Genomic DNA, 282,468 nt, shown 5'->3' on the forward strand with positions numbered 1-282,468 from the left:
ATAACTATGTATATTTATCCGTTTTGGTGAATGTTCTGGCCGTTCTATCATATGGGCACCTTCTAATTATTTTATGCTATTGTCTTTTATTAGACTCTGAAAAATCTATATTGATTACATGCTCTTAATATTTGGTTGATTCCTTTCATGAGTTTTTCCCATATTTGCTTTTTTTGGTATCTTGTTAGTATTATTTATTCTGTCAAGAATGCTGCCGTAGATGTAGGACAAATTCATGCATTAGTATCATCTATGTCATGTCAGCTTCACATATTTTTAAAAGCCTTCACCTAGCAATCAAGTTTTGCTTTGCCACCAATACTCCCTCCTTTGCCTGCTGTTATATGATCGTTAAAGATTATTGTCCCACTCTACTGGTTCTGTTTTTTAAGTTTGAGATTTAATAATGCATATGTACTATAGTCAGCATGCATATGACAAATTATTCTTGCTTGGTTTTATTTATTTTAGATATAATATGGCACACAGCAAAGAAAAACAGTCTACTAAGGAACTTAAGGATACTTCCAAAACAAAGGCCAAATGGACATTGAATACAACACACATTTTTTGTGATGTTTGCATAAGTGCCATCAACAAGGGATTGCGGCCATCTACACATTTTAATTCAGAAGGATGGAAATTTGTTGTTTCTAACTTTCAAAAATTAAGTGGACTAAATTATGAAAAACCGAAACTAAAAAATAAGTGGGACTTAATGAGGTCGGAATGGAAACTTTGGAAAGAATTAATAGGCAAAGAAACTGGATTGGGTTGGGATCCAAGATTAGAGACTGTGGATGCATCTCCTGATTGGTGGAAAGCAAAAATTCAGGTAAATTTTAGCTAGTGTTTTATTTAATTTTTTTCTATCCAAAGAAGTTATAGAAAATACAAAATAATATGTTCTTGTGATACACGTGCAGATGAATAAAGAGTATGCTAGATTCCAGAAGAAAGGAATAGATCCTGATATCGTCTCAAAAAATGATTTTATGTTTGGAAGTACAGTTGCCACGGGAGAATTACGATTTCAAAAAATGATTTCATGAAGTTTTACGATCAGTTTGCTCATTTGCAAAAGAACTGATAAAACCTGACGATCCAGAATTTAAGAAGATCGCATCCCATATACTTAATGATCAGAGGTATATGCCTCATTTTAAGGTATAAATTTCTTCCACAACTTGTTTAGCATTTTCTTATAATAATTATACACATATAATTATATTCTAATAGATATATATTTTATGTCTATGTAGGATTGTATCGGTGCTATTGATGGTACTCATGTGCATGCATGTGTACCCGTAAATGATCAAGTGCGGTTGATTGGACGGAAAAATTTGCCAAGAGATTTTGGCATACATGCCACAATATTCATTTAGATCTCAAAGAGATATAGTTGTGGCATCCATGGCATTGCATAATTACATCAGGTTGAGCTCCATTAAAGATACTATTCTTCATGAAGTTGATATGCATCCAGAATTTGTGCCAAGAGATATATTTCCGGATCGTCGACCACAAATTTTAGAGCAAAGTCAAAAAAGTGATAGGGCAAGTGAGATGAACATTATCCGCAATCAAATAGCTCATAGTTTAATGATGTAAAACTTATAAATTATATATTTTGGCTTAGTATATAATTATACTACTCAATTTATTAGAGTTTGCAATTATATTTATCACAGTTTAAACAATTATATTTGTTGTTAATATTTGTCTATGAAATAATGAATAAAAGATTATTTTATTTCTAATTATAATTCTAAACAGCACTTTAACAAAAAATTTACCAAACAGTTTGTTTTCAGCTTTTACTCAAACAGCACATTTGAAATCAAGTTTACCAAACAGTCTCTGCTTTTACAAACAGCACTTTTTTGAACAGCACTTTTACTCACAGCAACAGCAATTTTTAACAGCAATCCCAAACAGACCCTTACTCCAACTAATTGGATTTTAAAAATCCACAACTATTTGGAAAACAGTTGTGCAAATCAAAATTTTTTGGGACTAATCTTAAACTTGTGAAGACCGCGGGTGCATTCAAAAATGTAGCAGAAAATAAGGTCGTCGAATCACAGACTAATTTTGCTATTTTTTTAAATAAGTATAATTCATTTTCTGATACAAATAATTATTGATATGACGAAATATTAATTCGAGTCAATTACCAATTAATATTAAAATCCAATTAATTAATTAAGAGCAAGTCCAACAATGTCCTAAATTGATGTCCTAAGTTAAAATTTAAGACATTTGGATTAAATGCGTGCTCCACAATATCCTAGCGGTGCCTTAAACCACTAGCACATCCAACAGGTGCCTCATTTTTTAGGCACTATTAAGCATATCCTAAACAAATTTTCACCAAAAAATATTAATTCCCACCATTTCAATGAATCTCTCTCCACTTACTTTTTCACTTCCCTCCAATACTAGTTCAAATAAATTATTTGTTTGATAATAAGGCACAATTATAGGACATATTGTTGGAGTTCATTATCAAAAAGATGTCCTAAATCCCTAGGACACTATTTTTTATTATATTTTTAAGTCACCTACTAGGACATTGTTGGACTTGCTATAATTCAGTAGGCCACACATTTTGCTATCTTCATATATATATTCATAATAAGTCATAGCATTTTGTCATTCATTCGATACCCTAATCGCTCTTTCTTCTTTTCCATTTCTTCGATAATAGTTTCTTACTCGTTTCAAACTCGCTGAGAGTGATGCACAACTTCACCGTAATCCGTTTCATCATGTGTGACATTTCATTCATACATACGGTAAGGACTAATACATTTTAAAAAATCAGTCACGCAATGAATTTAAATTTTTATTTTTGTTTCTATCTCCTCGTTATTTGATATATTTCCCTAATTATTTTGTATTAGTATGTTATTCACACACGAACACGAGAGTTGTTATCAATTACGTGATTGGTCAATATCGAATAAAATCTAAAAACTTCTCAAATATATTTTTCCTGCTTAAACAGAAAACAAAATGAACTTGATTAAAAAAATCAAATTCTAGTTTCATACTCAACCAATTAAATCTTATAAATTAGTCACCAAACAATAAAAGAAATTCATGTCGTTAAATTAAGTCTGATTATAATAGAAATTTGCAAAAAATTATTTTGTTAGCTCATCTCACTTGTCATGTAAAAATATGTCAGATTGAAAGATAAATGACAAAAAGGTCATTTAAATCATGTTCAACTAGTATTTTACAAATATTAACAAAATTAAAAATAAATCGTTCAACATAAACTAGTTATGTTAAATTAATATAAATAGATCAATTTTTTTGTCTAAATGTTGATTTATTTATATTAATTTATTTGATGATTAACACTAGCTTATATAAAACATTCAAATTGGAATGAGATGATGGTGTGAGTTGAGTAGACACCGACGACAGTCAAATTGAAAGAGTTTCTTATATGATTATAGATGAAATTTCAAAGAGATGATTGCCTAATTTTTAGGCGGCAAGGGGTTGAAGAACATCGGTACTAATTCATCGAGGCTGGGAATAGGAAGATTGAGTGTGGCTCTGGACTGTAAAGGATGAATGATTGCGGTGATGATAATGTTATTAGATGTGAAAAATAAATAGTTACGATGACTAGGAGGGAGAGAAAAGTATGGTCTAAGGAATGAGGCAGGAGGCGGTGGTGATAGTTCCGTCAAGTAAGCGATAGTACTGTGGGCCTGTGGCTGTCCGAGGCAGTTGGTACAAACCGTGAGAAATGTCGAAAATAATTAAATATTTATATTTTGACAGTTGTTTATATGACGGAGATAAGAGAGAATGATAAATTTGTTTCAAGTTGATGATTTTCTAGTGGTGAATGGAGCCACTAGAAGGCTTAATTGTAATATTTATGGCTGACCAGATTGATGACATATATTTGGTGGCAATCAAGTGCCATTTTGTTGATTTTTATGTCTTCATTTTTAAATTATTATTTATTTTCTTTAATATCTCATTAAAAAATTTCTCTCGATTAGGTTTTATATTATTTTTCTAATCAAATATATATAAACACGTTTTCAATAAATACTTTATTAAGATATATATTTTTTTCTATTTAATATAATATGTGTAATTTTGTATATTGACTCATGTTCCTCTTGTTTTTTTTATCTTATTTTCATGTGTTCCAAAAGAGATTTTCAAAAGAAATTTTCAAAAGGGATGTAGTTACATTCTTGCTGAAAGAGACTTCATATATTTATGAAGATACTAATTTTATCTTTAATCTGTTTGTAAACGATATATCTTTTCTGAAGGCACTTTTCTTCTCTCTTAAGTTTTTTTCTCATGAAATTTGCTCTTACGAATTTTAAGAGGTCTTTTTCATTGGTTATTTTTATCCGGGGAGTACTTACTTGCTTTCAATTAGATGATATACTTCTTTAAATGAAATAAACTCTGTTTTTTCGGTCATTATATTTTCGATTCCTTTTTTACTAATGAAATTATCTATTTTTGAGTAAAAATAAAATAAAAAATAACTTCTCTATATCAGCATTTTACAGTGTTGTAAAAAGCGCATTAAGCGGCCGACTAAGCGGAATCGGCCATAAAGCGCTTCGATTTTGTATTAAGCGGGAAATTAAGCGTTTTTGAAAATTAAGCGGACAGTTAAGCGGATTAAACGGTCGTTAAGCGGATTAAGCGGTAATTAAGCGGTCAAAATGATGTTGACTTGCTAATTTTTTTTAAAAATAATTTTGAAATATTAATTTTTAATAATATAACTATAATTATATTATAAAATTAAAAAAATATATTTTATCAAAAATATTAAAAATGCATATTCTTAACCCAACATAATATTATTTTTAAATATATTAATATTATAATTAAATATTTAATTATATTTAATTAATCCGCTTAGTGACCCGCTTAAAATTCCGCTTAAGCGTCCGCTTTACTGCTTAAGCGCTAGAAGGTACTCCTGCTGCTTAGCACCGATTTGCGCTTTTCACAGCTATGAAAATTTTATATTTGATTTATTTGTATCAAATACATCATTATTGTTATATTGACGCGGAAACCGAGGAGTGGGGGGTTTAGGCTCGGAGGGGATGACGAGTGGAATAATTCCGATGACTCAGAAACCGGCTGAGTCGACTCACCATCGTCTGTTCCAACTCGTTAAAACTGCTCTTATCAACATCTTCGTCTCCCCCTACGCTACTGTAATCTCTCTCTCTCTCTCTCTCTCTCTCTCTCTCTCTCTCTCTCTCTCTCTCTCTCTCTCTCTCTCTCTCTCTCTCTCTCTCTCTATCTCCCCCCTCTCTCCCGCCCTCCCTCCCTCTCTCTCTCTCTCCCTCTCCCCCCCCTCCCCCTCCCCCTCCCTGTTATTAATAGAAATGTGATGAATTGTACGTAGGTATGTGATTTGTACTGTGGAAGAGTAGCTGATGAAGACAAGTGGGATGAAGCCCTAATTGGTCACTATATTGGCATTGGTAGTCTTCATCTTCTCTAACAATTGATTATTCTTCCTGTTTCCCTTTGTGGTTTTAATAATTTCGGTTGTTTAGGGTTTTTCGTTATGTGAAATGTTGATTTTGAAACAGATGTGGACTCGTCTGAGGTTAATGAAATTCGACAAGAGTGGGAGAGCAAGGGCAAGGCTTACACGTATCAGTTCTTCGACCTTGATCCTTCCGTTGTCAGTCCCTCTATCCTCTCTTGCATTTATAGACTGTCATTTTGCAACTGTGTTTAATTCGTATATATCTATGCATCATTTGCTCTTTTCTGGATAATTCACCTGAGCTAAATAGTTTATATCGTTTAATCTAATTTTCACTGATTATTCAGGATTTGCCGGGGCTTAGGAAAATTTACACTGATTTTTAAGGATGAAAATTAGACTTGAGCTAAAAGAGTTCACTGATTTAGTGATTTTTCCAGCTTAGTTCAGCTTAGGTTTGGCCCTTACTAGAAGGCTTATCTCATTGGCCAGATATCATGTTCGTATGAATGTATGGTAGGGTATAGGTGAACACTATTTTTGTATCAGATCATCTCTTTTCATGGTGCTTCTATTGAAACTAGTTGCCTGAGGACGAGAAGGTCACTATGTGCATAAATTTACCAAGACAAGATATTTTTATGAATAATTATCCTTTATCTCATATCATAAATCTCCTACAGGAAAATGTTGAATTAGGTCTGGAGGACAATATGGCAGATGTAGTTTGCTGCATGCAACACCTACAGGTTTAAACTTTTTGGTTCATAATATTACAAATGTTCGTTATAAGCTTTATATCTGTCCAAATCACTATAGTGGAACTTCCCTGCCTACCTGCAGTTTTGTTTTGATAACGAGGAGAGAGTCAGAAGACTTCTACATAACGTGGCAACTCTACTGAAGCCTGGAGGTTATTTTTTCGGTATTACTCCCGATTCATCTACTATATGGTATGTCCTGATAATTGTCACCACTTTTTTTTGTTTTACTTTGATCTCTATGGTCATCATTCAAACTAGTTTACACTGTGATCATTAGAAGAGAAGAAAAATTGTATTAAAATATTGCACGACTTCATCACCCTTTGAGATAGTAGATATGAGATGGTAAACATGAGCTAGAGAAGAAATATTTACGTTAATATTATTATAATATAATAATTATCTTCGAAACATTGGCATAAGCCGACATGTGAAGTTCATCAAGTTCAAGTACCATAAAAACTGGACAAGTGTGTTTAGAAAACAAATTTACCGCCTACTTAACTTTAGTAGACACCAAATTGTTTAAAGTATCAAAATGCAATATATATTTGTATGATTTTGAATTTGAAATCAGATAATAAGTCTAAAATATATTCATTACTTCGATGCAACATTTAAGTAGGAATATTTATTTCTTAATCTTAATACTGCATTATCCTATTCCTAATTACTAATTAGTAGAAAAAATGCATTATACTAATAAAGTATCTGTGCAACTCGAAACAGGTATCCAAACCAACATGCATTAGGTTTCTAGTTTCTTTCCAGATTCCAAGTTAAAAACTAATGGGTTCCAATTTGTTGCAAGGAAATTTACTAATTAATGCTAGCAACCCTCAAACATCTCTAGTTATTTTAAGTTCACAAATTTATACAGTTGTGCTATTGCAGGGCAAAATACCAGAAGAATGTTGAAGCATATCATAACAAAAGCAGTAGTATGAAGCCCAATATTGTTCCCAACTGCATTAGAACTGAAAACTACATGATCACTTTCGAAGTTGAGGAGGAGAAGTATACGAGTTTGTTAACATCATTTATTATGGATGTTTCTCACACTTTCATTTCCCTTTTGCGTCTAAATTGTATGTGTAATCATTTTTTCAGGTTCCCTTTCTTTGGGAAAAAATATCAGTTCAAATTTGCAAATGACAACTCTGCTGAAAACTACTGTTTGGTTCATTTCCCAAGCTTGATAAGGTGTGTTTTATTTCTGAATGGCTAATCTATGTCATAGCTGATCGTTAATATTTGCTAAGTTTAATTCTTTAAGTTAGAACCAAGTTTCTTTCTTCGTGAAATGTTCACATTTTCAGTTTGTAATGTTTTTTTAAAGTATGCTACTGTCATTTATACAAGTTTCTACTTTTTCTCTATATTGCTTCTGTACTTGCTGGAATCTCAGGTGACCTTTATTTGATTCACTGATGCTTCTCATATTTACACCAAGTACTCAGCAGATCCTATGCTTCCATTTTGACCCGGATTCATGATTTTCATGAATCTTTTTTCTGAAGTGTTTGAAAGGCTGCGCATTTCTTTGCATTAGAGTTTTCTACTTGTTATTTAAAGGGTTAGTGGAATCAAGGATGATACACCCTTTGGCTAGTGTCCTTTTGCTTTCACAGGCATACAAACTGAACACTTCACCAGAAAGTACTATTCGAATGAACTTATCGGCAAATAATAATTAGGCTTGCTCCATTGTAGTTGTACTTTTCTGAATGTTATTTTCAGCGAGATCTCTGTTTTCTTCCACATAATATTCTTTTCTGGTTAAACTCCTTCAGTTGTGAAAGTGGTAGTAATCTCAAATTCTTAATTGAATGAGAGAAATTTCTAGAACTAGATAGCTTTCTAATCATATTGAACAAAGTGATCTGAGCAATTTTAGAGTGTGCTGTGTACACTTTTGTTGATTGCATGTAGGATTAAGTTTATATATACACAATATATCTATATGTATGTATATATATGTGTATATAATTATATATGTTTATGTAGTTTGTATAGGATATACAAACATCAAGAGGTAGAAGAGTATACGAGTCAGTACTCAGTAGTAGAAGAAGAAATGGATGAAAATCTAAGGTAGGAACTTGGTTGTTTACTCGAATCTATTATAATCTTGTCAGTCTTTAATGGTGCAGCCAATAAACAGTCATTGGTCATGCAAACTTAAAGTAGAAATTGTAGATTTCTACATGCAACTTGCAATTTTATTCAAAATTCAGTTATGTTGACAATATTAACCCAATTACCATGTTTAGAGATCGACATGTAGCTTGCTGCTGGCATGCACTTATGGTACAGGCTGTAATACAATATTTCTATCAATTAATCTCATACGATACAACTACTATATTGAGATTTTTTTCCTTCTGATATTCAATCTTAAAAGAATGTAAGAAAAAGATTGTAGACTTGTAGCAGGTCATAAAAGCGTGTGAGAAATCATGTCTGCACACACACACAGAATCATGTCTACACACACACGCACAGATCATATATATTACCACACTTATTCTGACTGTTCACAGGTTTTGTTAGTTAATGCTTTTGTATAATTTTAGGTTGGCCAGGGAAGCAGGTCTAGAGTATGTGGAGATACAGAATTTGACCGAGTTTTATGATGATAACAGGTTATTAAATTCTTCAACACAAATCTTTTTTGATTCTCAATTCTATTCAGTTGTCTCTTATATAATTACTGCAGGGTTTCTGCCATTTTTCCGGGAATTTGCTGTTTTCAGTTTTCATGCTCTTCTCTAAAGTTGCAAGATCTTGATTTTTGCATAAGAATGTTGATATTATATTTTCATTTAAGCAAGGCCGACTTCTTTACAACTCTATTTCGCTCCCAAAGAGCACAATTTGCAGGTATGCTGGTTGATGGTGGTCATAATCTTGTTGATTCTCGGGGAAGACTTTTACCAAGATCTTATGACGTGTTAGGTAGAATTCACTATTTTATTTTCATTCTCCTTAGGTTTCTCTCATATTGAGTACATTCTTTGGGTATATCTCCTTTTGCAGGTTTATACACCACATTTATATTCCAAAAGCCTGACCCAGATATTGCCCCTCCACTCATGACTCCGTTGCTGAATGATACAAACCAGAACCTTGATGAGGCAAGTTTCTATAGTAGTAGGAAATATATGTAAGAGTCAACTTAGTTGCCTAGAGATGCCTATATTGAGCACTTAATCAGATACTAAAGTATGGGTAACAAGCAAGATGAGCACTTGCCTAGTTGTTACTAACCCTTTTTATGAAACAGACATTGTCCTTCAAATATTTTGCATCGACTGCACTGAACTAAACTGGTCATTACAATGTTGGTGAATGGCAATACTGTCTAAATTTAGTATTAACAAATTCTCTATCTAGTTGAGTTGGTAGGGCTTTAAAAATTGTAGTTCATCATGATTTGCCAATACTGTGACAAAATTTCTTAATTTGCCCGAACATTAAACCTGACTTGGCTGCACCATGTTGTTACTTATAAATTGCTGGACAGTATCATCCGACATCTATGTAAATCTTCACAACTGGAATCTTTGTTACTCTTGTTTGTGTTATTGGTGTCTTTAACTTGTTTAAACTCATAATGTTAAACAATCATCCAATCTTTATATATTACGAGTGGAATTTTAGTTCATCTAAAAGATCAATGTCAACATGGGAAAACAGAGGTCTAAAGTGAGGAAGGTTCAAGGGGGCCACCCTGCTTAACGGAGGAAGAAAACCAGAGCATGTTTGGCGGGAGACCATAGCTAATACGGGGCTGAAAAGAAAAGCATGTTTGACAGCATTCCATGTCAACTACCCTGTTTGAAAATCATTTCTAATCTCAGTCTCTCTGCACGGTCAAATTATTAGTTATGTTGCATTGATATCCTGTTAAACATGACAGTGTTTTAGACCTTGATCAAAATATCACATTGTAACTATGCAACATTTTTGAATGGAAATATATCATTATCCAGCGAAATAGTCATCAATTTGGTAAGCTTAAAGTATAACCTTGATAAATTATAATTAATTGGTAAATAGCCTCGGAAAGCTATGACAATTTGAAGGTCAGATTATTACGGATGATATGAATCGTAAACCTTAATGATTTAGTAACCTGCATTCATTAATAAGAATATCTTAGCATGATTGATTAGTAACCTGCTTTCATTAATGTCTTTAATGGAAGTATTAATTTAAAAGGGTTTAGTCATTAGTGTATTATGGACTGCCTACATTTAATTTCTTCTTTTTCATGGTGTTTGCAGGGAGAGTGGCAAACAACTGTTTATAGAGAAGAAGAAATCTATATACAGCCAGAGTCAACAGCTTCACTAGGAAAGATAACAGAACAAAAGGGGATACTAGGTCCTGGTCCTCCAGAATTACGCTTCTCAGAAGCTCTATGAACGTGCCTAGAGAGCATTGTTGTTGTTGATAAAGCTCCTAATTGTTATAATTAAAAACAAGATGCTAAATAATTGTTTCATTTCTTTGTTGTATTGTTAAAGAAGGTATGTTAAAAACATATTCTTTGAGTATGATTATAGTCTATCCAGATTAGTTCATAAATGCCACGATGTATTCTAGTTGATGAATGGTCTTGTGCTAATTACTCTCATATGAACGCTGAGCTGTCATTTACCTTTACAAGTGTTGCTACAATGGAAACTATTCCGGTGCGTCGAGTATTTTCCGTTATTCACTAATTTCATCAGGGTAGCAATCCCTTAATTTTTCACAATGTTATAATTTGATCTAAAACGATAGGTATGTTGCTTTAATGAACAGAAATTCCCTCCCTCCTTTTTATTTAATGAATAGAAATCCCTCCCCTTTGTTTTATGGGTTCATACACACCATAATTATTTTCTCCACGTACTTGGATATTTCACCCTTCAAATCATTTACCTTCCTTTTTTTTTTTTTTCCCATCTTCGCCTTGACAACCCAAAACCCAATTAGCATGACGAAGAATCCTTCATACCTAGTTAAGATTTCAGCACAAAATTCTCAAGAATCAATATTAGCTACACCTCCACACGTGATGCCGAAACCCAGATAAATGGACAGGCAGCATATTATAAAACAGTTAAACTGCAAAAACATCCAGTTCTCGTAACCTGCAAAATAACATCTGACACCACCGCCAAAAAATTTAGAAAATTTTGAAGGCAACCAACCTTGTTAATTAGTTATACCAAGAATTCGATTAAAATAGCGACAGGGAGACTTGGCATCAATTCAGAAGAGTTTATTTCGGTTAGTATCTGAGTTCATAACCAAAACACGTGGTTCTTTGAATACAAAAGAGCAAATACCTATGGCTACCCTTCCCGCAGATGTTCATACACCTACCCCAAGCTTCATATTAGACTTGTTGTTCAGAACACAAGTGGTAATTTATGAGATTATTAACATAACACAAGTGGTATGTCTTCTGAGATTATTAACAGAGCACAAGAATAGTGTCTTGGACTCTTGGTCTTAATCTTCAAGTTCAATGATCTTCACAACCGCATCATCCCCAACTTTTTGACAGACGACAACTCGGTCATGTGGCTTTACGATACCAAAGGCCTTCCCATGATCCAAAGCAACCTTTAAAATGGACTCATTAGTAGCACCTGTTGACTCAGCCTGCAAAAAGAGAATTCCCCTATTATATAACCTAAGGATTTAATTAAAGAATGCGCAAAAGGAGGCACACAAATAAGGTGATATTTTAAGTTGGCATGTGTATTGCACGACACATACTTCCGGATCATTATACACACACACACATGCACATATAAGTACTTTCTGAAGAACTTCAGCAAAACTAACCCATAGAAAGTCTTTGTTCACAGGCAATCCCTCTAACCCTTATGTTGTGTTTGGTTGGGGTGAATGAAATGGAATGTAATGGAATTAGTGTAAATAAAATGAAATAATAGGGAGCAGGAGGGAGGACTTGAAAAAAAATGAGTGGGTGCAAATTTTTTATGATGAGATTGCGGCAGAAAATAAGTATGATTGAGAATGGAGCATTCCATCACAAAGTTGGGGGTTTGAGCTCTAGTTAAGGGTGATAGGAATAAAATGATGGAAGGAATGAAAATTATAAACATTTAACTATATTATAGTTCAAATTTCATTTCATTCCCTCCATTTTAATTCACCCCAACCAAACACAACATTAGTATCCATAATGCACGGAAGCATAAAAGCCCATACATATACAAGACCTCATATTGGACTACCATGTTACAACTCCTCTGCAAAATTAATTAGAATTTTGGAACCACATTCTTTATTGTACCTTCATATAAGCCAGCATCACACAAGTCAAGCATGCTTATAAATATCTTATTTTGACTAATAGTTGTTAGCCTATATCTGGGGGGAGAAAAAGAGGCGATTTGTGGAGTCATTGAGGCTATGCCTTTTACTTTTAAGGATGCTCCGAGAGCTGATGGAGCGAAGAGGCGATTTGTGGAGCCTTTTTGAGGCTATGCCTTTTAGTTTCAAGGATGCTCTGTGAGCTGATGGAGCGAAGAGGCGAAATGTGGAGCCATTTTGAGGCTATGCCTTTTATTATTAAGGATGCTCTGAGAGCTGATGAAGCAGAGAGGCGATTTGTGGAGCCTTTTTGAGGCTATGCTTTTTATTTTCAAGAATGCTCTGAGAGCTGATGAAGTGAAGAGGCGATTTGTGGAGCCTTTTTGAGGCTATGCCTTTTAGTTTCAAGGATGCTCCGTGAGCTGATGGAGCGAAGAGGCGAAATGTGGAGCCATTTTGAGGCTATGCCTTTTATTTTCAAGGATGCTCCGAGAGCTGACGGATCAAAGAAGCAAATCTAGATTCATGATTTTTGAATTCGCATCGGGATATATGTTTGTTTCCTTTGGATCCCATTGAGATTTAATTTTTGTATGCTCCAAGAGCTGATGGAGTATGGAGTCAGATTGTTGAACCTCTTGGAGGTTGTATTTTGCACTTTTTTTAAAGGACTTCATCACTTCACTGGCTCCACGGCTTAGCGCTTCCTTTTTCGAGTAAGATACATGATATTTTCCTGTGAATTTTGAGTTGGTGACCCGTTGAGCTGGAGAGTCGATGAACTACGAGAGGCGATAGAATATGGATGCAAATCGTTGGACCACTTGAGAGTTGTGCTAGGTAATTTTCTGAAAATTTCAACACTATATCGGTTCAATGGTTCAGCGCCTCCTTTTTCGATCAGATCTGAGAACATCAGTTCTCTGCTCAAACTCGATTGTGGCTCCTCGTCGAAGATTTCTCATGCCTTAACTCACACCTGGAGATTTCATCAATGCTAACAGTATCATTCTCAGAATCGAATCTTGACTTGTTTTTTCTCCTTCTTTTCCGGATGTAATAGATCGTCAATTTCGGAGCTTGACGGCGGCGTCAAACACCGAATCTGAGCATGTTTGATGGTGTTCATCATCAAACAACCTCCGAGGATCAAGTTCTCGTTGTCGACTCACCTCCGGCGACATATATTGCAGATCTGATGTGTTTTTTGGCGCTGATATGTTTTCAGATCTCAGAGCTTCATCTTCCTCCATTTTTTCTGAAGATATTGTTGTAGGCTGCGTTACAGGCGCCCGATCCACTACTCCGATTTGCTTTTCCGTTGTAGAGATGAAAAGTGTGTGCGTCTGTTTTAGTGATTATAGATATAGGAAATTGTATATATATGTCTTGTTGATGGTTGGATGATTAGACCCCTCCTTCTAGCGCCAAATGTTGAGATATAAGTCGGAATATACATAGTTCTCAGCACATCTATATTACAAGGAGGTGGCTCTTTTACTCTCTTTTCCAACCCCTTTCTCCGCCTTATCTCCTCTGTATTTATAAGTTTTAAGTCACGCTCCTCCTGTGTTTGCTTGATGGGCTTTTGGCCTTGGACTCCCTCTTGGGCTTGGCGGTAGTGGGCTTCTAGTTCGTGGGCTTGTGGCCCAACAGAAAGGTGGGTAGAGGATACGAGAGGTTAGGAGACTCCGGCATCTCAAAGGGGGATCTCATGTGAAGCATAAAGGTACAAGTACTTGTGACAAAAACATTCTAAATTCATCTCTGTACTTCTCTGTATGCCACTTTTGTAGGCATCAAAAAGTTTTCTTGTCGTAAGCTTATCCTAACAAACAAGGTTAAACTTATAGATAGACACATAATCTGAACTGGGTAATGTAATCAAAGAAAGCAATGGCATCAATCCTCAGAATAGATCTTACAGGATGTCGAGGATCAGCAAGAAGGGGGAAGAGGCCTCTGACTATAAGTGATTGTCTTGCCTGTTCAATATCCAAAAAGGAAGAGATAATAATTAGTATCTGTAGATTTGACGCACATAAGACAGCCATCAGCTAAGAACAAATGAGAACGAAATATATTACACACTGTGAAAGACATGATTTGATAATTTCAAGCACTCATCCTGATACCTGAATAATATCCTATAGTATTAAATATATGAACTGATTGTGCATCCAAAGTCAAACATTAATTTAGAGCGTGAACAATTTCAAAAGGTCAGAAAAGTATAGGTAGAGACAAAATATCACATTCTCAAAAAAGGGGGAGTACCACAACTGGACTATGGAATATACACCATTCCATAAGAAATTAAGGTAATTTCCTGCAGAAACTTGTCAGTGGTATTAGTATATCTACTTGATATTTGCTACATTTAGTTTCTCTCTAGCAGTTAAGCAACTCGTAATAAGCTTAAAGTTGTAACATACCTCAAAAGCACCAGTAAAGGTCCAGCGAAGTTGATTTGTCTTCAATCGGGGAACAACCACAGATATGACAGGCATCGTAGGCCTATACTTCGCAATCAATCTGCACACATTTGGATGAATCAAGGCAGTGTACATGACTGAACAAATATCAGCAACTTCAACTCAAAGATATACATGTTATGCTTTTAGGGATCACGAAATTTCATTAGATTGATTAATTACAACCACAAATGAAATCAGTGAGCAAAGAAAGCAGAGATAATTAGAAGACCTTGCGGCTCGTCCTGACGAAGTGAAGCATATGATAACTGATGCCTTCACCTTAATGGCAGCACGGACCTATAAAAGTACGAAATCTTGTTAGGTTACCAACATAACTGTTTTCCGAAGGACCTTGACTGTCGAGCAGTTAAAATTACTAAATCAAAATACCGCAGAGGAAGCGATAGATTCCAGATGTGTCATAGGTTCTCCAACATATTTGACAGTCTTCTTAAAATACAGATCTTGATTGTAAACCTTTTCCGCCTGCAGACATTTTTTTATGATGGATAAGTATGACATTTGGACTTTACCTTTGGATCACAGATAGAGACGCAACAATGTTATCAGACTTTGTTTTAAACCAAAGCAATTTAATTTTAAAAGCAATTTGTTCAAACGTATCCATGAAAAAGGGGAAAATAAAATATCCTCTGATCAACTATATCCATAGAAATTGTCACATTAATAACATCACATCAATTACTCATTTCAGTGTCAAGTTATGGTCATTTTTCAAAACTAAATACTTAATAGCAAGCCATGTAAATATCACTAAGGATCGGAAAACTAATCTAAATGATCAGGAGTTTGGTGAGTTGAAGTCGATTTAGATTCTGAAATCATCGCAGTCAGATATATGAGCTACAATAGAGAGACGGGAAGCAAAGAGGAAGAAGAGACAAGCTGCCATGCACCATGGTTGGTTAACAATTCATTTTACTTATATTAAAATATCAAAGTTGCTCAAAAGAAAGTTCACAATCATTTTCTGATCCAACGAGGGTTTTACGACATCCACAATTGTATAAATCAAATAAAAGTTTTAGTTAAACTTATTGTGGAATAAACTAAGCAGATCTTTTGGAAGTCCTCGAAGGCAGACTTTTTCAATTTTATTGTGTAATTATTAGAATAATGAGACATTAATAGACAGTATAATCTTTACCTTTAGATTAAGATATTTGTAATACGCGAATAAAAAAGGGCAAAAGTAGGAAAAGTATTAAGACTGAATTTATTAAATTTAAAAAAACTGCAAAGACAAGGAAACTCCTCACTACAAACAATATTAGAGGAAGTCATGTAATTTTGGCGGAATAGAGTTTCTTGACTAATTAGCAATGCGCGTAAAAGCATCAGAAGTCAATTTAAAGGACTAATACATGTTTAAAGTTTATAAGCATCAAAGGTCAATATGAAGGACTTTGATTTAACTTTAAAGTTGACAAGTTACGGTTACAATCCAAAGTAATATTCAGTGAAATGACATGCATCCAGGACTATTCTAAATCGATCAAGGCAAACTGGAATTCCACTCAGGAGTAAAGGACTTGCCAGTCAGGTTTGGAGACAAAGAGACAAGTGAGATAGGTAGGTTTAAATGAAATTGGTGTCGGATAGTAGGGAATTTAATGGCTTTGAACTTTGAAGCACACTAACACGGTTCAAGCTTAATGTTGACAGTTTCAACTAGGACTACTAAATGAAACACGATACAAGGTGTGTGGAAGATCTCTCACTATTTACAGTAGTAATTTATGCAATATCCTTCCATTTGATTTTTAAGCCTTACTTGATGTTTGCATATTAGGTGCATATCTTTATTCGTTTTTCGGAACGTGGTACTTAAAAACAATAGAAGAAATAAGATTAAATTTATCTTCTGATATATATATATATATATATATATATATATATATATATATATATATATATATATATATATATATATATATATATAGGCTAATGATCAAATAGAAACCAATTTTAAAATAAAAACTAGAAACCAATACAAGTCAGTGATATTCTCAGTACAATTTAGTGATATTCTCTTTAGGATTTAGTGATATGTGTTGCAGGAATTAGTGAAAACTTAATCTTCAGATATGTTCCAGCTTAAAATCTCCAGATCTGTTCATGTTTTCAATTCAGATGGTGGTGATAGTGGTGGAGATGGTGGAGGTGAAGGTGGAGATGGAGGAAGGATGATTGTAGCGGAGGTTTGAGCGGCTTGAAGTGGGGGGTTGGAGCGTTGCCGGATTAGTGGCGGCTCCGCGTTTGAAGTTGAGTCGAGTGGAGAAAGAAGTATGAACATGGTTGAAGGAGGTTGAAGCAGCGATTAAGATGGGGATGGTGAAGATGGAGGCGTGGAGGTTGTGTTGTTAGAGAAATAATGGAGGTGGAGATGGAGGGGGCGGGCGGCATAGAGGTGGTAGTGGTTATGAAGGAGGCGACGACGGAGGTGGTGGTAGTGGAGGTGGGTTGGTGAAGATGGAGGTGGCTTTGGTGAAGATGGAGGTGGAGATGGGGTTGTTTAAGAATTTAGTGGTATCTGCTTTAGGATTTAGTGATATTCAGATTGGTTTTTAGTTTTTAGGATAAAGAGGTTTCTATTGGTGTAAAACTCTATATATATATATATATATATATATATATATATATATTTATTTTTTTTAATTTCAACTATCGAAATTCAGATAAACATAATGGATTAATAAACCAAAATAAACTATGGATGATCCAACAACCAAATACAAATTTTATTTCATCTTCAACAACCAAACAAGGGAAATATATATGGTCTAATGTTATTCGACTAAGATTCACCTGTAAATCTGACAACTGCTCGAATTTGACCATTTACTTGATTTGTATACCAATTAGGATTTAATGCTTGATTGTTTTAATTAACAGGGAATTTCCCCAAGGGTCACAATTATGGGGAAATTAATGGATACAATTGTGGGGTTGGATTTTTAGAGAGGGACAATCATCCTTCAAGAAGCAATGTGCCATCCTTACAAGAACATATCTCAATTCTTACGAGAATCAAGCCAAGAAGTAGTTGGCTTGGTAGTCCGTAAGAAAGGGAAGCTTACTGTTTACAATATTGGCTTGATAGGGTTTCATAATCTTAATGGAATAATGATTATAGAGTGGAAAATCAATCTCGTAGTCTTGTCTTTGTATAATTCTACTGATTTGCTATGTAATATCCTTTGCTTGTATAGATCCTAGTACAAGTTGAGAACTTGAGATGTTTGCTCTTAAATTGCTTAAATTTATTCCATTGAAAATGATCTTGTTTCACAAAGTGCAAAGAGGTAGTCACATCTTAATTGAATAACACACTGTCCATAATCTTCAGGGAATGCCTTGCTGATAATGCCACTAGCAATAAGGCAGAAAGAGGATGGGATAAAGAAAGGATTAGTAATTTGATGGAAAGTTATAGCCACTAACAGGTTTGTAAAGCACTTTAGGCAAAATTAGAGGTGCCAAGTTAAAGCTTCTTGCATCTTTTTTTTAATCTCATTAATAAGTTCATTTCCGCATAATACTACAAGCTAAACTCAATAGTGCAAGAAAATTTAGGCAGATATCATTCTCTTATCCTAAATTCTGATCTCATATTTACCTAAATTCCTGGATTATCTGCGACCAAATCAGTACACTTGAGCCTCACTAACTAGCCCATATAGAGATGCATGCAATTTGCAGTCAAAAAAAAAAAAAAAAAAGATTTTAGAGTTGGATGTCAGAGAAACAAGGACGTCGAGAAGTTATTTGTCAGCAGAAAAACGTAAACATATCATAAAGAGAACATATAATTTCTTCCGATATCGACGTACATAGCTCCGAAATCTTGTGTTACATTGGCTTGTATGCTAACATAGAAAGTATCTCTGTTATGATTCAACCATGCAACTAATTAGCTATTCATTTGCACTTAGATCACACAACAAAACAGTTGATACAGATATTAGTTACTATCTCAGTTTGATAGTCAACACTCAAGTACATAAGACTATTTTAAAAGAGAGACTTGTCATATTCAGGACCTACCTCGGCACATATCTTCCCAACAATTGAAATAGTTTCTACAGGATATAAACCCCGCAAGGTCTCAGCTCCAAGAAGAATTGCATCACTACCTGAGCAAGTAAAGACAGAAATAAAATTATATATTAATATAACACCAAATGAATCATCAAGTCATGTATGCATAGCAAAGGATCTTATCGATATTCAACAAATAATGATTAGGCAAAAGTGGCGCTGCTAAGAATTAAGGATACAGACATGGGGAAGGAGTAGAACTCAGGGGAGAGTTCTCATTTGAAAGCACCGTGTACCAAAGAAAAAGTAATAGATCACTTTACGATAACTGTAAACTACCATCTAATATAGCATTCGCGACATCAGTGGCTTCAGCACGAGTGGGCCTTAAGTTGTCTGTCATACTATCAACCACACGAGTAACCACTGCAGGCTTTCCAGCCATGTTACACTTGTAAACAGCGGCCTTCTGGAACAAAAATACCTGAAAATCAAAGGCAAATATCAAATCAACATTAAAGTCACAAACAGTTTGTATGATTTTTGAATATATATTGAAAGCTCACCTTCTCTGGTGGGAGATCTATTCCGAGATTTCCTCGTGATAGGATGATGCCGTCTGCTTCTTGCAGAATTTCATCAAAATGGTTTAAGCCCTGCAAGAGGGGGAAATTTGTACGGGTTCACATGCAGATTTACGAGGAATACAAGGGTAAATCTAATTAAAGAAGATGGTAGCCATTATACCTCTACATTTTCAATTTTGGCGAAAATTTGGGTTTGACTGAGGTCACCCAGCTTAGAAAGATATTCACGAGCCTGTAATACAGCACAAAAACCATCACTGGAGTGGGCAAGGAAACAAGAGACTGGAAACACTAAATTAAAGCTCAATAAGCCACAATACATAATTTGGAAAACGAGGAAGAAAAGCAAATAGAACACTTTATGGCAGATGATTGGTACCAATGCATTCCGAAAGCTCAATAAGCCACAATACATAATTTGGAAAACGAGGAAGAAAAGCAAATAGAACACTTTATGGCAGATGATTGGTACCAATGCATTCCGAAAAAAACAACTATTGAGAGTAGTCTTACGTGGCGGACATCTTCTGCATGTCTGGTATATGACAGTGAAAGGAAGTCTATATTGTTTCGAACACCCCATGTGCTTATAACCTAATGTCACCATTTATAATCATCAAAAATGTTAGGTTATAAATAAAAAACCAGAACATGAATTCTCAAATATTCCCAACTCCCTCCCACCCAATTTTTTTTTCTTCAAGGAAATCAATAAAACAGTTATAATGCAATGCAAACGTATCATGGGACTTATCTGTGTCACTTATATCTGTTAATCAAAGCAACATTATAAATAAAAATCAACCATATTGTAGCTATAAGCTAATTAAGGTAATATGTCCAAAAAACTGAATGATCAAATAAAATTGAGAGAGAAATAGGTAATAAAAAATAAGTCTGTACATGAACAAATATAGAACTATAAACTATATAAAGAAATGTTTATAGCAAATAAAAAATAACAAATGAAAACCAATTTTATAATTTCTTCTAGCATTCCCAATATAATATCTAAAAGATGTATCAATTACACCAAGACTATAAAGAAGTGAAACAAGCTCAAATCCTCAAGGGAGTTTATAATAGAAATGCCTGACACAAAGTTATAAATACCTCCTTGTCTTTATCGGTGAGAGTGGGAAGATCAATTCGGATCTGCGAGACATGTAAAGTGTACAATGACCCAGCCAAAGTGGCTGAATTCTTAATTAAACAAACCACATCCTCGCCTTTCACCTCCGTAACCTGCATCGTAAAGAGCTCAAGATGAAGTCGTTGACAACAATCCAGAAGTTTACTGAGTTTTATCTTGCTACAAAATGCTTTCCTCTAAGGCCAATACCATTATAAACCATGCCCTGCAGCCAAAGAACCTCCAACTGTGCAATCCTCTAGACTTCTTATATATATAATAGCTTTAAAGTGAAATGTTGTTTTGGTTTTGCCATTATGTTCACAACAAACATTTAATTTGGTGTATCCAGTCACAATAGAGCAGTCCACCTATATTATCGATCAACTCATCTACTTGTAAATATAAAGAAAGATAGGCTGGCTGATATGATAAGGCTAAAGTGACTCTATTATACAAGAGTTCACAGCCCTGTAATTTTCCATGCAGAATTTTAAATATGACGAATTGCAAGTTTCATCCAGATATATGCTAACCTCTAGCCATACAGAGGTCGTTTCACTTCCTGTGAACAAGTATTGGCCAATGAAAATAGTATCACCCGGTTTTACTGCCTGCAAGGATCAGTAACATACTTAAATTAGTGTGAGGAAGACATTATACAGATGTAAATATTAGTCCATTACCATTAGATCTCATATTAAGTTTATCATTTATAAGAGTGAAAACACAAACATAAGTAATGCACACAGCAATGTAGAATCAAATGACCAACAAATGCTATTGGCGCAAAACATGCTGATGACCACTCTCAATTCAAAAGCTTGACTTGTTAAAGATCTTGGACTTGTATAGCTTTGAGTTTGATTGAATTACAAGGATACTGCATCAATGTCTCAATGTACTCAGCCTTCCCTCAGTTTATTAGAAAGGACACTGACAGACAAAAGTCTGAAGCCATGACGCAGCGGATAGAAAAGAGTAGATTCTTGATCAAGGAGCTTACTGCGTGTATGTTACTCATATTATGCTTCAGCACTCAAAGGTTTTAGGATATATTCCATGTATGACACCCACTTCATAAGTATCAGGATCACTGCCCAATGTAGGATGTTTTATGGTCCTTAGGGGATCGATATCTGCATTGCTTCTAAAGTAGAGGACTTCACTTTCAATAAGTATGTATATCTCTCGGGATTTCAGACAGGGAAGAGACTAATATAGGGAGAAATATAAAGAGAACGGTGTAAATTAGGAAAATAAAGAGACTAAAAAGATATTGGATACAGAATCAGAAAGCGTGAGTGTCCGTGGAAGCTCGATGAGATTCTAACTTTCTGCTTTAGCAATGCTTACATGTAATATACTTATCTGTACTATTTAAGAATGAAGAAGACAGCTCCAATATTGCACCCTTATAATTAATCAACAGTTAACCTGTAAGTGCTTGACAAGGATATTATAACCGATATTGGCCTATACAAAAAAAAAACTGATGTAATAATTCAGCAGACTAACGTCAGTGGATTAGTTACTATTCTAACAATTACAGTCCTGTTCTTTAAGATCTTATCATGCATAGCTTTGTATTCAATAATGAGTCTAAAATCTGGAACTCTTCTGTCAAAGTAACAGTACTGACCACATCATAGTAGTTATGCTGAGTGTAGCTAATACTACAAATATCAAGTGAACATATATTTTTTTTTCAAATGTTAGTCTCAAATAATTAAAACAGATCTATAAAGCCTTATATTTAATAATGATAAACCAGCTAGGTGGTTATCTTAAAAATCCCAAGTCCACACTCAACATATAAACAGGCCTTTATACTACTCTACCAAGTACAATGCCCAGTGCCTTATAATTATTTCAAGGGAATCTGGAAGTTAATTGTTATTAGACAGCAAAATAATAAAATAAGTGAATAGCTATACATTTATATCGCATGCCCGTCTAAATTGTTATTAAAGAAATAAAATTCCACCCAACAGACATACTACGCGTTTTTTTTAAAAGCAAAGCTATTCTGTGTTGACACCACAAATTGACAAAGTCTATTTAACTTCTACCAGAAATAGTTGTCAGGAAACTCAGTATTAAAAGTATTTTGTTCTGTCATATGCACCATCCTCGTTCTTTAATGTCAAAGCAAAGCTGATTCTGTTTTACGCTTCCAACTACTCATAATTACAACGTACGAGTTATGCTTCACAGTCACACCCTATCATATACCCATGCTTCGAGAGGTTGTGTATGCATGATGAAATTGATGTGAATTCGATTATTTGCGAAATGATCAGAAATATTAAGAAGGAAAATTCAACCTTTGATAACCCATGAAAATTTATTGGCAACAGACTTGGAGTAGCATCTTTGTCCTCGTCAGGTGTGAGTACCACTAATGAATCCGCCTGAAGGGATATCGGATGCTCTGTTTTATTGACAACTTGCAGTTCCGGACCAACAGTGTCTAGCATAACCTTAAATGTTTAGAATTCATATAGAGATATTAATCCTTAAACACATAGAACAAGCTTTTAAAGGAGTAAACTGCATAATATTGACTAAACTATGTAAGAACAAAATATACTACAAACTTACAGCACACAGCTTCTTTGTACTTTTGATTGCCACCTTCAGGTTTTCTAATGTTTCCTGGTGAAACTCAGTGTCACCCCATGAAAAATCAAACCGTGCAACTACAAGAGGAACATAAGTAGTCTAATCAATGATACACGAAATTATGATATAATATTATATACAGTTTGTTGTTAAATCAGTTGCAACAGGGAAATACTATGCTGCCAGAGTCAAATTTGGGAACACAGTTACAGTCTTATTAATTCACTAAAATCTATAAGGTAAAACCATGAAACCACAAACCAATGACAGCACTTGTTAATCTCCATTTACAAGTAAAACTCTGCATTTAACTTTAAACTCTCAAAATGAATAATTTAATGTATACTTTCTACTCCATGCGATAATTTCCGTATATATATAAATTTTAACTTTAAACTCTCAAAATATATAATTTAATGTATACTTTCTACTCCATGCGATAATTTCCGTGTGTGAGAGAGCTACTGTATGACTAAAGACATTCCTCGCCTGATCTATACTTTAAAGTTTTAACAACTGAATACAGTAGTAACCTATAATAGACATGCACACTCAGCGTCACTAAATCACAAGTCAAATAAACAACATGTACAAATAAATTAACCTTCCAATCTGTAAAAGAGAGACTTACCACTTCAGATAATACACTCTTGCTTGATCTATTACTTTTAGAAACTCAATACAGAGTACTAAATTACTAATCTAGTGTACACTCACACACACACACACTCATGTACACACACCATTAGCGCTACCAAGGCACATATCAAACAAACAGCATATCACAAAAAATAAATAAATGAGTTTTAAATCCGTAAACTAGCGAGTATGACTAGAGACAATCGACTAGTTAATTCATACTATTAAAACCACGATACCGTATCGTAAATGATAGAGCTAGCCACGGAAACAACAGATACAGGAAACAAGTATTTCTAATTCCGAAAGTATACACTTAACTTGATCCGTACTTTCTACTCGACACAGTAGTAGTCTAATCTACAACAATAGACAAACACTGTAACACTGCATAATTGAATCGCAAGCACAAGAAATTAAAAAAATTAGAAAAATGATTAAAAAAAATTAGTTACCTGACATTCCAGCATTTAAGCAACCAGAAATAACATCGACCGATCGAGAGTTAGGGCCGAGTGTTCCGACGATCTTCGACATAGCAGGAAAAAAGTTCTACAAATAATCATGTCAACACAACATCAACTTAATTAGTGTTGAAATCAAGTCAATAAAAGTCAAGCTTAAGTTGAATTGAGATCTTAGCCAAAGTGATGGAGTGGAGATGATGTGAACTTACAGGCTTCGAAGGCTCGAGAATGGAGGCCATGCGTATAGGCTCCTCGAGAAGCAAGTGATGAGAATGCATCTTGAGCGAGAGAGAGAGGGAGAGGGAGAGAGAGAGAGAGCAGGTGGTGAATATGTGTGTGTGAATGTGTGTTTTTGGACAGAAATTTGGTTGTTATGAATTTATGATGTGTGTATACTGGATAATTATAAAAAGAGGGGGTTTAATATATTTTAAATATGGAATCTTTTTAGCATCTGGATTGGTTTATTGAGATATAGTAAAAGCAGTGCTATCCGTATCTTGGTTTATTAAAACAAATTATTAATCTTTATAAAAATTTCATTAATTTAGTAATTATAGTTTAATTTAATTAAAATATTGATCTATTTAAAATTTCTCGATAAATATTGTTTAAAATCAACTGATAAATTCTGATTTTTGACTTTGACAATAATAATAATAATAATAATAATAATAATATGAATTATTGGGCAAGTTATCTTGATTATTCTTATTTTTTACTACGAAATTTTGTAATAAAATCATTTAATTTTATACTAAATTATAAGTAGAAGTTCACGTATAATTGTAAGTTATTAATTATTATTGAATAATTTATCATCATATGTAAACTAGGGCTAGCACGCGAGTGTGTTTTATTGAAAAAAATGTAAACTATTTTTCCTTTTTTTTTCCAATAATGAGAAAATAAAAAGTTATATATTATGTCAATTGGAAGATTAATTAATATAATGCACATGTACTATTTAAAGTTGCTTACATCACATTTATATACTATACAATTATTTATATAATAAAGTTTTAAATATTTTTAATTCAGTTTTATATAAAAACTGTAGTCTCCAAATTTTTTGAAGAACGCTGAATAATACAATTATCAGTTTCAAAAGAATGATTTGTTTGGATATTTTATAAGCCAATACAATTTTGTTTTCAAAGCTTTAACTTTAAAAAAGAATATATGTTTCAAATTATTATTTAACGATTATAAGAGTTTGTTATCCAAAAATGTAAGCGATACACGTCTATATAATAAGTATATTTATAACTAAAAATGATTAGTCCTTGAAAAAATCACATAAAAGAAAGTATAAATTAGAAGTGTTTGATGGTATTAGAAAGCTGAAATCCAAATCTGAATCAGATGGTTTCTGGATTAAAGAAAACAAGTGGCGATGTGACTCTTTTAATACTGTAAACTTTCTTTCACGGTTTCAACTTTATACTTCTGCTGACTATTTTTCACTTAAAATACACCTCAATCATTGGAATGGTTACCCTTTCGTCAACTAAACTATTGGGACAATAAATAAAATAAATTATATGAAAATTATCCCCTAACAATAATTCGTTGTTTTGATTGACTATAGTTAAAATTAGTACAATAATTAATCATTTTAATATATAATATACATATTTAAGCTTTACATGGAACAAAATAGATTACAATTGTGCTTAGCAAAAAAAAAGTAATTATTAAGTTGAAATTGATCCTTACTGAGCAGTTCGTAATATGTTACTCCCTCTATCTCCTAGGTAGTTTTTGTAGGGAGAGTTCGGCACTCTTAAAAAAACATAGTTCCGTATCTTATTTTTTTTTTATTTTTTTTGCTTTTGAATAAAAATTTGGTGTTGACTTTTTATACATAAAAAAAATTTAAAAGTAAGTTATGAAATTATGTTTTATAAAAACTTTAAAATGCGTGTTAAACTGTAAATAAATAAGAGGGACGGAAAAATTAGTTCTTAATACGGTCTAATTTTGATTTTTCGCATCATGCCTAGTGTTACAACTGCACCCTGCACCCGTAGTGATGCTGCGATAACTTTATTGTAATTGATTTAAGGGGGAAAGAATTAATAAGATTGACGGTTCTAGATGAAGGCGGGCGGACCAGAGGAGCATTTTATGAGAGAGAATTGTCAAGAAAAGGAGAGAATGAATTTCAAAGTTACGGAAGAATGCAGTCCACCGGAAGTTGTAAACAAGGGGAAGAAGAGATGATCATGCAAAAAAAAAAAAAAAAGTCTTCCTCTCATTACAGATTTCCACTTCTGCGTCTTTCCATTCCTTCCAATTAAAACCATACAGTGTTAAAATCAATTAATTGCACTCTGTAAACTGAAAGGCAACTGAGCGTCTGAGAGCACGAAAATAAAAAATCAATGAAAATAAAAAATCAATACTATGAGATGAATATAAACGCCAGTGCAATTTATTATGGAAATTGCTACCATAGATATGATGGTTTAATGGCTCAAAAAGTTGCCAATTCAATGAATTTTATTATCAAAACTATGCACATCTTTCCAGGCTATCCTTCACTTTATTTCCTATACAAAATGGACACTGGCCAGCATAATTTTCATGGCAACTGCCAATAAGAAAAAACGGAAAAAATGGTGTAAGCTATCACTTGAATTGTTTTAATAAGCACTTTATAAGCCTCGAGCAAGGTTGGAGCCGATAGATTAAAGAAAAACTGGTAAAACCAGATAACACAACAAAGAAGTGCGGAGGAAAGTAGCCTTCCGAGAATGTCAGTCTATATTTTTGAATATAGTACACCACAATGCTTGCTCTGTAGGTACTTTCGTGTCTTGACTAGAGAGATCCTTTCATGATTCTACAATAGCATCCTTCGAATGTCACTAAAGTTTGAACTTAAAGCTTTGACAAAATCACCTACAAGTATAAATTACAACAATCATTAAGCACTTGTAAATAAAATGAACATCTGGACTCTTGATTAAATTTATAAGATAGCAGAGGGATATGTGCCGACATCATACAGCTTTATATTCTACCTATATGATGGATAAAATTTATAGGGACCCATACCTCCTACTTTTCCATCAAAAACTCGGTGATCAGCGGATAGTGTCAAATTCATTTTTGTGATGACACCAGGCTTCTCGATACCTATAGACATATAATAGTATAAAATAATCAAAAATATTAATTTAGATGGCCTAAATAATAGTATGAGCAGATAATATACCATCAGCGCCAACTATTGGTTCAACAATCTGATTGCCCCTACCAACTGCGAGAATGCCAGCCTGCACATATAAAAAACAAGTTACAGAATAGGCCGATTAGCAAAATAACATGTTTCACTCTTGCAAGCCTAAAAGAATATTCAACATTAATACTCCCTTCGTCCTTGTATACATATGGAGAGAGAGACCCTCCGGACAGAGGGAGAGGGAGGGGGAAGGGGAGAGAGAATAACATGTTTCACTCTTGCAAGCCCAAGAAAATATTCAACATTGATACTCCCTTCGTCCTTGAAGACATATGGAGAGAGAACCCTTCGTCCTTGGAGGGAGGGAGCGAGAGGGAGAGGGAGAGGGAGAGAGAGACAGACAGAGAGAGAGAGAGTCCTTGGATACATATGGAGAGAGAGACCCTTCGTCCTTGGAGGGAGGGGGAGGGGGAATCCTTGGATACATATGGAGAGCGAGACCCTTCATCCTTGGAGGGAGGAGAGAGAGGGAGAGGGAGAGGGAGAGAGAGAGAGAGAGAGAGAGAGAATCCTTGAATACATATGGAGCAAGAGAGACCCTTTGTCCTTGGAGGGAGGGAGAGAGACCCTTCGTCCTTGGAGGGAGGGGGAGGGGGAGAGAGAGAGAGAGAGAATCCTTGGATACATATGGAGAGAGAGACCCTTCGTCCTTGGATGGAGGGAGGGAGGGGGAGGGGGGGAGAGAGAGAGAGAGAATCCTTGGATACATATGGAGAGGGAGAGGGAGAGGGAGGGAGGGAGGGAGACAGAGAGAGAGAGAGTTCAAACCTGTGGGGGATTAATGATTGCACAAAAGCGGTCCACCGGAAACATTCCCAAATTTGATATACTGCAGATTAAAATAATTATTGTAGACAACTTTTTGCATGCTGGAAGTGCAAAGATAGGAAAACAATTTTTTTGGATGAAATTAACCTGAAAGTGCCCCCTTGAAACTCGTTTGGTAATAGCTTTCCTGTCCGTGCCTTTTCCGCAAGTTCCTTGACCTGACAAGATTGCACCCAGGATATATACACTTGATAAACTATTCTCAGTGATCTAAATTGACAAGTCGGCCTATTAGAGGAAGATGTATAACTTAAAGATTCAGAACCTTTTTGTTCATACTATTTCTTCAGTAAATGCTTTAAATAAAATGGAAACTAACTTATACTTTTGATCATTTGACAAATAGTATAGACTAAAAACATATCTTTCCTCTTTAACACCTAACAGTGCAAGTGCATATGATTATCCGCCACTGTTCAATAAAGACATATGCAGCAAGTGCATTATATATATATATGTGTGTGTGTGTGTGTGTGTCTATATGTATATATGTATAAGTACCCGATGACTGACAAGTAGCCTTCGTTTACTATTAAAAGCGTTAATCAGTAAGATGCAGCTTTTGCTACTCTGAAGCTGGTTTTGGTTATTTGTCCAAACATCAAATCTCTAGTGTAAACGACATCAAACATGAATACCATAAAAGTCCAGCTATACCTCTAGTGAGATCGCACTTATGGATTTCTGATCTGCATTCCTTACAATTGGAGTCATCAATCCCTGAGTTTCAAAAATAAATGAGACAAAAGTTTGTTTACAAACTAAGAAAAGAATAATTGAGACTACAGCACACCTTCTCAGTTGCAACCGCAATTGATATATCAACAGATTCACACAAAATGATTTCACCTTTCTCATCACTCCAGAATGCTGCAATGCAACACATAATCAACTATTGCCACCAAATTGCTAACAACATAATTTCTAAATAACAAACAGAAGAATGTAATTAAAAATAAGCATACAACTGAATATACAAACTTCAATGCTAATAATATGATTGTAGAACTTAAAAAGAAGAAATTTATGAAATGATTACTAAAGTGAATTTTTGTTCAAATGTGTCAACACTCAACAGTGAAGCCTTGAGAAATGCACAAGTTTACGAGAAATGTAATTTATGACAAGACTTCCATGTTGCAATGTCCATTATCTGATAACTCACATTCACAAATATATCTTACCATTAGCTTCTGGTACGTTCTTCAGTGCAATTGCGACAGCTTTAATGACAATGTCATTTACTGAAACTTTAACATCGTATTTCTCTGTATAACAAGAATAAAATGTCATCAACAAATAATAAAAAAATTATGAAGTAAAATTACGCAGTCATAAATTGCATACCTTTGAGCTCCTTCCTAAAGGAAAGTAGAGGATCCAGTATAACATCTGCTAAGAAACCATAAATTTTTTCATTACAAGTTTATTTTCTATAAAAAGTGATTGACCGCTTCATACAAGTACAAGAACCTGAAGATAAGTATAGGTGAGGGGTATTTTGTTTTGATTCCAAAAGTCTTTTCGCTATCACCTGCAGACCAAATTTGAGTATAAACCAGAAAGATTATATTAGAAGTAATCGGGTTGCAGAACTTATGAATATAGTTCCAGTTAAATGTACTAGACAGTTAAATGTATTAAGATGATGAAGGCAGACTAGAATGAGATTCAAGTAAACAGGTTTAACATTAGCATGGCAGAAACCTTAAAACAGAAACTAGGACCCAAAATAATGCTGCTCTGGACATGCCACTAAATGATGATATTTTTAACATTTGCAATGGCATGACTTCTCAAGTCTTTGGAGTGGCAGACAGCAGACTTGTAGCAGAAATTGGGTTTCTGCTGTTTCATGTGAGGGATCTTAAGAACCACCACTAATAAGACTGTTATAACCGTTTGGTGGTTAAAAGTGCCAATAATTGCTATCATCAATAATAACAATTGATCTAGTCAGGAGTTTTGGCTTCATGCATTGCTTTTGTTTTAAATGGGATCACTGGGAATTTACCCTATAACAAGACATGTATAAAATATAAGTAGCAAGTTTTATTACCAACACAATTTTTTTAAAACAAAGCCTGTTGAAGATGGGCATATCTATTAACAGTGTCATATATGCGCTTTCAACACAGTAGATTACTACTAATCTTATTATTTATACTATATCATACAGTGCCCAAATATACAGATTTCCAAAGACCTGATTAGTAAGTACCTTACGAATTTGACTATTAGGTTGGTCTTCGAAAGAATCTGACTGCTGTTTACGAGTTCCAACACTCTCCGATGCAGATGAAGAAGATCGTGGCTGAGCTTGAGGTGGAGACTTCTTCACGGTTGAAGAAGCTCCTGCAGAACCTTTCCCTGATTTTATTGCATCTAAAACATCACCTTTTAGCAAAGTACCACGAGGACCTGATGCTAGTAAAGATGAAGCATCCAATCCATGTTCAGTTATTAGCAACTTTGCAGATGGACTAATCCTAGTAAATCCACTTTTTGACTTATTAACTTCAGTTTTGGCTTCATGAGGAGTTGATTTTTCCTCCTTCACTGGAAGTTTGCCAGTAACAGAAGTCTTGACAGCCTCAATATCATTTGAATCCTCCACCTTAAGAAAAAGATGGAACTAATAAATGTACTGGCAGATATTATGACACAAAGAGGAATTGATAAAAAATCTAAGTTCATTAACATTTAAAAAACCATTGTACTTCATATAAACTGAAATTTCATGTTAGAGATCCGGAAAGTAATACATAAAGCATATCACTTACTGTAATTGCAATGGGTTGTCCAACTGCAATATCTTTAGAACCTTCAGGTGCAAGTATCTTGGCCAGGAACCTGAATCAAAAAAATGTATTGAAAATGTTTTCAGGTGAGGTCTAGATGAATATAGTTCATAGTTGTCATAATAGAATATCTCGTCGATAGCACTGTAAGAAAAACTAGGCAGCACGGCACCTAGGATGTCCTGTACATGACTACATTAAGCAATATACATACATCTCTGACTTATGCAGTCTACCTTGGAAGTAAAGGTTGTGTATATGAGTCTTGTCACCTATATCTGGCTCATTATCTGCGTGCAACAATTCTCTACTAGATTGTAGAGAGGGCCAAGGTTTTTTATTATGCAAAAATGGATATTGATTTATTTTTTTCTTGTTGAACATTGTAGACTATAAACTGTATGGTATATATTGATAAATAAGTACGGAAACATAATATACATAATGGAATTATAATTTAAACTCAACTATTATGCTTATGTGTGTCATCGTAATTCACTAAATAGAGAAATTCGCACAAGTGATTGACTGAGTATACACGAAAATAATATTTGAAATGAGTAGAACCACCAATTCTACATTGAATAAGTCTAGGACCAATTTATGAAATTAGAACATCCTAGTTCTATTCCTCCGTGTCAGACAAATGGCCAAAGACAACCAGATAAGTTGTGGCAACTGAACCATTAATCAGCGGCACATAATTGAATTCAGCGTTTAAGCCACTATCCAGATTTTGGTGTTGCTGAGATTTTCATCTTCGAATAATCAAAATTTTAGTAAAACACGTTATCTTGTCTAATAACAGATCTCTGAAATTAAAATGTGAATTTAAACTCGATGCTATTGGAAGAAACATACCCCTCTTCAAGACATTCATGTTCAAGAGTAGCTTTGTCAGTCTCTATCTCACAAATCACATCACCGACCTCTATCTGCAAATCGGGTTGATTGCTATGTCAAAATCAGAAATAACACAAAGTAATTTCACTATAGATGACCGGGGTATTTTACTTGCAGCTTATATTACATATAACTAACCTTATCCCCTTCCTTTTTCAACCACTTGACAATGTTACCTTGGTTCTGCAAGAAAGAACAATGATCAGAATAACCAGACTGAGAAGAGATATGAAGACACTGAGATTTGGGTTTTGCTTACCATGGTTGGGGATAATGCTGGCATTTCAAGAACAGCATGAGGTGGAAGTTTAGCAGCGTCAATATTCAAAGAGCTGGGTTCCTGCACTCTGTCGTCAGTTTGTTGAGCTGGTTGTTTTTCTTTAACGTCTGAGTCATTAGTAATATTAGATGGGACATTTTGTATATCGTCTGCATCTTCAACCTATAAACAAGAGTCTAATGATTACTCCCAAATATGATCCTATACCCAATAACAATATAGCATAACTACTTAAATATGATGCTACTCTTATATGCGGTTGCTTCCTGGTAAACAGTCTTCCCAATGCAGATAGAGAGTCTATCATCCCTCAACATAAAAATCAATTATATCATCCCTATTGGGCCTATTCCATATTTCTACGTTTACAGCGACAAGGCACTTTTTGTTGCTGACAATCTGGATATGGAGACTCTGAAAGTTAGAAGAGGCTTATACTTATCCAGTCTTTCTTCCGCGATAGAGATGAGTAATCAGAGATATGAGACACTAATGTCAAACAATTTTCGTGGATCATTATCTATAATGCACCTTAAATGAGCATCCAATGAGTCTAGATAACTTCACATTATTTTTCCATAATGCCCGTGAAAAAACTCATAGAGCAAATTGTTCTAGGCCCTTTAGACATAATGTCCATTACAAAAAAAAAAAAAAAAAAAAAAAACCATACTTGCATTGGCAATCTGCAAGTACAAACTGTTTTTAGGCCCCTTAGACACAGATTTAACAATGACAGGTGAGGAAATATATAATGCAAGCAAGTACTTTTTGCAATTTACAATCAGCTTGACTTTGTTAAGAAATGCATTTTACCAGCTGATTCAACTAAAAAATTGACTTTCCAAACTAAGTTGGGGAATTCAGAATTGTACTTTGGCAACTGCTTCTAGACAAATTTCATCTAATCTAGTGATGATTATACGTTGAAAAAAATAGTATCTAAACTAAATTCTTACGCGAGTCTTTTGCAATAACATGTTTGCACAAAAATCTGAAATGTGCTTCATATCTACCATCTCTCTATTTATGCTCATAACTTGCTTCTGAGCAATATTTCTTTGTTCGGATTTTCTAGTGTGTGCCCATGGGCACACACTAACAACCACTTTTTGTTGAGGTGGAGGGCTTTTATTGGCCAAAACCTCATTAATAATCATGGCCCCCTGCATATGCACAAAAATCATGACTAGTAAAAGCCCTCCACCTCAACAAAAAGTAGTTGTTAGTGTGTGCCCATGGGCACACACTAGAAAGACCCTTCTTTGTTTCTTAAAGAGTTTTTGACGATTTCTATAGCTTAAATATTAGGAGGAGAGCAAAATTTAAAGCTCGAGGGAAGGGGGGGGTGTGTGTGTGCGCGCGCGCGTGAGAGAGAGAGAGAGAGAGAATAGTGACCCTTACACTGCCTATGTTCAGGTCCAATACACTACAACTTACATGGACTAAATCGAAGTGGTGCATTCGGTCAATATAAGTATAATCATGCTACAACGCATTTTAAACTCCATATAGCTAAGTCAATATAAGTATTACAAAAGACAGGGAAACAACAAAAAAGCTTATTCTCCACCAAGTCCACTCCGTCTGAAACTAATCAAATCAATATGCTTTTCGATGGCCTGTTCAAGTCTTTGACGGAGTAGAGAAATGACTTGCTACATGACCAACTAACCTGAACTTTCTCCTAGTAATCACTTACTTTCTTATGCTATTTAATTTTGTTTGCTGATATTATAAACGTTAGAAAAAAGCAAGAACATTATTATACATAAAGGATAAAGGACTAGAAGTATACCGTGATTGCAATAGGCTTTCCCACGGGTATGTCCTTTGAACCTTCAGGTACCAATATCTTAGCTAAAAACCTGCATAAAATGGATCAGCCAAGAGTCTAAATAGAAAGCACCTCAAATATATAACTTTATGCTATCCATCTAAGAGATGAAACAGAAAATATTGAATCTCAAAAAACTATTAAATAATAGCAATATGCAGCAAAGAACCGCCACAGAATCATGTCATAGACACAAAAACAATATCATGGTTCCATAACTAGCAAACTGTAGAATACTTCAGTGAAAGAAGATAGTATTACCCCTCCTCAAGACACTCAAACTCAAGGGTAGCTTTGTCTGTCTCTATTTCACAAATAACATCCCCCACTTCTATCTGTCACATCAAAATTTACAAGTCAATACAGGGATAAGTTAAGAAACTTAGCCCATCAACAGTTATTTCTGAATTCTGGAAACTTTAAGATAATACTTAGAAGAAAAGTAAAATTTAGTAATCTAATGACACAGGTCATGTACTAATATTTAAGGTGCTAACCTTATCTCCTTCCTTCTTGTGCCATTTTGCTATGTTACCTTGCGTCTGCAATAAAGGGTACAGAGAGCATTTGTTATTTTCACTAGGAAGCATGTCAAGTTTTATTTTTGAAAGTTGATACACCTAGCCATCTAAAATCATACCATTGTAGGGGACAAAGCCGGCATTTCGATGACAAGATGTGATGGAGGCTCTGCATTGACAGGAAGAATGCACTTAGAACTAGTAGTCTGTGAATCATATATGCTACTTACCATTTCTAAATATTCAATACTTAATTATTCTTATTTGTTATTATTTTTGAGCCTCAGCTTGACAAAGCTAGCTGCACTAATTCAGAGTTGATAACTTGATCCCAGCTTACGATATTTTCTTGCTTAAAAAGGTCTCAAGCAATCCAACCACAACCTGGCATAATACAAATACTATTGATGCTCCCACGTGGAAGATGGAAGCTTGAAAAAAGTTTTTCAACTTTTAAACTAGAGCCCACAAAAATTAATTAATATACAGACATTCTGCTACTTAAGTTGTATCTAGACCTCTACTCTGGTATTGATTATGCCACACTATATTGGAAACGTCACAAATGACTTCCAAGCTATTTAAAAAATCAGTGGAACATTATGTTGGTCATTGGTAAATACTATATGAAAGACGTGAAAATTCTAAAATCTAACTGTGCAAAAAGCATTTCAAAATTGAAGGAGAAATTATAACCTGAAGATGAAAAGTGTCTCAACCCAATTTGCAACTGTGAAAGCACAACCAAAGGTTAGAAACTGATTATATCTGGTGTATGTTTTAGCTTAAAAAGAGCTTATAAGTCGAGAGTCGAGACAAGGACCTAACATCAGGTAATTACAAGCCCTTTTTATGCTGAAGCAAACACCAGCTGAGGAAATATAATTAGAGGATAGTTTATGATTACCTTCATCCGGGGTGGAGTTTCAGATATAATATTGTATCCTGAACGAGCTGTAGGCCTGAAAAGATTCTTTGCCAGTAGAATGTTAAAATTTACGAAAGAATACTGACCAAACTTATCACTACATGAATTAATAATGAACTAACTAGTCTGCTCCTGGAAATTTATTAAGTTAATGATTAAAGTTTAAAACAGAAGTAGTTATGGGTCAAAACGTAGTGATTGGATCAGCAAACAGGATAGACAATATCGGAAATCAAGTTATCTCAAACTCATGAGAGACCATTGGTCATTACTCACTAGACTGTGTGGCACTGTAAGAGTTGCAATTTAATCTTTTGTATTAAGAATGTAAAGCGGATTTTAAGGTGACTGTGGGTTCAGGAGATAACGATAAGCACCACCAAAGTTTCATTTCTTTATTATTGATCGTTTTTCTTCATCAGGCATCTTAGCTGGTTAATTGATAGTTGAAACCTGAAGCTTTGGCAGTTGGCTCAATTTGTTTCCTAACTTGAGGTAAATTCCTTATGCTTATCAAAAAGAAATAGATATATCCCTAACATTTCTTTAATAGATTTAAAATGGATTTGGCAAAAATGACATAATCATCAAAGAGTAATCTTATGGGTCAGCAAACAATAAGTAGAGGGATACAAACCTGAAAAAATCTTTATCCACATCAAACGTTCTATTTAACCCTGAACTACTGCAATAACAAGATTAAACAATATTGTAATTAACCATTAATATTATAAACAAGCCTAGCTCATCTAAAATTTTAGAAAATAAGAAAAATGGAAGTATGTATTGTGTATGGACTAAGGTGGGAACAATGTGATAGACACAAGAATAACCATCGCCACAGAAAAAGACAATTTTTTTTATGAAAGCTTGTACTGTAGAGAAGATTTTTACTAAGACTGAAGACTAAATTTAGAAGAAAAGATTTTACATCAAGAAATGACATGCACAGACAGATAAAATGTGTCACTTAAGAATCATGATTGAGCTTCTAAAACTGGGAAAGTTATATGCAAAAGAATGAGTAAGATAATCCCCTGTTATCTTGGATTCACAACTCGTCTTGCAGCGTAACACTCTACTTAAATTCATACCTACTCTACCAGAGGTCCACATCCTTCTCACACTACTAGAATCCTACTCATTTCACAGTGATACTCTCTTTGGACTTGCTCCGTTACAGCCACAATCCTCATTACACAAGTACACTCCGTACACCTCACTTTTAAACTACACACATAAAACTCAACTAATAAATTAACACGTAACCAATTCCAAAAAAAATAAAAAAATCCTACTTAAAATAACGTTAAAGGGATACAACAGCACTTTTATACAGCTAAAATCTAGTAAATGCATTTCTAAACTAATTACCCTAAACATCGCCACATTATAGCATTCAAATTGTTTACGAAACAACACCGCTATATAACACCTGGAAATGCACCTAAACCTAAGTCTCTCCCGGATCGCAGTTCGAATTATTGCACGAGATTTAATATTCAACCAAATAAAGACCTAAACTATAATAATTTCATCATTTAACTATAATCGAAACAAAAAATAAAATCAAAAGTAAAAAATAAGAAGCAAGTATAAAACTAAACCGATACATAAAAAGATATAATAAAGGTAAATTGAAGACTCACCTGGAGAGATTGGGAGAGATTGCAGAGAGATAGCGAGATTTAAAGAGAGAGGGAGCGCGCGAGATCACCGGATGTCGTAGCCGTGAGAGCGCCATCGATGCTTACACCTACTCTCTGTATGTAATTGTGTGTATGTATGATTCTGAATGGCGAGTTGGCGACTTTTGTTGATTATTCAGCAAACCACTAAACTAATTAATTGTAAAATAAAAAGATTCGTGGATTCGAATTGTGGGCTTTTATGGGCTGCTTTCTCTGTTTATTGCTACGTAATTAATATTAATTATAATTTTGTGGAGTTTAAATATTAAAAGAAATTTGCCTTGATTGATAGTAGTAGTATATAGTTGGATTTGAACATTTAATAAATTTTTGGTGATTAAATTTTCGATAAAGACGCGTGAAAAAAAAAATGGATAACGACTTCAGTTGTAATGTTTTTGAATTGACAGGACTTTTGTTGATTTGCATTACAGTATTAATGTTGATAAATACGATAAACTCTAATTTACACGGTTTAGTGATAATTTCAAATTATAAAATTTACGGAAAAACATGATCTGTTGAAGCTAGCTTATTGTAATTTCTGGATTGACATCTTAAACACAAAGTGAAGTCATGCTTTTATTCAAAAAATAAAATAAAATGAACTCTTGCTTGTTTACGCAACAAATGATTTTGAATTATTTAATTTATGTCAAAATTTCATTTTTTATTATATTTTGTGAATAAAAAAATGTAACTTATTTTATAATTCATATTATTAAAAAAAGTGAATTGTACGTAAAATTAAATGACTATTTCGGACTTATGAAGTAATAATTCTAAGTATATGTATTTTCTGCAAATTTGATATATATTTGCACAGAGAGAATAATCACACATTGCAAAAAGTAAAGCAAAATATGCTCTCGTCTCGTTCGAATTCGATATCCAATAAGATATCTGGCAACTCAATATAGTAATCGAAGTATTTGTAGCTCTTGAAAGTTGGAAATCTTTGGTGGCTCTTGCCTCTTTATCTCTATCAAGGAGCGAAGTCACCTGCCATGTAAAATAAGGATCTCGCCTATTAAAATGTCCGCTTCCCTGTGCAAGTGATGAGCTGCGACCCAAAAAAAGTTGTATAAACTTTTCCCAAGTAATATTGGGCCAAAAAAAAATTTATTTTATTAAATTTATTATTTTATTGAGAGTAAAATACATTATTTATAATATGTTGGGATTATGAAAAAATATTATTTCGATGAAATTATTATTTAATCGAGGCGAACCTTTCATTCAATGACAAAACCAATCTTTTTTTTTTTTTTTGAAACCACAAAACCAATCTTTTTAAACACCGCATTAAAATAGACCAAAGAGACGTGACAATAACTATTCATCATAATGACTACCTCAAATATGGTACAAATGCCATTGCTATCAGGAAAACATAAGTGTTCAACGAATCAATGTTTTGGGGATTTTCCAGATATCAAGAACAACTTTATGTAGAAGGATATAGCTGGCTGACATAGTTCAAAGTTTATAAAGTCCATTTCTGAACTTGTTTTTGGTCCTCGCGACAATGCTCAGGAATCCATCTAGTAATGGTTCTCTCTTCGACAGTATAACTTTCCAAGCACAAGGGAGATGTTTGGATCTTACTGTTACTGGTGACATGGAGAATTAACAATGTCTTGGCAACACCGCCACAAAGCCGGAGAGTGCAATGCATATCAGACCAGACCTTCAATCTACCACTTCCGTTACATTCTAATTCTGCTGAAACAAGCACGGCATATTCAGCATGAACTAGAGATGGATGGTGGCGGTAGGCTACAAAATCGACACCGTATTGAGATCCTGATCTCACCACCCAATTTTTCATTCGGAGATGAGAATAAGCCCTGTAGAAAGCAGGGAACGTTTCTTTCTTGCTTACCATATAACTCCACAATTGATTATTGTCCTTGATAAGATTATCTTCACCTACAACTTTGAGACAATTTAAAGAATAGCACAAGTAAAACGCTTCCTCCAGGCTCAACTGAAACCATTGCTTATCCTTCTCAGCTGTGATGATTGGTACACCAAAACACGTGTGATTTAGAAGTTTAGTTTGTTCTGCATTCACTGCAAGAAGTACGCTACAGCCAGAAAGTATTCCTTGGGAATCTGAATGAACTAGAGATGATTGTAGCTGAGATACAATCTTGCTAATTGGATCAGCAAGAGCTTTAGCTTCTGCCTCTTTTCCTTTCCATCTTGGCCCCATAAAATCCTCTACCAGATCTTAAATAAGTGTTTTGAGTATAAGGAGGTCCTGTTGATTGAAAATTGGTCAAAATGTGTTATGCAATCTACTATACCATGAAGAGCAAGATTATGATGTAATCAACTTAGTAATGACACGAGAACTAATACTTCTATATACACATTTAGAGAGTCTCAAGCCAGCTGACAGATGATTTTTTGCAGAAGAAAACAACATGACTATATCTGGTTTATAAATATAGAATTTATATAAACACTCTTAACTCTCTCATTCAAAAGACATTTTTTACAATTTCTAGGCCACTAAATTTATCATATTTTTATAATTTGTCCCAAGCCAGCACATAACATTCAAACTAAATTTCTCAAAGGTCAATTATATATCTACTATGTTGCTCGTTTTCATATTTTCCAATTATTAGTATTCACATTGGCTTGAACTACACTACTAGAATTCGGACCATAAGAGCCAATAATATTGTTATACACAGTAGAAAGGAATACTAATCAAGCCATAAATCCTAATATTTCTTCGGAAGCAAATTCCATACAGAAAAAGTTGGAGAGAATCAGCATTATATTGATAATCAGCACTGAACCATACCACTATGCAGCAGAGGAAAAACTGTGTTGACTATATAGAGAACAAACAAGCAAAAAAAGTATCTGAAAGAGCAACATTAAAATCATTCCCACAGAAAACACGCCAAAAATAAGGAGACCTATGCATTAATAATTTTAAAGATCAACATGTCGTATAATAGAAGGAGAGGATGACATCAAACATATATCTTCAATTAACCTGTTCTCTTCTATCTTAAATCATATTTAAACTGTTTCGACAGAATGTATCTAAAACACCAAAATAACGTCGAAATGCAGTAATGCACCATGCAATACAGCGCAGCTTACGAGCATCAGTCTGTACCAAAAAACTCAACACATTCCACTATCTAAGTTGTAATTGTACCAGTCCAAAATTAGCTAAATTAAGGAACATTAGAGCATCTCCAACCATCTAAAAACCCTTGGCTAAAAGATGAGTTGGCTTACTTAAAATAAAAAAATTTAGCCAACAGCTCCAAAAACTCAACTCCAACCATGCTCACCTGTTGTCTATAAATTTAGCCAACCTCCTACGGATGGCTAAATTTGTCGAACCTCTACAGGTCTGTAAGAAAATCTGTAGAAAATCTGTAGGAAAATTGTACATCATTTATTACCATATTGAACTGATATATTCTATTTTAACAATTTAAAATATTAATAACATACTATTTTTAAATTATAGCCAACTAATATAACCAGTACCATTGAAACAAAATGTCTTACAGGTTCAGCAAATTTTACATAATGTCTTACAGGTCCAATTTAGCCAACGATTATAGCCAACGCCGTTGGAGATGCTCTTACGGGGCATCTAACAACAGCTAAGCCTTGTGTATCGATTTGTGATGTCTATCAGACATCTGCAACTGAATATAGTTACAGGCACTGCATACATATATGTGAGCATGATTTGATAACAGGAATTAGGTGAATGATGAATAGCAAGAATACAAAACCCTAAAAATTAGCAAATATTAATAAAGAACAATTGAAAGAAACAATCAAACTGAAGCAGAAAAACAGAGTTGTTAATAAATATTAAAAAGGAATTTACACATGAAATTAGCCCTATTTGAATATTTCAACAAAGAGACAACCTCGACATAGTACAAACGTCATTGGTATCAGAAAAACAAATTAAGTATACAAAGATTCGATGTGTTGGAGATTTTCCAGATATCAAGAACAAGTTATACATGTCCAAAGTGCTCAAAACATGAGATTGATGCCTAAGACCGGAACAAACCCCCTCTCTCAAAAAAAAAAAGTATAAGGGTTAAATGCCAGGGGCTGCTATCTAATATTTTCAGCAATATTTATTAATAAACGAATTTTGAGGGAACAAGATCCACAAGGAAGAACCACTGATGCAGAATATGAATTCAGGGTTTGTAATGAGACAGTATCTCCATCCATCGACAATATATATCCCATCTCCTCTAATTCTACAGAATCAATGGAAAAGTGATCACCACATCTGCACTGATAGAAAAGCTCCACAAGATCACCAGCATATTCGATTGTCAGATCCTCTATGCTTATATCTTCTGAAGTTGTCGTGTCCTGTTTCAGCGTTTGCAGCTCTATGTCATAAACGGCCCGTGATGTTGGATCGCCAAGAATTTCCCACGCTCTTTGAATCTCCAAAAATTTGTCATCGGCCATTTTTATGGAGTTAGATAAGCCATCAGCCTTTGGTAGTTTATCTGGATGATAGTTAAGAATAGAAGAGCGGTATCTAGTACGAATTTCTTCATAAGTTGCCCCCTCCTTCACCCCCAAAATGTCATAGTGTGTTCTGGTCATTGAATGCATAAAAATTGCAAATGCAATCAGCTGTATATATTATGATATGGCTTCTCCTGCAAATGCATCAAAGGAAAAATAGGACATATTTATGATGAGCAGGCATTCTCATATAATTGCTAATGAGCTCGCAAATATATTAGAGAAATAATATATCAAGAGTGAAATAAACACCATAGAAAAAGTAAAACATTGTCTAAGAAGATGCTTGCAATTTTTATGAAAGTGGAAATTCAAGAAGACAAGGTTGATCCTGTTGATTCAATGATGCAGACAGAGTGGCTGGTGAAGGAGGCCTGGTACATTTGGGAGGAGAATAGGGAAAAGTGGTGGGTGGAGATCAGGTGGGGGATGAGATGCACTTTTTATAGAAGAAGAGCTTGAGGAGGGAGGGGATGTTAGAAGACGTATTTGGAGAGGAAGTGTTAGTGGTTAGAGACGTTGAAGACATGCCTGTTGATTCAATGATGCAGACAGAGGGGCTGGTGAAGGAGGCCTGGTGCATTTGGGAGGCGAATAGGGGAAAGTGGTGGGTGGAGATCAGGTGGGGGATGAGACGCACGACTTTTTATGGAAGAAGAGCTTGAGGAGGGAGGGTGTTAGAAGACGTATTTGGAGAGGAAGTGTTGGTGGTTAGAGACACTGAAGACATGCCTGGAGCGTCGTTCTGCTCTGAAGTAACACAGGTCCTTAAAAGGGAGTGTCAGAGCAGTAGTGACGATGGCCTTCCATTATGTCTGTCCGTTTTCTTCTGTTGTGTCTATGTTCCTTAAGGAGTGAAGGTTGCTATCAGTTAAGGTGTTGCAGTGTTCTTGTGTCCTACCCCTTGCTTTCATGGGGTTCTGTGTTGTGTCTATGTTCCTGAAGTTGCTGTCAGTTCAGGTGTTGTAACGTTCTTGCGTACTGCACTACTACCTCTTATGGTAAAGTGAGAATGTTCCGGGACAATATAATCTATGTGATGGCCTATGTACTTATTCGTTCGTTAGTATATTTATAGGCTAGAACAAAACAAAAAATCACTGTATAAAGATGGCCAACTAGGTTATTCACATATAAAGGGGTAGGTTATTAGACGCAGACAATTAGTTAAATTTTTAGTGTAAATGAAATTTGTTTCTCAATGAAGTCTCTTACACTGATTGTGAGATGTCCAAATGGCATGTAACATACGAAGACTATAATGTTAGGATTACATGATCTAACCAAATGGCTTAGTTTAATTTATGTAGACATAACTTGAACTATTGGTGACTGTTAGAATCATTCAAAGATCTGTCATTGTCCAGATTTGTTTGTCAGTTCTCCGATTATCTTGATCCATTCCAACAGAAGCCTGTGACGGCTGACTTGTTTGTAGTTTTATAACGTAGATAAGTTTGAAGTGAGACCAACACTTTAAATGGATGGACACATTCTGGTCCTAGTTTAAGGCTGGAAACATGATCTTTAAGTATGCATCTACACGAAAGACCGAGAGTAAGCCGTACAGACGAATTATACTACAAACCTGTCTTCTACTGTAATTCATCAGCGACCTTAAAAGTTGCTAAAAGAAGAGGACTGAGTCAGTAATGCTAACCTTTTTAAATCAAAACCTGCACAGTAATCCTCTGTATACCACACTTTACTGTTAACCAAGTTTGAATCATATATATAGTTGGTTATGCTCAACATTCTTATAAAGATATAATATCAAGAGAATATTGAACAAAAATAATACAAAATAACCAATTGCCACTAGGACAAAGTAAACCATGAAATACATTTACCAATAAAGAATTCCAAAAAGTCTCAAAATCATTCTTGAATAAATAAAAGAAACTGGGAACTTGCTTTTTAAAATAAAAGAGAATAATAGGAAAATTGCTCTTTAAATATAAGAGACAGATAGAAATATTTGCAGTATACGTATAAGTTGCGAATAAAAATACTACTTGTTAATTGCAGAGAAAGATAGAAGTACTTGCTCTTTAAATAAAAGAGAAGAATAGGAATACTTGCCTTAGCTCCGGTGTCTAACTCAGATTTCTAATAGCACTATCTACTGAACTGTTCCCTGTTCCCTTCTCCTTAGTTTCTGACAGACTTTAATAAAATATCCATAGCACAACTTCGCTTTATTGGTTTATGCCAGCCTCGCTCACGATACTATTCACTACTTCTGAACATCCCGGTCGACTCTGTGCGACAGTAAGACAATACTTCAATCTTCGGATCAAACGAAACTAATTACTTCTAAATGCTATTAGAATCTACAACTAACTAACCTTCGCATATCCATATATTGTAAACAAAAATATATATAGATATCCACATAATAATATATATACACTGGATCAGTCAGACAAATAACCACATAATCAAGAAACATACATATTCCATCCAACTATAATATAATGCTATTAACTGTCAAATATCTATTTATAGACAGAATACACTTAATTTCTAAAGAAATTTCGGCAGCATATCCTCTATTTATCGGACTATTCGTCTTTCTTAAACTAATACCAACAACCAACTAATCAACTTTTAAATCAAATAAATTAACAGTTAATGACTAACATCAACTAAGACACCGTTATAATCCCATAAATCACCTCGTAACCAATATCCACATATTTCTATTAGAATACTTAGTGAAATCTAATTCTAGATGCAAGTCCCTAAAACTGTGCATAGAATAAACTTGTAATGTCACAGACCTATATTATTTACTGACAATAAATCCAATCATTCCAATCAAATCTTTGCGGAGTAACTCTCCGTATATAACATATAATCTTATACCATTTTAATCAAATAAAAAACTTGCAATATTTTAAATATTAGTTATCACCTTTCACTAATACATATAAATATTTCCAGATAACCAAAGAATTCAAGTAAATAATTAAACACCTAGCATGAACTATTATCAATACATCCACAATATTGGCATATCATCCAACTCATATTAGCAAGTCAAATTTAATAGACATATATGATCAAATTCTATGTACTGCAGTCATATCTTTTCAAGCAAACACTTTAATCCAAGACATCTTTTACTAATCTATTTAATATTATTATTTACTATTATTAGCACCGGTAAGGGTAATAATAATAATAACCAATAATACTAATATAATTAATATCTGATATCCTAGAATTAGCAAGTAATCACAAGTCATGCACATAAGAGAACCCCTGCTCATACACACTCCAGGTACAAACGCACGCACCCACTGTTTACACACACACGAACTCTATTTGCCTACGCACTAGTTGCACACACATCACAGCCACCCTGCAACAGCTCCCTCCGATCGCTTCTGTACACCCCAGACACACCAAAACATACACACTGTCATAGCCTACCTTCACACACACGCCCCAACAGCTGCCTATACGGAACAGTTGCTATGCCTCCCTGTAATCAACTGTACTCAACTACGCAGCCCCACACAAACCTCTGTCTATGCTCGCACACAAACCTCTGTCTACGCAGACACACGCACACAATTTCTAGTAGCCCTCTGCAACAGCTCCCTACGCTCGCCTCTTTATACACCCCTGACACACCCTCGAGCACAGCTACACACTCCTTACCTGTACCCCACAGTCCTATAATTAGCCTCCAGCCTCACCACACCTTTCCAGCAGTCCCAGCCTTACAACTGCCTGCAACCTAACAATTTCCTAACAGCAGCCAATCCTCCGACTTGCTACACCAGCCATCTTCCGTGCAGCTTCCCCAACCCATCCCGTGCGATCATCCAGTACCCTGAAAACATCTACCCACCATCACAACACAAACACACACACACAACAACCCCCTGCTCTGCTTTGCTACACACACACACACCATCAGTGATTACAAGCTCCAAACCAAAAACCATCGCAAGCAGCAGCATATATCGATGTCTATGAATACACATAGCTATGAAATTGCACACAGAGATATACATAGGAGAAGAAGTTTAAACTTAATCGGCGAGTGATTACCTGATCGCGTGTACTCGCCCCTGCACCCCCAAATCCCTAATTCCCCAACTCTGCGACTCGACTGATTTGTACAGAATGAAAAAAATTAAAGTTCCTATTTATATTTTAAACTTGTAGTCCCCGAGAAAAAACGCTAGTTTAATCATTTTATTAAATTAAGAAATCGAAAATAGTTTTGAAAATTAAAAGTAAAATTTTCAAAAGTCTTAAATAACCGAAATACATAAAATGTGCAAAAACAATAATTTTTAGACACCCTCTAATTTTACAAATAATTACTGAAGTTCTCAGTAATTTAAAAATAATAAAAATACTCATTTGCAAAACTATCAAATACTTTTAGAACCCGCATAATTATAAAAATATCAAAATTGAAATATTTTGATAATTTGTGTCGGATAAAATTTTTGGATATAAATAAATAATGCTGATTTTAAAAATGAAAAAACAGTCTCGATTTACTAAAATAATAAAATAAATCGAATTTCTAATCTACCCGCTCGAACAAAATAAACAATAAAGTGCACATATAACACTTAACACAAATTAATTCAAATAATTGCATCAGTTCATATTTTGCACGTAAAATAATAATATTCACATAATTGCAGTAACTCATAAAATCATTTTTGGAAACCAATAAGTTGAAATAAAATATAAATCTATATTCCTCTTTTAGAAAATTAATACCAAACTAATAAATAATTGCCGAAAAACCGGAGTAGTTACAGCCTTGAAAATAAAAAAAATTATTGATAATTATGTTCAACCTATTTTTCATTTCTGACTCCCTCTTTTTGATTTTTTTTCTACTTTCTGCTCTCTTTCTTATTTTTAAACCTGCATTTTTTATTTATAATATTAACTTTTATTCATAACACATTGGAGAAAAGTTAATTACAAATAAAAGTATTCAAATATGTGCATGTTTGGGAACGCTGCTTCCAGCTTTTTTTTGATAAGAAGTTAGCTTTAACTTTTCTTAACCGTCTGTGTAAGGCAAGAATGCTAACTTTTTGTTTCAGGATTTTTACTTCTTTTCCAAACAGTTTAATCACTTATAAGTTTTAATTATTTTCTCACTTCTAGTCCATTTTTTACTTTAAGAAATAAGTACTCTTTTTAAACATACCCAAACGGTATTTTCTCATTTCTAGTCCACTTTTTACTTTAAGAAATAAGTACTCTTTTTAAGCATACCCAAAAGGCCCCCATATATACACACATTGGTAGGTTTATGGAGTCTATCATTTTATTGCAGTCCTGGGAACGATCGGAACATATATGCATGCTTCAATGAAAGAGTGGAATCCATAAAACTTAACTCAATATAATTAAATGGATCCTATATCCATCCATAAAATTTAGCTCAATTTAATAGGATCCTATTGTATATGGATCAGATCTGTTTATATTTTTCATGCTCATCCATATCTATTTAAAATAGTCCGGACCAGATCAGGTATCAAATCCATAAACAGGCCTGCATCCCTTTTACTCTGAGAAATGCAGAAGATATATTTTGCAGCAGAATTTACATGAAACAAGGAGTTTCATGGATGGCTAATTTTTTGTCAAAGTTTCATCCCACTTAAATTTGAAAGATTTCTACAGTGTAATAAAAACCAATTTTGCAATCCCACCTGAACAAATCAATATGTACTAAAACCAAACTCGAAATCGACCTTAACAAGGTAAAGTGAGATCTAAAACAGTACCAGTTAATTGAATCATTTTCAATTTCGTAATAAAAATTTCCTTGTGAGATTCCAGTTACATCAGGATCATCTCCATGTTCCTCTCTACAATATTGTTACATGAAAGAATGTGTAACCAAAAAAAACATGAACAGGCTTCACCGATTTTGAAGAGCCTCAATTGCCTTTTTCCACTGAATAGCTCTGTGTTTAGGATCTTCAAATGACATCACCTTTTTCGGCTGCAACATCAAGGTAAGAAACAAAAAGAAAATTGTTAATTTTAGTGCAGCATCAAAGCCTAGTTAATTGAACAAAACACTAGTCCCCAACTCTCGAGTTCCCGATTAATTGTTTACAAAGCAAGAGGATGAATCACTACAGTGCAGAGTAGTATATTACTACAAGTCTAAAGTGACAATGGGAATGCACTTTTATTTATGGCAGCACTAGTTTTAGTTTAAATATGAATAATTCAGCGGACCTAATAAAAGCTTTTGAGCAGAACGTTTATTATATGTGAATACATACTCAAGATATATACACATTATACCAAAAATAATATAAAGTGTATAAAATTTGGGGAACAAGTGCTTCAAAGACCCAAAAAATATCAAGAACAGTGTACTTACAGTCAAGATCTTGAAAGTTGAAGGGGTTGATACTTGGACAGTCATTTCTTTAGGGTTGTCCGACCACACTATATTCCCTTTAACCACTAACTTTGTTGGATCCACGTATATTAACTTGGGCTTGTTCGTGAGGATGAGCTGGACTTTCTTGTTTGTTAGTTTTTGTAGTTTCTTCACCATAGAGATCATGATAACAACTTCATCAGGCTCCAAAAATTGCTGCCTGTTTTTTGACCGATAAAAAGATTATTTTAAAGTTAAAAATACAAAATACCATAGCACAACCGTTTCCAATAAGCACATCATTTGATAAATAAATACAACCCTAATAATTGACGTGACATTGTTAATATGATGAAAGAATAAGCTTCATTAGGGATTGCAAATTGATTTATCATTTATGATGCCCCACAAACATTTGAGGTAATAAAGTAGGTGTCAAATGCAGTTCAACTGAAAGTGTATGAGTCCTGTAATTACAGAAAATAATTCAAAAACATATAAAATTGTAAATTGTTACAGTTTACTGTGTTGAAGGTAGTTTCAACAAAGTAGTTTAAAAAAAACTAAAATTTAATACATCATGACATATCATAATTCCATACACAAAACTATTTGAGAAAAGCATTAATAAAACATCAATAACATAGGAATGTTGCAGATTCCAATATGCAAGATGTTTTAGCTTAGTTTTCACGTTAAACGGCAACATGAAGGAAAATTGATAATGTTGACAACTATTAATTTAATCATCCTTGTATAGAAACTTAATTTAGAAAATATAAGAACTTGATTTTTAGAATACAAGATCAAAACAAGAGACCTGAACACCCGACCAAATAAAGATCTAGTTTAAACAAGAGACCTGAACGCCTGATTAAATGTAGATCTAGTCAGCTCATACCAGGGGCGATTGCAACAAGGTATCAGCATGCATTTAGATGAGTAAAATGCCTATATCAGAATTACAGGAATTACCATTTTGAATCGAAAGAATCAATAGAAGCAATTCTAGTTATAGAAGCCACGGGGACATAATTTTCCTCGGTTTGCTTTCCTGAACTATCACCAACATGTGATGGGTTCCATGAAGAATCCTGAGCATCATTCCCTCCACTGTAATGAACCTACAAAATTATAAAGTTGCTTGAGTTTGAAAGATATAAGCAGCGCATGTTGGTTATTAGAGCAAAATAAAAATGACATGAAGCAGAAGAAAATATACCTTTTGCTTCAAAGCAAGTTTAGGAGGAGTTTGCATCCTTAAATTTTCCCAGACAATTCCATTAAAGAAAGGATGCTTCTTGAGTGAATCATATCCATCAGGTCCTGCACCTGGCCTTCTACTCGGTTCGATATCCTGTGTAATTGATATGCACGTCAAGTTCACAAGTTTTAACAAAGGAGAGTATCAGCACTTCGAACACTACATGATTGCTTCATGTATTGAATTAGCACAGACCTTCAATAATTTTTAACACTGACAAAAAAAAGTTATGATATCAGATATAGATCTTGGATGTGACAAATTCTGCTGCCAAAGATGTCAACAGCTCAAAACTTGCTTAACACTTCTATTTTATGCCTTGGAACACAGAAGAATGCACAGAGCTAGTAGATAGAAAATAAAAGTGATTAAAATAGTTACTGCCACAGATATGCCAGTCAAAGGCATTTATAAGAGACTAACAATGAATACAAATGCAGTGTTGCAACAGATTAGTTTACACAGTATTACAATGCAAAGATTGAAGTCTACAAGTGATAAACAATACTCCCTCTGCCCCCATTTATCTGTCTTGTTTGACTTTTTTATGATCAAATTGACAAAACTTTGAAAATACTTTCTAATGCTATATTTTTTTTCATTGATATAATATTGGAAAACTTCAGTCAAAGATGAGAGTTTTTTTACCTTCAAATATAAACAAGAAAGATAAACTCGGAAGGAGGGAGTACAAGCCACTGTCCAGAAGATACTAGTCTTTGATCCACATAGGGATAGGTCAGTGCAAAAGAATCAACATATATATTGTATTTGAGTTCCGATTGAAATATTATATAAGTAAAACAAAAGATTCTTTCAGAACTAAAGTCAAAAGGTATAGCAGGAGTGCTATTTATTTTAAGTTTACCAGAAAGGCAAGTATAGCTTACCAATAACTGATCAATTAAATCTCTAGATGCATCAGAAAAGTAGTCCGGAAATTTGACATCTCTAGCGATAATTCTCTGGAAAATGAGCCATTCACTAGCATCTTTAAAGGGTGATGTTCCTGAAAGCATTTGGTACAAGGTGCAGCCAAGTGCCCACAGGTCATTTCTGTTCAGGATTAATTGAAAAGGAGACTAATAGTAAATACAACCTCCAACAAAGACGAAATTGTTACTGAAAATGGAAATTTGTAAACTATTGAGTTTTACTCCAATAATTGATCTCTGTAAAGCATTAGGCAACTTTGAGAAAGATGCTCACCCAACAGTAGCAGGGGACGAATTTAATACTTCTGGAGGGACATAAGCTGCTGTCCCAACAAAGGTGCAAGCTTTATCGTCTATACAGAGGAAAAACATATGTTAGGATTCGCTGAAAATACAGTTGCCTTAAGTGGTTCATTGAACTTGCCTGATGCTGCATTTGGAAGGACGGTTATTAGGCTATCCTGCATAGGCTTTACGCTACCAAAGTCCGCAATTTTTATATGGCCATCGGATGTGAGTAATAGGTTCTCCGGCTGCTAATCAATATACTTGTTAGCATTTCTGTTTAAAGGAAATTGTACGCACGCTCACACACACAAATATTGGTAAATTACCTTAATATCACGATGTAACAATCCCAACTTATGTATGTACTCAAGAGCTTCTACTACTTCAGCAGCATAGAAACGAGCTTCATCTTCTGACAAACGACCTTTCTGCACTGACACAAATTCACTATATATTGGACAGTTTCAATAACACTGTTAAAAACAAGATAATTTCAAATCAAGATTTAGCAAAAAAAATTGGATAAGCTTGTAATTTTTGCTACGCAAAACAACATTTTTGACAAATATTGTCTACTGGCTCACCCTAGTTATCTGATCAAAGAGTTCTCCACCCTCACAAGACTCGAGCGCCATGTCTAAAATGGAACAAAATGCAACAATTTTGGTTATAAAACAATATACAGCAATTAAAAGTTCTTATCATATCCAGATTGTTATAATAAAACCAGATAGGACAGAGGGTACCTACATAGAGAAAATGTATCTTGAAATGTGAAATACAACCGAATAATGCCAGGATGATCCAGCTGATCAAGTACTATCCGTTCTAGTTTCACATATGCTGTTTTATTTTCCTTAGTGATAAACTTTTTATCCATGATCTTTAATGCATAGACAATGCCCGTGTCTTTCTTTTTTGCTCGAACAACCTATGGCCGGAAAAATAGTATGATTTTAACACCAGCAAGAACATATAGTGATGTGCTAATAAGAAACTAACAATAATAGTAGATAAGCAGAAACCACTATAGTGAATACATCAGGATTGTTTGATATAAAGGTCTAAGTTACCCGGACTCGGGTATGGGTGTCGGACACGGGTGCAGATCCAAGTGTCAGACCCTTAATTTCTTAAAAATTAGGATTCATGGATATGGATCTGAAATTGGACACGGGTACGGGGATTCAGCATATAACCTTTATATATGTGATATTATATTTATACGTACTTTTTATATATTATAAATATAATAGGGTCTTCTACTAATATAAAGACATATACAAATTGTTTATTTTAAACTTATAGCATAAATCAAAAGAATAGCATGGAAATAGTAATTTATAGGCATCCCTCGCTAAAAACAAGTTGTTGTGAGGCTTTGTAAATCATTTTGAACTATTTTGATGGAAATTGAAGTGTCCGGTTTTCAATTGAAGGATCCGACCCAGATCCCATACCCACACCCATGTCATGTCTGATCGACACGGGTATGAGGGCAAAATTGAAGAGTCCGGGTAACATAGATAAAGGTTATTTCAATACAAATGATGCTTTTTTCCTTCAAATTTATAAATATCTCGAATTATATCTTGGTAAAAATAAAATACATGATTCAGAATTTAGTTTCACAGCTATAGAATAGGGCCTCCAAATAGAAAGAAACATATAGACTATCGCCTAGACCAACACCAGAAAAAGTGAAAACAACAGCAAGGAATACTTGATCCTCAGAGTGGAATTAGCACCATGCAGAAACTTTTGACTCGATGCAAGCTTATCTCAATTATAAAAATACTGACAGTCTGATAATGTTGTAGGTATAAGAAGCTGATACATCAGAGAAATAATTATAGCACATTCCCAATAGATGAACATTTGAATCACTTGTAACATTCGGATACAACATTCAGATTCCATGATATCAGGCAAACTACTTATTTTTTGGCTATCTCTATCTTATCGACAGAGGCTCAACTTTTATTATAAGTTCAGGTACAACTGAAGGTTTTGCTAATATAAATCAATTATTACTTGAGTCCTTTTAGTGAAGAGGTTAATTACCCAACTGTTCTGATCTGTCAAACAAATGGAGTTCAGAGCAAAAGCTCCTTCATAATATATTCACATGCTAATGCAATGTGTGGTGTTATCACAGTATGTTAAATACATTAGATTCTTTCTAAATACCTGTTTTCCTTTTATAAAACATATTGGTGAATAATCTCAGTATCCAACAGATTGGATTCTATATAGATTACTGGTAAGTACAGATATATAACATGATGCAGTCTGCCATAAAAGCACTTAAGTTAAAATCGGCAACCTTAAGTATAGCCTCCATTATGGTGGCAATTAGCTACAGATTTCTAAGTTACCCGGACTCGGGTATGGGTGTCGGACACGGGTGCAGATCAAATTGTCAGACCCTTAATTTCTAAAAAATTAAGATTCATGGATATGGATCCAAAATAGGACACGGGTACGGGGATCTGGCGTATAACCTTTGCATATGTGATATTATATTTATACCTACAGTTTATATATTATAGATTTGTAAATAGGGTCTTCTTCTAATATAAAGACATATACTAATTGTTTTTTTTAAACTTATAGCATAAATCAAAAGTAGCATGGAAATAGTAATTTATACGCATCCCTCGCTAAAAACAATGTGTGAGGCTTTGTAAATCATTTTGAACTATATTGCCGGAATCTGAAGTGTCCAGTTTTCAATTGAAGGATCCGAACTAGATCCCATACTCACACCCATGTCATGTACAATCAAAACCGGAATGAGGGCAAAATTGAAGAGTCCGGATAACATAGACAGTTGCATGTTCCTCCTTTCCTCTATTCCCACAATGAAATGATAGGGTACACACTAACTTCTTAAACCCAAAATCCATACGTTCAATGCTACAGCATCAAGTCACAAGTCACTTTAAATAAGTATTATTCAATGAACAAACCATTTATGGATTGAAAACCTCCAGTAATATTGCCCCATATACCCACCTCAGCACCTACATAAATCTCATAAACCAACAATCTGCGCGCATCTATAACTTCGGAGAGTGAGGCCTACTCAACAGTTAATGAACTTAAATGATCAACATTACAAGAATCACGACATAAAATTCTACACGTAGGCGAAACCACGGCTCACTATGAATCACTAAAGTATCAAAATAAACCAATCTATAGTCTTCCCAAAACCCAGAAACCCCATATGCATTTCACCACATAAATACAGAAAAGACTTAACTTTATTTTAAAACACATACCATTCAATCTCAAAAACAATATTAACACAACAAATGACATAATAAGAATCTAAACTAAATAATGGGTCACGAAAAAGAAGAGATTTTTACACCTTGGAATAAGAACCAACTCCATAGATCTTGCCCAACTCAAAATCGTGGATGGAAAAATTTTCTTGTGGGGCCCTAAATGCAAAGCTTTTAGATCTATTTGGTGGATTGTTGCTCTGAATACTCAGCTTTGACTCTAATTCTTTCTCCATCTGCATCCCTAGCACTTCTCTGTATCTAAATATATACACATACCTGCACACAAAATCTTTAAATGCACCCACACAATACAGCTACCAATTTTCCTAGAAAACCCTAGAAAACCCAGAATAATATGGCACTTAATCATAAATTAAACACATTTTTTTGTGATCTTGAAATTTATTCAACTTTTTATAAAACCCTAAAAACATAAACAAAATAGATGGGGGATTGAAGAGACCATGTGGGTAGATGATGGGTGTGTTTTAAGAACGATCTATAAAATCTTTAAAAAAAAACAATTTAATTAATTTTGTAAATTTATATGATGTGTGTGTATATATTGGCTAAAAAGGGGGAGAACGAAGTGGGGGTGATGGTGACGTTGCTTATGATTAGAAGAAGCTCCCTTACCTTGAAAAAGAATGGGACTCCACTGCTAACTTGCTTTTAGGGTGGGGGGTGCGATTTTTGACTAAAATTGCAAACCAAACTGTATACATGATTTTGTCAATTTTTCAAATTGCAACCGCACCACGAAAAATTAAAATCACATAAATCATATCACGAAAAGGCGGTGCGGTTTATGCGGTTTTATATATTATTATTATTTGTTAAAAATAAATTATAAAATTGTCAATAATTTAATATTTTTAAATAAATATAATATGATAAAAGTGGAGATACAAATTACATGAGCGCATGTCCAGCACAAATTGATCATACAGGACTATGGATACAACTCTTCAAAAGATCCAAATGAGATGTTTTATATAAAGTCCAGTATAAAATGTCATATTTATTCACATTAAATGTTATCAAATAAACTGCATATAATTTAACATATTATGAAAATGATTTCAACAGCACAGATAAGTAAAAACTAAAAATAAACAAGAGTCAGAACATATACATTGTTTTCTTTAACATCCTAAGAATCTAGAACATCATTAGTAATATATATAAAATAAAATTATATTTTTTATATAATATATTAAATGCGGTGCGGTTTTAACCGCGTTTTATAAAATAAAAACCGCAACCCACACCGCACATTGCGGCTTGACAAAATTTCAAACCGCACCCCGTACCACAGAAATTAAAAATCGCGTATCGCAGTGCGGGCGATCTTTGCAGTTAGATGATCACCCATACTTGCTATTAAATCATAGTATTATTTTATATAAATTATTATTTTATCTGTTGGGAGAGTAATTATAGGAGGTTTTCACTCCATTGCAATAAACAATTCATAGTTTACTAATTGGCCCCCCTTATTTGTTTAACAATTTTGATATAAATGAGCATATGTTCTAATATATCTCGAATAAGTCAGAATCGAACCCGAATATTCAGGATAACAGAGGATGGATTCTTCACTTATACTATTCAATCGTGATTTTACTATTTGAAGGAGCACACATTGTTGATGTGATCAGTGACAGTGTCATGGCGTTTTGCGATGGTGCTAAACCAATTATCACTAAATCTATATTAATGTTGTGAATATCATAATCCGAAAAATGTCTTGAATATCATTTATTACCCTTAATATCACAATCATGAAAAATATCTCGAATATCATTTATTAACGCTACATTGTGTAGCATTTTAGATATTCATAAAAAACCTCCATCGTATAACGTGACGCTAGTTTATGTTGCGTTCATGTAGCATTTTGCTAGGATTAAAACAACAAAACACTACTCGATTTAGCGTCTTCTTTTCAAATTGAAAATACTAGATTATATAATGTTAATAACCGATATTTATAGTTATTTTTTCGAAATGTGTGACATTGGGACGCGTTTTGTTAATTTAAGACTTATAAGTGATTAAAGTGTAAGAAAAGAAGTAGAAGTCCTGAAACAAAAATTAGCATTATCAACTTTTTACAAGTGTTTCTGGTTTTTTACACAAACGAGTCAAGAGGGGCTGAAACAAAAGTTAGTATTCTCAACTTATTACAAGTGCTTCTGACTTTTTACACAAACGACTTTAAAAAAATATAGTAGAAGTTGGTTTCTTCTGACTTTTTACACAAACGACTTTAAAAAAATAGAGTAGAAGTTGGCTTCTTGGCAAAAAAGCCAGAAGTCTTGCTTTTGGGGTCATTTCCAGCGATACTAATGATACCAAAAGCGACCAAATAGATGTTTTTTTTTTTTTTTTTGAAACAGACCAAATAGATGTTTATGCTTTAATTTGTGCGCATAAAATGGACTATTATATCCACAAAGATTCAGCTATTAACAAATTGGCTCATCATTTTTCAAGTTTTTTGAGAAATTTTTTTGGATGCATTGATATTTCTTTCACTTCTTCAATACATCAATGACAAGTGTAGAAGAATTGCCAACCTCAGCCTTTGTGAATTACAACAAAATTAAAAAGTATCCCAAAATAACCCTATGACTAGAAACTAGAAATATTATAATATTCATAAAAGAATATTTTTTTGCTAAATATAAAAGAAAATTTTCACAAATACTATTTCTACCTGTCTAAAATATGTTATTTTCACAAATTTAGGTAACAACTAGTGTAAGTATACACTAAATAGGCTCAGATGAGAATGATGTGCACGAGGCAAAGAGGGTGCCACCGCCATGGCTGCAACCGAGTTGCCCCGCCAAGACACGGCTCACTCACTCCAATTCCCCGAGTCAACTCAGAAAAACCCACTTGACTCATCATCATAGCCTTTGGGGCCGTTTGGATAAACTTGTACATATTTCACCATGCTGATCTTCCTTTGCATCGAGATATAAACAATCTCGATGATTAGAGATATGTACATACAGATAACAGAAACACGCAGAGACACGCGAGGGTTGTTAATTATCAGATGTGGAATGAAATCACAGGCTCATCGAATGACTGAAAAATCAATCGATATTGTACAGAGAGGGGTAACTACCCTCGACAACGCCGGCCTCTCTGAAACCTCTTTCGGGTTTTGTTTTTCTGAGTGTTTCTTCATCCCATGCCCTAATTTTCCCCCCAATCTCTGTTTTTATAGTCTGTGTTTTTTGCTTTCGGTTCCCTGTTTGCCCTTATTTTAATACAATCTCTGTCCACCGATTTTTTTTTTTTTTTTGTCATAAACACTTTTACGTGGATGAATTGTACCGAAATACAATATCCGTAAAAACAGAATTCTTTCATTCAAGAAGTTTATCATTTAATCGAAATACATGTAAAAATGTCCCCGCACATTTACAGGGGTGTATTCGATTGGAATTTTAATGGATTATTTTTAATCTATGGATTTTAATGGATTGTATGGGATTTTGATTTTGCGTGGATTATTGATGAAATGTCGCAGAGTTGATAGGATTTAGGTACAATGCTTCAAAATCCCATTGATTTTGGTGGGATTTCAAAAAACTTAAAATACAATGACGAATGCCACAAAATCCATCATTTTATGAAATGAAAAAAAATCAATCAGCATTTGAATACCATCAGATTTTAATGGATTTTAAACAATCTCAATTGAATCCCATCGGATTTTAAAGTATAATTTAAAATCCCAATTGAATACCACCAGATTTTGTAACATAATTTAAAAACCCAATTGAATACTTCGAGATTTTAATGGATTTCACACAATCCCAATCGAATACTCTCGGATTTCATGAATGCAAAAAAATGCTTTAAAATCTCAATCCAATACACACCTCTTAAATAATAAAACATCCAAGTATTAAAATAGAACCAAGTATTTTTTAAGCTACCTTTTACACGCATTTTAAAACTCTTATAAAATATACTTGCATTATATATACATTTTTTAAAAACTTCTGGAAAAAGAGTTTGACGTTTGAATTATTAAAAAAAAGAAAAAATTAAAAATATGCTATGGAACTATACTTTACGAGAGTCTCAAAATGCGTGGAAACAGTGTACGTAAACTTTCCGTGGAACGGAAGGAGTATAATATCACACGTTCTGTTTCGATATATTTATAACATATATAATTTTATAGTGGGAATTTACCAAAATTACCCATTTTCTAACTTTTTTTTGTGATTTTATTATATTCCGAAAATGTTTGCAAACATATTAATTTTTTAAAAAATATTTGTAAAAATACGATCTGCAACCAGATTTAGCTTCGGTTAATTGGCCCAGGGGTTGCAAATATGGTTGCATCTAGTTGTTTGTGGCTGCGAGGAGTTGCATATAATATTTTTGCAAATATTTTCAAAAATTAATATTTCTGCAAAATATTTTAAAAAAATATAATATTTTTACAATAAATATTTTGAACCTCCATATGCATTAGAGGTCGAGGAATTTTTTGTCACATCCCGGATATTTTGACCATCAATGTTAAAGTTTTGTTTGACTATGCTTTCTATTCTCAGCTTTTGGTTTATAAGCAATGAACTAATGATATTCTCATTCTACTTCTAATTTATAAGTAAAATCTGATAATATAAAAATTCTAAATTCTTTTAGTTATTTATTTTGTTTTTGAACAAATGTGATCATAGTCTAGGGCTTAAAGCCCGAATTTTAAATTGTATTCGATTTTAAATTTATAAATATTTATTTGTCTCATAAGTTAAACGTCGGTTTGAAACCATAAAATATAAACTGATTCAAAGTCAGGTGTTAGTTTGAGTTACTTTTTAGTGTCTTATTTTTATAAACTATTTTTTATAAAAATTATTCATAAATAACAAGTTTCTCATAAATCATTTTTTTTATTATTATTTTACCTTTAATAATCAATAAGTTATTAATAAGTCAAAGTATAACTTTTACTTTGACCAATATAGAAAAAGATAGGGAGAGTCATATATGTTGAGAAAATATGAAAAACAATCATTATATAATGAATCGAACATGGAAAGAAAAATGCTAGCTATCTCAAAAAGTTGTCTCAACTTATTTTCTCAAATGACGTGTCCAAAATCTGATTGTCGGCATTCATTCAAATGACAACCCCTTGTATATACATCTATCGCCAAATCACAATTGTCCACTTGTATGTCACATCATTTAATAAAAAATTTTGAGAAAATTTTAGAATTGCAGTACTACCTTTCAAGGAATTAGACTATGATTAGTATATGAGGATATTTATAGAATAATTGTTTGAGAAAAATAATTGTTTGAGAAAAATAGTTTTTTAAACACCTTTGTAAACACATGAAACGAATGAAATGCGTAAATGACGAGACCACATTTAAGTCCGTTTTTATTTATAAACTCTTATTATGTCTACTACATATAATATGCTGATTTAGTAGATACATATATAGGTTAAAGAATTTTAAAATCAACGGGTCACCAGTCACTGATCTTTATTATCTGCCATTCTTCTTAAAAATAGATTTTTGTCATTGCAATTTGACGGGTTTTATAATTTAATGTTTACATAAACTTTTGTTTAAATGTCATCATTTTTTAATGAATCAAATGATCGAAATTGTATTAAAGTATAAACTATGCGTGCCAAACGGAGAGTTGAAACTCTTGCAAATTGTCAAATTGGGTACCGTCATATTTATTAATAATTTATTGCAACTTAGTACATACAGAACAAAAAGTCAAATAACAATAAAATATATGTGATAACATTACGAACAAAAAAAACAATAGACATTGCTGGCATATTATAAAAAACACGTATATAATTATTCAACAAATAATTTTTCTATAATTTAAATATATTTATCCAACTGAATAGTATATATTTTTATATAGAAATTTTATTATCATCAACAACACGTGAAACTTATAATATATAATATATCACAAAAATTTAAATTGTTACTCCCTCCGTCTCTAAAAACGTTTCTCGTTTGAAATGTCGGTACTGTTCATAACATGAGACAAATTACTAATTTATGTTTAATTTATAAGATAAAATATAGTCATGAGTGATCTTGTTGGATTCGTATTGTTGAGTACTTTAATACGGTGAAGGTTTTATATTTAATACTAATATAAAATAAAAAATATTAATAATAAAAAATGTGTATTGGCAAACGTGACGAAGAGAAATGAGAAAAGTATCTAGGGACGGAGAGAGTAGTATTTTTTAAATGTGTAAAATCGTTAAAAACATAGTATATAAAGTTTGTGCCATATATGCGTGTGATAATTTTATGAATTTTGTGTGTTTGGTTTGTGAATGAAAAATGGATCTGGGAAGATTAGAAACTGTGTATGTGATATGTGATGATGGTCTAAATAATCATAAGTAGCAAATCCGAAATTTAAAAATCTTAAACAAATGATTTTTAAAAAAAGTCCTTAAACAAATTAAATAATCAATATCAATAATCAATAATAATAATAAAAAGATAACAAAATAGATGAAGACATAAAAGGGAAGGGGCAAAGAAATCCCCGCCGGGCGGGCGAATAAGAAACCGAATATCCACTTATCCGTAACAAGAGCGTTGACCGTTGACATCTCCTTCTCCTCACCCTCTCTTCTTATTAATATCATCATCGACACACCCACCTGCTCTGATCAACACAACATCAACAAGAACAAGAAGAAGAAGAAAATAAATAAGCGATTCCACTGCTTCTTTTCTTCTTGTTTCATCTCACTTTCTTTTTAATTTTATTATAATTATTCACACATAAATAATAAGATGGAGGGAAAGGTTGGCTGCGCATCGTGGATCCGACGGCCAGAAAACGCCCATCTCGTCGTCTTGGGAACGATGAAGCAACTCACTCATCCCGCCTCCCTTCAAATCTTCTCCTTCGATCCTCTCACTACTTCGCTCTCATCTTCTCCCAAGGTATATATTTCTAATTTTCTTTCGAGTCGGATATACCGAGTATGTTTGGTTCGGTTCGGTTCGTGATAATTAAATTTTGTGTTTTCGTGTGGCAGGCGAGTTATGAATTTGAAAACGGGAGTGAAGCTGTAAATATAGCTGTGCATCCTAGTGGAGACGATTTTGTTGCTTCCACTACTTCTGGAGACTGCATGTATATTTGTTTCTCCTTCGTCTTTACGCTACTTCAATTACTGCTACTACACTGAAATATCGATAAATTAGTAACCTCGTCAGATGAATGGATGATATTTTTGGTGTATTTATGCTTCTTATTTAGTAAAAGAGGAATTATCTTGATGTATAAGTAAAATTTTATTAATCGAGGTTTAGCTGTACTATGCATTATGTGTGTGTGTGTGTGTTTATGCTCGAATACTAGGATAAGTGAACTTACTTGATTGTTACTGACTTCTACTTTGCTTTATTTTAGTTATTATTGTAATCATACACTGTAATTGATTTACTTCTTCAGACTGATGCTTGTTATACGATTGCGTATTTTACTATGAACAAGTGATTTCTTTGATTTCTGATTTGAATTATGCAATTGTCTTAAGTAACATTTTGGTACAACTATAGAGTTAACAAACTATCAAGGAAGTAGGATATATTTAGAAGTTTTGGTAGATAATAAGGTATGGAGGCTTATTCGAGAAAGACAACATACTGTACATGTCTAAGTCTTGACTCTGGATGAATGTAAACTGAACTGTGTACTATATATAGATCCAGGAAACTTGGGAAATAAAATTATAGAATTACTCCGAAACCTAATTACTACCTGCTCGGAACAATACGTCTGTGTAAAATCTCCTACCATCAACTATCTGGTTGTAGGAATATATTCATATATGTACTGACATGTATACAAACTCTGGAATTAAGGGATCTCTAATATGGGTAGGATATGTGTAGTAAAAGTATCTGTATATGTATTAGGGCGGAGCACGGTTCAGATCGGATCGGCGCGGTTTTTGGACAAAACCGCAACCGGAAGTCTTCAGTCTAAAAATCAAAATTCAGAACTGGCAGTTGGTCTCGGTTTTATAAATCTTAGATCGTTTTTTATTGGCTCGTTTTCAGTTTTAAAACCGAAAGAAATAAGGGCCTAGCTAATATATTTAGTAGAGCAGCTGAGCAGGACAATTTTGCAGTCATTCCGCCAAGCAACTTTGTTTTCCACATGACACTTACAACATGATGTTAGCTACATCACAGTATTTGCTGTACATACTGTTCTTAATAGCCTGACTAGTTGATGATATTGTTAAAAATTCTGAACCAAGAAGCTAATACGTGTTTTCCAGATTCAGAGTAATGTGAAAGTTAGTGGTATATATATAATCTTTAATAGAAACTAACAGATTACTTCTAAAGTCCTAAACTTCTAAAAATATATACTCTATCTAAATGATTCAGATCAGTCATGCACTGATTTAACACATTTTACTTACAGTCAGTTATGCCATTATCAGTCCAACCAAAAATGTATTTATTCATTCTAAAGATGTTGATAAATTATAAATAATATTGTTATTTATTTTAATAATTGGATCAATTCGTTTTTTCCGTTCTGTTCCAACCTATAACTGGCCCCTAACAATCAGTTTCAGTTTTAATTTTTCGTTTCATTTCGGTTATTAAAGGTTTTAAGCGTTTTCAGTTACAGGTTTATTCGGTTTTCTACTCAGCCCTAAATTATTTACACATGGAAATATATTTATTGTTGCAAATGCTTACACAACTTTGCATCTTGTGTACTTCTATGGAAATATACCCATACACATGGGTGTAGCTGCAAATTGATGTTAGTGGGATCAAAATAACAGAAGTGCTTTATATGTTTCTAAGTAGGCTTTAACTTTTCGATTAAGTGCATTCAAAATTTGAATATTATCCTACATCTACATCTCTAATATATTTAATTTGATGAAAATGCACATATAATTGCAAGTTCAACAGAGTCGTTGACCCCATTCTGGCCCATATAGATCCTTTCCCCTCTCCATAATGTTAACATCAAAAGAGTAGTTGACTTCATTACGAGTGCTTGTGGGTCTTAACATGTATTTCGGTCAGGATAAAATAATTGTTCAACTTTATAAGTGGACTTGTAAGTTGTAAATACTTGTTTATACCTCTATATGTATTTCTGTTTCACTATCGTTGTAACCATGCATAATGTAGTTGACTTCACTAGATACTCTATAAGGTTATAATAAAATTTAAATGAAGAACCAAAAAACAGATATGATACTTGGACACAATGTCATATACTCTGTGGAAGTATCCATTCTTTTCTAGTATAATCTGCCCTTTAATTATTTATCAAAAGGCTAAAGGGAGGACTGATGTTGCGTGTTGCATACAGGTTGTTTGAGTATTATGGTCAAAAACTGTTGCCAAAAGAATTACATCCCCTTCAAGGTGTAGGTCCACAAAAATGTCTTGCTTTTAGCACTGATGGATCCAAATTTGCTACTGGTGGGGTGGTAAGGACTCATATTAGCTGAAATAAGTCACTTATTTCCAGAAGGAAGTACACATTTACGTACTTTTTTCAGAAATGAGTGACTTATTTCTAGAAAATAAGAAAAGCCAAACAGGCTCATTAATTTTATGTATCAGTTTCTGTATCCTGACTATTTCACTGAATACACAAGGATGGACATCTACGGATTTTCGAGTGGCCAAGTATGCGCATCATTTTAAATGAACCAAAGGCCCACAATTCATTCAATGATATGGACTTCAGGTAGGATATAGAATAAACCTATTAATTTCATTTTTGTTACCTTAAGAGTTTAAGGATTACCTACTAGGAGCCTATGACTGTCTTTAGTCTAATAATACAGGCCCTCCTTATAAATACACACTATACAACATCATTGCGAAGCCTTTTCTGACTTATAAATGCGGTGCCTGACTTTCGCTATCGTTTGAACTAAATTTTATCTATTTTTATAATTTTGCAATGATTACATCATGTTAATGTAAAGATGGAATGTAGTCCAATAGTTATTTCTTATCCACTATATACAAAAAAAATTCTATCAACTTCTTTTAGAATATGAGCTAACTATGCTTTTTTCCTTTTTAATATTGCTGTCCATTGACCTGCTTATAAATAACAGAACTCCGTTCATTCAAAAAAATCATAAAAATAGTAATAAAGATTCAGGTTCTAATTTTCTGTACTTGCAGCCTTGACTCAGAGTTCTTAGCTACAACATCTACTGATGGTTCAGCAAGAATCTGGAAAACAGATGATGGTGTTTTAATAACTTCCTTGACCCGCAATTCTGTATGTTATATTTTAGTATTAAATTCTTACTCTCCCATGCCCCTGCTCTCAGCATTTTGACAAATATATACACCTTCATTCTACAGGATGAAAAGTTTGAACTATGTCGTTTTTCCAAGGATGGTACAAAGCCATTTTTGTTTTGCACCGTTCAGAAGGGTATGTACAAATCTTGATAATAGATTAATAGACCGAGTGTCCATTAGTTCTACTTACTCTGACGTTTTGCAACAGGCTTCAAAGCTGTGACTTCTGTCTGGGACATAAGTAATTGGACCAAAATTGGTCACAAGAGACTGCTGAGAAAACCTGCCTCAATTATGTCTATCAGTTTGGATGGGAAATATCTTGCACAGTAAGTGCTTAGCATTACTATTGGCGTTTGCGAATTTCAGTGTTAGTTTAGGAGCTAATGAGCTATTGCATTGTAAATTAGTTTAGTAATATGTCTTGGTCAACTGGTGTAAAGCTAGGGGTTTGTTCTGTGTCATCTAACAGATTGACATTTCATTACACTATAGATTAGTTTTTCGCGTCTTACTACAACTGTTTTACTTTGCAGATATTTGTGATATACTGTATCCTGTGTCTCTTTTATATAAAAAGCATGTGTTTGCCGGGGCGGATCTATAATAAGGAAATAGGGGGGCCACTAAGTGAAATTTGAATGAATGCTTTTATATTTTTAAATTCTGTGGCAACACTTCTATATATATACGGAACTTTTAATGATGAAAAATTGTCCATTGTTTAGGGGGTGACACACATCCCTGTGCGGCCCTTACTGGATTGTGCCTTGTATGTGTATTATTACAATGTAGTCTAGGGTCACTTTATATTTCTTAGCCAGTTAGTTTGGAATTATAAATGATAGGAACTTTTAATGATGAAAAATTGTCCATTGTTTAGGGGGTGACACACATCCCTGTGCGGCCCTTACTGGATTGTGCCTTGTATGTGTATTAAAATTAAAATTTGTACACATTTAATCTTGTTATACTACGCATAATTAAGTATATTTTTTATTTCGGAAAAATGAGTAAACAAAATGGGTCATATAGATTAGATTTGATAATTTCTGGGTTTTAGGCTATTAATCAAAGGAAGATCATACCTGACTTTAAAAAATGGAAAATTATTACAATGTAGTCTAGGGTCACTTTATATTTCTTAGCCAGTTAGTTTGGAATTATAAATGATAGGATAGTTTCCTTTTAAAGATCAATAATAGGATAAACTTAATTCTTGAAATAGAGGTTCAAGCTTTTAGGAGTCGTCAACTCTGAGCAGATCACAACTTCATAAAGATTTAGGTGTATAAAACATCATATTATAGCTGCTCACATGCATGATTATTCTCTAGTCTTGGCCATGTTATAATGTTTCTCATGTGAGGATGTTCGACCATGTGAACAGTGTTGTAGTCCCATATGTTATTTAAGTAACTATAGTTACCTTTATGTGGGTAAGCTATCAATTGCCAAGTGTCCAACAAACTGAATTTAGCTGTTCAGCTTTCTGCAAATTGTGTATATCGAAGTTGCATAAAGTTGAGCAAATATATCTGGCAAATTAGATTGAGTTGAAATTGTGGGGAACTGTTCTGTACATAGGATATATATTAAGCATTCAATCAATTATTAAAATTTCCAGGTATATGAATCAGATGTTCTAATATATCATTAAGTTTCACTGATGGATGATTATAAACTTGATATATTTATAGATGAGATGATGCATTTGTTTCTACAAACTGAGGCTAACATTTTACTTACTTTAGGGGGAGCAAAGATGGGGATGTTTGTGTAGTTGATGTTAAAAAAATGGAAATTTGTCATTGGAGTAAAAGGCTTCACTCAGGCTCTTCAATTGCATCACTGGATTTCTGCCCCAGTGAAAGGTAAATTATTGGTTGACAAATTAAATTACAATTATAAGTTTGAAGCGTGCATATTCTTATCGTCTAGAATGTGTAGATATTGGTGTTTTTTATTGTCTATTGCACTCTTGCTAGTACCTTTAAGAAATACTACTCTATGTCTGTCCTTCCATATAAGATTCCCATTTGCAGCATTTCAAGTGTTCATATATATTCCACCTTTGTCCCACATGTATAGTTTTGGGAATAGAGCTTATAAGATATACAACCAAGCTTACTAATATAAGTCCTATTTGCAAAATTTTTATTGTAAGAGTTCATTTTTATTCCATCTGTGTCCCACATATAATTTTATGAACAGAAACATGGCTTGAAAAAGGAAATACATATATACTTGAGATACATCATTTCATAGAAGTCAACTCTGGCTTCTTGTGAGCCATTTGGTGGTTCTTTTTTTTTTTGATAATTTTTGGTGGTTCTTTTTTGGTTGATCTCTTGCTTAAATTTTCAGTTGACATCTATTGCTCTGTTGTTTGCATGAACTTTTGCAGAGTTGTGCTGACTACTTCTTCAGAATGGGGAGCTATGGTGACTAAACTATCTGTTCCTGCAGATTGGAAAGGTGCTTCTTCTCACTCTTATATAGTACTTGTGTTTGTGAATGCACACACAATGATTATTTCTTGTTATGTTTAGGATCTAACAATTGTATATATGTTTCTCTCGAGCAGACTGGCAGATATATTTAGTGCTTCTGGGACTATTTTTGGCGTCAGCAGTTGCATTTTACATTTTCTTCGAGAAGTCTGATTCATTTTGGAATTTTCCACTTGGGAAGGATCAAACTACAAGGCCGAAGATCAATACAATTCTGGGTGATCCACAGTCCGAAGATTGGGGAGCCTTTGGACCATTAGATATCATGTAATAGACAATCTTCATATTTTGACGATTTTCTCTAAGAGGTGGGATATGCAACTGGATCAGAATAAGTACAGTTTGAGGTGCTTAGGCAGCCTTTGTTTTGTAGTCTTGTTATTTAACATTAAGGAAATGAAATGTAAGTCTTGTTTTGTAGTCTTCTTATTTAAGTACGTGAATGTGTACTTTGATCCGTGATTTATTTGCGGATATAAGAAATGTCAAATACCGAGTAGATAATTTTAAATACTATTATATAAATGTGAAAATATTTTTAAGAAATAAATCCTTGTTTCTACCTGTATTACAATTCTATCTGTGTTGACAATCATTTGTCTGCAGTTCAAACTTCATCCCCATTCCAGTTATTTTTCATCTTGGGGCCAGTTGGACCTTCTTCCTCCAACACTTCATTTGGTATCAGATTCACTAAGCTCTCAAACAAAGTTCTGAGCTCACCTGGCAACTGTTCTTCCATTTTTTCGATCTCTTTCCCGAGTTCATACGTGATCTTCGGTCCCCATTTTCTGTCATAGTTCAACCATGCTGGTTCGACAACTTCATGCAGTATATCATCCGAAACTACTGAATACTTTTCTCCTACATCCATAATCTTATCACTTTTTGCAGTGTCGTTTCTTATGCCAACCAACTCAGTTCCTTGCAACACTAAGCCTGGTTTATGATATAATGCATGGCCATTCAACGAGGAATACGCCACAGGCTTGTTAGTACCAGTGTCGTATTCAAGCTCAGATGAATCAATCCATGTTCCACCACTGTGTTGGGAGAAGAAAACACGGTCCAAAACTCCGGTAAAGTTACTGATCCTCAGAGTCACATGCTCCCAGTCGCCAACATGTTCACCTATTCGGCCTAATGGAACATCCACCAGTCCGAGCTTAGCAGTGGCTGGTCCGTTAAACGCATAAAAAATCCATATGGCTAAATCAGTGAATGTCGCTCCCAGCATTGGCTTGATGTGAATGTAGGCCTCTGAACTCTGCAAATCTCCTTTCTTCACCCTCTCTTTGGCTGCAGGATCAACAGGAAGGTCTAGCCAATACTTGTCATCATTTGAACCGCCTTGTGGCAGGTTTGAACCATTAGGTTCAACCCGAACTGGACTCGACTCATCCCCTTCTTTATACAATAACGCCCCATTGTCAAAATACCAGTTTACAGAACATGGGAGGTAAGTTTCATCAGGGTGAAGGTAAAGTTTCGGAGAGTAAATCTCTAGCAATGTCTTGACATTTTCTATGTTAGGAGCATAAGATAAGGTGGTAAAGTTTTTGTTTTTCAAGCAAGCCAAGGACAAAGTAGAGCTAGAACTACTGGTGTTCTCTTGAAGTATAAATGTACCTAAACAAACACCTTGTGCTTTTGTACCTCTGATTCTTGGTCTTATTCCATAGACATTGAATCCATCATCACTGACATCTGCACCTTGTCCCCAAATCCAGTCACCAACCTCGGATTCATCCGTGAGATCAGCACGAACACATCGGATTTTATCCAGAGAAGGCTTCTCTCCTGATGTTGTAACAATGTGGCCAACAGCTTTGTATCCATCAGGAGGTACTGGTAACCAAATATAGCCATAACCAGCTTGCTTTATCTGCATGGACTCACTACTCCAGAATAGAGTATAATCAATAGGCTCGACTAAAGCTCCGTCCTCCTGAGGATTGCTGGAGTTATCATTTTTTCCAACAAGTACCCAGCCGGACAGTGGACGGTTGTTGGGTTGGCTATAACAACCAAGCATGACATATCCATCTGGCACTGAACTAGGCTCGAAAAATGTTGCACCAAGATTATCAACTCCCCCTTCATATGTTGCCCAGATTCTTTTAAAGGAACTTATTTGACACACTTGTAGTCCTTCTAAATCAATGATCCCACTCCCAAAGCCATTCCCTGTAACACATACTTATAAGTTTAGTTCCATTGATGTAGCGGCATCTGCATAGATGTCGAGTGTTCAAATCTTACCAAAGACGATACGAGTGTGTGAGTGTGTTCAAACCTGTTGGCCAAGTAGGAGCTGGATTTGGCAACTCGAAAATACTGCTTATGGGCAAATCTTGAATTTCCTGATCATAGCTAGAGCCAGTAAAACAAGAAATTGTCAAACAATTTCCCATTGTGCAAATATAATTTCAGTGTATAAGAAATTTTTATGGGAAAGACCATATATAAGAAACATATAAGAGACCATGAAAAATGGCATATTCTTAAGAATTTGGCATTTTTAGGTTCAATATTGCAAGCTACTGCATTACTTTAACTTTTAATTCTTAATTTACTAAGTGTTAAAACTAAAATATGATTATAGCTGACTTGTACATATCAAGTGTTTGTGTCCCTAAAGATGAGCATCTTTGGATCCAATAATTTCTTGTGGTCTTCATCTTAGGTAAATTGCGTGATGTTGCTTACTTCTCAGCTGCTGTTTGGTTTTTCCTGGACGCAACTTGTTAACCACTTGAATATTTACTCAATTTATCATGTTTTTAATACTGGAAGTCTGTGATTGCACTCCAGATGAAACAGTAGTCTTGGTAAGAATTGACCCAGAAAGTGACTCCAAGGTCCCATTTCAGACATCTCCAGAGACTGATATCAGAATTCCGAAACACTGACTTGGTCTGCACAAGGCTCTCGTATCAGTAAAATGAAAACATCGCGTTAATATAGCCTAATTTTGTCCTCAACTGTAAGCGCAAACTGTCTATAGTGAAAGAAGTTTTAATTTCGGAAGCAATTTCATTCCTCCAAGGCACAAAATAACAGAAAACTTATCTCCATGTTAACAGAATTGCTCGACGATCCATCCATCAATCATCTATCAGAATCGCCAGATATGCACTGAAACTAGTACTATTATAGTTGAGCAAAGTTCTCAGTTATCTGATAAAATCGAGTAAAATAACATGCGTGTGCAGTCAATTAAGCAAAGCGCGGATTACAGAAGATACTGATCAAGAAGATAATACCAAACCTGCAAGAAAAGGATTTTATTATCCGTGAATCTCATCTGCAGTAATCAAGTCTTTTCAAGCCTCTATATGATAGAGCATGTGTAATAATCTATCTTAACAGTGAGATTGATGGCTATCGTGGATTAGTAAATCAGAAACAATCAACTTCCAAGAAAAATATGACTTCATCTGTGAATATCATCTGCAACAAGCAAGTCTATTTAAGCCACTGTATGACAGAGATGATGCACATATCGAACATTTTAGAAATTATGCTTACCAAGAAAGCAGGGGAGGTTTCACTTGTGCTTACCGAGTTACGATGTAATCCCATGCTTCAATGCTGAACACTCATTCCAGGCGTCGAGGCAGGAGGAAATCTGATACGAAGCCAGTTTGAGTGGGATGAACGACGTTTTTGTATCAGGGTCTTAGACTTATTTATATGAATATAAAGCTATGCAACATCCCTTTATTCATATATGCTATTCATAGTTGCTGGTTGCACCTGACTTGCTTCAAACACAGAATCTATAGTCTTTCGAAGTTCCGGATAGAACATGCAATCTAACTTATCTACAATTTCATTCTTTTAAAATACAATAAGATAGAAAACTTATCTACAATTTGAAAAAATTGCTGCTATTTTCCATCAGCATATTGTTATTCTCTTATTCCATAACATTTTTCAGTTTCATCTAAAATTCGGGAATCAGATCACGCAAACATGTCCAATCTCAAGAACATACAAATTAAAAAAAAAAAAAAAAACAACTCCTGCGATGAGTTCTTGTTACAGAGATCCCTTCAACAACATTGAAATTGCTGCCTTTTATAAGTTGGCAAAAACAAGAAAAATAAACCTATATGTATAAAATTACACTATCTCTGAACAATATCTGCAACAAGCAAGTCTATTGCATCCTCTATATGATTAAAAGAAAATTATAGAGGAACCTGAGAACTGCTATATGACTTTTTTTCCTAAAGTTCATAAAGTCCATTTCTGAACTTGTTTTTGGTCCTCGCGACATTGCTCAGGAATCCATCTAGTAATGGTTCTCTCTTCCACAAGATAACTTTCCAAGCACAAGGGAGATGTTTGGATCTTACTGTTATCAGTGACGTGGAGAACTAATAATGTCTTGGCAACACCGCCACAAAGCCGTAGAGTGCAGTGCATATCAGACCAAACCTTCAATCTACCACTTCCATTGCCTTCTAATTCTGCTGAAACAAGCACAGCATAATCAGCATGCACTAGAGATGGATGGTGTCGGTAGGCTACAAAATCCACACCGTATTGAGATCCTGATCTCACCACCCAATTTTTCATTCGGAGATGAGAATAAGCCTTGTAGAAAGCAGGGAATGTTTTTTTCTTGCTTACCATATAACTCCACAATTGATTATTGCCCTTGACAAGATTACCTTCACCTACAACTTTGAGACAATTTAAAGAATTGCACAAGTAAAATGCTTCCTCCAGGCTCAACTGAAACCATTGCTTATCCTTCTCAGCTGTGATGATTGGTACACCAAAACACGTGTGATTTAGAAGTTTGGTTTGTTCTGCATCCACTGCAAGAAGTACGCTACAGCCAGAAAGTATTCCTTGGGAATCTGAATGAACTAGAGATGATTGTAGCTGAGATACAATCTTGGTAATTGGATCAGCAAGAGCTTTAGCTTCTGCCTCTTTTCCTTTCCATCTCGGCCCCATAAAATCCTTTACCAGATTCAAAATAAGCATTTGAGTATAAGGAGGTTGTGTTAATTAAAAATTGGTCAAACTGTGTTATGCAATCTACTGGACAATGAAAAGCAAAATTACAATTTAACCAACTAATTAATGACACGAGAGCACATACCACTATATACACATTTAGAGATTCCCAAGCAACGCTAACAGATGATTCTTTATGAAAGAGAATGGACTTGCACCTATGCTTCTATGTATATAAGAAGTTACATAGCAGTGCTCTTTTAAATATTTAAACATTCTTCCATGTGATTATCATTTTTGTGTGCTTGTTAAACCTCCAACGATGGTTTAAACCTCAAAAAAAATCCTCTTTCATGCAAGCAACACATAAAAAAGGAATCAACAACATGACTACATCTAGCTTACAAATATAGAGTTTATATAAACAGTCTTAGCCTCCCATTTAAACGGCATTCTTTTATGATTTCTATGCCACCACAACTATCATATTTTTATATTTTCTCCGAAGTCAACACATAAAATTCGAACTAAATTACTCAACCGTAAAATATATATGTATCCTCTTTGTTGCTCGTCTCCATAGTTTCCAACTCTTAGTATGTACATTGGCTTAAAACTAGAGTTCAGATCATAAGAATCAATAATATTGTGGGACACAGTATGAAACAGTAGTAATCAAGCCATAAATCCTACTTTTTCATCAAAAGCAAATTCCATACAGGGTGGAGAAAATCAGCATTTAAACTCATGATCTGCACTGAACCATATGCTATGCAGCAGGGGGTGGGGTGGATTGTGTTGACGAACTATATATGAGAAAGAACAAAAGGCTGAAAGAGAATCACTAAAATCCTTCCCACAGAAAACCCACCAAAAATCAGGAAACCTATACCTTGGTACATTTAAATGTCAATACGAACAAATGCATATCCCTCGAGTATAAAAAAAGAAAGGAAGACATCAAGCTTATATCTTTAATTAACCCGAATCATATGTCCAGAAAAGCCAAAATAAAGTCGAAATGCAATAATGCACTCCACGATAGCTTACGAGCATCGGTTTAACTCGCAAAACTTAACACATTCCACTATCAAAATTGTAAACGTACTAGTTCAAAATTAATTAAGGGCATCTAACAGCAGCTAAGCCTCGCGTATCATTTTACGATATCTATCAGCCATCTGCAACTAAATATAGTTACAGCCTACAGGCAATACATACGTATATGTCATTAACACTTGATAACAGCAATTAAGTCAACGATGAATAACAAGAATGCAAAACCCTAATAATTAGCAACTAGCGAATATCAATAAGGAGCAATTGAAAGAAAGTATGAAAATTAAGTAGAAAAACAAAGTTGTTGAGAAAGATTATAAAGGGATTACCTTGCCTATTTTGCACAACACAGCTGCAGAAGCGAGTCGAAATTGTCGTGTGATTTACTGGTATTCAGAGGACACGAGAGCGATATCAAAATTTTAAAGTGATATCATATTTGAAGAAAAGCCCCGAGTTGGAAATGTCCTGAATATTGGCCTGTTTGGCAACATATTTTTTCTTATTTTTATTTAATCACTGAAAATTATGAAGCATTTTCAACGAATATTGTGGATGACTATAAATTTCAAGGACAATGGTTTCTGGTAAATGATTGTCTACACAGTCATGGCAGAGAAATTTAAAATCAACAAATTTAAGGTTGCTTGTTAGAATCAGGATTGGGATGGAGTTTTGTTATCGAAAAATTTGCTAGTAGGTGTTGTTTTTGAGTGCGGATTATCCCCTTCTCGTGTCTTCTTATATGTCTCTTCTTTTTTATTGGTCACTTTTTTTACTTCGAATTTTCTATGGGCACACACTAGTCACTAACTCCCATGGGAATATTAGCTTTTGATTGGTGGATGGATAATAAATGTTAATGGTCCCCCTGCATTCACACCAATTCCACCAATCAAAATTCCACCAATCAAAAGAAACTATTTTCATAAAAATTGGTGCTTATTGTGTGCCCTTGGGCACACATCGAAAGACCGTTTTTACTTTTCACGTGATCTTTTTCTTAGTTGCATGATTAATCTGTTATTCTGTTTTTTCTCAGTTTACACTTCAATTTTATATATTCTCAATTTTGTTTCTTTATTTTATAAAATATTAACTCCATGATGAATAAAATATTAACTCTATGATGTATAGAGGATCCAAACTATACATCATGGAGTTAATATTTTATACAACAAAGAAACAAGACTGAGAATATATAAAATTGAAGTGTAAACTGAGAAGAAATAGAATAACAGATTAATTATGCAACTAAGAGAAAGATCACGTGAAAAGTAAAAAAAGTGACCAATAAAAAAGAATGGACATACAAGGAGACACGAGAAGGGGATAGAGGATCCACACTCGTAAATTAAGGCTGAGATCAAAAGAGTTGTGGTTGTCCCAGAGCTCTCAACTTTTATCCCCTCTGATATGAGACCCTTTGAATCTAAAATATAATTTATCATAAATATAATTTTACTCCTAACACTACTTAATCATATATATATAATTTTACTCTATTAAGAAAATTCCACTCTCCAACAATTGATTTTCATGATTAGTCAGTGGATAACAAATTAAGGAATTTTTGTCATCCTATATTTTTTATTTTGATATGTTCTTCATTAATTATTTGAATAAACATTTTTCGGTTTATAATTTGAGTTAAAATTTAAAGATTTTTGGTGATAAAAATATTGTTTCCTTTTACAAACAATAAGCAGAGATGACAATTTGTATCGAACCGATGGATACCCGATTCATATCGGCTCGATTGGGTTTTACCGAACTCGAATATTTCGGGTTTGGGTTTAATTTTCAAACCCGAACTGTTTTCGGGTCGGGTTCGGGTTTATGGCATACCGTTTCGAACCCGACCCGAAACCCGTTTCAAATCGAACCCGAACCCAACCCGAAACTCGTGTATATACTCCTATATATGTATCTTTTTTTTATATCAGTTTTTGTTATATGGTTGGCTCTGTAAACCATTGCTTATCCCTTTCATCTATTCATTATAGTCGGGACCTCCAACCATGGCTCTTACAATCCGATTTGGATTTGGTTCTTTGGTGTTCAGCCGTTTATCACCTTCTGCACAAGAATGAGTTTTGTGATCCCATAGTATCGATGCACTAGTAGCACCACTATGGTAAACGTGTGTTGGTCTAAGAGCATCTCCAGCAGTATCTTAAAGAGGTTCCCTAAATATATAATAAACAATTCAAATTCTAAATAATAGGGATCCTATATTGATTGACAACTCCAACAATGATCCCTATTTGTCTTCCTTATTATTATTATAATATTAAATTTAAATTTTTTTAACAAAAAGATAACAAAAAATATGTAGGAAAGAGTGTTCAAAAGGTGAGAGATGAATATTTAATCATTAAAAATGAAATGAGGAATGGGTTAGGGATTCCCTACTTATGAGGAATGAAAATTGGATCCTAACATTTAGGGAATGAGTAGAGACTCTGCTAGAGTGAATTTTTGTGCATATTCCTTAAAATAATAGTTTAGGATCTCATATAGCTAATCTGCTGGAGATGCTCCACATATGACATGTAAAACAAATTAGCGAATACTTGTATAAGAATAATTCGGGTTTTGGGTTAACCCAAACCTGAATAAAACCCGACGGGTTCGGGTTTGGATTACTTAGCTCGGGTTTTCGGGTTCGGGTTTGGTTTTTACAAAATTCGTTTCGACTGACCCGTTTGTCATCCCTGACAATAAGTTATCACACACATTAAATATATGAAAAGTAATTAAACGCTCAATCTACTAATATATTGCTAATAAATATCCAACGAACTCAACAGTACAAAATTTGTAGCACTTCATCATGATTATAATTTGGTAATAAATAAAAAAAGATTCATTAATCTTGCGAATTATTTAGAAAATGTTTTATAACAATTTTCCCGCTAAAAAACTCTTATGTATTAATTAAAAAAAAAAAGCGCGGTCAAAATAATGTTTCCCGCTCGAGAATTCTTATAAATTTACATTCTTAACATCACTACTCTTGAAACTGCATTTTGGGCAAAATGAAAATCATTTTATCTACTCAATCATCTTCTGATGCGATCAAAAAAAATGGATTTCAAACCCCGTCATCAGGTAAACACAAAATCTCTAAATTACTCAGTTGTCCAATACCGCCTCGAAAGAAGCCATCTGCGAAAATTGCAAAGAGTAATATGAAATTAGAATTTTTTGAGGTCGTTGGACGGCAAGAGATTGATTCGTTTTTCAAGACAAGTTTTGATCAAATTCGTCGTTCGCGATCATAAATTTTGTGATTTGTCTTCAAAGTGAATGCAAGACCGAAGATAGCAATTGGATTGTCAATCACAATACGGAAGATTGTGCAAATTTTGGTTCGAAACTCTTATGTAATTTATTCCACTATTTGGCAGGTTTTTTCTTCTCTTTTTATGATCAAATGAAATATTTTAGTAATGAAATAAATGAGTATTTTATCGATAGCATTCTCTTAACTTTTAACACCTATATTTTTACTAATATTTATTATTTTGCGATTTCATAATCTTTTGAATTCAAGAGATAATATGTAAGATTATTAAAATATTATCATATAGTCTAGATCCCAATTTGATTATAAACATTTATTGAATATGATGTTATCTGAAAATATAATAAGATATTTAAATAACTAGTGAAGTTCATGAAATTATAGACATTATATATTTGGACATCACGCTAGAACTGATGAAGTCATTTAGCCAACAAAATAAATATAGTCACAACAAATCAAACAAACCTATAATAATATGATCCAAACTAAAATTATCATTGATAAGTAATACTTTAAATTTTTGACAGAACTAATAATTTAACATGATATGATTGCTCAGATTTCAATCTCGAGTTCGATTCCTTCTGACCTCATTATTCTCATTTATTCCTTCTAACCTCATTATTCTCATTTATTGAAATATTGATCTCGGTTCCCGGATACAATCGAAATCGCAACCATATGTCTTCTGTTTTTACAATTGAAAATCGCAACCGCCGGTTCGATTTGGTTTAAAAAACTTTGTTCAGTTATAATCAATTCAGTTTCGGTTACAAAACCGACAAATATAAGAACGAAAAACAAAATCAACATACACTAGTCTGCCTAATAAAAATGATACCAAAATGAATATACTTTTGCCCGACTCGTGAAAAAAAATGCAACTCTTAGTATAGGTGAGAAATCGCATGAAGAAGATATAAATGTATGAGAGAAGGAAATGATGAAGCAGTATATGAAATGGTTTGCAACAACTTTTTCTGAATAGCAGGAGATATAATGAAACATGAAGCTAAACATAGAAAACCAGAAGCAAATAGAATCTGCAAGGCCAGATTTCTAACTTAAAAATTGATACTAACACAGACTTATGTTTTCATTAAGTATTCGAATAGATTTCATGATTTTTAAATATGATATTGATTATATATTTATTATGTATTATATATATATATATATATATATATATATATATATATATGCTCATGATCAAATAAAAACCAAACTTAAAATAAAAACTAAAAACCAATACAAGTCAGTGATATTTTCAGTACAATTTAGTGATATTCTCTTCAGGATTTAGTGATTTGTGTTGCAGGAATTAGTGAAAACTTGCAGAAACTGCCCAGAATCTCCATATATGTTCCAGAAACTGCTCAGAATCTCTAAATCTGTTCACGTTTTCGATTCAGATGGTGGTCACGGTGGTGGAGGTGGAGATGGAGAAAGGATGATTGTAGCGGAGGTCTGGGCGGCTTGAAGTAGGGGATTAGATCGTTGCCGGAATAGTGACGGCTCCGCCGCATTTGGAAGCCGAGCCGAGGTGGAGAAAGAAGTATGAACGGAGCTGAAGGAGGTTGAAGCAACGACCAAGATGGGGCTAGTGAAGATGGAGGTGGAGATTGTGTTGTTAGAGAAATGATGGAGGTGGGGATGGAGGTAGTGGTTATGGAAGAGGCGGGCGGCATAGAGATGGTGGCGGTTATGGAGAAGGCGAATGACGGAAGTGGTGGCAGTGGCGGATGTGGAGGTGGGGTTGGTGAAGATGGAGGTGGAGATGAGGTTGTTTAAGAATTTAATGGTATTTGATTTAGAATTTAGTGATATTCCAGTTTGGTTTTTAGTTCATAAGATAAGGAGGATCCTATTGGAGTAAAACTCTCTCTATATATATTATTTAATTACTATTTTAATTACCGGTTCAGTTTTTATCGGTTCGGTTGAGAGGTATAACCGAAACCCAACCATTAAAATCGGATCGATTTTCAATTTTTCGATTTCGATTTCGGATCGATTAAATTTGAATCGGTTTTTTGCCCAATCATACTAAAAAGAATGAGAATCGACATAATAATAATCAAAACTGATACTATTATGGGTCCAAGAACCAGGGCAAGATAGCCAAAATAATTGGGCTCTAGACCTAACGAAACACCTGGTGATCCACTTTTCATAAATGAGATTTTTATTTCAAAATAATTCATGAACTCTCGCAGTGATAATATTATTCTCACACACGAACTCTATCAGGTTTAATTTTCACACGCATATTCTTGTGAGTTTTTCGCACACCACAAGTTTGTCATATTAATAATTCAAACAAACTCTCAAATAAATTATCTTGTAAATTTTTTTACATGAGATAACTTGGACCCTCGATATAATGATAAATATGCTCTCAGAAAATTGGGTTTAACTTTAACCATCTTTAACTATGTTTTAGAAAATTCATTATTTTTAGTCGGAGTAATATCAAATGAAGTCTTAATTTATTTTTTGAAGTACAAAGCCAACTACAAATATATATTATGAGTTTGTGACACGTAAATATAACAATATAATGATTAAAATTAAAATAAATTATCACTAAGTTGGTCGGGGCTTAGAAAAATTCAACTAATTATGAACTACTGTAAAATTTATAGTTTAAAATGAAAATTGTTGTTGAATGTTTTTACATTCGTCCGTCTTTAACGATTTGCTTAAATTTGTCTGAATTCAGTTTCGTTCCTCATTACAGCAGCATAACTAAATTCAATACATCATATACGACTTTCAAGGACGGTCCTGAGTTGGAAGATGCTCTGTGTGGCCTTCAATTTTTCTACAGTTTTAATAAAATTAACCAACTCGTTTCAGAGCATCCCAACGACGTTGGCTAGAATGATCGGCTAAATTGAACCTGTAAAATATTATGAAATATTATGTAAAATTTGCTGAACTTGTAAGATATTTTGCTTCGATGGTATTGGTTATGTTGGTTGGTTATAACTTAAAAATAGTATGTTATTAATATTTTGGATTGTTATAAATAGAATATATCACTTTAATATGGTAATAAGTTATGCGTAATCTTCCTACAGATTTTCTTACAGACTCATAGCGGATCGACAAATATAGTCATCCATAGGAGATTGGTTATAATTATAAATAACATGTGGGGATGGTTGGAGCGTAAACTTTTTAAGCAATTAGTTATAATTTTTATTTTTGATATGATAACTAAGAAATTTAGCTAAGCGGTCTTCATGGTTGGAGATGCTCTTAGTATCTAAAAAAAATATAATTCAACACACTCCTAAACCTTCAAGTTTCTAGCTGTCACTTCTCCGCTCTTCGTCCTTCATCCCCTCTGCGGATTAATCATCCTCGCTCTTCCATCTTCTCTCCTATTTAATCAAACCAAGATCTAATGCTTTTGGGTTAGTTCTTGTTGAATATCTTGTAATCAAGCTCGTGCCCATATTTTTAAAATGTTTGTGTTTATTTTGATGTTTCTGTGTATTTTGTTATGGGGTTCGGTAACGGTGCTAAATATTGCAAGAGCGCACCTTTCATGACATAAAATTGTTCATGTTTTAGGGTCATTTGTTGATCCAATATTAGTTGATTGTAGCTGATAATTCACATTGGGCTACAGATGCTGCTGCGTATGTGAAGGTCGATTGCGATGCTACTATGTTCACAATTGATGTAGGTTATATTGTTCGAGATTTGATTATAATATTTTTTGGTGTAAAGAATTTAAATATTCTATTTGTTAGCGATTTGAAAACAAAACGGCTATATGTTTATCTCGTTTTTTGTTTCTTAATCTGTTCGTCAAAAAAAAAAACTCCACACAATAATTGTATGAAAAAGATAACGTCCGTGAACTCCTGTTCAAGCATCTGCAAGCACAATCCTAATTCCTACCCCTTCTTTAATCCAAACACAGCTTGAGATGAAAGATACAAACATGCCCAATTGCAGCATGTGAACATCTAGCAGTGCATTGTGACTACGCATGGTGCACTAATCCTCCTCTGTTATGCTAAGATAAAATTATTACAACGTGTTAAACCGGCACTGGCAAGCACATTAAACTAACATTAGTGAACAAGTCAAAACCTAGTTTAGTTAAGCACTAGAACAGAACCAAAGATGTGGCGTGTATATATGTGTCTGTGTTTGTTCATGCATAATAATCAAGTCCACTATGAATGGATTATGGATGGGTCTATAGAGAATGTAGAATCACCATGTGTCGATCCTATAAACGTAAACTCCAAGAGTATGCCCACTAGTACAAAAGCATTCAGACTTTGGTTGTAATTTATCTTGTGGGTCTTCTTTTCTTTTTGTGGGTTTCATTATTTTCGTATGTGAAGTCAATCTATAAGAGTGTGATAGGCAGGATTGTCCATACCACGCGTATGGTCGCAATTATACACATGAATACACTAAAACTGCCGTTCCATATTGAATTTCTATAACCAAATCAAGATCACCCGTTTAAACTAAAGAAACGAAAATAAACCTACAAGAAGACAAAACAACATGAAAATACAAGTCGAATACTGAAACAAAAGCAACTAAAAAACAAATGAAAATAAAAAACTTAAATCTGATAGTCGAAGCCACAAGATAGGCGATTAATTAACTTTCGAATCCGATAAGCTCCGCTTGAATCGAAGAAAAAGTAAATCCGAAATTTCAACAATTTAGATCTAGAAAAACAAACCAAAACCTGATAAAAAGATAGCTAGAAGAGGAAGATTATTGAAGAAAACAAATCAAATAATAGAGTTTGAGACTTTCTGTCGATGAAAACCAAGCCCGAGTTTTAATCACTGTAACACTCGTAAGCATTATACTCAAGCTTGTATTTAACTTTAGAGGTAATTGCATATCGCACCCCCTAAGTATCGTTCAAAAACGATATTGTACCCATACTTTGAGAAACTCAACTCGCACCCCCTATCTTTACATTTCACGAACGATATGCACCCCCTCCGTTAAATTCCATTAAATTCCGTTAACTTCCGTTAAAATACTCCTTTCGTCTCAATTTACATGTCCTTTTTGCTTTTCGCGGGGTCAAATTAACTAATTTTTGACCGACTATTAGAAAATATTTATTTATTATTTTAGGAAATAGAAAGTTACATATTAAAATAGACTAGATTTACTTTTTTGATGATTTTTTTTAAAAAAAATTTGTTTAATTAAGCTATCCCCAAGTCAAAATGATTTTACATATCAAATTTTTGTTTGATAAAAGTGTATATTTTATAAAAATATCACATAATATTTATTTTTTATATTTAAAATAGTTTATATTTTAAGTACTTAATACACATACCACTAAAAATTTAAAATAATTTGATATGTAAAATCATTTTGACTTAGGGATATCTTAATTAAATAAAAAATAAAAAAAAATATCACCAAGAAGTGAATGTAGTCTATATTAATATGTAACTTTCTATTTCCTAAAATAATAAATAAATATTTTCTAATAGTTAGTTAAAAATTAGCCAATTTGACTTCTCGAAAAGCAAAAAGGACATGTAAATTGATACGGATGGAGTATTTTAACGGAAGTTAGCAGAGGGGGGTGCGTATCGTTCTTGAAATGTAAAAATAGGTTGTGCGATTTGAGTTTCCAAAAGTATGGGCACAATATCGTTTTTGAACGTAAGTTAGGGGGTCCGATTTGCAATTACTTGTATAGTGACTTAACGGAGTTAACGGCGTTAACGGCAGAGGGGTGCATCTCGGGTTTGAACTGTAAAGATAAGGGGTGCGAGTTGAGTTTCTCAAAGTATGGGTACAATATCGTTTTTGAACGATAGTTAGGGGGTGCGATATGCAATTACCTCTTAACTTTATTGTATATTATGTAAATATAATATTATTTAAATCTTTATCATATAAACTTTTTTGATAGATTAAATCATTTATATTCGAGCCGAATATACTATATCCAGGTATTTTCCAGCTATATTCAAGTTTTTGTCAAAGTTTTTGTCAATTTATTGAACCGAGTTCGAACCTCAGTTGAGGGGAGTTTCGAATTGAAAATCAAGTTGAACCCGCACTTTTTAGTCCGATTCAAAATTGATTCAGGTCGACTCATTTCCACCCCTCCCGGCAAGGTATTCTTTTTCTTCAAAACTTATAACTTAAATACAAAAAATAGTACGTAATTGCTTCTTTATTCTTACTTTCTTTAATGCTCAAATTAATAAACTATTGAATTCTTGTTATCCCCCATGTTACGGTTAGGCCACGAAAGAAAATGATAAATTAATTCAACTAGTTAATTTGTCTCTGGTCATTGGCAGAAATTCTATCCTATATTCCAATACGTAATCACTACATGACAATAGTAGTTAATTGTTATTAACCACTAGTCATGAGAGGGTTTAGCATAAATCAACCCAGCTTATAATAAAGCATAAGCAGGGAGATTGTACAGCATATGCATCCTCAATTTAACCAAACCAATTTTTTTTTTACGTAGGAACCCGCAGTTACTCTCCGGGTGCGCACTGGTAAACCCATGAGCTCACGCAATAACAAAAGAGATCTTTTGGTGAAAACACACAAACACCAACAATCAAAATAAATCAAATTATGGATTAACTTGGGATGTGATAGGTGTTCCGTCCATATGCAAGTATATGGCGGTGAAGGCTGAAGTGGGAAAAAGCTATACTGCAATAAGAATTTGAATGAACACAGAAAATATATAATGAGTCCCCCACTTATCACATTACAATGACACTTACCACCACTACCGCCTAGGCACCTACCACTCCAACAACACCACTAACTCTCTTATGGGACACCTTCGTTTTTTCAATCAATAAAGAACAAAGTAAATCAGAAACTACTAGAATTCCCCATGCAACTTTACTGTTCTGCTTGTATATGCAATGCCTATATAAGGACTGTCCCTGGTTTACCATAAGTTGTCCTACATTAAACTTGCATACACAAAAGACAAAGTCGTTTATGCGAATTATCTCTCTCGTTTGCATTTAGGAAATTTGATGAAAATGGTTAGTCCAAAGGTGATTGCTTCTGCATTTTTGGTTTTGTTCTTGGTGGATATCTGTTTTGCAGCCAGGGCTCCTAAGGCATTGTATGGTAAAGGTGGCGGAGGTGGAGGGGGAGGGGGGAAAGGAGGTGGTGGAGGTGGAGGCGGGTCAGATGAATATGGGTCTGGTTCAGGATACGGTTCTGGTTATGGATCTGGGGGAGGTTCAGGGTACGGTGGTTATGGTGGGGAAGGGGAAGAATATGGTAGTGGTGGAGGTGGAGGAAGTGGAGGAGGGGGTGGTGGGGGAGGTGGAAGGGGCTCAGGCGGGGGTTACGGATCTGGTTATGGGTCTGGAAGTGGATCAGGGTATGGATCAGGTGGCGGAAAAGGTAGGGGTGGAGGTCGCGGTGGGGGTCAAGGTGGAGGAGGTGGAGGCGGAGGTGGATCTGGTTCTGGTTCGGGATCAGGTAGTGGTTCAGGGTATGGTAGTGGCAGCGGCTCAGGATATGGGTCAGGAGGCGGCAGGGGCAGTGGAGGAGGTGGTGGTGGAGGAGGAGGCGGTGGAGGTGGAGGGGGAGGAGGTGGTGGTTCAGGCTCTGGGTCAGGATATGGTAGTGGATCAGGTTACGGATCAGGTTATGGTTCAGGTGGTGGTGATGGAGGGGATCATGAACCATGAATAATTTAAGCCATGCATATATATCACAACTATATTTAAGATGGCCAATTGGCCAATGTATTTGTGCAATAAGTTGGCTTCTATCAATCATTCGTTCACATATGTATTGGTAAATGCTGCATGGGTGTTTTACCCACGGTACGTACGCTACTATCAGTTGATGTAATGATTATACCACATTGTTTAATAATAACACACCCTCTTTTAAATTGACTACTATGAAAGTTCATATACCCGTATAAAATGAACCACAGCTTACTTACCTTTATCTCCTGAATTGGTTAGTTACAGTTTCTGTAACTGGTGTAAACTTATCATGCAGTCTGCAGCAAGGGCTTTTAATCACCTTTATACGCAAGTGAAACCGACATAGCTGCAAACATTAGATTAATTAGTAAACTGTGATCTGTGGTAGTGTGAACGATATTCAGAAAAACCGAAAATGATAAGATCAAACTGCGGATATACCACAATAAAAATAGTTAGCAACATCTCTAACATGCATATTTGCTAAAATGTTTACGGCCAAGAAAGAAGCTACATATATCCGTACAATTACAACTGCTACGACAGAGATTTCTGCAGGTAATTTTAGTTGTATATTTTTGTATAAAAGATTCCTTCACGAATAGTGTTCTCTTGGGACCACAATCTCATTGCTGAATTTGTATCTTTATGCACATATCTTTGTACTAGTTTACTACTATCAACTAACTGCAACATTCGTCATAATATATAGAATTTGCAGAAACGTTTACTAATAAACTTCTCTACCAAAACGGATCACAGATCTTTCTAATCACTCTAGTGATGCTCAACAGCTGAATCCAGTTTGCGCATTATCATGTCCTCAGCTACACAGATTGCTCTTTCGGACCCTGTGATTGTCACTTTCCTGCCAAAATTTGGTCCAAGCACATTAAAACACTGAACGTCAAACAGTGCAGGTTCTTTTGGCTAAATAAGCCAGAAGAAACTCAAATTAGAATTTTGGATGGTACTTTTACTATTTATAGGTACCATGTGAGGTACTTTTATCATTTTAACACCAAAAAAATTACTTGTAAGCACTTAGGCAAACAGTGGCAGTGCACCATTAGGTTCAATACCTGTCAGTTGTCCCAGATATGAAATCATTTCGATTTGATACCTTTATCCTGGCCTCACTAATCTGTAAAAAAAATAAGTAGGGAGAGTTAAAAACTGGCCATAAAGAGGCAACAGGAAACAACTGATATACCTGGCTAATCCTTCTTAGGTTCCTTCCACCACGACCGAGAACAAGTCCTATATGTTCATCTGCAACGCCAATGGTGACAGAGTTGCCCTCACCTTCCTGCAAAGCACCAAGGCCCTGTCATTGACACCAGAAATTAGATAAGTTATGACCTGCAAAAATAATAACATAATTACAATACAGAGCTCACTATAAATTATCAGCTTGTACCCTGCAGTTGGTAACTACAATGTGAACACGAAACATAATAGGTTGACAAGCAGAAACACACCTAGAGGGCATCATCGGAAAATAGTGCAAAAAATGGATTTACTAACCAATTCGAGGTGCTTTATCATTTTTTATTCTCTTTGTTCTTTTTTGGTAAAGGAAGTTACCAACTTCTAGGGCAGTCTCCCTATCATTAATGTGCATGTATGTAGAAGAATTTCTAAGATTTACCGGCAAGTGATCAGGTGGAATAACAGGTATAGAAAGGATCGATCACAACCTTAAGTCAGAACCCAGTTATCATAAAATAAAATTAACCAAATTCAGTTTCTACCAAAAGTAAAATATTACTTTAAGTATGGTAGCTGACTTATTTGATCAGCTGCCAAAACCAAATCAGTATGCTCAACTAGTATCTAGTTTCATAAGTTAACTATATGCAAAATAATTACTCAATAGAATACAACAAAACTGGTAATGATGCAAAACAATGATGATCAAGAACCTGGGTTGAAGAACAAAAGAATCATATCAATACCAAGAAAATGACATAATATACTCTGAGTTTAGCACTTGAATTTAGTCCTTGCTGCACAATTTCATTTCAGAACCACTGCCATACATATGCTATGACTCTTCATGTTAAAAACTCTTTGAATTACTCTTCATGTTAAAAACTCTTTGAATTACATTTAGTAATGATACGTTCTTCAGTGCTTAAGGAGTTTTTGAATCACGTGAAAGTAGTACAACTACGAAAATAGTTTAACACATATCATCTTGCACTTTCCTGTTTTTCGAAGTGACATAGAATATTAAATAAAATTTCAGATACTGCATATTTAATCAAATGCTATAAATCCACTTGAAAAAAGTAAAGGAAAAGAAACTAACAACAGTTCTTTTAACAAATAATTAAAAGTTCATATGACCAGAAGTTCTATAGCCGGGACTAAACACCAAAAATTGTCACTAATAATAAGTTAAATGTTTTCAATTAAAAAGAAATTAACTACTTGTTAGAAATTCGTGAATGACATAATAACTTTTTGTCTAAACCAACACTTCATACAAGGGGGACATTTTTAGGGAATTCCAAAACACAATTTAAAAATATATTAGGTTTTTTATGTTTAAAAATTTGCTACATGTGTCAATGTATAAATATGCATAATATATCCAAACAAAGCTAAAACATATACAAGCAATGCATCATATTATTTCTCCAAAGAAATATCACATGTTATAGCTCCGACCTTTATAATTGCTTTTTGTCTTTTGTTAAACTAGTTCACAACTATGGCACTACTGAATGTACTGAAAAAGGTTGCACCTCCGACATGTGTTGTGGTGCTATTTGATTATACTTTAAAATCTCCTAAATAATTTTGAAATTGATCATACTTATGCATAAAATTTGATTCTAATACAAAATACTAATCATACATGACTTGCACAGACAATTTAACACTTAAAACTTCAATAAAAATTTTGATTTTTAAATTTGGTTCTATAGCAGAACCACTTTGGACAAATATGGTTCTACAGTTGAACCAATTGAGATATTATGATTAATTTTCAACGATTTTTTTGGAGAAAAATGATGAAACTTTTTTTTATTAATTAAATATTTGATGGATAATGCGATTGATACATGTATTTTGTGCTTATATAGTGGTATTCTCTATTGGACTCGATATAAGATGATTCTTCATGGAGTGTGACTATATATATATATATAAAAGGTACCACTTCAATACAAACTATTAAAATACAAACCAATGCGATTAAGTAGAATGGTAAGGGTTTTGGGACCGAAGATGGACCCCGAGATAGGCCTGGACGGGGTCTAAGTGGGGCCTAGTAGGGTCGGGGTGGGGCTTGGTGGGACCATGGTGGGGCCAAGTTTTGGCTCTTAAAGCTTTCCGGAGCCTGTTCAGCGCCTGTGCGGAGCCTTGACGAGACTCTAGCGGGCTCGGGGTGGATTGAGCGGGGGCGAGGGTGGGCCCTAGGTGGGTGATGATATATAGGGGGTTAGTGATGACATATAGGGTTTAGGTATAGTTTCTCCTAGTTTGTATTTTAGTTTTTATTTTAGTGGTTTGTATTTGAACAATTGCCTATATATATATTTGGTGTGACACATGATGTACTGTTCTTATACGTGACTTGGAAAATATAGCAAGAATGTTGATATTTAAAACTAAATAGACATATGTGTATATCATGCAGGATCATTTTAATATTCTTTTAACTTTTCTTTTTGCATACTGAGCGAGTTTCTGGTTAAGCATGTGTCTGGACGGTTAATCTGTTATCCATGGTCTATAATTTAAGTGATAAACTACATTGGCAACTGTAGAAGGAACCATTAGCAGGTATCAATAGATGTTGTTTATATACTTACGGACAGAACTAACCTTGTTCTGTCGGTAGTTGCTCTGATACATGTTATTGAACATCTTAGCTCCAACTGCGTAATAGTGTACAACATTATACCCTGATATTGAAACCATATGCAACACATAAGTTGGCAAATAAATATATAAGTAATCCGACTGTAAACATAGGGGAGATTGTGTGTGGTTTCTACATCTCCGAGTTATCTTAAAAATCTTGAAAGCATGATAACATAATAGAATACCAAACTAGTAACTCACATGCCTGTAACTAACAGATCTGCTAGAGCACCCTCTACCTTTTTGCTAACAAAGCAAATAGTGCGCGGTGGTTTTATTTATAATCTTCAGTTTAGAAGCACAAACTTGGTTTCAACCTTATTAGTGGCCGTATAATATAGCAGATAGCACTACCTACTGACAGTGACGGAGGCAGCATTAGACTCGAGGGTCTCTAAAGAATAATTGTTGGGAATGGGTTGTAAAATTTACCATAAAAAAATAAGCTATATCAAAGAATAATGGCAGTACAATCAAAAAAATGTAGCTCAATTCTCCAAACTTCCTTTGGTCTGTGCCTAGTTCTGCATTCTGGACAAGCCCCGACACATAACATCTGCTTATTAATTGTTCATATGTCTGAGCTTTACTTTTACCATGTGCACACATGCAATCCTTGATTTATGAAATTTTATAATGATAGTAAAAAGGGAAAACTCATTGGTCTTTAAATATGAGGCAGTAGCAAAGTAGCAATACAGAAAAATGAATAGAGCCAGCTGACCAGTAACTGTCAAAAACAATGTCCTAAAGGCTGTATGTAAAGACTACAAACTAATGAAGACTGTTAACAAATGTATATATCCAAAACAACCCACTGACAGTCCATCTCCAACAAAAATTCTAAATGGGAGTAACTCTATTTTCCAATAAAACATCAATTTGTAATATATTTGTTATTTTCTTTATATTAATTGTGTGAAGCACAGGAACTTGGCTCCTAGGAGCACATTACAGATGTCCTATGGTACATACACAACATTACTAGTCATTTTACTTCTGCCTTTTTACCTTCCTAGGTAGAAATGTGATAACAATTAGAACTGAACAAGATTTTATATTCATACCAGCATATGAAAATGGGACATTCATGGACTGTGTATAGTAAGGATTTCCAGACAACTTCAGCAAAATCAAGTCAATGGCTCGCATCTGTTCTGAAATAGTACCAACCACTGTCACTAGCCTATCAGACAAGCCAGCATAAAGGTCTTTCGGAGAGGAGATTCTAATTCCAGCTTGGGACAATTCTACGAATGACCTGTTCAATAGACATGCACAATATTTGTAGCCCGTAAGACTACAGCTTAAACCTAAATGAATACTGCTGATCATTCAAGTATGATGTATATTGTAACAGATATTCAGTTGACCTGATGCTTTACAGGAGAGGTAACTGATAAGTAAAAATCAGTTTGCTGCAGAACACACGACTTGTAAAAATGTAATGGAATACTGTAATTCATACTCCTAATCTTACACACAGATAATTGATAATAATATATTAACATGTTAAGAAGTCATGCAGCATTGAAACATTAGGTCATATGCAATAAAGATTAATAAGAGAGTTGTAATGCACACAAATATAGCTATACAAGGAAGAGGAAAGAACACCGGTGCTCCACTGGTTTTCTGCAAGTGTTATAATAACCATGGAACATTATATTTCTTGCAGCACACGCGTACTCCAATTAGTTTTAATAGAAAAGAAGTATCAAGTAATAGATTTTACTCAGAAATGACTAAGTAGGCAGCTTGTGTTAATTAACTAAATTCATACAAATAAGTACACTAAATATATATAAATACAAACCTAAAAAATGCGTATATGCTCATTAAAACACCTTTAGCATGCACATGCAAACATTTTATATAATTGGTATAAAATATCATCACTTTCTGAATACATTATTAGAAATTAGAATCATAATAAATCATCTAGCAGATCAAATAGGCACGAGAAGGTTTGCACACAAAAAATATAACGCGAGCACACAAAATCAATAAATTTCCTGATCTTGCTTTTACAAATAAATAGGTAAGGTAAAGCATATGCTACCACAAGAAACAGACTCAGATACAGTCACTTCAAAAAAAAAATCATGAGCAAGCACCGATCATTTTCTCGGCCGGGACGGGTATATAATAAACTAGATATGAACTACAGAACATGACGAGTGCATGTCAAATTCAAGTATAATGGAAATATCATTTCTAGCAGTGCATGGTTGCAAGTTTTCTTTAAAAAAAAAAAGGATATACGCAACATTAGCCGTAAGAGTGACTAATAAGTGGACCACGGGTATTAAGCATTGACTGTACTTTATAGTAGATCCTCTTCTTCCAATGATTGCACCGCAACAGCTATAAGGTACAACAAGTCTAACCTTTGAACTTGGCTCATCTTTACCTTCGGCATCATATGTCTAAAGAGCAAAAAGTTAAATCAATCAAAATAATACATTGTGGAAAATAAAGACTATAGCTAACATAAATGAATTTGTTTTGGGTACCTCATTACGAAATTTCTCAAGAATCAACTCAACTGCCTTGATCACACAATCAATTTGTCCGGAAACCAGAATAATCCTATTAGCGGTTCCCGGAAAGAACTCATAATTGTTTGATAACTGAATAAATGTTTCAGATTGCAACCGTAAATCAGAAATAATGCTACCACCTTTCCCAATAACTGCACCGGCTTCAGCATTCGATACAAGGAACTTCAAGTATGAGACCTCGTTAGACTGCTTAAAATCTTGACAATGAATGATAACAGAATAAGACACAAGAATTCAGTTTACAATCTTAGACTCGTGGTTGATATATTTTCACAGCATTTACATAAAAAAGATATAAATGCAAACATGAAGATATATTGCAGCCATATGCTATGTGCAGATTACCGCTATCAGAATATCAGTCAATCAGAGAACAATGCATGTGCAATCAACTGTATAAACCAACAAAAGGAAATCAACGCAAGTGAATCAAATATATGACCATTTTAAGATAATTTTCTCTGTTAAGTCAAGAACACGGCACATGGAGAAAATATGAAGAAATCAGGCTCTATTTGTGGGGTAGTTGCACAGTGTTCATACTCCAAACACCATTTATATTTCAAAGTATATTTATGTATCATACATTCCTAAAACAAAGTAGTTCACCTGCAAATGAGATTCCCTGGCTTAAGTGCAACAATATATACACCCCCAATGTAAATTAACTGCAGATTATTGATCAAGTAAAGCAAAGTTATGCACGACTGAATTCGTGTCTCTAGGGTCGTATGTGGCCTAACTTGACTACTAATCTTTCATCTAAATATCCAATCTCTTACCCAAATTATTATCTCACAAATATACAGGAACCATTAATTTACATCAGACTGTCTTAATATCCTACTAAAGTACGTAAAGCAATCAATTACTGCAAGTCTGCAACAATAACTGGACAGGTGGACACAACAATTTTGAGATTAATCATGTTCAGATTAAGGAAACATATACATCATCAAACGATCACTTCAAACTTACAAGTCAGTTACCAAACACTATCAATTTCTTAAATATGTTACATACATAAACCGAAATACAGGAAGCAACATATATTTACCGATTTCAACCACAATTTAGTATCGAGACCTGTAAATTCCTTAACTCTGTTATAAACACGAATCGAAACACAACAAGCAACAAACGTTTTCCCGATTCAAGTTGATTACATCACTGAACAAGAGAAATTTATAAGTGTATTAAACCGCCAAGATTCGATTAGTTTCAAGTAATCGCAAATAATTCGACGTTCGTCCATTATTTTTGTTTATGCGACAGTCGTAAATTATACTTACGAAGAATAATAGAAATTAACAAGTTTATTAATCGCATGCACCACAAAATCTTAATCATAAGTGTGTGTGAAATGAGAGCGCGAGTATAGATCGTTACTTGTGTGATGGGAAGTCCCGAGAGAAGATTCGATATGACGCGGAGAGATATTATCGGCGACAGAATCGCTCGATTGCATTGCTGTCTGCGTATATGTGGGAACAAGATATGTACAGATTGTGTGTGTGGGAGAGAGAGAGGTTACAGAATACAGAGAGGAGAATGGAGCGGTATTTATACTGTCAGCGCTTGCTTCTTTTACAGCGTGCTTTCAGTGTTTTGAAGTGGTCGTGAATTAAGAACGGCAGTAAATAAGGGTAAAAGTCGAGTCCAGAGGTGAACAGCAGTGTGGTCAACATATATTCAACGGTCTTGAAAAAGAAAATTAGGATTTGACAAATTTTGATGTATCTAATTTAGATTTTATAAAATATTAAAATTATTATTAAAAATATCATAATATTCAATTGAAAATTTGACAATAATATTTAAAATTTATAATTTTTGAAATTATACAAATATCTTGAGATATTTTTGAAATACTTGCTAGCAAGTGGATATTCTCAATATCTGTTATTTACGATTTCTTGTCAATATCAAATTCTTTTATTTTTAATATTCTAAATGTATGTTTTGGTTATTACAATATTCTTTGCAAATCAATATGATAATAAAAATATCTTGAAAATTCTTAAACATCACCTATCGAGCAAGATATGATGTTCAGAAAAATCTGAACATTATATAACATTAATGTTTGGCTTGGACATTATACATCACTTCTTCGTAATAAGTTGGTATTAATTAGTGTACACACATCAATTTTATTGAGATATATGATTTGCAACTCCAAAGATTTGTTAAAAACTATCTTTCGAGAATTTTAATACATCATTTTTTAGCGAATATCTAAAGTTGGTGTTTAGACATCACATATAAAGACGTCGTTCGAGAAAAATCGAGACATCGCTTTTTAGTCGATGTGTAATACAGTTTGTGTAAGTCTTTATAAATATATATATGTTGATTCCACTCCTAGTAAAATATTACAATGGTATTCCTGTACTAGTGGAGTATTGTCATAATAATTAACTGGTTGTGACACGTTATCATGACTATCCTCTTTTTATGAAATATTTTATGAGTGTTTAGGACCTTTTTTATTGAATATTCGTGTTTTGATTAAATGTTGTTGAGGTGCGAGCATCTTCTCCTTTGTGTGAATTGATATTTCTATTCTTGTCAATGCCCGACAATGCAGATGATAGAGAGATATTATTGCGTTAAGTTTGGGTCTCTATTGTTAAAGTTCGGTGCAAAACATATCTTTTAATACTTGAGTGTTGCACTAATCATCGATGTGAGTCAGAAATATCTACGTTTAAAATAATACGAGCAAAATATCACAATGATATTTCTCTACTAGTGGTATATTCACCTTAACATTTAACTGATTATAACGTATCATCTTGATACAAAGTATCTTGTCGATGTTGAAGACATTCCTTATTGAATATTCATATCGTGATCAAATATTGTTGAAAATCAGGATAATTCAGCTATATATTCACCTAATGACTTAATAAATCAGAAACAACCTATAGTACTGATTGTTTAAATAACTTATAAGTCTGAATATAAGAAGTAGAAGATGTTAATTTTTTTAAGTTAATTATTTTTATTTGTAAAATTTAAATTTACAAAAATGTATAAAACTGTTTTAAAAATAATTTATTATCATATTAATAAATTTAATACTCAACAAATTATAAATACAAAAGATTATCTAAATATATAAATTAAAAATTACTTTCATTCACAAAAATTAAACTAAACGGTCCCTTAATCCATTAAAATCCGGTTCACTACCCCACTTCCTCTCACGAGAATGGAAAATCAAGTCGAATTTTGATATCCAACTCAGAACATAACCAAGCTTGAATTCACCAGTGAAACACCACCAATGGAGTACAGAAGAATCAAAGACCAGGTTCACATCTCTCTTTCTCCATTCTCACCTATACACACACATTACACACATACGCATCGATCCAATACTTCCGATGATCTCATTTGTCCTAGATGTGCCATAATTTCATTAATATTACTCAATTTTCACACACAAGCACACTCATATGCGTTTATTTTGTATATATAAACTCAATTTGTGATTGAAATGAAGGATAAAAGTGAAGCTGCAGTTATCGATGACCTAGAGAGTAGGCCTGGTATGTGCGCGTGTGATTTAAGCTTGATCTGTTTGATTTAGGTTTTATTGGAGTTTAATTAGCTATTTATCGAAGATTTGTTTGTCGATTTACAGCAGTTATTGCCAGTGTTTTGCCAAAATCGGAGGGGAAAATCGGCGATAAATCGAAGTGGAAGCTTAAGTAAGTAATACGGACTAATCATATGTATAAACACACAAATTTTGATAGATTTGTTTTTTTCACACAAATGTAAACCTGCATATTTGCTTTGTTTTATAGAACGGTTGTTACACTAGCACTCACGTTTCTCACAAGTTCACAAGCTATACTCATTGTCTGGTCGAAGAGAGCTGGGAAGTATGATTATAGCGTCACAACTGCGAATTTTTTGGTGAGCAAATCGTTTGAGTTTACTAGATCTATTTTTTGAACTTGTTTAATTAACAATGTGTTAAATTATAAGGCACAAGATTGACATTGATGTCGTTGATCTGGTATCAGGTTGAAGCGTTGAAGTGCGCTTTATCACTCGCAGCATTGACAAGACTCTGGAGAACCGATGGTGTTACCGAAGATAACAGGTTCTTTTCCGATTCTGTGAATTTTATATATTAGGCAAATGGATAACTAGGTATCTCAATATTTTGTCATAGCTTGATGCTTAAAGTAGAGGAAGTTTTATTAATATAATAGGTAGAGTAGCTTTTTAGTCAAATTTTGTTACACTGTCTTATGTTAGTCAAGTTATGCCCTCGGCGATCAACTAGCTAGTAGTCTGCAAGTCGACAGTTGATCCTCTTTTCAATAAAGTAATAGAGTAGGTAAAGAAAATATTTCAGTAGGTAATGTTTTAGCAGCAGGACGAGTCCTCATGGCCCATTAATCACAGTATACTACCTGCAGAACATTATCTGTCCTTGGCCGGACTAGTTTAGATGTAAATATTCTGTCAAACTATCTAATTTCTTAACATATTTCCTTTATCATTAGTGGTTCCAGTCTCGGAATTGGCACTGACATAATTAAAATCTACCACATGACTATAGTTTTAGGGTGCAGATCCGTGCACAAGTTTTGCTTGATGGATTAAATTGCCTTCTAATTTTGTAAATGAGCTCATGTTTATGTTTGTCCGGAATCCAATAGAACTTAAAAAAAAATCTGTACTGGTTGTGCTTTTGTTCTGATTCTTGTATCTGTCACATTATAAACATTCTTAGGCTGAGTACAACATTTGATGAAGTTAGCGTATACCCAATTCCTGCGGCACTTTACCTTGTGAAAAATCTCTTACAGGTTGGTTTTTATTTTCTGTTTATAGTAGACATACTAGGAGCTTTGACCATCGTATCTCTTATATATCGTATATTTGGCAGTATTATATCTTTGCGTATGTGGATGCTCCAGGCTATCAAATACTAAAGAATCTGAATATAATCAGCACTGGCGTATTGTATCGGATTATCCTTAAGAGGAAGTAAGTTCTCCACTTTATGTGCCTTTACTCCACTGTTCAGTAAGTTGTCATTAGTTGTTCCCAGTAGCAGAGACGGCCATCAACATCTAGCCACCTATTTAAATCCCAGATTACTCGAGCAATATCTAGGAGCAACATATTATCTTCATTTATATGTAAAGAACGTGACCTTATACTTTTCAAGCCTACCATCATGTTGAATTATTTGTATTAAGATACTACAAGCAAATTCATGCTTATTAAGTCGACAAGTCGAGCCTCGGCGCCCGGACACCTTGGAATCGACTGGTCGACAAGTCGCCCGACTAGTCGAAATAAGTCGACAAGTCGTGATATACATAAATAAATAAAGCTTGAAGCAATAAATAAAACCTCATGGATTTTAATACATATCAATTATAAGTGGTTTGTCCAATGCTGTAATATTTGTGTGTGTGTGTGTGGGTGGGTGGGTGGGTGGGGGGGGGGGGGGGGGGGCTTTCCACCCTTTTAAATGTTGGTTGTAAAGTAACTAGTGCACATGTTATTTGGAAACAACGGCAACAGGCTAAGAATGTAAGATGGTAAATTCATCATCCGGTGCACGATGAGGATACATATGTTCTTAGATTATGATAATTAAGTATAAATTGGACATCCAATAGTGTGATAGATTTTAAAGTTGACGAAATAATAACATATATAATCACATCGGATGACTAGAATCTTGCTTACAGTTAGAAGCTTCATATATATAAGTTATTAGAGTTTTAATGAGGTTGGTGGTCAGTCACCAGACTTCCATTGCCTACTTTGTGCAACTACCTACTTACTATAACCTGACTGCACCCTTCAACCATCCCAACCATAACTTATTTTAGTCTTCATAGCTATTTGATATGCTTAGACGAGTAAGAAATTGATAGACTTTATGTGATCGATGTGTCCTGATTTTTTCAGGTTGAGCGAGATTCAGTGGGCTGCTTTTATATTATTATGTGCAGGCTGCACCACGGCACAACTTAATCCCTCGTAAGAATGATGACATTTCATCTGCATTGGCATGCTTGCAGTGTTTTACAATTAGTCACATGCATATCGTTCATGGCTGGCTGTGCATTGAAACTGTCATGTTGCTCCATTGTAGTCAATACTAGCTTATAACTCATGCGATGCATGGGTGAAATATAATATTTGTTATTTTATTAAATAAGTTTCGAATTTGATTTTATTAAAATACATTTATAATAGATTAATTTGCGTATGTTAATTAAAATATATTTTAAATAATTAATAAACGTATTTGGTCAATATATTCTTATTGTTTATGTTAAGTAAGTAATTTTATTGGGCATTTGAATTAGTTTCTAATGCTTAAGTGTTGGGCCGCGCAAGACTAGTTAACTCCGCATAGTATGATATTGTCCGCTTCGGGCTTAGCCCGCACGGCTTTGGTTTTGGGCACCTCCCAAAAGGCCTCATACTAATGGAGTTGTTCGGCTGCTTATATTCAAGACAAATCTTCTTTATCTTCCGATGTGGGACTTGGGTTGACACCCACTCAACAATAAGCTCGTCCAAAACTTTATAAATAAATAGGCCTGAGAGATATGTTTTAATGAGGATGTTTAAATGTGTATTAGTTATAATCAAAAAGACCCATCGAAACATATTATAATTTAAATGGGCTCGTAAATTGGTCCCAAATGCCAACCGACCGACTAAAACTTTTAATGATTCTCTTTTAATAGTATAGTATAGATATGTGTAGATTTCCGTGAACCACCACTTTGTGGATGTGTCAAGTATATTTAAATGGTTCTTGGTGTTTAGTCCGTTCTTTCAGTGTTTAATTGTTTTAAAGTAAGTTACGGTTTTCCCACACTTTATAAGAGTAGATCTTCACATACGTCTTTAGACACTACCATTTTTAGGAGCAGTTAGGTGTCCTATTAATGTTATTGTGCTCTCTTCGCTTAATTTAATAGAAGTTACTTATTTTTGTAAGTAAGAAGTTACCTATAACATATAAGTGAAAAGTAACTTTTAGTTTATCAGTTTGGATAAATTTTATTGATAATATATAACGTTCTGCGTATAAAAATTAGGAATATAATAATAAAATCTAAAAAACTATCTTATAAAGTTATAATATACATTTCTATGAAGTCAAATTTTAAAAATCAAAATAAGTTTTTTGAACTTCTCAATTCGAATTTACAAGTCATAAGTTATATTATAAGTTTATTACGCAAACAGTACATATAAGCAGATTCTGACTTATAAATCAGAAGTTAGGAAAAAGAAGCCTTTCCCTGATCAGGCCCAAAGAGAGTTTTGTATCAGTGGGAAGCCTGCTGCTATCTTACCGGAAATAAAATACCACTTCTTACTCTATTTTCTGTTTACCTTATACTTTGCAACATGTTAGATAGCAATAATATTTGCTTTAATAAAATAGTTTGTATGCTTTTGTTAAAATTATTTGGTTGTGTTAGTCTGTACCCATTATTTAATGTGTCGATGGGGCCCAAAGAGTACCTGACATCCGTAATGTTTACCTTTTCCTTAGTTTCTGTAGAAGTTATTATTGCTATCTAAAATTCTGCATTATTGCTGTTGAGTGCCACATAAATGTTCTTCTTTTGACTATTAAAAGATTCCCTCATTTGGTTTAACCACTAAGTGGCTGTTTGGGGTTGTGGTTGCCAACCACAACAGCAGCTTTTTCTCAAAAAGCGGGCACAAAAGTTTTTGGTAAAATCTAAACCAGCTTTTTCTAACCATGCTTTTTATCCAAAAGCTGCTTTTAGAGAAAGCTGGTATATCCTGCTTTTCACAAAAGCTGCTGTTGCGCCCAGCTATTACAGTCCTGACATCGAACCCCCACACGCACAATTATTTTTCTATAAGTATACCCTACCTGTTACCCCTTAACAAAACAATAAAGTATATATAAAACAATTTTTATTATAATTTGGATTATTAGTTGGTGATTTTTTTTGTAAAAAGCTTAAAAGAAAAAACTCAAAATAAATTATTAAAATATATTTGGTTGTTGTTTTAATGGATTTTAAGGTTATACTTTTTGGTTTCATTATATTTATTGTTTAAAAAAATTTAATTATAATATAGTGGTAAAAATTAAATTTTGGTGAGTAATATACATTAAACGGAGAAGAAAATTATATCTTCATATATATAATAAATTTAGGTAGTATATTTTACGTAATATTAAAGAATTATTTATATTTATATTTAAATATAAATATAAATGATGCGTTATTGTTGAAAATATTTTACAAAAATTATATAGTTTTGTAAATAGAATACCATAGTTTTATAAAAAAAACTACAAATTTTATTGGTTATTCCTCTATAATTTTTATTCTAGATATGAATTTTACATCATTATTTACTTCATATCTTACTAAATATTTTTTATTCTAAAAAAGCTCATACCTAAACAAAATAATCTGTTAAATATTAAAGAAAGCATTGGAGTTACTCTTCTACACACATATAAAACATCCTACACACATATAAAACATTTTATTATAATACGTATTATATTGATCAAGAATGACTTGATAAGACTATCATGCATCCTGCAGGTTCAGTTTGTTTTCGAGACAAACTATATGACTCCTCTTGTTACTTGCATCACAATAAATTAATTCTCTTCCCTCCGTTTCTCTCCTTAATTTTTTTTCTTTCCACTGATTTAGATGAATATTATCCGCAATTAAATAGCTCTAGTTTAATGATGTAAAACGTACAAATTATTTTAGCTTAGTACAATAATTACACTACTCAATTTATCAAAGTTTGACTTAATTTCTATCTTAACTAGTTTTTTTTTTATTTTCTAATTTTACACAATTATATATGTTGTTCAGTATTTGTCTATGAAATAATGAAATAAAATATTATTTTATTTATAATTGTAATTCTAAACAGCAGTTTAACAAAAAATTTACCAAACAGTTTGTTTTCAGCTTTTACTCAAACAACACATTTGAAATCAAGTTTACCAAACAGTCTCAGCTTTTACAAACAACACTTTTTTAAAGAGCACTTTTACTCACAGCAACAACAATTTTCAACCGCAATCCCAAACAGACCCTCAGACTATACCAATACTAAGAACAAGGCCATGAAGGCTAGCCGAATATATATATATATATATATATATATATATATATATATTACACACACACACAATTCACATAAGATCAGGGTAGTTAAATTCTCCTAAAATAATGGTAGTGTTTATGTAGTGTCTAACAATTCACAAAATACTCCTTTTTAAATTTCTTTTGAGGAATTAATAGTTCCTTCAATAGGATTTGTCTTTACTGTGTGGAATTTATTTCAGGGCTGAACTATGTCAAACAAAATGTACACTCTACCACCAGAATACACATAACATATAGTTCTGCTGACCATTTCAATTTCTGAACCTCTATTTATTTTTGTTTTAAGTTAACAATTGTATGGCTAATTTGATAGAATGATTTGTTTTTGGCAGCTCTGATCATGTTCTTCAAACTCCATTCCAGGGTTGGATAATGGCCATTGTGAGTTTTTGGCATATAATGGTTTAATTTCTCAAGCCTGATATAATTCTTTTGTCTTCTTAACATGATTTGTTAATAATTGCTTTTGAAGGTCATGGCACTTTTAAGTGGTTTTGCCGGCGTTTACACAGAGGTAAATGTTGTAGCTTTTAAATTGTCAATTTGACTAGAGTACTATTATTATTTACAATAAAACATCTTGGTAGCTTTTTAATTGGAATTTAAATAGCATGACATATTCTCTTTGAAACTGTCCGACTCAGACAACTATGCTAGATATTCACTATTATAGTGCACGTCAACACAGTTCTAATGATTGTGTGCTGCAGGCTATAATTAAGAAGCGACCTTCCAGGAACATAAATGTACAGAACTTCTGGTTATATGTGTTTGGGATGGCCTTCAATGCTGTAGCAATACTCGTCCAAGATTTTGATGCCGTGATGAACAAGTAATATGCAATCTTGTTTTGCCATAATGGTTGATATGTGATTATACCTTTCATTTACACCGTTAACGTTCGAGGATTATAATAATATAGAATCAGGTTTTGAGTTCTGAGATTATGAAGATTGTGTGGATATAGTTTTAAAGAGTATCTGGGATTTATGGCATGGTTTGCATTCCCTTATTTGTCTCACATCACATGTTTATGCTTTTCTTTGTGGAATGTGGCTGGTAAATTTAGGTATTCTTAATGTCTTCGAATCAGGAAAAGAAAGATATAAACACGAACACTTATTAGGAATGTGCACTAACATGCTATATTCTCATGTTTGTTTTTTTTACAAAATCACATACGAGATCCTAGATCTTAGATTATAAGATATCCTATACTGTAACTCAAACTTTCTTCACTTGATTTTTTTTGAAGTTAATATTCCAAATTTATTATTAACCTGCTTCTCTTGTACAGGGGTTTCTTTCACGGTTACTCGCTAATAACAGTTCTAATGATTGTTAACCATGCTTTAAGGTACTTATTTCTCATTATTTTTTGTCCACTAGAAACTTATTTTCCTTGAAAGATAATTTTATTCATTAATTGTTCTAGAGTCAGAGGTTGCACTTTAGCAAAATCTCTTCATCTATTTGGAACTAATTGTTGGTTCAAATTTCATCAAAAGATAGTAATATTAGGCGACTGTTTCAGAATGAGAAAAAGGTAGGTTGAGATGTGTCGAATACCTAAATAGCTATAGCTATATGGATGGACCCTGCTAAGTAATGATAAACCCACTTATAATACTAAAATTCCTATCCAAATCAGTCATTCTTGTTTACTGGCCTGTTAGTTAAAATTATTATGAGTTACATTTGTCTTTCTTGACTGTATAAACACATTGACTGGTAAACCAATGTGAAGGTTATACTTCTCTATTAGAAATGTGAAGGATTATGCTGTCAAGTATCAAGTAAGGGCCAATCTCATAATGCTCTATCAGGGCTCTATTTTCAAGTATCTTGCAGACTTAGAGAGGTGTATTGGATTGGGATTTTAAAACATTTTTTTTCATTCATGAAATCTGGGGGTATTCGATTGGGATTGTTTGAAATCCATTAAAATCTTTGTGACGCCCTCCCAATCCGGGGTCTAGATTGAGGAGTCACAAATCAACTTTAACATGCACAACCTGGATTTAGCAATATAAATACTCAACCCCTTTACACCACAAGGATCTTTAACAGGTGATGGTATGAAACAAGTTACAACTACTAACCAAAATAATAAGTTATAAACTTATTACAAACCCTTAATAAATAGCATCAACCATAATTCCGACTTGGAATTATATAAAACATCTCAAAGGTACTGTTTACAACGGTCCATACTAACATACTTACTCCCCACTGACTATATCCAAAGCGTCCTCTAGCTGAGCTGGTAAAGTAATCTAACGAAATAGAGAGGGGGATGTAGACAGCCTAACGAACTGAGCACCTAGGACTGGCCATCTTCCTCTTGCTTAGCTGTCAGGGTTAGATAAACAACCGAATGAGCTACAAAAGCTCAGCAAGTAACTATAAGGAACAAATAAATTAAACTATTCAACAAAAATAAGATGGAGAGCTTTCGATTATGGACTAAAGTTACAAAGGTCATAATAGAGATTAAAAGTACAAGATCATTACATAAAAACCATTTTTGTAAATGAATAATTCATAAAACATTTCTCTTTTCAAAACTTTCGTAAAATTACCCTTCTCATAACATTTTCCTTCAAATCAATCCTTTCATCAAAACTTTATTTTTCCATCACAAAAACTATCTCATTTTCAAAACCGTCCAACACTTGGACATTTCTTTTCATAAAATATTTTACTTGATTGGAGTGTATAACGCTCTGGATTGCACGGGTGATCAGCCACGTACAATCCCCATACCGGACTTTACAGTCCCTCTGGACGTGAATAGGGTACCCGAAAGGCAACTTATTTGGCCTTTCAAATGCCAGCCCTCACTGGTCTTCATAATGTGCCAGCCCTCACTGGTCTTCATAATCATATAGCTGGACCGGCGTTACTCGGCCACTTACGCCTCCAATCTATAGAATTCCGTGGAAAACCATTAAATTGGAAAACTTTCTTCTTTAAAAATATCTTTCATTTTAAAACCTTATCAACCTTTCAAATCATTATGACACTTGCAATCACTTGCAAGTCTAAAACCATTCTTAGTTTCATTTACAGAAACCGGTTCCATTTACTTGTGGTGGTCAAGTATATGGAAAAGAAATATTCTTCGATCAAAAGATAAATATTTGAGGATAAAAATATACTGGATACAAAAGCATGAACTTCATGAACGAATTTGTATTCAAAAGTGAGACATTACATTCAATAAGAAAGGAAATCAGGCTTTTATAATCCAAAAAGTAGATCAGGGGTGACAGTACTTATTATCATTTATCAATAAGCTGCTTAAGAGAGAGAAAGAGAGAGGAAAGTTACTTGCCTCAACTCGCTTCCCACTTGGCCAAGTAATTCTCTAACTGTCACCTAACAAAGCCTTTCCTTTCCTAAGTTTCACAGTCTCGTCTTTTGAATCTACACGCGTAGAGACACTATTTTAGTATCCTAATAATCAATCGACGTTCACCCTGAACGTCTACTTATATATACCCTTTCGATAATTATAAATATTATTGACTGCCTTTAATCACATAGGCTAGTAAGAGTACACATACACATTGGAACATATATAAAGCATATAAGCATATATCACTTAAGCATGCTACACATAGTAGTCACATACCATAGCCACTAACATACATCTAAAAAAATAAATCTATCTTCGAAAAGATTTTACGCCAAATTACATGTATAACTAGTATTGTTTGTTTGTACATATTTTCTAATAAAAACAAAATCCCCATACAATATTCTCGACTAGTAGTGATGACCATACTTGAGGGATGTGCTGATAAGATTTTGAAAATTAATATTTTTAGAAATTTCGGCAGCATCTCTTCTATTTATCGGACTATCCACCTGTTTGAAAATAATACCAACAACCAACCAATCAAATTTTAAATCAAACAAATTAACAACTACTGACCAATAACCAGTAATACACATTTATACTCTAATAAATCACAACTCAACTCATATATTTGAATTTGTGAAGAAAACTCTCTTTGTGACCTTAAAACAGAATTTTCACAAAGTTGCGCTACCGACATTCAAACATTTTTAATAAATCAGAAATATATGATTTTCACTTGAAATTTTGAGGAGACTTTCCTGAACTCCCCAAGTAGCTACAAAGTTTGTTTTGGCTTAAAAATCAAAGTCAAAGTAATTTAACTATAATTTATAAAATCAAAAATCGGAGCAGTTTTGCTTATTGCACATACCTCACTAAAATAATCATAACTCCCAACTCATTAATCTAAATGCAATGATTCTTTTTGGAGAGTAAACTAGACTCCAATTATCATATAATATGACCAGAAACTACTGCTCATGCATATCATAATTTACCCAGAAAATGACTCCAACAGATGCATCACAACAGCACAACAAAATTTTGCACATATGTCACTTAAATGGCTATATCTTTTAGCTCATATAATGAAACATCGAAATTCTTTTTCGTACTTGATATAGACATCAAGGAACACCTTATCACAGAAATATTAGGCACAAAAGTCGATTCAATTAACCCAAAATTATGCTACAAAAACAGCCCAGCAGCAGTCTACAAATTTATAACGTTCTAAATCATTAATCCGCTACTTACACTCTCAAAGTACCATTCTAAAAGCATACCATCATACTTGTATGCATAATCTTAAACCCAATCATCAAAACAAATCAATATTAATCAAGCCCAACTCATAAATCTGTTTTAAAAATTTACAAAATCCAATATGCATACAAAGTTATCATCTTATCAAGATTTTTCCATGAATCAAATTCAAGAACACAAAAATCGAACTAAACCCGAAGTGGGTTCTAATAAACCAAGCAATACCCACAACTATATAGTTTAGGAAGTGATTCAAGACAAAAATCCGGTCTCAATTCGAGAATCGGACACGAAAAAGGAAGAGGGAGTGAGGAGGGAGAGAGTACCAGAGAGAGAGAGAAGAGCCGAGAGAGATGAAGAGAGTTCGAGAGAACTCGACACTGAATAAGAAAGAACTGGGCTGGTGGTTTAGAGGATATAGCCGGGGACAATTTAGTAATCATACAATTAAAACCAATACCCTTTTACTGCAAAATTCCTGAAAAACGAGCTTGTAAATTATAAAACTTCTATGAAATTGCTCTGAACAACTCGAACTATATTTTTAAAATATAGAATATGAAATTACCTCTCTCCCCATATTTTTAAAATAATTTTTGAGCACATAGATTATTTTATATGAATTTTACAAGATAATGCTCGATAATCAAAATTATGATTATAAAATCATTTTAAAATAGTAAATCACTGAAATAAATTCAACGATCATTCTTAAAATATCTTTAAGAATATTCTAGAGATAATAAAGCAAATTCCATGATTTTATCACATCTCAAATATTTTACAAAAATATGTAAGCTCATATACTCATATTTTCACATGATAAAATATTTAAAATTATCTAAAGCCACATGAATCACATATTCCAACACGTACAAGTCATATAGCACGTAGTCATACATCCCACAATCAAATCTCATACTTTCATTTAATTAATGTATCAAATTATATTTATTTACACTTTTCAACTTCCGTCATTTGCGTAACATCCGATATCCTTTATCGGTCATAAATTCACTTTATCCACTTAACCGTATCAACACATACGGGTCACAAAATCATGTACCCATAGATTTCCCATGAAGTTTATTACTCACTCATTTCTCGTTTAAATCCTCGTAAATAATCACTTTTCGGTTCCTTGACCGTTGACTCAAATTCATAAATCATATACCACCTCATCCAACTGGAATATAATATAATATTTATTTATTTTCTAATTTCACATAAAATGGCACATTTGCACATAATATTCGAAATACAAGTCGCGAAATCCCCGGATATTACATCCTTCCCCCCTTAAAAGGATTCTGTCCCCAGAATCATACCTAAGTAAATAAATGAGGATACTTGTTAAGCATTTCGCTTTCAAGCTCCCAAGTTGCTTCCTCAACTCTAGGATTCCTCCACAAAACCTTTACTAACGGCACTATCTTATTTCTAAGCGCCTTCTCTTTTCGATCTAGAATTTCTACCGGCTGCTCTACATAAGATAGGTCTGGTTGAATCTCTAGGGGCTCATATTCTATCACATGACTTGCATCTGCATTGTACTTTCTAAGCATAGATATGTGAAAGACATTATGAATATGTTGCATCTGCGGTGGTAGAGCCAACTCGTAAGCAACCCTTCCAACTTTCTTTAATATCTCAAAAGGTCCGATATATCTTGGACTTAGCTTCCCTTTCTTTCCAAATCTGGATAGTCCTTTCCATGGTGATACTTTTAGCAATACTTTCTCTCCAGGCTCGAATTCCATATTTCTTCGATTCTGATCAGCATACTTTTTCTGTCTATCTTGTGCAGCAACCAATCTTTTCCGAATCAATTCCACTTTTTCTTTGGTCTGTTGAATCAACTCTGGACTTGAAAGCTTACGCTCACCAACTTCATCCCAATATAAAGGAGATCTACACTTTCTTCCATACAAAGCCTCATATGGCGGCATACCAATACTCGCGTGGTAACTGTTGTTGTAAGAGAATTCCACCAAAGGCAAATGATCGTCCCAGTTTCCTTTAAAATCCAATGCACAAACTCTTAACATATCTTCAATTGTTTGAATAGTTCTTTCGCTTTGCCCGTCCGTCTGTGGATGATAAGCGGTACTCATATTCAGCTTGGTTCCCAAATGCTCCTGAAATTGTCGCCAAAATCTCGAATTGAATCGGGGATCTCTGTCCGACACAATAGACACCGGTACTCCGTGTCGCATAACAATCTCATCCAAATATAACTTAATCAACTTATCTAATGAAAATCTTTCATTGATAGGTAGAAAATGTGCCGATTTGGTTAATCGATCGATAATCACCCAGATGGCGTCATGGTTAGCTCGGGTTCTTGGTAGTCCTACTACAAAATCCATAGCAAGATGTTCCCACTTCCATTCAGGGATATCCAATGGCTGAAGCAGTCCACTTGGTCTTTGATGTTCTGCTTTTACTCTTTGACACGTGTAACATTTGCTTACCCACTCTGCGATCTCTTTCTTCATATTTGGCCACCAAAAGTTTTCCTTTAAATCCCTATACATTTTGGTACTTCCGGGATGGATTGAATATCTTGAATTGTGAGCTTCATGTAAAATTTCATGTTTTAATTCTGTGACATCAGGAATCCAAATACGAGAAGAAAATCTCAATATGCCTTTATCATCCTTTTGACTATTTATCTCTTCGCCGGACAACTTATCTTTCTCTTGAAGCATCACCTGCTCTTGACATCGTCGAATCTTTTCGAACAGCTCAGGTTGAAAGGTCATTGTATACATCACGTTGTCTTGTGACTCCGGTATTCGTACCTCAAGTTCCAACTTTTCAAATTCTTCCACTAACTCTTTCGATGACGTTAACATATTCAGTCTTTCCTTTCGGCTCAAAGCATCTGCCACCACATTTGCTTTTCCAGGATGGTAGTTTATTGTACAATCATAATCCTTAATCAGCTCCAACCACCGTCTTTGTCTCATATTCAATTCCTTCTGAGTAAAGATGTACTTTAAACTCTTATGATCCGTATAGATTTCACACTTTTCTCCGTATAAATAATGTCTCCAAATCTTAAGTGCAAAAACAATTGCTGCTAACTCCAAGTCATGAGTTGGATATTTCTGCTCGTGAGGCTTCAATTGCCGAGAAGCATACGCAATCACTTTTCCATGTTGCATTAAAACGCATCCTAGCCCTCTACGAGAAGCATCACTATAGATCACGAAATCTCCTTTTTCATCTGGTAAAACCAACACTGGTGCTGATACCAACCTCTTCTTTAGTTCTTGAAAACTCTCTTCACACTTGTCTGTCCATACAAACTTCTCGTTCTTTCTGGTCAACTTTGTCAATGGAACCGCAATCTTTGAAAAGTCCTGTACAAATCTCCGATAATATCCAGCTAATCCTAGAAAACTCCTAACTTCTGTGGGTGTCTTTGGCCTTTCCCAATTCATTATTGCTTCGATCTTTTCAGGGTCCACTTTGATGCCTTCACTGCTCACTACATGACCAAGAAACTGAACTTTCTTTAGCCAAAACTCACATTTAGAGAATTTGGCATACAACTTCTCTTTCCTTAATATTCCAAGGACCATCCTCAAATGTTCGGCATGTTCTGCTTCCGTTTTAGAATAAATCAAAATATCGTCAATAAACACGATTACGAACTTGTCCAAATATTTCTTAAAAACTCTGTTCATCAAGTCCATGAACGCAGCAGGTGCATTTGTCAGCCCAAAAGACATCACTAGGAACTCGTAATGTCCATACCTCGTACGAAATGCCGTTTTAGGTATATCTTCCGCTTTGATCTTCAACTGGTGATAACCGGATCTCAAATCAATCTTAGAGAAACATGTCGCTCCCTTTAATTGATCAAACAGATCATCGATACGTGGTAATGGGTATTTATTCTTAATGGTTAACTTATTAAGTTCACGATAGTCGATACATAACCTCATGCTTCCATCCTTTTTCTTGACAAACAAAACTGGCGCTCCCCATGGTGATACGCTTGGTCGAATAAATCCTTTATCTAATAATTCCTGCAACTGCATAGCTAACTCTTTCATTTCTACAGGTGCCATTCGATAAGGAGCTTTCGACACAGGTTCAGTTCCGGGTGCCAAATCAATCGTGAATTCTATCTCTCGGTCTGGTGGCAATCCAGGTAACTCATCAGGGAAAACATCGGGAAACTCATTAACAATTGGAATTTCTTCAATCTTGGGTGGTTCCTTACTAACATCGACTACATGAGCTAGATAGGCTTCACATCCTTGTCTTAATAATCTTTTTGCTTGAATCATTGTTAGAAACTTCTTCTCTTGCTTTCGTCCTCGAAAGACGACTTCCTTATTATCCTTGGACTTTAATCTCACTTTCTTATTCTTGCACTCAATTTGAGCATCATGGTCTGCTAACCAGTCCATTCCTAGAATAATATCAAATTCTCCTAACTTGAAAGGTATCAAGTTCGCAAAGAAATGACAACCTTCTATCTCTATGTCACAACTAGGACATATACTATCAACCGATACTTTATCCTGATTAGCCACTTCTATAACTAAGTTGGGTTCTAACGGTTGAGTAGCACAATTCAATTTATCCACAAAGTTCTTTGATATAAAAGACTTAGTAGCTCCAGAATCAATTAATACTTTTGCATCTAAAGAATTCACAATAAGCATACCTGCAACCACATCTGAGTCCTGAACAGCATCTTTCATCGTCATATTAAAAGTTCTGGCTCTTGGTTGTACTGGAAGTGTCGGTGTTGGTGATCCAGCTATCCTCAGAACATTTGCTTGTTGAACAGGCTCCTTGCAATCTCTTGCCATATGGCCCAACTTGCCACACTTAAAACATGTCACGCCCTTCTTGCCCGAAGTACTAGTACATTCTGAAGAATAATGACCCTTCTTGTTACATTTGAAGCATGTGATGTTAGGCTTGTTACAGATTCCAGAATGCTTCCTCCCACAAGTCTTACATTCTGGGGCCGGAGGTCTATTACCTTTCTGTTGCTGATTCTGACCGGAGAAACGGTTACTCTGTCCAACATTTCCGGGCTTGGATCCTTGAAATCCTTTATTGGTTGGGTTGTCAGAACCTTTCCTGAATTTACCTTTAGACTTTCCACTTGATTGCCCTTGACTTTCTTCAGACCTTTCAAATTTTCTTTTCTTACTATCGTTCTCTCTTTTTGACATCTCACTTTCACCTTCCACAATCATAGCCTTCTGAACCACTGCAGCATATGTTTGAAGCTCAAAAACTGCCACTCGACTACGTATCCATGACTTAAGTCCTTGTTGAAACCGTTTTGCCTTTTTGTGTTCCGTATTCACATATTCTGGCACAAACCTTGCCAATTCTGAAAACTTTGCCTCATATTCTGCCACAGTCATACCTTCCTGTTTCAATTCTAAAAACTTAACTTCCAACTGATCTTGTAAGTATTGAGGTAGATACTTTTCCAAAAATAACTCCGTAAACCTTTCCCACGTAATAATACCATATCCTTCTAAGGTCTTGGTGGACTCCCACCAAAAATTTGCCTCGTCTTTCAGGTAGAAACTTGCATATTCCGTTTTCTTATTTTCATTAACCTCCGTTAAAGCAAAAGCTTTTTCCATTTCCTTTATCCAGGACTTCGCTTTAATTGGATCTGTAGTTCCCCTAAATTCAGGTGGGTGGAGGGATTGGAAAGCTTTAAAGCTTCCGACTCGAGGAGCTTGGGGCTGCTGGTTCAAAGCAGCGGTTTGCAGCTGAAGAAGACGGAGAATTTGAGTCATGGTAGGGTCTTCTTGATCCCGACCTTGATTCTGATTACCCTCATCTGGGTTTGTTGGTGTGGTTGACATTTTTCTGATGAATAGACAAGCAACCTACTATTAGGCAACATGCTAACATGGCAATATATCATAAAACAATCTCTTCTTATCCACCTTATATATAATTCCAACATTTTAAACTTTTAGCACATGCAGCTCTATTACCACATAAGTTGCTCGCCATATCATAGAAATCATAGGGTAAGAGTTCAGGGTATTATTCTGAAACATAGGTATTATTTGAAACTGATGTGAAAGGAACAGTATGGTGCAACAATGTTATGAAAAGAAATGCATAGGTAGTTATAACGATAATCAGGGTTCCAAAAACAAGTTTGAAATGAAAGACAACACAATAATGTGGCTACATGATCAAATAAGAGAAAAATTAGGAAATATTCCATAAGTGTCACCAGCTGCAAACCAACTACTACAACCACCAAAATAAATCTAGGATAATATAGTCATCTTGGTGACTCGGCACAAACTCAAGTAACTCCAATCCTACTGGTATAGAGATACAACGACCACCAGTCACATATTCCATCAATTGTCTTGACTAAAATAAACTTGACATGATCACTGGTGATTTAAAACCACCCTTAAATTGATCAACATCCACCTTGCCAACTTATACACCTTATAAACTTGGCCTTTGCATCACAAGTCAATGGCCCTCATCTACAGGTCTTCGATTCTAACTCAGACACGCTATTCTCACCATATAAACCTAACTCGTTAAGACTATATCCGATAATCTCAGCTGAACCCTATATGGGTTGGGAACTCACACTTAACTTATGTGATTTTCCTAAGACTTGTCTATTATAACTTGTTTCAGGGACCAAAACCTGTAGCTCTGATACCAACTGTGACGCCCTCCCAATCCGGGGTCTAGATTGAGGAGTCACAAATCAACTTTAACATGCACAACCTGGATTTAGCAATATAAATACTCAACCCCTTTACACCACAAGGATCTTTAACAGGTGATGGTATGAAACAAGTTACAACTACTAACCAAAATAATAAGTTATAAACTTATTACAAACCCTTAATAAATAGCATCAACCATAATTCCGACTTGGAATTATATAAAACATCTCAAAGGTACTGTTTACAACGGTCCATACTAACATACTTACTCCCCACTGACTATATCCAAAGCGTCCTCTAGCTGAGCTGGTAAAGTAATCTAACGAAATAGAGAGGGGGATGTAGACAGCCTAACGAACTGAGCACCTAGGACTGGCCATCTTCCTCTTGCTTAGCTGTCAGGGTTAGATAAACAACCGAATGAGCTACAAAAGCTCAGCAAGTAACTATAAGGAACAAATAAATTAAACTATTCAACAAAAATAAGATGGAGAGCTTTCGATTATGGACTAAAGTTACAAAGGTCATAATAGAGATTAAAAGTACAAGATCATTACATAAAAACCATTTTTGTAAATGAATAATTCATAAAACATTTCTCTTTTCAAAACTTTCGTAAAATTACCCTTCTCATAACATTTTCCTTCAAATCAATCCTTTCATCAAAACTTTATTTTTCCATCACAAAAACTATCTCATTTTCAAAACCGTCCAACACTTGGACATTTCTTTTCATAAAATATTTTACTTGATTGGAGTGTATAACGCTCTGGATTGCACGGGTGATCAGCCACGTACAATCCCCATACCGGACTTTACAGTCCCTCTGGACGTGAATAGGGTACCCGAAAGGCAACTTATTTGGCCTTTCAAATGCCAGCCCTCACTGGTCTTCATAATGTGCCAGCCCTCACTGGTCTTCATAATCATATAGCTGGACCGGCGTTACTCGGCCACTTACGCCTCCAATCTATAGAATTCCGTGGAAAACCATTAAATTGGAAAACTTTCTTCTTTAAAAATATCTTTCATTTTAAAACCTTATCAACCTTTCAAATCATTATGACACTTGCAATCACTTGCAAGTCTAAAACCATTCTTAGTTTCATTTACAGAAACCGGTTCCATTTACTTGTGGTGGTCAAGTATATGGAAAAGAAATATTCTTCGATCAAAAGATAAATATTTGAGGATAAAAATATACTGGATACAAAAGCATGAACTTCATGAACGAATTTGTATTCAAAAGTGAGACATTACATTCAATAAGAAAGGAAATCAGGCTTTTATAATCCAAAAAGTAGATCAGGGGTGACAGTACTTATTATCATTTATCAATAAGCTGCTTAAGAGAGAGAAAGAGAGAGGAAAGTTACTTGCCTCAACTCGCTTCCCACTTGGCCAAGTAATTCTCTAACTGTCACCTAACAAAGCCTTTCCTTTCCTAAGTTTCACAGTCTCGTCTTTTGAATCTACACGCGTAGAGACACTATTTTAGTATCCTAATAATCAATCGACGTTCACCCTGAACGTCTACTTATATATACCCTTTCGATAATTATAAATATTATTGACTGCCTTTAATCACATAGGCTAGTAAGAGTACACATACACATTGGAACATATATAAAGCATATAAGCATATATCACTTAAGCATGCTACACATAGTAGTCACATACCATAGCCACTAACATACATCTAAAAAAATAAATCTATCTTCGAAAAGATTTTACGCCAAATTACATGTATAACTAGTATTGTTTGTTTGTACATATTTTCTAATAAAAACAAAATCCCCATACAATATTCTCGACTAGTAGTGATGACCATACTTGAGGGATGTGCTGATAAGATTTTGAAAATTAATATTTTTAGAAATTTCGGCAGCATCTCTTCTATTTATCGGACTATCCACCTGTTTGAAAATAATACCAACAACCAACCAATCAAATTTTAAATCAAACAAATTAACAACTACTGACCAATAACCAGTAATACACATTTATACTCTAATAAATCACAACTCAACTCATATATTTGAATTTGTGAAGAAAACTCTCTTTGTGACCTTAAAACAGAATTTTCACAAAGTTGCGCTACCGACATTCAAACATTTTTAATAAATCAGAAATATATGATTTTCACTTGAAATTTTGAGGAGACTTTCCTGAACTCCCCAAGTAGCTACAAAGTTTGTTTTGGCTTAAAAATCAAAGTCAAAGTAATTTAACTATAATTTATAAAATCAAAAATCGGAGCAGTTTTGCTTATTGCACATACCTCACTAAAATAATCATAACTCCCAACTCATTAATCTAAATGCAATGATTCTTTTTGGAGAGTAAACTAGACTCCAATTATCATATAATATGACCAGAAACTACTGCTCATGCATATCATAATTTACCCAGAAAATGACTCCAACAGATGCATCACAACAGCACAACAAAATTTTGCACATATGTCACTTAAATGGCTATATCTTTTAGCTCATATAATGAAACATCGAAATTCTTTTTCGTACTTGATATAGACATCAAGGAACACCTTATCACAGAAATATTAGGCACAAAAGTCGATTCAATTAACCCAAAATTATGCTACAAAAACAGCCCAGCAGCAGTCTACAAATTTATAACGTTCTAAATCATTAATCCGCTACTTACACTCTCAAAGTACCATTCTAAAAGCATACCATCATACTTGTATGCATAATCTTAAACCCAATCATCAAAACAAATCAATATTAATCAAGCCCAACTCATAAATCTGTTTTAAAAATTTACAAAATCCAATATGCATACAAAGTTATCATCTTATCAAGATTTTTCCATGAATCAAATTCAAGAACACAAAAATCGAACTAAACCCGAAGTGGGTTCTAATAAACCAAGCAATACCCACAACTATATAGTTTAGGAAGTGATTCAAGACAAAAATCCGGTCTCAATTCGAGAATCGGACACGAAAAAGGAAGAGGGAGTGAGGAGGGAGAGAGTACCAGAGAGAGAGAGAAGAGCCGAGAGAGATGAAGAGAGTTCGAGAGAACTCGACACTGAATAAGAAAGAACTGGGCTGGTGGTTTAGAGGATAGCCGGGGACAATTTAGTAATCATACAATTAAAACCAATACCCTTTTACTGCAAAATTCCTGAAAAACGAGCTTGTAAATTATAAAACTTCTATGAAATTGCTCTGAACAACTCGAACTATATTTTTAAAATATAGAATATGAAATTACCTCTCTCCCCATATTTTTAAAATAATTTTTGAGCACATAGATTATTTTATATGAATTTTACAAGATAATGCTCGATAATCAAAATTATGATTATAAAATCATTTTAAAATAGTAAATCACTGAAATAAATTCAACGATCATTCTTAAAATATCTTTAAGAATATTCTAGAGATAATAAAGCAAATTCCATGATTTTATCACATCTCAAATATTTTACAAAAATATGTAAGCTCATATACTCATATTTTCACATGATAAAATATTTAAAATTATCTAAAGCCACATGAATCACATATTCCAACACGTACAAGTCATATAGCACGTAGTCATACATCCCACAATCAAATCTCATACTTTCATTTAATTAATGTATCAAATTATATTTATTTACACTTTTCAACTTCCGTCATTTGCGTAACATCCGATATCCTTTATCGGTCATAAATTCACTTTATCCACTTAACCGTATCAACACATACGGGTCACAAAATCATGTACCCATAGATTTCCCATGAAGTTTATTACTCACTCATTTCTCGTTTAAATCCTCGTAAATAATCACTTTTCGGTTCCTTGACCGTTGACTCAAATTCATAAATCATATACCACCTCATCCAACTGGAATATAATATAATATTTATTTATTTTCTAATTTCACATAAAATGGCACATTTGCACATAATATTCGAAATACAAGTCGCGAAATCCCCGGATATTACAATCTTGAGGTATTCAATTGGGATTTTAAATTATGCTACAAAATCTGGTGGTATTCAATTGGGATTTTAAATTATGCTTTAAAATCCGATGGTATTCAATTGGGATTGTTTAAAATCCATTAAAATCTAATGGTATTCAAATGCTGATGGATTTTTTTGGATTTCATGAAATGATGGATTTTGTGGAATTCTTCAGTGTATTTTAAGTTTTTTGAAATCCCACCAAAATCAATGGGATTTTGAAGCATTGTGCTTAAATCCTATCAACTCTGTGACATTTTATTAAGAATCCGCACAAAATCAAAATCACATAGAATCCATTAAAATCCATACACTAAAAACAATCCATTAAAATCTCAATCGAGTACACCCCCGTTAGATAATACTGTGTACGCATTGTATGCTTGTTGGCCTTGGGTCCCTGGGACAGTCGTTTTGGTTTGTGTAACAAAACATAATAATCTTACAAACTGTATTGGAACTTGCATATGATAATGGGACTCCTGAAAATAATCTATTTGGTTTGTTTCTACCTAGGTGTAAGCATACTTTGTTTCACATGCCACAACATCCTGTATGCCTCTATATCCAGTTTGGGTGGACAGGAATTGACCCTATTTTTATTTTTATTGTTATTAATTATACTATTCCTACAGCTGACTAGCTTCATGTGATTATTACTAGTGTAGATGCTTTAGAATATGCCAATCCCTACTTTCACCTTTTATTACTGGTGGTATCAGAGTTATTGCGCACAACAATTTTTACTCGATTTTGAAGAACTCCTTTGTATAGAAAGCAGAGAGAAGTGCTTCCCTCTTAATCGAACATCCAAATTTTATGTGCATCATCTCTTCAGTTTGCCGTCCTCGAACAAATACTTAATTACCAATTTATGAGATTGCAATAACCAGAACTACTGTTTCAGTCTCTTCCGCATGAACTTTCACATTCAAGTAACATGATATCCACATCAACATAATTGACTACAATGTCTTTCTAGTAACTTACCCGTGTTTATGCACTACGCAGTGGCATTGCTGTATCTATGGTGATGAAGTATGCTGACAATATTGTGAAGGTAAAACCCACTTAAAACATAGTTGTGGTCTTCTTTTTTACTCACCGTTTTAAGTGATAATTCATGTCATAGTTCAAATTTTCTGTTATTATTACTAAGAAAAATGATGCCGTATAAATTATAAAACTTTTCATATAAGCACTTCAATGCTATCTGCTTTCAGTTGCAGCAAGCATGGTGTATTATTGCCTATTTTTCGGATCATAAAAATACTAATTACCTGCACAATAGGAACTGAAGAAATAAACACAGTGAAGGAATATATATGTTGATGACTGAGAAATAAAATATAATGTATATATGGTCTGTTCAGGAAGAATCTAACATCTAGCTTGCAGGTTTAAATAGTAGGTTTGTGGCATATTTCTGTTCGACTGTTTCCCTGTGTTCAGAGAAATTTAATTAATTGTTTTATTACTTTAATTATATTTTCCTCCCTGGTTAGCTACGATAGCATCTTCTCTTTACTTGTCTGGCTAGTTATTGGGTCTCGTTTATTATTATGATGTGTTGCTTAAGTTAACAAGCAGAGACTAGAGTTAGTTTTACCGAACATTCCTAAATTTCTAGAGTGCTCATATGCTTCGCTCGGCCAGGAACTTAATTTTACATAAGGTTTAAATCTATAAATATGTCATGGTGTGTCATTGCATGCTAACAAGGATATAGTAGTAATGATGTTGTTCCAACATAGCTAAATGCTAAATACTTATCGATACTCATATGCTTCTCTCAGCTGAGAATTTAAATTTTATAATGCAACAAGATCCATAACATAACATTTGCTTGTTGCTTGGGTATCTCTATTTCATGTTTGATTTATATGTGAACTGTACAGGTGTATTCTACTTCAGTTGCAATGCTGCTAACCGCAGTTGTGTCCGTGTTTTTGTTTAATTTTCATCTCTCCTTGGCTTTCTTCCTCGGATCCACGTGAGTTCCTGGGTTATATTCTTCTCCTTTTCTTTTTTCCAAACCAGATATGAGCATGCTAATCCTTTGTTTTACCTCTGTCTTCAGGGTTGTTTCTGTTTCGGTATACATGCACTCCATAGGAAAGCTACAGAGATGATGAACACTAGCATGATTATACCACTCTCCGGCTCAGTTAAGGTATAGCGTCAAAGCCTACATTTTGAAAAATAGTTCCTTGTAATTTTTTCAATAGTCTTTCTTGAAATGATTCTAGCCATATAGATATGCAGTACCCAATTTCATTTGAAGCATTCAGCGAAACACTCTATATTTACATTCTTTGTAAGCATATATGGTAATTAGGTTTAGAAGGATTGCGTAGTTGGATCCTATAAGATATTTTGTTATCCCAACCAGCTTCAATTGTATATCTTATATATATATATGGTTTTCCGGCTGTGCATAAGTTACCAGTCTTTGTATTAATCATCATATAGGTTTGTAATTCTGAAATTTCTGTATGTTCAATACCTCTACTATATACGTACCAAAGATCCTCTCAGTTTTTTTTCTCTTTTTTGGTTGTGGATATCTCCAGAAAATATCTATAAAGTTTATTACAGTCCATTTGTTTGCTACATATGTGTCAGTGCTTTATCGCAGAAAAAGGAAGAAGAAAGAGATAGTGAATTCAGTTTCTGATTGCTCGAGGGATTTATTTTGTTGTGTGCAGTTGCTTTCTTTTGCAAACAACATAAGATCACATAAACTTATTAGAAGAAAATATAAGAAATTTTGCTATGCATAGAAGGATTGAAAGTACTAAAATTTTACTAACAGGTAAAAAATGCAGCTTGTATCTTGCATCTAAATTAAAATCTGATACCAAGAAGTCGTTTATGTGGATGATCATTTTGCTAAAATGGACGATACTAGGATGTATTACTTGTAGCAAAAATGGTGATATTTACTTCTTAAGCATAATACTTTTGTAAGTAAGGCTCCAGGTCCATAGGTCAGTCCCTTGTTACAATGTGCTATCACCGCTGTCTGTAATAAATAGGACCCATGTTAGTCCACACTAGTTACTATACATCCAAATTTTATAGAATAAGAGCCCTTACGTGTTCACACTATACATCCTAGTGACTGCTTTTAATTAACACCTGGTTTTGTTTGATGCGCTGAAATATTTTGTTTACGACAATCAAGTTCAATACGTAGTTATCTGTGAGGTGTATACTTGCGGATATAGAGCCTGGATGTGGGTATCTATGTTACTATGTAAGAGTTGTTATACAGAGAAGAAACTCCTTTCTTATAAAATTATTTTACTTGTGGAAATGGATAGACCGGAAATCAGTGCTCTCGATTTCTAGTCGTACAGGATCTTCCAAGAGCAACTTGAGCTACTTAAAATGTGGAAGCCCAAAGGATGACTAAGGGTCTATTTGGGAGTGTTGTTAAAAATTGTTGTGTTAGAAAAAGTGTCGGTAAAAAAGTGTTGTCGTAGAGATAAGATAATTTATGGAAATTTATTTTTTTATATTTGCATATTTTGAGTTATGGTATAAAACAAATAATGTTTTTGGTGAGGTTTGATAGTGAAATCAATGACAGCTTCTCACACAAGTTGAAAAGCAGCTTTTTCCACAAATAGCAGCTTTTGAGCTTAAAGTAGTTGTTCGGAAAAACTGTTTTTAGATTTACCAAATAATTTTTCACATGTTCTTAAGCCAAAATCTGATATTTGATGTTATTGTCCGCAACAACAATTTTAAACAGAGTCTAAGCCCTTACTCTCAAAATCCTTTTCCAAACAATGTGCATATATATGGGATTTAGCCGTGAATAGTTCTTGGAGTACAAAAGCAGAAGTGACTTATTAGAATTTAGTTTTTCCTTCAAACGCTTTTGTAGAAGGGGCCAATATGAATATATATGATAAAGTATAGTCGCGGGGTTTGAGTCCAATTAGGCAATTACATCAGAGTTTTCCAGACTTGGATTCATATTCTCTCTTTATTGTGATACAAAAGCAGAAGTGACTTATTTGAATTTATACTCCCTGTTTATTGTGATTGCTGATATCTTGACCTGTCGCAAACGCAAGATTGCATTATTAATCTCGAAGAAGATAACCTAGCACTTGACAAGTTCTTCTAAACAGGATATAGGATCGAGACACCTACAAACTTCCTAGTGAGATCAGTTCATTAGAATATTGAGCAAGGCTCCTCATGCACGAACAAGTCACCAGTTACTCTCCGATGAGCATGAGAATACAGAATAGAAAGTTATCCCAGTACTCTCCAATAAGCATGGAATACAGAATAGGATTTTTAAGGAAGAAGACTCAATTCAAAAGCATTCTCCCTCGTGTGAGAGATTCTCACAAGTGTTTTCATGTGTATGATAAATTTGATTGTGTATTACATTGCAAGTTAGTTGAATAATATTTTGTTCTGTAGGCAGGATACAATGTATTTTACTTTTTCCTATATGATATTTATACACATTATTCTACTTGTGGAATTATTATTTTAACATTATATATTGGTAAAGATGATTTCACATCCGTGCCTTAGTCATTTTGCAGAAGAAATTGATGAATAACGGCACTCATTTTCACTCTAAACTAAAATGGGCATCTAAATAGCCTCTTTTGACCAAACAGAGATGGGAATTTATTAGGGATGGAAATTGATATGGACTATGGGTTATATTCGACCTGAAAATATGATATATGTCTCATATTTGAAAATGATAGTATGTCTTAAATTTGAAATGCAAGAGATTCAAATCTGATGAAAAAATTAAACCTGAATAAAATATGATTCGGATACGAGGACTCATATATCTGCTTGGATTATGTCTCATAATTTTTATAATATGCATCATGGATCGTATTCGGGTATTTGGTTGATTATGAAAAATAATATATTTTCCAAAAAATCAGATATAAGTCGAGACACTGCATAGTCGGGTCGATTTACAATCATAGCAAAAAACTATTCAAATCGATTTACAATTGTAGCAAAGAGATATTCGGTATCACCTCGGATCATTTGGAAACCTAGAAATTATAAAATTTATGGAAGACTATACTTACCGCTCGATGAACCATGTAACCAATTTAACTAAGTTTGAGTGAGTGTTTGACAATACAAATGACTCCTAAATACTCCTATTCAGTTTCTCAAATTGAGCAAGTTGAGCTAACATGATTGGCTACGCACAAGCATAGGCAAATTAAGATGAAACAAGGAGTGAGACACACGAAGTGGTGAGAGTGATGGACAGTAAGAGATGACCTGATATATTTTGACCGGGGTTATCATGGTTGCAAAAATCGGGATTTTAATTTTTTCCGATAAAATCAAATTAGAAGACAATCGAAAACCAATAAATATTTTTAAAAATTAATGAAGGACTAACCAAGATTTTTAAATTAATCGGGATCTTTTAAACACTGTCATGTATACACTCCAATTCAGTTTTTAGCTTTTATTCAGATTTTTAAATATAATGGAAGAAATGTGTTTCTAGTTTTAAGGTGACAGTTGGTTCCTCAGACTTGCATAACTAAACATACATACATGCAATTCGACAAAAGAACATAAAAACTTATTGATGGAAAATGTAAATTAATCAAATTTGTCTTACATTTATTAAAAAAAACAAAATACAAAAAACATCATAGATGATCTAAACAATCTAAGTTACAATGTATGAAGAATCAAAATGTTGTGTGTCAAAATTGGGCGGGCTATAGTAAAGCCTCACTGCTCCTCTTCGCTTGAGCCAAAGCTTATTGATATGTCTCTCTTCCCTCCTCTTTGCAGAAGGCAAGTGTAACTGGTCACCGTACTCGACTCGTGTTTTATTTATCACGACTCTCTTGCATTTCCTACCTGTCATAGAATCAAGTCGAAACGACTCATGAGTACACGACAATAATGAGTTGAGCTATGTTAAGGATCAGGTTCACTTACGGAGGAGATGATATCTTAAGCCGGAGGACAGCCTGGAGGGTTCATGACACCGCCAAATGTGGCTTTTGCATTTGCACATACTGACACGAGAGTCGTGTTTGTGCAGTTTCCAGTGTACTTGAAATCGACGTCTGTCACGGTGATTCCTTCACACGGAACAGCGTCACTGCAATTCAGAGTCACTACCTCTTGTGACAGGGAGGTTCCCTTGATGTTTTTGAAAGTGACTCCTGTGATCTTCACTTTCGAAGGCTGTGGATAAAATCAGTCATTAGCATAGCGGAATTAGCAGAATTCGAAAGATGAGTGAATGTGTGATTACTGATTAGTCATTATTACCCCTGGTTTGTCTGCAAAGTAATGCTGATCGATTATGATGGGATTGAATGCATTCTCTATGGTGAGGTCTTGGAATGTAATGTTACTTGCGGTCAGTGCTGGAGACTCGTGCATCGTCTTGATTCGTGCCCCGTTTGTGGTGTTCATTAATTTACAATTCTGCACCATGATGTTTTTAACATCTTTCTCATCTGGATATCTGCCAAGACTGCCGATACTGCAAGGATTTCCCATAGAGATTGAATTTAAAGAAAAAGAAGAACGTAACGGAAACTAACTTATAAGCTAGGTGTATGATGAAGTAAAGTACCTGATGCCGTGTCCAGGGCCACAGGTGACATTATTGACGAGGATATCAACACTGTTATCTCCAATTGAAATGCAATCATCGCCTGTTCCAATGACCGTGTTTTGGATGGTTGCGTTGGTGATTTCACCTAAATGAATGCCGTCCGTGTTTGGGCTATCAAAGGCGCAGCTTATGTTAAGATGGTCAGCTATGAAGTCATGAGACTCAACTAGCTTCACATTGAAGCCTTTGCTGTTAACTATGTTGATGTTCTCGGCACTGGAGGCGTTACATTGAGTGATACAGAGAGACTGCAAAGACGGAAAAAGGGAAAACAACGCGTGGTTAGCAGCAGGCTACTGAAGAATTAAGAATGTGAAATTTTGGACTAGTGCTTACATCTGGAAGAGCCTTGCCGCCAGGGGATTTAGTCTTCCAGGCCTCGCAGCCTTGTCCGTCAAGCGTGCCTCCACCGAAGATCTTGACACCGGTTTGAAAGATATTGATCCACATGCCACTGGGGAAGGCTCCACAATCAGGCTTTGCCTTTAAGGTGCCTATAATTTCAATGCTTATAGGCTGGGGAGCCGTGCAAGGTCCAGCAAAATTGAGCTCCCCTGTCAACCATTCTCCTTGTGGTATCAGAATCTTCGCGTTTGCAGTCGAATGGCACGCGTCATCCCACGACTTTTGTACACTCTGAGAGGTCCATGTAAGGGGGAGATCGGTTTTTAGGCGATGTCTAATGCAAAATTTCTAGTAGTGAGATTAAAGATATGATTTGTTACCTGAGTGACGTCAGTCGATCCGTCTCCCTTTGCATTAGGACACTTTGATATATCAAAAACGCCATCGCCCCCAGCAGCACCAGCTGGACCAGCAGCACCACCAGCTGGAGCAGCCGCACCACCAGCCGCGTCACCAGCTGCAGGCGTTTCTACAAGACCACGACGATCATACAAATTACAGGTACCGTCTTCAATACCATTCGCCACATAAGAGACGAGCAAAAAAATACTTAATATAACCTTCATCTCGAATGTTTTCATTGTATAAATTGTTCACAAACCACCTTAACAGATATATGAAAACCAAATCACTCAGACTGTGAAATGTTTCAGTAACTTCATTCCATTATATACCCACGCCAGTGTGGCTTGGTTGTCTATATTTAGTACGCTATTTACGCGTAAAAACATGCATCATAGCCTCACACTTAGTTCTGGTGTTCATACAAATCAATCAAGACTCGGTCCAGAAGACATTTTTCAGGCTACTAACAAGGGACCTTAAATTATTCACTAGTTAAATTTCTGAATTGCACAACATCACAAGCCATAAATTGTGGATCATGACTGATCTACTTCTTAATCTCAAAAACCCGATAATTTTTATCATCAACCACTTTAAAGACCTGGCATTGACCTTTGATAAAATTTGACGACAAACATTTAGGAAACTAAATAGGCAAACAGAGTTCCATCACGAAAGGAATATAAGAGGCGAGGCCCGGAATATATTATGACTGAACCGAGCCAGGCTCAAGGAAGATACAAGGTGGCAATCAATGAAGTAAGTCTGGTATTCTAGTTCTTCAGAGAACCAGTTAGTCTAACAAGCCTCACCACATCATCTTGAACCTCCATACCGTCGATTACAGTACTGTAACACCTCGGGATTTTGGAAGAGTCGGTTACTTCACAAATTCCACATTCTCATTGCTTACAAATTTCTTACAGACCGTTGGACTAATGTATGAAATAATAACAGCTTCCTATTATGCAGTAAACGTATAGTGTCGATGAGCATATTGCATTATCATATTTCAATTTTTGGCATGTTTATTATTTGTAAAATTTACATAACACTTCGTTCCAAAAAATATCAGAACATCGGGTCTGCAAAAAGAATCAACTGACTAACTCAAACATGTCAATTCTTCGGCACCATTCAAAGTCTATCGAAAACATAGGATTCTAGTAGACATAAAAATGTGCTTTAAATCAAAAGTGTCTAAGTCGATAATAGAGCAATGCCATTGTAGCTGAATGTGATTTGTTTCCCCAACATGTCACAGTTTCTGATGAATTTATTCTCCAGGGTAGACCAGCCAATGTGACTCCAAATATGCAAGTGTGCAACAAGCAAAAACAAATTGCTTGTGGCTTCTTGGACCTGGACTTTTCCTACACTCCAGCGGATCCCAGCAAACAGCTGTTAAGTGACCAATTCTCTCAAAATCTCAAGATACTTTGTCTTCGTGTCTTAAATATGAGAATATTGGGAGTTACGGGAGTCGATCCGAGTCTCCGGCGAGGTTGAGTTCTGATACCATGTTAAATGACTAATGATGTCAGAGGAAGACCCTAAATGGATCTTATGCTATAATTCAACAACAACATCATAGCGCAACGCTTTACAGTCTATGATTATTGTATGATCCGAAAGAATGAGTTGTCTTGAGAAATTAGTGGTCTGTTGGGACATTTTTTATGAATGCTGAAAATGTAGCAGAAGAGTGTGGAGCAGACGTGGCTGGTTTGTAGAGATGCTCAGTATGCTCTAAGAAACAAAGTAGAAAAGTAGTAATAGTTTTGACAACTCTGAAGAAAATAGGATATGATGAGGCCATTAATATATGGACAAGATCCAGAGAAAGATGAAGAGATGTGCGACAGATAACCTAACAACTTGTATCGGTCTTCTTGCATTCTTTGCGTTTGTCTCGGTCGAAATAGACATTTTTACATTATCGATTTTACCTGTATAATCGGTGCAATCACCTTACAGTATGTATGTTCATGGTGCAGCTCCCGACTTCTCACTAGTCTTAGACGATGAAACGAGCCGCGACGGAACCAGAATTTTGACATATTAGAAATTATAAAAATAATAAAAGCATAATAAACTATTAAATTTTTTTTTTTTTTTGGCCACCAAAACTATTAAATTTTGAAGTTTAAGAGAGATCTAAAATCAAGTTTTAAAGCAGAGGTTATGGCTTTTAAACAATTTTGTCATGAATTTTCCAAGGCTACCACGGTTCGGTCTGTGAGCTTAACATTAAGTATATAATTAGCTTCGAAAGTACATTCTGCATTTCTTACTTATATCTCGTATATTGATCCGTATACAATACAAACTTTCTAATAGTGAGGTGAAAAAGGTTTTCTATCCTTTGATACTTATTCTTAATCATTGTGTTGCGGTGTGTATTAGAAGCTCTTTATCCACCATCACCGACCATAATTGTCTAAAAACGTTCCATAATTTAGAATTCTTTTTGACTCAGAAATCAGAATATTAAATTAATAAATTTTCTGGTTGGTCGTTGGCATAACATATTTCATTTACAAGTTATTTTAACAAATATTTCTATTGAAACTATTTATTTTTAAGTTACGGCTTTAATTATCAAAATTTTATTTAATATATTAAAAAATATATTAGTTTTATTTAATTATTTAAAATTAAGTATATTTAATTAATATTAAATTACGCAGTGCTTTAATGTGTAACTAATTAAAAGAAGCATGAATCTCATGTACTCATTTGTAATAATAGTTGTAGGTACCACAATAAAAAGTTTTTAATCCGCAATTAAGCACTATTGTACAGTATTATAAATGATTGTTTAGTGTTGAACGAACTTGAGAACCACTCGGTTGACATTTAGCACCTACGGGTGGAATAGTTGTGCATGTGAGACTCTACACAATTGCTACATTACAATTTACACCACAAACTAAAGAAAATGAGTTATGATAGAATTAGTTTATTTATATATTTGAGTTTTGTAAATCATTTACTTTAACAAAATAAAAGAAATTCTATTTTTGGGATTCGTTAAAGCTATCTTTTGCTCATCTAAATGATCAGAAGAGAGAGTAAAATATTATTAATCTTAAAAAAAATGTTTCTTGCTTAAAATAAATAAATTGACTAAAAATAAAAAGTAAATTAAGACTTATAAATGATTAAACTGTTTGGAAAATAAGTAGAAGTTGTGAAACAAAAGATAACATTCTCAACTTCTTATAAATACTTTAGCTTTTTCTAGCGACGGGTCAAGAAAAATAAAAGTCAGATCCTTTATTTCTTATAAACAAAGCCAGAAGGACCGTCAGCCAAACATACAGGAGCTCAGTTCTATTAAAAATATGTATTATAAAGATATTGAACACTATTTCAGAATAATTTAAAAGTTATTATTAGTTACAAAAATTCAAGGCCATAAAGTTTTACACATAAATAAAACATTTTACTGACGAGTTGGTGCTCAAATTTAAATGAGTCAGTAATATATCAATTTAAGTCACCGGGACGAAGGAGAATACCCCCGATTCAATGCAAAGTCAATTTCATCATTTGCCATTCTTTCTTGTTATTATAATGTTCTGTATTTTTTTCCTGAATTTATTATGATAAATGTCAACGAGGGCAACATAAACGGTTGCTTCCACTATTACTGTCTTGGTTGATCAGAGCAAGTCCAATTCATGTTACCAAATGAGCTCCAAACTCAAATGGTCACATTCCCTATTTTTAAATAACTTATAGTCATTAGTTATTTAATATTTAGGAATAAAAAATTCACTTTCTTTCGGTGATAATATATTTTACACGAATAATTAGTTATTATTGGGCTTTTCAGTGATTATATATTAGCAAGAAAAATAATTCTAATTTTAATTTATAAATATATTCTATAAATAATTAAGTTATAATTTGATTTCAAAAACATAAATTGATATAAAAATTTATTTTTAATCCAAAATAAATCGATCAACATTAACAATACATTCTTAGAAAAATAAGAATTTAAAATACTAAAATATTAATATCAAATATCAATATATTAAATAAATACGAAGGATTGAAATTATTATGTGAAAAGTTTCAATTGAATAGAATTATGTCTTATGGTTAAATTTCTAAGTAAAGGATATGATGATTTATAACGAAAAAGAACATTTTGGCGAGTTAAAAAATGTGATTTAAGGCGAGCTAAAAATATTGTTTGCATAATTTTGAATTTATGAATTATTAAAAATATAATATAAAAATAAAATGATTCATATATAATTTATAGGTTTCCTGAGTGGGTCAAGGAGGAGTTATGTAACAGTAAGGAGCCCTTGGATTCAATCATATTTTTTAATAGATCCGCTATTAATATCCGCGGACCGGCAAAGTTTTCATCCGCGGAAAGACGAAGTCCCGTTTCGCGGATATTTACAGTGGATCCATTAAAAAATAAGATTGAATTTGAACCCTTAGAATATAAATCTAACGGACCGTGTATAGTGTATTAGATAACGCGGATATTTACAATGGATCCATTAAAAAATAAGATTGAATTTGAAACCTTAGAATATAAATCTAACGGACCGTGTATAGTGTATTAGATAACTTTTTCATGACACACGGTTGTCGAGAATAGAACTCTAATTTCCATATCAAAAAATATTTTAAAAAATTAATTCATTCAAAAAATTATCTCAAACTAATTCTTGACTTTCCATTTCTGGTTTATTCGAGTTTAAGTGAGTTTCCCAATTACCACATAAATAATATTCTCTAAAGTACAGTAAGAGTCATTTGTTTGATAAATAAATAATGAGAAAGGAAGAGAAAGGTTAGAGTGGATGAGTAGTCAGAATCAAAAGCATAACACCTATTCAAAATCTGCATAAAAATATCAACATTTCTCTTCTCAAACAGTTCTGGCTCTCCTCAAAAAATAGATACTACTATACTCTTATAAACCAACAAATCCCAAACTACTTAAACACACACAATCTCTCTCTCTCTCTCTCTCTCTCTCTCTCTCTCTCTCTCAGCACACACAATCTCTACAATCTCTTCTCCTCTCCTAGCGTCTATATTATACAATCTTCCACGCTTCTCTCTCTTTTCTTCTCTAAATATCTATATATAGTCATACTTACGTGTTTTGTATCGTCAATTTAGGGACTCTTTTCTACCGCACTGTTTCAGATATATCAGGAACTCCTCATTCACAGGTACGCTTTTCCTCTTACATTTCTTCTATCATCTCGATTTTCGATTCGATTGCGTAAGTTTCCTTCTTTTTTTTTGATTGTTCTTGAATTTCCGTTTGCTGTTGTTTGTGATATGATTTGATTAGGTTTTTGGATTAGTAAGTGCTGCATTTTGAGGCATTAATAGTTGTCTGATTGAGTGAATTGTTGTACCGGAATTAGGGAATTAGGGTTTGATTATATGTTTGCGGATTTTGATCAGTTTTTGAGGGATATAATGGAACATATGGTTTTTAGGTTCAAGGAGAAATTAGGAGTTTTCGTGTTTGTGTGAGGTAGGGGTTTTTTTGTTTGTGGTGGTTTGGGGGTTGATTGTTGAAGATGACGGATGTGACGGATGTAGGAGAGCAAATGCAACAGAAGCCTGAGAGCACAAGCAATGGTTGTGATGATTTTGAGTGTGGGTTTGAAGATTTGATGAGGGGGCATTTGGATGATTGCATGTCTTTTACATCGTGTAGCTCTCCCAGGAATACGGAGGACGAGGATAATGAAGGGGATCAGCTTGTGAGGAGGAGGAGGAGGTCGGATCTTGAGGGGGATGATTTGGCAGAATCTTCTGCTGCCAGGAGGAGGCATTCGCAGATTCTGAGCAGGTGGGCGGCTAGACAAGCACAGGAGATGATTACAACGATTGAGAGGAGGAATCGGGAGTCGGAATTGATGGCACTTGCTGGTTTGCATACTGTTTCTATGCTTGATTCGTCGTTTTTACGGGAGTCTCAGAGTCCCACTTCAAGGAGGCAAGGAAATGTGGAGAGACCAAATACACAGGCATCTTCCATTTTGCAGATGTGGAGGGAGTTGGAAGATGCACATGCGCTGAATCGGGCTCGTGTTAGAGTTAGAGAAAGGCAGAGATTGAGGCAACGTAGAAGTGTGGAGTCGAATACGAATGTCTCAGCTACAAATATTTCTGAAAGCAGAGAAAGTGAGAATCAGGCCGGTTTGGAAGATGTTAGTGGGAGTGAGCGTGACTTTGGGACTTGGTCTCGTGGTCAGATGGAGCCTCAAATCATTCGCAGGGATGACGATACTTCTAGTCGTGAAACATCTCCTGATTTTGGTGAAGTTGAGAGGGAGAGGGTCAGGCATATCGTTAGGGGATGGATGGAAAGTGGCATCAGTGATCCTTCACCAAATGTTGCTCAGAGGAGTGATAGTCCAAGAGCAGAATGGTTAGGCGAAACTGAACGGGAGAGGGTTAGGGTTGTGAGGGAGTGGGTGCAGATGACAAGTCAGCAGAGAGGAGCTCGCACTAATCGAAGGGAGGAACAAGTTGCAGTACCCAGTGCTCAAGTTGGGGGTTCTCGTGAAGGGTCAGTTACTGACCACGATGACAGCCAGCCTGAGCATATTCGGAGGGACATGTTAAGACTGCGTGGTAGGCAAGCTGTAATTGACTTGCTAGTGAGGATAGAAAGAGAGAGACAGAGGGAACTTCAGGGTTTGATGGAGCATCGGGCTGTTTCTGATTTTGCTCATCGCAGTCGCATACAGGTCAGCTGCTAAATTGTTTCTTGTCCAGTTTCACAAATATTTTATTTTTCCTTCTGTGTTTTAAAAGAACAATCTTTTCTGTCTACTGGTGCCAGATCTACTTGATACTGATTTTAAAACCCTAGTCTGCTGGCACCATTTAATCCAATCTTTGTGTGTTTACATTCTACAAACAAGTGTGTACAGTTTGTATTAACCTATTTAAAATGTTAAGAAGAAAAAGATTTTTTTATAATTCTTGTTACTCTTGTCAATCGCTTTTCTGCGTGATGGGCGGTGTGAAATGATTTTCAAGGTTTATTTTATCGTTTGAGCAAAATGTACAATCATGATCGAGAAATATGCATGTTTCTACAGTCATTACTCAGAGGCAGATTCTTACGGAATGAAAGACCTATAGAGGATGAAATACGACCTTCAGTGGCTACAAGTGAATTAGTTCAGTTAAGGCAACGCCACACTGTGTCTGGTTTGAGGTAATGCGAATCTCTGTTGTTCTGTTGCTAGTTTAGTTTCTTTCAGTTAGGAGTCTGACAATAATTCCTAAGGTTGCTGACTTGCTTCATTTTACTTTTCTCTTTTGCTTTTAAGAGGTGTGAAAGCTGCCTAGCACCCTCGCACAAGACTTGCTAATTTAAGTAACTTATAGATCACAAAAAAATGAGAGATTTCAGGGCATGGAAGAGACGTGTGTGTTCATATCTTAAAATGTATTTTTAAAGATGTGATCTTCGTATATCCAGCCACTAAAGCTGGATTGTTCTGTGAAAATTTGAAACATAATTAGTATAGTGAAGTTTCTATAAAAAAAGAAGAATATTCTATTAATTGAAGGACTGGTCCAGTGGTACCGCATCAGTTTTTAATGACACATGAAATTATATCTTGTACAAGCTTTGGCAGAAATTCGAAAACAGAACAAAAATTATTACTTATTAGCATATGAAAGAGTAATTTTATTCAAATTATATCCCGTGCTTTTGTAGCTCATTTTTGTTTTAGATCTACATATCAAGTCATTTGCGAAGTAAAGATGTAGGCTTCATGATGTACTAGATTTGAAGTTGAGGTGCACTTAGTACATAATATGTAACAAGTGCAGGGGCTGACATTAATTTCTATAACTATATGAGGTGGATAGAAAAATTTGTTAGGACTAAAATATTTGTATATAATCTATGTATATATGTTGAAGATGGATATAGTTTTGTGCTTGCTGTAAAGATTCTAAGTGTGGCAGGAACGAATGAAAATAAAAATATGTTTCCAGGGTTACATCATTTACAATACCTGTAGACAATGCAGCCTGTTTTGCAACTTCTAGTAGATATGTATATTCGAAAAATCAATGTTCTTTCTATTGTTGTTGGGGGTATTTCTTTAACATTCATTTTTCCCCTTTTAATTGTTTAAAAAGATCTGTATATTTAACATCTATGTTCTCTGTTAATTCTTGAAGAATCCTACCTAACCTGATCTTTTCATCTTGCAAGCAGAAACGGATTTCGCTCCAGATTAGAGAATATTGTCCGTGGTCAAGTAAGCAGCCATTCTGAACCCTTATCTAACAATAACAACACTGATTATGGAAGTGGTCAGACTCATTCAAACCCTCTACAGGAGGTTCAGCATGAAAACCATGAGCAGTTGCAGCTTGGGAGTCAGGAAAATGAGATCCATCAGCAATCTGAAAATTTGGAAGCTAACACAGTTGCCCCAAATGTAAATGAACAAGATGCTGCTAATCAAGGCGGTGATTGGCAAGAGCAGATTATTGAAGACGAGAGAGAAAACTGGCAACAAGCAACTTTAAATGAGCTTAATGGATGGGGAGTGGGACCTTCTGTTGATATGGATCAGAATTGGCAGGAAAATTCAGTTAATAGTTGGCCCCAAGAAACATCAAGAACTGATGGAGAAGCTGGTCATCCCCAAAGAACACGTGAAGTTTGGCATGAGGGTCCTGCTGCAAATTGGCCAGGAGGACAAACATCTAATCACCCAAGAATAAGGAGATCCGCTCCATTCAGAAGACCCAATAGATTTCATCCACCGGATGATGATAATGTGTATAGTATGGAACTTAGGGAACTCTTAAGCAGGTATGACACTCATACGGCCTGTTGAATTCTTTACTCTCTTGCTTTAACATGTTACCAATTAGAGTTATTAATGTCTGCAGGCGAAGTGTTTCTAATCTTCTTCGTAGTGGTTTTCGTGAGAGTTTGGACCAGTTAATCCAGTCATATGTTGAAAGGCAAGGCCGTGCTCCCATTGACTGGGATCTTCATAGAAACCTGCCTACTCCTGCTTCACAAGAGCAGGATCAGGATCAGCAGAGGGATGGGCAGAACGAGGGTCAACTTGGTGGTGCTGGTAGACCATCACTAGTACTTCCATCTCCTCCGGTGCCCCCACCACAGCCTATTTGGCACCATGATTTGCATCATTCTAATTGGCCCCGGCATAGCATGCATCGCTCTGAACTTGTAAGCTAACACCCAATATTAATATATTTTTTCAAAAATTTCTCTTTGTATATTTTGAACATATTAATATTTATTTAGTTTCATTGCTACTACTTTTGATGATATATTATAAATGCATCTAAAAATATTACTTGGAACTTTTAAGATTGTTTAGAGCCAACAGTAGCTGTATGGTTGTCACCTAAATTGAGTTAATTTAGTTCTTCCTGATCTCCGGTTGTATTTATTTTCATCTCTTTTTTCTGGTGGCATTTCTTTAAAAATAATACTACTTAAAAGGATGACTTTCCCAAGTGTGTACATTGAAACATAAGCTCTAATTTCTTAATTGTTTACCAAAGTATCATGCTATGATTTGAATTTATAAACCTGACTGGTTAAGTATGAAACTACAGTCTTTAATGCATGCATGATGCATGTACTTTAAGAGGCTTTTGCTGTTGTTAAAATATCTTAAACTAAATACTGTGAGCAGCAAGCACCATTATACTGGGACCCAGGTCACGTACATTTTTCTGAGATCAGAATGAGCTGTTTACTCTGATTTTCCATTAACATTGAACTCATCAGTAACTCTAGCCAGAAGATTTAACTGTGAATCCTTTTTCTTGGCCTTCTTATTATTACCAAGTTTTAAGTAATGTTTTTTTTTTTTTTTTTAAGTATTTTGAGAAGGACAATTTTATTTTGATAATTTGGCACAGGAATGGGAAATGATCAATGATCTAAGAACAGACATGGCAAGGCTTCAACAAGGAATGAGCCACATGCAGAGGATGGTAGAAGCTTGCATGGATATGCAACTGGAGTTGCAGCGTTCAGTCAGACAGGAAGTCTCTGCTGCTCTGAATCGATCAAATGGTGGACAAGGTCTTAGTGATAATATGTTTTACAATCTTTATGTCTGTAGGATATATGAGCTCTTGTTTGTTGGAGAAATTCAGATATTTAATCTTTATTTGTTTCTGTTTCTTCTCAAATTTAATTTTAGAAATTATCTTGGATAAATGTGACCCATGATGAAAATAACATATAAATGTATTTTACAGGAGTAGTTGAAACTTCTGTTGATGGTTCTAAATGGGGTCATGTGCGTAAAGGAACTTGCTGTGTCTGTTGTGATAGCCAAATTGATTCATTACTGTACAGGTAACTATGCAATTAAATGTCTTCTGTCAGGAGGATAATGATCCGTCGTTAATCATCTTTAATTAATGTCTTCTTTGAAGCATTCAGTGAGTCGGGCTTGACTGTTGAACAAAGTATTATGCTTCATATGTATCCGCAGTTCTGCACAGTGCACAGTATATGCTTGTAGATAAGACTATACATAAGCATACTTAATTCTGTAGAAGAAACATTTCATATTCTGTATCAACATGAAAATGCAAGTCCACAGAAGTGAACATTATGAGTGTTGCTTGAGAAGATTTATCTACCAATCTGCTTATAAATATATATTAGTTTTATCATTTATGAGATGTATAGGAGGGAATTGGTCACATACATTTATCTATATAACTTGTATGTCTTTTTCTTCTCTCTCTCTCTCTTTTTTTTTTTCCATTTAATACTGTTGTTGATACTCTCTCTCTTTCTCTCTCTCCAGATGTGGCCACATGTGCACCTGTTCAAAGTGTGCAAACGAGTTGGTGCGTGGTGGAGGCAAGTGCCCATTGTGCCGGGCGCCAATTGTTGAGGTCATCCGAGCTTACTCCATACTGTGAATATTTTAATTAATAAAAAACACATCTCGAAACTGATTAAGATGGGCAAGAAGAAATTTCAATCCCAATTTAGTCTTTAAGCTCCCTAGGTTTCATTTCTGTAGAGTATTCTTGTTTTTCCCCCATTTTCTTCAATTATATGTGGAATGCATTGCATCATGTAATTGAAATAACAATTGGTATATTTATCCACGCGTAAATAAAATTCTATAAGAAAATTCTTTACTTGTAATGCTGCTATGTCTATTTTTACTTTGATTTCATATATATTTAATATTTATTATCTTCTCTTCCTTCCATCACTTTGTCATCGATTTTGTATATATTTAGTTTTGGTTGTCCTTCCCAGTTCCCAGACTTCTCACCCCTGCATGGTTACTTGGTCAGCCATGCATGATCTTCGATGATCAATTACCAAGACTAGAGGTTTTTTAAAAAAGAATACTAATTGTACGATCGGCCAGGCATGTTCTTAGTTGATCAAATACTAAGATTAGAGGTTCCTTTAAAAAAATACTAAGATTACAATATTGGGTCTTTTCTTCTGTGTCATTTTACCTTTCCCACTTGTGGACTGTGGGTCTATGTGTAGAGCTGTAAGTCACCTGGCTCGAACTCGTTTAAGTAGGCTCGACTCGGCTCGTTTAATTAAACGAGTCGGAAACGAGTCGAGCTCGGGCAAAGGTTCCGGCTCATTTAATTAAACGAACCGGCTCGACTCGACTCGTGATATTAAATGAGTCGAGTTCGGACAGGGATTTAGGCTTGATTGGTTAAACGAGTCGGCTCGGCTCGGTCAATTTACTTCGGCTCGAATTACTCCCGACTCGAAACTCGGCTCGCTCGGCCCGAATTACACCCCTAGCTATGTGTTTGATTTATTCTTTTCCCGGGAACAAAGAGAATTCATAGTAACAAAAAAAGCATACGAATTTATTTCATGCACGTTTTAAAATTAAAAAAATGGAAAAAATCAGGAAAAAAGTTGGCAAGTCTTTTTTATTATTTTTGAATTTTCTTTGAGAAAGGTTCGTTTTTATGAATTATCTTTCAAAATTTTCAGTTAGATAAAGGCATGAATGAGTAAAACTAAAAAATCGCTAATAAATTTTAGAAAATTTTGAAAGAATTAAAAAAAAAAAAAAAAAAGCTTGCCATTTTATCGTTTTCCAATTCTTTTCAGTTTTTTGAATTTTTTTTCAGATTTTTTTTGAATTTTTGATTTTATTTTATTTTATTCAGAATTTTCAAATATTTTAATATTCTTTTGAATTTCCCGTTAAATAATCGACGGAACTGACGGAAAGTGATGCGTTTGGAAGTAAACTTGATGATGGGTTTGAATTTTTTTTTAACATCAAAACTCAATTGCAAATTTTCGATGAGTACAGTGATCAATTAACTATTTTACCCTTACAATATTCTACTTACGAACATTTATGGTTTTTAAAGTAATAATTATTTATAAAATACGCCTTTGCAAAATTATAGATTTTGTACTTTTTAAGTTACAGAACATGCATGATTTTGAGAGATCTCCAATGAAAAAATTTATAAAATTTTACTCTATTTATCTATGCAGAATATGTACCTTATCGACATTAATATACTCTATGAAAATGGCTTCTATAAAATTTTACTCTACTTATCTTATGCATACCTTATTAACATTAATATATTATTTTATATTTATTTGAATATTATATTGATTTTGTGATATTTAATCAAATTCTAAGTTCTTGAAGATTTAGTTCATATTTTATATCATAAACTTTTTTGGAATATTATCGATGATACTACTATACAATTGACTTTTATCGGTATTAGCATTATATTATTTGTTTATGTCTGATCATTTTGTACAGTTTGTTTTCGGCACATAATCAATTTTATTACATTTTGTTTAGCACAAGTATATTCTATGTAGAAAACAAAATATAATGAATTAGTTTTTTATTCAAAACTTAATTAAAATAGATAGAAATAGAAAATAATAATATTTTTTTGACGTAAAACAATTTATACATATAAATTTTAGGGATCTTTTTAAAAATACCCATCTGTAAAATCATTTTTTTAAAAATACTACCATCTTTTTCATTGTTTTTAAAAATACCTTTTCATAAATTTTTTTTTTCAAAAATACGATTTGCAACTTTTGCAACCTCATTTGCAACCTTGGGCGGCGCAGCTGTAAAAGTTGCAAATGAGGTTGCAAAAGTTGCAAATAAAAATGAAAAGTTGCAACGGTTGCAACTGCAATTGCAACTAGTTCAACTGAAAACAGTAAGTTGCAAATGAGGTTGCAAAAGTTGCAACTGCAGTTGCAACTGCAGTTGCAACTTTTGCAACTGCAGTTGCAACTTTTGCAACTTCAGTTGCAACCTCAGTTGCAACTAAATGCAACTGAAAACTGTAAGTAACAACAGATGTATGGTGTGCCCCTGGCGGGGCCATTAGAATACAATAGAATCAACTGAATGCAACCATATGCAACTGAATACAACCATATGCAACCATATATGCAATTACAAATACTGATTTCAAGTTCCATTTTTCAAATGTCATTTTCGACCTCATTTTCGGAATCGATATATATATATATATATATATATATATATATATATATATATATATATATATCGATTCCGAAAATGAGGTCGAAAATGACATTTGAAAACTGGAACTTGAAATCAGAAATTCAGTTGCAGATGAAATGGCAAAAGAGGTTGCAACACGGCTGGCTAGTTGCAAATGAGGTTGCAAAAGTTGCAAACAGTATTTTTGAAAAAACAATTTTATGAAAAGGTATTTTTAAAAATAATTCTGGAAGGTAGTATTTTTGTAAATAATTAAAGAAAAGGTAGGTAGTTTTGTAGATTTCCCTAAATTTTATTAGTAATGATATAGTGCATATATTAATGTAATTAAGAGTTTTCTAATAATTATACCATTTATCTTCAATATATGATATATAAAACAATGAAATTGTCATTTACATGAATAAATATTCACTTATCGATGATAAATTTAGGATATAGCATCCATCTAATAAAAAATAAATAGCCCCACCAAACAATTATATTTATTTAGAATCGGATGCGTATTTATTTATCAATTACATCAATTTCTCTCATTAAATAAATATCCTCGATGGGATTCATCTATATATTGTGATTAAAAAATTCGTCTCTATTATATTGTATTCGAGAAATAATATTATTCTATCAAGCATAGGTTTTCATATTCATTTTACGGTTTTTCTTCGTGATGTGCTCATGAATAAATTTAGTCAATAAGTCGAAAAACTCACTCCAACCGTACGCAGCTGTTGTCTGTAATTTGTCGAACCTCTACATGTCTGTAAGAAATCTGTAGAAAGATTGCACATCATTTATTACCATATCGAATTGATATATTCTATTTTAACAATCTAGAATATTAATAACATACTATTTTCAAATTATAACCAACCAATATGGCAAATACCATTAAAGCAAAATATCTTACATGGTTCAGCAAATTTTACATAATGTCTTACATATGCTATTTAGCCAACAATTATAACTAACGCGGTTGGAGATGCTCTAATAAGAATAAAATTTGATAAATTTCTCTTATTTTGATTTGATTGCCTTACACTCTTTAATAATGGTGGACTCTCTGCATTTACAACAATCACACCAATAAAAACATCTAAATTTTTAGATTTTAGTGCTCAGTATGTACACATAGGCACAGTGACGGATGCATGTATAGCCCCTGGGGTCACATGTCCTCATAAAAAAAATAAAGCAGTAATTTTTTTATTTCTTTTTAATTTTGTATACAAAGTGCTCCCACAGAAAATTATATCAGCGCAGATACCATGCTTTAGAACAGAAGAGATTGACTAAGAGGGGTGTATTGGATTGAAATTTTAAAGCATTTTTTTGCATTCATGAAATCCGAAGGTATTCAATTGGGATTGTTTGAAATCCATTAAAATCTTGAGGTATTCAATTGGGATTTTAAATTATGCTACAAAATCCGGTGGTATTCAATTGAGATTTTAAATTATGCTTTAAAATCCAATGGGATTCAATTGGGATTCTTTAAAATCCATTAAAATCTGATGGTATTCAAATGCTGATGGATTTTGTGGCATTCTTCAGTGTATTTTAAGTTTTTTGAAATCCCACCAAAATCAATGGGATTTTGAAGCATTGTGCTTAAATCCCATAAACTCTGCGACATTTTATCAAGAATCCGCACAAATTTAAAATCACACACAATCCATTAAAATCTATAGACTAAAAACAATCCATTAAAATCCCAATCGAATACACCCCCGTAAAGCTTTATTTGGTGAACTTCAATTATTATCGTTCTGTTTTAGTTTTACGGCTTCTCTTTCAGGTTTTTCCTCTAATTTTAAACCTTCAATTTTGATCATTATGTTTTAGTTTTTACACTTACACAATCATTGTTACACTTAGAGTTACAAAAATTTATTGTGCCCCGTGAACAAAATGTTCTACAACCGCCACTGGCACACACCAATCAAAAACATTCAAATTTATTATAGATTTTAGTGCTCAGCATGTGCCCATGGGCGCACACACAACAAATCCTAAAGGATCTGCGTTACAGTATTCAGAAAATCAATGTAATGCAGAAGTCAATGTAACTGCGACCAATAACTGACCTAAAGCACACCATATTAACATAGACAAGCTTCTGACCCTAAAAAAATAGATTTGGATTAAAAGCTGATTTTCTTTCATTGCTCCAGTAATTTCCACATACAGCACAACACCTCAATTAGGTGTCAAATCTTCCGCACAAGGATGTCTTTACCCCCAACCTTTTATTTTGTCTCATCTTCTATTTAATACAGTAACAATATACATTTGTTAGTATAACAAGTTTAGAATTGATGTTGTGTTAGTGAGTACCAACCAATGATCTACGAAAACCAGTTTCTTCTATGACTGTTTGTTGTCTTTAGCTTCATCACTAGTTGTTCCCGCTGAGCTTCAACCTCTGCGCATTTGAGACTCTTGTGAAGGTAGAGCTCGCGTAATTCTTTCAACTCTGTTTCCAGTAATGACATTCTTTGATCAATATCTTCGTTAATTTTTTCGCTGTCAGCATCTATTCGGGAGCTGTCTGACAACATACTGCACAACAAAGTCAGTGTGGGAGAAAGAATTTAGGTTACTATAGATGGTATTCAATCTCTGTCATTAGCTGTCAGATATTAATGTAACATGTAAAAAAAAATCAATACGAACGAATGTGCATCGCATGCGAGGTGACTATTCTTTTCTAGATAGCACATCAAAGAAGAAATCGGAGATTTGACTAAAAAGCAAGAGTATGAGGTCACATCTAAAAGTACATTTATACAATCATAGAATAGCAATATGATATTTGAGAGTCTCTATATATGTTTGCTGGATCAAAATGCTGTGATCTGATACTGGTTGCAAGTTGAGTAGATTGAAAGGTTATAAAATATTTGGAAAATAATAATTCACAGACCAAAATTCTATTAGCAGAGGAGGGGTTGATATAATTAGTGGGTTGCACATGCAAATATAGCGCACACATGTGTATTCAGCATGGTTGCAGTCTATTCTATCATTTTAAAATTATATTGCATTGAGCTGAAGTAACTTAAATATTATGTTTGAACAGGGTTCCATAAACAGGTAAATTAGCATGTTCTCCTTCAATAATTCAGAGCACTGGAATTGGTATATCATGAACAAGTCCAAGCAGTGAGTTTAATGTTCAGTTCGGGAAACTCAGCTTCAGGAAAAAACCAAATGATCAGAAATTTATGATGGTATGATGTTTGCTAATCTTAAAAGTATCTTTGAGATAAAAGAAAGCCATATATTTAATAATTTAAACATTTGAAAATTTATGAAAAATACGATTATTTTATACTAACCTCTTAAGCTGAGCTTTATACATATCATTGGCTTCCAAGGCCTCTGCAAGTTCATTTTCAAGAAATTGGATCCTTGAAGCCATGTCATTATCCAAATTGGGAGAGTTTCCAACCTGAGAGATATAAATCAAGTTCAATGTACAAAACCACAAGGACAGGGAAAAATATTCTGGTAAAGTAATTCAAACCAAACAAACCTAGTATGTCTCATTTAGAACAGGGTCTGGTGCTGGTAATATGTACGCAATCCTTACTCTACTCCTAATTTTTTTATAGAAGCTATTTCCATAAGAGCTTTGGTGGGTGGGTGAGTACAGAAGGGGGTTAGTTTTTTTTTTTAATAAGGATTGATGCAATAGACAAGAGGTGTAATATGGACAAGGTAAACGTAAAACACAAAGCCTTCAATAATTCTCATAGTTCTTCGCATCATAGGACAAAAGTAATATCTATCTAGTATAATAATGGAGCAAGGCAAAATAATTTCAAATAACTATTATGTGAAAACTAAAACTTCTAGTCTAGAATAATCTACATAATGAAGTTGCAACACAGTTTTATTTTAAAGATTTATTAACTAGAATACGCTAGGAGATAGATCTTCAATTTCCTCATACTGTCTAGTCCATTACCTCAAATTCATACTGCATTACACAACAGCAATTAATTTCTCCTAAGTCTTATTACTTAATATTAGTCCTGCAAGTCAACGAATTGTTCCTTGTCATAGAGTAAGAGAAAAAATAAGAAACAAGAAAAAAAGATGCAGACCTCTGAAGACGTAGGTGCTTCATGGTCTGTGTATGTACCATAGGATCTGGGCAACTGATCACTGTTTGCTGTAATTCCTCTCTCCTGCTTTAGTTCCTCTTCAAGTGCTCGAACCTTATCAAGACATTCTTCTTTCTCCTCTTCAAGGCTTCTTATTTTCCACTGTAATTGACTACTTGTCCTTTTGATTCGCCCAACCTCATTTTTCAGTTCAGCATCTTGTGCACATAGTGCTTCTCTAGCGCTAAGATCTCCCTCTAGCCGTAGAATTTTTTCTTCTAAAGCAACCTTAATTCGTTTGTTATCCTCTAATTCAGACACTGTATTCTGCATACTAGAGATTTTCTGAATTAGTTGGTCCCTCACCACTTTCACTTCTTCATAGTCTCCTGATACTAATTGCAATGAAGCTGACAGTCTCTGATTGTCAATTTTCATTTCATTAAATGAGGTCTTAAGACATAGAACTTCCTCTTGAAGAAATGAGATTTCCTGCAATCGACTCCTAAGGCTGGAGGTTTCTTCTTCTAGTTGTAGCTTTTCGCAATCAGTTGACTTAAATTTGGACTCGAGCTCATCAACTGTGCCTTTAAGTCTTTCTTCATTATCTCTGACATCTTTAAATAGCCCCAGTAGCTTTTCATGTTTACCTACAAGATTTTCATGGTTTTGTTTGGAGACGGCCAGTTCCCCAGTCAGATGTAAAACCTTTGTATCATATTCTAGCTGAATCATATTAAGCTTCTTTTCGGACAGTTCTAGTTTACCATGGACTTCTTGAAGAGTTGCTTCCAGTTTGTCATTGTTTGCACGTAAAATGTGCATTTCTAAGACAGCTTCTGAGCCTCTTTTCTCCCTCTCATCATGAGTAGCAGAAATCTGGGTACTGAGGTGTGCTACCTCTTGCTGAAGTTTTTCACATTCAGCTGCCTTCTCCAAGTACATTTGATTCAACAAGCTCTCCCCTAGATCCAGTTTCTCTATATATTCATTGTCCAGGACATGAATAGCATTAAGTTCTGAAACTAATATTTCCTCTTTCGAGGAAAATTCAGACAGCATTGAAGAAAACCTAGCTTCTAAAGCATCAATTCTCATTACAAACCCAGCGGACCTGTTTTGTGATTCTTTTAGTTCGGCTTCCAGTACACTGCAGAGCTTATTCAGTTCTAATCTTTGTTGCCTAAGCTCTCCATTTGTTTTCTGAAGGAAATTGCATTCTCCAATAAGATTTTCTGCTGTAGCCTGTAATTTTGGGTTTGCTTTTTTCAGATATGCACTTTCTTCTTCCGCTTCTAACCACCGTGTTTGCATTTCCTCCAACTTTTGTCTCATCTCAACTTTTTGGGACTCTGTTTCATTAACTAATCTATTGATTTCATCCCTAAGGCTCATTATTCGAGTTTCTGAATGTTGAGCTTCCAAGCGACTACTCTCCCTTGCCTCGGTCATGTACCTTAGTTGAGCTTCTAAGCCAGACACACGCTCTGATAATTGTACATTTTCAATTTCCAACTCGGACAAGTTGATTTCCAAATCATGTCTGCAGTTTTCAAGTTCCACGACTTTCTTTTCAAGAATCTTATTTGCGAAAATATGGGAATTAGTACTGCTTTTGACTATTACCGTATCATTCTCCAACATATTTGAAGATTCAGAGGTCATGCTACTACCTTCTTGTTTCATAGCTTCAATTTTTCCCTCCAGTTCAGTTTTGAACTTTTGTAGATCAGAAATATGAGCTTTCAAGTCGCATTGTTGATGCCGTAGTGCCTCAATCTCTATTTCCTTCAATAAAGAATCTGCCTTGAGTTCTTCTATCTCAGAGTCTTTTGTCAGAAGTTCTTCCTCAAGATCAGCAACCCTCAATTCCAATTCTTTATGAAGATTCTCAATTCCTTGACCAGAAGCCTGAAGTGTCTGCGACTTAAGTTCTTTACTGTCCAATAGAACATTTCTGGGAACTAAACTGTCCAAAACTGTCTCCGCCTTCTTATGTAGAACTGGATCATCATCTGCTAAAATTAAGAATATATACAATAGCATTAGAATTAGTCTGTACTGTTATCCAAATGTTCATACTTGCTTTTCTGACCATAAGCAAAAATGGAACCATATTAACAACATGCACAGAACACAAACACATGCAAGTGACAGTTACATCTACAACAGACATTTGCGCAAGAATGAGGAGGGGTACTTACTCTCAGTTTCTACTTCTCTTTGAACTAATAACTTTTGCTTCAATGCAGCAATCTTACATTCCTGCTGTTCTATTTGGGCACATTTCTTGTGTAGTTCATTCTCGAGATAACAAACTTTGTCTTCTGAACCTTGCAACTGGAGCTCCAGGTTACTGCATTTACTTTCAATGACATTAAATCGACTTTGTAAATCAGAGTCTACTTCTTGACGATGGATCTCCTTTTTCTTTATATCCTCTCTGAGCTGCCATAATTGTGATTCAATATTTCTTTCTTCAGAGCTAGATGTACCATTAAAAGTGTCCTCTTGACTGTCATTTGATAAGAAATTTTTTGACTCCTTCAACTTACATAAGAGCTCCAGATTTTCATCTGTTAACTCATTACAATCTCTCTCCAGCTCTTGAATCTTTTCCTTCAAAGATTCTATTTCATTAATTAGATCCAGATTGTCCCTGTTGTCATGATCTGGCAACCTCAACTCTTGACTGATGTGAGCAATTGACAACTCTGTTTCCAGATTCATTCCCACCTTTACAGTTGATTTGCATCTTGACTGTTCTTTAAAATCTTGAGCCAAGATATCTTGCTCACTTGAAATCTCATATTTCCTTGTGTCTGGGATTTGTCCAACAAAAGGATTAAGAGACTCGGAATTCAATTCTGTGTGGATATCTGCTTTTACATGCTCAATACAGCTTCGCGGATCTGAATGACAAGTGCGCTTTATCATTTTCTCTGCTGAAACTTGCTCAATTGAACTTTTAACTTCAGCAATGTACTGATGCTCAGAATTAGATTCATATTCTGTGTAAGCACATTTTGACTTGAGAGTCGAGAGATTATCAATTTCCACTTTCTGTTTTTCAATGGTCTCCTCCATTTCCTGAAGCACAGAGACAAGCTCAAGGTTTGAATCTTGAGTTTTGTTCAACTGCAGTGCCAGATTACCATTCGATTCTCTGAGAAATCTTATCTCATCTTCCAGTTCATTCTGAATGCTATCCTTGCCTAGGGCTTGAAGTTTCATATTCTCATGATCATTTTGTTTTTTCGCAGCTTCCTCTTTCAGGTGTTTGATTTCTTGTTTCAAATGAGCACATTCTGTCTGCGAGGAAGAAAGCTCCAGAACTAGATCTGTGTGGCGTTTAGTCTGGTCTTCATATTCCTTCCTTATAAGTTCTATATCAACCATCAATTTTCGAGCATTTCGTTCCCACATCCCAGCTTCCGCCCTAAGTTCTTCAGTTTTAACTTCTTCTGGTTCAAGAAAGTTATTAGAGGAATCAGAATTTTGTAAAGGTGATGTTCCTATACTATGCAATATTTGTCCTCGGTCTTCTTTTTGGGTTTGAGGAATCTTTCCTAAATGATAAGGAGAGTGATTTGAGGTAGAAGAATCATAGACATGATAAGATCCATACGATGCACTACTTTGGGACCCAGTTGAATCTTGTCGACCAATCACATTGTTTAAACCACCAGTTAAGTTACTTTGTGGGGAGAAGCTTTCCCTACTTAATGAATCCTCCGAACCAAGAGAGAAACTTGTTTCCTGGAAGGACAAGAAGAATATGTGTTAGTTACTCGAAAAAAAATAAAGCACTATACTCTACTGCAAGTACTCTAAACAAATTGTAGGAGGCATATGTGGCGATAAAGCCTAGCTCTCTAATTTAAATGTTGAAAACATCACTAACAGATGATATGTGGAGACTGGAGGGAAAAGGTATTTACATCACAATTACTTCTATTATATAGTAACAAAATTTGGAAATACTATTGCCTTATAAGTGGTTCATTAAGCAGAATTATTATTGACTAAAACCTCCATGGACTGAAGATTCACAGTCGGCTTTAAATTACACAACAGGAAACTTATAATGTTTTTTAAAGCATGTAGCAACTCAACAATTCTTTTGTTACAGATCGCTGCGTATGATTTATTTCTGAAATGTAGAGCTCAACACTCATATTTATACCACAGATAAGCAGAAAAGTTACCACCTGTGCCTTCTTAGACTGAAAATTCACATACAAGAGTCGTCAAGTTTGAATTAAATAATGGTAAACTTGGATTCTTTTTAAACTACGAAGCAACTAGACAATCTTTTGTTACAGATCAGTGTAAATAGTCTTTTTCTGACTTTATCACTCAATATGCATTGTTATACTGCTGTGTGTAATGTTCTGTGCCATCTCATGACTCAGTCAATCAAGGAACATTTAACAAAATAAACCGACTAAAAAATTCTCAACCAAGCATTTTATATAATAATTAAACTGGTGAGAAGTTAAAACTTTACTCATACGAATCTAGTATAATTAAGTCACTACATCTGTACTTGACCTTAATTTTGATCTCTGACCTCGTCACCAAGATTTCTTTGAAGCCTATATGAAGTACGAATTCCACTGCTCTAATCAATTTGTAAGTACTCAACTGACAAGTCTATTAAAGATACTTTAATCATAATGCTAAGGGAATGAAAATAATGTTAGCATAAATTCTAAAAGATTTTGTTTTAGGCACAAGGAAACCATACTATATGTAAGGAAACCTCAGTATCTGTATTATTGATAGTGATGGCTTACGTGGCAAATATTATTTCATGATATTGGAGGAGCTTAGCACTTGTTAGTTACAAGTTGTGAGGGCAAATATTGATATTTGTCCCAGTCAAACTACAAACGAAAAAACCTAAATTTAAGTAACCCAAATCCAATATTCTTGCGTGACAATTATACCAACCAAGGGTCTGCTTAAAATATAATCTTTAAGTTATTAGTTATCTGAACGAAGTAAATGAGAAGAAAATACTTGAAGTTGCTTGTTTTCTAGTTGATGTTAATTTTCGCTCCTACAAACTTAAATTATGTCCATTTAACTTAGAGCCCGTTTGACTGAGCTTATGACTTAACGTGACTTATTTGATAAGCTAGGAGCTTAAAATATTTGTTTGGATAATTTTGACTTATTAATGACTTATGGGTTATTAAAAATATAATAATAAAAATAAAAGTGATTTATGGATAATTTATAACTTGTGATTAATCTTTATAAAAAAAAAGTTAAAAAAAAATTAATTCACTGAAAAAAGTATCTCAAACTAACTTCTGGCTTTAAGTCAGCTTCTGGATTATTCATGACTTTAAGCTGATTTCTGACCTATTACACAAACAGACATTTTTCAGTTTAAAGCTAGAAACAACTGTAAGCCCCAGGTTATAGTTAAAAAAGACAGGCTCTTAGTAAAATTCAACTTACAAGTTGAATTGAAGGAATAATTTCTCAGTATATAAAATAGACCAATTTTTTAATTTATACTTGTATTTCATTGCATCACGCAACAGATTATTAATTGTTTCTTGTCAATAGAGTAGCTGACACAAGCTTAAAGCTTACACGTCAATATAGTAGCTGACTTAAAATCAAATATATGACGAAAAAAGCTAACATATGACCCCTTACAAAAGAAGTAGCGAGAGTTTGGCACTTGGCCATATCAAGTGGTTGCTGAAGATGCAGTATATGAATATATAGGACAGTATCATAGCTGCTAAATTTCAGAATCGCAGACCAGATTTCAAGTCCCAACAACAAATGACAGGAGCACTTGCACTTGAAATTCAGTTAAGAATAAACATAACAACATGGTATTAGAAAGATGATGCAAATTCCCCATAAATAAACAAACATAAATGATATGATTAAATTTATTGAGTATGAGTAAGAATATAGAACAAAACTAGACCTCGACTATTGATATAACACAGAGAGAAGTGGATAAAGATTTAGCAAATGCTAAAATACTTTATAAAGCCTCAAAATTGGAGTATAATTTGCATACCCTGCTTCCATGTTCTCCACGATGACTTAGGTTACCAGAAGAAGACCCAAAACTCTTTGTAAATGTATAGCTGGATCCATTCGACATGCTATCTATGTCATCATCTGCAGTAACATCTTCTGTGACTGAATGCACCTCGCTACAATTTTCAGTCCTGAAAACATGCAAGGACTGTCAAAAACCTCAGTTATGTTTCAGGGCTAAAAAGAAGCTTATGTATGTTAACTGACATACCCAAGTTTTGTTCTTGGTGCCAAGCACTGAACTTCAACCTAGAGAATAAAATAAAAACAAAACTAAATATTTGGATGGGATAAACTAGAATTCTCAATAGTAAGTCATTAATGCACATTGATCAAACACCAAATTTTAGTATAGCATCCATTGTTAAAAATTGAAGATCACTCACTTGTATAGTCGTCCCATGAACACATTTTTTTAAAGGCAATGAAACAGGGACAGAAACTCTTGAACTCATATGAACAGCCAGATTGATTGAAGTTTCTCCAAGGATACTAGATCTAGCTGATCCCTGCCATAGAAGCACAAGCACTATTGACAGGTAGACAATAACTAAATGCTCCCGAAGGAAGAGATACATATAGGTAGACTGATGGGAAAAGTGAAATGTTTGATAGCAGCAAAAAAAAATTAGAGTGTCTCTGAATTATGATAGATCAACTTCCACCTTCATTATCTGAAACTAGTTTAGGCATGCTAAAAACGAATTTCATCAAAAACTGTAATAGACATTAAGAAAATCTAATTTGTCTACACAGATATCACACCATGGAAACAACAAGTTTGAAGAGGTATTTCTCAGGATCTTTTGAATCACTTTCTCGTGCAACCCATATTGAATCTGATAAAGTCTCTGTCCATCGACAGCTTCCATTTCGCACTGATGCTTTCCCTGTTTTGCTAATAGTTTTCCCTTTTTTCGCAGAGATAAGAGTCACGAAAAGCTTATCCCACCCTTTAGGTACCTGCTTAACATATACATGTTAATAAACTACAAAGACAGTAGTAATTCCAAAAACTAGTAAAAAAATGAACTGCTTATCAACAGTGCTAGTTTCAAGGACCTGTATCAATACAGAAGATAAGAAATGAAAAGAAAATTGTAATAATGATCTAGTAATATCCTTATAATTTGACAGAGTGGACGGAGACAATAATGGTTAGTTCATCGGAAACAATGATAAAAAAGACGCAACTGGCGGGATAGTATTTGTGTGTAAATGCTATACTGCATTGAGCATATCAGTTGATACTTAATTCAGTGTGAAAAGGTATTTTACATTGCATGTGGGAGGGTATCAAAGGTATACTAACATGTTATCATCCGATTCATATCTAACAATATATGGGTAGAAAAGCACTATATGCGCATGCTGAGCAACCATTGCTAACCAAGTAGGAGATGCCTTTGAAATCCCTAAAATTATTACCAGATATAAGAACACAATCAAAGTGTTTTGGTATAAATGTTTTGTCTTCTTACAAATAATAATGAATAAGGTGGAAGGGAATATGGGATTTTATTTTAAACTAAACATAGTATAATGCAATCTATGGTGCATGAATTATGTTGGACGAAATACATATTCTTTAACATCAAATCGGTAGATATCTGGAATATATTGTAACAAAATCTTGCATGATATGAGTTAGTGTGTGTTTATGAGCATCTATAAAAAAGGTAGAAACTCTTATCACACAGTAATAGGAAAAAGAAAAACAATGTCTTCCGCAAGACAAGAACATAACGAGAATATATCACACTTATTAATGAAGATGAACTACACACAATTTAACAATCATCACATAAGCCCCTTCAGCATGCATTAAGTAATTACTTGATCTTCTTGGGTTAAGCTTGCGATTTTTATTTTCACTTTCATTGCCTCGACAAACTCATATGTTTTCCTAGTATATATTCTTCTACATGTGTTTCCTTCATAGCCGAGAATTTTACAAATTTTTTCTCTTCCCTCTTAAACAACTCTAATCAAATAAAAGTTACTAATGTCTAATTCTCGACTGCTAAGATTTACGAACACATCCTCTGCCAATATTATGTGACAATAACATTATACAAGATTACAAATCTAGAAAAGCCAGCAATAATTACAATGTAACATCACCAATTTCTTAAATGCACAATACTAACTATGCCATAAATTACGAAAAGTGCCTCATAACTGTAACTTGCTGTTCAATTTAGTACTTTCGAGTTAAGACAGCGAAACATAACATCAAATTGAAAAAATCTACTCCTTCCAACAATTTATTCATTCATAGAATATCAAAACTAATTAACACCCAAAATTAAACTCATCGAGCCACAATTAAAGTAATTATACGAAGAAACGTATAATTACAACTTAATGCAGTAAAATATTAACAGAAATGCACAGTACATTAACTAAAAATTTACACGATTAATAAATGAAATATTAGATAATTAAGTGAGAAAAAACCTGAAAAGCTTGAATGTTGGAGAATTTGAAGTCAATTTTGTCATCAGTGTGAGATTTATGATGATCAGAGCTTGAATTAGATTTGTGTCTATGCAATTTCAGCATATCTGTGCTCCGATAGAGAGATATATACGTGCAATTAATCTATCTCCGTTATCACTTGAACAGTATTTACATAATGTAGGGAGAGAGAGAGGGAGAGAGAGAGAGAGAGAGAGAGAGAGAGAGAGAGAGAGTAGTGTCGTGTGCAGGAAATGGCAGAGTTCCAGATAGAGAGAGAACGTGGAGGGTGATATATATGTATGTATAATAGAGGAGGATAGCTGAGAGAGAGAGCAGTTTGGTGCAGTAGTAGTAGAAGTAAATACAACTATTATTATCATCCTTTTGTTTCTTTCTTTATTCACTCGCCAAAATGAGGTGGCAATCACTTGACTCCACTTATTTTATTGGGTTAAATATTAAAGTTATGTATTATTTTTTCATCGATTCTAATGGAGTTTGAATCATCAAAGTTATAATAAGAGTTCGTCAAAAAAAAAAAAGTTATAATAAGAGTAACCCCAATGCAAGCTCTCCTTACTCAAATTTGGTCTAGGTGGACAAGATTTAAGGGTTAGGATCAAAAATTAATACACCAACGCAACTCCCTATCCCTTAAAAATTTTAGAGGAGAGAAAACTCATCCCCTTATTTGAGGGAGCAAAAAGCCAACCCCTATAATGCCACATCATCAATATTATCTATAATATAACATATATTTACTCCAACTCCACCTCTTCTCACATATATAATCTTAAATATTGAATAAATACTCATTTTTAAATTATAGGTAACAGGTATAGGTATACGATTGGAGTAAAACAACTTTTTGCTTACCTATATTTTAGGTAATCGTTATTTCATTATTTTTTAGGTAACCAATATAGGGATTACCCTTGGAGATGCTCTAAGTATTAATAGATATTTCTTAAAAAAAAGGTACTCTCTTTGTTTTGAAATATAAGTCGTTTGATTTTTTTCACGCATTTTTAAGTCCTTTGATCACATGCTAAAAATAATTTTTTCCAAAATTTTCTGTTTTTGAATAATAATATCATCACATATTATTATTCAAAAACAATGCTTTTAAGCATGCGGTCGAAAAACTTAAAAATACGTGCAAAAAAGTCGAACGACCTATGTTTCAAAAAAACGGATGAAATATTAAATAGATGCCTCTAAAAGTGGGTTGAGAGAGTAAAATTAATAATTCCTACACATAAATCTTGAATTTACCGTGATCAGTAGGTAAAAAGTTCTGAACTTGTATAGTTAGAAGGTGTTTATGGTCCAAGTTTCAGGGAGTCCATAAAATAGTGGAGTATTGGAGTTCAAAATTGAATAAAATATATTCAGTTGTCTTAATAAATGGTTCGTTTTGAAATATATATTTCATTTGAAATTCTCGATTTGATCAAATAATCTGTTTAGAAATTTGGATTTTATTTGAACTTCAGACATTCAAAATTAGTATAAACCTGATAATTTAAAATGACAACTCCAATCCTATCATTTGAAATGAAATGCACGTTCTCAAGCGATCTCTGATTTTTTTCTGCTATATTTGATAAATATCCGACAACATGCAAGTAATGTTCTACAATAAAATCGTTGTAATTAAAATGTTGAATAATAACTTTGATCACAAAACATTGTGTTCTACGATATAACTCATAAGTAGAAGAATGGACTTAATAATTGTTAGGTTTGAAAAATGTTAATAATTAATTGCTAAATATGTTTAAGATTACTCATAAATGATAAATGATATATAAATTTAGATAACCAAATATATTATTTATGTAAATTAAAAAATTATGACCAATATTCTATAATCCAGTTTAAATGCGAACTCATAGAACATAACTTTTGTGAACACAATAGCTCTTTTTAATTGGTTGTTTTTAGTCGATTTTATGATTACTTTTAGTTGCTTTCATGATTGCTTGTTTGTTTTTGTGATAGTAGTATTGATATGACAGAGATACTTTCGCAATTTACAATCATATAATCAACTAAAAGCAATCATGAAATCAACTAAAAATAAACAATTAATAAATAAATATAAATATTTTTTTTAGGAAGAAGTACAATGCATGGCATTTATTATCACAACCGATTTATTAAAAAGAAATAAAAAAAATGTGCTGGTACCCGAACATTTTGACACAAGACAAGCACATGTGCCCTCGAATTACGAAGTTAATTAGTTAATGATTAATTGTGGGCCTTCTGTCTTAAGCCTGGTCGCTTTCAACCCAACAAAGGATGGCGTATTTCTTTCCTCTGTGTGTGAGTTTCTGAAAGTTTATACTTTATTGGCCCATTTTTCCTGACTAAAAATTACATTAATTTACAATGTTTTTCAAAAAAATTCGCTATTTTTTTAAAACCCCGTTAATCGAAAAAGAAACAGGAGTACAAAAGAAGACCAAGGAGATAACTGAAATAAGCATAGTGACAAAAGAAACAATTTATGATTTATACTTTAAATGTTAATATCATTTTATTAGTGATTTAGTATTGTTAGATGTTTATTTACAGACAATTATATGATAGTAAATTGAAATTTGATTAAATTATACTAACTGATTGATCATATTTTCTCTTATAAATTTATCTTTTAGTATTGGCATTCTGTTTGTTCGAAATTACAAAAGAGATGGTTGGTATTTATCACAGAGTCCAACGCGTTAGAGTTAAGAAAAATTGTATCATAACTCTTGGTTATTTTAAATAAAACACTTTTTTTTTTGAAGTTAAAACACTAGACCCAACCAACCATACACAAACTAACCTAAGTCAGCCGTGCATGCTGATAATACAGAAAAAGAAAAATCTTCACTCCATCTAGCACTAATTTTACATCTCATAGCTAATCTAGCTAAAACATGTGCCACCATGTTACATTCTCTAACTGTAAAAGATAGATTACCAACATTAAGATTAGCACACAAGATTTTGATATCTGAGAGATAACTATCATAATTACTGCAACCTCGATCAAAATTTTCTATTAGAACCACAGCTTGAGCGCAATCTGATTCTAGAATAAAATTGGAATATCTCATACCTCTGGCGGTCTTCAAACCCTCCTTAATAGCTAACAATTCAACGACTAAAAGAGAACTACTGTTATTCAAATAGACACACCTTGCCTCGAGACAATCTCTTTTATCATTACGCACCACAATACCTAAACCACATCCTGGATTCTTTATATTCACACTTCCATCTACATTAATCTTCAGCATTCCTGGAGAATGCACTTTCCATTTGCGTCCTGATCTATCAGTCATCCTCATGTGACATGAGGATGACAGATATATCAGGACTCATGTTTGTTTTAGAGTTGAATATATTATAATTATAAGGACACATGTTATTTTTTGTCTAATTACTTATATTTTTTTCAAAGATAGAAAAATGATAATTTGAAATGAAATGAAATATGTGACCAAACTTTACTAGTACATATTATTTTTTGCTTATTATAATTAATATGGAACACTATTACTATCCATATATTCGCCTATTATAATATATTATTAATTATTAATATTATTGATATCTTATAAATTTGAAAAATCTTCAAAATCTCATAGATTTTAACGTGTTTCAAAAAAATTAAACTACACGGACAAATCCTACAAAACTCATCGTTTTATAAAATCCAAAAAAATCCACAAGCATTTCAATACCATCTGATTTTAATGAATTTTAAACGATCCCAATTGAATATCATTAGAATTTCAAGCATAATTCAAAATTCTGATTGAATATTATCAAATTTTGTAGCATGACTTAAAATCTCAATCGAATATCTAAAATTTTTCATAAATTTAAAACAATTCCAATTTATATTACTTGATGAATGAAAAATTTTCTTTAAAAATCTAATTGAACAGATATGTAACAGTGTAAGTAATTTAATCCGACGTATTGAACAATGAACGCATAATACCCGTCAAAAAACGAGCAGTGAACACATGATCAATATAATACATACAGATCCAGCTTCCAACACAACTGTACAAGTAAAACTCAAAGTACACAACACAACTCCAACTCAACTCCATCCAGATTTGCCCGAGATCGGACCATCTCCACCGTCCGATCTCGCCGGATTTTCATTACTCTCTACTCAGGTCTCTGTCTCTATCAATCTCCTATATTTCAATTTGTTTTTTATTTAAATTGTGTATTTAACTTTTTTTTGTTAAATTCTAATTTGGTTAACTCAATACATCTTAATACATGAATGAATGTCTATATATGTGGATGATTTTTTTCGATTGTTTCGAAGAATGAGATGTAGTGTAATTTCGAAGTTGTCGAATTGTATTGGTGGAATTTCTGGTAGGACAAATGTCGTATTTGTAGATATCGTTTCGCTTTCGCAGGAGTTGTTGTGAGATGTTGATTAGATTGTAAGTGAGATAGCAGACGAGACGGGATAGGTTTAGGCTTTTAGCTCTACACAGATTTTGCAAGGAAGATAAGTTAAGTGCGAACACATTGAGGTTTTAGGGGCGACTATTAGCTGTTTCCTCGCACTTGAGCAACTAGTATATCTATCACGAGCAGTGAAAAGTCGACTTTCAAGTTACGAAGCATTGTAACACATGTGAAGGGTAAGATGTACACGTACCTTACTCGTGCTATAAGAAGGTTAGAAAAACGGTGAAAAATAAAGAACTACACCAATGTATGAAGACAACAACAGAAGCATGTGCATATTATATGCATAACACTACGCAAAAGGGTATAATATGAAACAACACATCACATAAAAATGCGAGCATACTCATTGGACCATGTAACACACCAACTAAATTCATTGAACCCTTGATGTGGGGTGTTACAATCTAAAGATGATACAGCTCAATTGACTTAAAATTGACCTATTCTCCGTAAATCAAGATCGTTAGTTCATCCCACGCAGTGTTATCGAAAGCATTAAGCGCATCGAGGCGTAAAACTCTTTGGAGCCTAGGCGCAAAGCGCAAAAGCAAGGCGCGCGCTTCTTTGAAGCTAGGCACATGTTTTACAATTTTTTTATTTATTATTTAGGATATATGTATATAGGTTTATAACATAATTTATACTTCATAATATATTAAATTACACTTTAAAGTCAAAAATAACTTAATGTATCCTTTATAATATATTAAATAATACTTTTAGAGGGAAAAACAATCCTAAAATTAAATATTAAAATTCAAAATTTATGTTTCGTAGGCAGAATTCCAGGCTAGTACTTTTTATTTGGGCCTAAAATTCTTTTTTTTGTTACGGGTTAGTACTTTTGGGCCTTAAAAGTGACCCAAAATTCTTTTTTTTGTTATGGGTTAGTACTTTTGGGCCTTAAAAGTGGCCCAATGACATTAAATATCTTATTATGCACTTAGCTTCGCTAAAGCGCGCTTTTCTACCGCTTCGTGCTTAAGCGCGCTTTGTGCTTCAAGGCTAAAAGGGCGCACTTCATTGAAGTTGCTTCGCCTCGACATATATGAGGCGCTAAGGGTGCGCTTTGCTTCGCTTTGCGCCTAGGCGCGCTTTTCACAACACTGATCCCACGTGATATAAATAGTACATACTCTATCTAGTAATCAATCATATTAAAACAGAATTAACTTTTCAATCAGCCATCTAATTAAAAGAGCAATCATAGTAATAGGATATGGGTCAATGATAATGTAAAATAATTAACAGTTAATACGAGAGATGACAAAATATGGTACAAGAGTTTAGGAGTTGTATAAGCATAATACAGTGCCAATACAAATTAGGTATGACAAAGATTGACCTTGTGTACAGCAAAATTTTAGAAAAAACATAGTTCTGCTGTTATCGTTCAAGCTTAAGCTCAAGTACAAAGGTTTTCTCTGGAGACAAGTACATATTTAAACGGACATGTAAATAACAAAGCAGATATGAGAAACTTGCCTCATGCCTTGGTAATATTTTTGATAAGTCTATCATAAAAAAAGATTGCTATGAAACATTTTATTTTTCTTTAACCACATGAAGATCTTTTTCAGTTTATGATCTTCTTATTGGCATAGATCCTATACATATTAGACTTATACCTTGTTTGTTGTTCCTTTTGTAATTTTATCCCACCAAAAAATGGAGACGAAGGACAAGCTTAGCTCGTGAATTCCAATAGAATTTCATCACTATCCTTCTATTCATTCCTACCCAACATACATGCTGCAAAAGGGACTCATAAGGGTAAGGCTTAGTCAATGTGGAACTTTTATCCCCTTACAAATGAAAGCAAGCACAAGCTCGTGCAAAAATTCCACTAGACATATGTTGCCCATTCATGTCTATTATTTACCATACACCATGCATGCTTGAACTAAGATTACAAAGATGTAATAAGCCTTAAAAAGCAGGCACTGTATCAAATACCCGTTCTGCACACAAATTAATAATACATACTACTAATACAATCATCAACATACTAAATTCAACTTTTACATCTAATGGATCTGTTGATACGGTGTAATGCTATGTTACCCAAACTCGGCTAAAAGTGTCCAACATGCTAACGTGTCGGAGTGTCGGACTCGGCAATAATTTAAAAATTTACATGTTTTTGGCTTAAAAATAAGTGTCGGAGTATCCATACCCATGTCCGAGTGCTGAGTGTCCAACACGGGTACATGAGACAAAATGAAGAGTCCGGGTAATATAGGTGTAATGTGGGCTTAATAGCTCCAGAAAAAATGAAGTAGCAACTGATTACAACACCAAATCCCATTTCAGAGTATTCTAAATGAGTTGCACATCCTTTTAAGGACCAAGTCCATGTATCTTTGACCTCAGTTGGTACAGTCTGTCATCAGTATAATCTATATTAGGCCAAGAAGCATGACTGTGGGTGAGGGGGTGTGCAATAAGGGATGGGAATTCAGTAAATTAAAAAATATGAGTATTCAGGTGCCGGGGATATGGCTTATTGATGTATCATGTATCAATGTTAAAATCCAGTAACAAAACTATTAGTATGTACGAATTGGATCGAATACATGACACAGGCATCTAAAACAGAAGACTTCATGTTAAATCATTTATTTTTGTTGCACAATTGTGTGAGAGAAATTATATTTTTGATTTTATGATTATCCATATTCTCGAAAAATCCTAGTTTGCGATACAGGGGTGTGTCGTTATTCGGGGATTTGTTGGGTCACTCCCCAGATAGTAGATCACTTTGTAATGGTTGTTATCAACAAGAAAACAACCCATGATGGAATTTGACAAAGCTTTCTTTCGATTATTCCTCGTAAGGATATGCTGATCTGTTTTACTTGTCCCACTCTTAATAAAATACTCTTTCTCTATCTCCTTCAACAAGCATACTTACACACGCGGTTGTAAATTATATAGAAATAATAGTTCTTGGTTGGTTAAAAAAGCTTTTGCTTAACATAGTATAACCTGTCTTTATAATTGCAATATTTTTTATCTCTTGAGCTTCTAATAAATATTTTGTATTTTACTGTGATTGTTGTAGGTAATTGCTATTGAATAAAGTCTATTACCTCTGATTTAGGAATGGGTACGGAGATTCAAAACTGGCGTTTGGAATTGGATTATGACCAGTGGATAGCACTCCCCGTGTCTGGTCCAAGGCCATCAGCTCGATACAAGGTTTTACATGCAATAAGATTATCTCTTCCTTTCTAAAATATGAAGTAGCTTCTTGATCATTAAATTTGTTTGTAATGCCTTCGCTCATATATCTGAGTGGAAACACATTGACCTGAATGTGCTTTTCACAGTTTCCAGATTTGGTTTGCATTACCTGTTTCTCGCTTTCATACCACCTGATATTTTAAATCGGTCTAATCTTGGCACCTGTTTCTTTCAATAGCATGCTGCAGCTGTGGTTGGTGAAAAGTTGTACATAGTTGGTGGAAGTCGCAATGGTCGGTATTTATCTGATTTTCAGGTGATAATTTACCCATCTCCTCGTTCCTATAACCCTATTTTAGTCTTTCTTCCCTTCAATTGATGTGACTTCTGATTGGTTTTATTTTCCAGGTCTTTGATCTCAATAACTTGACCTGGTCTTCAATAAAATTGAACGTGGATCCAAATTCTAAAACTGTTGAGAACAGTACTCCAGAAATAGCATTTCCAGCCATTTCCAGTCACAACATGGTAAGGTGGTTAAAACAATTTCTATCTTGATACCTAATTAGAGGATCTTAATTTTGTAAGGTTGATGCATTCTGTACAAATTTGTTTGCAGATTAAGTGGGAAAACCAACTGATTATTGTGGGTGGTCAAACAAAGAACATATCTGATAGAGTAACAGGTTTGTTTCCTTGGAGTGTTACACATACTCTTTGATTATTGAATCTAATGCTGTTTAAATATATTTTTCTGTAGTGAGATTTATCAACCTTGAGTCACATCTGTGCGGTGTGGTAGAGACGACAGGAAACATTCCGGTATCTAACCAACTTCCCATTCTGAATATTCTTATTTATAATCTATTTCGAGAGTGGTTGTAGTTTTTTTGTTACTGTTGGTGATAGGCAGTTCTTCCTAAAATAAACTGTCTACATATGATCTGAAAATTTCAGATAGCTCGCAGTGGACAATCTGTGTCATTGTTTGGCTCCAAATTGATAATGTTTGGGGGAGAGGACAAGAGCAGAAGGCTGCTGAATGACGTACATGTTCTTGATCTGGAAACAATGTCTTGGAGTGACTTAGAAACAACGCAAGTATCTCTTATACAATAATTGCCATCCAGTTTCATGCATTTGAAATCCGTGTGTTTATGTTTGTACCTTTACAGGCAGACAACTCCAGCTCCCAGATTTGATCACACAGCTGCAGTACATGCAGGACGTTACCTTTTAATTTTCGGGGGCTGTTCTCATTCAGTTTTTTTTGGTGATCTGCATGTATTAGACTTGGAGACTGTAAGTTTAATCTTTTTAAATGCTATTTTAGAAATTCAGCATGGCATGCTATTTTAGAAATTCAGCATGGCATGCTATTGTAGAAATTCAGCATGGAATGCTATTTTATACATTAACTTCTTATAGGCCATATGGATCTGTGTTTGTTATTGCCTAATTTTAATCCATCTGTATTACCTAGACAGCCATATGCAATGCTTTGTTGCTTTCCAATTCCCAAAAAAATTAAATTCCCACATTCATAGAATACTATCGTAATACAATGTAAGGATTTTAGTCCCCCGTTTTGGCACTTTTAGAGTTAAAGTCACAAAGCTCCTATTGCACCTATCTAAGTAGGCTGTTAAGAAAAATTGTGCAAGATATCCTTTCAGATACACAGAAGTAAATTTTTTTGCTAACGCAAGATATCCTTTCAGATACACAGAAGTAAATTTTTTTGCTAACGTGGCCCTTGGAACTAGTTGTTGGTTAGCAAACTGAAGTTAATACTATCATATCACCTAATAATTCTTAATAAACATTTTCGGAAATCTCATTAGCATGCTAAACTCCATATGTATCGCAGATGGAATGGTCCCAACCAGAAGTTCAGGGTGAAATAGTGGCTCCTAGAGCGGGTCATGCTGGTGTAACAGTCGATGATAACTGGTATATAGTTGGCGGTGGTGATAACAGATCTGGTATGAACTACTTGTGATCACTTAGATCAAATATTTGCATGTGATGTATTCAATTTTATCTTGTTTTACTAGAATCTATTAATCAGTTATTATAATATTATGTTGCAGGTGCTCAAGAGACGCTTGCACTCAATATGTCGAAGCTTGTTATTTCAATTTTAACCAGTGTAAAAGGAAGAGATCCACTGGCTAGTGAGGTTCGCATACATGCTTTCTTTAATATTTTGTTGCGCTAATTGTTCTTTTCATGAAATTTGCTCTACCTAAAACATATATAAACACTTTTAGGTCTGAGGAGGGTCCATAGGCCAGAGCTTATAAGAAATCACATGCTAACATACTAACAGTTATAGACTAGAGACTGGCCGTTAACTGCCTATTCAGCCTTTCTATTTCAGCCAAGAAGTGTAATTTAAAGGTTCTATTCATTCAACTATGTAATATTGGGTGCAGTACACTCAGCTTCATCTTACATGCAATTGGTTTATATTGACATGCTGCTTTTAGTTGGTAATAGTTTTAAAAGGTTTTTGCTAGCTGCATGCAGAGATGAACATGCACTTTAACCGCCGATTAACAAAGATAATATTAATAAATGACAAAGCTTAAGCCATATGTGAACTTTCTGCATGCAAAGATGTTCTATTTTCATATGTCGTCTGACATGCAGGAACTGTTTGTCTTTTCTTGTATGATTGACGAAATGCATATGTTTGTTTTTAACATTAAATTAAGTTCACAAAAAATGGGGAGCAATTTTTTATGTATTTCCCCCCTCTAATTTGAGCACTGAACTGATTTTGGTGTAAAGATGTAGCATAAGAATCTAAATCTTGCTTCACAGTTTATGAACTATTTGGTTTTCTATTCATGCCTCACAGTATCAGGGTTCTGCCATCAGTCTGCATATGAATTAAAAATATGTACTTGCATAGCTGTGTATAATGCCATCTCAATTTAAACAGGGACTGAGCGTATCGTCTTCAATTATACATGGCGAGAAGTTTTTGGTTGCTTTTGGTGGCTACAATGGAAAATATAACAATGAGGTACACGTTTTGTCTTGCGATTTTGGTGAACAAATTTATACTTAGTGTTTATATAGTAGATTGCAAATTGAACATATATAATTTCATACTTTTTTAAACATGATACACCAAGTTCAACAATATGCACATTTTAACTATAATTTTCTATCTGTAATATAAGCTATGTACCCTCAACATTAGATATAATATACTATTCATCAGAATGATATCCCTTCCTATATTATTGATGGACCGCGGAGTCTAAATAGTCTCTTACATTGTTAAAATGAGTGATCATTTCTGTCGTATTTGTCCTAAATCTTGTACTGACAAATGTAAACAGAAAACCTTTCTAAATATATTGTCTTCTCGCAATTAATTATAATTTTGAGTTCTTTCTTCTCCCCGCGATCTTTCTTGCACCGGAATAAATCATCTCATGGAGCACGATCATAAATTTGAGTTCTTTCTTCTCACTGTTGATCTTTTCTTGCACTGGAATATATTGTCTAATGGAGCATGTTTGCCATGACTTATAGGTATATGTCATGCGACCCAAACCAAACGACTCTGCCCATGCCAAGATATTTAAGTCACCAGCAGCTGCTGCTGCAGCAGCCTCGGTTACAGCTGCATATGCTCTAACCACATCTGAGGTGGCTATTACTGATACAAGGGGTCCAAATATTGAGGTGGATCTTTCAGTTGAAATCAGTACAGTTAAAGAAAATAAGAAACTGTTGGAATCTTCTCTTTCGGATATACAGGCAGAGAATTCTGCACTCCAAGCTAAGCTTGATGATACAAATAGTACTCATGTCGAGTTGTCCAAGGTATTATATTATATATTTAATAAAAAGCTTATTAGTGTAAGCTGTTGTCAGCGAAATTGTTTGAAAAGTTAAGCTAATTACTGGTCGTCACAAAACATTCCTACTATAGTCATGACAAAGTTTATATCTAGTTAATTAATATGAAACTGTCATATTTAAAAAAAAAAAAAATCTAGTCATACTAATTTTAGCACTTCCTGCAGGAACTTCAATCTGTACAAGGTCAGCTGGTAGCCGAGAGATCCAGATGTGCTAAACTCGAGGTTCCTTCATTATCTGTTTGGTTCTTATTAAGTGTGTTGTTTTTATCTTAATTACTTATGTTGATTGTTGGTTTTATCGATTACTAATTTTATATTGCCTGAAATTGGGATTAAGTTTTTCTATGCTAAGTAGAATTCAGTGAGGGAGTGCTTCTGTGAAGATATATTTCTGCTGCCACATAATTTATCTTTTCTTAAATGGGTATTAGGCACAAATCGCGGAGCTACAGAAGATGCTTGTGTCATTGCAATCTATAGAGGAGGAGGTTCAAGAGATCCGAAGACAAAAAGCAGAGTTTGATCGTGATATAGAGGTCGCTTCGGCTGATCAGAGACAAAGTTCAGGTGGAGTTTGGAGGTGGGTGGCTGGTTAAATTTATCGCTAAAAACTGAGCTGGTCACTCTGCAGACAAAATCTTTCAGCTGATGCCGCTGTTTTGCGAGTAAAAGGAATGCAATTTTTGTCAGGCAGATATAAGAAATGATAGTCACTTATAATTTTACTTTAATTATGATAATTAAAATATGATGCGGGCTACACTTTTTACTTCCGGCTTTTTATTTATATTGACATTTATTCTTTTGCATAGAGGTTCTGAAGTTTCCATGTCATACTGTCATAGAAATTAGTTTTTGTCTGTTGCAACATTAATTAAGTTTCTATAGTTTAAATTGTTATATGTTAAACATTGAGTCGTTGAATATTGGTCTGAACAGACTTGTATATTGTCGTCGTGGCATAATTATTATACCTTCATGCTTGTTTTTTTTTTTCTTTTTTTTTTTTAATGTTTATTTCTAAGGTTTTCTGAAGTAGTAGTAGTTTATACTCTTTTGTATCTGAGCATGATTGGATAGTCTGGTGGTAAAGGTTTATCCAGATTGTTTAGGAATGTGATTATGGAAGTAAGAACTGAAAAAAGTTTGTGTAAAGGTACACATTCCGTATAATAACATCCTTGAGAAGATGAAGTGTGGATCAAGGCCATTTTTCCCAATTCTGTTATTATGCAAATTTTGCTGAGAATGAGGTTAAAATGACAGGTACAGCATAATTTTATTTTTTTATCATGCATATGGTATGTGATAAATTGAATATATATAATTGTAGCGCAAGTAGAAAAGTATTATTGCTGAATGTCAAACGAGAATGAGTTATCAAATTTAAAGGCCATATAAGTCAAGTAGTTTACCTCTTATCAAAATTATGGAAAATCATTGTACAAGTTGAAATTTATTTGAATCAAACTAGGAAATTTACTCTCGTACATAGTGTGATAGTATTTTCATACTCTGTGTATCTGCTTCTGTATCTTCTGATGCCAATACCTTAGAGAGTAACTTGCAGTGTTCTTTCATTCTTTGTATATGAAGTACAAACTCATATATATATGAAGCTGCTACATTTTGGAGATGACTTTTTGACTTTGAGACACTAAATCTTTCCTCAAGATTTTGCCGGCAGTTGATCTTGGTATGGCACTGATGAATGCAACTCGTCTCACTTTTTTATATGGTGCTACCTGAAGTATTGTTAGCTTTTCAGATGTGTTGTGACTTTCAGTTGTAATGGCTATAGGATGAAAAGAAGGAAGGACTGAAGAGGAACCTGGTTGGCAACAAATTGAATGACTTGTTCTTCAGTGAGATCAGAAGCAGGTGCCCTTACCACGTATGCCATCGGTATTTCTCCTGTCTCTTCATCTTCGATTCTGCAAAAAATTAATTTTATCATTCCTGTGCAACTAAGGTAAAACATTAACAAAACATTTGATTTCATCTTATCAAATGAGATTTGTAAGGCCTGAATTTTCAGGGAAATGATCTCTTTTCAAGTAGGAATTACGTACACTTATACCTTCTTAGATCCTAATTCTTAGTGTGATATACTGGGTATGTTTGGTATCATCAAGTGAGCCTCAAATGTAAAAAGGGAAAGCTTTAAGAGAGAATTTAACTCACGGGATAACTGCCGAATCAAGGATCTGAGGATGAGTTAGAAGTATGGCTTCTAGTTCCGCTGGTGCTACCTACAGTATAAAACATAAGTTTCATGATCATTTGGTTTAAGTTTCATTTACCACCTGTTCTCTGCAGCACAATTTTGATAGCTAAACAAATAATTGTCAGGTTATACAGACAAAATTTACAAAAAAAGTACTGTTTTTATTTACATCTTTAATCGTGTTTTACTATTGCCATACCTGATATCCATTGTGCTTGATAAGCTCCTTCAACCTATCTACAATGTATAGACATCCATCTTCATCAAAGTAACAAAGGTCTCCAGTTTGAAGCCACCCATCCGAAGTAATTGTGACATTTGTTGCTGCTTCATTTCCCAGGTACCCTTTCATCACAGCTCTACTTTTCAACCACAATTCCCCTTGTTTATAGGGCGGCAATGAAATCCTACTCTCTGTGCCTACGACTTTAGCACTAAAATCTGGAAGCAACATTCCCGATGAACCTGAATGAGCCAACGCCAGTTTGTCTGTAGGAAAGAAAGTAGCTGCGCCACAGCTCTCAGTTAGTCCATACCCCTGCCTTAGCTCAACCCATGGAAACTTCATTCGGAATTCCGCCCCTAACTCTTTGCTTAATGGCGCAGCACCTGTTCCTGCTCGTCGTAACGATGTCAAGTCATATCCACAGCTTCCATACTTTACAAGTGCTAGTATAACTGGAGGAACTGCAGGTAAGTTATTCACTTTATACGTCTGTATAGCCTCGAGCATTGCCTTGAAGTCGAATTTATGCATCAAGATATTTGTGATCCCGGAGCAGAACAAGCCCAAACCAAAGAAAACCAGACCATAGATGTGAAACATGGGGATGAAGCATAAGAAGACATCATTTTGGGATGATGAAACGTCGACGGACCATCTGAGAATCGCCATTATTGATATGAGATTAGAGTGTGTGAGAATCACACCTTTACTTACACCAGTGGTTCCTGAAGAGTATAAGATTGCTGCAGTGTCTGACTGAGTGATGTGAACTTTAGGCAAGTCAAGTGGTTCACAATCATCAATTAGTTTCTCTACGGAGAGTGTAGTGTCATTGTCAGGCCTTGTTGTGAGCAATGTAGGAATCCCTGATGGCGATAACTTATCCATACATTCCGGGGCAGCTATTCCAATTTTCGCGCCAGAGTCGCGTACTTGCTTTCCAATCTCCGATGCTGTGTTGATTGGATTGGCAGTTGTTAAGATCGCGCCAATGGAAAGCACCGCAAGACAAATGGTTGGATACAAGACCGAGTTGGGAGAGAGAAGAAAAACCACATCCCCTTTACGGATCCCAAGTCCAGTAAAGAGTGCTGTAGCAAGTGACTTGATGGACCGTCGGAGCTGTCCATAAGTCACTTGCTGCTTTGTGGTCGAGTCCACGAGTGCTAGCCGGGACTCGGCCAAGTCTAGTTGTGGAATATGTGACATCACATATGTTGCTGTATCCGTGACATGACTTGTCGGTATCTCATAACCTTTAGGAAGTCGAAACAAAGGGTTATAAACCCCAGTCTGTGGATTAAATCCGCTTCGCCAGTCGATCTTCTCGGTTCGATTTTTTGCCTCTTTGACACTAGTGATCAATCCTTCTTCACCAGGCATCTTGAAATAAATTTTAGAATGTGTATATTCTCTTAAAATGCAGTGTGAGGGATCACCATTTATATATGGTTTAAAGAACATTAGATGTCAATTTGTAACATTGATAAATCCGCTATGCAAAGGATTTTCTAAAGAAATATTCTGAGTATATCTTTAGCTGCCGGCAACTAGGAGCGACTTGTTCTTATTTGAAGAATCTGCTAGTCGAGTCTAGTTAGCATATACACTTTTATGTGGCGACATGTTCGCATCTTTTGTATTTATATTTTCGCACCTTAGTGTAATCGAAAGTGTCTTGACGGGTGCAGCTTAAAATCGCGGACGTTTTTTCTAAAAACAAAAGAGCTATATCATAGCATGGAAAAGCCTTCGGGTTTTAAATACTTGGAGGATTGCACTCCGTTGAATATAAAGAAAAGAAATGTAAAAAATAACAAAGAATTGAATATATGAAAACAAAGAAAAGAAATGAAAAAAAATAATAGTAATCTCTCTACACAAATTAAAAACCTGTTGTACTCACTTTTCTAAAAATCCCCGATTTAACCGATTAATCCCCTGCAAAATTGGTCACCGATTCGATTTTTGAAATCCGATTAATCCTTATATATATTTCTTAATCAAAATATATAAGATAAATTATTAAAATTAAAATTCTATATTACTTTAAATATAAATAATTATAGAGTTTATGAATATAATAAACATATTAGTTACTAAATAGCTAATATAATGATAACTAAATATTAAAAAAAATTAAAATAAATCCGATTTTCACTCCTATTAATCCTTCCGATTAATTCCCGATTTCCGATTAATCCCTGAATCGATAGCTCAACCGATTAGGTCCGAATCACGATTTCTGTAACACTAGTTGTACTTAGCAATCATGTAATTTATATATCTAATTAATTCCTTTTTAAGAAAAATTTAAAATTTATAGATTAAAAACCTAATATGTCTCATTAAAAAATGTTTCTAATTTAATCAAATTAAGAAAAAAAGTTTCACACTTGGCTCTCCAATCTCCAGTCTCCAGTGATTCCAAGCATGTCACTCCGGCGGCGACTCAACCTCACCACCGTGACTCGCTCACTGTCCAGCGTATCCTCCGGCGCCGACCCATTTCTCAGCCACCCATCGCACAACCATCTCTCCAGCATCAAATCTAAAAGCGAACTTGTTAAATCATACACTGTTACACCCCCTATCAAACCCTGGCCTCAAAATCTCTATCCTAAACGCCTCGTTTCCATCATTACTTCCCAACAAAATCTGGACCTTGCCCTCCAAATCTTTCACCATGCTGGTAAGTATCATCCCAATTTCTTTCACAATTACGATACTTATAATGCCATAATTAATAAACTTGCTCGAGCTCGAGCTTTCCAAGAGGTGGAGATTTTACTGGGGGACCTGCTCAAGTTGAATGTTAAGTGTGGGGAGAATTTGTTTATTGGTGTTATTCGTAATTACGGTATTGCAAGTCGGCCTAAGCAAGCCCTTGAGATGTTCTTGAGGATTAAAGACTTTGGTGTCGAGACTTCAGTCAGGTCGTTTAATACGTTGCTCAATGCTTTGATTCAGAATAAGCAGTATAAGTTGGTGCATATGTTGTTTAAGAATTGTAAGAAGAGGTTTAATGTTGTTCCCAATGTGTTCACTTGTAATATTTTGTTGAAGGGTTTTTGTAAAAGTGATGATATTGAGGGGGCGCTTAAGGTGCTTGATGAAATGCCAGAGATGGGTATGGTTCCCAATGTGGTAAGCTATACCACGATATTGGGGGGGTTTGTGTCGAGAGGGGATATGGATGGTGCGAAGAAGGTGTTTGATGAGATTCTTGATCGAGGGTGGATTCCTGATGCGACCACGTATACGATTTTGATGGATGGGTTTTGTAAGACGGGGAAGTTGATTGAAGCGGTTAAGGTGATGGATGAAATGGAGGAGAATGGGATTGAGCCAAATGATGTGACTTATGGAGTGATGATTGAAGCGTTTTGTTTAAATAAGAAATCAGGGGAGGCTGTTAATTTGCTTCAAGATATGCTTGAAAAGAAGTATGTACCTGATTCGGTATTGTGTTGTAAGTTGATAGATCTTTTGTGTGAAGAAGGGAAGGTTGAGGATGCGTGTGATTTGTGGAAAAAGTTGTTGAGGAAGAACGTTACACCTGATAATGCAATATCAAGTACTCTTATATATTGGCTTTGTAAGGACGATAATATTGTTGAAGCAAAGAAGTTATTTGATGAGTTTGAGAAGAGTTCCTTTCCTAGTGTCTTGACGTATAATACACTCATTGCGGGGATGTGCGAGAAGGGAGAATTGTGTGAGGCTGGGAGGTTGTGGGATGACATGGTGGAGAAAGGATGCACTCCGAATTCATTTACCTATAATATGCTAATTAAAGGATTTTGTAAAGTTGGTAAAGCAAAGGACGGTATTAAAATACTGGAGGAGATGTTGGACAAAGGTTGTTTTCCGAATAGATCCACTTACTCTATCCTAGTTGAGGGACTTTATGACTCGGGACAGGAAGCTGAAGTTCCTCAAATTCTTGCTCTTGCAGCTTCAAGTGTACAAGGGATTGATACAGACACTTGGGAAATTATTATAAGCAGGTTATTTGCTAATCTTGATCAGAAGAGTGATGTTATTGATAGGTTAGTTAGATGACAGCTCTGAGATGTCTGTCCCCAAAGATTGAATTGTAACTTTTAGAATTATATACTGTTGTAAGTTGTAGCTTTGAATAATCTATTATATTATATATATAATGCTGCAACATGGGGTTCCATTAGCACTCCGTGAGCCATTTTATTCCTCCGTTACGCCTCTGTTAAACCTCTGTTATGTATTTATATGTCTCTCTATGAAGCTCATTCACCTCCCCTGCTATTTCTCTCGCTTAATTTGTGACTCCTCGGCTCCAGGCTTCTTCAGATCATTTTTGTATCCATGCTCGTGCTTGGAAGACTTTAGCGTCTTGATCTGTGCCTGAAGAAAGAAACAGGACGCCAAATGAGCAATTACAATTTTTTTCCCCCGGGGAGTTGGCCCTCTCTAAAAGGTAAGATATAAACCGGCTTTTTGAAGACCATGTTAGATATATCAACTATTAAGTGTATGTTACCTGTTTGATAAATTGTTTTGATGGACTTTTGGATTCATTAAACAAACTATTTTGAAGGCTGAATCATGGTTGTTTATTCAATTATTCCAAGCCAAATACATTTGCTTCAAGGTGAAACCGAGTCCTAAATTTTGTTTTGGTCAGGTTCTGATTGCAATGTTGAAGAGTATGCACCAATAATTTGCACTCCTATAGTTTCTTTAGAAGGCATGGGGAAATGTACTTTAGTCCCGCAGATCATGAAAAAATGTTGTCCATGGTGGCCTGCTGATCAGGTTTGTCTGTCTATATACTTTTGCTATTACAGTCGTGTATATTTTATTTAAGAGAAGATTCCAATGCGCCGATAGAATTATGTTTTCTATGTGCTGATTGCTCAGTTAGTATAAACAATGAAGTTCAGGCTAATCCCTTCTATATAAATGATATTTCTTGAAATCTTGGAACCAGCTGTACTCTATAAAACTTTTTATTTCAATTAACAAGCCAACAGCCAAAGCACTAAAATAGGGAACCAACTAATCAAGCAGGCTATATCAAGATTGGTTTTGGATGGCAGAGTAACAGTTTACTATCTAAATGATGCTCAAAACCAATCTAATCAGCCAACACTAAACAGACCTGGCTCTTCTTTTATTCAATTATTCATCAGGTCTTGCCAAAACGGTTTATTCAGTCATTTATTTTCTCTGTTAAATCATGTGAAACTACTTACCCTTTTTTATTTATTACTTTACTTGCATATATAGCTGGATCCCTTCAAGTCTTTAACCCTTGTTCTTCCCTGTGCCCTCTTGATTTGTTTCTTTAGACGGTTCGTTTCTATTTTTTCATATGCATTCAATATATGATGATACTCATATACGAGGGTTTGGCTGGGCTAATGTAATTGCCAAAGCAGGGGCTACCTTTTTTCTGATACTTCTTGTATCATATAGCTCATTAGCTGTAGAGCTGCTTTTCCCTGCAGGTTCTTTTTCTGACTTGGTGCAACTGCACTATGCTTGTCTCTTGTGACTTGTGTTATGTTGGTCTTTACTTTGGTAATGATTATATCTCGCAATTAGGTTAAAGAAATATAATTTTTGCAGTTTGCAGATAATGATAATTTATCTTAAGCCATAGCAAGACACTCAAATGTCACTATGTCAGGCATTGTCATTAGTCGTAAATCATAATACATGCTGTGGGGTACCATTTGCTGGATCTGCGTATGCTAATATTGTGAAACTTTGTTTCTTCGCAGGTCATAGACATGGCGAACATTGGAAAGAGGGCGATCCATTATTTGCATAAACTAAGTGCCGCAAACATCCCAACTGATTTAATTGAAAAAGGCCAAAACTTCGAAAGAAAGCAAAACTTGAGGTATTTCCCAAAAAGTGAACTCTGTCAATAATAAATGTCAGGGATCGGGAAGGCTCCCCTGTAAAGCATTGATAAAAGATTGCATCGCTGTGATGTGCATGTGCCATGTTCGTTGCAGAACTGCTGATGATTTGTTATTGTCCGAGAATTCCTCCAAGGACAAGTTAGAAACTTGTAGATCGGCCGCCACCATTGCTCTTCCTCAAATAGAAAATGTTTGTGCACTGCTATGCAGAAGCTATTATTGATGGTACATCTATTGACTTGTCTTTATTCTTGATGTTTAATTTTTAAGTATGCCATTTTTCACTTTTCAGATCATGGAGCTTGATGCTTTAAAGTTTAAAGGAGACAGCAGATATACAAGGTCTTACAACATGCGCAGATGGTCCCAGGCACGTTTTAGTATTCCACACTCTATTGACTTATCTAACCCACACTCAATCAATACAGTTTGAGTCATATGAAAGCTAAATAATTTGGTGCAGAGCTCCTGTGTCGGAGATAATTTTAGATGAACTTTCTTATAATAGAGATATGTTGTCCCCTTTCCTTCAGGTATCTATTTTTCTTCTTCTTACTTAAAATATTACTCTGTCAGTCTTGGGTTTCTAGGCTCTAATTAAATCCGTAGGCTTTAGTGATATCATATTTTTTAATGTTCAAGGTTAGAACTTAAATATTCATTTCACTGCTAGGGTGCAGGCATATATGAAGCATAAAAGATAATGAAAAAGATAAAAAATATATCTACTACTATCCCTCGCTATCATATTAAAGTTGTGCAATTCTGCTTCTACTAATTTAATTAAGAAAAAAAAAAAAACTTATCTTAGTTATCCTGCTATATATCATTATAATTGAACCTGAATGCAGCTATTATATCTTAAAGCTGGGACCTAAAACTTCCAGAGACTCTATTCTGTAGCTGACCGAGTCCTATAACCTTGTAGTAATTAAATTTAAATTCTTAAGAACCTTTACTTGTCTGGATGATTATTTTTTAAAATATTATAAGGTAGTCTGTTTAAGATTCTGATGAGATATACTTTTTAGTCCCATCAATATTTGCTCAGAACTGTTGGTATTATTTCGCTGTCTGGTATAAGTTTCACAAACCTTTTTGGTCCTTGCACTTGTCAAGAATAGCATGCTTTAAGGATCAAAACATAATTGTGAAAGATACTTAAGCTTTGCCTAAACAATACATGACTTAAGTCACTGATATATGACATCTATTTAGGCATTTCATAAATGACATCTTGGAGCTTCGCCGTTTATTACTTACTAGCTGATTGTTTACATATTGTAGGCATTTCATGAACCTCGATGGAAGCTGGAAATGGTTATGCAGTGTATTAGGAAGTATGTTGCCAAGGTAATTATTCTCTTAAACTTAAGAAGGAATCTAATTATTAAATTATAAAAACCATTCTGCATGGTAACATGACCTTTCTGTAGGATATAAATGTAATATATTCTCAATCCAGCAAGTAGCAAATTCTGGACTATTTAAATGATTCTGACAGTGTATGGTATTAAAAAAAAAATTGTAACTAAGAAATTAAATGTGCATGCTCCAATATCAACAATAGCCTTCTGTTCGTGCTCGAAGATCAAATCTATTATATATATAATGCTGCAACATGGAGTTTGGTGAGCCAAAATCAGTGTGAAAGTACAATCCTGCCCATCATTTAACACATTAAATTACTTCCAAATCCCTCAATAAGCTCGGTGCTTATATGACCTTTGGTTTCCTAGATAAAGATGGCACCACATACATCTATTATATATATATAATACAGACCATTCGGCAGCCACGTAAGAAAATGTCCAATTATGATATATTTTATATCTTCCTACATAGGCCTCTGCCATTCTGATCTTCTGTGTTACAACTCTTCATCTACTCCTCTAAGTTACAGACTCTATATCTGCATTTTCTTCTGTAATCGGTTATGAATTCATAACTCTTCTTATTAGTCAAAATAACTTCATCGAGCGGCCACAATTATTATACAGTCATATGTAATTCAGGTTACCTATCAAAACATACTATTCCCTGCTATAATTCTCTTGTATATCTTCGACAGTGGTCACGTATATTTTAATGTTATTTGCATGTGCACAACTCTTTGCTTTCTGTGTGTAGAGATATATGAATCCTGTTCTTCTTAGAAAGTTGCACCACATGAGGACAAGGACGAGATTTAATAAATTATCCGGTGAGTGGAATTCTTCGTTGAAATTATGATTGTATTGCCTTTAAAATGCCTTAAAAGTGTCACTGTTTAAGGTGTTATTTCTTAAAAATTCTTTTTTGCGAAATCATTTAACAGCTGAAGAAACATAATTAGCATGTCATCCAAGAATTTAGAAATGCCCTCTCTTCTATTCTGCATGCTTCGTAAATGTGACCAGGTTATCTGTGACAACGCTATAAATTATTATGGTAGTGCATACCTAATACTGATACTGATGGGTTATTATTTAGATATGATACCTATCAATGGGGATACTATAAAAGTGGAGTTTCATAATTTTTGGTGCCAGTGTGCAAGAGAAACAATCTCTAATATCTGATATGGCAAGAAAATAATAATATGAGGTGTGGATCGATAATCTGAAACAGGAATGGAGCCAGATAATGCTACTGAAGAATCTGGTGCGGATCAGTATCACAGGTACATAGTAAGTGAATAAGTGGTGGGGAATTATGGTCACAGTATGATCTAATATTAGTCTTTAGATATTTTAATCAAATATATTTGCATGTGCTATGCTGTTTTTGTATTTTGCAGAGTTCTAATAAATGTTTATTTTGAGGAAGATATTGATCTAATGGCCAAGCTGAACTTTGATGCCTATAGGTTTTCGCTCTCGTGGCCAAGGGGGCTTTTTGTTTGCCCTGATTGATTTTTAAATGGTATGTAGATGGAACTGGTATTGTTAACTGGAAGGGAGCTCTGCTTATTACATCGGATTGATAGGTTACATGCTTCAGAAAGGTAATTGCAATTGCGTTCAAGACTCTGAAATGTATATGTTTAGCATTATTGATTAAGGTTAAACTTGTATAATATTTGGATATCAAACAAAGAATTATCATCAAATGAAACCATTATAAAGTGCAAGTATAATTTATAAAGTTAAAATCCTTTTTGGTCGTGTTTTAATGCAAGTACTACACCTTCTGTTAATGTTAATCACTATTATATCCCTTAAGCACTTCAAGATAGATGTAATGGACTGTTAAGCCGTGAAATTGTGTAAGCACTACACTGAATATAAATTTACCCTTTATTGTATTATGTTAACTCTAACTTCACTTGAGAGTTTGTGCTCGAACTTTGGAGATCTGATCAGAACTATCAAACTAAGCTCGGGGGCTTTTTGTTTGCCCTGATTGATTTTTAAATGGTATGTAGATGGAACTGGTATTGTTAACTGGAAGGGAGCTCTGCTTATTACATCAGATTGATAGGTTACATGCTTCAGAAAGGTAATTGCAATTGCGTTCAAGACTCTGAAATGTATATGTTTAGCATTTTTGATTAAGGTTAAACTTGTATAATATTTGGATATCAAACAAAGAATTATCATCAAATGAAACCATTATAAAGTGCAAGTATAATTTATAAAGTTAAAATCCTTTTTGATCGTGTTTTAATGCAAGTACTACACCTTCTGTTAATCTTAATCACTATCATATCCCTTAAGCACTTCAAGATAGATGTAATGGACTGTTAAGCCGTGAAATTGTGTAAGCTCTACAATAAATATTAATTTACCCTTTATTGTATTATGTTAACTCTAACTTCACTTGAGAGTTTGTGCTCGCACTTTGGAGATCTGATCAGAACTATCAAACTAAGCTCGGTTAGTTTGTTTGTTCTTATCTGGCTTCTAGGCTCTGAATAGTCTCCTCTCTGGATGCCATTATTTGGTTGTTTACCTGTGGCCAGCACATGTAATTAATATATGTTAGAGGTTATAGAGGGTAGCTTTGTTCACTATATAAGCCATTCAAGGGAGTTTCTCCTCTTAGTTATATATGTGTCTCATCATTAACATCCCATCAGCACTTATCATATATACAAAAATACCTAGGATCTGAGTTTACATGTATATGATCACATTTGATACTTATGTGTTTGTTCCAGGTGGTGAAGTGCTCTTCTCCAGAGAACCTTCTTCACAACAGGCAACAGCTGTAGTTGCTGTTGTATTGAGAGCTACTGTTCCTTGGTGTTGTCGGAGGGATTTTGGGAACCAAATACAATTATCTAGTGGACAGGGTTCTCCCCATGTATAGCGTCATTGATGAGTATGAACTCTTCCTTCATCAAAATCTGTATTGGCATAACAATCAACTTGCACAAGGAAGTTAATTGCTTGGCTGATCTTAACCCTTCAATCAATCATCAATTTGGTTCTTAGTTTATCAATTGGCTCTGTAAAATCGTGGTCTCTACTTGATTTTATGGTTTCCTCTCTGCAGAATTTAAAGTGTAACTTTCAGGGTCAGGGGTAAGGTGATAAGATGGTCAATTATAAGTTGTCTAATTTAATTCGCACATTGAAGAGAAACAAGTAAATGTTTATTTGGTTATTATACGAGACCAATGTACTTTGTTTTCTGTATTTATTAAGCCTTTGTGATCCTTTTAAGATGATGGATAAGTTTTGGTGCTTTTATATACATACCTGCCAGAGTAAGGAAGGAGGACAAAAAATATATGAAAAAAAATACATTGCTATTAGCTTTTTCTGCATTTAAAATTTAATTTGAAGCGTTGTTAGAGCATGCCCGTGCCTCGCACGGGCTATAAAGCTAGTTTGAGAAAAAAGAGCTCACCACTAGTTCTGGGATGCTTGAGCATCATATAAGAAGTTCCAATTTTCTTTATTGGTATATTTGTCACATTTTTTTACAAATGGCTGGTATACGTTGCTAATCAACTAAAGAAAAAGAGTGGATACATAAGCCCTGATCATCAGGCAGTCTTTCACTGTTACATCAAGATACAAACAGGCGTAAACCAATATACGGAGGCAGAGTCTATTACATTTCCAAACAAATTAAAACAGTAATATCATTGAACATAGAAGGAAGTAATACATCCTTATAATTCATATAAATTAATTTGTTTCCAGATTCTTATACTATCTTTTTTTTGAAGATAGATTCTTATACTATCTTATAATTAAACTTGCCTATATAAATTCATTTCCAGATTCTTGTACTATCTTATAATTAATAGCAAATATAGTGTTCCTGACAAAAAATTAATTTAGAGTTGATTGTTTGAGAATTACTTTTTTTTTTTGTTTAATAAAAAATGATCAGAGTTTAGTGTGTTTAGTCCAGAGAAAATTCACTCACCAAAAAACAATGCAATAAACCAACTGATTCAATTTTGATTTTGATTTTTTTAAACTAACTGATTCAATACTGATGAATTACATCAAACTAAATTCAAAAACCGTAAATAACACGGATTCAGAAACAGGACAGCGTGGCACCGTGTCAGATTGAGTGTGACTAGTAGTGGGCTGGGGAACACTTTTAATAGCTTGTGGGCCTAAGTCTTGTTTGTTTGTGAAGTTTTCTGTCTGGTCCACTAACAAGTGCAGAGTTTTAATAGTGTTGGGTTCCAACTTCTAACTGCACATTTCGGGTTTTTTAGTCGCTGCAACTAAGGCCCCGTCACAATGTCATATGTAGTCTGTATTTTGCTGTTATTGTTATTTTTTAAAAGTTGCCGATTTAATCTATTAATTATTATAAAATATTTTATTAACTGATTTCTAGATTCAATTTTTCATATCATATATTCATAAATTAGTATAATAATTTTAGTAAACTAAATAATATTATATTATTTTAATATATTAAATGAATATCCTGATAATTCATTCTGATTAATTACTAGGCGGTAGTTTTATTTATTAATTTTAATTTCCGTCTTTTACGATACTCAAATAATCACATAATTATAAGACTAATTTTTTAACGCAACTAATCACAAGATTCACCACGGACATATATTTCTTTCAACTATATAACTCTAAACGTACAGATATAATTTTTGAATAAAATATAAATTAAATTATTTTGATAATGCCAATCCTCAACCTATCGCAAAAAGATAAGAAAAATGATTCAACCGAGAAGTCGATATCTCAATAATTAAAAGATTCAAATTCCAAAAACTAAAATTCCCAAGGATGAGGAACAAATACATGTGTCATGTGTACAACCTCAGAATACAAGACTCAGTGTTATTACCATATCACTTAACTTGATCAAACACATTGGTATATAAACAATCCTAGTTTTCCCATTCCACAACACTCTCCCTCCAGACAAAACTCCCCACTTTTTATCCTTTTACTTTGCTGCCATGGCAGTTGCAGCAGAGTTCTCCCCAAGAACAAGTCTTGCTAACTCACAGCTTTCCTTTTACAAGTCCTCAGTTCAGCACTCCTTCTATAAACAGCTTAGTTATAGAAGTTTTAGCCAGGCTCAAAACCCAAGAATTGTTTGCTCTGTCTCAGCAAAGTAAGATTGTTTTTAAGTTCATTTGAGGTGTTTAGCATTTGGGTTTTGTTGGGTAATGCTTATTGTTGATTCTTGATGGTTTTGCAGGCAAGCTGAAGCATCAGTTGCTGTGAAAAGTGATGATACCAAGAGAAAACCTGAATGCTTTGGGGTCTTTTGTCTTACTTATGATCTTAAGGCCGTAAGTGTATTTCTTTTATTGTACTTTAGTGGTTACTAGTTAATTAGAAGTAGCTTCTGTAGTTGATTTTGTAATATAGATTCAAAGATTTTGCACCACAAGTACTGGTTGTGTTAGATATAGTGCTAACTAGATATGGCGATGTGACTCTGACTTGGCTCGAGCATCGACAGGATTTAACTGAGAATGACACAGGCACAACTCGCTTAACCCGAATACGACCCGAATCTTTTATTCACATTTTCAGTCATTTAAGCTTATATATCCATTTTTAGTAGACTTGAGTAATAATTTTATCGCTGGAATTGACCCATTTATGAACACTACACTGGGCCTGAAATTGTCACCCCTGTTGAGCATGTATGTTGTTTGTTTTGATGTTTAGGTAAGAGTATTATCCTTAAGCTATTTATTTGACCTCGTCCATGCAGATAATCCCCGTGGGCATTATAGTTGTAAAGGTTTTATTAATTAATTCTTTCTTTATAATAATAATGTTATAGGTGTAATACATGATATGATCCTGCTAAGAACTCATCATGACACATTGAGGTTTTAAGATAACTGGTAAATTAACAAGTTAATCAGAGCTCAAGTTGGGATGTAGTGATCCACTCTTCAGCTCAAGGCTTAAAGTGATGAAAGTGTTAAGATATATCATATAAACCTTCTAAGCCCTCCTCCTAACACCTCGAGGTCAAAGAATGGGCTTTTGAGCAATGGAAGTCTTAAAATATTATTATTTCAGATGTGGTTGTAATGAATATGTAATGAATATATATATATTTTAAAAGAATAGCAGTCTTGTATCTTACTGAGTTTAAACTATAAGAGGATGTTGCTCCCTGTTTATGAACAAAGCCATTACTCCAGATGTTTTGCAAACTCCGGCTGACTCGTAGTTAAGTATATGTTCAGGTTTATTTGTTTCAATACGAGTCTCACCTCAGACCTTTAGGAAACTCGGGCACTAGGTCAACTGCAAAAACCTACTCACCCCTCCCTGGGAAGTTGGGTGGTTGAAACTTCTGCCCTTCCGGGGCTCGGAGCCTCGGACTATAGTTCTTTAGACAAATGAAGCTGCAAGCTTATCTACTCAATTTGATGTTAAGAATTTAATATCGTCTGACAAATATCTATATGTGCACGTTATCTATGTCAGTCTCCCTCCGCTTTCAGTATTATAAAACATTTCCTCTAAAAAGACAGGAGGCTGCTTAAACAGCTGGTGAGAGTATGCATTATGCAAGAACTAGAATTGAGATACAATACCCTTGTTCTATCTTAATTTTACCCATGAGTTGTTAATTAATCAGGGATCCCTAATATATACTCCGTAAGACCTTTAAGCTGTCACTCTAGCACTCTAGTTCGTTTAATTAGTGGCAGGTAAGAGCTACAAAAGGGGAAAAAGAATACAAGAAAAGTTCAGTATATTGTATAATCATTATTCCTATTCTATTTACACTTCAAAGCAACTTTGCATTTAGATAACTGAAAAAGTTATTGCTAATCGGTGATAAATATTAATTGGTTTCTTCCCTTTACAGGAAGAAGAGACCAAATCATGGAAGAAAATGATCAACGTTGCTGTTTCAGGTGCTGCAGGGATGATTTCTAATCATTTGCTTTTTAAAGTAAGACATTCTAAAATTCTAATTTGTTTTCAAGGAAAATTCTGAAATTTGTTTAACTTATTTATTTCAAGACTGATCATATATCAAGCCATCTGGAACAAGATTAATTTTAGAGGGAAAAAACTGTTGCTATTTTCTTTTTCTCGTCATGCATCACTAAATTTATATAAGCTCAAATTAATTACCAATATCGGAGAACATAAAAGCATAAATGAAAACAGATACATCTTTTAGAATTTCGCCAAGTTGATGTGCAAGGAAAGCTTTGAAGTTGTGACATACTTTCTTAACACGCATCACTACATCCTTATTTTGATAGTTTCACTCCATTAGCTCTCGTCCTAATCTTGTTATGTTGTGTCAAATTAGTAGGTTAATTATACTTTTTATTTCCACTGTCCTACTACAACCAATCTTCTATAAAAAAGTATGTTTGATTGCTTTTCTTCAAACATAGTAATCTATTGTTGTTCCTCTATTTTCACTGGAAGAAGAGAGTAAGAATTAGAGATAATGGATACACAATGAAGAATAAACTAGCAATTATAGTATTGAAGATTGTAGTATGATCGGCATGGAAGCTCTAAAGAAGAATTTACGAGAAGGTTGGAAACATGCTAGACCCCCTCCCTCCTCCAAAAAAAAGAAATATACCATAAACCCATTACATTAATCGTGATGGGGTTCATGTGGGGAAGTCTACTCATAATCCAGTTACAGTAAAGCGTAATGGGGGGTTACGCCAACGACACACTTTTATTTAAGCATTACATTACTGTTATGGTCAGTGCAAAATAACTTTAAATTTACAACTGTCTTAACCTGTTTTTTGTTACACGAACAACTTCTAACACTTGCTTAATCATGTCAGCTCGCATCTGGTGAGGTTTTTGGTCCAGATCAACCTATTGCACTAAAACTCTTGGGATCGACAAGGTCAGTTGAAGCTCTTGAAGGTATGTCTTCAGTATATTACATATTCACTTTAGGACCACTGCATAAAATTCCCAAAAGTTGGTAAATTTAGTATTGTGATGTGTGATGTTTTTTTGAAAAACAAATTATTACTTTTTCTAGTCAATTTTGTAATATTTATCCCCCCCCCCCCCCCCCCCCCTTCCCCTTATGTTGTAAATTTATGTATAGTTTATAAATGCTTTGATAGAGATGATGGTTTTTTTATTCAAAAAAGAAAATTCATTTCAAAAATTGAAACTAGAAGAAAGTTTAAGATTTTAAACTTAGTGCTGTTCCAAAAACAATAAATACTCACTAGAAATTTAACAAGTAAATGTTTAGATATGTACACCTTCTTTTTTACCCCTGCAAAGATTATATGTCTGACTCCATCCCTTGTCATTTATGCGCTATAAATGACCAGCTAACCTATAATAACAATATTGCATGTAGATGAGGTATAACTATTTGTTAATGTAGGTTTATTCCTAGGAAAATGCTTCACTCATAAAATTGGGTACAAAATTACAAAATGACACGTGTTAAGTTTTGATTGGAATGGGGCCCTGTATTCAGATAAATAAGACCAATTAAAACATCCACCTCAATTGCCATGTCATTTTGTGCAAAAGTTTGTGTATAAGTATGACAAGAGAAGATTTCTGTCAAAAAAAAAAAAAAAAGTATGACAAGAGAAGAAAGATATAATGTGACAACATATATAATATTAGAATCATCTGGATGAGCTACATATAAGCAATGGGCTTTAAATGAGCCAAGAACATAGCTGAAACACTCTACCCTTACTAAAAAAATTGTTACTACTCAAAATTAATTCAAATCTAATCCTAATCTGATTTCACTAAAAGATTTGATCAACAACAACCAATTATTAAATAAATCTGAATTTAAAATTCAAAGCATTATTTAAACACTCCTCCTTGCTTTGATATTTTAAACAGCTATTAAAATAAAACATCATCGTCATGTTCTTGTGATACTTGCATACTCGGTCGATGTGTCCAAATCGTCTATATATGTTGCATTTCATATTTGGTCTCCACCAACATTTACCCTGTGGATGATTAGTTTTCTTGCACCAAGAGCATATACCACTTTATGCCTTTGCTTTGAGAGCACCTTCCACCGTGTCTTCATTTCTCATTCTCCTCCTTTGTTCTACAACCTGGAATGTACTAATCAAGTTCTGCTTGCTATAATATGCTAAAACGATGCAGGCGTTGCCATGGAACTAGAGGATTCCTTATTTCCGTTGCTTAGAGAGGTGAGCATTGGCATAGACCCCTATGAAGTGTTCCAAGATGCCGAATGGGCACTATTAATTGGAGCAAAGCCAAGAGGACCCGGAATGGAGAGGGCTGGCTTATTAGACATAAATGGTCAGATTTTTGCAGAACAGGTACTTGTAATATATTTCAATTGGAAATTCACATAATATAATTTTTATAAGTTTTCATATAGTAGTTACTCACATTGACAGGGAAAAGCTCTAAATGAAGTTGCTTCACGTAATGTCAAAGTGATGGTTGTTGGCAACCCCTGTAACACCAAGTAAACATTACCAGCTCTTTTTCTTAATCCCTTGTATGGTTTAGCCATGTAATATAACTGCTCCCTTTATTTTTTGTCCTTGCAGCGCATTGATCTGCTTGAAGAATGCTCCTAATATTCCTGCAAAGAATTTTCACGCTTTGACTAGATTAGATGAAAATAGAGCAAAGTGTCAGGTATTATTAACTATCAATTCACTTACCTGACAATATGTACTATTGTCAAGATATAACTTGTTCTCGTGATTTATATGCTCATCTTATGGTTCTGCAGTTAGCTCTCAAAGCAGGGGTCTTTTATGATAAAGTATCTAATGTGACCATCTGGGGAAACCACTCTACTACGCAGGTACACTAGTAAAAATTTTGTGAATGCACGCACAGCAGTACAGCAATTATTTGTTCATTCTCAGAAATACAATTGTTGAACTTTTTTCAGGTTCCAGATTTCTTGAATGCCAAAATAGATGGCTTACCAGTCAAAGAGGTCATCAAGGATACCAAATGGTTAGAAGAAGACTTCACTCAAATGGTCCAAACGGTATGGTTTAACAAGATTTGTTTCTTTAGGGTTCTGCACTTAATTGTTTTAGCGACTAATCTGAGAAGAACTGATTCATAGAGAGGTGGTGTTTTGATTAAAAAATGGGGAAGATCTTCTGCTGCATCTACTGCTGTATCAATTGTTGATGCCATAAGGTCACTTGTAACTCCAACCCCTGAGGGTGATTGGTTTTCGACTGGAGTAAGTCCATACTTCTTTCTCTTTTTTTTTTCTTTTTTTTTGTAATTAAAGCCTCAACTTGTCCGTGTTCAATCTTTTGCAGCCTGATAAAGGACTACTTTTTTGTTGGTGACTATAATATGTAGTCATGTACAGTAGCGTTATATTTTGAATATTGTACAAAGGTATAATGTGCATAAAGAGTCGAGAAAATGACATGGTTAATATTTTTCTCATAAGGTAGGCATGCTATGCTGATAAGCAAAAGGGGGTTAACAGATTGTAGAGATTGTCTTACAATCATTAAATAGTTGCATCTTTTAATGTGATTGTTTCAATCACACACCGTCACTTTGAGCTATATTTTAATTTGAAATTTACAATGCACATGTAGGTCTATACTACTGGGAATCCTTATGGTATAGCCGAAGATATAGTTTTTAGCATGCCATGCAGATCCAAGGTACAATGGTCCTCACTTGCACAATATTATTTACTTATAGCATATGAAATTTGTTTCTCATCCGAGAGGAGGATTTAATTTCAGGGTGATGGTGACTATGAACTAGTGAAAGACGTAATATTTGATGACTACCTTTTCGAGAGAATAAAGAAGGTAATACTTTTTTCTTGAATGTGAACTACAATTTCTTTACTTCCTTTCACATTCTTTAAATGTTGAACAAGAATTTTTTACTTTTATATTCTTTGGTAAAGTGCTATTACTTCTGTGAGAAATCTTGTTCGGAAATATGAATAATTGATTTCCTTAACAGGATCTGAAAAAGATATTACAAGTTAATATTTGATAAATATGTTCTCAAAGTTATATATTCATTCACCAAACCATTACTATGATACACAAAAATTGACTTTTAGCACAAACTCCAAGCACTCACAATACAATTTCCTATTACCATATATACAACATATATAAAATAAAAGCCATATATATAAATAAAAGCCATATATAGGATATGCCAACATCTTAACATCTTCTCCTAAGGAAATTTCTCCATTCTTCTAAAGCAATATTACCATATATACATATTACCATCTGCCTCAAACTCACGATACCCATATCAAGAGTTTGCAAAAAAAAAAAAAAACAACGGTGGTCATCTTCTTCATCCTCGTCCTCATCACTTTCCTCATCCTCATTGCCATCTTCTTCATGATTAAATCACTGCCACTTTTATTGTTTCTATGCTCAAGATCTCCCACTTTGACGCTGTTGCTAAGGTTCCATCTCCTCAAACTCTCATTGGTTTGATTTTTCTCACACCCACAAATTCTTGCTGGATGTTTTCACACTCCTGATACCAAGATGATAAATATGCTAATAAAGTTATCTTTCATTCATTCACCATAACGTTGCTTTAAAATTTACTTGGAGCATATAACATACCAAGTAACTCCAAATGCTCACAACAGCAATCTCCAAAAATATATTTGATATGTCATATCTTAACACGCTCTCCCAAGGGAACTCTCTTGGTCATCTAATAACAATATTACCATAAGAATTAGAAATATTATTACCCTTGCTATTTGGCAAGTGCCCAGTTAGCCAACTACGTTAATATATTCATTCAGGAAAATGCAAGGTACTCAAAAACTGTTCAAATCTTATTTGGCAATGTATGATTGGTTCCAACCACACTAATAGTAATGGGACCCCTTGTATGCACATAAAACAATCAATTAAAATTAGTCATTTGTCTGCCGCGTCATTTGAGAAAAGAATTTGGGACAAAATTTGGGGTACCTAGCATTACTCATTCATAAAATGATTAAGTGGATATAAGGATGTAAAAGTAGTCAAATGACTTTAATTTAGGAACAAAAAGAGTAATATATGAGTACTCTTTCAAGTCCTGATACCCTATATCTTGGGAGAGTTTTTTTTAACATTTAAATTCTTATAAATTTGGATGGATTATTGGTTCTACAGAGTGAGGCGGAGTTGCTTGCAGAGAAGAAATGTGTAGCTCATCTTACAGGAGAGGTTATAATCATGTTACCTTTGACATACACCCACGCACACCAAAACCACAAATACAGTATGCTAATCCATCTTAAAGATATCTTATTAAAGAAATTTCTTCCTCATTTTGCCAGGGTATTGCAGTCTGCGATCTACCCGGGGACACAATGCTTCCTGGAGAAATGTAGAAGTTATCACACAAAAGTTGTATTTAGAATTTTTGCCTGGTACCAAGCAGACATACTCCGTGAGTCTACATCGGGAGGCAATACCGTTACCACAAGAAATTTTAATTTATGCCGTAGAATAAATTTGCAGCTGTTAATAGTTCTCATCTGTAGTAAAGTTACAAATTTAAGACAGTTGATAAGTTTAAAATGGTGCTCAGGAAATTTGTACGCCCGCAGAAACATGTATATTTGATTCTTGTAGTTTATGCATATCTTTATCTATGCTTTAAGGCTGGGGCCTGGAAGTAGACATTTCGTACTCTGTAGCTAGAGAGGTACAATGTAAATGTTTGCAAAAAAATCAGCTGTGCAATGTAATTTGTGAACCTATTAATTCATGGTTGAAATGTTCTTGCCAGTGATAAGAGGGGGTTGGTCCTTGTCCTTAGGACTGAGTATTCGGGTCGGTTAACAACTGCTGGTCTTAGTGAGAATATGTTTGTCGAGAATGGATTGACCAGAAAATAAACCTTCTCTCAGTATACTTTTTGGAGCAAAAAGACTTGTTTCTGTTGGGTGTGCCATAGAAGATGAAATTGCTGGTTGAGTTTGTTAGAATATAAGATCCTGGAAAGGGCCATTCTCTAACATTCCCCCTCGCTCGAGAGCCCATTTATGGGTCGAAGAGTGGATCACGGGCGCTCATCTTTGGAGCATTAATTTGCCATTCGTGCCACTATAAATTGTGAGAATTTTGGGGGTGGCAGGGATCGAACCAGAGTCCTCTGCCAACCTGGCTCTGATACCATGTCAAGGAACCAGTTACTCTAAAACCTCAAGGTATTAGAGAATGGCCCTTTCCAGGATCTTATATTCTAACAGAGTTGGTTCATTCAAGTAAAATATGGGCGCTTCAGATAGATGCAATTTAGAGATCGTTCAAGAGTATAGTTTAGGATTGAAGACTTAACGTGATTTATGTGTTGAGTTAAGAGTTTAAATTATCTATTTGGATAATTTTGAGTTATTAATAATTTATGAGTTATTAAAAGATATAAAAATAAATAATAAAAGTGATTTATGGATAACTTATATCTTATAACTAATTTTTTTATCAACAAAAACTTTTGAAAAAATAAGTCCCCAAAGAAAGTATCAACATAACTTATGACTTTAAGTCAATTTTCAGCTTATTTCTAATTTTAAGTCGATTTATGACATATTATACAAACAGATATATTTCAAGTTAAAATTGAAAATGACTTAAAACCCGGGCTTGAGACGGTCTGCATCCAAATCACACCCAGGACTAATTTTTGCCTCGTTAAGGTTGAGCTGACAGGATGAAATTTAGCAGACATGGAAACCCAACATCTCCCTATTAGTGCAGACGCTAGATCACCCAGGATAGGAGACCTGAAGAGACCCAACATCTGCTAATTGGTGCAGACAGTAAATCTTAAGATCACCCATTATCACTTGCTCTTAAATGAAATGGATTTCTTAGTACTCCTGCACCCGAGTCCCCACATCAATTCCAAATATTTTTGAAATCCCCAGGAGTCCCCGCTCCCATATAGGAGCAAATCCAACTTCTACACACAAGGGACTCGTTAAAATATTTAGCAGACCTGAATTTTGTACATCCATAAACTATCCTACAAGTTCAGCAAACTATTCTAGGCTCACTTGGACAGCACTGAGTTTTCCTAAGGATATAATACCCTTTAAGTTCAACATTGGTCGATTGCCTGACTTTTCGTTGTAAAATCAACTTCAAAGTAAAGTTCATGTCCAGTTGTCCACACAACCCCTGAAACCAGCATCCCTTGTCCGATAAAATAATAACCCACTACTAAATTTAGCTAGATGTTCTAAACCATGACCAGATGTCAAAACAAAAAAATTTCAAAAACCCACCTGGAAGATACACGAGTTACTAGACTGATCAAGACAAATTAAAATGAAATAATAGATGTGAAATCTATATTCAATAGGCGGCAAGGTGCAAAGTTTGCACACTAAAACCTTACACAGCAGAATCCATAATTTGAACAGAAGCAGTCAGTTGACACCATCACATGGTTTTATGCTTCGATATAATTATGACACCACATGTTCTAGCTAAAATATGTGAACTCGCAATATGAGCACTTGTATCAGGTCTGATTAGTTGATGGGAAATTAATGAGCATTACTTGGCACAGATATAGGATCCAATTTTGAAGCTCATTGTTAAAAACAAAACCCACATGCACATGAAGTAAAACCAACCCCGATGTACTGCTGACTGAGCTTTGCTAGAGATGATGCTAGAGGCTGGTTCCGACTCTGCAGTAATATCATCAACCCTCGACAGGCCAAAAGAAAGGACAACATTAAGACGGCCATCCTTGCCATATGACCAACTGATGCCAGTGCCTCTCAAACTCATGTTTCTTATCTGAACTATACCCGCAGTAACATGGATTGAACTTGGCGAAGCAGAATTGAAACGTAGAGCTGCATCCTTTCTGGGGAATTCTGACGCAAATGCAGGAGGAGCAGGATAATTCCCCAACACTCGACTGGCATGCTTGTTGAATTGATAGGGGAAATCTGAATCATCAAAATGCAAACAATAATAAGGACTTGGTGACGAATTAAATAGACGGACTACAGACAACTAGCTAATTAGATGGATTGCTCAAAACATAAAGATTGTAGACAGATCCACGAGTGAGTATGAATATCCTGTATGTAGCAATGATATAGAAAGTAAGCAATTCTGATAGTTGAAAGATACGAGGACAAGTTTCACCTGATTCTGCTGCATTTGAAGAAGATGGAACATCATTGTTCTGCTCTTCTGGCAGAAGTGATCCTTCCACAGTCTCTTGCTTAATATTTTCGTCATGGTTCTGCCCTCCAAGCAGAACTGATCCTTCCACAGTCTCTTGCTTAATATTTTCGTTTGCATCCTAAAAGTTGGAGGATGAATTAGAAACTTCCCAAAGGAACTAAAAAATATACAATACTTTGAAATTGCAAAAATTTTCAATGGAACAGTACCTTGGGCATCAAGTCCTGTGAGAGCAATGATGCTGGTTCAGTAGGAAGATCCCCAGTTTCCACCATATTTAAATAGTCACCATCAGCAGAATCAATATTTGGGAAGTCAAAACTGGAATAATCCAAGTTGCCATCAGTAGAGTCAAAGAACTGAAGGTATTCATCAAGCATTTCAAAACTAGAAGGATCTGCCTCAACAGATGGTTTAAGATCACCAGTCTCAATAAATGAACCATCAACGTATTGAGGATTATCCATAGAATCTAAAAGTGGTTCATTAAGCAAGTAATCCACATCTGCAGGATTCTCTGCATTGCTTGATGCACCAGTATAGCTAGGTTCACCGATATATTCATGCTTAACTGATATTGTATCCATGTTGGATTGCATTGGCAAATTAAATAAAGTTGTGCCATCAGGCTGTTGCTGGTAATTACTTCCATCAACACTCTGCAAATCACCCAAAGTTGTGCCATCAGGCTGTTCCTGCAGGTAATTGGTTTCATCGCCAGCCCCCAATGGCTCGTCAATGAAGTTCATTGATTCTTGATTTGCAGCCCCATTAACACTCAAGGGAAGAGGTGACTCATACACAGGATCAGCAGCACTAAGAATCTGCATAAGAAGGAAAATGCAACTCAAACCAGCAACCAAGGAAATACTTTCTCTTGCACTCGAAATATAAATGTTACTTCTTTTAATATTTCACATATTTAAGTAAAATATATAGGAAAAAAGTTTATGACATATAAGTGGTACACCCTCAATACTATAATAGCTCCACCATCGACTTCCGCATTAACTAATCCGAGTATAACCATAGTTGTAGACGGTGTTATTGTCACCTTGTTTATACATCATGCAATTCCACCAGACGACCACAAGGACCACAACATATATGTGCATTTTAGTTCTGAGATGGCTTTACAATTATGTGCAGGAAGCCATTTTCTTTTAAAGCCCAAACAGATAACCATTGTTTCTGTACTAAATTAATAAAATAATAGACTAGTTATATATATTACAATTCCACCTACCCAAAGACAAAATGGTAGATGTAATTCCTGAAAACTACATCTAAGCCACAGTAATGTAAGCCATTCTCAGACTAAACACACAGGGCCTATTCAACATATACGATTCCCAAAACCCACCAGACTAATAATAGAGCACATGAAAGATAGAGCGAGTGAGAAGAGGGGGGGTCTTTCCAACTAAAAGAGGTTGGCCTAAACATTTTGTGCAGTAAATGTACAGAAGTAAAATCTGTCATATATTATGCAAATCATAAAACAAATGTTACATAACCACGGAACAGGATACACGTATATATGGTTGGAATGACAAACCTCCTCAAGATCATTTTCATCCAAATAGGCATCATCACTAATTTGGTGTTCATCTGCATACTCATCCTTTGGGACCATGACCAATTCGTCATCATCCCACTCTTCTTCAACAAATGGTGCACCATACTTCTCTCCATTCTTAGGTCCAGAACCACTCTTCCTAAATACCCTGCAGAGAACAAATGCATCCTGCCACCCATTCAAGAATTATGTCAAAACATAAATAAATCCAAAATACTCCTAATTTCAGACAGACTAGAAGATTGAAGAACATTAAAAAAAATTACCAAGCCACCAAATCCAAGTTTCTGTTTCTAGTGTCCTTTTCATATTCGTATTAATATTTTTACATTCCCAAGCTCAACTATTGTTCATGAAGAAACAAAACTATAAAACATAAACCCATTATTATATAAATAAAAAAAAACCTCACCTGGAGGATTCCAGCTTTCTCCAACTCCTCGTCGATGAGTCTATATTCATGCATGACCCAGTTAGTCCTCTCACCACGAGGAGCCCGGCCACTGTGATACACTAAAGTTTTCTTCATACCAACAACTTTAGTCCTATGATAAACAGCCCGATCCTTCCCAGTTGTCTTCCAGTACCCTCCGTCAGTAGCTCTGTTAGTCCTTGCACCATTCCCATACTTCTTATCAAGATAACTGAAGAAGTACCACTCTAGGTCTCTACTCTTGAGCCTCGATTTACCTGCACCACGCATTTAACAAAAATCAATCTAATGTTGGAAAATATTAATCGTGCACATAAAATTAAAAGCCACATCTGACTATCTGAGTCACGTTTATGATGCTTTAAATACAATACGAAGAAGATACCAGTAACAATGTATAGAATTCAGACATATAAACCAACAAATGAATGATAACTAACCAGGCTTGCTACCTACATATACACTAGACTGTATTGCATTTAAATCCAACACCCTAAATTAACTCAACAAGGACATTAAAGGGGCATTTGGATGGTAGATGTGAATGAGAATCGCGAATGGAAATGAAAATGGGAATGAGTATCCCAAGGGTGTGGAAGGAATGATTTACCGATCAAGCTCCATCCCACAAAATGGTTAATTCAAACACCAACACATGGGTTTGAGGTTCCGATTCCCATTAACCAGGCTCATGAACCAAACACCCTCTAAACTATTCGAACCTAGCTACATTTTCAAGTCACTTGAATTTTCCACACACAGGTACACTCCATGCAACAATCACTTCAATTACGTCAAACAAAACAATCCCCGAGAAATCAAAGTTGCTACCATTTTGCATCCAAGATAACCACCACAATCGCCCTCTTTCCAATTTTAGCCAGTTTTTACAATCCATCACCACTCCAACATTTAACAATAAAGAACCACTACAAAATTAAAATCGTACTAATAAACCAATTAAGAAGTTGCTAATTCTTTACATTAAAGAAAACAATAACAAAAAATCTAAATGCACAAATAAAAAAGTCTTGTGTCCATTATAAGACCGACTAAGCGGGGATACACAGGGTATGTTTGGTTCGGTTTTCGAGAAATCCAACCTGGGAGATCCCACGGCTCGACTTTGTAAATATCGATATCGGAAATCGCATCGAACCGGAACGGCTTCCCACAGATCTTCCGCCTGAGATAGTACCTCACCAGCTCCTCATCGGTGGGGTGGAATCTGAATCCCGGCGCCAGTGACGACGAGCCTGCTGCTGCTGTCACTTTAGCATCTATTTCCATTGATTCTCGAACCTTCTATTGAGATTTTAGGGTTTGAATTCGAAAGAAAAAGCTTTGGTTTGGTAGATGGTGGGGGTGTATATAAAATGATGTATGTATAAGTTAGAAGTTGAGGCGTATTGGTTAAAGACGGAGGGAGGGATCTAAGGGTGACGGTTGGGTGATTTTGGGGTCTGTCACTGGCGTAAAGTTTAAATAACAGGATATTTTTGGATTTTGGATGAATTAATTAATTATTTGTTATGATTTTACGGTATTAAAACTCTATTTATTTATCCTGGATAGAAGGAAAGAAATGGTTTGGCGTTTGTAGGTTTTTAATTAATTTTTAATTTTAGTTTCTACGGAGGAGACAGAGTGGGGGTTGGGGTGGAACTTTTATGCCCCAGAATTGTAAACTAAAATCACTTATTCGTACTGTTTATGTAAAAAATCGAAAAATATTTATAAAAAGCTAAAATTCTAATCTTTTATTTCAAGATTTCTATATTTTTCCCAAATACTTTAATCATTTATTAATCTTAACTAACTTAAAATTTCTACTTTTGTTTTTTCACATTAAGCAAAAGATACTTATTTTAAGCTCATCAAAAGGACCCTTTAAATTAATTGATGATTATAATAGGAAGCGTGAAAATTCGTCACACATGAGCGAATTGTTTTGACATGTTAAAACCTAATCCGGTCCGCATCGTACTTTTGAAGCTATACATGGATGTATGTATTTTAAAAGTTATACATCATCTTCAAAAAATGAAATTTATTTCTGTAAAAATTATGATGCAACCCCATTCACAAATTCAATTATATCGGTTTATATTACAGATTTTTCTATTTTATACAAATTTAATCATGTTTTCACAAGTTTTTTGAAAATATTGACATATTTGTAGATTTTTTTAAATTAAAAATAAAAAGGATATAATTGTGAATTTTTTTATATTCAAGAATTATTTAAATGTGCATTTTATTTGAAATCAATATTTTATTTTGACGAGAGAATTTCAGCGGAACAGGTGTTTGCATTTTGTTATCACGGAAAAAATATTGATTACTTAGCGCTGTTAAAAGAAGAGAAGAATAACTTTAGAAAAAGAAAGTGAAAAAAGAGATAGCAGATAAAATAAAAAGAGATGGTGACCGGTGCGTCCGGTAACCGGTTGGGAGAATAAAGAGTTTGCGGTGTGTGCAAGTAAAGGAGATGGTTGGGTTGTTTCTTTTGGTGGCGTGCTGGCATGCTAGGTGTTTTCTTTCTGCCCCTCAAAACAGACCATTGACCTTTTGGTGCCCACTAACTCTTTTTTATATACTACTATTTATTTTATTTTCTCCAATCTTTTCTATTATTATAAATCTGCACTATGTGTTTGTATATTCCTTGCCTTCTTTTATGTTTTTTATTGTTGTAGTTTATACCCGTAGTACAATTTTTACAATTCTAGTGTGCTTCCCATGAGTTCCACCTAGGGATCATCATCATTGTACGGTTTGATCTCAAATCAAATTGTAATCGGAGATGTGCTGGCTCTAAAATCAGAACCTAATTGTCGTACGGAATGTTCTAAAAATCCCCGATTTAACCGATAAATCTCCTGCAAGGTCGGCTACGGATCCGATTTTTGAAATCCGATTAATCCTTATATATATTTCATAATCGAAGTATATGTGATAAATTATTAAAATTAGAATATTATATTACTTTAAATATGAATAATTATAGAGTTTATGAATATAGTAAATATTTTAGTTACTAAATAGCTAATATAATAATAACTAAATATTAAATAATATTTTAATATTAAAATAAATCCGATTTTAACTCCGATTAATCCCCGATTTCCGATTAATCCTTGAATCGACAGCTCAACCGATTAGGTCCAATTCCCGATTTCTGTAACACTGGTCGTAGGCAACAATTATAATCTTTTATTAAAAAAAGACTGTTTGGTTTATATAACAAAATTATTTTAAATAACATATTTTAGTTCAAAAAAATTTTCTACAGAAATAGATTTATTGTACTTTTCAACTTATATGAAAAGCCGTAGCAGAGTATCAAAATTCACCAAAAACATTATGTTTTTATATTATGATTCAAAATATGTAAATATTAAAAAAATTATCAACTGATTTCTAAAAAGAAATTATCAAAATTTTTTGATTTTTCTCACAACACAATAATTATTAACAACATTCTCAGACATGAGTACCGATTCAAACGCGAGTCAAAGTCGAATCCACCCACATAGGATAAATCTTTAGATGTTTATAAAAATATTCTCGAATTGAATTAGAGTCTAATCCAGGGCTAACAGAAAATAAACGTTAGAATATCTGATGGTGTAAGTTTTGAGTATAGCCATCACAGTTTGAACAATCTAACAATAAGCTTTTATAAAAAGAGGTTTTTATAGTTGTATAATTTTTGTACAACCTTAGTATATCATGGATTAACTTTGTATTGTCGAAAGTCGAAATGACTGTATATTAAACAAACTTCATTCACAAGAGCGAAAATTAATCATACCATGTGACAGTGCTGATATGTAAATTAAATAAATATCAAGAAACGTAGATTCTATATGAATATCTAAAATTATATTTTATATATTACCCCCATCACAGATTTCTCCAAGAAATTCTTATGAGTTTTGGAGGATGCGTTTTTTTTCCAACGTGCAATCTAAAATATTGCACAAGACAGTAAATAGTGGAGTATTATAAAAGATACGAGTACTTCACATTTCGTGAGAAATTTCCCATGTGACAATTTTTATGTATCTAATACTAGTAGCGTTTTGCACTCCATAGTTGACCCCTAGTTGATTAATACTCGCCTACTGATCTCACTTATTTGGAAAAGGCATTGTTTTGGTCATTTGGTCAATACAGACATACAGTGCAGCAGTCCTCTAAGCAGCTCCAAGGCTTCTGGCCTTCTGGGCAAAAAGCTTTTCATAAAAATAGCTGGCCCCCGGCATCATACGGTAGAAATCGGGTATCGAAACAAATCGGCTGACCTTACGATTCAAGATTTATCAAAAAAATTCTGATTTGTAATCAGACTGTAATCGATAAATCGACAAAATATTTTACAAGGATTAGTCGAGGATTCTGCTCCCAGCAGATAATAATCATTATTGGTTAAAAAAAAAGGAGTGAAAAAAACTATTAAACCCCAGGGAGGTCTCAGAAACAGAAATTTATTGAAAGTCAAGGTCACAGAACATTCTAGGCATAGTTCGGAATTACATTGAACAAAAACTACAGGTTACAGCTACAGAGTACATAAGCAGAGCTCGATTTCCGATCCTCAATTTCCTTCATCAGTAATATCGATAATACCTTCATGAAAAGGGCTCGAGAGCCTAGAACTAGAAAGCTAAGATTACAAGGTTTTAGCATAGCTACATACCTTGGGGTAAACCCCGTCGCAGAAGTTAACGGTGAAGAGGTTGATGCAAGATAGAGAAAGACTTAAATATTGGCATAAGTCGTCACTTATCAGTACATTAACCACGGGGGAACATGGCTACTTACTCTGGGCTGCCCTTTTGAGATCCTCGTTATCTTTGGTCAGAACTTCAATATGGGATTGAAGGATGTTTATCATGGCTTGGGCCCTCATCACTTCAATCTTCAATGTCTCCCTTTCCATAGAAACACTGAGGATCTCATTCTCCAGATTACTGATAAATTTTAAATAACCAGGAGGCACAGATTTTTCAAGGTTATCAGCATCAAATGTAGGCGGGTTGACCTGTTGGGTACTTGTCTCGGTTCCAACATTTTCTAACAAGGGGAACACCATGAGGGCTAAACTCATTGGTGCGGTTGTTGGCTCCTGGCTAGTAGTAGAATCTTCAGAGCCATTTTGATGGCTGGAGTTAGGGTCACTCTGCTTTGCCCTTTTAGGTTCAAACAACATACTGAGTGGTTCTGGATCTGCTTCATCATTCATCGGCTGATCCTCTGTGCGTTCCCTCTTGCACACAAATGGTATAGTCTGGTGATCGATTAAAGATTCACTTGGGAGAGGAGCCTTATCTTCATCCGGTATCTGTAAGCCCGTGGTAAAACACAATAAGTAATTTGTTTCCCTGTTCAAACTGGCAGATGAAGAACAGGATGCATATATTGCCATGAGATTATAGTCTAGGCCTTTCAACTAGAGCACAAAAATGAACCAGAATGCAATTTTAAGTGATGTCCCGGGCAATTAACAGATAAATAATACAGAATGCAGAATGCAGCAAGTGAATGAGATGAGCATATTATCACCACAACAGAAACCAGATTGAACACAATATTACAATCACAATGTCGAACTTGAATAAAGCACCATGAATCATATCACTTTCAGAATATTCAAGTCTCCCTAAAAGAATGGGCTACAGAGATGATAACTAGAAATGGAAAAGGCACATTGAATGGCATACAGTTGCCAAAGCATTCATACAATAAAGTTATCAATGCATGCAAACGAAACCTGCTACTTCGAAATCATAGTACCAAATGACACCTATTCTATTCTACCCCCCACTGCTGAATGATGAACTCTGCCAGTTTTCAGATAGGTCTAAAACACATTGCAATACTTTGCAGAGAAGAATATTGTGCTTCCCAAGATATCATTAAAAATTTATGCAAGCAATTATTATGCAACAAAATTCAGTCATTTCTTTTTTCAGCTCAAAGTAACACCAACTTATTACTTGGCCTAACTTCAAGTTCTTGTTCCAATAGAAGAGGAACATTAAGAAATGAATGGAACTCCGCTTTCTATTCCTAAAACAACTGGTCGATGATTTTACAAGTTCGATATAAATTACAGCAATTATCTTTTTTAGAAGTATTACAGGAAAAAAATCTTTCCAGTATCAACACTTTAAGCTTCCAAAATAACTATGGACATTGGATATCAGTGAGAGATAAAGTTAGTACTGATAACCGAGCACTGAAAGCTGTCAAAATTAACCTTTACAAAATGATTATAAAGATATATATATAACGACCTCTAGCAAAAGTCCTTGACACATCACTACCAGTCACAGACAGCCACTTATCAAAGAACAACAAAGTATGCAATACACTGAAAACGTTAATATAGATGAAGTTGTAAATAATAATAACTTAAGATGAAAAATATACCATTGGGTTTTTCCTAAATTTCCTGGATATAAACTGAAAAAGTTGATATAGATGACGTTGCAAAAAAATTATAATTTAAGATGAAAAACATACCATATTGGTATTTCCTGGATATACATGAAAACGTTAAAATAGAGATTGCAATACATTTAAGAACATGTCCTTTAATGTGCAGACATAACCAACAAAACATAGCCCTCTGTATGGAAATGAGCAATCAGAAGTAGACATCCAACCAAGATGCTTGATGCCTTGACAAATGTAATTGTCGTTTCACTATAAATGCACCCACACGAACAGCTGATGTAGCCAACATCGCACACAAACAACAAGCCAGTAAACATCCAACGAAGGGGCAATCTAAGACAGGAAAAAACGACAAATGGAGAAACAACTACCTGAGCTAGCTGTGTCGGGCTCATATTTAATGGCATGCGTGAAGTTGAAGTTTTCCCCTAATAGTTTTTACAAATATTGCTACAGAATGACTTCAGACTATGCCACGTGTGTCCCAATCTTTTGTGCCTAGTGCTATAATTCCGTGGAAAGTGTTCATAACTGCTTACGATTGAAAAATGCTTGTCTTTTATCCTTGTGATAGTGACATTAATTTGGTGGAAAAGACACAAATAATAGATATGTGCATGAAAAACCAAGCACATAATGTGAATATCAGTGATAGAAGAAGGAGCAGAAGACACACAGTTAAAGAACCAGAGGAACTGATGGCAATAATAGCTAAATCAAGTGCAGCAAGTCAGAGAATTGTACAAAAAGCATCTTGGTTACACACATAGATTTACATATAGTATTCATCTATGCAACAGAGTAGAGAAATAACCTGCTCGATATCATTTACCCCAGTCCTCCCTTCAGAAGCATTAGCCACGTCCTCCTCAGCCTCTCCTCCAGGAACAAAAAGTGCTGCATCGTCCTCCCATTCCTCCTCGATGAATGGAGCATACCGATCCCCATTTGGTGGTCCTAAGCCACTCTTTTGAAAAATTCTGCACAGCACAAATGCATCCTTTTCCTCCCAAACAAGGATCACAGTATTCTGTTAGTCTAAATGTTACTTTACAACATTCAGCTAGTAATTTTGAAAAATAAATCAGAACAACTGGTACCTGTGCTACGCCCGCTTGCTGTAGTTCAATGTCGACAAGTCTATACTCATGCATTACCCAGTTGGTTCGCTGGCCATCCGGAGCTCGCCCACTGTGAAAGACTAATGTTTTCTTCATCCCAATAGTCTCCCCCTTGTGACGTACACACCTATCCTTCCCAGTTGCCTTCCAGTACCCCTTGCCAGTGGCACGATTAAGTCGAGACCCGTTACCATACTTCCTGTCAACAGGGCTGAAAAAGTACCACTCCATATCTCTGGTATTCAGCGAAGAATGCCCTAAAATCCATAAAGAACTTGGTCAGGTGGAATAAAGAACTCACACAAATTTCAAATAAACACGGCAAGTAATACATATCTAAACATCACTTACTGAACAAATACAAGGAAAAGGGGTAACCATAACAAGCACATTATACCCAAGTTCATTTCCTTCCAATATTTTCTGCATTCCAAGATAAAATTCCAATCCTTACAGTTACCGCTCTTTTAATAGTCTCATTCCGAAATCCCACACAATCAGAGATTAAACACGTTCTCACACACAGATGAACAGAAACAAACTAAACCTTCATAGTTCAACAATCACATGAATCAATTACAGACACAAAAAAAACACTTAAAACATAAATGAAAATAAAAAAAATTAAAAAAAAATCATATTTATGTAGTACAACTCAAATCAACAAAGGAAAATTCACAAACTTGAAATCCAAGTATATCACAAATTATAAGAAATGAAGACAATAAAAATCATAAACCAAATTAGCAAAATCACATATGCACAAGGATTCAACTCATCAAACAGTAAAAGGGCTAACTTGAAATACAAGCATATGAATCTATAGCTGTATACACACAAATTTACACCAAAATCAAATAATACAAACACATCAACATGAAATAAAGACCAGAAAAAAATTATTAGAAAACTCATTAAAACATAAAGAGTGCTAACTTGAAACACAAGTATACACATCAACACAACGATAGACACAAAAATACATACACAAAGGCTAAGAAATCAACCTGCAAGCTCCCAAGGCTCAGATTTATAAACATCAATTTCAGTAACAGCTTGGAACCTGAAAGGCTTGCCACAAGCCTTCCTCCTTAAATAATACCTCACAAGCTCTTCATCTGTGGGATGGAACCTGAACCCAGGTGCCAGAGACTTGTTCACCGGCGCCGGAGACACAATCGGCGGCGAGGCAGCGGCCGGCGCCGCCATAAAATCTCGATCCATAACTCAAAAAATGAGGAAAACAAGAACGACCCAGATGAGAGAAATGAAAACCTTGATGTGGGTCGGGGCGGAATCAGAGAAATAACATGATGGGGTGAATTAAAAGGAGAGGAGAAGAGATGGGTGGGGGTGGATTTGGAAGCTTGCTTGACACGGAAATCGATGAGAATCGGTGCTATGCTATGTTAGCAGTTTGGGGAATTTCGGATTTTATTTAATTTAAATTATTCCAGTATATAATATTTGTGTGGGGCAAATTAATTTATAGGTCCTTGAATTATTGACGTTTTATTGTCTAGGTCCCTGAACTAAAGATTCCGTATTTCAGGTCACTTAACTTTTCTATTTTCTGATCTAAGTCCTTCCGTCAAAAAGATTCTAACGGTGTTAACTAGGGTTCTTGAGTTTCATACAGATCAAAGCAATTTTGAAGGTGTTAGTGATATCCAAACTCAAAGTTCAAATAGTCAAATTGAAGTTTGAATCACTAGCGACACTCATATGACAACAATTTTCACAAATTAGATTTAATTTTAAAAAGCCCTAAATTTGACCATAAATTTAGGGTTCTTTATCGAATTTAGTGACCTGAATTTATAAAATTTTAAATTGAACATAATTTTTGAAAATTGGTGTCATATGAGTGTCGCCAGCGACTCAAGCTTCAATTTGACTACTTGAACTTTGAATTTGGATATCACTAACACCTTCAAAATTGCTTTGATCTGTATGAAACTCAAGAACCCTAGTTAACACTGTTAGAATCTTTTTGACAGAAGGACTTAGATCAGAATACAAAAAAGTTAAGTGACCTGAAATACGGAATCTTTAGTTCAGGGACCTAGACAATAAAACGTCAATAGTTCAGGGACCTGCAATTTAATTTTCCCTATTTGTGTGTGTTGTGTATAAAATATGTTTGATTTTTCAATGGATGTGGATGAGTGAGAGAGTGAGAGAGGGGCATTAAATGAAAAGGGGGGTTGGGGATTACTTGCCTTCAAAGTTGAGAGACACACATGTACGTATACATTTGTTTTTTACTTACTTTTTCTACAAGCCTCTCTCCCCTCTCCAATCTCTCGTCTCTCTCCTTCCACTCTCTCGCTCGTGCGTCACGTCCAGTCGTCCACGACTTCTCTTTCATTTCTATGAGTCCATTCTCTACTCTCAGCTCAGCCTAGTACATTTTCATAAAATTTTCAAAAGATTACTCCCTCTGTCTCTCTCATTTCTTTACAGTTACTATTTTGGGATGTCCCTCTCATTTCTTTACGTTACTATAAATAGTAAGTTTTTTCCATCATTACACCCACTATCCTCCTTTAGTATCTCATATTTAACAATAAAAACTACTATTACACCCACTACCTTCCTCCACTATCTCAAATCTATTATTAAATATTGATGGGTCCCACCACTTTACCCACTTTTCATCTAACTTTACTCATTTTTCATACATTGTCTTGGTCCCTAAGTATCGCACTCCCTAAATATCGTTCAAAAATGATAGAGTACCTATACTTTAAGAAACTCAACTCGCACCCCTTATCTTTACTTCTCAAAACCGAGATGCACCTCTTGCGGTTAACTTCCGTTAACTCACTGCAGTCTGTTAAGTCACTATATATATAACTGCAATTCGGACTCTCTAACTTACGTTCAAAAACGATATTGTACCCATATTTTTGAAAACTCGAATCGCATCACTTATTTTTACATCTCAGGAACGATACGCACCCCCTCCATTGAATTCCGTTACCTTCCGTCAAAATACTCCTCCGTCTCAATTTACATGTCCCTTTTGCTTTTTGAGGTGTTAAATTGACTAATTTTTGACCAACTATTTGAAAATATGTATTTATTATTTTAGAAAATAGAAAGTTACATATTAAAATAGACTAGATTTAATTTTTGATGATATTTTTTTTAAAAAAATTTTGATCAATTTTTCCAAACAAAATAATTAAAATTTATATATTTTAATCAATAGATAAATTTATGTATTATTTATAATAAATATCACATAATATTTATTTTTTATATTTAAAATAGTGTATGTTTTAAGTACTTAATACATATGTCACTAAAAATTTAAAATCATTCAATATGTAAAATCATTTTGACTTAGGGGATAACTTAATTAAACAAAAATTTAAAAAAAATATCATCAAAAAGTAAATCTAGCCTATTTGTTTTTGCAAATAATAGAGAGTCCGAATTTCGCAAATAATAGAGGTAATTGCAATTCGGACTCCCTATTATTTACCTCTATTAAAATAGGTTAGATTTACTTTTTGATGATATTTTTTTTAAACAGAATCTAGTATATTTTAATATGTAACTTTCTATTTTCTAAAACAATAAATAAATATTTTTTTAATAGTTGGTCAAAAATTAGTCAATTTGACTTCTCAAAAAGCAAAAAGGGCAGGTAAATTGAGACGGAGGAGTATTTTAACGGAAGGTAACAGAATTCAACAGAGGGGGTGCGTATCGTTCTTGAAATGTAAAGATAGGTGCTGCGATTTGGGTTTCCAAAAGTATGGGTATAATATCGTTTTTGAACGTAAGTTAGGGTGTCCGAATTGCAATTATATATATATAGTGACTTAATGGAGTGCACTGAGTTAACGGAAGTTAACGGCAAGGGATGCATCTCGGTTTTGAGAAGTAAAAATAGGAGGTGCGAGTTGGGTTTCCTAAAATATAAATACTCTATCGTTTTTGAACGATAATTAAGAGGTGTTATATGAAATTACCTCTAGAAATAAACTATTTCTAACTTATAGTCGAGAGGTCGGGCTTCAAAACCAGTCAACGACGTGGCTTGGGCAGAAGGATTTTGCAATAAATAATAAATGAAATAAAAAGACGACACAAAATTGTGCAGCAAGTAAGGTGTGTTTGGTTCCTTTCTTGATTAAGTAGTCAACCAACTTTTGTTAACAATCGCACACATTTCGTCCTTATCAAGTTATTTCCTCGTTAACCTCTCAAGCAACCTTTCAGAGATGCAGCCCCATAAACACTGTCGTATATGAATACTTTATGATGAATACTTTATATTAGCATTATATTTTATTTGAATAATATTATTTCGTCCACATCATAAACACTGTCGTATATGAATACTTTATGATGAATACTTTATATTAGCATTATATTTTATTTGAATAATATTATTTCGTCCACATCAAGAAACGAGCACGCACAATAACATACGCACAAGTCATCACATCCAGAAGTTATGAATTTATTATCGGATTGTGCCAAGTTGGACCATCTGTTTCCTTTAGAAACATATTGATTGAATTAATTTGAAATTCAAGTTAAAAAAAAATTAATTTGAAATATTTTTAATTATATTATTATTGATTATATATAATTATAATAATATTTTTATATATAAAGAAAATCAAATATGACCTGTATGATATTTAGAATTGCTTTTCGAAAGGTTGATTTATCAATCTATCTAAAGTGGAGAAACGAAATCTGGTGTTGTTGTATTGTAATGATATCCCGTAATGTTCACACCGAATTAATATTACAATTGTGATTATTATTTATGAGTTATTCATCTCAAATTGATGTTGAGAATTTAAATATAAAACTTGTAACACCTCAATACCACATAAAAGAAGTGGAGATCTTAACTATTTTTTAAAGATAAATATCCACAATCAAATGAAACATCGAGATCTTAGGTCATTTTATAATCATAAGTATTATGGTTAAGTGCATCGTTGATAACGATTTTTTAGGGTCTGAAATTTTAAATAATTCCATATGGTGCTTTTAAGGACTTGATATTTTAGAAGAAAAAAAAAGCTTGAAAGTTGATATGAATTATCATATATGATATGATATTTAAATTCGGTTCTCGAAAATTTGATTCGTCAAGTTATAAAAGATGAAGACACTGCTATAGTATTTTCAGATCAAGATCCGAAGATGAATACCCGAAACTAGTTTTTTGAAACTAGTTGATAAATGCCAGAGTTTTCTCGGAAATCAGGGCAATCCTGAATTCCAAATAAACGATCACATACACACTATTTTATCTGAGAATTCTGAAAAATAAATCAAAAGAAATTAATCAAAATAAAATAATATTTTTAATCCACATATACAAGAATCATGATTTATTAGCGTAATAAAAAAGAATTGAAAATAAGTCAAAATAAATTTGTCCAAATATGATACTTTATATAATTCACAAATTCAACCGATGTCTAAAAATTATAATTTATTACGGTCACAAATCTCTAATGAATAATATAATTTATTTAAAAATGTTTCTAGTTACGCAACTGATTCACGTTATCAGTCGGATACCAACAAATATTAAATTTGTGTTTCCATAAGGCACGCTTTCTTGTAAGATATTTCTTAGGGTCTGTTTGAGATTGCTGTTAAAAATTGCTGTACTGTCAGGAAAAGTGCTGTCGTAAAAATCAGATAACTGTTTGGTAATTTTTTTGATATTTGCTTATTTTGAGTTTTAATATAAAAATAATGTTTTTGATGAGGTTTGATAATAAACTCTGTAACTGCTTTCTGCAAAAGCTGAAAAGCAGTTTTTTCAAAAGTATGGGATGACCTGTTTTTTCTAAAAGCAGCTTTTCAACTAAAAGCTGCTGTTCAGAAAAGCAACTTTTAGATTTACCAAACAGTTTTTCACATACTTTTCAGTAAAAAGCTGTTGTTAGTGTCTGGAACAGCAACCCCAAACAGTATCTTAGTCAAAATACTCCGATATTCGAATAGATTGAAATTGTATGCTCTTCTACGATGTGCCAGAAGTTTATTTTTTATATATACTTCAGGAATGTTTGGATCAGTGATAATGAAATTGAAAATAGGATGAGAGATACACGTAAGAAATGATTTACAATTTAAATGGTACAAAATTTTTCATTTGATGTCATAAAATTACAAATTCAAATATTAATAAATGGGTTTGTGATTTCGAATCCTGTTAAACGTTTCATTATTCATGAATCAAACGCTTTTTAAATTAATATCATCAATTTTGAATATTTATTTTAGACTTTTTATTAATATTGTTTCATTTCAGATCTAAAACCCTGATAAATTATGCAAAATTTGATCGGAACTCGAGTCAATTCACTCATCGATTACTTGTCTTTGAAGAAACTTCAAACTTGCCAACTCGTGAGCTTCAAGATTGCCTGCGCAAGGCACATCAGTACAGTGACACAGTCATTCAGACATTCATTTGAGTGTTAATCAAGTTATATTTGGATTTTGATTAAATTTACTTTTAGTTGAGAAAGTAGACCTCCCTTGATCCCCCTTGTTACATGCAAGATACATATAACTATAAAACTAAGTCCGCCTAATAACAATGCCTTTTAATCTAGAAACATAGGAGTTAATATTAGTTTCAAAAATTGCGAGACATATAAAGTATTTAGATTGGCAAAACCAGAAAAGTAGAAATGACAGAGTCCCAGATAATTGAGATTTAATAATCAATTGCATATGTTTTTAAATTGGATAATCATCAATAATTACTTTATTATGGATCTCCAATGGTGTTAGCTAAATTAGATAAGTAAAACTTTGTGTAAAATTTGCTAAGACATTTTATGTTGATATATCATATAACATATGTGAGATATTGTTATAGATCGGTCAAATATAACTAACTTGACCATATTTTTAGACAAATATAATATGTGATTAGCGTGAACAATATTATCCATATTTATTAATTATAATATAGTTTATTATTCCCTCTATCCCTTGACCTGTATATAGTGGAGAAGGGGACGCGGCATACACTCCAACGATCTTGTAAAATATAGTTCTAAGATTTTTTTTTGAATAAAAATATAATATTCAAATTTTCTTTCAAAAAATTAAAACTTTTAAAATAAATTATAAAACTATACTCCCTCAGTCCCGTGGGATTGTTAACGTACACTGTTTGCACGCATTTTGAGGCTCTTATAAAATATAGCAATATAATATTTTTTAAATTTATTTTTTTTCTGAATAAAAGTTTAGACATCAAACTTTTATTCAGAATTTTTTTTATAAAAAAAAACATCATGGAACTATATTTTATTGAGGCCTTAAAAAGCGTGCCAAAAAGTGATGTTAACAATCCAATGGGACGGAGGGAGTATTTTATAAAAGTACTAAAATACGTGTCGAGCCGTGAAAAATCCCGTGTAAAATTGAATAAGAGCGTGGGAGTAAATTTTAACTAAGAATTTAAGCTAGAAAATAACAAAGGCAACACGATATTGACAATTTTTTTTGAAAGCTTGAGAAAGTCTCGGAGTAGTGAAGGTCTAATTGGATAAACCAACCCCAATGCAAAGCCCATTATAAAATTTTTGGGTTCAACGAGAATCTGCCATAAGGGGGTCTCATTGCGATGCATTTTTTGTTAAATGATCAGTCAACATGGCTGCGCATAACTTAGCTAGGGTACCATATTCTTTCCCCATGGCCCATGGTAGAAATGTTCCCAGCGAAGTTATGAAGTATGATTTGTCAATGAATTAAGAGTGTCAAAAAAATCACATCCCTGTATTACCGAAAGTTTTAGATTTTTATTTTTGTTGGGAAAGATTACCTGCTTGATTTTATTAATAGTATCTATTATCAATAGTATATAATAATGTGTTTAGGGAAAAAAATAGTATATAATACATTTATATAGGTGAATGATCTTTTATTTGTATTATTTAAAAATTATATAGTGAAAAATATGTAAATAATAAAATAGATGGCTATAAGTCTTATGCTCTATTTCATTTGTGAAAGAGAACTATGAATTATACTATATAATTACTAATTTACTAATATATTTAACGGCAACATCATTATGTGGATAACTCAAAACTCTAACGTTAAGATTGAAATTCAAATGTATAAATCAAAGTCCTAAATAAGTGGACATAACAACTGAAAGACAACATTTGACGGGTCTGACTACAGTAGAATAATAGCTATTGCATTTAGAAGAAACGTTGCATTGACGTTGAGGTGAAGCAATTTTGTAGTATTACTGAAAATTTCGGTTAGTTTTAACGTTTCATGATTTTGATATTGAATTTTTCTTATTCGACAAAGTTTCAGCAAGTTGAAATATAGTTTTACTGCATCACAAAATCAATCCCTTTTCTTTCGACGTGTGATTGTTTTGGACGGAGCGTCTCAATTTTGGAAGTTTCGTCCAAGTTTCTTTAGTGGTCGGTCGGTTGTTTAAGCAAAAAATCGGGACTCGAGGTTTTGGGAGAGTTGGTCGTCTGTCTCGTAGATTATGCTGTTGATCACATAAAGCCGGTCCATGCAAGTTTGAAATATTGGTCACTGAGGACAAAAGAGAAGCTTGATTGTTGTATAAGCTTATGGGTTTTGGACTTTGGGGATGTAGCTGCATTGGTTACTAATAGCTTTGATCTTGTTGTGGTTTTCGCAAGTTACAAAACACAAGGGTGTGAAGTGGTGGCACTAAACTGCCAGGCAAGCAAGTTTGTTTACAAAAACAAGAGGAACAACAAGAAAAGCAGGAGAACCTATATATTCTACCTTCATTATGTCTTCAAGTATATGTCATTTTACTTGACCAAAGTTTAATTCTTTGCTTAATTCTTTCTTAACTTTAAATGAAGGCTTCACAATCTTAGATACTTGTACTTCTCTCTTCCCCTTCTTTGACCCTTGAGATGGGGTCAGTTTTTTGGGTGAGTTTTGTGTGTTACATGCTTGCATTGCTGACATCTAGCCATGGCGGGGAGGTTTTCGTGGAGTGGCATGTTGAAATCAACAATACGATTAGGCCGCTCACACTGGATCAACCGGTATGGCTTCAATGCACTTTGATGCTTTGATCAAGTCTGGTTTTTTGATTTTGTTTGCTTTCGACGTCTTGTATCAAATGGTAGTCTCTGATTTGGATTTCTTGGTCTATACTCTATAGGTTATAACTGTGAATGGTCTGTTTCCTGGGCCTCTGCTCAATGTCACAACAAATGATGATGTTCATGTCAATGTGTTTAATGATATGGATGAGCCTCTTCTCATGACATGGTGAGTTTCTCGATTTGATCTTTCTCATTCTCATTTACCATTCAAACGTGCGTATAAGCTCAATTTCAATAATAATACGAGCAGGGTAATGTTTACGTACATTTCACCCTCCCATGTTTTACTTCCGAGGGAGACATACTGAATACGTTAAAAATAGGAGTATCATTTAAATGCACAATGAAAGAAAGATGCACAAATGGCAGAAACATAGGAACTAAAACAATACAAGCTTAAAAACAAAGTTAGAGTCCACATTCAGATAAAAAATGCAGACAGGACATACATATGAAGATATTCTTAACAGATGTCCTAATGTTTTAAGGAACGGAATACAACAAAGACTAAACTCATGGCAAGATGGAGTTTCTGGCACCAATTGTCAAATTCAGCCGAAGACAAACTGGACTTATCTTTTCCAAGTGAAGGACCAGATTGGCACCTTTTCATATTTCCCATCCACGGCCTTCCACAAGGCTGGTGGTGGTTATGGGCCAATTCGTGTCAACAATCGCATTGTCATTGACGTGCCCTTTCCCAAGCCCGAAGCTCAGTTTGATCTTCTCATCGGTGATTGGTATCAGAGAAGCTTTAAGGTAATTTTTTTTCGTTTTTGTTAATTTTTCTGTCTCTGCATTGGTTTTACAGAAAAGCGGAACAAGGCCTAAGTTCATAATATTGCTGAAAAAATGCAACAGGATATCCGCTCTGAGCTGAAGGATCCGAGTATGGCCTATGACACTCCTCCTGATAGAATTCTTATAAATGGCAAAGGACCGTATGGAGATCTGCTGGTAAAAAATCACGAATCATTTAATGTTACAAAAGGTAGCAATCAATAAAACAGTAACACTTTATCAGAGAATTTTCAGTAATTTAGTCTAGTTCATCGTATAAATTGAGCCTGATGTTGTCAACGTATGCAGGGAAAACGTACTTACTAAGAATATCCAACGTTGGGATAGTATGGAGCATCAACTTCAGGATTCAGAATCATCAGATGGTGTTGGTTGAAACCGAGGGATCGTACACAAATCAAATAACACTGGATTCACTCGACATTCATGTGGGGCAGTCTTACTCTGTTCTGGTCACAGCGGATCAAGATACTGCAGATTATTACGTAGTGGCAACTCCAAAATTGGTTGGTTTCAGTGATGCTCTTGAAGCCATTGCTGTGCTACATTATGACAACTCTACTCGAGATCCTTCAGGGCCTATACCAAGCGGGCCTGACCCTTTCGATATGGAATTTTCACTGAATCAAGCAAAATCCATCAGGTAAATTATCTGTGGAAAGAATTTGATATATGTAAAATAATGCTCTACTCTACATTTTATCTTCACTTGTTTTCTGATTTTTAAACGTGATATACTGGGTACGTTTATACTTTTAAGTCGGCTAATTGTTTTAATCTACAGGTGGAACCTGACAGCAGGTGCTTCGAGGCCTAATCCACAAGGAACATTTAATGTGACAAATGTGACATTATCACAAACTTTTAGGATAAACGCAAATATTGCTGAGATTGATGGTGCTCCTCGCTACACTGTGAATAATGTCTCGTATCTGGTCCCGAGCACCCCATTAAAACTCGCTGATTTTGTCAACAATGGTAGTGGTGTTTTTGAACTTGACAAGTATCCAATCTATGGGGATAATCCAAGTGCAGTAAATGGAACTTTTGTTCAAACTGGCAACCACAAAGGATGGGTGGAGATCGTGTTCACGAATGAGCTACAAGTTTTGGATTCCTGGCATTTAGATGGATTTGGATTCTATGTTGTAGGGTAAGTGTAATGACTTCCAATTTTAATAAGGCTTGTCAATTTTTACAAGTGAATGAGAAATTTCAATCTTAAGTAACATCGAACTATACGACCTAGCAATGCAGAACTCATTTGACTTGTATATCGATTTCATGTCTCTCACACTTGCTTGATTACTCAGGTTTGGTGATGGGAAGTGGAACCCTGGCATCCGTTCAGCTTACAATCTCTATGATCCCGTGGTCCGCTCTACTGTTCAGGTCACCCGTCTCATTCTCATTACGTAAAATGGCAAAGTTTAGAACAAATCGTAGCTTAGTCATACTGTTATGAAGATATGTTTTGGACAAATGTCTCTTGTTTTTAAAAGATAGGAAACTGAGATTTTGAAATACAACAGTATCTGGCCTTTTACTATAAGTTCCAAATAATATTTACAGAATGTCGATAGTATTTTCTATGTACTACCAGAAGATTTATTTGTATGTGGTGAGCTCAAGAGTCGCAAACTACTTTGATGGAGCAGGTCTACCCAGGAGGATGGAGTGCAGTATATGCTTATCTAGACAATCCAGGCATGTGGAATTTAAGGTCTCAGAAATTGAAAAACTGGTACTTGGGCCAGGAGCTTTATGTAAGAGTTTATGATGCTGATCCAAATCCAGTCAAAGAGAAACCTCCTCCTCAAAACCTATTATATTGTGGTAAGTTACACTCCAATTATAACTTATAACTTATAAGTAATAGATTGTTAGCCTTCCGCGTGATTTTGATATATTATAAGTAATTCAAAATCCTTTTAGAATATAATGTTATATCCAATTAGGAAGTGGTCTGCAATGGTATTTTTTGTACTGTAATTAAAAGTAGCCTTTACAGATTCAGTTTTCTTGCTGAGAAACTCTGATTATTAATAATTAAGTTGTTTGAATTATTTTTAAGGTAAAATTGAACCTCCACCTCCACCACCCCCATCGCCACCACCTTCACCGCTACCTCCACCTTCACCTCCACTTCCGCCTTCACCTCCTGCCAGCCCAGAACCAGTAACAGTTCCGCCCCCTGGTGCTCCTAGCAGTAGTGCAGCAGGTTCACATATTACATTGTAAGGATACATTTTCTTATATAAATTTTACTTTATTTCACTATTAATTTTTCCGATTTCTTTGACATTATAATTTTCTGATTTTGCTCTCTCTTGTTCATCTGAAACTTGCAGGTTCAATATCCTACTGCTCTGCACACTTCTAGTACTCTGAAATGATTCAGAAATATATGATGGTGGTTGGAGTTTTTGTAATTCGTGTTTGATATCACTTGTAAATTTTTATATGTATTGATGCTAAAGTTGGAGTTACTCTTGTAGGCTAAATAAGACACTGAAATTCATTCTACAGAAATATATACATGAAAAATCTCTGCAAAAAATAAAATTGTCTGTATCATTCTGAACTCAGTTCTGATGAACCGCGAGATTCTTCCAAAAGGTCTGTGCACAAGGCTTCGCTCCAACAGGGTCTGACACTTGATCATCGCACCAAACACGACTTTCAAAACAACTGTGAGACTGCTGGACTGCAGAATTAACTTTGGTTTTATCTTTATGTCATATCCTGTTTGTTTGATCACTAAAACCTTGATTTTCAAAAGGGCTATAGTTAATTTACTTTTTCTTGACAATAAAATGAAGGTAATTAGATGCTATTTTAATGGCAGACACACATTATGCATGGTAGGTACACCTCAAGGAAATATAGAAATCTATGTTAAAAGTTTCCAACTGATCACTCATTGGTGTCATGTTATATTACATTATACCATACATAAAAAGCACCAAAACCATAATCATTCCTAGCACAATTGTAATTGTATTATAGTACTAACTAATTTTCTTGCTTAAGATCATAAGCCATCATTGTCACTTCAAACCAAACATGGTCTAGTATGCTCGTTCGTGGAAGGTAAGATGTACGCAGATCTTATTCCTACTCTAAAAGATTAGAGAGAGACGTATACCTTTCACCGAGACCCTTGACTTGCACTGTAGTACACTTGCACATAAATATATCAAACATGATCAATATTTTATATATACAGAATCATAATTCTCACCATGTTGTGAAGAATTATATCAAGATTCCAAAATTACAATATTAGTAGAACTGAAAGTTAAGAGGAAGCATCTAATCCTTTAACTGGACTCAAAAGCTAATCAAAGAGCAAACCATAGGAAAACTCTCTCAAAACCAACAAAAGAAGTAAAATCAAAGAAAAATGACTGCAGTTGCTATAAGCTAACAAGGCTTTGATTAGACACCTCTGCCTCTCTATTTTTAGTAGTTAGGATGTCTGATCATTCTAATACAAACTATCATACAAACTATAATCAATAATTAAGTGCAAATTAACCATCACCTTTTCAAGCCTAATTAACAGCTTGAAAAAGATGGATGGTATCAGAACCCCCTTGGATTGGATTGGCTTATTTTTGCTAAATAATTGCTTATTTAGCCGAAACAAGCCAGTTTAAAGGGGACTAAGTCTGCACAAGTAAAGTTGTAGTAGCACTAGAAGCTGGTCAATGAATATTGTTGAACAACTTTTTGATTCTTGGCACTTGGGCAAAAATCAAAGTCTTCACATTGAGCTAAGCTCCTCTTCTTAGTGAACAAACAAGCACTTGTACTTACACAAGGCTCCTGCTGCTGCATGAGCAGGACTCCGGGCTTAGGAGGCGGCGACAGGATTGTCACAGGAGGGATTTCACCTGAGTTGAGCTGCGGTGGAGGATGCTGCCACTGTGGAAGTGGACCAGCTAGCAGAAGTGTCTGAAGAAGTGGCCCTGCTTCCATCACTGCCTGCAAGAATTTCCCATATTCTGGCAATGCCTTTCCCATAACTAACTTGTGGGCCCCATCTATGATCTCTGGTGGCGGCGCTGCAGGCGCCTGCATCTGTCCTAATGGTGGTAGTGGTAGTGGTGATGGTGAGGCACTGAAATTTTCGTCGCAATTTGAAGAAGGGGAGTCTTCTTTTTTAGGTGCTTCAAGATTTTCAATACTACCAGTCAGTGAAGATGTTTGTAACATTTGTTGCAGCTTAAAATTTTCGACACTCAGCATGTGGCATTTGGCTTGTGCATCATCTCTTTCTTGAATTGTCTTGATCAACAGGCTCTGAAGATGCATCATTTCATCTTCTTTTCTTGCAAGCTCTTCCTGAGCAGATACAATTGTGTTTTCCAACTCCAAAGTGTTGTACAATAGTGAATGCTTCAATTCTTCTATGCCCTGAACACACCCAAATGCGACATTTATTAATGTCACACAAATTTATACTGTACTATTAAAACCGAAACATTAAATACGGAAATAATGTGTTATTACCTCTTCTTGGAAGTAGCAAGCCCAACCTAAAGAGCCATATTCTTCCTCCATTTTGTTGTGGGAGAGAGTAGAGAGTGAATGTGAGAGTGAGATATGGAGATGTGTACATAGACTATATAGTGGTGGTTTTAAAGTACTTTAATTTTTTCTTTATAATTTGCTTAATCTTTAACTCTATTCTTTTCATAGGATGAAGGGTAGGACCAAAATGCAAAAGGCCAAAAGGATGTAAAGTGGCCACATTGCTAGTGCAAAAATCTTTTTACTATTAGATTCCAGGTAGAATAGGTTGACATTACTATATAATCAATTATATACACTTTGGGTGAAGGAAAATTATGCTAATTATTGTTAACAAACCCCAATACTAGTCTTGTTTCAACGAAATTCTGACATAATAATAATATAATAGTAATAGTACTATATTTTTAAACTTAATTAATAAATAATTTTGAATATTAAACAAATTTCTAGATAAATTTATTTTATCGGGTTTAATTATTATAATTAACACTGTATCAGGTGCATGCAGTTAAGTTTTGCTGATCCAGGTTCACTAACAGGTCTGTATCATCCTAATTATGATGCTAATTATTGTGCTTTGGATGACAATTAATTCCAAAAGCTGTGAAATAAATTTCGTAATCTAGGTTAGGCAAATTGATACTGGTTTAATAGAAAAGTCAGGTGGAGTCTCAGTTTCCTTTCACATTTTACTAACAATATCAGGCTATATATTGTGTTCATATAAGTGTTTTTTGGTGCTAAAATAAAACTTGCACTTCAAATTTAACCAACTCATTAACTTTTACCTAACTTCTATAAATTTTATTAAATATCTCAACCTTGGCAACATGGATGGATCCATCCTTGGTTTCAAATATAGAACCAATGATGCATCCAAATATAGCACCCTTTTGAAGTTGAGTTTTTTAACTTTTGATGCTATAATATAGCAATAGAAACAAGTATAGCATTGCATTGGAATTGCTCTAAGAAATACTATGAGAAAATGCAAAATAATATAAAAATAGGGTTTGTCTAGTGTGTGCCCATGGGCACACATTATACACTAAATTTGATAGTTTTGGTGGATTTAATTGGTGGACTTAGTGTAAATGCAGGGGGGGTCATCTTTATTTATGATTAGGTGACCAATAGAAATGCACCAAACTCATAAAAAATATTGCTTCAAGTTTTGGTGGAGTTAGTGCTTAATATGTGCCCATGGGCACATCATGGAAAAACCGATAAAAATATTGGTCGCAAAATTAAAGCAGAGTAGTATTGAAATGATTAAAGGCCCACTTGTGCCTTGACTTTCTTTTTCTGTGACTGCTATATATTTTCTTCTCTGCTTTTGCATTTGACGTAATTAACAACACATAGTTTAGAATCAATTAGATATTATTTTTACATTTGGTAACTTTCTTTCAAAAATAAGTAAATAATTTTTGATATTACTTATTCTTAAAAAATAAATTTAAAATCTTATTACCAGAAAAATTACATTTCATCATTTTTTTATAATAATAAAATTTTTTAGAAAAAAAATATAATCAGACGATACCTTTTTGTTTGAGTTGAGTTGAGAGGGGAGACAGAATTAAAAATTTTGCACATAAATTTCATCATGGAGCCTAGTTAACTGCAAACATAACTTTTTTTTTTTTAAAATAGAAACTGAAAATATAAATTGAAATAAATAAAATGTACACGGAAGTAACGATCAATATAATTATAGAATATATTTCTAAATGATACTCCCTCCGTCCCAGTCAATAGTATACATTGGGGGACGGGGACGCGGCACGGACTTTAATGCTTCAATATAATATAGTTCTGTAAATTATTTTTAAGATTTTTTTTTTTTGTATAAAAGTATAACATTTATATTATTATACAAAAAAAGAAAATCTTAAAAATAAGTTGTGGAACTATGTTTTATAAAAGCCTTAAAAAGCGTGTCGAGCAGTGAAAAAGAAACGTATACAATTGACTGGGACAGAGGGAGTAAAGAAATTGACAAGGTAGCCCGTGGCATACTTGTTGACTTGTGTCGCACATTTTGGTTAAAAAAAAACTGAGACACATGCCACATAATAGACTCACATATTCACCCGTGTGTGTTGGTAAAGAAATCTGCAAATCGGTTTTACGTAAACGATGACGAAATACACGTGTACAAGACGACCGATAATTTATACAGAAATCTAAATACTATATCAAAAATTTTAAATTAGTCTAGTAAATTTTGTTCCAACAATGCAACGTGCATTGACCTTAAAATAATATTTCTTAATTTGTACAGTATTTTCTTATAATTAATTATAATTTTATGTAGATGTTGCCTAGTTCTTCAAATATAATATACAATTGCCTACCTTCTACCTCCTAACAGGAGAAACCAGCAACAATTTCATCCGGAACAAATTACAAAATATTGGTAAGAGTATTAATTTAAGTTTCAGTTGGTTCAGGAAGCAATTATATATTTTTAAAAGTTTTAACCGGTACTTGAGTGTTTAAAATTTTTTGATTTATTTTAAATTTTTTAATAATTTTTAAAATATTTTCCACCAATTTATAGATTACATTCCGAGTGGATTGAAAATCTTCGATTTTCCACAAAAAAAATTCGTTAAATCCTAAATTTATAGTTGACCGATCAATTTAATCAATGATTTCTTCGAACCATCATTCTAAATGATATTGACCTATTTGGCAACTTGAATTTTATTTGAAATTTCAAATTTGAACAATGAAAATTTATATTTAGATTTCATTCAAATATTAAAATAAATTGAGAATTTAAAATTACAATTCATATTCTATAATTTTAAATCTCTCATTTCAAACGACGACTTCTTAGACCGAAATCGGCTACACAAATTAGAAAAAGTTAAGTGTTATCCATTTGGTGGGCCGGCATGATTTGAGTGTAGGCCCCGGACCTAAAACGCGTGGGGTTGAAAAATTCCGTTTCCCTCCAAAATAGAGTTAATTTTGAACGGTGGGGTTATAAGCCGTTATTCTTTCCCTCCAACTTATCACTTATTCACTTTGTTCCCTGTTGATAAAGTCACACTCAAGTTATCATTTATCTAGCCGGCCGGTCTCGGATAGCCGCAGGACTAGGGATGACAAAATAATCCGATCCGATGGATACTCGATCCGAAATTCGAATTTTTGGATATACCGAATTCGATTTTTTGGATTTGGATTTGATTTTTGTACCCGAAATTTTTTGGATATGGATATGACCTCTACCGATCCGAAACCCGAAATGCTATCCAAACCCGATCCGAACCCGAAACCCGGAAATCCCCCCGAATATTATATATATATATATATATATATATATTAAATAATTTAATATGATTGTGTGTGTGTAACATATGTTATTTAATTTTTTTGATGAATGTAATATAATAATCTCAATATCAACGCATTAGGTTAAAGGAATAAGGGATTCTATTTAAGACAAATACTTCATTAATAAATATTGTGTAAAATATATTGTATATTGGTAATAATGAAATTTATGTGGTTTAAGTTTATATTATTCTAATTTAAACAAATAGAATCGCATCCAATAATCCTAATTTTGAAAGGAAAAAAAAACTTAATTATCATAGTTTAGACAGGTTTAAAATTTTTTATTTTTAAATAATTTTTTAAGATATCTGGTTGAAACCCGAATCTGATCTGAAACCCGAAAAAACCCGACGGATTGGATTTGGATTTTACATTTTAATATTCAAACTCGAACCCAATCCGACACGTACTATAACAGATTGGATATGGATTTAATGAAACCCGACCCGATCCGACCCGATTGCCATCCCTACGCAGGACGAACATTTGTTCTCTATAAATACATACCCATTTTGAAATTTTGAAAGGAATAATTATGATTAATTTAAGTTCGATTTCCGGTCTGGGTCTCTGGGATACCCGCAGGATGAACATTTGTTCTCTATATATATACATACCCATTTTTGAAATTTAGAAAGGAATAATTATGATTAATTTATGTTCAATTTCCGGTCATTATTTCAAATTAAATAAATTCATTCCTCTATTTAACCGAACATATTATAACAGAAATGATACCTCTGACCCCTTATCATCCCAACCCGATCTTTAATTCCAATCTGATACCACTTTGTGAACCTCGGCTCCTTTGATATGAAATTGCACGGAAGAACGAGACTATGGGAGTTCCCTCGCATGCAAAATAGTGTAAAATATTGAATAAAATATACATGGTGAGGAAACATCACGTGAATCCTTTTCTCAGCTGGAGTGTTGGGTTTAAATGGAACACCGTAATAGAATGGATGCACCGTTATTATAGTTAGAACCATTTGATGCTTCTTTATTTTGCTATTTTCAACAGATTACTTGAAAATTACTCTCTCAAGCATTTTTATGCGGGGATCAAGACAACATAATCATATATATTATCAGTCCTATATATAATTACCAGGAAGAGTGGAGATGCTCATTTTCCTAGTTTCCAACCGTTACTCATTCTTCCTTAAAAACTTCACTTGCAATAGTTCAAATTTACATCAAATAGATAAAAGGTATCTTAAATATTAAGAGCCACATTAATTAAATTAGAGTCACAATCTTTAATGTGTTAAAAACTGAATTTTTGTCATTTTAAATAATATTATGATCCGTTTGGAATTTGAATTTTATTTGAAATTCTGAATTTGGACAAATAACCCGTTTAAGAATATCGATTTGGATTTCATTTGAAGTCCATGATACTCAAATATTAATACAAACACGAGACTCAAATCATGTTATTTAAAATTGATCATTTAGAATGCATGTTTTTTTTAGATTATGGGGCCGTTTGACGGGGCTTAAAAGAAGTGACTTATTGCTTAAAATAAAGAAGTGGATTATAAGTGTAAAATTGGTTTGAACTTATAAGTTATTAAAAGTGTTTGGATACCCGTGGCTTATTTTGTTATAATAAGCTACAAATCAAAAAAAAGCTAGGTTTCCTAGATTTTCTTTTTTAGATTTTTAAGTCTCATTTTAAGCACTTTTTATAACTTGCCAAAAAATCCATAAATAAGCTGAAGCTGCTTCTTTTCCAAATAAGTCATAAGCTTAGATTGCCAAACATCCACTATGTTATTACAGAGATTGAATTAGTGATATTGAAACCCGCTTATAAATTGATCATAAAAAGAAGTTACAAGTTCAACCTCATTTGTCCTGTCCAAAACTCGACTGGCAAACTAAAATCAAAACCTCTGAACTACTTCACCAAATATTAAACATAAACATACGACGTACTTTACAATAATATATACACTGCGTCAACTCTCACCACTATATTTTCTTACTTGAATTCCCCCAATAGACAGGAGGGGACATTCTTTTTAATTAATTTTACATGCCATGAAATTTATTATATTATCTCGATTAGTGGCGTAAAAAATAATTGGTCATAACGATAAGAAAAGCGATACGAATTATGATTTTACACAATAAACAATCCAAGTGTTTTTCTTCTCCCGTAATGCAAAAACGCGGTTTGATGATATCTGGAAGATTACGATGGCCCGTGTGAAGATACATATTTTGTCATCCCGTTGCTTTTGGGCTGCATGTGAGAGATTTTTCCATGTTTGCTGGACCCCTTTCTTCCTACACTCACTGTATACTTGTAAAAGATTAGCTATTTACTAATGAATATTTAAATTTGATTAATAAACCCAGTTTAAACATTATATACGAAAATATGCAGTTTAACAAATATGAATCCATTATAAATTAAAGCATATCGCACAATATTTTCGCAAGAGAAATACTAGTTATCTCAAAAATTATTTACATTTTTTTTAAATCGTAGTTGATACTCCCTCTGTTTCTTTAAGCTTTTCTTGTTTGAAATGTCGGGACTGTTCATAACATGAGACAAATGCTTAATTTACGTCAAATTTATAAGACCAAATATAGTCATGAGTGATCTTGTTGGATTCGTATTTACGAGTATTTTAATACAATAAAGTTTTTTAATTTAATATTAATATGAAATTAAAGATATTAACGATGAAAAACGTGTGTTGGCAAACGTGTCCAAGGCAAACAGGAAAAGTAATAAGAGACGGAGGGAGTAATATTTAATTGGTCGCACTCACATTAACAATAATGAAATTATTATCAGTAGGGCTGAGCATTCGGTCGGTTCGGTTTCAAAACCGAACCGAACCGAAAAAACCGAAAACCGAATAAGATTTTTTTCTGAAACCGAACCGAACCGAATTATTATTTTGGACCGAACCGAACCGACCGAATTATTTCGGTTCGGTTTCGGTTTCGGTTTGAAAAAACCGAAATTTTTAAAACAAATAGGACAACTCAGTCTAGCATCTACTGATTTATATTACAAAAGTACAGTGAAGTTCAAAAAGAAATAAAATGCTTCCCATCTCAGATTTTCAAGCTGCATCTGCACGACATAGAAGCTAGTCTTAGATAGTTAGATTAGATTAGAGATGAAGAATACAAACTTGTAAGCAACAGCAAGATTGATTTGGTTATTTGTAATATGAAAGTTAAGAACAACAACACAAGAAGAAGAAGCTACTGGTATTGAAATGAAGAAGCTACAGGATAACGAGAGTACAGGAAGGATAAAAATCAAAAGAAGACAAGCAACATTCTAGTCTGCTCTCCCTAGTGCTCTCTTGCTCTCTTTAGCCAAACACAAGGACAAGTGTCCTTCTCCTATTGCTGGATAGATAACCGAATTAGCACAGGATCCCATATTGATGCTTCCACCTTAAATGACTGTGCACTACTGGACTTGACTTCTTCATTTAAAGTTTGACTTGCAACGACAACGTTTCACCTTTCTCAATTTATATTTTTATTCAGCTGGTTACACACCATCCCGCTTCAGAAAATTCTTGTCCTCAAGAATTGAATTCCGGAAACTGTTCCTGGATCATGGCAGCGTCCTCCCAGCTAGCATCTTCGGGAACAGAGTGACTCCACTGGATAAGCCATTGAACTACAGCTTGGTTATTTTTCTTAACCATTCTCCTCTGCAAAACCTTGACCGGATAAACAAGGAACTGGCCTTCGGTACCTATCTTAGGCAGCTCAGTGGTGACAACATATTTCGAACCAACCTTTTTCTTCAAGAGGCTTACATGAAACACGGGATGGACTAGACTTCCGACCGGCAATTCGAGCTTATAAGCTACTGCCCCAATTCTTTCTAAGACTTTATATGGCCCAAAATATTTGTGTGAAAGTTTGAGGTACCTCCGTACGGCAACCGACAACTGCCTGTAAGGTTGTAGCTTCAGAAAAACCATGTCTCCTATCTGCAGCGTGGTATCTGTTCTCTTTGCATCAGCATACTGCTTATATTTATTCTGAGCCACAGAGATGGACTCCTTCAAAAACTGATTCATAGCCTCTCTATTGATTTGAAAATCGAGCACAGACTCGACTGTAGACCTGTGATCAGTTGGTAAACAAAGCTGTCTAGGCTGAACCCCATACAAGGCCTCATAAGGACTTCGCTTTATAGCAGAATTGTAAGTGGTGTTATACCACCACTCCGCCAATGGGAGCCATTTTTCCCACTGCCTTGGTCTCTGACTTACCATTCCCCTTAAGTATTGCTCCACACACCTGTTTAATCTTTCGGTTTGGCCGTCGGTTTGTGGATGGTAGGAAGTGCTTATTTGTAATCTGGTTCCAGCCAATTTAAATAGTTCCTTCCAAAATTGGCTGGTAAAAATCTTGTCTCTATCTGAAGTGATTGATTTGGGCATTCCGTGTAGCTTGTAAATGTGGTCTAAGAACATTTGAGCTACCGTGGTAGCACTGTAAGGATGTGACAATGGAAGAAAATGTCCCACCTTGGTGAATCTATCAATAACCACCAGAATGCAATCTGTGACCCCTGATTTGGGAAGGCCCTCTATAAAATCCAACGAGATATCTTCCCAGATTTGGTTTGGCACGGGAAGAGGCTGCAGTAAGCCTCCGGGAAAGTTATTTCCTGACTTTATTCTCTGGCAAATATCACAAGAGTTAACATACTCCTTCACATCCCTCCTCATATGCGGCCAGAAGAAGAACTGAGCCAACCTGTGGTAGGTAGCATCTTGGCCAGAATGACCCCCCTGTGGGCTATCATGGAGCTCCCAAAGAAGTTGTGTTCTAATATTACCATTAATCCCCACATATATGTTACCATTCCTCTTCAGCAGCCCATTATGATACTGGTAATCAGCATAAGAATCAGATTTTGCGGCTATCCCCTCAATTATTAGTTTCACCTGATCGTCTCCTTCATAACTACGCATAACGTCAGCAATCCACCCATGCTGAATAGTTGAAATCATTTGAAGAGTTGCTGAATCTTTGTCTGCAGGGAGCCTTGATAATGCATCAGCCACCAAATTTTCTTTCCCCTTCTTGTAAACAATTTCATAATCTAAACCCATAAGCTTGGCCAACCATTTCTGCTGCATCAATGTGGAAAGCTTTTGTCCGAGCAAATATTTCAAGCTTTGATGGTCAGTCTTTATTAAGAAGTGATTCCCCTGAAGGTAGGTATGCCATTTCTGAGTAGCTAGTACTACTGCCAAGAGCTCCTTCTCATACGTGGACAGCTTTTGATGCTTAGGAGCAAGGCTTTTGCTGAGAAATGCCAGAGGTTGCCCCTTCTGCATTAAAACGGCACTAATTCCCACATCACTAGCATCTGTTTCAATAACAAAGGGAAGGGTATAGTCTGGTAGTGTAAGTACAGGAGCACTGGACATGGCTTGTTTGAGCCTATTGAATGCTGCAGTTGCGTTGTCGGTCCAGTGAAAGGAGTTTTTCTTCAGTAGCTCTGTTAATGGCCTGCTAATAATCCCGTAATCCTTTATAAACCTTCTATAATACCCCGTGAGCCCTAAAAAGCCCCTCAACTGCTTGATGCTTTTAGGTAAGGGCCAATCTACCATCACCTGTACCTTAGAAGGATCTGTGGACACTCCCTGGCTAGAAATGATATGCCCCAAGTATTCGATTTGCCGCTGTCCAAACAAGCACTTGCTTTCCTTAGCCAATAAGTTGTGTTGCTTAAACTTCTGCAATACTACGTCCAAATGAGCCACATGATTATCGAGGGAATCACTGTAGACTAGAATATCGTCAAAGAAAACAAGGACACTCTTTCGCAATTGTTCTTCAAAAATATCATTCATCAATGACTGGAATGTAGCTGGAGCGTTGGTGAGGCCAAACGGCATCACCTTGAATTCGTACAACCCCTGATGCGTTCTAAAAGCTGTTTTGAAGATGTCTTCGGGAGCCACTCTAATTTGATGGTAGCCTGCTCTTAGATCCAGCTTAGTAAACCAACTTGCTCCTTTCAATTCATCGAGAAGTTCATCGATCAAGGGAATCAGATATTTATTTTTAATGGTGAGGCTGTTAAGCTGTCGATAATCAACACACATGCGCCAAGAACCATCTTTTTTCTTAACTAAGATGATGGGAGAGGCGTATGGACTTGTACTCTTCTGAATGATGCCTGTAGAGAGCATCTCTCTGATTTGCTTCTCAATTTCAGCCTTTTGAACATAAGGAACCTTGTAACTTCTTTGATTAAAAGGCTGGCTGCCTTGTACTAATGGTATTTTATGATCATGGGATCGAGTAGGGGGCATCCCTTGAGGTTCTGTAAAAATGATTTGGTAATTATTTAGCAGCTGTTTGATTGGTTCTGGTACCCGTGAAGTAGCAGAGTCAGGAACTGCGGCAGCACTGGAATCAAGCATACATATATAACCCTGAGCAATCCCGTCTTTAGACTTCAACAACTTGTTGAGGCTGTTCCCACTGATGTTCTGCAGTGTGCTTCTGGGTATAAACCCCTGCAATGGAATTTGTGCTCCCTCCTTGTTGATAATAATTTTGTACCCTTGGTAATCAAAGGTGATCGGGTTGTATTGTTTCAACCAGTCCACACCTAAAATTATATCTGCCCCCCCCCCCCAAAGAAAAAGGTCTCAAATGAGAAGAGAACTGATGACCTTGGATTTCATACTGCACATTAGAGCAAACAGAATTTACCACCACTTGGGTACCATCTGCGACCGAGACCAGTAAAGGAGCCATCATATGTTCGACTAACTTGAGCTTCTTGACTAACCCGGTATGGATGAAGCTATGGGTAGAGCCACTGTCTACCAATATATGAACCTGTTGTTTTTTTAGAGAACCCTGCAATCTAATGGTAGACAGAGAATTGCTACCGGCCAAAGCATTAATAGAGATTTCACAAGGGGTCTCCGTATTCACCAAAAGGGTCTCCATGTCCTCCACAACGCCAATTACTTCCGGCTCCATAGTGTCACAACACTCCCCTTCCAACGCGTACAATCTGGCTTTACATTCCTGGCCAGGGTGATACTTTTCATCGCAGTGAAAACACAAGCCCTTGGCTCGCCTCTCCAGAATTTCTTTTCTACTGAGAATGGATTTTGGCTTGTTGGTGGGAGTAGTGATCTGCTTGGTGGCTGTTGAACTAGCCGAAGGAAAATTTGTTCGGTAATCAGTAGATGATTGAGTCGTAGTCTTAAGCCCAGAAGACTTAGTGTTGGCAAAGGAATATGGTTTAGTGGACCTTGTTTCCTCCTGTTTAGCCAAATAGACTGCATCAGACAAAGTTTGAGGTCGAAACATGCGAACAGCAGCTTTGATATGATCTTTCAGTCCACTTAAGAAGCTAGAAACAAAGTATTCTTCAGTGAGGCCTTTAGTTTTGTGAACAACTTGAGCCCTCAGCTCTTCAAATTGGTCCTCATAATCAGCCACAGTGCCTTTTTGTTTGAGTTTATTAAATAGTTCCTGTACATCCAAACTCTCTGGATTGTCAAAACGAGAAACCACATCTGCTTGAAATGATTTCCAGTTAAAATTCCCTTTGCTTGTTTGATAAAACCTGTACCAGATACTTGCCTTTCCCCCAAAGTGTAACCCTGCCATCTTCACCTTCTTCCCTTCTTCAATATTGACAAACTCGAAATACTGATCAGCTTTAATAACCCACCCTTTGGGATCAGTCCCATCAAACTTAGGGAATTCTATTTTAGGGGCTGAATTAAACAACGGAGGGTGTGAGGGAGGAGTTGGGGGGAACGGAGGATTAAAATTATGGTTGTGAAATTGGGGGTAAGTGTACAATGGTGAGTTGTATGTTTGGTTAAGCGGAGTGTAAGGGGGCTGCCAAGTGGATGAAGTCGTGTTGATGTTTGAGTGAGGCTGGCTAAAACCATGGGGAAAGTAAGAGTAAGCGGAGGTATGTGGCGGTGGGTGAACAGGTATGGAAGTGCTATACGTAGGCGGGGCATAATAGATTAGAGGACCTTGGGAGGTGAGTGGGGGAAAACTCACAGGAGGAGTGTGCACCGATAAAGAGTTAGTGAACCCAGTACTAAAGGAGACAACATGAGGGGTGTAGGGAGGTACCTGGGAAGAACTCACCCGAGAGTCAAATCTGGAATGCTGCCCAACAGAAACACCCCCATTGATAACATTAGTGTCCTCTGTAGATGTGTGTTCACCCTCCTTTGGAGTTGAGTGGAGACCCAGGATAAGTTGTTTGAGTTCAGCCAAGGTAGTATCAACCTTCTCCATTCGAACCTCTATACGTTCCATCCTGGAATCCATGTCCACAAACTTCTGGTTGTGCTCGCATCGGGTCCGATTAAGCTCCTCAGAGATCTCACCCAGTTTGGTTTCCTGATTACCCAATCGTTCATCTAAACCCCTGATTCGAGTTCCGTCAGCCATGAGTAGCGGAGGACCGGTGGCTCTGATACCACTTGTAAGCAACAGCAAGATTGATTTGGTTATTTGTAATATGAAAGTTAAGAACAACAACACCAGAAGAAGAAGCTACTGGTATTGAAATGAAAAAGCTACAGGATAACGAGAGTACAGGAAGGATAAAAATCAAAAGAAGACAAGCAACATTCTAGTCTGCTCTCCCTAGTGCTCTCTTGCTCTCTTTAGCCAAACACAAGGACAAGTGTCCTTCTCCTATTGCTGGATAGATAACCGAATTAGCACAGGATCCCATATTGATGCTTCCACCTTAAATGACTGTGCACTACTGGACTTGACTTCTTCATTTAAAGTTTGACTTGCAACGACAACGTTTCACCTTTCTCAATTTATATTTTTATTCAGCTGGTTACAAAACTTGGAGTTTGAGTTACTGCCTCCAGGAGATGAAGATGAGAAGATTCGTGTTACTATGATTCAGATTTGTTTCATGATGGAGAGTTGGAGGCTAGAGTTTGGGTGGGTCGGAGAGCCCAGGAGATGAGAGAACTGACCAGTGGGATATTAGATTCTAATTCCTGGGATTATCTTATCTGTATATATGTAATATATTATATATTTATTTTTGATTTAATAAAAATTTCGGTTATTTCGGTTTAAACCGAAATACTATATCAAAAACCGAACCAAACCGAACTTCTTTTCGGTTCAAACCGAAAAACTGAAATAACCGAAATTTTCAGAAAAATGAAACCGAACCGAAATTGTACGGTTCGGTTCGGTTTTTCGGTTTCGGTTCGGTTTTGCTCACCCCTAATTATCAGTCATTTATTTGTCACATTATTTGAAAAAAAAAAATTTGGGACAAGATTTGAATGTAACATTCAGCTAAATCAAAAGATTGTCCCGATAGTATATATGCGCAAAATTCTTGTATCAGCGAGGACCAAATAGGAAGATGATAACTCAGACTAAAACTTCGGGCTAATCTCGAATAATCATCATTGATAATTATTTAATATATTAATCCCGCTCATTTTAATCATTAATTGCGAAATTATGATTCTGCATAACTTCACATGTTATCAGAATTTCAGGAAAATAAGCTGCTTCACTTATTATTTTCATAAGAAACTATTTTCAGATATTTCTCTTCTTGACATGGCCTTAAATCAAGTCAAGCACTATTTGAACAAGTGTGCATCAAGGGAATCCATACCAAGTATTAGAACAACACTGTTTCCAGCTAATAATTCATTCATGTGGTTTGTGGATTAATCGCAGAGATCATGTTAAACAACTTGTTGATGACTGACCCTCGATTTTCCAACAATTAGCTGTTCTGAAATCATAAGATGTGATTTGTGGTTTATTTCTAGAGAGTCATGTTAGTGCTGGACCTTTTTATACATTGAAATCTCGCTTTCAGCCATCTTCTTTGGCCCAATAGTTACGCGTTTATAGACAGTCCCTGTCTTAACTCACCAAACTAACAAAGAAAATAATCACGATTCTTATGCATTTTTTGTATTTTCTCCTGTAAAATCATAATGATTGGAGGGTTCTATACATGCATGATCCAGCTACATTTTAAATATGGGTCTTAATAGTGGACTTAGATATGACTTCTTGTAAAGCACTGGGCAACTTTCTACCAGAATCTAGCTCCCTGTTTCCCTCCAGCTATCATGCCGCAACAAAACTCACATTATTCATTCACATGCGACTCATACAGATCTCGGAAGAGAACTATTTCGGCTTCTATGCAGCCTGTCGTTTTCATTTTTCGTGCTGATCCATAAGATGATTCGAGGGGATTGTACTGTCTTACACAACTAGGAGCTGGACTCGAACACGAATCCGGTATTCGGCTTCTGGAAACTAAAACCAGATGTAAAATTGGCCGAAACACTAAACAGGTCAAGCATATTTCGAACAACATTCTCATAGTATTAAGCGATTAACTTTTCCAGTGTGGACACTTAACTATAAGTCAACTTGCCAAGAATTATGTGTTATAAAATTCTACTTAAAAGCCTAAAGGTCATGAAGAGGACCTAGAGAGCCGGTATGTGTTCTTAAAAGATAGCAGATAATAGAAAACGCTGTGTTTTATAGTTGATATTGAAGCCCAATACCACCATATTACAACCTAAATCTCTCAACTAAAAGTAGACCCATTTCCCATATGAGTCCGGCACTCCAAGCCCAATCTAAAGTTACTTCTAAAACACAGTATACTTTTCTTAGGCATCTATGGGTCCAGAGAACTCTGCTAAGGGTCCAGAGGAGTTTCGCTAATGTTAAGCTACAAACGTTAAAAAACCTTGCATTTAACCTCTGAATTGAGCCTTTCAACTCAATCAGAATTCAGAAGTTCACAACAATTTGATCAACTACATAATATTTAAGTGGACTGCTGGATCTATAGGTTCTTAAAACTCAAATCTGTAAAGCATATATCACAAAATGTCTAAACTACAGATTGCTTTCAGTCTATAGTTGTGCTCTTTCTTAGTCCTTTTCATTCGTTATACAGTGTCCTCTGGTTTATCCTTCTTTACACGTCCCTCTAGATTTGTTTCTAGGCCCAAGTCTGAGTCTCCAGCTTTAGCATGCAATAAGTTGATTAGTAGAGACTAGAGAGGAATGCATCCTGTATACCTGAAGCTATACTATCTCATCTACATTACTACATAATGATTATTATTTAAGCAAACTTGCAGAAATTTGACGAACCAAACAGAGTAAACCCCAACCTAGTAAACACAAGGTCACAAAGTCAATCAGAAATGAATTAAAACCACTCCCCCATTTCACTATCTATTGTGCTATACTAAATGATAGGCCAATCACGGACATAATTTTTATGCTAATCCAACAGTCAATCCCTAACAATGTATCATAACAAAAGGTTAGTGTTCAATTTGTACACCCTGTAGACCATACAAACAGCAAACAGAACGTACACATGCTATATACATCAGGTGCAAAACCAATAACCTCTTGTAACTAGAATCTATAGAAGCAAATTTTGACACAATACCTCGAGTATTCTATGTATTGTAAACATGTACCAGTTGTAAACTGCATGCTAAGTCCAACTAATCACTGTTCTTAAATATTCTAAAGCTGATAGATTAGCAATGCCAACAATAGTAATCACTTCAACGAAATTCACGAACTCTATATCGGTAATTGTGCTAATGAACAATTAAAATTTTGTATTAACATGTCCACATTTAGCCATTTTTTCTTGTATAACCAAGTAGTCTTTTTGTTTCTTTTACCGCTATCTGACATGGTGGTAAATGCCAACAAATATGAATGCTAAATTACAAGCAGCTTGTTGATGGAACTGAGATTCCTGTATAAAGTTTTCTACACTTAGGCCATGTTTGTTTCGAGGAATTATAATCCCCGGATTATTACCCTTTGTCTCAATTGTAAGGGATTATAATCCCATGAATTCATATCCCAATCATTGTTGTAGTCTATTTCTATGGGATTATAATAACTTGTGAGTGAAGGTATTATAATCGCTTGAAAGTGAATCAAAAAAGTGATTACAATACAGTCCCATGGGATTATAATCCCTTACATTTAAAGAAAATATTGTAGTTATCCTGGGATTATAATCCTTTCAAAAAATACATGGCCTTAGATTTTAAGAGAACTCCTAACAGCAAACACACATTTAGAGCTACCACGCTATTTAACTTGTATGTTTATTATGTACGACACAAAAGTTTCTCTGCAAAAACTATTTCCTTCCCTGGGTTCAGTTACACACACACACACACACACACACACACACACACACACACACACACAATTTTGATAACTTTGTTCCATATTTTTAACACGAGAAATACACCTTTAGATACTCATCTATGATCTACGCATCTTCGTATTTAGGGGAACTTCTTTGTAGGAGCTGACCTTGTTGGTTACTTGGCGTGACGGCCTTCCACTAGATAATCTTTCAAGGTTTAGCACTAAGTTGGTTGACACCAATCTGCCATCATCATGTTGGTTTTGACCATTGCCTTGAGGACTTGAAGAAAATCTAGCAGTGTCGACCTCAAATATGTCATCATCAGACTTCAATTCTTCAGAATAAAATCTAGCAGATTGCCTTCTGACTCGGAGGCTTGAGAAGAAATAACAGACTAATTAGTCTGTTCTAAAATTTCTTACAAAAAATAGTACTACAGATAAAAAGTATGACCGAAACTTGATTTTATATTTAGCAAAAAAACTTGATTTTACAGACCTTTTCTTACAAGATTTCTTATCCTCTTCGTCCACCAAGTTTGAAGTGATAATCTGCTCTTGTGTTATATCGTCTTTGAGAGGATCTGAGGAAAGCCTAGACGAGTCTACCTCAAGCAAGTCTTCAACCTTTTTAGTGTCTTCATATTCAAAACTTGCAGACTGGCTTAATACGCTAAGCCTGTAAGAAGATGCTGCAAACATTCATATTTTCCTTCTAAAATTCTTTGAGAAAAAAAACGTGACCAACACATTGAAAAGAGAGCATGTAATTATAAGCCAAACCTCATTTCATTTCTATTATCTTCAAGTTGTTTTACAATAAAAGGGGCCCAACCTACAATCATGAATCAACAAATATATTACAAGCAATTTAAAATTTTATGATGTAACATGATAACCATTTGAAATAACACACACTTTTGGATGGCTGCTTCCTGTTTATCCTACAAGGTACTTCATCTTTAGCTACTTCTAAAAATTTCGAAGTTTTCTTGCACTTGGGCATCTTTACCTGAAGACAAAGAATGTTTCCTTATATAATAGGATGCCGAAAACCTGTTTGGCAAACACTAATGAGCAAAAACTATAAGATCCACTTTCTGAGAGAAATTAATAGATTTTTCTGGATAACATTCATTATATGATTAACATAGTTCAGATCATGTTTCCTAGATGATGATCATGACAGACTAGCAAACTGACCTCCAACTCAACTTTTTTTGCTACTAGCAATCCCTGTTTACAACCCAGCTCATGCTGCATCAGTTTCAGCTGAAAAAAACCCACATCATATACGAAACCCCAGCTAGCAAGAGTCAGGATACATAGATATCTAACAATAATTACTGTTAGAAGCTTACCCTGTCTTTACGTGAATTCAGTTCCTGCATTATTGAATGAGAGATACATTAACATCACCAAGTAATAAAATTTTGATCAAAAAAGGATAGAACAGAACATAAGAGACATTGAAATGAGGAACATAATCCAAACAAACCGCAAGCAATTGGGTGTTTGATTGAGCAAGTGCAACATTCTGTTGCTGAACTTGATGCAGTTCAGATTTGAGCTTTTGCAACTCGATTCCATCCAATTCGATTATTTTACTAATGGTACAGTTAAGAACAACAAAGAAAATGAGAAATCCTAGCTGTTTTAGTAAGATGTCGACTTATTCAAACATAAATTTACGCAACAAGATAGATCAATTTGAACACCAAAGGATACTCCTTATCAGCAAGTAGGTTCAATAAGTTCGCATTTTCCTGAACGTGAAAACAATTATAATAACGCTGAATAGGTATCACAATTATGCCTTTACATAAGTATCAGGCTCAGTAAATCACAAAACCTTGAGTTTGTTGATACACTCTTCCGTGCAAGCCACTTTTAGCTTGGATTTCTCATCTCTAATTGATGGCATAAACTGTTGCGGCAGGTTTGTAATATTACGAAGACCTTTCCTCTCCATATTCCGAGAAGCCACGGTTGATCTCTGAACCATATGTTCATTTTCACCTATTTGAAACACCACATTATTATCACAGTAGTCAACAAACAAGCATCAGCAGCACTAAAAATTACAAAATCAATGCAAATTAATTGTAAAAACAAAAAAGAGCAAATAAATAATCGCGATATGACCAGCTGGAAAACAATAACAGTTGGATCACAACCTCAATGCATCAAAACTAGCACAATGATTAAATAATAACGCTACTTCACTAGTAAACTAAACAAAATCATGTACTACAAACACGAAAAAAAAGGAGCCGAGAACGCAACAATTGAAACGCAACATCAAAGCGTAATTATAAGCAGCATAATCAATCATATTGAAAACTCTATGAAATCCTAAAAACAATTAAATATGTAACAGGATAGGAAACAGAAAACAACAATTCGATTTCAATACTGTTAGTGTAATTTGCAATGTGAAAATATGATAACATACAATATGAAGAACATCTAATATCTTCAGGATGAAGAATAACAAATATAGAATGATTACCTGCAAGTATAATGTTGTTTCCGGAATTGAGTAGAACTAAGCCTTCTTTCTTCGACATCGAATAAACCCTAGCTACTCCTCTCTCCCTCGCGCTCCCTCTCTCTCTCCCTCGCGTTCTCTCTTTCTCTCTCTCTCTCTCTCTCCTCCCTCGCGTTCTCTCTCTCCCTCTCTCCCGCGCGCTGTCTCTCTCCCTATATATATATATAGACACACACAAAGCCGCATTAAAACGAGGGAAATGAGTATACTGTACTCCCTTTTCTCAGCTGCAGTAACTTTTCCGAATGATATTTATTTATCGAAAATGAAAAACATTTTTAAACGAGAACTGTGATTAAAATTTTTTAATTAATTTTATTCTAATTTGATTAAAATTTTCATATTTATTTAAAATTTTTTGATAAATTCACTTGTATTAGTTGGTCAACCAGTTATTTTTTGTTTCCAATTTTTACAATCGTGTTGGGAATAAAAATATATTTTCCGATATTTTCGATTATAGGAAAGATCTTTGAGAGTATTCAAGTTAGTCTTTTTGGTCGATCTCTTACGTATAATATAAAATATATAATAATTTGCTTTCAATATTTCAAACGTCTCTTGTTTCCTTTTTTTGATAAAAAAACAAGAAATGTCAAGAAACATTTTTTTTTTAACACATGATCTTCCAATCCCAAGGCACCCAAGCTCAACTATAAGTAGAGTTGATTAAAACGAGCTGTGGCAAGAGTTGTTTTACTCGCTCCAGGCTGTTTGACTAATTTTAAAAAAGATGTGATTCTTGCTTAAAGTAAATAAGTGAATTAAAGAAATAAATTAAGACATTACAAATGATTAGTAAATGGTTTGAAAAAGGAGCAGAAGACATGAAAAAGCAGGGAGTGGGTGTGCCCAACAGGCACCATATATGCCAATCATAATGACATTTTCTGTGCCACTGCTCAGTAAGGCTGTAATGTCTATAACACGAGATTCTAACCCAACCGGATATTTGGCCACATCTAAAGTCTTGAGATCTATTTCGAGTGAAATCTCATCAACAATTTGACTGATAAGATCAGCTTCAGACTTGCAATGAAATACTTTTGATTATAACATAGAGACTATAATTGTAAATAATATATATGCAGTTTTTTATTGAGAATGATAAGGTACTTTAACCAAATATCATTTCAGTGTAATCACCTGTTTTGAGATACATGTTTTCCTGAAAAGTTGGCAACTTCTGTTAGTGTTAGAACTTAGACGCCACTTCTTGGCTTCCTCCATTTCCGCAGAAAACCGAGCTTCATGTTTTTTAAATGCAGCTGTGAAACTTCCACTCTGGTGTCTCACAACAGAGGCATAATTTCCAGACAATACCAACCATCGGCCCAGTGAATAATCCTGTGGGGGTGCAACCAGGAGGTTTCAGCCTAGTGATATAAAGTGTGGCATGGACTACTGCATTAAGAATTCTCTATGTGCGCGGTACAAGTAATCACACCATCTAGCACGTATACTCTTCAGTAAGTGATCACAACTCGCATATATTCTAGAACAAAACGAGCTTAAATTTAACCTTCAAATTGGAATACCTGCTCAAACTAATTTCACAGAATTTTTTTTTTGTAATGGTCAATTACAAAAGTTAGAAGGAGTCTCGAATATTCTCTTTTCAGCAAGAGAAGTAAAGTATTACTAGATTGCAATAGATACTTCAGTGTAAATCTCTGTACTGACCTTACAAAGTTCCAATATTCGACGTTTATTGCTACAAGGCAACGTGGAGTGCCAGGCTGCTTTACTCAATCAGGACTTGCTCCATTTTGAGCTACTCCAAGGATTAACAGAAATTGTTAGGACAAAGGCAAATCAAGCAAAGATTTATCAGCAACAGAGCATGAGCGCCAGTGAGGGTCAGGTCGCAGAGTCTGGAGATTCGTAGCCATTGGTATTTTTGTTTTCTTCAACTGATTTTTCCACAAGATCTATGTCAATTTTTTTACCTGCCATATATATTGCAGACTTGCAGTATTATTTAGCATTTGAGTGATAAAACACTACTGAATAAAAAGAACCAGAAATGCTGTAGTTCTTGCTGTTACAATTCAGTTCCAAAATTATATAACAGATTAATTTAACCTCATTTTCTTATTTCGCCAGCTAACTAGACAATTTCATCTATATCACCGCAGGGACACTACAAATGATGAGCTAACAAAAACTAATAACTTCAAAAAGAATGGTTACTTGGAGTTCATACAATTATACTTAATCTACTATTTGTATATGGACAACTGACAGCTATTTGCTCTATATATAAAATCAGATAACAAAGAAGATTTTTATCCAGTTATGAAGCACTCTTGGAGACATTTTTACATCTCAATAATAATATAGATATTTACGGCTGGTCTATCCATTAGTTAGTTTATATACCATGACATAACTGGAAACGGCAGCTTCTCTGATCTTGTAGTACAGTAGAAGCATCCCACATATTTCTCAATTTGATTCTACTTCAGTTGCATTTCCAAATAAGAAGATTGATCTTGGTACTCTTACCAAGGATCATTTGAGGATTTTACTCTAAACTTAGTCCTTCCACTGTTTCACATAAAAGCGAATGTGGTATTTTTAGCAGAATATCCTATGAATTCATGGATCTTGGCTTTAAGCCAAGAAATTGTACGACACATCTGGCTGCAAATTTACAGAAATTATTGACCCTTTGTTATGACTTGACTGACTAAACAGATGTGAAACTTCTGCAGAATAATTTTGTAAAGGCTACCTATAGCTAGAACACACCTGCAACAAAAAATATAACAAATCAGAGAAGGGAGCAAATCGACATATATATATATATATATATATATATATATATATACACACACACACACACGTACTTCTAGGAACCTGTGATTACTAATTTTTTTAATCAAAATACAAGAAAGTATAATATAAACATGATTTGTTGTAAAATTTGAAAGCATGTCATTTTTGGTAATTGTATTTAGGGACATTTTTCTCAGATTCAAATATTCATCATATTCTAACTATCTAAAATCGATATATAGAAAAACTGACAGCCTCATTTATGGCACATAGTGCCTAATATAGGAAATACATGTTTTATTTATAATAATCACAAGACGAACCAAAGATCTGAAAGAAACTCTCCATTTGAGTACATCGCATGAGCTCTAAATCTCTCTCAAATTGATGCAATTAGTATGGTCCAATTTATTCAAATATGTTAAATTTCAGGTTAGAGGAAGTTCCAGAAATGGACAGCAGATTAGAGATTTTTCTTTTTCCAGATTTATCAGGTTTGAGAGCTGACCTATTCTGCATGGCAGGGCAGTAAGAGCATTTCCACTTAAGTTCAATTTTTCCAACTTAGATGATGATGCAACATGGCTCGGTTTCACTATATAGCTCCCGCATACCAGCATAAAATAATGGCATAGGTTTGAAATAATTGCTGTAGTAACCAGATTCACAATATTTAATCCATGCATACTCATCATATAGCTCCTCTGACTTTGTAAGATCACCAAAATTTTCCGGTAATATATCCAGTTTTTTGCATCCAGAAATATATAGAGCCTCCAGTGATCTCAAGCTGCAAATGCTGTGTGGAAGATTTCTGAGGTTCTCGTTGTCACTCAAGAGCAGGACTACAAGCTCATGTAAATTCCCGATTGAATTTGGTATTTCAGACAGGTTAAGTCCGCTCATAGACAGGTGTTTTAGGGATTCCATCTTTCCCAATTCTTTAGGCAATGCCCTCAGACCAGTACAATTATCGATATTTAGAACTTTTAATGCACTTAAGTTGCAAATGGTGTCCGGAAGAGTTTCAAGGTTCCCGTTCTCTCTTAAAGACAACATAACCAGATTGCTGAGACGTCCGATCGAATCTGGTAATATTGAAACACTACTTAAACCAGACGCTATGAATTCTTCCAGGGATTTGATGTTCCCCAATTCTACAGGCAATGCTTCCAGGCTCTCGCAAATATTAATATCTAGAACTTTCAATGCACTCAAGTTGCAAAGGGTGTGCGGAAGTCTTTTTAGTTTCACACAACCTGGCAAACTTAAGCAAACAAGCTTCCCCAAAGTCCCAACTGATATATGGACTTCCTCCAAGCTTTTACAATTCATAAGTTTTAAAGTTTCAAGACAAGGTAATCTGGTGAAGTCTGGAGTTGCAGTTAAATCACAAGAATGTGACATGTCTAGATCCTTCAAATTTTCAAAAACCTGAAAACCCAAGGATATATCAGATTAGGCTTTATTATATATATATATATATAATTTGTGAGATCACATATCTGCAAGAAACATATCAAAGTACCTACCTTGTTTAGCCCCCACATTGTTCTCATTTTGCTTTCAGGTAACGCAAGGGAAACAAGTTTTTGCGGGTAAAAATCTGAAGGGAACTCCGTTAAAGGACACTCATCCCATAACAGCCACCTCAAATCTTCAAATGTCTGTTCAAAGCTTCCAATGATGTCCACATCTGTGAGGAATAGAAATCTTAAGTTAACCATTCTTTTGAATGTTTCAGTACTGATTTTGAATGGTACTCTGTTGAGTGAATCTCCCTGCTCAATATCACAAGGGATGATGCATTCAATCACTTCTGTTCCCTGACACATATATCAGTAAGAAAAAGTTGATGATCATTGTGTATCAAATAAACTAAGCTCTTGATCAAATGTTTAATTGTATGAGAGATTTTATATACATACATTTATAGAAAGAAAAGTTAATGAGTAAATTTTTTGTAATTTAAAGTTAAAACAGATATCATTAGCTTCATTTGAAAGCATTCTCCAATAACCATATGTTGAAATTACCTTGTGCTTCTTCAACACATCGTGGATATCTTCTACTGCCCACAATCTACTATGCTTTTCGGGTTGCTTAGGAGAGTTGTTACGTGAAACATCTCTACCCATATCCAGAAGCAGATCATGCATTCTTAACTTATTGCTATCATCAACCGTTAGTAAACACCTTTTCTTTAGAATACCGATCTTATAATCTACATCAGAATAATAAGTTTTCAATAATTCTACAACACTTCTCATTCCTAATCCGACTAAAAAACAAGCAATGTCAAGGAATATTTCCTTCAGCATAGGATCATCTGATTCAAGGGCATCCAAGCAAATTAAAAGTCTTTGCTGTATAGTGCTGTCAGGGATTTGCTGCAATTTCTTGACGAATGATTTCCACCCCACCTCGGGTCTCGTATACAAATACGAGCCAAAAACCTCGAGAGCCAAGGGAAGTCCACCAGCACGACCTAGTATTTCTTTAGTCATTACCATAAAACTGCTGTTTGGTACAGCATTACCAAATGCATGATGGTTAAATAGAGTCAGTGACTTGTCATCATCCAGCTCATATACCCTGTATCGATATCTGGGTTCTACACCAATTTTATCCAGCATCTCTTCATCCCTTGTAGTTATGATAACAACACTCCCAGAAGCAAATGGCCCTACCAAATATTCAAATTGTTTACGATGGTCTAAATCATCAATAGCAACCAGAACTTTAGTGTAAAGTAGTCTAGCTCGTATCCACTTAATTCCTTTGTCAACGTTGTCAACCTTAACAGGATTCTTACTTGTGAGAATATCATTCAGAAGTTTTTGTTGTAGAGATGCAAGGCCTTGTGTTGTCTGACAAACCTCCCTACAGTTCACGAGGAAGCAGCTTTCCTTAAAACTTCCTCCTAGCAAGAGTTGATTATAAAGAGCTTTGGCAAGAGTCGTTTTGCCCACTCCAGCCATACCGTATATACCAAACCTGATGACACCTTCTGTGCCACTGCTCAACAACTTTGTTATCTCTTTAACACAAGAATCCAACCCAACTGGATATTTGGCTACATCTAAAGTCTTGGGATCTATTTTGAGCAGGACCTCATCAACAATTTCAGTGACCATATCAGCTTCAGACCTGTGATGCCATACTCTTATTATAACCTTTATTGTTAATATATATATGCAGAACTGACGGGGTGTATTCGATTGGGATTTTAATGGATTGTTTTTAGTCTATGGATTTTAATGGATTGTATGGGATTTTGATTTTGTGCGGATTCTTGATAAAATGTCGCAGAGTTGATGGGATTTAGGTACAATGCTTCAAAATCCTATTGATTTTGATGGGATTTCAAAAAACTTAAAATACACGGAAGAATGCCACAAAATCCATCATTTTATGAAATGAAAAAAAATCTATCAGCATTTGAATACCATCATATTTTAATGAATTTTAAACAATCCCAATTGAATACCATCGGATTTTAAAGCATAATTTAAAATCCCAATTGAATACCTCAAGATTTTAATGGATTTCAAACCATCCTAATCGAATACCCTCAGATTTCATGAATGCAAAAAAATCTTTAAAATCCCAATCCAATACACCCCTCTGAATATGACTAGATTACTAAACCAAATATTATATCTGGTACGAAAGAATAAGTTATTTTAGTAACTGTGGTAACTATTTAATGTTCGAACCCTTGTCCCAATTTGCTTTCGTTATAATTTCATAGGACCAAATATTTTCCTCCTGGTAAACTTTGCCTTTTATTTCACATAAAAAAACTTATAAACTATACTATACGACGATATAATACAATTCAATTCCTAATAAATTAGGATACTGAATGACAACTCCCACGAAGCCACAACTTTCCCTATTTGTGTTCTCTATCATTATTATAATATTAAATTCAAAATCTATTAGTAATGAACTAATGTAAAAAATATGGGAATGGGAAGTGAATATTTAAATATTGAAAACAAAATGAGAAATTGTTAGCCATTATCAATAAACGACGAATGAAAGAGAAGTCCTAACTTTTTATGGAATGGCCAAGACTCTGTTGGAGGGTAGCATATTCCCTAAAATTATAGTTTAGAATATATCTCTCCGAGATGATCTAAGCTTTTTTTTTTTTTTTTGAAAATGAGAATAAATCTCAACGAGCAGATTCGGCAAGATCTTGACCGAGGAGTTTCTTTCATTCAAGAAAGCTTATCATCTAACCATCGGACATGCTAGATGACCGGGGACATTTAGATAATAAAACTTTAATGTTTGATAAGAAAACACCTTTCTTCTAGGCAACCTGAAACAAAACACAGAGTGTCATATCAAAAGGATATAGATATAACAACTTACAAACAAGAATCTCCATAATTACCGACGAACAGAACTATTATTTAAAAAACAATGCTCGTGATATATAATAAGGCAAGCTAACAAAAGGAAAATAATGCAGATTTTAAACAAATTGAGGACAGAGGTCTAAACCAAAGGAAATCCTTTGGTTTAAACCTCTAACCACTAATTGGATCTTTATTCACTCAGTCTGCATTTTTGTATTTGAAATAAACCGATGAAAGTAAAAACAAAATTGCAGTCAGCTTACAAAGTACTAAGACAAGGTCTTAGTACAAAAAAATGAGACCATAGTGTATTTTTCAAAAATATTAAACTTCCTATAAAGCTCCCTGGTCTTAAAATACTCCAATTCACTCGTGACACAATAGCCCGTCTCAGTTAAATTTTTATATGGTGTACAGAGGCTCTGCTAATCATTTCATACATTTTAGATAAAAACTTTAGCTATTAATTAAGCAAGTATAACCAGTGACATTTGCAAATTATCGTTGAAACTCACTAGCCATTCCTGCTTACATTATCGTGATCCAACTTACTTCTCTTTCATTATAAATGATTTAAATAACCTATTCCTTTTATATTCCCCGAACAGTTCCTTGTTCCCCGCCCAAATTATTTTATTGTTATGTTTATTCAAACTTTGTGTATACTCCTGGATTCAAAAGTACCCTTTGTTATTTCTGAATTTTAGGTTCTGATTAGGTAACTAAATAAATGTAGTCATTAAACTACCATCAATTATATTAAATTAAAAGTTTCCAGTATTTTGACTAGCTCTCTTAATTGGTCCTTGATTTCAGCTTAACATTAAAATCAATTCACTGTATTCTTCCTGATTAAAAGAGGTCTTTATGCCTAATATGCCAAAATATAAAATTCAAACTTTGTATAGACTTTCCTTCTATAGTCTGCAGCAAGATCTGAACCTCTTCATTCCTTTAATAGTGAATTATGAATATATCTCTTTTCTTTACAATTTGGAGCTCAAGTTTTTAGTTAATTAGTGATATTTGACTTCATAGATGGACTACAAATTCCCCAATTTGTTTTTGTTTTATTAAAAACGTATGAGAAGACTTGTCCTTCAGTTGTTTATCCATTCCGTCCAAAGACTTAAAAAGTTTAATGGAATCCACCATACATAAGCCACCCGAGGTGCCAACAAACCCTTAAAGGTACCAAAAACAAAGCCATCCATACTGGCCCCCATGAAAATTATAAATCATGGTACATATTACTGGCCTGTTGTTAATAAGCCCACCAAATAAACTATAATGCAATAAGACCTAGCACACTTATCTATTGGAACCAAAAACATCAAAATTGACTCTACTAATCTATACTAGTATTGATAAAAACACCTACACAAAAAGCACTTATCCAAACTGTCTGAAGAGTACCATAATTCCTTAGATGGGTTGAAAAACTGAGAGATACAGATCAGTGAGATACTCTTATACTAATCAACAAGTCAGCCCTAGACTAGTAAGTGTCTGGCTGTCAGGTATAAAACTAACACTATCATGGCCAATACAACCTAAGTTAAAAATAAAAAGTATTCAAAGTTGAAATTTTACACTGTCAAACTTAAGACCAGAATTGAGCAACATTAACACCAACTATGCACAATTTGAAAGCGATACGTAATAACTATGCGACTAAATCCTACAGCGAATATCCATGGACTATTCATCAACCAAAAGAGTAGGCTTAAATATATAAAACTACCCGCAATTGGAGATAACTGACGGCATCAGCAATATTCTTGAATACCATTAGCATTATCAGATAAAGGATACAACAAATCTAAACTATATAGCCCACAATAAGACAATTGAAATTATACGGATTGAAAATTGGAGAAAATAGTCTTATTGATTACTGTTACGCGGATTTGTATTAAATTTGATAGGAATTGTTTACCTTAAACAAGAACCTGCGTATAGCACTAGCCAACATCCACATCCCGCTGATGTTGCCGGAAAAGTTGCCGGACATCTCACCGGAAGAAGGGCCAGTGAGTCTCAATCTCGCCTCCGGCAGTCCCGGATTGCAGTTTATGATCGTTGTTTAGTTGCTCATTTAGTTGAATTGTGTGGTCTTAGTTCATAGGTACTTGTGAATTATACATTTGTGATGTGTGAGGGAGAGGGAGAGAGGGGGGAAGAGCCGAAGAGAGAGACGAGAGAGATAAAGAGAGAGAGAGGAGAGAGCGAGAGAGAAGAAGAGAGAGAGGGAGGGGGAGAATCGAGAAAATGAGATGATCTAAGCTTTAGTAGTACTTACTCAGCATCATCGAGAGTAATTAGCACTAAATTTATTTGACAAGGACAAGATGTTACCTGTTTTCAGACACATGTTTTCCAGACAAGTTGGCCACTTCTGTTAGTGCAAGTCTCCACTTGTTAACTTTCTCCACATCCCCCGAAAACCGAATCTCATGTTTTTTAAATGCATCTTTAAAACTCCCCGTTTGGTGTCGCACATCTTTTGGATCAATGTTGTAAAACACAGGAACAACCAATCTCGAAAACGTCTCGCGACAATTATTTATCTCTACGAGCTCGTCAAGGCACCAAGGCGAAGAAGCATAGTTTTCGGAGAAGACTACAATGTAAGACCGTGATTTCCTTATAGCCATGAGCAGAGCATCTGAAATAACTTCCCCGCTGCGTAGCTCAGGGTCATCTTTGAATGTTCCAACTCCGTGACGATCAAGGGCAGCATACAAATGACTTGTGAAGTTATGTCGAGTGTCTAGACCGCGGAAGCTCAAGAAAACATCCCATCGAGGAGTTGAGTTTGGAGCAGAGGAGGATGGAGTTTGAGAACTCGTGGAAGCCATTGATTTACTCCAACGGATCCTGAATCAGCGATGTTACAGGGATTTATAAATCAGCGATGAATGACTTAAGGACTTCTGGTTGCTTGACTTGTTAATAAAGTTCGGTGTAAAATGAGTGGCTCGTTATCTAAACTCTCTCCTTTTGGTTTTGTAAAATGTGTGGCCTCAACTTTTGCCATCGATATATTGGGGCTGTCTAGTAGCGCGCCACGATGTAAGTCAGGAATATTTAAATTATTTATTTATTTAAGGAATTTGTAAATTAATTTCCAATTCGTAATTCATAGTTGTAAATTTTAATTTTTAGCGGTTTATTTTTATTTTTCAATTTTGTCTTTATTAAAATGTATAAATCATTACAAAATACAATATATATATTTTTAATATATTAATAATTTTTATACCTCATAAATTATAGATATAAAAAAATAATATTCAAACACATAAATTACAAATTATTTTTGGTTTATAATTAACTTCTCAAATATAAATAAAAAATATTTAAAATAATAAGCACTTTTTTGACCTAATTCAAAACTCCTGTTGAGCTAACACCTGCTTCCGATTTTTAAACCAGAAGGAAATCAAGTAAAGAGTAGGTAAAATTATCTAACTTTCACTTTTTGGTGCTTAGAGTTTTTTAAAGGGACGGAAGCAAATACAAGTACAAATATAGAATAGTTTCACTCCAAAAATGAGATTACATTTACTTGCTTACTCTCCCAAAAAAACTCGGGAGTAAGGCCTTAGAAGTTAGAACTCAAGTACTCAACTCCAAACCTCCTTTCCTGCTGGAAAATTCTCCATCAATGTTAACTTTGACCAGATTAGAAAAGGGTGAATCGCTTGCTCTTTAGCCATGCTAACTGCACTAACAGATAATAGTGGCAGTCCTTTTCGATTTTTGGCAAAAGTATACTGATGCCGACTGAACTACAAGTTTACAACCCAAGCTTTGATCCCAAACTCCCGCACTTTAAAGCAAATATTTAATCTCAGACTCCAAACGATAGAGCACACCTGGTACAAAATAGACGACCAATACCCCCCATGAATCATGATAGGCCAGTGACAGCATTCCCACTTAAATTACACGGTCTTGCAACCTGAAACGTGTTCACGAATTATATTGTCTGCGTGGTTCTCACCATATATGCCTGGCTTGATCTCAATATTCTGGTCCCATCCAGAGTCACTCTTTTCAAACGTTACACGAGTCTCAACTTTATACGGAGATCTACCACCATACTCAAATATTGTAAGATGACCAAATTTTTCGGGTGATATTTCTAGTCTCTTGCATCCAGAAATATATAGTCTCTTCAGTGATCTCAAGCGGCAAATGCTGCCTGGAATTTTTCTGAGATTCTGGTTGTCAGACAAGTAGAGGTCAACAAGCTCATGTAAACGCTGGATCGAATTTGGTATTTCAGACACAGCCAGTCCTTTCATACGCAGCTGTTTCAGGGATTCCATTTTCCCCAGTTCTATAGGAAATGCTGTCAAACTACTGCAATAATCGATATCTAGAAATTCTAATGCTCTCAAGTTGCAGATGGTGTCTGGAAGAGCTTTAAGGTTCTTGTTACCTGCTGAAAGTAGGCGTACTAGCTTACTAAGACGTCCAATAGAATCTGGTAATTCAGAAACAGTTAAATTAGACGCTATGAGATCTTTTAAGGATTTGATGTTCCCGACCTCCTTAGGCAGTGCTTTTAGGCTCTTGCAACTATCAAGATATAACACTTCCAATGCACTCAAGTTGCAGACGGTGTCTGGAAGACTTTTTAGCTTCACACAACCAGACAAGTTCAACGAAACGAGCTTCAACAATATTCCAATTGATGTATGGATGTCCTCCAAGCTTCTACAACCATGAAGATCCAGAGTTTCAAGACAAGGTAATTTGGTGAAGTCTGGAGTTGTCGTTAAATCTAGAGATCTTGACATATCTAGATCCTTCACATTTAAAAAGACCTGTAAAACCAGAAATAAGTCAAATTTTGTCTTTATTACATAAGTTGTTAAATACACATGCACCGAAGAGTAGCCTACCTTGTTTAGCCCCTGCATTGTTCTCAATTTGCTACAAGGCAACGCAAGGAAAGCAAGTCTCTGCGGGAAAAATTCAGAGGGAAAACTCTGAAAAGTACACCCATTCCACGTAAGCCACCTCAAATCTTCCAATGTCTGTTCAAAGCTTCCAGTGATGTTCACATCTCTGAGGAGGAGAAATCTTAAGCTACCCATCCTTTTGAATGTTTCAGTAGTGAATGATATTCTGTTAAGTGCATTTGGTTTCCCTAAATTGCGAGGGATCATACCTTCTATCACTTCTGTTCCCTGACACACATATACATATCAACAACAAAAGTTAGCGACCAATGTTTTCTAGATAAATGTAAGAAAGGAGATGCCACTTGAATAAATGATTCATAGTATGAGCAATTGAGATGCATATATATATAAGAAGAAAAATTGATGATTGATTTTGTGTTATTCAGAGTTATAAAAAACCATTAGCTTCATTGGAAAGCATTTTCTGATAAGAATATATTGTAACTACCTTGTACTTCTCCAACACATCGCAGATATCTTCTAATGCCCACAATCTACTATGCTTTCCAGGTTCATTAGTTGATTTGTTACGTGAAACTTCCCTTCCCATCTCCCGAAGCAGATCATGCATTCTCAACTTATTGCTATCATCTATAGTCAGTAAACATCTTTTTTCCAAAATTCCAATGTAATAATCTGCATCAGAATAATAAGTTTCCAACATTTTAAGTGCCTCCTTTTTTTCAAATCCAGTTAAAAAGCAAGCAATGTCAAGGAATATATTCTTCAGCATCGGATCATCGGATTCCAAAGCATCTAAGCAATTCACAAGTCTTTGCTGTATACGGTTGTCAGGCATTCGTTGCAGTTTCTCCGTGAATGATTTCCATCCTGCCTCAGATCGCTTATACAAAGATGAGCCAAAAACCTGGAGCGCCAAGGGGAGCCCACCAGCATGGGATACAATTTCTTTAGCCAATACCAAAAAGCTGCTGTTTGGTTTAGCCTTTCCAAATGCATGTTGGTTGAATAGAGCCAGTGACTGATCAGGATCCAGCTCATTTACCCTGTACCTATAAATTGGTTCTACATCAATTTTATCCAGCAGCTCTTCATCTCTTGTAGTTACGATGACTACACTCCCAGAAGCAAATTGACCTACCAGAGATTCAAATTGTTCAAGGTGGTCTAAATCATCAATAACAACCAGAACTTTTGTTGAGCAAATGTTCACTCCTATCAACCTAATTCCACTATCAACATTATCAACACGAACAGTATTCTTACTTCTAAGAATATCATTGATAAGTTGCTGTTGTAAGGATTCTAGGCCTTTTGCTGTCCCCGAAACCTCTCTACAGTTTGCGAGGAAGCTGCTGCCCTTAAAGCTTCCTTCTCGCACGAGTTGATTGTAGAGAGCTTTGGCAAGAGTTGTTTTACCCACTCCGCCCATACCATATATACCAAACCTAATGACACCACTTGTGCCACTGCTCAACAATGTTGTTATGTGTTCAACACTAGTATCCAACCCAACCGGATATTTGGCTACATTTAAAGTCTTGGTATCTATTTGAAGTAGAATCTCATCAACAATTTCATCGATAATATCAGATTCATACCTGCAATGCAAATTGCAACACATTTTCTTTAATAAACAGGGCCTTTTTTTTTAATAATAAATATGCTCTAATTTATGGTGTTTTATATTAAAATGCACACCGTTCTCCTAAAAAATTATCAACTAATTACCCGGATCTCCGCGTGGACTCATTTTAGTCATTAGAATCACTATATATATCATTATGGTAATCTTGAAAATAATTAACAAAATACTTAATGTAATCCTAATCGGCAGATGATCGGCAAATAATGTGCGAGTCACATGAATTACAAAAAATAACTAGTCACATGGATTACAAAATGTAAGTGGCGATGCCATACGCAAAAAGGAAGAGACTCATAGAATAGCAAAGGCAAATAGAACTTTTGCACATTTTCGTTAATCCATGAACATGATCTATACTTGTCGATCAGAAAAGAATCAAGGACCAGGAACGAGCAAATCAAAAATTTCACTTCGAACTTCGGACCTCAACATCCTGCTGCTCATGGTACTAGAACTGAAGATTACAATGAAATATATATAACCGAAAATTGTAGCAAGCAGATCATATGTTTATTAACTTTTTTATTGATAATTGTTTTAAGATCTAACGGAATGATAGATATATAATGATTACAGTGGCTTAACTGAGTCCTGCGAAGATCGAATGGTCACTCGATAGTTTTTGACGAGAACATCGGCCAGTTTGATATAGTAACCTATATTTATACCAAAGCATTCCTTTATATAAATATATTCAAGAATTTTATAAATAACTATGAATGTATCACCTGCATTCAGTTACATGTTGTCCTGATAAATTAGCAACTCCATTTAGTGTAAGCCTCCACTTCTTGACTTTTTCCATTGAAAACCGAATTTCATGGTTTTCAAAAGCTTCTTTGAAACGTCCAGTTTGGTATCGCACAACAGACGGATCAATGTTGTAAAACACAGGAATAACCCATCTCGAAAATATTTTGTGACACTTGTATATCTCCGCCAGCTCGTCAAGGCACCAATGCGAAGAAGCATAATTTTGAGACAAGACCACAACGTAAGACCTGGAATCCTGAATAGCTTGAAGCAATGCATCTGATATGACTTCACCACTGTGTAAGCAGCGTAGCTCAGGATCATCTTTGAATGTTCGGAGTCCGTGACGGTCGAGGGCAGAGTACAAATGACTCGTAAACTTATAGCGAGTGTCCTTGCCATGGAAGCTCAAGAAAACGTCCCATTTAGCTGCAGATGTTGCATTAGAGGCAGAAGAGAGTGTAGTTTGAGAGCTGTGAGAAGCCATTAGTTCAACCAACAGATCTAAGCACAGATTAAGGCGACTTGACTAGCTGTTGGAATTTAGTTGTTAGAAATCAGTGATTAACGTGATGTTGTATAGTACAGTTAAACTTCTTTAAAATAATAACGTTTAGACCAACAAAAAGAATTACATTATCGAGAATAAAAATACACTATGTACTTATGTTGGGGCCAGGAAAAAATATTATTTTAATGAGGATATTACTTTATCGATTATTACTTAATCGAGGCTCTTTGTACTCGTAATTTTCTAATCGGGCCATGTTGCAGGCCCCTGCAAATATGCGCTGCTTCTCTTGGACTGCAGCTTCCGAGGTTGGACTATATGCAACTTGTAAGCGTGATTAGTTCTAAATCAACCATTTGGATTAGTTTAGTCAAAATAGTTGTTGTGATAGAAATATTAAAATCTTAGTTTATGATAAAATCCCGCTTTGTGTCCTCAGACTTAAATCCCCATTGACAGCATGATCAACAAAGTGAAATGAACCTAGCGGAAACTCAGAAATTTCTTCCCTTTATCCTTGCTAGCACATTTGAGTATCCTCGGGTTGTGACTCCACAAAACCTCTTGATCTCATGGAGTCATCTACTGTATTTCACAGGTGCATCATATGCCGTATCTGCTAGAAATGTAACTGCTACTCCAGTATCGAGCATTAGGACCAAGACCCAAAACTCGGATAAAATTTGGACTTTTAAACGATGGACCCTTAGTAAGTGTGGCAAAACCGAACAACATTTTATTCAAATAATCATCTCTTAAGTCATTGTTGCTTATTGGCAGTGGCCTGAAACAAAGGAGCTGTCCTAAAAAATTTGGAATTCCTTAGATGAAGTGGTTTATTATGCTGGAGAAAATCTTGAAAACTTTCATTTATAGTTGTAGTGACAAGCTATGTGGATTTACATGACTGGCAACTTACAATCTTTACATTTATATATGACTGTGAAGAAAGTTATGACGGTATAGCTATGAAAACTGAAAACACAACACAAGACGGAGCAAAGATGAACATGAAGAATTTATTATGCTTAGCATCAGACTCTTCAAGTCGAATCCTATGATGTGATACCACAAGCATCAAGCCTATACCAATGAGTTATTTCAACGAAAATCTTGGAAGGCAGTGTTGTTCACAGTGATTTAAATTCTTTCAAGTGTACGCGGTTTTAAAATAATTTCTCCTTTTCTAGATCAAGCTTAAATTTCCATCGTCGACAAAAAAAACAGAAGTCACAGTTGAGTATTAGCTGAATAACTAAAACTACTTAATCTCATGAATCCATCTACATTGTCTAAGCGCAAGCCAGATATCACTCTTTTCATAAGACTCCTCATGAATTTCTCTGATCCATATTAAAGTGTGTAATACTCATTGTTTTGGTTAAATTTATGCTGGTACTTGTGTTTCGATGTTCGACATCAACTCCGTTTAATTACAGAACATTAAGCAGAGTCATTTAGTCCTTGTGTCATAAATTTTGATTTGAGCAAGAAAACCTCGTCGAAAGTTGGAAACCCCTTTACAAATTTGAAGCTTCTAGTAATTTTCAAACAAAAAACAGACCAAACCAAACCGCTCCTGGCCGATCCTCAAGTAGACATAAGTCAAAAAGTATGGTATAAAAGTCTTTCCAAGGGAGCTTGTGAGTTGTGAAGGTTTATTCGAATGTTTTAAAGTGAATCCTATCCAACTCCAGAATTTGTGATCCTAGTTTGTATTTTTTGAACTAGTTTTATATAAACTCTATTAAGTTTAATTTCTGACAATAAATTAATTTCAAGAAATGGGTCTAATGAAAAATGTCATGTTACGAACATGATTCCGCTTTCAAACTGTTTTCGTTTATCCGACATTTTAGAATATTTCTGATAATATTTTTTTTATAGATAAAAGTGTATGACATAAATAAAAATATAAAAAACTCGCAACTCTCTAAACATGAGAACATTCTCTAATCTAAAAATTTAGCTCATATAATAATACTAGATAAAAATGTATGACATAAATAAAAAATATAAGAAACTCGCAACTCTCTAAATTTTAAGACATTCCCCGATCTAAAAATTTAGCTCATATAATAATAATAACTATAGTAGACTCCAAATCAGTCAAACAATGATGATATTTTATTTTTAGGTCTAAAAAAATATTATTTTTAAAATATAATCATCAATAATAACATTTGAATCAAAATACACTACATGTATTTTTATATTATTAATATTTTATATTATTTTAATTATCCAATTTAACTTGATCGGTGGAAATCAAGTTTCAATGAGAACCAGTAATTTAAATATACAGGGGGATATTCATCTTTCCGCAAAAAGAAAAAAAGTACCCATTATCTCTCCTCAATTTTCCATTCCTTTTTCTCTTTTAAACACAATTTTTGACTTTAGAATATTTATCAACCAAGCTAAGTATTTTATATTTATCAACAGGGCAAAAATAATATTTATCTCAACATCAGAGTCTACATCACCACCCCATTTCTCTTTGTTTTCTTCTTCTTCATTATTCAAATTCTCTGATTATTTTTCTTTATTTCAAAGCGTAATTTCTGGGATTATTGGGTTACTGCTAACTTTATGTTTTTCTTCTTCTTGATCATCCAAAAGAGCTGTCACACTCACTGTTTTTTAAATAAATTCTGCACAGTGATCACAATTATTTCATGTCTGAGTTCTTTGGATCATTGTGTATATATAGTCCACTTATTTTTTCAAGTCATGCAACTTGTTTAAATATGATCCTTTTGATCTGCATTGTACTCTGTTTTGTTCTTTTAGTCTCTTGTTCTCTGAGTGGAGCTACTGTTAACTTCACTCTGTCTCATCAACATTCTAACCCTGAAGCTGTGGTGCAAGAAGTTCAAAGGTAACAAGAACACTACACTTAACTCCTCAATGTTGGTATTCGAGATTCTCTCGCTGTGATATTGTTAAGTAACTGGCTCATCTAATAACCTTAGGGTGTCAGAGAAAAGACTTTTTTGTCGGGATCATTATATTCTGACGGATATAATTGTATCTTGGTTCTAATTTATTGTGTTTTCGACTAAACTGATAAGTAACGGGTTCATCTAGCAACCTTTAGGTGTCAGAGAAAGGCTTTTTAACGGGATTATTATATTCTGACAGATATAACTATAACTGTATCTTGGTTCTAATTTACTCTGTTTTGGACTGACTGATAAGTACTTTTCATGTTTCTATGGTTCTTGTCCGGGCAGGAGAATACTAGCCTCAACTTCCAATGCAGAGTCACATGATCAGCAATCCTGCACTACCGGCAATCCGATTGATGACTGCTGGCAATGTGATCCAAATTGGGGGAACAACCGCCAGCGCCTTGCTGACTGCGCCATAGGCTTTGGGCAGGGTGCTAGTGGAGGCAAAGGGGGTCAGATTTACGCGGTCACTGACTCCTCTGACAATGATGTGGAGGACCCGAAACCAGGCACCCTAAGGTTTGGTGTGGTCCAGGCTGAGCCCCTTTGGATCATATTCGCGGCCAATATGCAAATCAAGCTCTCTCATGAGCTCATTGTCAGTAGCTTCAAGACGATTGATGGCCGGGGTGCTAATGTGTACATTACTGGAAAAGGCTGCATTACAATCCAGGATGTTAGCAATGTTATTATTCATAATATTCATGTTTACAATTGTGTTCCATCCGGGAGTGCTGACATCCGGTTAAATCCAGGCCAAGTTGAACATAAAGGCAAGTCGGATGGCGATGGGATAAGCATCTCGGGGTCTAGAAATGTTTGGGTGGATCATTGTGCTATTTCACACTGCACAGATGGTTTAGTTGATGTCACCGTTGGCTCCACAGCTGTAACGATTTCAAACAATTATTTCTCGCATCATGACAAAGTGATGTTGCTGGGACATAGCGATAAGTACACGCCTGATAAGGGTATGCAGGTAACTAAATGTCTAAATCCAACAGTTGAAGCTAATATTTGTTTAATTGTGTAAAAGAATTTTAAAATAATGTTATGGATGATTATAGGTAACAATTGCGTTTAATCATTTTGGAGTGCAATTGATACAACGGATGCCTCGGTGTAGACACGGATACTTCCATCTTGTGAACAATGATTACACTGAATGGCAGATGTACGCGATTGGTGGTAGTGCTGATCCAACCATTATTAGTCAGGGCAATCGTTACACTGCTCCAAATGACGCGTCCTCCAAGCAGGTACTTGTTTTGTTTTGATTTATCTTTCTAGGAGTATGTTAATTGCTTAAAATGGGAACTTCATTTTTATGTAAAGCTATAACTGCAATGTCATGTTTTACTCGTGTGTTTGTTATGTAAAAAGAACAACCCTCTTGTTGACAATTTTGTCCCACCCCATCATACGGTGGTGAGATGCATCTTTTTGTAGTAAAAGTAGCAACTGTAAATTCTCTGTGCTTGTCGTAATTTACTTGCAGGTGACTAAGAGGTTGGACACGGATGAGGGAGATTGGGCAGGATGGGACTGGAGATCGGATGGCGATGTAATGGTAAATGGAGCATACTTTGTCCCCTCGGGTCAAGGCGATCTATACACCAAGGATTCTGGTGCTGAGCCCAGGTCTGCTGCCATGATTGACCGCCTCACTTCCGCTGCTGGAGTCCTTGGTGGTCCAAGGTATACCACACAACACACAAAATTTTATCATATATACAAGCAAGCTGCCAGATTTCTCTATTATATAATGTCATTTAACTGCAATCTTATTGGTTTGTCCTTCATCTTGTAATTATTTGTTTGTACATGTTCTTGCCCCTTTCAAGCTGTTGATTAGGACAATGCAGAAACTTCTATGTCATTTGCAAATGTCTTGTAGTATAACAAAGTACCATGTGGGGAAATTTTGAATGTGTCAACTATACACTATAATGATTCCTCTCAAGAACCTTTTTGATTACTTTTGTTAAAAGCTTCATCGACAAGTTGGTAGCAGAATACCAAGCTTTCCCACTATAACATCTTGGATTAAGGATAAAGGCAAAAGATAATTGACAATCACACACAGTAAGATATAAGACCACTATACACAGGATGTAGAAGCGGTACCAATGCTTCGTACTACATCTCCCTCCTATTTTCTTTAACCATGTTAGAATGGGCCCGTATTCATTGGCTATCTCACAGTGTGCTCTGCCTGGGACAAGATTCGAACAAGACATACCACAGATATTTGAAGCTTTTGACCACTTCTATCCACAAGTTGTTAGGACTATACTTCCTTTTAGTTATCAGAAGTACAGACTGTCTGATTCCATATGAATTGAGAATTCTTGTTGAGCTCTGGTATGGATAACCATGCCAATATGCCATGTTCATGCTCAACATGCCTGGATATGGTTAGAGAAGTCGGTAACAAGCTTCATTCTAGTACAGATTCTCTGTATTAAAAATCTTGACTTGGACGCCTTAATTTGTCGTGCAGATTTCTGCCTCCATGTTTAACATCTTAGGTTCACATGCTTATTTGGTACATGATTACGCGTTGGTTATTTGATAGACTTTGTTCCCTGTAGCTTGTTTTATAATTCCGTAATTAGTCCTGGGGCCTGGACTAAGGATCACCATCAAATTTTTGGAAAAAGACCTGATATTTTTTTTGCAAGGATCGATAGGCTTGTATATCACTTGATCTTGCAAATAATCGTGTTGTATGTTACTCCACTGTTTATCTTAGCATCTTCCTTTATTTTTTCCCCATAACTATTGGTTGTTAAAGACTAGACATTTGACAATTACAGAAGCTTGCTCTCTGTCCTGCTTTTTGACCACATGAGATCTGGTATTATTGCACACTTCGCTTTCCAGAGTTCTCTCTTCCCAGCTAGGGCCCTCGGATAAGAGGTCTGGGCTGGTTTTAGATTTCAAAATATAAATTTAGGTTCACACAAGAACTAAAGCCATCTAGCAAGAGGGTGGGGTGTGTGTGTTGGGGAATATCATAATTTGGGAGGGAAATAGTGTGTCCAACACATCACAATTATAAATGAAACTCCATATTCAACATTGGTCCCCCGAGCCTGAGCTCTGATACCGTGTTAAATAACCAGTTCTCCTAAAACCCCTCTGGTATATATTTTGCTTGGACTCATTGGCTGTGTAAAATGTCATAGGATCGTAGCAAACAAATGGTATTCCTATCCCTAAGCCGGTCTAGTTTTTAGTACAAATCTGTGACGAACTTTCAATGCTGATGCGACAATATATCTACTATGACAGGGACAATGGTGACCATATATCACACGATGGTGGGACAAATTCCGATGAAAATGGGAGCGGTGGGGGCATGACATTTGGGAGTGGCGACGGCATGACTTTTGGGAGCGCTGGCATGGAGTTTGGGAGTGCTAATCCGCCACTATCTCCAAGTACAGCCATTTTTTTGTCTGTTATAGTTGTTGCAACACTGGAAATGATCACCAGAAATGGTGCTGTATTACCACTAGAACTGTTATAGCAATTAATCAGAAAATATTTAACATATTGGGCGGAAAGTCAATTTTGAAAGAACACATATATCTTCATTGAATATGTATCATATGTATCGGCTCCAACGATAAATCATCGACCCAGATTTAAATACTGAAATTGGTAATAATAGCATAATAATCTCAAATTAACTAAGAAACACAGTAACACTAGGATCTTAAGCTCATAAATTTAGTCTAAAATCAACATGAAAACAATTAGCATTGAAAGTTGCTTAATCTAGACAATGAAATTTCTAGTTAGTACACTGAAAGAAACTTTTTCAGGTCAAGTTTTCAATGTCTGGATGGAAAGGGCAAAGAACAATAACAAGTTTTCTTAGTTCACTCACTGTTTCCACTTCTTGTATCCCCAGCTTTCGGTATGATCTCCCATCATTTCTGCACCTCTCTTCCTGCCAACGGCTTCTGCATTGCCCTGCATGCCAGCATTTGAGGCACCTGAGAATCGAGATCTCGTTTGATTTCCAGTCTGGCCTGCAGCACTTTGCCAGCCAATAGCTCCGGCTTGACTACCATTACTATCAAATGGACTTCCCATTTGCTTTCCGTAATTTGCCAAATACTTTTTGTTATCCTGTCCATTCCAACCTGAGGATTGGCCCCGATCACATGATATTCCCCTTCCAGACGGTCCTCTCCCACCTCTGCTACCCCCTGTTCCTGTTCTTCCACCTAGGCTATAAGACTGGCCACCTTGCCCATTCCCTCGTCCCATGTTAAACTGTTCTTTGCCACCTCTTCCCATCACAAAATGTTCTTTTCCACCTTGCTGACTTCCTCGTCCCATGCCAAACTGATTATTACTGCCTCGTCCCATGTCAAACTGATTATTACTGCCCCGTCCCATGTTACCACCTCGTCCGTTTCCTCTCCCTATGTTAAAGTGATCCATACTATCTTGTCCATTTCCTTGTACCATGTTAACCTGTCCATCACCTCGTTCCCTGTTATGCTGTCCATTTCCCCATACAGTGTTGAACTGATTTACCCTACTTCTTCCCATGTTAAACTGTTCTTTACCACCTCTTCCCATCACAAAATGTTCTTTTCCACCTTGCTGACTTTCCCATCCCATGTTAAACTGATCTCTACGGCCTTGTCCCATGTCAAACTGATTATTACTACCTCGTCCCATGTTACCTCCTCGTCCATTTCCTCTCCCTATATTTAACTGATCCATACTATCTCGTCCATTTCCTTTTCCCATGTTGAACTGTCCATCTCCTCGCCCCATTTTAAACTGTCCATCTACTCTTTCCGTGTTATGCTGTCCATTTCCCTTCACAGTGTTGAACTGATTAACACTACCCATTCCCATGTGGAACTGTTCTTTATCACCTCGGCCACTTCCTCTTCCCCTGCCAATTAAAGCTTTACCAGCACGGCCAGCTCCTCTTCCCCTGCCCGACTCCCCTCGTCCACCTCCTCTTCCCCTTCCAAACTCCCCTTGTCCACCTCCACTTCCCCCTCCAAACTCACCTCCTCTTCCCCCTCTTCCCCCTCTCCCCCTTCCAGGCTCACTTCTTCCACCTCCTCGTCCCCTTCCGGGCTCACCTCTTCCACCTCCTCGTCCCCTTCCAGGCTCACCTCTTCCACGTCCTCGTCCCCTTCCAGGCACTCCTCTTCCGCCACCTCGTCCTCTTCCAAACTCACCTCGTCCACCTCCTCTTCCACTTCTTCCACCTGTACTCTCTCCTACATTCCTGACTGATGTCTCAGTTTGTTTACTGCACAACACTTTCTTTCTTTGTTTATTTTGTGGCCCATCAACTTGTTTTGTAAGAGTCTTTGTTTTGTTCCATTCTTTCGACCACTCCTGGCTGCCAAAACTTGTAGCAGCATTTTTACCAGCATCACTTTTTCTCTGAATTTTTTCCTTACCTGCAAGAGCATCAGCAGAACAATGTAGCAATATATTTTACATATCCCGTATCAATCTAGGGGATCTTTTAGTCAGCAATAATGTAATTTCCCTACCTCTAGAGATTTTGCGAATTCTTGCCTGCACAGATGGTTTTGCAGGACTTCTATAGACGACAATAAACAGCACAATAAAATGAAAGTTAGATCATGTCAAGGATTTACATTTAAGGGATTATACAAAACAGTCCTCAGAGTTTGATAAGATATGGTACCTTTCCTGAACTCCGAGAAGATGCTCAGGTTTAACTAACACAATTAAAATTATTTAATGTTAGATCTTAACCATCACAAAACAAGAAGCACAAGAGAGGCATCAATGAACCTGCATGGGCATTTGGCTGAGAATCCAGCTTCACCATGATCTTAGAATGTGAAAGCTCCTGGATTTGACAGCAGTAGCCCTTAAGAGGCCCCATCCGAATTTTCAATGACTGACCAACAGTAAATATTACATCTTTTCCTCCCAGATTATCTGAACACGCATAGGACTTCGATTAATTTGCTCAATATATATTTACTATCTTCTCTTCATCCAAGAAACAGTGAGAAAGAAAATAAAAATTGAAGTTGCATTACTGTTTGGTATAGTAAAGATATTGATTATTTAGTGCAGATACTGAGACTTGATGGAAGCAAGAACAAACTGTACACAGAGAAACATACATTTGCGGTTGTCAGTGTTCTCTTTCGTTGCCTGTTTAGTTGATAGAGGAGATTTAGAGGATGAAAGGAGATCATCAGTACCCAAGCCTTCTACTTCATAACCCTATACAGAAGAAAACTTAATATTTAATGATATAATTGGGACATATTACTTTGTTAATGCTCAACTTAAGGATGGTCTCATAACAGAATTCAAACATTATAGGCACACAAACCTTGCCTTTTCCAGGAACACCAGATATTTTGGTGATTTCAAGATTTTGGGCTTCACAACAGAAATAAATTAACATTTTTCTGGTTAGTTTGATCATATACAAAGATGATAACATTCTATCAGAGCAAGATACAACTTCTGAACTTACAATCCCAGTTGTTAATGTTTTCTTTCGTAGATTTTGCAGGTAATAAATAGGATTTGGAAGATGAGGAGACATCATTAGCTCCCGAAGAGAGAAGTTCCCCACCCTGCATAGATATTAATACAAGAACTTCCATAAAATTATGGCGAAAAATTATTTGTTGACTGGTCAAAGAAAATAGTAATTAGTACAAAGTACATCCAAATATTAACACCTTGTCTTTGCTAGAAACTCCAGAAACTTTAATCTTCACACAATCTTGGGATTTACAGCAGAAATAACCACCATTTTCCAGGACAGTTTTATCATATACAAAGATGATTCCTCTATAAATGTGCTTAACGATCCCTACCCTACCCTGCAAAGCATGGGTCAAGATTTATATCTCAAAATTTCACACCATGACAAAATTAGGAGTTATGATAGTTTAACAAAAATACTATCAAACCTGTAATGGACCTTCGACAACATGTACCCTGCTGTTTGTGTATATGATATTATGCTGGCGATCCGAGGCAGTGAACTTCCTTTCACAGCTTAACTTCTTAATTTCAGACAACTTAAGATCGACCACTGACTGCCCTTGTGGACTCTCAGTCAATACCTAAGATAAATTTATGGATGAGTTGCCAAGTAAATGTGATAAAAGTTTGAGAAATGTTGGACATATACCTTACAGATATCATCACTCTCTATGCTGATTACTAAACCATATTCTTTCTCTCTGCAATGTTAAGAATACACAATCATGTACTATTGAATAAAGACTTTTAAAAAATGTTCCAGATCAATAAAGCTATTTATCGTCATGAGAACTAAAAATTAATGCATCAGAGTGATAATTTGGAAGCAGACAAACATTATGCATAATGGCTACCTGAAAAGTACTAGATCCTGAACTTTGGAAACTTTGGAAAGATCTTCCATACTAATACTTGATGAATCCTCTCCCTCCATATTGAAACTATCACTCTTTGTCATAAGTCTTTTCTTCTGTTCGCCAAAAAGTTCAGAAAGCCACTCTTTATCACCGGGATCTTCATTCGTACAATTTTCAAATTTCAGGAGATCATCTTCTGAAGGCTGTACGACACAGCAGCTTAAGGAGTCCAAAGAAACTTTTTTATATAAATAACCGTCTTTCAGCATCATGCCATCAAGTATTTCATATACTTCATCAGTATCACGGTCCCTTCTATTTTTAATTAGTGGTCGGATTTCCCTGTAATTGTGCAATACAAATAATTATGTGAGAATTCTGATGCAGGGAATATATTTTAAATGTTAGGAGGATGTTATTACTCGAGTTCACTTGAACTAATCAATTTTTGTGCCGGGACAGCATTTTTCATAGCAGCAACTCCACCAAGCTGCAAGTGAAAGTATACACATTACAACAGAAAGTATATGCATGATTGATATCTATAATAGACTACAGAGGAAATAAAATACTGTGAAAAAAAAATAGAATGCCTTTCATTTCCCACAATGAAAATTAAAGGGATAATGTTTATGAGAAACTTAATTTGTCTTAACAGTGAAAAAAAAAACATGCCGCAAGAAGGAGAAATCCCAACATCAGAAGAGATCTTGAATGATGAACACTATGCTTTTCTTCTTCTTCTTAGTAAATGAACACAATAAAAAAAAAAAAAAAATTTGGTTTACTGAATGTGCTAAATCCGAAGATCTACTTAAGACCTGACGTCTAAGTAGTCTTCATATCAAAGGAATACGCCTACAAAAAAACCTGATACTAACGATTTTAATATAACCAATTATGGTGAACTTATATTTTATTGCGCACTCAGGAAATTCCAAATATGTTCCATGTTCAATTAGACAGACTTAAAATTTTGAACAGAACACAAGTTTCCAAAGTTTCATAATTAAGATGTGCATTATATTAGCATAGAGAGTGTTTGCTCAATTAGACTTGACGTAGTAGTGACTGATAGACTATAGATAAATAAAAGAATGGTATGATGACTGCAGTTATACAGCAACTTTAGTTGAGACAAGATCTCATACAAATTTTTGTGTAACAAATTGAAGATCTATCCGCGGAATCAGTTTCAGCATAGCCTTTCTCCGTGAGCCATTCACTGCCGTGACCTAAAACATATATAGCCACAAAACAACGTAACACCAGTTATACACCATCAAAAAATGGCATGTATTTGCATAACAATAACACTTTTATATGGATAGATAAGTAAGAAACAAGTACCTAGAAGGAAACTTGAATATATATATTGAACCAGAAAAAAATACCTGAGCCAGGTCTCCTTTGTATTTCCCTTTCTTCAAACGCACCCATGTGCCTGTAGAAATATTACTCGAGCTTCTATGAACATTAAATAAACAAGAAAGTTCTTTTTCTGAAACAGGAACCATTCCTCGCGGATACATACTACATATCCCAGTACATGCCTATAAATTAAAAGGAGGTATATTTAGTTTATAGGAGCAATTATAAAAGATATAGAAATTAGAAGTAGCTCCAACAGTCCATGGAAAGTACCTCATAGACATCACATTGCTTGTAAGCTTCAATGTATAGGAAACCTTTTACACGCTCAACTGCAAATGCAGAAACAATTTGTAGCATTTTTCCGAGATTCTGAAACTCAACGAACTTATGCATTAGGCAGACAGCCGAATGCTTCTCACGGCCAACCTACAATGCAGAAATATGATCAAGAAACAATAAAAGGTACCAAAGACGTGTGAAGTGATAGTTTTAATTTCAATTTAACGAGTTTAGCACTGGAGATGAGCTACAATACCTTGCATTTCACTTTCCAGATTGTAGGAGTCTTAGATGCACTCTTATATTCCAAAGAAGGTATTTCTGTGTTCTGATGAATCAATTCTTCAGCTTCATCTTCCGCATATGTAACAAGACTAGACCCAGGCTTGTAACGCGCTAGAACCAGTCTTTCAAGTTCTTCCACATTCATATCTTCCACATTTTGTGCAAATGGAAAATCAATAGCTGTTTCGGTTTCTTGCTTTACTATAGCAGTACTTGGAATTTCATCTTCCTGATAATCTGTTCCAACTGAAATATAACAAATCATTTAAGACAGCTAAAAAAAATATCATAACTTCCTTTTTCTGGTTTTTTTTATAAAAAAAATAGATATCGATGCATGCAACCTCTGTTCTTCAATGAACTGCATGAATCAATCATAACAAATACATTTATATCTCAGAAAGACCGATAGCAGCAAGATCTTTAAGTCATTCTGCATATAAAATTAAATTCACATGTAGACAGGCCTCAAAACAAATTATAAATCTAACCAATCTATAGTAAACTTCGAGAAAAAAAAATTCTAGAACTACTCTGTTAAGCATTTATCACAATTCCATTTCCAATTTTTCATCCCCAATTTTAAAAAAAACATATGATCAAAGACTTTTAAAAAAGGTGAACATACAGAATCCATAGACAGTATCAATGCAAAACATAAGAAACTTAATGTCGAAAAATCGACATACTACACATGACTTGATCTGTTACATGCATACCATTCTGATCATCAATGAAGCTATCACCACTGCTGGAATCATTTTCTCCATCAGCCACACTTGCTGCAATGTCCAGGAACCTGAGAACCCCATCAGAATTCTTTCTTTCTCGAAAACCGGAGCTGGCACTGCTGTGATTAAGCTTCCCCTTGCCTTTCTCAGTCACAATTTCTTTCCCTTTGGACTCCATTCTTGTGTTCAGAGCTCAGACCTGACTGCAGTAGCTTTATAAAATAGCTCTGAAACAAGCAAGCATAGCATGGGAAATATAACACAAGTGAAAGAATTATTGGTGACAATTTTTACTGTTTTGCAACCAAGGCCTTGCTCTTTAGTTTATTGTAAAATGGTCCTTCTGCGATTTTTAGTATATCAAAATCTGTGTTAGCACACTAACACATGCCTTTTGTGACTCTATATGGAACCTGTGGATTTGGGAAATGCTCACATTTTGAAAAATTAAAGGAAACAAAAAGTTCATGGTTGTTTGAGTATACATCAGAAAAAGAAAACAACTTTAATGTTTTAGAATATTGCACCCACACAAATGTTAACACTGATTTTGACTGTTTTTTTTAAAAACTTTGTTCAAGGTGGTTAAAAAATAATCTTTTTCATTAAAATTTTATTTTCTGAATTAAAATTTAAAATTTATATTTTTATTTAAAAAAAAAAATTCAAGAAATAATTAACCGAAATACCTTCTTTATATATCTTAAATTATGTGCAAAAACTCAAACAACTGACAATAGAGGGAGTAAAAGTTGTTTCATGAACATCCGTGTACAACTATCGCTCATCTCGAGAAATATCGGTTTGACTCTCGATACTCATTTGTAAAACATATAAATCTAAATTATGAAAAAGTAATAATGATAGAGGGAGTAATATAATAATTTCGGCAAGCATGTTGCACCATAAATTTTTAGGCTTTTTCTAACAGAAGAACCACTATACTCTTTTATAGTTTTATTATGGCAGAGAGAGCTACTAAACTAGCCCACTAAGACTAAACTTGGCTTTAAACTTCAATGACTAAATGGATCCTCTAATATTCTTCTCGACATTAAATTGTCAATACAATACAGAACAAAACAAAACAAAAGACAGCAAGGAACATACTCCTGGTATCAACACTAACAAAACAACTAGTCCTACTGTTTCCCAGTTTCTGCAGGGAGTTTTGCCATTTCTAATCTTTCATTTGCTTCAAACTCAGCCTTATACTTATCGTATATATCGGACTTATAATAATTCTGAGTTCTCCTTACCAGAACAAATGTTGCAACAGCCCCAAAAGCATTGACAGCAGCAAGTACCAAGAACGATAAACGATAGCATTCCTTTCCGGTACAAGTTAGATCATTCACCATTGCTCGTGTCATCCCCTTTAGCGCGAGCTGCCTTGTCGCTTCATTGTCATAAAGCCTTCCGACAAGCTGTACATTAAGTATATATGATCCAAGTGGGCTTGCTAATTGTCCACAATTGAACAAAACTGCATAGTGCTTTAATCCGAAAAGCTCAGAGATTATGATGAAAAGGAGGGTCAACTGAGCTCCAAAAGATGCACCGATTAGCAACGATGCCACATAGACCGAGCCAGGGAAAGGCAGAGCAATCATAAGATCCCCTGCAGCAGCAGTTACAAGGAAAAATGTCATGACTAATGTCCGCGGGATCTTCCATTTTGTGAGCAGCTTCTCAGAGACGAATCCAGAGAAAATTCTCCCGAAATAGTTCCAGATACTAGCCAACGACACAAATGTACTAATTGTCAGAGGCGGATAGTTTAACGATTCACCAATCTGACCTAGATTATCCAATGTTGTCAGACTGCTACCTAGTCCACAAAACGTCGCGATAAAAAGCAAAATCATGTCAAAGCTTAGTAAAGCTTGCGAAATTGAATAGTCCTCTCCTCTTTTCGGCTTGTTACAGACACTTTCCCACCACGTAACCTTCAATTTCTCCGAATCTCCTTCAGAACACTCCAGAATTGCTGATTTCGACACAGGCAAGGGCGGTTCTTCCACAATCACCTTCGTCCCATCGTGACTATTAATCTGTTCTTGCCTCAACTTCCACGTCAAAAATTCTTCCCTCATTGCTATAAACAACGGAAAAAACAACAAAACACACACCACAGCCGAACTTCCTAAATACGCCGCGTGCGAGAAACTCACCTTCTTTTCGGCAATATTCAATCCCATAAGCAAAAAAGCCAGAGCCAGAGACACATATAGGTACTGAAAAAACACATTCCCCTCACGAGGATGCCTCGAGATTTTCATCGGCTTGATACTAAAAATAAACAAAATTGATATCAAAGCCGGGAGCCAAGCGATCAGCAGAATCAAAGACTTAGCATCATCCCCATAAATCGCCAAATAAAATTGCGTAAAAATCGCGCCGCTAAGCCCTACATAGCCTTTCATTAACCCTAACATATGCCCCCGGCTCGCGGGAAAATTCTTGACACACGTGACAAGCGAGCCCGTATTTGCGAAATTCTGCGAATTGGCTCCAATGCAGATGTAAACACACATTTGCCAGACACTAGGTTTCGCTATCCTCTTCGTGACAGCCAACCAGATCATGAAATAGCCCGCGAAATTCATCAAGGAGCCTACGAGCAGGACGATCCATGTCGGAGCAAACTCATCGAGGACCCCGGAGAGGACTCCAATATTAGCTCCAAGATCTTTTGAGAAACCGATCAGGTTTAGCGTGGTCTGATCGTAACCGAGAGTGGACTTGATCTCTTTCGAGTAGACTCCGAAGAGATAGGTTAAACCTGCGGCCGCCATGATCAGGATTGACGCGAACATCATGAACCAGCGGCCTCGGAGAACCTGCATTACGAAGCTGCATGGTGCGCAGCTTGATGAGCTCATGGTGTTCAACTAAGTGGATCAATGAAGATTGCAGTTATTATATAGAGTTATAAGTGTTGTGATTCTAGTATGCTTAGTGTTTGTGTTGGATAAAATCAGTTGTTCACGCCTAATCCGTATAGGATCAGGTGGTTATAGAAGCCATATTACGCGGGATTGAGTATTTGATCCTTCTTTTATAATAATCCGATGTTTATTGAGATATCTTCAAGTTGTTTTGTGGTTGATCTTATATTAAATGTGACTTTATATTTTAGCTAAATTAGTTATCTTTTTCTTTAACAGCAGGTCGACGATAAGTTATAGAAAATGACGAGATGTCCCTTTTTCACTACAAGGGCCTATTCACGGTCGATCGATAAATATATGGAGAGATCATAACTTTAATTTTGGTTTGTGTACAAATATTTGTTAAAATATTTTTTTGTAAAATTTAATAAATTTATGATATTGTGAATTGATTCATTTGTTAGATTGGTTTGTGTTATGACCGTTTTTGGGTCTTGACTAAGGGGATAGGGCGCGCCCTCCACGGAGCAGTCCCGTGGGGCGCGGCCCTTTGTTTAAGAAACATGTGTGACTTGTCTGAAGAATATAGAAGGGTAACAAGGGAGGGCGCGCCCTCCATGGGTCATCCCGTGGGGCGCGAACAGGTGTACCATGTTAGAAGTATGAAGAGAGGCAAGTGATGAAGATGAAGGGCGCGCCCTTACATGGTCGCGCCCACAGGTGATGAATATGTGTGAGGTTGAGTGAGTCTCGACGACGACCCTTCCGAGGGATACGAAGACCTACCCTTCCGAGGGATATGAAGACTAGTGCCAGAGCTCATCTGGTAGTTATCAGGCTTATCTGGTAGTTCCCGGGTTACGTCCGGGCATGATCTATAATCCCCAGTCCTGCTATCTGCCGGGTTGTCCTCGTGCGGGGGCCTGGGGTGATCATGGTTGTAGAAGGCCCTCAGGGGTAACACGAAGGCCGATCATATGTCCGGGTCCTGTATTCTGGTGAGTTAGTCCTCATTGGGGGACTGGGACGATCGTGTAACTTGGCTCCTCATTGGTCTTACCTCTTAGTGAGAACCTTCGCTAAGGGGGTAAGGACGCGTCACTACACCTCAAGGAAGTGGTCACGGCTCTATCCAATGTCTCCTCCATGCTACGAAAGAGTAGCGGTTAGTGTCATCTCTCGTAGTGGAGATGATGCCGTATCCGTGATGTACTTGGACTAGGAGTCTAAGGTAGTCGCCTCAAGGCATACTTCTAACTGGAGTAGAACTCTAAGTGATAAGTCACTGACCCATGGTTGGTCTTATCCCCAAGAGGCCTAGTCCTGATCAAACTAGGACTCCTGGTTCTATAGAACTACGTACGGCTTGATCCCCTATATAAAGGGGTACGTAGGCACATCAAGGGGATATATCGAGAGTTGTGAGAACGAGAGCAGAAATATATTCCCTTGATCTCAGCCACCCTCAAACATCTAAAACCACCGTCCACAGCAGATCTCCGCCATATAATCACCGTAAAAACACCTAAGTCCGTCAACGAACCTCACGTTTGTTGATTCACCAAATTCCTCTATCAACAAATTGGCGCTAGAAGGAGGGGAACCAGGTGAAATCTCAAAGAGGAAGAGATGGCCAACCACGACGATGATTTGTATGAAGGAGAGTACTACGTTGAAGACGAACCAGTAGAACCGTACTCACCGGTGCACATTGAAGACCCCCGCACCTTGCCTAACAACCCACCTCCGGTTGTGGTCAGTAACACGGAGCTTCTTAGTGCCCTTCACCGAATGGAACAAAATCAAGCAAGATACAACACAAGGTTGAATACCCTGGAGTCCGTCCTGGAAGAACTCGCACCCCGACGTCCTCACCAGTCTAGGAGCCACGATAGGAGGGGACGCAGACGCTTCAGACGCCCCACACCTCGAATGTTGGAGTATGGAGATGCAACTCCCGGCGCTAATCATCCCCAAGGAACAACCGTCAACCACGGGGCTCATGGTACCCAGGGCGCGCCCTTGACCGTCTCCATACCACCAACTCAGCCAGGAGGGTCCGGGCAAGGAAGAGGAAATCAGAACGCCAACGCCCGACCCTTGGCCGAAAGACTTGGGATCACACCAGATAGCTTAGCCCTGATTGTGCATTTGGCGGGGGAGGAACAGCGAGAACGCCAGGGGACCCAAGGCGCGCCCTCAGAGCAAAGGCGCGACATTGGCGTTGGCAGAACTTACCGGGGAGTAAGAGGTAGAGGCAGAGACCACACATCGGTCGGAGGAAGAGGTCGCGGACCACCCATAATTGAATACCTCCCTTCGCAAAGCGAGTCTAGCCAGCACACGCCAAACCAGTTAGGTCGAAGGAGGTCGCGCCCCCCCAATGGTAACACGGGCGCTACCCATCAAACCAATCCTCAACAGACTACACCCAATGGCCAGACGGGCGTGACCACCCAAACCACTCCTCACGGTCATACGGGCACCAACCCTCAAGCCAATGCTCAGCAAACTATCCCTATCATCACCAACCCTCAACAAACCACTCCCATCGTGACCAACCAACAGACCACTGCAACCCAACAACAAACACCCACGGGTACGCAGACGACCCTTGCTACAACAGTCATTCAAACCCCAGGCGGCAACACAAACACTGTGGCCACACCTATCACTACCCTAGCTAATAATACCGGCACAACGGTTACACCCATTACTACCCAAACGGCTACGCAAACCATCCCTGGACTCGGAGCCATCAACGGAGAAGACCTTAAGAAACTACTTGCCCTCCTACAAGCTGGACATTCCACCGCTGTACCTAACATCCCTTCACCGTTCACCGCTGCAGTTCGTGACGCCCAACTCCCAACAGGGTTCAGACACGTGAATGCAGACCTTCGATACCATGGCAATTCGGACCCCCGGGAATTCTTAATCAGATTCAACATTGAGATGGACTTGTATCAAATCCCAGACCTCGTTAGGTGTAGGTTCCTCGCGGCAAGTCTGAGAGAAAGTGCTCAGCAGTGGTTTCAGAAATTAGGGGAAGGTGTGATCACTTCTTGGGTAGACATGCAGCGAATGTTCATGATGCAGTTTCAAGCCGCGACCAAATACGCCCCACCAGTCACCACCTTAGCCAACGTCAAGCAGCGCGATAACGAATCTCTAACCGCATATTTCAAGAGGTTCAACCAGGAATCTATGGGGGTTACAGGAGCATCAGATGAAACCTTGAAAAATTTCCTCATCGCTGGTTTAAAGGTCGGTACTGATTTCTGGAAACACCTACAGGGGAAAGACCCGTCTAACCTGTCTGAGCTATACGCAGCAGCCGAGTCCTTCAAGAAGGTAGAGCAGTCACTCGCCGAAAATCAGAAAGAGATTGCTAAGTCGCGGGGTAAGAGAAAGGAACACACACCTAGCCCGGAACCAAAAGGGCGTGGACGTTCCCCAGCAAGGGTACACATGGCTAGCGATAGAAGGAACTGGAGCCCCCCAAGACAACCAGGCACATACACCCCTCTCGTGGCGTCAGCCGAGCACATCTATGCAGTAAGTAAAGATAAGGCCCCTTTCCGGAAGCCACAGCCTATTCCCTATAATGTCGCCAAAGACAAGAAGAAATACTGTGACTTCCACGAGTCAGCTGGACACAACACCGCGGACTGTAGACACCTTAAAGAGGAGATCGAGGAGTTACTCAGGGCAGGTTACTTAACTGAATGGGTGAAGAAATATAGAATGGATCACCCACCGGAGAGGCGCGCCCGCGGGAGGTCACCCGAAAATAAAGATGATGAGAAGCAGGACAATACCCAGTTTGTGAGGGAAGGTAGCATTAGGAGCATATTCGGGGGCCCGTACATAGGTGGAGGTAGTCGAAAGGCAATGGAGAGGTACGCTAAAGAGGCAAGGGACTACCCCCTTACCAATGTGAACCACTTATCAGCTAGGGCCCCGAGAGTCTTCAAAGGAGAAACCATGGACATCACGTTCACAGAGGACGATGCTAGATGGGTACACCATCCCCACAACGATGCCCTGGTGGTCGCCATGCGCATCGCCACTATGAACGTTCACCGAGTATTCGTGGATAATGGAAGTTCGGTTAACATCCTCTATTACGACACCTACAAGAAGATGGGACTACCGGACAAGGACATGACAGTAGAGAATCTCTACATCTATGGCTTCGGAGGAGAGGCCATTAAGGCTAAAGGAACCATCCGCCTACCCGTGACATTGGGAGAAGCCCCACGGGCGGCCACACAGATATCTGAATTTGTGATCATTGACCACCCATCAGCTCATAATGCACTAATGGGGCGCCCTCTCTTGAAAGACATGAGGATAGTCACCTCCATCTATCATCTCACCTTGAAGTTTCCCACTCCTGGAGGGGTTGGGTGCGTAAAGGGATCTCAGTACGAGTCTCGCGATTGCTATGGCCGATCACTCAAAAATTTCCAAGAAAAGAGAGGAGTAAGACCTCACGAAGAACTCCATTCAGTCCACGCCATCTACTTCATACAATACCCAGAAAGTGACGCGGAGGGCGCGCCCTCACCCCTGCCATCAGAAGAACACACCCACTTTGAGGACAAACTACCTCTCACATATGAGCCAACGGTGGAAGAATGTGGAGGAAAAGTCGCGGAGGTAGAGGACACACCCCCCGCAAAAATCCGGAAGATAGACAAGGCGGAGGTAGTGATGGAGCTAGACGACCCCGCACCAGTGAAAGGAACACCCGAAGGCGCACCCCCAGAGCACAAGGCAACCCCCCAACAATTTGATTTTGATCTAGACCCTAGGTTGCCTATGCTCGTGCAGAACACGGGACCAGCCGAGGACACAGTCGAGATACAGGTTACACCGGGGAGTGATGACAAGGTCCTCAAAATAGGGTCAAAACTGAGCCCCGAGGTAAGGATCAAGCTGACAGAGTTCCTAAAGGCCAACCTTGATGTATTCGCTTGGAGTCATGAAGACATGATCGGGATTGATCCGGCTGTTATGTGTCACCATCTCAACATCGACCCCACTAAAAAAGGTATGAGACAGAAGCGCAGACCAATAAGTGGAGAGAGAGCCGAGGCCCTCCAGGAAGAGGTAGACCGTCTCATGAAAGCGGGACTAGTAAAAGAGTCGTTCTACCCAGCATGGCTAGCAAACCCTGTACTGGTGAAAAAACCCAACGGGAAGTGGCGTACCTGCATAGACTTCACAGACCTCAACAAGGCGTGCCCTAAAGATAGCTTCCCACTACCTAGGATCGATCAGCTGGTAGATTCAACGGCCGGCCACGCTCTTCTTAGCTTCATGGATGCATACTCAGGTTACAACCAGATCCCCATGTACGAGCCTGACCAGGAGCACACCTCATTCATTACGGACAGGGGTCTATATTGTTATATTGGCATGCCATTTGGACTCATCAACGCAGGCGCGACTTACCAAAGGCTCGTAAACATGATGTTCAAGGATCAAATCGGAAAGACCATGGAGGTGTACGTCGACGACATGTTGGTCAAATCCAAGAAAGCCAATGATCATGTGTCCCACTTATCTGACATGTTCGAAATCCTAAGGAAATACAGGATGAAGCTCAACCCTCAAAAGTGTGTCTTCGGAGTAGAGTCAGGGAAGTTTCTTGGTTTCATGGTAAATCACAGAGGTATCGAGGCCAATCCCGCGAAAATCAAAGCTTTGTTAGAGATGAAGTCTCCAACCAATATTAAACAGGTCCAAAGCCTAACCGGAAGGATCGCCGCTTTGAACAGGTTTGTATCAAAATCTTCCGAAAAATGCAAAGAGTTCTTCAAGGCCGTGAAGGGTGCATCCAAGGATTTTGAATGGACGGTAGAATGTGAAAGCGCTTTCGTGAAAATCAAAAAACACTTGGGCGAGCCACCTCTCTTAGCCAAACCAGATGAAGGCGAGACGCTCATACTCTACCTAGCTGTCTCAGACTACTCCATCAGTGCCGTTTTGGTGAAGGAGGACGCGGATGGTCAGTCCCCAGTCTATTATGTGAGTAAAAGGTTGTTGGACGCAGAGACTCGCTACACAAGTATGGAAAAGTTGGTGTACGCTTTGGTACATGCATCCCGAAAGCTGCGACCCTACTTCCAAGCACATAAGGTAGAAGTACGGACCGCGTACCCCCTTCGTCAAATCATGCACAAACCAGAGGTAACAGGCAGAATGATGAAGTGGGCGATTGAATTAGGACAATTCGACATCGACTACAGACCGCGTACCGCCATCAAAGGTCAAGCCCTGGCGGATTTCATTTTAGAGTTTCCGGAAGATGGAGAGAACTCTGGCCTACTAATCAAATATGACCCAGACCTACCTCCACAACCGGACGCCCCGAAAGAAGATATCCCCGAACTATGGTGGACGGTGCACACCGACGGCGCCGTGAATAATGACGGAGCAGGTGCTGGCATAGTATTGGTAAGCCCCGAGGGACACAGGCTCTTGAACGCAATCCACTTCACCTTCCAACTATCTAATAACGACGCAGAGTATGAGGCATTAGTGGGAGGCTTAAAGCTGGCCCTCGAGATGAAAGTCAGAAGACTTGTGGTGAAGCTTGACTCAATGCTGGTGGTAGAGCATATAAAAGGGGGGTACCAAGCCAAGGGGCCCAAGACAGCTATGTACCTCCAATGCGTCCAGAGGTTGCTAGACCAATTTGAGGAAGTGCAAGTCAACAAGGTACCTAGAGAGTTCAACGGAGACGCCGACGCCTTGGCGAAATTGGGATCTCAAAAAGAAGCTTCCTTGTTGGGGGTGATTCGGCTGGAAGTCCAAGAGGTGCCTAGCATCCCGGAACTAAATGTCATGGAGATAGGAGACGGCGTCAAGCATCAAACATGGATGACACCGATATGGGATTTCATTAAGGAAGGAAAGTTACCCGAAGACAAAGCCGAAGCACGGAGGCTGAGATATAAGGCAGCCAGGTATGTCGAGTATGACGGCAAACTATATAAGAGGGGCTTCAACCAGCCATTGCTGAAGTGTATAGACGGTGATGAGTGCACCTATGTACTGAGAGAGGTCCATGAAGGCATATGTGGGAACCACTCGGGAGGTAACTCATTAGCTATGAAGGTTCTAAGGCAAGGATACTACTGGCCTACCCTAAGGAGTGACGCCTTCGATTTCGCCAGAGCGTGTGATAAGTGCCAACGGTTTGCCAACTTCACCCATAACCCAGCAACATCCTTGACCAGCATGACCAGTCCTTGGCCTTTTGCCATGTGGGGGATAGACTTGATTGGGGAACTCCCTAAAGCCAAGGGAGGTGTGAAGTATGCGGTCGTAGCTGTGGATTACTTTACCAAGTGGGCGGAGGCCGCGCCCTTAGCCACCATCACAGCCAAAAAGATTAAGGATTTTGTTTTTAACTCTATTGTTTGCAGGTTTGGAATCCCTTACAAGCTGGTCTCGGACAACGGAAAGCAATTCGACAGCAAGGAACTGAGAGGCCTCTGCGATGACCTAGGAATAAAGAAGGACTTTGCAGCGGTGTACCATCCTCAGAGCAACGGGCAAACGGAGGCAGTGAACAAAATCATTAAACACACCTTGAAGACAAAGCTGGAGGACAGCAAGGGAAACTGGCCAGAGGAACTCCCCATGGTGCTATGGTCTTATAACACGACTCCTAGGACTACAACTGGGGAGTCACCATTTGTGTTGACCTACGGATGTGAAGCCATGGTTCCAATAGAGGTTGGAGCTGGATCGTTTAGGCGAGATTACTTTGAAAAGCGAGACAACGACGTCAACCAAAGATTGTACCTGGATATGATCGAAGAAATCCGAGCTACCTCGCAGATACGACTAGCTGCATACCAGCAGAGAACGGCGAGGTATTACAACAGCAAGGTGAAGGCTCACCCATTCCAAGTAGGGGACCTCGTCCTCAGGAAAGTTGTGCTCAACAACAAGAACCCCTTGCATGGGGTCTTCGGTGCCAACTGGGAAGGTCCCTACAGGGTGAAGGTGATACTATGGAAAGGAACCTACAGATTGGAAGACTTAGATGGGAAACCTGTTCCGCGCCCCTGGAATGCGGAACACCTAAAGAAATACTATCAGTAGCCAAAGGCTGCATAGACTAGCCATGACACTAATGTCATCCCTAGTCTAGGGGAGTGGTGATACACATATGCTCTCTCCTAGCTAAGGTTTTGTGCTAGTCTCTTTATGTCCCCTTGGGGTTAATAGCTCCCTGGGACGGGTGCGGTTTCGTACTCGAGCGCATTATTTCTATCGTATTTAGGTATGGGCCCGAGGCCATGTTATGTTTCAACCATCTTAATAAAGGCCTAGAGCCAATCTATTTTCCACGAAAAGAATGTGTCGAATGCTTGTTTCTGAACATTATGGTTGAGATGGCTTCTGAGCCGCGCCCTTGCTGATAATGATGCAAGCCTTAAAAATATCCTAAGGCAGGCAAAGGGCGCGCTCCCCACCGGTATTAGCAAAAGAACTTGTATTAGAGGGACGATAAAAAGCGTTCTCCCAAAGGTGGGCGCGCCCCTAGTAAAAGGGAGGCCGCGCCCTCCATCTAATCACAAGTTCTAAGATGACGGTTTATTGTTCGAAGTAATAGGCATAAATGAACAATAGAGATTTTATAATTTTATCAGCCTCAGATATTGATAAGGCAAGATATTTATAAAAGTAAAAGCTTGAAGAAATTTATAAGGCCACGACCTCAACAAGAGGGAGGCCGCGCCCCCTTCAAGAAATTATATGCGGCCATGGCTTGAAAAGAGCCATGTCTTCCTTAAAAGAGATAATGCGGCATAAGGGCGCGCCCTTGTGCCACATAACTAAAGAATGAGAAGACACACACAGCATATATAAGCATTATTGCTGATGATAGAAAGACATTGACAGCATAAGCAAAAAAGTAGATTAACGGTAAACTGCCAGAGGGCGCGCCCCTCGGGTAACTTAAGTAAGTTGCAGACAAAAAATTAGTTAAATACAAGTTGCAGGGCATCAAAGGAGGGCCCGCTCCTCAAAATCTGTTCAAATTAAGACTAAGTCAACAACTTGGAATAATCAGGCAGCTTGGTTATCGGTCGCGTCCTTAGGAACACCATCCTGAGGGCGCGCCTGTTCATCAACTGCAGTACTGGTAGAAGCCTCCTTGGCCAAGGTCTCCTCGATGAGGGTCTTTTTAGCAGCAATAAGCTCTGGCTGCTCGACCTTGAATTCTTCCACCCATTTGGCCATCCCAGAACCGAAGTGGGAGCCCCAGTCGAAGGAGGGCGCGCCCGCAATGAAGGTGGCAACATAGTTGTTAACCCCATCATCGAAGGCCGCGCCCTCGATCTTTGTGACCTCCGCAGATGTGAGGGAGGCTTGGTTGTCTTTAAGTTCCTGGTTGGCAGCGGCTAAATCCTCATTGGACTTCTTTAAGCTCTCAACCTCTTTCTGAAGGGGCTCGAGGCGCGCCCTTTCCTCCTTAAGGAGCCTCTGGCAGCTCTTCCACCCTTCCTGGGCTTTCCTCAGATCCTCCCTTTGAGATTTAAAATCCTCCCTCAACTTGGAGAGATTCTCCTCAGCCTTCTTCAGGGAGGCCGCGTCCTCCAGCCGACGTTCCTCCCTGTCGTGGAGATGAACAAGGAACTCGGCTGCGCCCTTTAGCAGGAAAGTGTCCTTTTCCTCCTGAGGTTTGGCTCTCCATTGATCGAGCTCCTTATCGTCGACATAGGTGTCACCCATGTCGGCGAAGAGGCGCGCCGATTTGCTTGTAGAGGACGCGCCCTTGGTCAACTGCCTCTTCCTCTTGGCAGGTTGTTGCTGCTCAGTAGATGGAGCATCATGAACCTCTAGAGTAGTCCGGACCATGGTGGAAGGCGCGGCCTTCTCTTGTGGCTGCTTGGAGCCCGAGGCCGCGGCCTTATCTGAGGGATGAGCGGCGGTGCCTTTCTTGCCTATGAAACTTGGACGAGGCATATCTGCATAAAAGGAAAACAGAATAAGGGTTAGAACTTCACAAAAACATGAAGGCCGCGCCCTCCATAGAAGGCAGGCGCGCCCCTACATATTGCATAGGTGAACGAGTAGAGTTATGCGAATGCGTAAAAACAAATTAAATTGATAATACAAGTGCAATATGGCAAAGGAAAGAATGCTATAAAATAAGAAAGTATCAAGGGCGCGCCCTCTCTATTAAGGGCGCGACCGTCGTACCATCCTTATCGCCACTCTCTGAATCGCTGGATTCGACCCTTTTTCTCTTAGTTCCCTTGGTCTTATCACCAACCGGGCGTCCGTCGATAAACCGCGTCCACCCAACTTTTGTTCCCACCTCCTCGGGCAACAGTTTGACCTTTATCAAGTTTTCCTCAGTCACCACGGAAGGAATATTCCTTTCGGCTGCTGGGAGAGAAAACACCTTGGCTACACGAGCCGCCTCCCCTTCGGTGAGAGTAGGCTTATCGTGATAAACTGGAAAGAAAGTAAAAAGGTAAAAATTCAAGAGGATGGAGCGGGAGGGCGCGCCCTCACTCAAAAGGCGCGCCGTCTGTTGAAGAAGTAAGAGTTAGTATACCTGGGTTAAGATTAAATTGAGTGGTGACTCGAAGGGTGTTATAGACATAAAAGAATGTGTCTTTCCACTTCTTCACGTGAGTATTTCGTCCTTCAGAAAGGCCCTTCCTATTGTGTTCGTGTTGCACGACCAGATAGAAGTACCCTGGTTGGCTTTGAGCCAACCTAAAGAAGTAAGAAACCTCTCGCATCGAGGGCGCGCCTAGGCCTACTTTGTCGAAGAGAATGTATAAACCCGCCGCTAGCATGTATGAGTTGGGGGAAAGTTGAATAGGCGCGACCTTGAACCAATCGCATAGGTCGATGTAAAATTGGGGCAAGGGCGCGGTCACGCCTAAAGGAACATGGCGGAGGGTGGTGACCATCCTGGGAATCCTTATGTTCTCCCTGTCAAATCTGTGGGGGCGCATGCCCTCCTTAGGAACTACAGACTTGCCCTCCATGCTGTAGTAACTTTGGATCCACTTGAGTTCGTCCCAGGAAATGTATGATTCCTGATCTACGCAGGACATTTTGCCTGCCCTTCTTTTAATGGCCTCCACTGCTCTCGGAGACAGAGTCTCATTATCTGAAAGAGCTTCCCAATCGACATCTTCCTCCCACGCTTCAATCTTGGGGTGCTCATAGGGTTCTGGAGAGCTGTCCGGGGAGGTGATAGAAAAACCATGGGGCACGTTTAAGGGCGCGCCCTCAGAATCAGAAGAGTTTTCTAAGTGGACTGGGGAGTTGGGAGAATCTTCCACTGTTATGCTTTTTCCTTTGTCAACCCTGCAGGGCGCGGCCTCGGTGGCCGTGTTTGTCTTGTCAGTCTTGGAACGAGTAGGAGCGTCCTCGAACCATGATTCGATCTCTGAATCATAGTCATCAGGGCGCGCCCACACTGTTGGTTGTTGTTCGTTCTGTGTATCTTCAGGCTGAGGGGAGGAGGAGTCCATGTCTGAAATAAATGTGCCTTCTGAAATTTGTTTGTTGATTTTATCTATAAACTCTTGAGGGACTCTCTGTGGGCCTCTTAGAGGAGAAGGAGGGAAGACTTCAGGAGGAGAAACAGAGATTCCAAAGCGGTCTAGGAATTCTCTGAAAGGATGGAAAGGAGGAGACGCGCCCTCGTCTGCCAGCTGAAAATGAAAAGGAAAAAAAAGGCCGTGAGGGCGCGCCTCTGAAGGTGAATAAAAAGAATGAGCGATGAAGTAAAATAAAAAGAACGAAAGTGGATGTCGTTTGAAGGTAGTCCGTAAGACTGTTCGTACAGCCGCGCCCTCTGATAGGAGGGCGCGCCCTGGCATGTTCGTGGAGAAAGTGGGAAGGTACTAGTAAAGGCTATGGTGAAGATGGTTGGTCTAATTAAAGATGGGGGTGGAGAGGCAGCATACTAACAAGAAAGGCGCGCCCTGAGTCGTGGCCGCGCCTTCCACATACTTTGGCGTTGTCGCACAAACAAGTTTTGTTCTAACCTAGCTATGGGTTTTGGATCAAACATAAACAGATCAATATACACATATACATACACATATATATAACTGCAAAAAGCTCGAAGAACAACGGGAAGATGAACAGACAAACTGCTAGATCTAATCGAATACATGACGAAATCTTGCAAGTAGGGAACGAAAATGTACCTTAGGAGTTGGGGAGTTGATTTGCTGGACTGAAATCGCCGGAAAATTGCTGGAGGATGGAGTTCTGGTGCCGGATATTTGAAATCGCCGCCTGAGAGAGAGAGTGTGTGGAAATGGTGAAATGGAGACGAAAAGAGAGTATTTATAGTGGGGGGTTGGATGTGACAGCTGTCCTCTCGTAACGGTCGTGGCTTTTCAAATTCAGGAGGGGGAGGTCGCGCCCATCAAGGGAGGCGCGCCCTTTGCTAAGGATGGCAGCTGTTCTGTGAAGATTTCCTAGACATCTACAATATCTACAAAATCTGGGGAGTACTTGTTATGACCGTTTTTGGGTCTTGACTAAGGGGATAGGGCGCGCCCTCCACGGAGCAGTCCCGTGGGGCGCGGCCCTTTGTTTAAGAAACATGTGTGACTTGTCTGAAGAATATAGAAGGGTAACAAGGGAGGGCGCGCCCTCCATGGGTCATCCCGTGGGGCGCGAACAGGTGTACCATGTTAGAAGTATGAAGAGAGGCAAGTGATGAAGATGAAGGGCGCGCCCTTACATGGTCGCGCCCACAGGTGATGAATATGTGTGAGGTTGAGTGAGTCTCGACGACGACCCTTCCGAGGGATACGAAGACCTACCCTTCCGAGGGATATGAAGACTAGTGCCAGAGCTCATCTGGTAGTTATCAGGCTCATCTGGTAGTTCCCGGGTTACGTCCGGGCATGATCTATAATCCCCAGTCCTGCTATCTGCCGGGTTGTCCTCGTGCGGGGGCCTGGGGTGATCATGGTTGTAGAAGGCCCTCAGGGGTAACACGAAGGCCGATCATATGTCCGGGTCCTGTATTCTGGTGAGTTAGTCCTCATTGGGGGACTGGGACGATCGTGTAACTTGGCTCCTCATTGGTCTTACCTCTTAGTGAGAACCTTCGCTAAGGGGGTAAGGACGCGTCACTACACCTCAAGGAAGTGGTCACGGCTCTATCCAATGTCTCCTCCATGCTACGAAAGAGTAGCGGTTAGTGTCATCTCTCGTAGTGGAGATGATGCCGTATCCGTGATGTACTTGGACTAGGAGTCTAAGGTAGTCGCCTCAAGGCATACTTCTAACTGGAGTAGAACTCTAAGTGATAAGTCACTGACCCATGGTTGGTCTTATCCCCAAGAGGCCTAGTCCTGATCAAACTAGGACTCCTGGTTCTATAGAACTACGTACGGCTTGATCCCCTATATAAAGGGGTACGTAGGCACATCAAGGGGATATATCGAGAGTTGTGAGAACGAGAGCAGAAATATATTCCCTTGATCTCAGCCACCCTCAAACATCTAAAACCACCGTCCACAGCAGATCTCCGCCATATAATCACCGTAAAAACACCTAAGTCCGTCAACGAACCTCACGTTTGTTGATTCACCAAATTCCTCTATCAACAGTTTGTATTAGCTAAAATGCTTGTTATAATAGTTAAAGGTATTAAACATGGTTTAGATGTGTGACAACTTTTCATATTGAATGTTATAATATGACAAGAATACAAAAAATTATTCATAAATTTAAATTTATTATAGAAATATATATCATAAATTTAATTTTTTTCCAAAACCTACAACGGACTTTCAAAAAAGATTTCATCCGTAATTATCTTACGAAGGAAAGTTTTCTCATGTCATACGACTAACTAAACGTCGGAAGTTGAGTTATTATTATGATCAAGTTGAAAGATCCATTTTGTTAAACTTTGCGAAACTTTTTCTTACTTACGACGCATGTGAAAAATTGTGACGTTTTCCTGAGCATATTATATGAACAAAAATGATGAAAATTTTCTATCTTAAATTTAGAACTTACAACAGATTGAAGACTAAAATTTCATCATAACAATTTATCAAAAAAATAATAAAAATTTCATCATAACAATGGTAATTAAATTTAATTGTTGTAGAGTTCTACGAATATAAAATAATATTATAACATTGAATTAAAAAAAATTATATTACAAGACACAGCAATACGGATAAGAATGACATGCGGAGTGTTTTTATTTATATTTTTTAGATCATTGAATTAAATAGAAATATATTGAATCTTTGTATAATGATCACATTAATAACAAATATACTAATTTTGCAATGACACATGCAAGAAAATCATTACGTGAATTTGTTTGACATTACTTTTCGTTTAAAATCATGTAAGTTCATTTATTAAAAAAAGGTTTAGTTTATCAAGTTATTAAATAAATAATTCCACAAATTTGCAATCGAGTTTTTTTCCAGCCTATTTAGATGCACGCACAAGAAACTGAAAACACGGCAAGACTCCGTTTGACATGCCTGCTGCAGATATATTTTGACAAAAATATGTACAGTAGCTTTTTATATCAGGAATAAAGAATACTCAGGAAAATAAATATCATAAAAACAAGTGCTCTGTTGTAACCTAATTAACATGCAATTAATTGCAACCTAAACTATACGTACTGAGGATGAAAATGGATTAAAAAAATTTAAATCAAGTACATTTAGCTGCCACCGCCGCCACACCCTCCGCCTCCACATCCACCACCACCGCCACAGCCTCCACCACCATGCTGATGATGTCCACCGCCGTCATAACTGGCAGCAGTGATTCCGATGATCGAAAGATTGCCGTCAGGGCTTCTGACTACCCTCTGGTTACCCACAGAAGTAGACTCGCCCGAACCAAAACGTTCAAAGATGCAACACACTAGAGCCGCTAATAAAATAGCAGCAATAATAACGATTAATATTATAATCTCATCATCCATTGATCCGATATGTTATATTCTTCACCAATGCTTAGGAGACTCGCTCTTATACACACAAATTTAATAGGAGATTGAAAGAGTATTTGAAATCAAAAAATGCAATATCGTAGCAGAGATAATCACATGTAAAGTATATATGTCTAAATAGTAAAAAAGAGAAGGAAACGTAGTGTATTACGCTGTGATCAAAATTTTTATTGTATTTTTCGTTGGGCAATGCTAGGGACCCCAAAATTTGTCTCCAAATTTTTTTCCCAAATAACGTGGTAGACATGTGGCGGAATTTTATTTTTTTTTGATAAGAGAATAAACCTCAACGAAATGAAGTGGCAATTCACTTGATAATTCTTTCATTCAAGAAAATTTATCATCTAACCATCGGACATGCAAGATGACCGGAGAAATTTAGATAATAAAATTTTAATTTCCGAAAAGAAAAATCCGTCTTCTTCCAAGCATCCTGAAAATATAAACAAAAGAAACAAAGAGAATATAAGTCCATATATAACTGATTATATATATATATTATTAAAAAATAAAGGATAATATGTCTAATACTCCCTCCGTCCCTATTTATCTGTCCACTTTGGAAGTAAAAATTTGTCCCTATTTATCTGTCCATTTATACTTTCAAAACTAATTTAATGATAGTTTTTCAAATATATCTCCATAATTTCAATTTTCAAGACTTGACTTATTTAAAACTTGGTTGAATTCATGTTTTCAAGACATAAAGTAGGGGTATTCCACTATTTTCAAGATATTAATTAGAAGTATTTAATGAAAAAGTTTATACAATCAATTATTCCTTGATATGTGTTTTTTTTTTCCAAAATGGACAGATAAAAAGGGACGGAGGGAGTAATTAATACTCCCTTGTCCCCTTTTACTTGTCCCTTTTGAAAAAATAACGCATCTTAAGAAAATGTTAGGTGGATATCTTGTTTTCATACATATCCCTAATAAATGTAATGAATTAGATAGAGTTGTGTATATATATATCCTAGTCAAACATTGGAAGTTGTTATATTTTGAAAAAACATACAAAAAGTTGCTTTGAAAAGAGAAGTGGACAAATAATTTGGGACAAAAAAATTTTTCAAAAGGGACATGTAAAAGGGGACGGAGGGAGTAATTATTAATATCATGTGTGTATCATTCAAGTAGTGAAAAAGAAATTAAATAAAGTCTCAATCAAAGGTGGATCTTTCGTGAGACACTAAAGAATAAGAAAATATATAACATAACAATTATTAATAAGCCAACAAAGTAGCACATAATTTGGTTGGGTAGTTTATGTGCATACAGGGGATCTATTATTTATTAGTATGACTGCAACCAATCACACCTTGCCATGTAGATTTGGGGAAAATATTTTGGTAACAAAATTTGAGGTACTTAGCATTTTGTATTTGGGGAAAATATTTCGATAACAAAATTTGAGGTACTTACCATTTTGTATTTTTGCCAGAGGATCAATCTCTTATCATGTCCACAAATCAAATTTTATAATCAGAACAAAGTTTTAGGCCAAATTTGAGTATTCAGCAGTAGACTTGCCAATCATATCTACATGGATGTAGATGAATTATGATATCTTCTTTCTTTGATGGAACTATGATATCTTCTTGATTATCAGTTTTATCTATCTTGGGTATCACGAGATTGTGATAACTTCTCTCATTCACAGTATAGTAAAACAGGTCAAAACCGACCACCAGAAGTGATCGGTTATAAATGTAATCGGTCAGTTATAAAACTAAAACCGATCGATAAGAATGCTCGATTAAACATGTTTTCTTGTACTGATCAGTACTTCCCCACACGCCCAAACTAGCTTTAGGAATTTTCTTGATCATATTAATTAGTTTAATAAATATATAACACAATATTTATACATATATTATATAACTCATGAAAAAAATATTATAGAAAATATATAAAAATTTATTATTAATATAAATATCTTAGTTATATATAGAGTTAAGTTCTATGGAGTACATAAAAACATTGGAGTATTGGAGTACAAATCATAATTTTTTAGTTTGATCCTATATAATATCTTTGATTATCCAAATTTTGATATAATCTATTATCTATAAGTTGTCTCGCACATAATTGTCAATTAATCATTAATATCTTTCAACTTTAACAAGTATTAAGATTATTGTTCTGCTTATTAGTTATATTGCAGAATATAGAGTCCTATGATTTAAAAAGTAATTATTCCACCATTTGATCACGATGTTTATGTTGCAGAACATAATGTGCAGGTTGTCAAATATTTACAAATATTATTAGACAAAAAAAATTGAAATTTAGATGACTAGATTATATTTTATCAAATTTTGTACTCCAATACTCCAATTTTTTTTGTACTCCATAGAACTTAACTCTAGTTATATATTATACGTGTTTTTGAGTTATTATAAATCGTAAGTCGATAATTTTTATTTGGTCAACTTCTTCAAGGGAAATCAAGGACGAGAAGTATCAATTCTAACAGAAATTAATCGAAAACGATTATAATAAATATATATAATTCTTTAAATTTAGAAAAAGTTAATTTAATTGATGTCCGAAATTATAATTCTTTCCAAATGACTCTACAAGACTACAAAAAACTACAAAGCCTCGAAGCCTGGCTATCATATTACAACTCGGCTTCACGAAGACCACCAAAAATTTGAAATTTTCGGAAATCACAACATCCGTCGTCATTAAATATATATATATCAATCAATTGACTTAATTACAAATAGATTAAAGAGTTTTCAAAAAGATATTAAAATATATGAATAACTAAAAATCAAGTGCAAGCATATTCCACACTCGTCTCAGCCAGGTTTCATTTTGCATTTTGTCATTATTCGTGCGTTTCGAACATTTGGCACCTATATATGTAAGCATACTCGTACAAGAACATCACGTGATATATCAACCAGAACGATAAATTTTTTAGATCAAAGATAAACACGACTTTTTCTTCATATTTTAAACGATATTACTGTTTCCGGGAAATGGTCACTTGAGCTTTCAGTATGAGATGCCATAATATTAACTTAAACATATACGCTCAGCTTTGTTTTTAATTAATGCCGTATCGAACCCATATTTGCATGAATACAAGGAAATGGTTCTTTCAAAATAAAGTTGAAAACTTCAACACACATGGACTAACGTATGCAAGTGGACTATACACCCGAACACAACAAACCAGCTTTAATCATAGAAAAAGAAACATACTAACCAAGTCCTTTTCTTATTATACTCTCCTCTCACAAAATCCTAAATTTCTCTCAACTTGAAATAGCCAATGTCTCTTTTATCTGAAGGGCTTCCATCGGCTTTCACCGGTGGAAAACCCCAATCTTGTCTTATATTTTTACTATTGGTTAATCTCTTGTTTGCTTCAATAAGTTCCCAATTTGTTTGGATTTTGTTTGGTTTCTCCTTCTATGAGAGTTTGGTTTTTGTTTGGATTTTGTGTGTTCATCATGTCCGGGATTACAGATCTGCGGGATTTTCATGATGTTGATTCAGTGATAAAGGTTTGTATGGTGATGCATTTATGATTGATTGCTCAAAACAACATTGGGAGTATTACAGCATGTACATATCTCTTCAAAAAATCGCTTGGTTGCCTACCGAAGAAGGAAGGATTAAACGACGATATGATTCTGCGTTTGTTCAATTTTGATTATATCTGTAGATGCCGTATGATTTTTTATTATTGAATTATTTTCCTTTTTCAAAAAAAAGTCCTTTTCTTATTATTTCCAGACACTCACAAAGTCACAATCAAAACAAAATTACACTAACATGACAAGTTGTAGGAAAAAAACAACCCCTCGCTAGATTTGATAAAATCTTTAAACTTTCAGAATAAAGAATCAAATGGTACAAACTTATGCAAATTTTTCCACATTTTCCTGGGGGTTTTCACATGTACACTATACATCATATTTTGACTATCAATGTATTTATCAGAACCCGTTCATTTAAAATTTTAAAATAATAGACGAGATTTTAGACGTATCACGATTTTGTCGGTGGAACATCATTTACAGGCAAAGGATCCTCCCGTTCAGCGGCCTCCCGGAACTTCTTGTAAATATCACTTTTATAAAACTTCCTAGTCCTCATCACTAAAACAACCGAAGCAAGAGCACCGAACATCGTCACAACACTGATTATAATAAAAGCCAATTTAAAACATTCGTCTCCGGTGCATTCCAATGACTCTCCCGGAACCCGAGTCCTCCCGGAAGCTCTCAGTTGCTTCAAGGCCTCCTTGTCGTATAAATGACCGGTGACACGTACATTAAGCACGTACAGTCCAATCGGACTTGCCACGGACCCAAAGTTATACAACGTGGAGTAGTATTTTAGGCCGAAAATCTCGGAGATTATGGCGAAGAGCAGTGGCCATTGTGCACCGAAGCAAAACCCTATCACTATGGATGCGAAGTAAAGGGAATTAGGGACATTAAAAGCTATGAGAAGATGGCCAACACATGATAAAACGAGAGTGGATGTGAGCATGAGAGGCCTCGGAAATTTGTAGTTTTTTAGCAAGGTTTCGGAGAGAAAACCGGCTACTACTCTCCCAAGGTAATTCCATATGCTCACAAGTGACACGAATGTACTAATGCTGTGCTTCGAGTATCCTTGTGCTATTCCAATTTGGCCTAAATTGTCGATAGCGGTTAACGTGCCACCGACGCCACAGGTGATTGCAATGAAGAGGATTAGCATGTCCATGCTGAAGAGTGCTTGGAATATAGTGTAGTCTTCTCCTCTTTCCGGGGGGCTAAACACGTCTTGCATGCAAGCAACGTGCTGCGGTGAGGGTTGCGGTTGAGTTGATACTGGTACAGGAGGTTCTTGAGATGGTTTCTCGGTGATGACATTCACCTGGGAGAGGGAAACTTCTTGTGCTTGCTGTTTAGCCTTCCAGATGTTGTATTCTTCTTTTACAACAACTGCCAGGGGGAGCATGAGAAGGAATACGACGACAGCAGTGCTGCCGCGGAACTGATTCTTGGTGAACGTGACTTGTTTATCTACAATGATGGCCACCATGATGAAACCGGCAAGCCCAAGTGAGATGTAGAGAAATTTGTAGAAAATCTTGAGTTCATTGGCTTGTCGAATGACTTTCAGAATCCGAATTGTACGTAGAAATGCAAAGGAAACAGCCGCGGGAAGCCAGCCTATGAGCAGAATAAGAGACCTCGTATCATTCCCATAGGCCGCATGGAAAATTTGTGTAATAATCGCTCCGCTGAGTCCTACAAAGCCCTTGAGGATCCCGAGCACCGCGCCACGGCTCTCCGGGAAGTTCTTCACACAAGTGACAAGAGCTCCGGTGTTCGCAAAGGACTGCGAGTTGGCTCCTATGCATATGTACAAACACATGTGCCAAACTTGCGGAGTCGAGATTCGTTTGGTGACCGCAAGCCAAATCATGAAGTACCCGAAAAAGTTAAGAACTGCGCCCATGGAGAGAACCACATAGGGCGGGGTAACTTCGTTGATGAGGCCCGAGAGGACTCCGACGTTGGCTCCCAAGTCTTTGAAGAAGCTGAGGAGATTTAGGGTTGATTGGTCATACCCTAGCGTGCCTTTGATGTCACCAGAGTAGAGGCCGAACATGTAAGTTGCACCGGCCACCGCCATGATGAGAAACGATGCGAACATCATGAACCACCGGCCGGCGAGGATTTGTAGGGTTAGGGATGTCATAGGGCTTGCGTTGCTGCCTGCGAATACCATGTTTATTTGGATAATAAACCAATACAATACTACTACTAGCTAGCTAGTAGTTATTTGTACTATGGCATGCAGGTAAATATTAAATGATCAAGAGTTTCTATATATAGTACTAGGCTGGGGATACAATTCCTACATGTTTGGGGAACCTAGAGGGATTCTTGCAGCAAAACAAGTTGAAATAGAAGTGAGAACTGCAGTGAAGACTTTTGCGCAGGTTTGACTTGAAAGTGAGGGATTTGTATAGAAGATTTGAGATTGCTTATAGTGGAGGGGAGTTGTAGACTAAATGGTGTGTTGAAAATTAAATGTTCAATATATATGTAACTAGTCAAGAAAAGAAGGCTGTGGTTTGTGTGGTTCGGATTGACGCCTGCAAAAGAGAGATACTTGAAAGCAATAAATTAGTAAGGCATGTGTTTTGACTATTGGCTAAATGTAATTCTGAGCATATTAAGTAGGTATTTGAACAATATGTTGAGTTTTCAATAAGATTACGTACAAAAGTTTATCTGCCTAATGGGTAAAGACACAATGTAGTATTTTAGAGAGGTCTTGTAGTTTACTAGTTACGCAAAAAACACTAAGACACTGATTTGCAAATTGATTAAGAGCAGACAGAGGAGAGTGACAGGCAGGTTTGATTTTTTTTGTTTGCTTCTGGACTAACTCCCAAGAATCAAAAAAAGAGATTGTCCCATAAGACTTTCCGTCCATACATTTGATCTGTACAAAAATTATTGAGCAGTTTTTCCAAAGTCTTAAATTAAAGAATATTCCTGTCTGGCAAGTAGACGTGATAACTTATCTTTTCAGCTTATGCAACATCTTAAGAAGTAAGAACCCACAATCACAAATAGTGGTCCTGCCAGAGCTCTCTCGATATCAGATACTAGACTAATCAACCACTAGCACCCTTTACCAGTGTCGACTTTGATTCACACCTGTGTCTAGACCCCCGAAGCTGAACTAGTGCAAGAACAAACCTATTGCTATAGGTTCGACAATCAGAAGTTCAAAGCGTTATTTCTACACCAGTATTACCATCCATAATGTCTACACAATTCTCAGTAAGTGGGGCAATCACTGATCACCGATTAGAAATGACATACAAGTTTAACTTGCAGAAGCTAAAGTAAACACTGTCGTACATCAAATGCTGAAAAAAGGTTGCAAACATCCTACATAATTAAATTCTGATAACTAGAAAGTGCAGTACAGTCTAGAACTGATATATGATCTAGTAACGGTCGAAGGAAGATGGATGTCCTCCCCTCCTGGGGCGGTCATAGGGACCAGCTCTGTCCCTGTAACCTTTCCCTTCATAGCGTGCTGGACCTCCGCCTCCGTACCTTTCAGTGCTCCGCCTTGGGCCAACATCCCTTTCATACACTCTCTCTTTACCATATCCATTTGGTGGGTAACGGTCTGATTCTCCATAGCGGTCACCTCCAAAGCGATCACTGCTGGGAGGATACCTGGATGTCATACATGGTGAAAGTGATTATAATACTGGTTTTGACGGTATCAAGTAACTCTTTGAATCTAATGCACATGCATTTACTAGTTCTTTTGAAAAAACAAAATATAAACCAACACAAAGTGCAAACAGAACAAAGCAAACAGACTCCTTGCTTGTAAGGACCAAAACAAACACGAAAGCTAGCTTTGTATAATAATATAATATAAAAAGAATATTGTACTATTAAAGATACAATATTACTTTATACTAGAATTGAGATACCTGTCTGTCACATAATCACGACTCGGATACTTTGTCTCTCTGATTTCATAGCGATCCCCGCCATAACGTCCTCCATCATATCTGTCATCAACAAAACGGTCACGTTCAACATACCGATCACCGAAACGATCCCCACGGCCACCAGACCCACCAAACCTAGGAACTGATGACAAATGACCACCACCACCACGGCCACCACCTGCTGAAGGGCAGTCTCGGGCCCAGTGCCCAGACCTCCCACACTTGAAGCACTCGTCCTGCCCTGACGATCTATCGCCTCCATAGCTTCCCCTGCCACCAGATGGGTAACCACCGCTATAGCCGCGACCAGCATCATCACCACCCATCTTCGGCTGGGCCTTGTTTACTGAGATTGCCCGATCACCCAACTCCCTACCATGCATTTCCCTTATCGCATCTTCCATTCCACGACGATCTGCAAAGGTCAAGAACCCAAAGCCCCGAGGGCGCCCAGTGTCTCTTTCAATCATGATCTACAATTTTAAAATTAAGAAATCAGAATTAATTAACATATAAAGCACCAACAGAGCAGCACTTTCGTGGCGCCAATCAGAAGGAAAAGTGTATACTAATCATTCGATGTATTTGTTAGAAAACTACAAGAAAGTATTCAACAACTGGTGTGGCATGATCTCATCTTTGAAAAGCTTTACTGTGAACTGTTTGATTAACCATACTAATTTATAAGCATATATATACAAAGCCCATGAGCTATACTAAGTACTAACTATCTTTAGGCGACATTTATTGTGGTCCTATAGTTCATATTATCTTGTCTAGACTCTTCATTTCACCTTGAGTTCCTGTGTCAAACATTTTAACTTGAACATGAGTATGGGCACTGAACACCTCATTTGGGGCCAAGACATGTCCAGTTCGACACACAGACACATGGATGCATCTCCATGTTAGGCACTACCAGCTAAGTTTAGGTAACAGAAGTTTATACAATTGTTTTGCGGTGGTTAGATTAAGTTGAAGGGTCAGGCATTATATTATTCATATATCAGTAGTGTAAGCATTTCATAGACAAAGGCAGCAATTATTGTTTATACAAGTAGAAATTTTTCTTACTTGAATAGGAGAGTCCAGAATAATGTACAATTCAATCTTTGCAATAACTTAACTCTGTCCGGTTCTCAACATTACATATAGAACAGTCAAAGCCCAGTATGAATCATGCATGCACTGTTTATCACAGACCTCAAGAAAATAACTACAGAGACGCCATTTGCTTGAATTTTTCAGCACATTAATCAAATAAAGCAGAGCCTCTCACGTAAACCACTAAATTTCAAACAGCA

The 282,468-nt window shown here is 35.4% G+C and overlaps 31 protein-coding genes and 2 long non-coding RNA genes across 58 annotated transcripts in view; 11 read left to right on the plus strand and 22 right to left on the minus strand.

Annotated features, from left to right (window-relative positions):
- Positions 1 to 5,050: 5,050 nt before the first annotated feature.
- On the plus strand, positions 5,051 to 10,894 carry LOC108205593 (mRNA cap guanine-N7 methyltransferase 2). Of its 5 annotated transcripts, none has more exons than XM_064087527.1 (12): positions 5,061 to 5,231; positions 5,426 to 5,504; positions 5,616 to 5,710; positions 6,199 to 6,264; positions 6,359 to 6,468; positions 7,174 to 7,296; positions 7,390 to 7,482; positions 8,287 to 8,373; positions 8,856 to 8,924; positions 9,149 to 9,237; positions 9,319 to 9,420; positions 10,573 to 10,894. In XM_064087527.1, exons 1-12 carry the CDS (start codon positions 5,118 to 5,120, stop codon positions 10,707 to 10,709), a joined length of 1,164 nt encoding a protein of 387 aa, XP_063943597.1. In that variant the 5' UTR covers positions 5,061 to 5,117; the 3' UTR covers positions 10,710 to 10,894. The 5 variants fall into 5 exon arrangements, with proteins under 5 accessions (XP_063943599.1, XP_063943600.1, XP_063943597.1 ...); XM_017375554.2 differs by lacking the exon at positions 10,573 to 10,894 and adding an exon at positions 9,979 to 10,158 and having other exon boundaries at positions 9,319 to 9,416; XM_064087528.1 differs by lacking the exon at positions 10,573 to 10,894 and adding an exon at positions 9,932 to 10,125 and having other exon boundaries at positions 9,319 to 9,416.
- A 613-nt stretch (positions 10,895 to 11,507) lies between these two features.
- Positions 11,508 to 25,048, minus strand: LOC108208954 (pyruvate kinase 1, cytosolic). The gene is made up of 16 exons (XM_017379598.2): positions 24,820 to 25,048; positions 24,599 to 24,695; positions 23,484 to 23,581; positions 23,207 to 23,362; positions 21,416 to 21,493; positions 20,861 to 20,992; positions 20,261 to 20,341; positions 19,908 to 19,979; positions 19,727 to 19,816; positions 19,500 to 19,644; positions 19,167 to 19,255; positions 15,489 to 15,584; positions 15,328 to 15,395; positions 15,057 to 15,156; positions 14,547 to 14,606; positions 11,508 to 11,940 (listed from the first exon to the last, which is right to left on the minus strand). The coding sequence occupies exons 1-16, from the start codon at positions 24,886 to 24,888 to the stop codon at positions 11,788 to 11,790; spliced, it is 1,584 nt and encodes a 527-aa protein (XP_017235087.1). The 5' UTR covers positions 24,889 to 25,048; the 3' UTR covers positions 11,508 to 11,787.
- A 1,977-nt stretch (positions 25,049 to 27,025) lies between these two features.
- Positions 27,026 to 37,840, minus strand: LOC108210053 (dihydrolipoyllysine-residue acetyltransferase component 1 of pyruvate dehydrogenase complex, mitochondrial). The gene is made up of 23 exons (XM_017381301.2): positions 37,608 to 37,840; positions 36,596 to 36,643; positions 35,938 to 35,992; positions 35,727 to 35,760; positions 35,150 to 35,199; positions 35,007 to 35,051; positions 34,771 to 34,844; positions 34,471 to 34,540; positions 32,652 to 32,834; positions 32,531 to 32,575; positions 32,351 to 32,424; positions 31,472 to 31,541; positions 30,910 to 31,305; positions 30,162 to 30,222; positions 30,036 to 30,080; positions 29,873 to 29,956; positions 29,482 to 29,558; positions 29,346 to 29,408; positions 28,776 to 28,846; positions 28,629 to 28,689; positions 27,834 to 27,894; positions 27,674 to 27,754; positions 27,026 to 27,517 (listed from the first exon to the last, which is right to left on the minus strand). The coding sequence occupies exons 1-23, from the start codon at positions 37,700 to 37,702 to the stop codon at positions 27,459 to 27,461; spliced, it is 1,902 nt and encodes a 633-aa protein (XP_017236790.1). The 5' UTR covers positions 37,703 to 37,840; the 3' UTR covers positions 27,026 to 27,458.
- A 1,133-nt stretch (positions 37,841 to 38,973) lies between these two features.
- Positions 38,974 to 46,335, minus strand: LOC108209744 (tRNA-splicing endonuclease subunit Sen2-1). 4 transcript variants are annotated; one of them, XM_064087531.1, is made up of 3 exons: positions 44,286 to 44,424; positions 40,976 to 41,060; positions 38,974 to 39,915 (listed from the first exon to the last, which is right to left on the minus strand). In XM_064087531.1, the coding sequence occupies exon 3, from the start codon at positions 39,865 to 39,867 to the stop codon at positions 39,136 to 39,138; it is 732 nt and encodes a 243-aa protein (XP_063943601.1). In that variant the 5' UTR covers positions 39,868 to 39,915; positions 40,976 to 41,060; positions 44,286 to 44,424; the 3' UTR covers positions 38,974 to 39,135. The 4 variants fall into 4 exon arrangements, with proteins under 4 accessions (XP_063943601.1, XP_063943602.1, XP_017236311.1 ...); XM_064087532.1 differs by having other exon boundaries at positions 40,920 to 41,060; XM_017380822.2 differs by lacking the exons at positions 40,976 to 41,060; positions 44,286 to 44,424 and adding an exon at positions 46,269 to 46,335.
- On the minus strand, positions 41,483 to 44,426 carry LOC108209745 (uncharacterized). Its single transcript, XM_017380823.2, has 2 exons — positions 44,286 to 44,426; positions 41,483 to 42,337 (listed from the first exon to the last, which is right to left on the minus strand). The coding sequence occupies exon 2, from the start codon at positions 42,288 to 42,290 to the stop codon at positions 41,769 to 41,771; it is 522 nt and encodes a 173-aa protein (XP_017236312.1). The 5' UTR covers positions 42,291 to 42,337; positions 44,286 to 44,426; the 3' UTR covers positions 41,483 to 41,768.
- A 1,633-nt stretch (positions 46,336 to 47,968) lies between the features above and the next one.
- Positions 47,969 to 54,914, minus strand: LOC108210148 (3-phosphoinositide-dependent protein kinase 2). The gene is made up of 11 exons (XM_017381418.2): positions 54,467 to 54,914; positions 51,838 to 52,018; positions 51,672 to 51,724; positions 51,414 to 51,515; positions 51,224 to 51,332; positions 51,074 to 51,152; positions 50,755 to 50,920; positions 49,823 to 49,957; positions 49,576 to 49,724; positions 48,598 to 48,820; positions 47,969 to 48,207 (listed from the first exon to the last, which is right to left on the minus strand). Exons 1-11 carry the CDS (start codon positions 54,620 to 54,622, stop codon positions 48,124 to 48,126), a joined length of 1,437 nt encoding a protein of 478 aa, XP_017236907.1. The 5' UTR covers positions 54,623 to 54,914; the 3' UTR covers positions 47,969 to 48,123.
- A 6,034-nt stretch (positions 54,915 to 60,948) lies between these two features.
- On the plus strand, positions 60,949 to 67,686 carry LOC108209697 (SEC12-like protein 1). The gene is made up of 10 exons (XM_017380748.2): positions 60,949 to 61,381; positions 61,477 to 61,574; positions 63,795 to 63,915; positions 64,087 to 64,178; positions 64,628 to 64,727; positions 64,814 to 64,886; positions 64,962 to 65,082; positions 66,508 to 66,627; positions 67,161 to 67,231; positions 67,341 to 67,686. The coding sequence occupies exons 1-10, from the start codon at positions 61,229 to 61,231 to the stop codon at positions 67,535 to 67,537; spliced, it is 1,146 nt and encodes a 381-aa protein (XP_017236237.1). The 5' UTR covers positions 60,949 to 61,228; the 3' UTR covers positions 67,538 to 67,686.
- An 80-nt stretch (positions 67,687 to 67,766) lies between these two features.
- Positions 67,767 to 69,744, minus strand: LOC108209696 (hypothetical protein At1g04090). The gene is made up of 2 exons (XM_017380747.2): positions 69,563 to 69,744; positions 67,767 to 69,453 (listed from the first exon to the last, which is right to left on the minus strand). Exons 1-2 carry the CDS (start codon positions 69,678 to 69,680, stop codon positions 67,874 to 67,876), a joined length of 1,698 nt encoding a protein of 565 aa, XP_017236236.1. The 5' UTR covers positions 69,681 to 69,744; the 3' UTR covers positions 67,767 to 67,873.
- Positions 69,745 to 71,323: 1,579 nt separating this feature from the next.
- On the minus strand, positions 71,324 to 73,770 carry LOC108206853 (tRNA-splicing endonuclease subunit Sen2-1). The gene is made up of 2 exons (XM_017377273.2): positions 73,632 to 73,770; positions 71,324 to 72,246 (listed from the first exon to the last, which is right to left on the minus strand). Exon 2 carries the CDS (start codon positions 72,238 to 72,240, stop codon positions 71,509 to 71,511), a length of 732 nt encoding a protein of 243 aa, XP_017232762.1. The 5' UTR covers positions 72,241 to 72,246; positions 73,632 to 73,770; the 3' UTR covers positions 71,324 to 71,508.
- A 9,592-nt stretch (positions 73,771 to 83,362) lies between these two features.
- LOC108208033 (glycine-rich cell wall structural protein 2-like) lies at positions 83,363 to 84,540 on the plus strand. The gene has a single exon (XM_017378507.2). It carries the CDS (start codon positions 83,656 to 83,658, stop codon positions 84,322 to 84,324), a length of 669 nt encoding a protein of 222 aa, XP_017233996.1. The 5' UTR covers positions 83,363 to 83,655; the 3' UTR covers positions 84,325 to 84,540.
- Positions 84,541 to 84,748: 208 nt separating this feature from the next.
- LOC108208595 (protein BTR1) lies at positions 84,749 to 92,387 on the minus strand. Its single transcript, XM_017379132.2, has 8 exons — positions 92,184 to 92,387; positions 90,747 to 90,991; positions 90,556 to 90,659; positions 89,298 to 89,491; positions 88,192 to 88,271; positions 85,565 to 85,678; positions 85,434 to 85,495; positions 84,749 to 85,219 (listed from the first exon to the last, which is right to left on the minus strand). Exons 1-8 carry the CDS (start codon positions 92,260 to 92,262, stop codon positions 85,129 to 85,131), a joined length of 969 nt encoding a protein of 322 aa, XP_017234621.1. The 5' UTR covers positions 92,263 to 92,387; the 3' UTR covers positions 84,749 to 85,128.
- Positions 92,388 to 93,959: 1,572 nt separating this feature from the next.
- On the plus strand, positions 93,960 to 119,863 carry LOC108208985 (CMP-sialic acid transporter 2). 7 transcript variants are annotated; one of them, XM_017379646.2, is made up of 17 exons: positions 93,960 to 94,113; positions 94,306 to 94,351; positions 94,447 to 94,513; positions 94,613 to 94,724; positions 94,835 to 94,914; positions 95,554 to 95,629; positions 95,710 to 95,810; positions 96,750 to 96,821; positions 100,321 to 100,369; positions 100,461 to 100,502; positions 100,699 to 100,820; positions 101,286 to 101,345; positions 108,697 to 108,786; positions 116,322 to 116,370; positions 117,209 to 117,303; positions 117,391 to 117,483; positions 119,456 to 119,863. In XM_017379646.2, the coding sequence occupies exons 1-16, from the start codon at positions 94,087 to 94,089 to the stop codon at positions 117,440 to 117,442; spliced, it is 1,140 nt and encodes a 379-aa protein (XP_017235135.1). In that variant the 5' UTR covers positions 93,960 to 94,086; the 3' UTR covers positions 117,443 to 117,483; positions 119,456 to 119,863. The 7 variants fall into 7 exon arrangements, 6 of the variants coding, with proteins under 6 accessions (XP_017235135.1, XP_063943604.1, XP_017235134.1 ...); XM_064087534.1 differs by lacking the exon at positions 108,697 to 108,786; XM_017379645.2 differs by lacking the exon at positions 119,456 to 119,863 and having other exon boundaries at positions 117,391 to 117,742.
- Positions 102,009 to 104,393, minus strand: LOC135150686 (uncharacterized). The gene is made up of 2 exons (XR_010288920.1): positions 103,326 to 104,393; positions 102,009 to 102,340 (listed from the first exon to the last, which is right to left on the minus strand). It is a non-coding gene; the product is annotated as an uncharacterized LOC135150686 (long non-coding RNA).
- On the minus strand, positions 111,392 to 114,397 carry LOC135150685 (uncharacterized). The gene is made up of 3 exons (XR_010288919.1): positions 114,331 to 114,397; positions 112,709 to 112,800; positions 111,392 to 111,723 (listed from the first exon to the last, which is right to left on the minus strand). It is a non-coding gene; the product is annotated as an uncharacterized LOC135150685 (long non-coding RNA).
- A 1,029-nt stretch (positions 119,864 to 120,892) lies between the features above and the next one.
- LOC108208538 (exopolygalacturonase) lies at positions 120,893 to 123,017 on the minus strand. The gene is made up of 6 exons (XM_017379070.2): positions 122,697 to 123,017; positions 122,308 to 122,607; positions 121,930 to 122,219; positions 121,620 to 121,836; positions 121,281 to 121,532; positions 120,893 to 121,199 (listed from the first exon to the last, which is right to left on the minus strand). Exons 1-5 carry the CDS (start codon positions 122,955 to 122,957, stop codon positions 121,296 to 121,298), a joined length of 1,305 nt encoding a protein of 434 aa, XP_017234559.1. The 5' UTR covers positions 122,958 to 123,017; the 3' UTR covers positions 120,893 to 121,199; positions 121,281 to 121,295.
- A 4,656-nt stretch (positions 123,018 to 127,673) lies between these two features.
- Positions 127,674 to 133,921, plus strand: LOC108209531 (uncharacterized). 2 transcript variants are annotated; one of them, XM_017380488.2, is made up of 9 exons: positions 127,674 to 127,934; positions 128,060 to 129,473; positions 129,831 to 129,949; positions 130,970 to 131,012; positions 131,094 to 131,575; positions 131,656 to 131,962; positions 132,667 to 132,832; positions 133,012 to 133,111; positions 133,572 to 133,921. In XM_017380488.2, the coding sequence occupies exons 2-9, from the start codon at positions 128,295 to 128,297 to the stop codon at positions 133,687 to 133,689; spliced, it is 2,514 nt and encodes an 837-aa protein (XP_017235977.1). In that variant the 5' UTR covers positions 127,674 to 127,934; positions 128,060 to 128,294; the 3' UTR covers positions 133,690 to 133,921. The 2 variants fall into 2 exon arrangements, with proteins under 2 accessions (XP_017235977.1, XP_017235976.1); XM_017380487.2 differs by having other exon boundaries at positions 127,702 to 127,934; positions 130,970 to 131,575.
- A 4,308-nt stretch (positions 133,922 to 138,229) lies between these two features.
- Positions 138,230 to 149,299, minus strand: LOC108209835 (uncharacterized). 2 transcript variants are annotated; one of them, XM_017380979.2, is made up of 9 exons: positions 148,940 to 149,299; positions 147,245 to 147,442; positions 146,866 to 146,988; positions 146,691 to 146,728; positions 146,457 to 146,610; positions 142,606 to 144,160; positions 140,402 to 142,416; positions 139,631 to 139,743; positions 138,230 to 138,851 (listed from the first exon to the last, which is right to left on the minus strand). In XM_017380979.2, exons 1-9 carry the CDS (start codon positions 149,042 to 149,044, stop codon positions 138,638 to 138,640), a joined length of 4,515 nt encoding a protein of 1,504 aa, XP_017236468.1. In that variant the 5' UTR covers positions 149,045 to 149,299; the 3' UTR covers positions 138,230 to 138,637. The 2 variants fall into 2 exon arrangements, with proteins under 2 accessions (XP_017236468.1, XP_017236467.1); XM_017380978.2 differs by having other exon boundaries at positions 140,402 to 142,419.
- A 3,672-nt stretch (positions 149,300 to 152,971) lies between these two features.
- Positions 152,972 to 161,501, plus strand: LOC108208835 (acyl-CoA-binding domain-containing protein 4). Of its 3 annotated transcripts, none has more exons than XM_064087541.1 (14): positions 152,972 to 153,129; positions 156,510 to 156,646; positions 156,870 to 156,947; positions 157,040 to 157,159; positions 157,251 to 157,317; positions 157,392 to 157,453; positions 157,589 to 157,732; positions 157,811 to 157,933; positions 158,502 to 158,616; positions 158,725 to 158,813; positions 159,582 to 159,665; positions 160,184 to 160,477; positions 160,681 to 160,740; positions 160,950 to 161,501. In XM_064087541.1, exons 2-14 carry the CDS (start codon positions 156,551 to 156,553, stop codon positions 161,112 to 161,114), a joined length of 1,497 nt encoding a protein of 498 aa, XP_063943611.1. In that variant the 5' UTR covers positions 152,972 to 153,129; positions 156,510 to 156,550; the 3' UTR covers positions 161,115 to 161,501. The 3 variants fall into 3 exon arrangements, with proteins under 3 accessions (XP_063943611.1, XP_063943614.1, XP_063943612.1); XM_064087544.1 differs by having other exon boundaries at positions 152,976 to 153,129; positions 156,549 to 156,646; XM_064087542.1 differs by lacking the exon at positions 152,972 to 153,129 and adding an exon at positions 155,114 to 155,218.
- Positions 161,502 to 161,891: 390 nt separating this feature from the next.
- LOC108208836 (probable CoA ligase CCL5) lies at positions 161,892 to 164,401 on the minus strand. The gene is made up of 4 exons (XM_017379405.2): positions 162,945 to 164,401; positions 162,703 to 162,770; positions 162,350 to 162,452; positions 161,892 to 162,263 (listed from the first exon to the last, which is right to left on the minus strand). Exons 1-4 carry the CDS (start codon positions 164,352 to 164,354, stop codon positions 162,141 to 162,143), a joined length of 1,704 nt encoding a protein of 567 aa, XP_017234894.1. The 5' UTR covers positions 164,355 to 164,401; the 3' UTR covers positions 161,892 to 162,140.
- Positions 164,402 to 165,340: 939 nt separating this feature from the next.
- LOC108208834 (pentatricopeptide repeat-containing protein At5g16420, mitochondrial-like) lies at positions 165,341 to 171,089 on the plus strand. Of its 4 annotated transcripts, XM_064087539.1 has the most exons (8): positions 165,341 to 166,981; positions 167,294 to 167,430; positions 167,638 to 167,768; positions 168,740 to 169,111; positions 169,179 to 169,256; positions 169,350 to 169,419; positions 170,174 to 170,239; positions 171,017 to 171,089. In XM_064087539.1, the coding sequence occupies exons 1-2, from the start codon at positions 165,405 to 165,407 to the stop codon at positions 167,340 to 167,342; spliced, it is 1,626 nt and encodes a 541-aa protein (XP_063943609.1). In that variant the 5' UTR covers positions 165,341 to 165,404; the 3' UTR covers positions 167,343 to 167,430; positions 167,638 to 167,768; positions 168,740 to 169,111; positions 169,179 to 169,256; positions 169,350 to 169,419; positions 170,174 to 170,239; positions 171,017 to 171,089. The 4 variants fall into 4 exon arrangements, with proteins under 4 accessions (XP_063943609.1, XP_063943608.1, XP_063943607.1 ...); XM_064087538.1 differs by having other exon boundaries at positions 169,179 to 169,419; XM_064087537.1 differs by having other exon boundaries at positions 169,179 to 170,239.
- LOC108208837 (beta-glucosidase 44-like) lies at positions 170,950 to 173,508 on the plus strand. The gene is made up of 5 exons (XM_064087545.1): positions 170,950 to 171,089; positions 171,497 to 171,548; positions 171,666 to 171,872; positions 172,293 to 172,366; positions 173,028 to 173,508. The coding sequence occupies exons 1-3, from the start codon at positions 171,023 to 171,025 to the stop codon at positions 171,778 to 171,780; spliced, it is 234 nt and encodes a 77-aa protein (XP_063943615.1). The 5' UTR covers positions 170,950 to 171,022; the 3' UTR covers positions 171,781 to 171,872; positions 172,293 to 172,366; positions 173,028 to 173,508.
- A 1,628-nt stretch (positions 173,509 to 175,136) lies between these two features.
- Positions 175,137 to 183,054, plus strand: LOC108210185 (malate dehydrogenase [NADP], chloroplastic). The gene is made up of 14 exons (XM_017381467.2): positions 175,137 to 175,429; positions 175,517 to 175,610; positions 177,161 to 177,247; positions 178,119 to 178,203; positions 179,443 to 179,624; positions 179,706 to 179,776; positions 179,862 to 179,952; positions 180,050 to 180,124; positions 180,215 to 180,316; positions 180,398 to 180,520; positions 180,894 to 180,962; positions 181,047 to 181,115; positions 182,454 to 182,507; positions 182,621 to 183,054. Exons 1-14 carry the CDS (start codon positions 175,272 to 175,274, stop codon positions 182,672 to 182,674), a joined length of 1,314 nt encoding a protein of 437 aa, XP_017236956.1. The 5' UTR covers positions 175,137 to 175,271; the 3' UTR covers positions 182,675 to 183,054.
- A 1,547-nt stretch (positions 183,055 to 184,601) lies between these two features.
- LOC108209862 (NAC domain-containing protein 78) lies at positions 184,602 to 188,962 on the minus strand. The gene is made up of 6 exons (XM_017381031.2): positions 188,614 to 188,962; positions 187,490 to 187,767; positions 187,057 to 187,245; positions 185,708 to 186,322; positions 185,457 to 185,616; positions 184,602 to 185,254 (listed from the first exon to the last, which is right to left on the minus strand). The coding sequence occupies exons 1-6, from the start codon at positions 188,798 to 188,800 to the stop codon at positions 184,851 to 184,853; spliced, it is 1,833 nt and encodes a 610-aa protein (XP_017236520.1). The 5' UTR covers positions 188,801 to 188,962; the 3' UTR covers positions 184,602 to 184,850.
- A 3,023-nt stretch (positions 188,963 to 191,985) lies between these two features.
- Positions 191,986 to 196,580, minus strand: LOC108209765 (NAC domain containing protein 52). Of its 3 annotated transcripts, none has more exons than XM_017380855.2 (4): positions 196,107 to 196,580; positions 195,079 to 195,356; positions 194,793 to 194,984; positions 191,986 to 192,860 (listed from the first exon to the last, which is right to left on the minus strand). In XM_017380855.2, exons 1-4 carry the CDS (start codon positions 196,321 to 196,323, stop codon positions 192,333 to 192,335), a joined length of 1,215 nt encoding a protein of 404 aa, XP_017236344.1. In that variant the 5' UTR covers positions 196,324 to 196,580; the 3' UTR covers positions 191,986 to 192,332. The 3 variants fall into 3 exon arrangements, with proteins under 3 accessions (XP_017236344.1, XP_063943616.1, XP_017236345.1); XM_064087546.1 differs by having other exon boundaries at positions 194,793 to 195,008; XM_017380856.2 differs by having other exon boundaries at positions 194,793 to 194,978; positions 196,107 to 196,578.
- A 7,015-nt stretch (positions 196,581 to 203,595) lies between these two features.
- Positions 203,596 to 207,541, plus strand: LOC108208109 (monocopper oxidase-like protein SKU5). The gene is made up of 10 exons (XM_017378594.2): positions 203,596 to 204,170; positions 204,290 to 204,399; positions 204,722 to 204,992; positions 205,095 to 205,224; positions 205,323 to 205,677; positions 205,819 to 206,187; positions 206,348 to 206,426; positions 206,693 to 206,870; positions 207,109 to 207,271; positions 207,386 to 207,541. Exons 1-10 carry the CDS (start codon positions 204,036 to 204,038, stop codon positions 207,423 to 207,425), a joined length of 1,830 nt encoding a protein of 609 aa, XP_017234083.1. The 5' UTR covers positions 203,596 to 204,035; the 3' UTR covers positions 207,426 to 207,541.
- Positions 207,542 to 208,231: 690 nt separating this feature from the next.
- On the minus strand, positions 208,232 to 209,711 carry LOC108206817 (uncharacterized). Its single transcript, XM_017377234.2, has 2 exons — positions 209,553 to 209,711; positions 208,232 to 209,456 (listed from the first exon to the last, which is right to left on the minus strand). The coding sequence occupies exons 1-2, from the start codon at positions 209,601 to 209,603 to the stop codon at positions 208,734 to 208,736; spliced, it is 774 nt and encodes a 257-aa protein (XP_017232723.1). The 5' UTR covers positions 209,604 to 209,711; the 3' UTR covers positions 208,232 to 208,733.
- A 15,372-nt stretch (positions 209,712 to 225,083) lies between these two features.
- LOC108206920 (SHUGOSHIN 2) lies at positions 225,084 to 227,933 on the minus strand. Of its 3 annotated transcripts, none has more exons than XM_017377352.2 (10): positions 227,677 to 227,933; positions 227,017 to 227,183; positions 226,893 to 226,930; positions 226,663 to 226,771; positions 226,526 to 226,549; positions 226,368 to 226,436; positions 226,083 to 226,176; positions 225,948 to 225,999; positions 225,664 to 225,843; positions 225,084 to 225,540 (listed from the first exon to the last, which is right to left on the minus strand). In XM_017377352.2, exons 1-10 carry the CDS (start codon positions 227,732 to 227,734, stop codon positions 225,279 to 225,281), a joined length of 1,053 nt encoding a protein of 350 aa, XP_017232841.1. In that variant the 5' UTR covers positions 227,735 to 227,933; the 3' UTR covers positions 225,084 to 225,278. The 3 variants fall into 3 exon arrangements, with proteins under 3 accessions (XP_017232841.1, XP_017232842.1, XP_063943618.1); XM_017377353.2 differs by having other exon boundaries at positions 226,633 to 226,771; positions 227,677 to 227,914; XM_064087548.1 differs by having other exon boundaries at positions 225,347 to 225,540; positions 225,674 to 225,843; positions 226,633 to 226,771; positions 227,677 to 227,919.
- A 701-nt stretch (positions 227,934 to 228,634) lies between these two features.
- Positions 228,635 to 242,781, minus strand: LOC108207581 (uncharacterized). Its single transcript, XM_064086896.1, has 10 exons — positions 242,186 to 242,781; positions 240,297 to 241,410; positions 239,786 to 240,073; positions 238,824 to 239,707; positions 237,228 to 237,755; positions 232,533 to 233,646; positions 232,029 to 232,322; positions 231,005 to 231,930; positions 230,098 to 230,469; positions 228,635 to 229,664 (listed from the first exon to the last, which is right to left on the minus strand). Exons 1-8 carry the CDS (start codon positions 242,695 to 242,697, stop codon positions 231,061 to 231,063), a joined length of 5,604 nt encoding a protein of 1,867 aa, XP_063942966.1. The 5' UTR covers positions 242,698 to 242,781; the 3' UTR covers positions 228,635 to 229,664; positions 230,098 to 230,469; positions 231,005 to 231,060.
- Positions 242,782 to 245,229: 2,448 nt separating this feature from the next.
- Positions 245,230 to 249,265, plus strand: LOC108210149 (probable pectate lyase 5). Its single transcript, XM_017381419.2, has 5 exons — positions 245,230 to 245,602; positions 245,958 to 246,654; positions 246,743 to 246,934; positions 247,174 to 247,373; positions 248,973 to 249,265. The coding sequence occupies exons 1-5, from the start codon at positions 245,400 to 245,402 to the stop codon at positions 249,208 to 249,210; spliced, it is 1,530 nt and encodes a 509-aa protein (XP_017236908.1). The 5' UTR covers positions 245,230 to 245,399; the 3' UTR covers positions 249,211 to 249,265.
- Positions 249,266 to 249,569: 304 nt separating this feature from the next.
- On the minus strand, positions 249,570 to 255,953 carry LOC108207970 (protein RNA-directed DNA methylation 3). The gene is made up of 17 exons (XM_017378435.2): positions 255,727 to 255,953; positions 254,979 to 255,253; positions 254,714 to 254,869; positions 254,464 to 254,622; positions 254,221 to 254,304; positions 253,492 to 253,559; positions 253,067 to 253,411; positions 252,862 to 252,913; positions 252,638 to 252,793; positions 252,404 to 252,547; positions 252,193 to 252,295; positions 252,046 to 252,095; positions 251,831 to 251,933; positions 251,490 to 251,639; positions 251,380 to 251,413; positions 251,222 to 251,271; positions 249,570 to 251,125 (listed from the first exon to the last, which is right to left on the minus strand). The coding sequence occupies exons 1-17, from the start codon at positions 255,914 to 255,916 to the stop codon at positions 249,570 to 249,572; spliced, it is 3,675 nt and encodes a 1,224-aa protein (XP_017233924.1). The 5' UTR covers positions 255,917 to 255,953.
- Positions 255,954 to 256,778: 825 nt separating this feature from the next.
- Positions 256,779 to 258,695, minus strand: LOC108208602 (protein NUCLEAR FUSION DEFECTIVE 4). The gene has a single exon (XM_017379136.2). The coding sequence runs from the start codon at positions 258,621 to 258,623 to the stop codon at positions 256,881 to 256,883; it is 1,743 nt and encodes a 580-aa protein (XP_017234625.1). The 5' UTR covers positions 258,624 to 258,695; the 3' UTR covers positions 256,779 to 256,880.
- An 18,759-nt stretch (positions 258,696 to 277,454) lies between these two features.
- Positions 277,455 to 279,707, minus strand: LOC108208961 (protein NUCLEAR FUSION DEFECTIVE 4). The gene has a single exon (XM_017379606.2). It carries the CDS (start codon positions 279,400 to 279,402, stop codon positions 277,663 to 277,665), a length of 1,740 nt encoding a protein of 579 aa, XP_017235095.1. The 5' UTR covers positions 279,403 to 279,707; the 3' UTR covers positions 277,455 to 277,662.
- A 703-nt stretch (positions 279,708 to 280,410) lies between these two features.
- LOC108208962 (glycine-rich RNA-binding protein RZ1C) overlaps positions 280,411 to 282,468 on the minus strand; it is a 5,030-nt gene continuing 2,972 nt past the window's right edge. Inside the window, exons 1-3 of one of the 2 annotated variants that reach the window (XM_017379608.2) lie at positions 282,239 to 282,468; positions 281,144 to 281,637; positions 280,411 to 280,877 (exon numbers count right to left, since the gene is read on the minus strand). The exon at positions 282,239 to 282,468 is cut by the window's right edge and continues 2,745 nt beyond it. In XM_017379608.2, coding sequence (XP_017235097.1) covers positions 280,640 to 280,877; positions 281,144 to 281,634 — 729 coding nt within the window. In that variant the 5' untranslated portion in view covers positions 281,635 to 281,637; positions 282,239 to 282,468 and the 3' untranslated portion in view covers positions 280,411 to 280,639. The remainder of the gene's footprint in view (positions 280,878 to 281,143; positions 281,638 to 282,238) is intronic. The other variant, XM_017379607.2, reaches the window with a different exon arrangement.

This window comes from Daucus carota, chromosome 2 (genome assembly GCF_001625215.2).
Source record: "Daucus carota subsp. sativus chromosome 2, DH1 v3.0, whole genome shotgun sequence".
In the NCBI taxonomy this organism is placed as follows: domain Eukaryota; kingdom Viridiplantae; phylum Streptophyta; class Magnoliopsida; order Apiales; family Apiaceae; genus Daucus; species Daucus carota.

What these genes read in the sequence shown, in the direction of transcription:
- LOC108205593 (XM_064087527.1), top strand. Translation starts at nt 5,118, where the DNA reads ATGACGAGTGGAATAATTCCGATGACTCAGAAACCGGCTGAGTCGACT. An exon ending in TGGTCACTATATTGGCATTG is followed by an intron (nt 5,505 to 5,615) that starts GTAGTCTTCATC and finishes ATTTTGAAACAG; the next exon opens with ATGTGGACTCGTCTGAGGTT. An exon ending in CATTTCCCAAGCTTGATAAG is followed by an intron (nt 7,483 to 8,286) that starts GTGTGTTTTATT and finishes ATGTTTATGTAG; the next exon opens with TTTGTATAGGATATACAAAC.
- LOC108208954 (XM_017379598.2), bottom strand. Translation starts at nt 24,888, where the DNA reads ATGCATTCTCATCACTTGCTTCTCGAGGAGCCTATACGCATGGCCTCC. An exon ending in AATCTATCGCTTCCTCTGCG is followed by an intron (nt 15,396 to 15,488) that starts GTATTTTGATTT and finishes GTACTTTTATAG; the next exon opens with GTCCGTGCTGCCATTAAGGT. An exon ending in TTGCTGATCCTCGACATCCT is followed by an intron (nt 11,941 to 14,546) that starts GTAAGATCTATT and finishes CTCTTTTTGCAG; the next exon opens with GCTGAGTCAACAGGTGCTAC.
- LOC108210053 (XM_017381301.2), bottom strand. Translation starts at nt 37,702, where the DNA reads ATGGCGCTCTCACGGCTACGACATCCGGTGATCTCGCGCGCTCCCTCT. An exon ending in CATGAATGTCTTGAAGAGGG is followed by an intron (nt 31,542 to 32,350) that starts GTATGTTTCTTC and finishes TTTTTGATTCAG; the next exon opens with GTTCCTGGCCAAGATACTTG. An exon ending in CAATCATTAATCCCCCACAG is followed by an intron (nt 27,895 to 28,628) that starts GTTTGAACTCTC and finishes TTATATGTGCAG; the next exon opens with GCTGGCATTCTCGCAGTTGG.
- LOC108209744 (XM_017380822.2), bottom strand. Translation starts at nt 39,867, where the DNA reads ATGGGGCCAAGATGGAAAGGAAAAGAGGCAGAAGCTAAAGCTCTTGCT.
- LOC108209745 (XM_017380823.2), bottom strand. Translation starts at nt 42,290, where the DNA reads ATGCATTCAATGACCAGAACACACTATGACATTTTGGGGGTGAAGGAG.
- LOC108210148 (XM_017381418.2), bottom strand. Translation starts at nt 54,622, where the DNA reads ATGCAGATGGAGAAAGAATTAGAGTCAAAGCTGAGTATTCAGAGCAAC. An exon ending in TCGTCCCCTGCTACTGTTGG is followed by an intron (nt 50,921 to 51,073) that starts GTGAGCATCTTT and finishes AATCCTGAACAG; the next exon opens with AAATGACCTGTGGGCACTTG. An exon ending in GATTCTTTCGATTCAAAATG is followed by an intron (nt 48,821 to 49,575) that starts GTAATTCCTGTA and finishes GTCAAAAAACAG; the next exon opens with GCAGCAATTTTTGGAGCCTG.
- LOC108209697 (XM_017380748.2), top strand. Translation starts at nt 61,229, where the DNA reads ATGGAGGGAAAGGTTGGCTGCGCATCGTGGATCCGACGGCCAGAAAAC. An exon ending in AATTTGCTACTGGTGGGGTG is followed by an intron (nt 63,916 to 64,086) that starts GTAAGGACTCAT and finishes TGAATACACAAG; the next exon opens with GATGGACATCTACGGATTTT. An exon ending in CTTCCTTGACCCGCAATTCT is followed by an intron (nt 64,728 to 64,813) that starts GTATGTTATATT and finishes TTCATTCTACAG; the next exon opens with GATGAAAAGTTTGAACTATG.
- LOC108209696 (XM_017380747.2), bottom strand. Translation starts at nt 69,680, where the DNA reads ATGGGAAATTGTTTGACAATTTCTTGTTTTACTGGCTCTAGCTATGAT. An exon ending in AGCTCCTACTTGGCCAACAG is followed by an intron (nt 69,454 to 69,562) that starts GTTTGAACACAC and finishes TATGTGTTACAG; the next exon opens with GGAATGGCTTTGGGAGTGGG.
- LOC108206853 (XM_017377273.2), bottom strand. Translation starts at nt 72,240, where the DNA reads ATGGGGCCGAGATGGAAAGGAAAAGAGGCAGAAGCTAAAGCTCTTGCT.
- LOC108208033 (XM_017378507.2), top strand. Translation starts at nt 83,656, where the DNA reads ATGAAAATGGTTAGTCCAAAGGTGATTGCTTCTGCATTTTTGGTTTTG.
- LOC108208595 (XM_017379132.2), bottom strand. Translation starts at nt 92,262, where the DNA reads ATGCAATCGAGCGATTCTGTCGCCGATAATATCTCTCCGCGTCATATC. An exon ending in TTGAGAAATTTCGTAATGAG is followed by an intron (nt 90,660 to 90,746) that starts GTACCCAAAACA and finishes TTTGCTCTTTAG; the next exon opens with ACATATGATGCCGAAGGTAA. An exon ending in TGTCCCATTTTCATATGCTG is followed by an intron (nt 88,272 to 89,297) that starts GTATGAATATAA and finishes TTTCAATATCAG; the next exon opens with GGTATAATGTTGTACACTAT.
- LOC108208985 (XM_017379646.2), top strand. Translation starts at nt 94,087, where the DNA reads ATGGAGTACAGAAGAATCAAAGACCAG. An exon ending in GGTGTTACCGAAGATAACAG is followed by an intron (nt 94,915 to 95,553) that starts GTTCTTTTCCGA and finishes AAACATTCTTAG; the next exon opens with GCTGAGTACAACATTTGATG. An exon ending in ATGCTGACAATATTGTGAAG is followed by an intron (nt 116,371 to 117,208) that starts GTAAAACCCACT and finishes TGAACTGTACAG; the next exon opens with GTGTATTCTACTTCAGTTGC.
- LOC108208538 (XM_017379070.2), bottom strand. Translation starts at nt 122,957, where the DNA reads ATGAAAACATTCGAGATGAAGGTTATATTAAGTATTTTTTTGCTCGTC. An exon ending in GCGGCAAGGCTCTTCCAGAT is followed by an intron (nt 122,220 to 122,307) that starts GTAAGCACTAGT and finishes CCGTCTTTGCAG; the next exon opens with TCTCTCTGTATCACTCAATG. An exon ending in ACTTTGCAGACAAACCAGGG is followed by an intron (nt 121,533 to 121,619) that starts GTAATAATGACT and finishes TTTTATCCACAG; the next exon opens with CCTTCGAAAGTGAAGATCAC.
- LOC108209531 (XM_017380487.2), top strand. Translation starts at nt 128,295, where the DNA reads ATGACGGATGTGACGGATGTAGGAGAGCAAATGCAACAGAAGCCTGAG. An exon ending in TCGATCAAATGGTGGACAAG is followed by an intron (nt 132,833 to 133,011) that starts GTCTTAGTGATA and finishes TGTATTTTACAG; the next exon opens with GAGTAGTTGAAACTTCTGTT. An exon ending in ATTGATTCATTACTGTACAG is followed by an intron (nt 133,112 to 133,571) that starts GTAACTATGCAA and finishes CTCTCTCTCCAG; the next exon opens with ATGTGGCCACATGTGCACCT.
- LOC108209835 (XM_017380978.2), bottom strand. Translation starts at nt 149,044, where the DNA reads ATGCTGAAATTGCATAGACACAAATCTAATTCAAGCTCTGATCATCAT. An exon ending in AAGAGAAGTAGAAACTGAGA is followed by an intron (nt 142,420 to 142,605) that starts GTAAGTACCCCT and finishes TCTTAATTTTAG; the next exon opens with CAGATGATGATCCAGTTCTA. An exon ending in TATAAAGCTCAGCTTAAGAG is followed by an intron (nt 138,852 to 139,630) that starts GTTAGTATAAAA and finishes TTTGTTGTGCAG; the next exon opens with TATGTTGTCAGACAGCTCCC.
- LOC108208835 (XM_064087541.1), top strand. Translation starts at nt 156,551, where the DNA reads ATGGGTACGGAGATTCAAAACTGGCGTTTGGAATTGGATTATGACCAG. An exon ending in CTCATGTCGAGTTGTCCAAG is followed by an intron (nt 160,478 to 160,680) that starts GTATTATATTAT and finishes CACTTCCTGCAG; the next exon opens with GAACTTCAATCTGTACAAGG. An exon ending in CCAGATGTGCTAAACTCGAG is followed by an intron (nt 160,741 to 160,949) that starts GTTCCTTCATTA and finishes AATGGGTATTAG; the next exon opens with GCACAAATCGCGGAGCTACA.
- LOC108208836 (XM_017379405.2), bottom strand. Translation starts at nt 164,354, where the DNA reads ATGCCTGGTGAAGAAGGATTGATCACTAGTGTCAAAGAGGCAAAAAAT. An exon ending in CTTGATTCGGCAGTTATCCC is followed by an intron (nt 162,453 to 162,702) that starts GTGAGTTAAATT and finishes AATTTTTTGCAG; the next exon opens with AATCGAAGATGAAGAGACAG. An exon ending in TTCAATTTGTTGCCAACCAG is followed by an intron (nt 162,264 to 162,349) that starts GTTCCTCTTCAG and finishes ACAATACTTCAG; the next exon opens with GTAGCACCATATAAAAAAGT.
- LOC108208834 (XM_064087537.1), top strand. Translation starts at nt 165,405, where the DNA reads ATGTCACTCCGGCGGCGACTCAACCTCACCACCGTGACTCGCTCACTG. An exon ending in TGGGAAATTATTATAAGCAG is followed by an intron (nt 166,982 to 167,293) that starts GTTATTTGCTAA and finishes CCTCGGCTCCAG; the next exon opens with GCTTCTTCAGATCATTTTTG.
- LOC108208837 (XM_064087545.1), top strand. Translation starts at nt 171,023, where the DNA reads ATGAATCCTGTTCTTCTTAGAAAGTTGCACCACATGAGGACAAGGACG. An exon ending in GAGATTTAATAAATTATCCG is followed by an intron (nt 171,090 to 171,496) that starts GTGAGTGGAATT and finishes AATCTGAAACAG; the next exon opens with GAATGGAGCCAGATAATGCT. An exon ending in GGTGCGGATCAGTATCACAG is followed by an intron (nt 171,549 to 171,665) that starts GTACATAGTAAG and finishes TGTATTTTGCAG; the next exon opens with AGTTCTAATAAATGTTTATT.
- LOC108210185 (XM_017381467.2), top strand. Translation starts at nt 175,272, where the DNA reads ATGGCAGTTGCAGCAGAGTTCTCCCCAAGAACAAGTCTTGCTAACTCA. An exon ending in GTCAGTTGAAGCTCTTGAAG is followed by an intron (nt 178,204 to 179,442) that starts GTATGTCTTCAG and finishes AAAACGATGCAG; the next exon opens with GCGTTGCCATGGAACTAGAG. An exon ending in GTCAGATTTTTGCAGAACAG is followed by an intron (nt 179,625 to 179,705) that starts GTACTTGTAATA and finishes TCACATTGACAG; the next exon opens with GGAAAAGCTCTAAATGAAGT.
- LOC108209862 (XM_017381031.2), bottom strand. Translation starts at nt 188,800, where the DNA reads ATGGAAATAGATGCTAAAGTGACAGCAGCAGCAGGCTCGTCGTCACTG. An exon ending in CGAGCCGTGGGATCTCCCAG is followed by an intron (nt 187,768 to 188,613) that starts GTTGGATTTCTC and finishes TGCGTGGTGCAG; the next exon opens with GTAAATCGAGGCTCAAGAGT. An exon ending in AGAAAGCTGGAATCCTCCAG is followed by an intron (nt 187,246 to 187,489) that starts GTGAGGTTTTTT and finishes AATGGGTGGCAG; the next exon opens with GATGCATTTGTTCTCTGCAG.
- LOC108209765 (XM_064087546.1), bottom strand. Translation starts at nt 196,323, where the DNA reads ATGGATCGAGATTTTATGGCGGCGCCGGCCGCTGCCTCGCCGCCGATT. An exon ending in TGAGCCTTGGGAGCTTGCAG is followed by an intron (nt 195,357 to 196,106) that starts GTTGATTTCTTA and finishes TATGGATTTTAG; the next exon opens with GGCATTCTTCGCTGAATACC. An exon ending in GGGTAAATGATATCGAGCAG is followed by an intron (nt 192,861 to 194,792) that starts GTTATTTCTCTA and finishes ACGGGCTTACAG; the next exon opens with ATACCGGATGAAGATAAGGC.
- LOC108208109 (XM_017378594.2), top strand. Translation starts at nt 204,036, where the DNA reads ATGGGGTCAGTTTTTTGGGTGAGTTTTGTGTGTTACATGCTTGCATTG. An exon ending in GGTATCAGAGAAGCTTTAAG is followed by an intron (nt 204,993 to 205,094) that starts GTAATTTTTTTT and finishes AAAATGCAACAG; the next exon opens with GATATCCGCTCTGAGCTGAA. An exon ending in AATCAAGCAAAATCCATCAG is followed by an intron (nt 205,678 to 205,818) that starts GTAAATTATCTG and finishes TTTAATCTACAG; the next exon opens with GTGGAACCTGACAGCAGGTG.
- LOC108206817 (XM_017377234.2), bottom strand. Translation starts at nt 209,603, where the DNA reads ATGGAGGAAGAATATGGCTCTTTAGGTTGGGCTTGCTACTTCCAAGAA. An exon ending in CTTGCTACTTCCAAGAAGAG is followed by an intron (nt 209,457 to 209,552) that starts GTAATAACACAT and finishes GGGTGTGTTCAG; the next exon opens with GGCATAGAAGAATTGAAGCA.
- LOC108206920 (XM_017377353.2), bottom strand. Translation starts at nt 227,734, where the DNA reads ATGTCGAAGAAAGAAGGCTTAGTTCTACTCAATTCCGGAAACAACATT. An exon ending in AACCTACTTGCTGATAAGGA is followed by an intron (nt 226,772 to 226,892) that starts GTATCCTTTGGT and finishes CTGTACCATTAG; the next exon opens with TAAAATAATCGAATTGGATG. An exon ending in CAGGAAGCAGCCATCCAAAA is followed by an intron (nt 226,000 to 226,082) that starts GTGTGTGTTATT and finishes TCATGATTGTAG; the next exon opens with GTTGGGCCCCTTTTATTGTA.
- LOC108207581 (XM_064086896.1), bottom strand. Translation starts at nt 242,697, where the DNA reads ATGGCTTCTCACAGCTCTCAAACTACACTCTCTTCTGCCTCTAATGCA. An exon ending in ATGTGTTGGAGAAGTACAAG is followed by an intron (nt 240,074 to 240,296) that starts GTAGTTACAATA and finishes TATGTGTGTCAG; the next exon opens with GGAACAGAAGTGATAGAAGG. An exon ending in AAACATGTGTCTGAAAACAG is followed by an intron (nt 233,647 to 237,227) that starts GTAACATCTTGT and finishes ATGGCATCACAG; the next exon opens with GTCTGAAGCTGATATGGTCA.
- LOC108210149 (XM_017381419.2), top strand. Translation starts at nt 245,400, where the DNA reads ATGTCTGAGTTCTTTGGATCATTGTGTATATATAGTCCACTTATTTTT. An exon ending in CGCCTGATAAGGGTATGCAG is followed by an intron (nt 246,655 to 246,742) that starts GTAACTAAATGT and finishes GGATGATTATAG; the next exon opens with GTAACAATTGCGTTTAATCA. An exon ending in GGAGTCCTTGGTGGTCCAAG is followed by an intron (nt 247,374 to 248,972) that starts GTATACCACACA and finishes CTACTATGACAG; the next exon opens with GGACAATGGTGACCATATAT.
- LOC108207970 (XM_017378435.2), bottom strand. Translation starts at nt 255,916, where the DNA reads ATGGAGTCCAAAGGGAAAGAAATTGTGACTGAGAAAGGCAAGGGGAAG. An exon ending in CTTCATTGATGATCAGAATG is followed by an intron (nt 255,254 to 255,726) that starts GTATGCATGTAA and finishes GTTATATTTCAG; the next exon opens with TTGGAACAGATTATCAGGAA. An exon ending in CTTCTCGGAGTTCAGGAAAG is followed by an intron (nt 251,272 to 251,379) that starts GTACCATATCTT and finishes TGTCGTCTATAG; the next exon opens with AAGTCCTGCAAAACCATCTG.
- LOC108208602 (XM_017379136.2), bottom strand. Translation starts at nt 258,623, where the DNA reads ATGAGCTCATCAAGCTGCGCACCATGCAGCTTCGTAATGCAGGTTCTC.
- LOC108208961 (XM_017379606.2), bottom strand. Translation starts at nt 279,402, where the DNA reads ATGGTATTCGCAGGCAGCAACGCAAGCCCTATGACATCCCTAACCCTA.